General features: G+C 37.8%; 9 protein-coding genes and 1 long non-coding RNA gene across 14 annotated transcripts; 3 read left to right on the plus strand and 7 right to left on the minus strand.

Moving 5' to 3' along the window:
- Positions 1–68847: 68847 nt before the first annotated feature.
- On the minus strand, positions 68848–73885 carry inab (internexin neuronal intermediate filament protein, alpha b). Its single transcript, XM_079864128.1, has 3 exons — positions 72558–73885; positions 71556–71680; positions 68848–71310 (listed from the first exon to the last, which is right to left on the minus strand). Exons 1-3 carry the CDS (start codon positions 73587–73589, stop codon positions 71055–71057), a joined length of 1413 nt encoding a protein of 470 aa, XP_079720254.1. The 5' UTR covers positions 73590–73885; the 3' UTR covers positions 68848–71054.
- A 9522-nt stretch (positions 73886–83407) lies between these two features.
- On the plus strand, positions 83408–125487 carry nt5c2b (5'-nucleotidase, cytosolic IIb). 2 transcript variants are annotated; one of them, XM_079864126.1, is made up of 18 exons: positions 83408–83641; positions 85546–85669; positions 89347–89420; positions 102550–102667; positions 102780–102875; positions 102972–103063; positions 107880–107937; positions 108562–108655; positions 109145–109198; positions 109297–109380; positions 110422–110463; positions 110545–110652; positions 112036–112102; positions 114708–114878; positions 115472–115523; positions 118040–118100; positions 118935–119111; positions 122536–125487. In XM_079864126.1, exons 2-18 carry the CDS (start codon positions 85566–85568, stop codon positions 122773–122775), a joined length of 1692 nt encoding a protein of 563 aa, XP_079720252.1. In that variant the 5' UTR covers positions 83408–83641; positions 85546–85565; the 3' UTR covers positions 122776–125487. The 2 variants fall into 2 exon arrangements, with proteins under 2 accessions (XP_079720252.1, XP_079720253.1); XM_079864127.1 differs by lacking the exons at positions 83408–83641; positions 85546–85669; positions 89347–89420; ... (1 more) ...; positions 102780–102875; positions 102972–103063 and adding an exon at positions 108417–108457 and having other exon boundaries at positions 107921–107937; positions 108560–108655; positions 122536–125477.
- A 262-nt stretch (positions 125488–125749) lies between these two features.
- Positions 125750–171337, minus strand: cnnm2b (cyclin and CBS domain divalent metal cation transport mediator 2b). The gene is made up of 7 exons (XM_079864119.1): positions 169723–171337; positions 143944–144087; positions 137546–137683; positions 134939–135108; positions 134529–134622; positions 130461–130639; positions 125750–127932 (listed from the first exon to the last, which is right to left on the minus strand). Exons 1-7 carry the CDS (start codon positions 171170–171172, stop codon positions 127720–127722), a joined length of 2388 nt encoding a protein of 795 aa, XP_079720245.1. The 5' UTR covers positions 171173–171337; the 3' UTR covers positions 125750–127719.
- Positions 171338–172453: 1116 nt separating this feature from the next.
- as3mt (arsenite methyltransferase) lies at positions 172454–187398 on the minus strand. Its single transcript, XM_079864129.1, has 11 exons — positions 187311–187398; positions 187056–187092; positions 185573–185700; positions 182888–183038; positions 181758–181894; positions 181387–181456; positions 181086–181167; positions 180817–180948; positions 179434–179576; positions 178389–178520; positions 172454–173504 (listed from the first exon to the last, which is right to left on the minus strand). Exons 1-11 carry the CDS (start codon positions 187334–187336, stop codon positions 173400–173402), a joined length of 1143 nt encoding a protein of 380 aa, XP_079720255.1. The 5' UTR covers positions 187337–187398; the 3' UTR covers positions 172454–173399.
- Positions 187399–189033: 1635 nt separating this feature from the next.
- Positions 189034–192059, plus strand: LOC307154682. Its single transcript, XR_013820413.1, has 6 exons — positions 189034–189245; positions 189349–189422; positions 189521–189600; positions 189918–189992; positions 190231–190340; positions 191223–192059. It is a non-coding gene; the product is annotated as an uncharacterized lncRNA (long non-coding RNA).
- A 1103-nt stretch (positions 192060–193162) lies between these two features.
- wbp1lb (WW domain binding protein 1-like b) lies at positions 193163–213636 on the minus strand. Of its 3 annotated transcripts, none has more exons than XM_079864746.1 (4): positions 213212–213636; positions 202486–202585; positions 201791–201952; positions 193163–196385 (listed from the first exon to the last, which is right to left on the minus strand). In XM_079864746.1, the coding sequence occupies exons 1-4, from the start codon at positions 213269–213271 to the stop codon at positions 195685–195687; spliced, it is 1023 nt and encodes a 340-aa protein (XP_079720872.1). In that variant the 5' UTR covers positions 213272–213636; the 3' UTR covers positions 193163–195684. The 3 variants fall into 3 exon arrangements, with proteins under 3 accessions (XP_079720872.1, XP_079720871.1, XP_079720873.1); XM_079864745.1 differs by having other exon boundaries at positions 202486–202588; XM_079864747.1 differs by lacking the exon at positions 213212–213636 and adding an exon at positions 203791–203940 and having other exon boundaries at positions 202486–202588.
- A 6834-nt stretch (positions 213637–220470) lies between these two features.
- Positions 220471–226284, minus strand: poll (polymerase (DNA directed), lambda). Of its 2 annotated transcripts, XM_079864748.1 has the most exons (9): positions 226235–226284; positions 225859–225992; positions 224671–224968; positions 224373–224499; positions 223961–224281; positions 223447–223620; positions 222501–222629; positions 221194–221362; positions 220471–221110 (listed from the first exon to the last, which is right to left on the minus strand). In XM_079864748.1, the coding sequence occupies exons 2-9, from the start codon at positions 225965–225967 to the stop codon at positions 220749–220751; spliced, it is 1689 nt and encodes a 562-aa protein (XP_079720874.1). In that variant the 5' UTR covers positions 225968–225992; positions 226235–226284; the 3' UTR covers positions 220471–220748. The 2 variants fall into 2 exon arrangements, with proteins under 2 accessions (XP_079720874.1, XP_079720875.1); XM_079864749.1 differs by lacking the exon at positions 222501–222629.
- Positions 226285–226483: 199 nt separating this feature from the next.
- Positions 226484–229578, plus strand: dpcd (deleted in primary ciliary dyskinesia homolog (mouse)). The gene is made up of 6 exons (XM_079864750.1): positions 226484–226582; positions 226844–226924; positions 227015–227130; positions 227232–227365; positions 228833–228935; positions 229256–229578. Exons 1-6 carry the CDS (start codon positions 226519–226521, stop codon positions 229358–229360), a joined length of 603 nt encoding a protein of 200 aa, XP_079720876.1. The 5' UTR covers positions 226484–226518; the 3' UTR covers positions 229361–229578.
- Positions 229579–237290: 7712 nt separating this feature from the next.
- On the minus strand, positions 237291–241542 carry fgf8b (fibroblast growth factor 8b). The gene is made up of 5 exons (XM_079859666.1): positions 240967–241542; positions 240824–240860; positions 239293–239479; positions 238154–238260; positions 237291–237676 (listed from the first exon to the last, which is right to left on the minus strand). The coding sequence occupies exons 1-5, from the start codon at positions 240996–240998 to the stop codon at positions 237401–237403; spliced, it is 639 nt and encodes a 212-aa protein (XP_079715792.1). The 5' UTR covers positions 240999–241542; the 3' UTR covers positions 237291–237400.
- An 18496-nt stretch (positions 241543–260038) lies between these two features.
- Positions 260039–271439, minus strand: slc2a15b (solute carrier family 2 member 15b). The gene is made up of 12 exons (XM_079863045.1): positions 271292–271439; positions 268177–268275; positions 266921–267081; positions 266691–266815; positions 265857–266002; positions 265527–265659; positions 263797–263984; positions 263586–263696; positions 263295–263396; positions 262196–262271; positions 261644–261771; positions 260039–261487 (listed from the first exon to the last, which is right to left on the minus strand). Exons 1-12 carry the CDS (start codon positions 271334–271336, stop codon positions 261242–261244), a joined length of 1560 nt encoding a protein of 519 aa, XP_079719171.1. The 5' UTR covers positions 271337–271439; the 3' UTR covers positions 260039–261241.
- Positions 271440–284369: the final 12930 nt, after the last annotated feature.

Below are 284369 nucleotides of genomic sequence, written 5' to 3' on the forward strand. Positions count from 1 at the left end.
CTGTTAATCTTTTCAACTCAGTTAATCTCCTGATAATTAACGCAAATGATAATTGATTTGATGGACACAATTGACTGCAGAGACATTTCTACATCTGCTGATATCTGATATTCAGAACTACTGTGTCTGTGATTTTTTTCTTATATTTATGATTATTATTGTTTTCACATAATATGTATTTTCTGGAGTTTTTAAATTAAGTGTTTTATTTACTTTTAACTTAGTGTACAATGTTCTGCAGGTAGCCTACAGTTGTCATAAGGACTGTGTTGTAAGAGCATGCATGAACATGATGATGTAGCGTCTGGACCAATCAGACACATGCAAATTTATTTAATGAATAATCCAGCAAACTCACTCTCCCAACAAAGGTTTATGAAACTTCCCCCAAAACTAACATCCCAAATGAAGCTAACACACTGGCAGAACCCATTAAGACTGATAAGACCTTTTACAACCCCAAAAAGGAATTTGCAAAGGGCTGTGACTCTCACTTAATTCTTACTGAGGAAGAGAATTAAACCCTGTTAATCCTATGTATTCTATTCATAAACACTTGAGAAATGTGTAAACATGTATCTAATTTTCCCATCTAACGATTTTGGCCTTTGTATTCTTGTAAAATTTTGGGATTAATGTTCCAGACTTCGTTGTATACTATGGTTTACCAAAACAATATGTGTGGCATGTTTAGTCTCTATAAACTCCAATCTTCGTCCCCCATTTGTTAATTTACATTACATTTCGCTTTGTGACGCATTAGTATTATAAGCATCTTGAAGATTCTTGTGTTAAACATCCAATCAAATTACATGTTCAAAGGCCTGCTTGAACAATGGGTCGTAAAGAAATTTCCCTCCAAAGGAAAACACTTCTTATTGGCCTCACAACCCTCCAGAGGATGTGACATCTTCACTCTTTAAAAATCACTAATCACAAGACCAGCCCTTTTTTACTCTCTTAGTCCCTTTCTGGAATGCTGACGTGAAGATGATGCTGAACTAGAAGTTTTCTAAGGACCCTCCAAGCTTGTGCCAGGCTGCGGCCTTGTCTTTCCATTCACCAAAGACCCTCTGACTACCACTGGTTCTCTCTCATCAAGACCACATCAGCAAAGATCAACTGGACCCTCAACAGATTGCATCAGGACAGTTTAATTCAAATGGGCGAGACATGCAAGTATCAAACTTAGTCTCATTATTTGATACATTAAGTATCCTTACCCCTTTTAAAGAAGGGTGTGTTAGAACTAAACTGATGGTTTGCTCAAGGCTGTTGATCTGCTGAATTTCAAACAATGCTATAACTTCTTGCTTTCCTGTATTCTGCTTCAGCTCTCTTTCCCTTGGTAAACTGTATACATGTGTGTGTGTATGTTAGAGTAGTTTAAGTGTTTAGACTAGTTAATAAAATCGTGTTCATGTCACACGTAAAGTTGTCTGTGTCTCAAGCTCATAACTGGAGTCTCTAATCGTAGTTTTTGTCTACTTGCTCTTAGTAGTACTGTAAATTAAGAAAGACATTTCCCATGCCCAGGAAAGTTAATAAACAATTAATCCTGAGTGTTCACGGGACAAACAGGTTAATTGACTGTAATATTAATTTACAACATTAAGTTAATTATATTAACTGATCCAAATATTCATAATCAATTATAACCAGTTATTATTGATTATTAATATTTCATAGAGCTAATTTGCTACAATGATGAAAGCAAAGGTAATCCTTAATAAATCCACAGGCAGGTAAATCCAAACAGAGAGAATGGGTTTCAACACACATGAACAAGACTCGACAACAATGAAGAGAAGTAGAGGAACTTAAGTATACATGTAAATAAGAATAATTAACGACACACACTTGGACTAAATGAAAAATTCAAATCAATAACCATGACAACCAACTCGACTCAGGAAAACGGTGAAAACTGAAAAACAATGTCCAGTGGTGTGTGACTGTGACAACAGTATAGGACATATGTTTTGTAAAAAAAAAAATATATATATATATATTTATGCTGCAAAATCTCTATGCAAAATCTAAGCAGAACCTATAACCTCTAACCATAGACGCCGATTTAGCTCCGGAAGCCCTCTCTGTGGATGCTTCGCGAGCATATTAAGTGCTGTGTCTAGTTCTGAGGAATTAGATGTGGAGAGAGAATTGAGGCATCCCCCTCCTCTGCTGCCCCGCAAAGTCTGTGAGCCTTTCTTTCCTCCCAGATTTCCACATTAAGCTCTTGAGCGATTGTAATCGGATTACTAGCACAGTCGGAAGTAGCATGTCAATCGGAATGAATTGGCCGAATCCAGTTAAAATTTCATTTGATTTGTAAGGGGTGGTTTAAGCCTTCTGTAATACAATCGAGAGGACATGTGAACACTTGTTCGGACTGCAAACCGAAACTGGAAAAGTTTGCACAAGCATGTGCAATGATGTAGAAATGGCGTAATGACGTATGATGCAAGGACCAAGCTGTTGTTGCTGAATGAAGTGTCATAAATGACTGTCGTGCCATTTTAAAACTGTCCTTCCACTCATCGTCTGTGAAGTGGAGTAGGACAACGTCCCACCAGTCCTTGTTTTGGACTCCCATACACAGATGTTTTGTTTTGGGTGCAGGAATGGGTGTTTACTGCCTGATTAATATAAGCAGCACAACACAACGGTTCATGTGCTCGTTGTCTCCTAATTAGGACCCGAAATTAAAGCAAAGAAGCAATTTAGGAGAATAGTATGCACAAACAGTGGGAAACTCTGTATATTCGTGCAGTGCGCACATCATAAAAATCAATTCTGATTTGAAGCTTGTGACATATGCGCACATCAACTTGATCACTTTTTTTAGGGTTCATGTAAGCACTATGTTCGGATTCATTGAGTTCATCACATGAATTCTTTCAGATTGAAACAACAGGTGTCCATGTAAAGGCCCAGCAAAATTGAATAACAAACAAAATCAGACCAAACAAAATTCGTTTGGAGTTCATTTTGGGAGTTCGAAACAGCTTGCCAAAGCGAACTCTCCAGAAAAGTATGCTACGGCTGGTAAACATCTTTGTACAGCCACTGGGTCCGTGGCGATTACATAATAGGTAGGTGTGTGCGGAGGCTCCGCCTTCTTTCACGTTGAAATCTTTTCTGGTTCATTTCTTCTGTTGAGTCCCTTGAGGTCAGACGTCCATGAGTAAAAACATGAACACACTGGAGAGCCGCTTTATAGAAGAAAATTAAGTTGTACTTCTGATGAAACGAGACACTGACACTGTTTTTCATGTTTAATATGGTAAAGCTGCTTGATTTGAAGCCATCTATTGTATAAAGAGCTATATAAATAAACATGATTTTACTATAGTGCCAAATTGCAGAGCTCATGCAAACATATACACGTTGCTATGATCAAATGCTTTTCTTAAGCTTTATTAAAAAACAATTTTGTTGTGTGTTTATTTTGTTATTGAGAGGAAAGCGAGTGTATCATCTGTATGGCAGGATACACGCTATGGACCAGAACTCTAGGTTCGCAACAGATGGCAAAAATGAGGTAAGACACTTTAACACAAAAATCAGACAGACCAGGAAAATGACTTTTACCAAGATGGTTTCCTTTTACTTTGCAGAAAAATTGAAAATGAATGTAAAATTAAATGAAATAACAATAAAATTGTATAAAACAATGGAATTGTCTATTTCTCTTTCCCTTTAAGAAATGTAGGTTTTGAGCTCCTTTGTGGTTACTTGATCTAATTATATCTATTCGTATTATATTTACTTTGATATTTAAATGGTGTTTTTGTATATAAATTTGTTTTTAATAGACTTACAGTAAATTCAATTTTAGTTTCATGTCATTTCTCGTGTTCTAATTTATTATAGTTCCCTTTCGAGGGAACTCGCGATGCGTCGATAACGCTTTGGGAACGCCCCCGGCGTGAATGCGTCTGAAGCATCTATGTCAACTAGTCCAATGGAATGAATGAAATGCGCGTCACGGGCGGGTGACGTCATGACCAGGAAGCTATAAAAGCGCATCCGGTGAAACCGGCTTTAGCTTCTGTTGCCTCAGCAAGCGATCTGTGTAACTCTGTCTGTCTTATTTACTGTTGTCTGTCTATTGAAATGGAAAAGCAAATGTTCAAGCTCTGTGTTCCTCCTTGCCCGCGTTATTTAACGGGTGGGGATACACACGAGCTTTGTGTCATTTGTTTGGGAGTGGAGCATGCGGTGTCAGCCTTCGAGGGGGCTGACTGCCAGCATTGCGAGCGGCTTCCTCTCCGCACGCTCCGCTCCCGGCTGTCACTTTTTGAGGAAAGTGGTCGGCCTCGCGATCCTCAGGGTGCGGGACCCGCGTCTGCCGAGGCAGCGCGGAGAATGCATTCCTGGGGATCGCAAAAGGATCTCTCAGAAGGGTTGGAGACGGGTCCGAGGACCTTATCTCCTTCCTGTCCTGGGGGATCCAGCGCTCTCTCCCCGGTGTCGGAAGCCCGCGCTGCGGCTTCTTCCGCCCGGGAAGAGAGCCCAATGCTTCAGTGCTCCAGCTCTGAGGAGTTGGATGTGCTGAGCATTGACAGTGAAAAAAGTAAAAGCACAATAAGGGAAGAGGATTCACAGTCCTCTTCTCCAGCGTATGAGGAGTTGGTGGATGTGATTACTCGTGCTGTTGAAAAGTTGAATATTGAATGGCCAGCCGAGAAAAGGGACGCTCGTCCTAAAAGCAAACTAGATGAGCGTTTCCTTCCATCTATTAAATCACTTCCACCACGAGGCCTTCCATTTTTTCCAGATCTGCACAGTGAGCTGTCCAGATCTTGGAATAAACCATATTCCTCTCGTCTCTATAGTCCCCATGTTCACGTTTATTCAGATATTAGGGGGCTGAGAGAATATGGTTATGGGTCGATGCCACAGGCTGAACAGACGCTCGCGAGCTATCTGTCGCCTGGTTCAGCATCGTCCCTGAAGGCCTCAGCTTTGCCCACAAAGCCTCTGAAAACTACATCATCTCTCGTGGGCAAAGCATATACGGCAGCAGGTCAGGCTGGAGCATGTCTACACACTATGGCAGTGCTCCAGGCTTATCAGGCTGATCTGCTGGGGGATTTGGACAGAAACGAGGGGGTGGGGCCCGATGAGGTTCGAGAACTTCGTCGGGCCACTGATTTGTCTCTCAGGGCTACTAAGGAGACCGCCAGAGCAATTGGGCGGTCTATGGCAGCCCTTGTAGCCACTGAGAGGCATCTTTGGTTAAATCTGGCAGAAATAAAAGAAAAAGATCGTGCTTTTCTGTTAGATGCACCTATTGATCCCTCTGGTCTCTTTGGTGAGGCTGTTAATTCGGTTGTGGAAAGATTCCAGGAGGCTAAGAAACAGTCAGAGGCATTTAAAAAATTTCTCCCTCGCCGTGTCCAACCCCCTGGGGCTGCTGGGCGTGAGCAGTCCCAGCCGTCAAGCTCCTCATACAGAGCACAACAGAAAGAGAGTGTTGCGTCTCGTGCTCCGCCACAAAAACACTGGAAACAGACGCAGCACTCTCAGCCGAAGCCTTCAAAGCAGAAGCCGGATCTGAGGACCGTCCTTCAGGCTAAGAAGGCTTCGGCTCAAAAGAAAAGGTCCTGACTCCTATGGAGTCAGACCCATGAGGGCAGCCCCACCCGGGGTGGAGCGGATCACACCTCAGCATACGGTGTCCGCTCCACCTCGGTGTCCTCAGGGAGCCATTCTGCCAACCCCGCACCCTTGGTCTCGGGGCGCAGTGGTTCCCAGCGATCGTCTGGTGCAATGTCAACTCGACATTGCGTCAGATATGAACCTTCTGAGGGGGGTTCAAAAACATTCAGTTCGGGTGGTTCCTGCCGATATGTTTCGGGCCCCCGGGCCGAGTGTCTCAATTACACCAGAGGCCAGCCTCGAGAGGCTGGTTCCCTTAGTAGATTTTCTGACAGAGTGGAAGAATCTGCCAAATATTTCTCAATGGGTCCTGCATATAGTAGAGAAAGGATACAGAATCCAGTTCGGTTTGCGTCCTCCTCGCTACAACGGGGTGGTGCCCACGCTGGTACACCCCGAGCAGGCTCTGGTGATGGAACAGGAGGTGAAAGCTCTTCTGGCGAAAGAAGCTATAGAGCAGGTGTTTTCACCCGACAGAGAATCGGGTTTTTACAGCCGCTATTTCATCGTTCCAAAAAAGGATGGGGGGTTGCGTCCCATTTTAGATCTTCGTCTGTTGAATCGTACAGTTCAAAAACTCAAGTTCAAGATGCTGACACTCAAACAGATCGTGACTCAAATCAGATCCGAGGACTGGTTTGTCACAATAGATATGAAAGACGCTTACTTCCATGTCTCCATCCTCCCTCAGCACAGGAAGTTCCTGAGGTTTTCTTTCGGGGGCAAAGAATACCAGTATCGGGTTCTTCCATTCGGTCTAGCTTTATCACCCCGCACATTCACGAAGTGCGTAGATGCAGCTCTGGCCCCGCTCAGGCTGCAGGGCATACGTATTCTGAATTACATAGACGACTGGCTGGTTCTAGCGGAATCAGAACAGTTAGCGGTTCGGCATCGAGATGTCGTCCTCGCACATATGCGGAAATTGGGGTTGAGGCTCAACGCCAAGAAGAGTGTGCTATCTCCATTACAGAGGACCACTTTTCTGGGTGTGGTATGGGATTCAGTCACGATGCGAGCCAATCTATCGCCCGTTCGTGTAGCTGCTATCCTAACAGCCATAAAAGAGCTAAAGCTAGGTCAGTCACGCACTGTGAAGCAGTTCGAGAGACTGTTAGGGCTCATGGCAGCGGCGTCCAACGTGATACCTTTTGGCCTGCTGTACATGAGACCTTTGCAGTGGTGGCTCAGGACCAGAGGGTTTTCCCCGAGGGGAAACCCGCTTCGTATGATCAAGGTCACGCGGCGGTGTCTCCGCGCTTTGGTTATATGGAAGAAACTTTGGTTCCTGTCCCAGGGTCCGGTGTTGGGAGCTCTTTGCCATCGAGTTGCTATCTCGACAGATGCTTCCCTCACCGGCTGGGGAGCGGTAATGGAAGGCCGCTCAGCTCAGGGTCTGTGGAGGAGTCATCATCTCTCTTGGCACATAAATTGCCTGGAGATGTTGGCTGTTTTCAACGCGTTGAGACATTTTCTCCCAGACCTGAGGGATCACCATGTGCTTGTCCGGACAGACAACACATCGGTGGTCTCTTATATAAATCGTCAGGGGGGTCTGCGGTCGCGTCCACTATGCAAGTTGGCACACCAGATCCTCCTATGGTCCCTGGGGAAGATACTCTCTCTGAGGGCAGTGTATATTCCAGGGGGCCAGAATATCGGAGCAGACGTCCTGTCGAGGCAGGAGCTGAGGCCAGGGGACTGGAGACTTCACCCCGAGGTGGTGGAGAAGATTTGGGAGTTTTACGGCAAGGCCGAAGTGGATCTGTTCGCGTCTCAGCATACGACGCACTGTCCACTCTGGTTCTCCCTTACCCACCCAGCCCCCCTGGGGCTGGATGCTATGGTGCAGACGTGGCCGAGGCTACGTCTGTACGCCTTTCCCCCTGTTGCTCTGCTCCCAGGAGTTCTGGAGAGAGTTCGTCAGCACGGAATAAGCCTATTGCTAGTAGCACCACGTTGGCCAAGTCGAATCTGGTTTGCGGACCTGATTCATCTACTAGACGGTCCTCCCTTGGAGTTACCGATCAGGAGAGACCTTCTGTCTCAGGCCGGGGGCACAATATTCCACCCCCGACCAGAGATTTGGAAACTTTGGGTTTGGCCTCTGAGGGGGCCCAACTCATAGAGAGTGGTCTTTCAACCGAGGTTGTTGAGACCATTCTAAGCTCCAGAGCTCCCGCTACGAGGAAATTGTACTCTTTGAAATGGAGAGTCTTCACTACTTGGTGTCACCAGCGTCAGTGGGACCCGGTTAACTGTTCAGTAAACACAGTACTGGAGTTTCTGCAGGATCGCTTTGCGTCAGGTTTATGTCCATCCACCTTAAAAGTATACGTGGCAGCCATTGCGGCCTTCCACGTCCCGGTGGGTGGTGTATCGTTGGGTCGAGACCCCCTGATTACTCGTTTCCTTCGTGGCACCCTGAGGCTAAGGCCTGTAACACGCACTAGGATGCCGGCTTGGGACTTGGCGTTGGTACTGGAGGGCCTATCGGGGGCTCCGTTTGAGCCCTTAGAGTCGGTCTCAGAGAAATTTCTGACTTTCAAGACTATTTTTCTTCTAGCCATTTCGTCCCTCAAGAGAGTCGGAGATCTTCAGGCCCTTTCGGTTTCTCCCACCTGCCTTGAATTCGCACCGGGAATGGTCAAGGCATTCTTGTATCCTAAACAGGGTTATGTCCCTAAGGTGCCAACCATTATTCCGAGGCCTATTGTGCTTCAGGCTTTCTGTCCTCCACCTTTTACTTCTCCGGGCCAGGAAAAGCTGAACTTGTTGTGTCCAGTGCGAGCATTGGATACTTATGTTCATCGGTCTTCTCCATGGAGGAAGTCCGATCAATTGTTTGTCTGTTTTGGATCATCCAAGAGAGGTTGTCCGGCTTCTAAGCAGACAGTTAGTAAGTGGATAGTCGAGGCTATTTCTCTTACCTATGAGTCCTCTGGCCAGCCCTGTCCTTTGGCGGTCAGAGCTCATTCCACTAGAAGTATGGCGGCCTCTAAAGCCTTAATATCTGGAGTGTCCCTCCAAGACGTTTGTGATGCGGCGGGTTGGTCTTCTCCGCTCACATTTGTCAGATTCTATAGCCTGGACCTGGATGCTGCCCCAGGGTCTCAGGTGCTCAGTGCTTAGTGTGGGTTTTTTGACAACAGGCTTACACGCAGGCATTTGGAATTCTGGCGGCTTGGGTATTCTCGTTCCCAAAGCGTTATCGACGCATCGCGAGTTCCCTCGAAAGGGAACGTCTCAGGTTACGACTGTAACCATAGTTCCCTGAGAAAGGGAACGAGACGATGCGTCGCCCTGCCATACTTCCTGCATTCCTGTAATCGACTTGCTTCGGCAAATTTCGAAGCTAAAGCCGGTTTCACCGGATGCGCTTTTATAGCTTCCTGGTCATGACGTCACCCGCCCGTGACGCGCATTTCATTCATTCCATTGGACTAGTTGACATAGATGCTTCAGACGCATTCACGCCGGGGGCGTTCCCAAAGCGTTATCGACGCATCGTCTCGTTCCCTTTCTCAGGGAACTATGGTTACAGTCGTAACCTGAGACGTTTTTTGGAGCTTTGTTTCTTATTAATTTGGTTGAATTAGAACCACTAAGAATACCACTAAGGATGAATTCCACTTGTGACATCAGATAAGGCACTGATCACTCGACGAATCACAGGATTTCTTTTCTCTTTTAGGACTTTTCAGCTGGGAAGCTCGCCATCTCAGGATCACAGCTCAAAAAAACCTGACCTGTTTATACAAACAGCGCCATAAACATCATAGACAATTAATATGATTTTTAAACTCAATTTATCTTTCATTTAACTCAACTAGGTGAAAAATACTATTTGAGTAATGCATAATAAATCATTTTCATAAATGATATTACTCTGCCTATTTAGCATTTGTGAGGTCTTAAGAAATACACAGTTACAATACATTACACATACCATCTGAACAATAAATGCTATAAACCCTTATAAAACACTTCAGAACGTGAATATAACTCATTAATACTTCATTTCAGAGAATTGAGTGAATTGTGACCGGAGCACATGCACAAAACAGTTTTGTAAAATTATATATTAATCATTTTTATTTTATCATATCATTTTACAAAAAAGTTTTGCGCATGTGCTCCTGTGCGCACTATTTCAGTCATAACACAGCAATCAGAGGAGTACGGCGGCACTGAAACCATCAACTATCGATGCTGTTCTCTTCCTTCATAACTCGTACTGAGAATCATATATTGTATAATTTGTGACTTTCAGCTGTTCAATCACAGCAAAGTTTTGTAATTGGTAAGTCCGTGCTTTGTCTCTTTTTTTTCTTGTGTGCTGACTGCTGAGGGGGCCGCTGTGTCTTGGTGAAATGGTGTTTGTACATTTGTATTTGTTTTATTGTCATTGCAAGCAATCATAAAATACAGCATATTGAAGAAAAAAAACAGGTATTTACTGTGAGAAACGGACCTCGGGTTCGGGTTTAAAATATAACCGTAATGGTCAGGTTGGTTCGGGTCTGGTTAAATGATTTTGGGTACGGACCAGGTTCGGGGTTCTGTTTAAAGTCCGCGCAGACCTCTAATTCTAATGTCCCCATAGCATCAGCAACTGATACAGCATCGAGTTCCCTCAAAAGGGAACGTCTTGGTTGCGTATGTAACTCAATTCTTTAGGAAGTGAACAAGACGCTGCATCACGTTGCCATGCTTTGGACATGCCTGCACATCTTCCTTCAGACAATTCAAATATGATGACGTGTAATGCAAACATGTAATAGACACTCGGGTGTTCCATATGTCATCAATCTGCAGTTGGTCAATAAGATTGGTTTGATATCATACGTGCTTCAGACACCAAGTTTCACGGGACGCGTCCCCATAGCATCAGCAATGACGCAGTGTCTTGTTCCTTTCTCAGGGAACATTTATTACTGTGAAGCTGCGTTGAAACAATCTGTATTGTATAAAGCACTTTATAAATGAAGGTAACTTGACGTGGCTTGACTGTTCCACTGTGCCTCAGTATCACATATCATTTACTATTTGTCACATCCTGAATGGCAGCTCCTCATTCACACACAGACATTCAATTATAGATACCATGATGAAAACAGCCTCAATATTCAGCAGGTTGAAGTGACTGGAACAGAAGTTATATTATAATGAAATATTTGAACAAAACAAAAACTTAAAACTTAAAACAATAAACCTTCGTATGGTTAGGTGCCATATAGTGAATTTAACACATGAAAACAAGGCTGTGAGGGATGTGGATAGTATTTACAATGACAGTTCTTTACAGACAAGCTCCGTTCCATCTTGTTTTAAACATGCAGTAGTTCATCCGCTGCTCAAAAAGGCAAATTTGGATCCATCTGATCTAAATAACTATAGACCCATTTCAAAACTGCCTTTCTTATCGAAAGTATTGGAGAAAGCTGTTTTAAACCAGTTATCCCCTTACTTAATTGAGAATAATATACTTGATCCGTTTCAGTCTGGGTTTAGATCCAAGCATAGCACTGAATCAGCCTTGTTGAGAGTGGTAAACGACCTGTTGTTATTTGTGGATTCTGGAAACCATGCAGTCCGGTATTGTTGGATTTAAGCGCAGCTTTTGATACAGTGGATCACTGCATTCTTTTAAACAGGTTAAAAACTGAGGCTGGAATCTGTGATTCAGCTGTAGAGTGGTTTGGATCCTATTTCTCAGAGAGAAGTTTCTCTGTGGAGATAGGTCAGTCTCATTCACAGAGGCGGACAGAGTACACAGCTACATTACTTGAGTAAAAGTACAGATACCCCTTGCTAAATTTTACTCAAGTACAAGTAAAAGTACTACAGTCAGATGTCTACTTAAGTAAAAGTACTAAAGTACTTGTTTTTAAAAGTACTTGAGTATCAAGAGTACAAGAGTAAATTTTTTAAATATTGCATTACTACTGCCACAGTGCTTACATTGGTAAACACAGCAAACACTTGAAGCGAAAACTATCATTAACTTGTTCAGAAAATTGAAATAGTCTGGCGAGGTGGGGCCACGGCTTGGCACATTCCCGGGATGCAATATTTTTTTTTCCCAGGATGGTAGGGGAAGACTCATGAATATTCATTAGGGAAGTCATCCCTGATTGGTCTGATGACCTACCCCTAACCCCACCCCTAAACCTACCCTTCACTGGGGGTCTTATGACCTCCCTAACCCCGCCCCTAAACCTACCCGTCACTGGGGTTAAGACCAATCAGGGATGACTTCCCTAATGAATATTCATGAGTCTTCCCCTACCATCCTGGGAAAAAAAATATCGCTCCCGGGATGGACCCGGGATGGGCTTCATCCATTGTTTCGTCCATGGTTTCGTCTCTTATCTAAATCTGACCATGGAGTTGACTTTGGCGGAAAGCTGAAGGTGATTGCTGATAGGCTGTCCCAATCAGTGGTGCCTGCACAATCCAATCACATTTGAGAGGGAAACAACAAATTGAGGGTTTCCGAGATGTTGCTTTTTTCCTTTTTTTTTTTTTTTTTTTAGAAGATGTAACGGGTACTCACAGTTATGGATAGAAATGTAGTGGAGTAAAGAGTACAATATTTGCCTCTCAAATGTACTTGAGTAAAGTCATGAGTACTCCCCAAAAATGATACTCGAGTAAAGTACAGATCCCTCAAAATTGTACTTAAGTACTGTACTCAAGTAAATGTACTCAGTTACTGTCCGGCTCTGCTCATTCATCACCTGTTCCTGTCACGGGTGGAGTACCGCAAGGCTCCATTTTGGGACCGATTTTCTTTTCTTTATATATGCTCCCCCTTCGTTACATCTTTGAATCTCATCAGGTTCCTTATCATATTTATGCGGATGATACCCAGTTGTACATGTCAATAAAGCCTGGTTCTAAGTCTTTATCTGATTTATTAGCCTGTGTAAATGATATCAAAAGTTGGATGGGTGAAAATTTTCTTCAGTTGAATGAAAAGAAGACTGAGGTTATTTTATTTACCCCCCCCCCCCCCCCCTCATGTAAAAACATTGTACATTGTAAAAACATTGTAAAAACATTTTTTACATTGTACTCATGTAAAAAACCTGGGTGTTGTTGTTGACTCAGAGTTAAAATTTGACAAGCAAATAAACTCTGTTGTCAGAGGCAGTTTCTTCCAGCTTAGAGGCTTACGGAAATTGAAATCTATTTTATCTTTTGGTGACCTAGAGACAGTAATTCATGCCTTCATCTCAACAAGGCTGGATTATTGTAACGCCTTGTATGCTGGTATCAACCAGTTTTCATTAATGCGTCTGCAACTGGTACAGAATGCTGCAGCCCGCTTCATAATGGGGAAGAAAAAGTTTGAGCATATCACCCCTATTCTATTGCATTTACATTGGCTACCGGTCAAATACAGAATTGAGTACAAGGTTTTGACTTTTGTATTTAAAGCTTTGCATGGTCTTGCTCCAGTTTATATTTCAGACCTTATTTGTCCGTACTCTCCTCGAAGATCTCTTAGATCATCATCTGAGAGATTATTAACTATCCCGCACTCTCGCTTGAAATCTATAGGTGACAGAGCGTTCTCCGTTCTTGGTCCTAGACTGTGGAATTCGTTACCTCAATCTGTCAGGTTGTCTTCCTCTTTATATGTATTCAAGTCAGCACTGAAAACGTATCTTTTCTCTCAGGCCTATTCATAATTGTGGATATTAGTGAGTTAAATTTTTTACTATGTAATTTGTACGACTTTTGTTTTTATTGTGTTTTTTGTGTTTTTATTATGTTTCTGTGAAGCACCTTGGTCAGCAGAAATGCTGTTTTAAGGTGCTATATAAATAAAAGTGACCTTGACCTTGACACATTGTAGGTCCTACATCACGTAATTTTCACAACTCGCAGCCTTTAAAACTGCTGAATGGAGTTTTTGTCTACTTAAATTTAGACAGCCGAACAATTGGATTGTTGTTAAACAGCAATTTTGTTGTCAAAAATTAAATGGCGCTACCCTGACTAAGGTCTATATCAAATATCTAAACGCAATGGTAAGTGTGCCTCCATATGGGCAGGTGGATCTTGTAAAGCTATCAGAGCAGTAGAAAATAGGATTTTTTTTTTAGATCACAACCTCTGCTAACACTGATACCCGTAATGTTCTTAACCCCTAATGCACTGTAAGCTTTTCTGGATAAAATCAGGTTAGCCGTGGATGGCACATAATAGTATTATTCTAGTCCAACCTAGCCACAAAACCAAAATTAATTAAATTAATTACAGTTTTTTTTCGATTGCTAAACGACAGTGAGCACAACTGGAGCAACATGTGCAAAACTCTAACTACAGTCTGCACTACCAACAGTCACCTGAGCTAAACAGTTCACATCACCTGCAAAACTCACTCCAAGCAACACAACTCTTAACACACGGCTCAAAACAGGCTCAGTGCAGCCAAACACTATGCACAACCCTCACTGAGATAACACACACTGTCACTCAGAACACACTGAGAGTAAAAACACTAGCATCAAACACCAATACAGAAAATACAAACTTTTCATCTTTACAGTTTGAACAATTTCAGTGACTTCATACAAAGTAATATTTTCTTCAAAGAAAAGAGTGACATTTTTCACATGATTTATTTAATTTTTCAGAACATAACAATTCTTTAAGGTAAATGAAAATGAGCAGTTTGCTTCAATAGTCTGTAGTAATTTACGGAATTACAGTAATGAGAAAAAAAAAGGTAGAAACTATAAGTACATACGAACATGTAATGTAATGTAATGTAATGTAATGTAATTCGAACAAATAATTGAGGGGCTAATCCTGCCTCTCTCTAGCATCAGGCCACAGGTTTTCATCAACATCACATCTAATGTTCTCTCTTGCCATGCACCTGGGGAAGAACCTTCTGGAGTGCCTTATCCATCCCTGGCTGTCGTGTCCTCACATCCGGCACGCATGGCTTCCAAAAGAGACATTTGGTCATGTGGGTGGTGACCAACACTTTCCACCTCCACCCATACAGACAAACAATATATTGAAATATATTTTACGTAAAGTGTCGAAAATATATGTGGCATATATTCCAAATACATTGAAATATATTTGCTTTGTTGGTCACTTATATTTATCATTTTGAAATGAAATATAACAAAAATATATGATGTTGCAGTAAGTGTGAAATATATTTACATATATTTAACTAAAATATATTTATTGGGCCAATTTCGAATATTTGCATATATTCCAAAAATATATTTCAAATATATTTATTTTGTGTATGGGAGCCTTTCAGCTGAAATTGCAATCAGCAGTGTTTGAAAGGCACAAGGCTGAAATCTATTCTGTTTTGAATGTGTGGTTCACAGTTTTGACAGCAGTGTGTTAGCATTTGAACAAAGTGTTGTAAATCCACAGTGTTGTGCAGGTTGTGGTTAAAGTCATGGGATAAGTGTGTAGAGTTTTGAAAACTGTGTTCAAGCAATGAAAAACGAACTAGAGTTTGGTCTACATGAACTGCTGCTGTGCAGACTGTAGTTAGAGTTTTGCACATGTGACTCCAGTTGTGCCCACTGTCGTTTAGCAATCGAAAAAAACTGTAACATCAATTACAATTACACAAAGGAACTGAACAAGTAAATTGCCACAAGACGATGCAAATGAACTTGGTGTTATTGCATATTTCTAACTGATCAACAGATGGCGTAGTAGTTCAGTTTATGCAGTTGAATGCTATGGAGACAAAAATTGTATTGGGCCAATAAAATGTGTAGAGGACAAACTTAGAAAAAAAAATATATATATATATATATATATAACAACCTATATAAAACATATATCATTATGGCCTTAAGCTATGACCATATATAAATACATTTAGAAATAATTTTGAGTGCATCAGATGATTTATTGATAACTCTACAGCATTTGGGTATGTAAAAGAGATCCTCTAGCAAATATGCTTTTGAGATTCAGGCTGAACGTGACTTAAGCAATTAAACCATCATTTTAATTATCTCTCACAGACACAATGATCAGCCCAAATTTGTAATATGTCCAGCTGCAATGCTTAATTTAAGGATGAGAGATGCGGTAGAGTTTAATGAGATGATGGGAGAACAGCTGGTTGACTCTAAACACTGTACAGTGAAGAGAAGAGTTCAATGATGAAAGTCATATATGAGATGTGTTGAGAGTCACTCACTGGCAGTGAGTTACATAATAACTGCAGTGCTGAGTGTGAGGAAGAAAGAGCAGGCAAACGTTGCAGTCTGACATCAGGGTGTGGTCATGCATGGATTTTACCATGCACACTCAGTGTGTGTGTGTGTGTGTGTGTGTGTGTCTGTGCATGTGTGTGGGGGGGGAAGGGTGTGAATACTATCAACTGTTTCCTTGAGGATGGACAATCCATTGTTTACACCCATATATATTACACCCTTCAATAGGACACTATTCAGATAAGCATCTTTTCACTCAATCTTTATGCTAAAAATATGGTTTTTGTACAACTTTATAATTACAATTATTTATTTATGTATTTTTCTATTGAACCAGAAACAAAATAGAAGCATTTTCACTAGTTATTTCAGACCTTCAGTTGTGCCTGTGCATGGGTTTGAGTCTCACCACAGACCTCAGGTTATTGGGTTTTAGACCACTTCCTTTGTTTTGATCTCAATCAATTGCAATTAAAAGAAAGAGTCAGCCTATGGCGATCTGCAATCATTACTGCTGCATCTTCCACCTGCCCGTTGTCTATTGCTGACCTGAGATCAGTACAATTCTCTACCTTGCAATACTTCAAACTGCCCTAGCTTAATCACTGTGTTTTTTTTAATCAAATGCTGTGGAAACATGAATGGGAAAGCATTTGATTAAGTATTAAATTATTATAAAGGTCCCACCATAAGCAGATCTGAAAGTGTCTGAAAGAAAGTGTCAGACAGATCTGAAAGGGAAGGATGTGAAGAATGCTTAATTTAGCACTAGACACAATGATGGTGCAATATTGTATTGCGTTTGTGCAGGCTGGGAAGGTATTTTGGGACTCATATATGCATTAAGGCTTATTTATATATATATATTATATATATACATGTGTGTGTGTGTGTGTGTGTGTGTGTGTGTGTGTGTGTGTGTGTGTGTGTGTGTGTGTGTGTGTGTGTGTGTGTGTGTGTGTGTCTGTGTGTCTGTGTGTCTATTTTTTGTTTGTCACCTCTCTGGGTTATGATGTGTTCTCTCTAGGTGTCAGGGCAAACATCCTCCTCCTCCTCCTCTCTCTCTCTCTCTCTCTCTCTCTCTCTCTCTCTCTCTCTCTCTCTCTCTCTCTCTCTCTCTCTCTCTTTGTCCTTCTGTGAGCAGAGACCTCCTGCTGAGCTTGCAGGGTGTGGCTCCCAGCAGCTCTGAATATTTTTGCTAGACACCATGTCCACAGACAGATCTTCATGCAGCACAAGCTTTCCCCGTTTTATTTTTATTGTTGTAATTTGATCATATCTAACTAATTTTGAGCGCAGCCTTTTTTAACTGCAATTGTGCTGCTTGATACTGTGAACTATAGTATTTGTTATCATGTTAGTTTATTTTACGTTTTTTCACAATTGCTAAGACACATTTCTTAAAACCTTCAACCATTTTCTTACAACATTAAACACAAATCCAAATTTATAAACTAAACTCACAAAACCATCGACTCTTCTGGCAAAGTCAAACAATTGCTTCAAAACTATTTCACCTGTATCAAACAATCAAACAATGCTTTCAGATCATATCATACACAATAAAATAAGCACTACAGATCATTCATTAGACACTACATCAAAAGTTATAGTAATAAAAAATATAGTAATAGTAATTTCAACTGTAATGTGAATATATTACTGTATGCACTGCAAGTATAGTATTGTACTGAATATTGAATAGAAGGCCTATTGAATGTCTGTATATTCAGCACTTGCATAGTGTAAAACTACTGCAGTCCAACTGCAAAAGCCAAAAAGGTCAAATAAAACTCTAAATGAAAAGCATGTTACAGTACACTCAAATACTGTATTTTGTGCAACTGCAAAATCAAGGTCAATGAGAGATTGATTCTGCTTCAACATCATGTCTTCCTGCTGGCTCTGGCCTAAGGACGTTGTCCACATCACAGACAATGTTGTCTCTTGCCAGATGAAGGAAAAAACCTTTTAGTGTGACACATCCAGCATTGACAACACTGTCCACACCTTGCTCTTTCTCATCCTCATCCTCCTCTCCCTCTCAGATTGTTTACATCTATTGTTCATATCATCAGTGCACCTGTGTCACCAGGACACTCTGAACTGGCTCATATTTCATACAGTTGGTTTGATCACATCATTAGAAATAAGTGTGAACAATTTTGAATTGTTGTGTGTTAACAATGACAGTAGTTGTGTTTAACTTTTGCCTCTTGTGTTTAGTGTTTTGCAACACAAATGTATCACAGTGCGAAATGTGTTTTAATGAGTGAGAATGTGTTTAGAGTTTTGAAAAAGAGTGCATGAGATTTGCAAACAGTGTCTAACTGCCTGAACTTGATTAAGGTTTTGCAGAAAGTGATTTATTCGACAAATTGGTTTAGGGTATTGAGAATTTGGTTCAGAGAATGGAGTTTAGTGTTTTAGCAATTCAGAAAAACTGTAATAATCATAAATAAGCTAATCTCCCGCCAATGGGTCGCTGAACGAGTGGTGCCTTGTAGTGCCAACCTTCACCTGAACTGCTGAGAAAGAAGCATTTAGATTATGCATTTATCAGATGCTTTTATCCAAAGAGAAGAACAAAAGTAATTAGTCAAGGAGCCAACAATAGTCATAATATACAATGCCAGGTTTATTTGACAACTCGATTAGGAAGCAAGCTAGAGAAGAAAATTTTATTTTTTATTTTTCTGTGAATTGGTTTAAAGTGCTTCGGAAGATGTCTCTTTAGCTGCTTCTTGAAAGATGTGATGGTCTCAGCAGTTTGTGAGGAGGTTGGCAGCTCATTCCACCAGAGTCGAAACAGAGAGGATGAAAGTTTAGAAAATTGACTTTTTGCCTTGTTGTGAAGGAACACAATGCTTATTCATTCAGTGACCTTAGCTCACAGGAGGAAGTATAAACTTGAGGTATAGGGATGTACTGTAGGAGAGAGACTGGTCTGTAGTTTTCAACTGTTGTAGCCTGTTCACCTGCTTGTGTACATTAAAACTTTGTTATCATTTGGAATCAAGCTTTGTCTGTCTGCTTCATCAACCAGTGTGACAGAATAACCAACCCTCATTGAGAAAATGAACGTGATGGACTCACCCACGGTGCTGCAGCTACTCCTCCGCCCAGAGAGTCGGCTGTGTCTGGGGTACCTGGCCTGGATGCTCCGGAACGGCGGCCTGTATCTGGGGTACCTGGCCTGGATGCTCCGGAACGGTGGCCTGTATCTGGGGTACCTGGCCTGGATGCTCCGGAACGGCGGCCTGTATCTGGGGTACCTGGCCTGGATGCTCTGGAACGGCGGCCTGTATCTGGGGTACCTGGCCTGGATGCTCCGGAACGGCGGCCTGTATCTGGGGTACCTGGCCTGGATGCTCCGGAACGGCGGCCTGTATCTGGGGTACCTGGCCTGGATGCTCCGGAACGGCGGCCTGTATCTGGGGTACCTGGCCTGGATGCTCCGGAACGGCGGCCTGTATCTGGGGTACCTGGCCTGGATGCTCCGAAACGGCGGCCTCTCTTCCGCAGCCGACGAGCCCGAGGCGCCCACCGAGGTTGTTCCAGTGCCGGAGAACTTCAGAGCCCCGTAGTCGACACTAGTGAGGAAGTCCATTGCAGAGGCAGGTGCGGACTACAACCTGATAGGCCTGTGGTCCGCGGATCCTATTCCCAACAAATTCCCCACCCTCACATCATCTTCTTCGCCGGTCCCGTCCGGAAGTCTCCCGTCCACATCCCTGCCTGTCGTCCTTATTCTGTCTCCATTGCTGGTCACAACCAGCCCCCTGCATCCGTCGGCACCACTGGTGTGGTGTAGCTCCCCGGCTCTGCCACCGCCATTCACTCTGTGTGGCTCATCCTCCGCGCCTCAGGCTCACCTGCCACTAGCTCGGCTAGAGGCCGAGTCCCCGGCTACACTTTGGGCCTCCAGACCCACACCACCACCTCATCCTGTCAGCCCATCGCCCTCACCTCGACCCACCACTCCTTCACCGCCTCCGCGGTCTGTCTGGCCGGAAGCTCCATGGGGTCCTCAGCCACCCATGGTTCCGCTGCTGTTGATCGGCTCCTGGGTGTTCAGGCTCCACCCTGGCTCCTCCCCCCATCTGCGCCACCTGGTTGGTTGCCTGGTGCCCATGGTCAACGTCCCCAGGGTTCAGTCCGTCCCCAGCTCCACGCCCTCCGCCAAAGCCTCCGCCCTTTTTCTGTTTTTGAACCTTTGTTGTCATCATGGCGTGAGGACGCAACTTTCTGAGGGGGGCGTAATGTCACAATTATGTTTTGTCTTATCTGCACCTGTTCTTTTTAGTCCTTGATTAGTTATTCTTAATCCACCTGTGTCTAGTTAGTTCCCTCATTTTCCCTGTGTATATATTCTCCCCGTTCAGTTCAGTCCCTTGTCGGCTATTGTTCGTGTCTTGGGTCCTGTTCACCTGCTTGTGTACATTAAAACTTTGTTATCGTTTGGAATCAAGCTTCGTCTGTCTGCTTCATCAACCAGTGTGACATCACTGGGACGGTACCCTTTAAAAAAGGTTCCAATGTACCATTTAGGTACTAACATGCAAACTTTTGGGACCAATATATACCTTTAATGAATATGCACACTTTTGAAAAGGTACCTCCCAGTGACAACTTTTGTACCTTTTTTTCGGAGAGTGTAGGACTGTGTCTGGGCTTTTTGAGCAGTGGGGTTACTGAGCCTGCTTAAAAATGGTAGGACATTTGCCGGTAGTGAGGGATGTGTTGGTGATGTGAGTCAGAGAAAGCTGAAAATACACCTCTTTTGCAAGCAGTCAACCTCTCCACGATCTTAAACCAATACACTTACACACTAAATCTCTTTTCTGCTCTAGCTGGTTTACTGATCTAGCTTTCTTATAAACCTGGTACTGTATAATACACAGTACAGGTCTCTGTGACAAATTGTGGTTTCACTTTATTTTACAGTGTGTTTACTTACCATACTTACCTAAGAAAGTAGAGTAATATAAGGTAAATGATAGCTTTAGCTTAAGTTCTGCCGGGAAGACTCAATTGTTACGTCACTTATTACCTTCTCATCTATCCAATCATGTTCTAATACTAATCGGTACTTACACATGTCTGAGTTTGCAGATGCTGACACTTTCATTCACCTCCATCCTCCCCACCACCACCACCAGGATGGTCCCATTATATACCTCCCAGGGGGTCGGCTGCGCCCCTGCCTTCGTCTTCAGGCAGGAAATGCAGATTCCGTACCCTCGGATTACGGGCTACAGACGGGGCCTAAGCCAAAGAACTTTATATCATAATATTTGCTTGCTGGCCTGTTAATAAATGTATACTTGTTACGGTATTTTGCCTCCCGAGTCTTTCTGGTAGAACGACAAGGGATAAGGTTTGGTTTAGGGGTAGGTTCAGGGTTATTACTTATTACCCAGTTATTGTTATTACTATAATAAGTACATAGTATGCAGAACAGGACTGTAAAATAAAGTACTATCCAAATTTCTCATGTTCCTCTATTGTTCATAATCACTTTGGTTAAAAGCCCTAAACATGGTATAAACATGCATGCTAAATGCATAAATGTAAATGTAATCATAAACTTAGAAAACACGCTGGAAGTGCAAATAGTTTTATTGTTTACTGCACTTTTTTGTTTGATTATTTTTCTTTTTGGGTAGAGCATCCCTTTAAACATTAGCTAACTTAATCTTTGTCAACATTAACATAGTGGATAAGTGTATGTTGTCAAGTCAGATGGACTGGATGATGAAATTTTTTTTGATGAAAAGCGTTTTAAATCTGTCAGCATTAAACCTGCTCTTAATCCTGTTCCTGCAGTTTCATTATCTGGAAGTGTTATGGCTTCGTTCCATGCAGTGATCTGACATGCACTGGGACATTTTATGACTCTGTATGTGCTAAAACTGTTATGGTGGCATTTTTATTTGTGAAAATAAATTGGACTGCAGGTGGAAGGAGGTGCAAGGCAGGGGGTTTGGTTTTGGGGTGTGTGTGTCTGTCTGGCTGTGGCATGCACACTCAGTGTGGCATGCACACTCAGTGTGTGTGTGTGTGTGTGTGTGTGTGTGTGTGTGTGTGTGTGTGTGTGCATGAACTTTTCAGTAACTAGAATGTGTTTGTATGCGTGTTCATGTCTTGTAATGAAGACTTGCTACAAGGCAACAGCAGAGCTGACTGAGTTTAATTACTGTCAGTCTGAACATCCATTAATCTTATGTCAGATCAATAGTGCTTCCTCTACCAATCAAATATTCCCACAATTCACCCTTTTTTTTGCCTTTGCCATGTGCACTCTTACAAAAGTCTGTAAAACTTGTAGAGACAAATATACTGTAATATGAATAAATTGTCAGTGTTGTTTTTTTTCTCACAAGGGAGTTTTACCCGTATTTTGAATTGTGCATTGTATTGTGTTGTTTTGGGGTTCAAGCCTTTTTAGGGTAACACATAAAGTCCTGTCAGTAAATGATCAATACCTTTTTATTTATTTTTAACAGTGTGTGTGTCATGTGTGGTACATTTGTGTTCTAAAGAATGAATAAATCAAATTAAAAGTATAAGAATTTCCATTTCCAAATACTGTCATAAGTTATGCAACGAGATCCACATGCATTGACAATTACATTATAAAAAAAGACATACAGTTATGTGTCTAAACTGTGAATTACGAGTGAGTTGTGGTTTGCGTGTATTCAATTACCCAGACACATTAAGATGACAAATAGATCCTACTTTTAACCATCAATGCATAATTCATTACATCTAGATAAATGATGCTGACCTGCCTAAGACTTCACTTGCACCACAAGTAAAGCCACACAGATATAAATCAAAATATACAATCATTTACATTTGTTATTTTGCTGCTATTATATTCAGAACAGCTTTCAAAAATTGGGTAACATCGTGTTTGATCCGAGGTTTCTTGGAATTTATGTGCAGTTCACTTCAAAAGCCTTGAGCTTTTATGTTTCCCCTCCAGAATAATGCCATCTTTTTTTTCTTTTTCTTTTTTTTTTTGGCAAGAAACAATTTTAGAATGTTTGGAAATTTGAACAACTATAGAAAACACCTCTCACTGGAGGTGTTTTCAAGTTCATATGTTCAACCAAGCAACTTAATTATTCAGATGTGCATAACTACAGAAAGCGAAACTGTTCTACAGTCAAGTCAAGTACAATACTAGTGAGATAAAGGAAATAGACAGAGGGAATGTGGCACTTGAGAACGATTTTATGTCTAATAAACAACATGATGTGAAATAATGAATAAATGAAAAAAGTGAGTGAAAACAGGCCTTGAGGAAAATGGAGGAACATAATCCTAATTCATCTGATGTTAAGTACCAGACAAAATGATTTTTTTTTTATTCAATGGTTTCCACTTACTAATGAGGCATATTAATCCAACAGATACATATTCAACACTGTAACAATGAAACAATACTAGAGACACCATTTGAGTTCCCACAGGTTCTTCATTGGCATCTGTGAATCCATGGAGCCTTTCCATTGCAAAAAAAAATATTTATAGTGAAAATAGGTTCTTTAGATTATTAGAATGTTCTTCACATAAAAAAAAGGAAATTGTTATAAATGGTTCTTTGGGGAACCCAAAATAGTTTTTTTTTTTTAAATAGTTATTAGAACCCTTGTGCTAGAACCTTTTGGAGAACTTTAAAGGTAGTTTTTTGAGTAACCTTTTTTTTTAATGTAATGTATAATTTCCTGCAATAACTCTAAAAACTGCCAATGGTTCCTTTGACGCTGTCTAAAGTATCCCAAAGGTGCCTCAAGTAACTTTTCATTCTAACAGTCATTATTGATCATCCTAATGCACTTGTAACATTGTGTTACTGATCATTTAGTACATTGGTATAAAAAAGTTTGGACTAAAATCATTGTAGGTACTGCATCAACTTCCCAGTGTAACCCCAGTGTAACCTTTGGCTGTGGCCCCATCAAGGGGAGGAAAGGCGGAGAAGGTCTGACTCGGACAATGCTTGCACGCCCGAAGGCGGCATCACAGCCGAATCATCATCTCCTGAGGACTCCAGCCCACCTTGTGATGCAGCGATGTACATAGTTTCCTTGTCTGGAGCACCACCGAATGAAACGGAGGACGCCCTCAGGTCACCATATCCACCAGCCATAGTACCACCTCTCGAAAAGGGGGTAGACCGGGGTGTGGATCTCTAGTCGCTCTAGTGAGGTCATTGAGTCTCGACCGCAGTGTTGCGATGGTCATGTTCTCGGCATGCAAATTCCACAGACCCAAGGCATTTTCAATGCCATTGGCTCGTTTTCTAAAACTCGAAGGTGATAGGCTTCTAAGAGAAACCCCCATTCGTCATTCACTGATGTAACTCGTAGTGACTGAACGAAAGGGAACTACACAATATAAATCTAATCTCACAATATCTCATCCTTTGGAAGTGTATACCAAACGAATTTGCTTTTGCAGCGCAGAAAACAACGACATGTACACAACATGAACCAGCTACAGTGTGTTTGAGGGAGGGTCAAAGAAAACGATGTTCGCCGGCAGCCAAAGACCATAAGCAGGCATTATGCAAATGTGTTACATCGTTACATATGAATGTAACTGAAGTAAGATTGGAATTACTGACAACTCGTTTTGGCAGTTCATAATTGATTCTTTGTTCTGGGAGACAGTAACCCCATTTACGACTTTGATCTTTAAAACTTTGCAGACCTTTTACCACAAACAGCTATATTACCCACTACATGGTAATATCCCTTTATCGGGCGAGGAACCATATTTGGTAACTTAATCGCGCATTCAAACTGAGTCTCCCCTGCCTGTTTGCGTTGTCATATGAGCGCATAGATTTCTACTAGCCAATCAGCGAAGATCAGGCTACGTCACTGATAGTCACATGATGGCATCTGACCAATCAGAAGTTGCGCGGAGCATTTCAAACTTCAGTGTCGTTCCGGATATTGGAAAGTGAGGTTATGCGCTACTACCTACTCCCACATCAGCGCTAATAACTTCAAAACAAAAAATTGTGAGTTGATGAAACTCACACATTCTATGGTTGAATAGTTGTGCAACATGTTGAGATAGGTGTTGTTTGCATAGATTTCTTGAAAGTATTGACATTTGTGGCATGAAAAATGGTGAGACCATATTTGATCATACGCCCTGTTCACGTAAGATTAGAGAATGTCCATATTTAGACATACGCCCTATGCGTATAGAAAAGCCGTACTAGGGTATTTTTTCTACAAATAATGCATTATAACCACAGTCTATGATTATAACGTAGGACAATAGTATTTACTAGTGCATTGGATGTTATCACAGGTTTGAATAACATTATAAAGTGATCCAGTGGGAAACGTAACACATTTATAGACATTTTATATTGCCATAGATATTGAAATATGTGTGGTTTTGGTCAATTTTATGACCTTTATAACAGTTTTTAATACTTATAATGATATTTTGCACTTCTTATTATATATTTACCCTTTATGTGTAAGTTTTATGCCCTTGAAACAGTTTTTATCATAGTTAAATGCCATGTATTGGTGTTTTTTTTTTACTGTGAGACTTATTACTGCTAAAATAAGTGGTACCACCAGTACTTGACCATACCAAAGATCAGTAGTACAGATCTTTTATAAATGTATACATTTATTTATAACATTTATAAATGCACAAATGTGCATTTATAAAATATGAATCATATTAGATGTTCTTAGGAGCACAAACCATAAATGAATACCCTATTCATTAATTTAATGAATGTTCCTAATAATAATTTAATTTAAAATGTTCCTAATAATAATTTAAAATGTTACTAAATAAATATTTTTATGTTTGTAACAAGTTTATGTGTTTTTATTATATTTTTATATATACACTTTTTAAGGGAAAAACATTACCCTAGACTGGCGAGGAACCATATATGGTAACTTCATTGCCCTTGATTTCCAACCTAAAAAAATATATTTTTTTAAAAACTCACAAATGTTTAGAAGTCTTATAATATCCTCCAATAACACTCTATGGTTGAAATTTAGAATTTCCAAGTATTTCAATGAGTGCCCTATAAAGGGATATCTGAAAAAGCATAATAGGTGCACTTTTTAAAAAAAAAAAAAAAGATGAGAAAGCTTATTGTGAAACAACCTTAAACACTCAAATGTGTCGCATTCTCTTCTGCTACACTCCCGCATCCACTTCAAAACATACAGTTGAAGTTTTCATTTGAGGGGGTGGTGGGCTTTCAGCAATGATGTGAGTCTCTCTCTCTCTCTCTCTCTATGTCCCTTCCTCTCACTCTTGCTCTCCAGTGAGTTGGGGGGTTGGATGCCTGTTACCTTTAGTCCAGTGAGGCGTAATAATGGCAAGCTGATGGTAGCTGGAGCGCTAGGATCTTGAATCACTGTGCTCTGAGAAAATGTTAGTCTGAATTATTGAACAAGGCCTTGCCGAATTTACAAAGAAGAGCATCACGCAAGCTCTGTATTACAGCTTTCATCCCAAAATGAAGAGGGAGACAGCATGACGTTGTAAAAATGAATCAAAGAAACTACAAAACCTTCAAAGTGTGACACTAGACAGGGTTACAATTTATCAACTAGTCAATAGAGTTCAGTTAAATCAATTGCATTTGTCATTTTTAAATACAATTTATTTATACAAACCATTGGTGAACATGCAGTTTAAGTTGATACATTATTGTTTATGTATATTCTTCAAACCTTATTGACTGTGAACTGTTTCTCTACACATGTGTAAGTACTACTGAGTAAGAATGATAATCCTGTGCTCATCATCAGAATGAGACCTCCTATTAATTTTGCTTTATTGAATAATTCAACAACAACTTGCAGTGTCCATGGGAAATACAGGCATACAGCAGCATGACATAGCACACTATGGAGTACATTGCAGAATATTGCATTGCTTGCATTTCTTGGAATATGTAATCTCATTTAATCTTTCAAATAACAAAACTCCTTTTCACCAGTAAATTACTAATTTATAGTATTGCATAATTCTAGTATTAATCTTTTATAAAAGTATACATTTTGCAACCTACAGATAATATGTATACCACAGATGTCAAAGCTTGTCACAGGGTCAATTTTGATTTTGTAGAGAGTCAGTCCATTTACTTTTTTAATCTACTGTACCTGTCTGGTCTCTTGTGAACAATTACTTGTGTATGCTCATTTCACTCTGAAAATACTTTGTACAACATATTGCATAATACCAATAATAATCTACCAAAGAAAGTACTTTTATGCATATAACATACTGTATATGACCAAATAAAGCACAGACTGAGAAATACATTTAGCACAGACATGAAATTAACATGGACCCTATTTTCTTTCTTAAAGGGCCCTTGTTATGCTAACTTACAGGTTCATACTTTTGATTTACATGATTTAATGTGTGTGTATATATATATATATATATATATATATATATATATATATATATATATATATATATATATATATATATATATATATATATATATATATTCTTATAATTTACATTGGTCTAGCACCTGTTGTCATACTCTGTCTAGAGATAAATTACTTTTCATCTGAGATTGCATCCAGATGCTCGTTCATCGGCTTTAGGCATTGCAAATTTAACTAACCAAAGAGAGGTTTAGTATAAGCTGTATACCCCTTTTCCAAGGAGCTTTAAATCAAAGAAACTGATGGTTTTGTTTAGGTGATTAACTGACTCTTATGTTTCCATGGTTTCTATTTTGGGTTCATTCATTCACTTCCACTTTCTATTTTACATATGCATGGTTGTGTGTATGTGTCTTAGACTAGTTATGTGTTTGTGATTTCGATAGATAAAATTGCACACTTTGATTGTGCAGTATTGATTCTGTGGCCACAGGCAGGCACTATAGAAATATTTTACATGATGACGTACTGTTTGAAGGTTTAAACAAAATATATTTTCAATTTGAAAAATGTATTTCCTTAAGCCGCACAACATATTTAGCATAAATCTGAAATAGATTTTGGCCAATAACAGGGATGTGTAGACTTTTTATATCCACTTTAGCTACGCCAAATAACAGCAGGACTACAAACGAGGCATTTCAGGCAAGTGCTTTCTGTTGGAGAGATTCACTCTCTTTGGCGTGGACTTTTTGCTTTGTATCTTTGCAGACTGTTTATGTTTACAAGCACAAACATCTACACTGCACATTAAAGGAAAGGTAAAATATTATATATATATAGATATAGAGATTTACAGTTTTTCTCAATTGCTGAAACACAATTTCTGAAACCTTGCTCCATTTTCTGAAAACATTAAACACAAAACCTCATCTTCAAGCACTAGTTACAAAACCTCTGACATTGCAAAATGAAACTTTTGCCTCAAAACAGTTTTACCTGTGTTCAAAATCAAACACTGCTCTCAAATCATAAACAAAGTGATCAAAATGATATACACTATCAAGCAGTCAGTAAACAATACACCAAAAAATAGAAAACACATTGTTCGAAACATATAGTTCCTAGGGAGAAGTAAATTTTTAATCTCAAAACAAATTTCATATTTTTCCGTCATTGTCTTTTGTTGAACGAAAACATGTTCTATCATAGTAGCTCAAAATTTATCAGAAATTACTACTCTGCTTTACTCTTTGCAATTTTTTTTTTTTTTTTGTTCTTCCTCCTCCTTGTACCCCTATTTTTACAGTACTGTACCCTGCATCTCACAAACTTGTCCTTTGTCTCTGTGATACTGTAATTCTTGTTCTTTGTTGATATGAACCTGCAACCTGTCAAAATCTATTGAGCAGTCAGTGCTGTAACAAATGGTACTGTTAACAATGTTCAGGGCCATACAATTTGTTCATTGTACAGTATACAGCCTATAATGCACTGTACTACAGTATACAATACTAAAAGGGACAAAAATCAAAGGAGTAAACATGTGATCAATGTGCTTCTTCTTGTTTTTGGGCTGGGTCAGGCCAGGCTAGAGCACTTCATCGACGTCACAAGCAATATTGTCCCTCCTCCTTTCTTGCCCTCCTTCTCCTCTTCCTCTTTCTTGCCCTCCTCCAAGCATCGGTTTTCCATCACTACAATTCGCACAATTCGCACAATTCTCAAACGCTAACTCAAACAAGACCAGACAAACAATGAGTGAAGGTGAGGAACTTACACATGGTGATGAACTAGGATGAACAGCTGTGATGATAATTAGTGTCCATGGAAACTGATGAGTGGCAGGAAACTCAAACAAAGGATCACGTGACTAATAAAACTAAAAGTCCATGAAAACAAAACTAAGATCAAACACAACTGAATAAGTTGCTGAATGACAGGCTTTATACTATATTTACTGTTTGGAACATTAGGTCTTTATTTCTGTCATGCTGTGTTTAAGCATTTGTAAATAAGACCAGAAAGATGATTTTGATATGGGGGCAGCTTGTGTGAAAAGAAAATGTAAGCATTTTAGACATGCGTTAACTGACTGCATATTGTGTGAAAACAAAATTAATTGTGTTATTGGTATAGTCACTACAGACAGATGTTGTGCTAATTGTGTTTAGAGTTTTAAAAAATGTAACTACAGATTGCTCAAAAGTATGTTAGCAATTGAAAAAAACTGTAAACCTGTAAAACAGGTTAAAACATATCATATGTGGCATTGTCACGACTTTTGAATATATAGACCTGTTACGCTGCCTTCACATGCTATCAGAATTATCGTAAATACTAGTTTCCTAATTAAAACAATCGACATGCACGCCTTCTCAAGCCAAAATTTGAATGCAATGAGCTCAACCCATGACTCCAGAAGTGGGAATTACTACATTTCCAATAGCACGTGAAGGCAGGATTAAAATATAAATCAGTTCTGGCAATTATAATTGTTTTTTTTGTTTTTACTAATATATGAAATATATCCCATTACAGAAGTGGCTTGTGAACAGCAGTTTACATTGATTTTAAGTTTTAAATATATTCCAAAATGTGAAATATATATTCCTAAATCTTTGGCCAAATAAATAATAATATGAGAAAAAAGTAAGTTGTATTTATTTTTATTCTGATTGACTGAACATGGAGAACTGTTCATCAAAAAATCTCATTAGTCAGCTTCTTTCAGCTGCAGAAGTAATGTGGGATATAGCCTACTAACATAATTGATGGGCGGGAGGAATCTGACAGAGATCGATGGATGTAATGGATGGTTAAAGCTAAACACAGGCTATACTAACACCAGTGACCTATGATGGAAGAGTCTTTTCTCACTAAAGGATCTGTCAATGTTTATATAACCGTTAAATTTTATTTTTATACAATATATTTTATTCACTTTATGCACCTCATTCTGCAATAGAACAAAAGAAAATGATCAACAACGAAGATATAAAAATCACTATTAATTTGTCCAGAAACATCTCAATTATAGACTGTAGCTGGTGATTTATGTTGTGAAAAGCAGCAGCTGAACTCTTTGGAGTATCAGTTAGCAATACATACTGCAGGGAGTTTTTACAAGGGACGTCTGCCAGACTTCAACTTTACTGGCCTGCAGTTGATCCACTATTCGGTTCAAATGGTACAAACCCAACTAGGGTATCCCGAAGTACATTAAAATAACATCATCCTTTATATATCCAATACCTGTACACCAAAGGGTTTAGATGAATCAGTAGTAACCTCCTTTGATCCTTTATTATACATTTCATTGAATTAATTTATCTGTTTAATTGAATTCATTTACATTTCATTGAATTAATTTAACCATTTCATCTGATTTGTTGTGACTGTATGGGGAAAGCTCAGCTGTGGACTCAGATGTATTGGTTAAAAGAGCTCTTGGGTATATGACAGGGAAGTCCTCCCCTGAGACTGTTTTGTCACAGACAGCTCTGAGCACCCTCTGCTTTCTAGACTACTAATGATCACCAGCTTCCTGTAGGACACAATAGCATAGAAATGGCCTCATTTTAGAAAGACATGAGAACAGAACGTGGGTACAATTGCTTGTTATTTTAATTAATAGTTGAGGTAATTTGGAAATAAAAGAACAGATCTGTCAAATTATGTAATTATTTACTCACACTCATGTTGTTCCAAACCTGTATGCAACTTTTTTTTTTCAAAAGGAACACAAAAGAAGTACGTAGGCAAAAGTACTGTGACAGTTTTGTATGAGAAACAGATTGAAATTTAAGACCATTTTTGCCTGCACAGTGAGAAAACAATTAATAAAAAAAAAAAAAAAAAAAATGGGGGGAAAGTACTAGTATTTTTCGTAATTTATGGACATTACCTTTAACCCTAAACACAACACAATGTTATGTATAATTCATGATTCCTTCATATTAACACCATGATTAACACCCTATTTTTATGGACATTTCTTAGAGTGTAATATTCTTCACCTGTGCTCATAAAAAAATGGTACATTTATTAAATGGTACATGTTACACCAAGACAGTATTGAACACTATACACCTTTTCTTTTCTTTTTTTTTTTTTACATTTTGAATGAGATGATGGTAAGTAAATAAAGACTGAATTTTCATTTTGATGTATTTCTTCATATCAGGGGTTCCCATGGAGTTCATAAGTTGATTAAAAAGGTAATAATGAAATTATAAAAATGTTAAATAAATAAATGATTATAAATATTTTAAAAATACAAACAATTCGAATTAAAACCTTACTAATATATATATATATATATACATATATATATATATATATATATATATATATATATATATATATATATATATATATATATATATATACACACTCACCTAAAGGATTATTAGGAACACCTGTTCAATTTCTCATTAATGCAATTATCTAATCAACCAATCACATGGCAGTTGCTTCAATGCATTTAGGGGTGTGGTCCTGGTCAAGACAATCTCCTGAACTCCAAACTGAATGTCAGAATGGGAAAGAAAGGTGATTTAAGCAATTTTGAGCGTGGCATGGTTGTTGGTGCCAGACGGGCTGGTCTGAGTATTTCACAATCTGCTCAGTTACTGGGATTTTCACGCACAACCATTTCTAGGGTTTACAAAGAATGGTGTGAAAAGGGAAAAACATCCAGTATGCGGCAGTCCTGTGGGCGAAAATGCCTTGTTGATGCTAGAGGTCAGAAGAGAATGGGCTGACTGATTCAAGCTGATAGAAGAGCAACTTTGACTGAAATAACCACTCGTTACAACCGAGGTATGCAGCAAAGCATTTGTGAAGCCACAACACACACACCCTTGAGGCGGATGGGCTACAACAGCAGAAGACCCCACCGGGTACCACTCATCTCCACTACAAATTGGACAGTTGAAGATTGGAAAAATGTTGCCTGGTCTGATGAGTCTCGATTTCTGTTGAGACATTCAGATGGTAGAGTCAGAATTTGTCGTAAACAGAATGAGAACATGGATCTATCATGCCTTGTTACCACTGTGCAGGCTGGTGGTGGTGGTGTAATGGTGTGGGGGATGTTTTCTTGGCACACTTTAGGCCCCTTAGTGCCAATTGGGCATCGTTTAAATGCCATGGCCTACCTGAGCATTGTTTCTGACCATGTCCATCCCTTTATGACCACCATGTACCCATCCTCTGATGGCTACTTCCAGCAGGATAATGCACCATGTCACAAAGCTCGAAAATTGGTTTCTTGAACATGACAATGAGTTCACTGTACTAAAATGGCCCCCACAGTCACCAGATCTCAACCCAATAGAGCATCTTTGGGATGTGGTGGAACGGGAGCTTCGTGCCCTGGATGTGCATCCCACAAATCTCCATCAACTGCAAGATGCTATCCTATCAATATGGGCCAACATTTCTAAAGAATGCTTTCAGCACCTTGTTGAATCAATGCCACGTAGAATTAAGGCAGTTCTGAAGGTGAAAGGGGGTCAAACACAGTATTAGTATGGTGTTCCTAATAATCCTTTAGGTGAGTGTATATATATATATAATATATTTTATTTGTTTATCTGCATGTCATGTGACTATAATCAACATCAGAGAATCATAAATGTAATGTGTTATATATTATTTTAATTATATTATTGTTACAGTACGTGGTGTAGTGAAAAGCATGACGAAGAGGAATAACAGTATTTATTATAAAAACTCAGGAGGCACTCACTTAAACATAACATTAACGTGAACAGACGAAGACTGAGGGAGAACACAGGGTATAAATGCATGGGCAAACAAAGGGAGCTGATGAGTGAATGACAAGGAACAGGTGAATGAAATGACTAATCAAAGAGACTGGGGGGAAACTAGGTCACAGGACTAAACCAAAATGAAACATAATGAAGGGGGGAACACATAACATACATGTTACAATTATATTATATTATATTATATTATATTATATTATATTATATTATATTATATTATTACAGTTTTTTCATTTGCTGACAAGCATTGGTAAACACTGAAGCCACTTTTTCAAAACTCTTCATACAGTCTAGATTACCAAAAAGAATCTTGGCCAAACATTAGGCTGCGTTCCAGTCCAAAAATGTCATGCTCTTCACTCGCTAACTTCCCTCCGTCTCGTTCACTCGGATGTACGTCATTGCTTACGTTACATGAGTGCCCACTACTGGCGGAACCTTTACAATAGGCTGAATTGGAACGTGCTAAGCCCTTGATCTAGAATCCACTATGGGGTTGATTTATTTTTTTATTTTTTTCCCTTACGAAATTTTTTAATGCAGCATTCTATGTATATAGGTGTGTTTGAGTTGTTTAAATAAATAAAAAAATAAAAAAATGTATATATCATAGAGTTGTTTGTGGTGGGATAAATTAAACACAATATGCGTTGACGTCACAATCGTGTTGCATTGTTGTATATGGAGCTGCCTGAAGTGTACATGAAGTAGACATGCTCCCTCGGTCAAAATCGAGAGAGCGAGGGTCTGTTCATATAAACTTCCCTCGTCCACTTCACGAAGTGGAACGCACTTCAAAATAAGCTTGTTCCACCATAACACTGGCAAATGAAAAACATACATTGTCATTCATAACACAATGACCTAAAAAAATAGGTCAGTGGAGCATTACAATAAGTTTAAAAAAAAATACATTTTTGAAGTTTGAATGATTTTTTTCAAATAAATCAGTATTTCATTAGAGACCATGTGTGACAGACAGTGTGTGTGTGTGTGTGTGTGTGTGTGTGTGTGTGTGTGTGTGTGTGTGTGTGTGTGTGTGTGTGTGTGTGTGTGTGTGTGTGTGTGTGTGTGTGTGTGTGTGTGTGTGTGTTTTAAGATGTCTATACAAATCACACCCCCACCATTAAGCTTCAGACCATCTGACCTCTGTAAGCTTATTAAATAGGGGTCAGCTTAAACAATGAAAAGATCACCAGTGGAGAAAACATCAGTACACCCAGGAAAGAATAGATTAATGGATTTGCTGAACCATTAGTCTTTGCATTCATGTTGTGTTTTTTATCTTAGAATTTGGGGAAATATTGAATGTTACGATATGCATTTAACAGAATAAAATGCAATGCATTACCAAACACATGCATCATCATTATGTTGCATGTGCCATTTATGTTCATGTAAACTTTATAATGTTCCATTTGTTAACATGTGTTAACTACTTTAGTTAACATGAACTATCAATGGAAAATACTTCTAAATCATTTATTTATCTTACTTAATGTTAATTTCAATGTTTACTAATACAAGTCAAAATTGTATCTGTTACCTGAGCTAACACAATCTCAATGAAAAGTTGTATTTGAAGTAAGCTTAATAAATACTGTAACAGAAGTATTGCTCATTTTTAGTTAATGTTAATTAATGCATTGACTAATGCTACCAATAACCTTATTGTAAAGTGCTACATGAGTATGCCTTTTTTTTTATCTATTTTTTTTTTTACCTCATAGCTTTAAATCTTGCTAGACATTCATGTAAATACATCACAATGAAACATAATAGATAAATATTTATAAATATCTCTGTAAATGTCATCTAATAGACTTTAGTAGCATAATTTACATAGTGTCAGAGATATCTGTCAACTAGTTTGATTTGTTAAATGCCATGACATATTTTTTTCATTCCCTGTGGAAAATATTTCAAATTGACATAATATGTGTCAATTTTATACATGCCTTTTGAAATAAATTCTATAAGCTTTGAAAAGAATCAAATATTATATTAAATCTCAGTGATGAATATGATGAATACAGTCAAATAATTTCACCAAAAGGGTGCAGATTCTATCTGAAAATAAGAAATGTTTTGTTAGAACATTTGTTGAATACAAAACTGTTAAAATAATACCCCATCTGTTTGAAAATTTGAATATTCAAGAAGATGTATGTAATGATTTGTGTGATATCTGGGTGTCACTCTAAATGTGCCTAGTCACAGTCAATATCATGTAATTTGCATTAACCAATCAAGTCAGAGGTGGAAATGTCATGTCTCTGTGGAAACAATCAAATAGAATGATTGAATGTCTGTAAGTTCTATGTCATGTATCTATGGAAACAATCAAAGAGAATATAGTGAAAGAATTCTGCTTACCACTTTAAAGACTGCTTCTGTGAAGAGCTGGGTGTAATATATGATTTCATTGGAATTTCTGTAAGTTCTATGAAAAGGGTGTACACAGATACATAATCTCATTTATACAAATGAGATCATTAACATGCAATTAACATGCACATTATTAATGAACTGGAGGTATTCCTTATACATTTGCATTAGACAAATCAACTAGCAAAGACAGAACAAAGTTCTACCAACATGCAATTGACAATGCCACAAAGACGTTGTTTCCTATTGGCAACCTCTGCTCTGTAGACCTCAGAAGTCTTATGGAAGAGCTGCATTATTATAGCCTAGCTTATTTAATTACGATCAGAGTTATGTGCAGAGTGGTGGCTACTCTAATCAATAGGGGGTGGGGGATTTTCTCTGTGGTCATATTTTTATTTTAATGTAGGCCTATGTATGTATAATGAGTGTGTTGCAGGTCTGTGTTTTATTGCTTGTTGTCTCCCCTCTTCCCGCCCCCTACACTCCCACTTTTACACAGCTTTACACGCCCATTTCTGGGTGTGAACGACCAGGCTAAAACAGGGGGGTTTCATTACTGTCAAAGGACTGTATAAGCTTTAGGGGTAGGGTATGGAAAATATCATTTGCTCAGTCTAAAAAAACAGTGAATGGTGTCCCTGCATGATAGTAAAACACAGGTATGTGCTTTTTGGGAGGGCTAGGGCAGATGTATTATGCATTTTGTATGCACAGAAGAAATTGTCTAAGGTTATGGCTGTAACCATGGGTCCCTGAGAAGGGGAACAAGACACTGTGCATTGGAGGTTATGCTATATGAGAATTAAATACTCACTATGCCATACTGACCAAATTACTGCTCACTGTGCTATGAAATTACCAGCAAGCTAAATGCTCTCATACTACTCTCTCCCATGTAGCTCTTGTCGGCTGATGGTTGCCCATTCATACATTTCCAGCGAACGGCAGAGAGTGGGTCGCTAGTTGCAGTGAAGTCCACTTCTATACTCTGTCTCAATACTCCTCATGAACCATTAGGAAATCACATTGACAAAGTCCCCCACTATGTCTTATGTCCACTATCACCTCCAGGTATAGACTGGATGGGCGACAAATGAACGAGTGAGACAGAGAAGCAAGAAGCTAATTTTTGCAGCCTCCAACTAGAAGGGGGCTTAAATGACTGCCCTTTTCCTTGCCAAAGGAAGTGCCATAATGTGATTTCCAAAATTAATGTTAATCAATGAGAAGCAGATTAATGCCTCTCCAAGCTCCATGCCATAGAAGGTGACAGCTGTCACAGTCACGTTTAGTTTGTTTTGTTTTCATTCAGTCACATGTTTCCGTTGTCTAGTTTCCCGCCACTTATGAGTTGTCATGGTTCCTGATATGATTAGTCCTCTTAGTTTAGCTGTGTCTCCTTATTAACCTTGTTTGTACCACTACTTAAGTTCCTTTGGTCCCTCAGTACATTGTTGGTAGTTGTCTCTGCACTAGCACACTGTTATGCTCATCTGCTGGTTAAGCTGTGTTAGTAAATCTTAAGTTATCTATATTCCTCTTCGTCATCCTTGGATCTCTGTGTGACAGAACAACTAACCAGGATGGATTATGCAGCCAAACTGGCTGTGATTGCTCACGAGAGAAAATATATTTTTAATCTACTCCACCAATTTTTTCTGTCTAGCAATCACCTGCCCCTTTGACGATGAGACCCTGAAGTCACTGTTCTGGATAGGGGAAACTTCCATCACCCCGTGGACCGCCCTGACACCACTGGACTGAGCTGGAGAGGCGATCAACTGGTGTCTGGAGAGCATCGCGCCCCGGTCCAGAACACAGCCGGACACAGAGCCCAAATCACCTCCTTCGACCACGGAGAACTTGTATGTGTGTGTGTGTGTGCGCCCCCTGCAGACGGTGAGCTACCACCCGCCGCAACGAGTCAGCCAGAGCCCAAGGACAAGTGGCTAGCACAGACCCTTGCCCTGGAAGAGGAGCCCCCTAGTGAGTCTGACCAGGGGTGTGAGCCCACCACATCCAGGGCTGAGGGTATTCTGGAAACAGAGACTGAGGACTGGCTGATTGACTTCAGCATGGATGTATTGTCTCCCACCCTATCCAACCCCATTTTTCAACTTTCATCGCTGTTTCTAAACAGCACAGAGACCTGCATGGACTATGTATTACAAACATAGTCCTCCAAAATATACAATGGATTTTGATGAGTTTGCTGAACTTTTGTGAACTAGTTACAAAATATGGCAGACTGTTAATGATTTTAATATTCACGTTTGCTGTGGTACTGACACTCTGTCAAAGGAATTTAAATTTGATGAAATCCTTTGATCTTTCTCAATGGGTGGATGGCCCTTCTCATGTACAGGGCCACACATTAGATTTGATTTTAACGCATGAAATATATGTCTCTGATACAACAATCAGTGTTGTAAATCAAATAAATTTTTCTGACCACAAGCCAATTATTTTTTTTCTGTACCTCTGGTTTCTTGGTTAATACCATTTCATAAACCAGTACATTGGTCTCGAGCACTAAACCCAACCTCTGTTATTAACTTCTCTCAGATGTATAAAAACATATGTGACATTGAATTTTTAGAAAACCCTCTTCCTAATATTGACTTGGATGAACATTTCAACTGTTTTAGTTCTAGCTGTATTATAATTTTACATTATGTTGCCCCATTAAAACCTAAACACCATAAAGAAAAATTGAGCCACTGTATACTCATTTAGACGGCTATGCAGACAAGCTGAGCGACGATGGAGATTATACAGACTTCAGGTGCACTATGAAGTCCTGAGAGATACCTTGTCTAATTTTCAAAATGCAGTTAAGAAGGCAAAGTGTCAATATTTTTTAAATATCGCAGATAAATATAGGCAAAAGCCAAAGCTACTTTTTACTACCATCGACTCCGCTTTAAATCCTAAATCCTAACGCTTGTCCCTTAACCTTGCTCATCACCCCCAATTTTGGCAAGTGCTGCATACATGAAATGCCCAAAATAAAAAGGTTACTGCTCATAAGTAATTCTGAATATAAACATAACACACATACATTTAGAAAGCCAACCCTTGAGAGTTTATAGTTCAAGACTCAAAATTAACCAGACTGTTATTAATATTGAGATATTTTGAACTAAACTCAAACATATTTTGAACTAAAATAATCTGGGATCACCAGTGATCCCTGTCAGGTAAGGGGTTAAATGGTGATGACTTTCTTAAAAAAAATTCTAATAAGATAGTAAATCGAAGGCCATGCACAGTTGAAATTAATAACATTCAGTCTATATCTTTTTCATGCTCTTCTGTTTGTCACAAATTTAAACCTATCTCTATTTCATCTTTACAAGAAATGTTTGCCCATCTCAAGCCTACATCCTGTTCATTTGACATTATTCCACCTTGTATTTGTATACAACTTTTTGACACACTAGGGCCAAGCTTTCTTAACATTGTTAATAAATCACTTAGTCTGGGAATCAGCTGACCTCAAACATGCTATAGTCCCTTCAATCAAGAAACCAAGTCTCGATCCTGCTGTTCTTAATAATTACAGGCCCATCTCTAATTTGCCTTTGATTTCAAACGTTTTAAAAAAAGTTGTATCAAGTCAACACCACTCTTATTTAAATCTCCATTCTATATATGAGAAGTTTCAGCCTGGTTTCCGAGCCCTCCACAGTACTGAATCAGCTTTACTGAAGGTCCTCAATGATATCTATCTGATAACAGATGCTGGAGATTCTGTTATTTTAATGCTTTTAGATCATAGATCCATGTCAAATGCTTTTTGACATGGTGGATCATGATATTCTTTTATCTAGACTTGAACTTGATGTGGGGTTGCAAGAAACAGTCCTAAATTGGTTTAGTTCCTATTTGAAAGATCGAAAATTCTCTGTCCGTTTTGGCTCCTCTGATGCCCACCTCCACTGGGGGGTCCCTCAGGGCTCCATTTTGGCCCCTACTCTTTTTTCCTTGTATATGCTCCCTTTGGGATCCATTTTTATGAAATATGATGTGTCGTTTCATTGTTACGCAGATGACACTCAGATCTACGTTCCTCTTAAACGGTCTGGCAACATTTCAATAGAGCTCTTGTTGGTGTGCCTAGATGACATTAAAAAGTAGATGTCTGCTAACTTTTTAAAATTAAATTAAAACAAAACTGAGCTAATACTCTTTGGCCCTCCTAATTGTAGTCTAAGGCACCATCCTCAGCTACATACACTTACTTCATCAGTGAACACCTGTATTAAAATATTGGTGTTTTTCTATATAGTGACTAACTAAAGCTAAAGCAAGTAAAAACTGTTGTCAGATCGTGTTTTTTCCATCTTCATCTGCTGACCAAAGTTAAGCCTTTCCTTTGTCCCCAAGCCTTTGAATGGGTGATCCATGCATTTTTATCATCTCGATTCGATTTCTGTAATTCCTTATACTATGGTATAAATTCCACTACCTTAGCACATCTTCAGGTAGTACAAAATGCTGCAGCGAGACTTTTAAAAGGTATTCGCAAACATGATCATATTACACCAATCCTAGCATCACTTCACTGGCTGTCGGTTCGCTTTAGGGTTGATTTTAAAATTCTCCTATTTTGTTTAGTGCTTAATTAACCTGGCTCCCACCTACCTCTCTGACCTTTTAGTGCAATACAATCCTACCAGAGGTCTTAGATTAGTGACAGAAACTTTTATCTATCCCACGGTTCAGACTAAAACAAAGAGGTCATCATGCCTTTGCTATTGCGGGCCCTAAATTATGGAATAGTTTGCCATTTCAGGTTAGATCTGCATCTGACTTGTCAATTTTCAAGTCACGGCTGAAAACCTACTTTTACTCACTTGCTTTTAATAATCAGTCATTTGTGTCGTGTTTTATTTTATTTTTTATTTTATTTTTTAGGTACGTATTTTATAAATGTTTTCTGTTTTAATTTTCTACTTTTCTGCATGTCTCTTTCCATGTCTGACGTGTTCTTGTTTTATGTTTTGTAAAGTACGTTGGTCAGCTTCGGCTGTATAAATTGTGCTATATAAATCAATTTTGACTTGACTTGACATGTATTACCTTTGACTCTGTCAAGTCTCCAACTGCCTCCGTCACTGCTGAGCTAAGCCAGTCCTCCTCCAGCCCCGCATCTGCTGGAAGTTTGCAGCCCGCCATCTCCGGGAATGCCTTGCTGTGAAGTCGAGCCGCAGGCAGGGTGACCAGACGTCACGAAAAATTCGGGACAGTCCCAAAATCTAAACTGTTGTCCCGAATCCCGAATCTGGCCCTAATTGTCCCGAAAATTATACTAAAGCAAAATCTTTGAGTAGTTATTGTCTGATAATACATTAAAAACTTTCCGTGGAGGTTGAGCCAGCCCCCGCCAGCTGCTCATTGGCTGCAGCATCTTTTTTTCTATTTTTGAATTTCTACAAAGATACCGTAGACGCAAATTTATATGCATTGATAAGCGAGCTTAAGTTGCAGCAACCGCAAGGACAGTCAGTCATAAAGGAATGATTGATTGGTCGCGGCACCTTGTGCAAAAAAATACTTCGGCCTAATGTCTGTCGTCTGGTTACACAAAGAAAATAATCTACACAATTATTTAGTTTTCTTATTTAATGACCGACAATTTAGTTGTAATAATAATTTTGGTCTGATTTACACACCGTTACATATTATATTATTATATCATATTAACAATACCGAAAATATTAAATTACAGCAACACCTCCCCCTTGCCTTTCAGATGAGGCTCATGGCAGTAAAGCAGTTCATAAGTTTTCCACACAGAGATTTTGTTACCTAGGCAGTTAAAATGTATTATACAGAATATGCAGTATAATTTGTCATGTTTTAAACAATTCTGTTTGAAACGCTACTATAAAACATATCACAGCTGTTAGATGCAAAAATGTATCATAATATATTATTATTCATCATATATCAAAAAAAAAAAAAAAAAAAAATCATAAATCAGTGTACATCACTGTATGATCCTTAATTGCCAATGTTGTGTTGTTTTACTACAGTAGCTACTGTGCAACTACTATATAGCCAAATATTGCAACTTATTTGTCATGTGTTTAAGCATTATGGGATGTGCCTGTATGCCTCCACAGTGCCCCACAGAGAATGTTCAAATGTCATGCAAATTTAAAAAATCACATTGTGATATGACTGATTGAATAATTAAATTCACAGTGTCGTTCGTACATGGTACTGTAACAATAATTTATCAGATTTTTCCCTATTAGTTTAAATATGGTATGATGCGTCTCGTCTGTCTCATATCAACATAACATACTGCCCACATGTCCACTGCGGCAAATAACGCATGTCTATGTACACCTGTGATGAAGGGCAGTGTAGCATTACCCCTCTCCCCTCCTCCTCTGCAGTATGACATGTATGCAACATGGGTGGGATGTGCCTGTGTGTGCTAACCGCAGTGCTCCCTTCATGCATTACATCCCCCCACCACACACACACACACACATTTCACAGGGTGTGGCACTCTGACACTTTTATCTCTCACCATCTTAATCCTGTTCCTTGCTTTTCCCAACCTTATCTTTTTCTCTGCCATTATTTTCTCACCCTCTTGATATTTAGAAATAGTCCTCACATCAAAATTAAAAATGTATATATAAGTGTGGTACTGCCTATGTTTGATACCAAACAAAGATAAAATATTTTTTTAACCTTGGGGAGTTCACTGTAAAAACAAATATTTAAAATAACGGTAAATTACTGGCAGCACAGTTGCCAGCAATCTACTGTAATTGTACAGTATTCATACTGTGAATTTTGGTAGCGCTTTAGATTACAGCCCAAAAAAGTACTGCGTAAGTCAAAATAATTTACAGCGTACCTTCCAGTAATTATAGTGCACCTATAAAGTACGTACTTGTAGGTATAAGGGAACAATATGTAAAGTTTGGGGAATAAAGGGGTACAGTTTCAAAACTGTATTTGAAAAACAACTTATTTCAAAACATTTTTACAACACATCTCATTCATTTAAACAAGTTTGTTTTTGTTTTTACCATTTTTAAATCGTCTTGTTCCTCTTCTTATTTTTCTTTCTTTCCACTGATAAATCTGAAGAAGGAATCCGATGTCTCTTGCTATTCTGTATTATGTATTAAAAGAAAATCCAATGCACCCAGAAATGTTTTTATAATGTACTCATCTTTTACCCTCATGAGATGTATTTGAATTTCTTTCTTCAGATGAACACAAACAAAAGTTTTTAGAAAAATAAGTCCTCTCTGGGAATACATATAATGCAAGCTCATGCTAAAAGTTGAAGCATCAAACAGGACATACAGAAATAATTATGGTAATCCATATGACCCGAGTGGATGAATCAAAGTCTTCTGAAGTGAAACAATAAGTGCTTGTAAGTAAAATACCAATATTTTAAACGACTATCATATCCGACCAACTGGGCGCCAATGAGCGCATGTCTGGGACATTAGCAGGGGTGTGTGTAAAGGGTGTCACAGCCACCCTGAAATGTGATTGCCACCCCCCACTGGTTCTGCCAACACTATTGGGCTAGAGTACAGTCAATCTGACGATTCCTATATGCCATTGGATCAGAGAACTGTCAATTACTGTCTGACTGTTGCATGTAAAGTTTGCATTTGGAGCACTCAACAACACCATTAGATCACAGAGCTCGGTCAATTCTTTGGCATGGAAACAATTTTTGGTAACACTTTAGAATACTGTTCCTTCATTAATGAATAATTACACAGGAACAAACGAGTAACGAATTATTAACATTCTAGTAACTACTATTAACTAACAAGAAACTCTGATTAACAAATTAGTATATAGTAGTTCTTATAGTCTTCAGTGAGGTATGAAAAATAGTAGTTATTGATTAGCTAATAGTGAACTACCACATCCGACTGAGCGCTATTACTTACTCATTCGTTAATCAGAGTTTCTTGTTAGTTAATAGTAGTTACTAGAGTGTTACTAATGCATTACTCATTTGTTCCTGTGTAGTTATTCATTAATGAAGGAACAGTATTCTAAAGTGTTACCCAATTTTTTTTTAACCACACAATAACGCTAAATTCAAAGGCTAATTTAAAAAACAGGTACAGTAAAAAGTGGACAAATCCTTATTTTGTTAGAGCAGTATTTGTGGTAGTCAAGAAATCACACTGTGAGATGGGTAGATAGCATAATATTGCTCAGTGTGAATTTTAGAGGCAAAATAAACTGCGCCAATGCATTGTTAAAGGATCAGTGTGTTTTGTAATTGTCCTATATAAAACTTTAACAGCCATAGTATAATAAAATGTGCTAATTCGCATTCACAACATTAATACATCCTTTATTAAACTGCTTTGTCGAATTTAACGCATCTTTACGGATGGTGTTGAAATGTGTTCTAATAGTGCTTAATGCGAGCAGTGTCATACTGAGGGCATAATAGTGCCGCATTATTTAAAGGGGAAGTTAATACCCTGAGTAGTCCTGAAATGAATACCAGAAACATTAATGTTACTTTTTAAGATTTGACTGGGGGGCGCCTATATGAATTTTGCCTAGAGCGTCAAAATGGCTAGAAACGGCCCTGGACGTAAGGGTGATGTAAGCGCGTTGAGAAACTCACGCGAAAAGTCGCGCTGAAGTCAGATGTCGCTATTTTTTATTTTATTACACAACAAAATACAAACAATAGCAGACAATAACAATGAGAAACAAACAAGACAGGACAGAGACATCAGTTCCCTATCAGTCAGTCACTTTCGACGTGAAAGCCCAATCACCTTTGTTAGATTTTGGTGTATTTGGCCGAGCAGTGATTTGGGTGGCTCGCCAATGTATTAGATTTCTCCAATACATAAAATAAGTAAGCTTGACCAGTTCTAGTGGGGAGAAGAATTTATTGAAGGTTTGTAGTGTAGCAGTCCTTCAGCAGCGATGTTAGCATGTCGCCCTTCAACAATCTTAACCCAAAGTTCTGTGTCTTGAGACAGAACTTTATACATGAAGACATAGCCTATGGGATACAATCAATAGAAACCTGTTAGGACCTCCCACAGGAGATCGATCTAACTTGCTAATCCACTCGGAGCAATGCTGATTCTTTTTATTCATTTACACCCAGTTTCTATGGGCCATACATCTGAATGGGTCATTCATTTGTATGGGCCATTTGGCACACACCTTTGCAGACACAGACAGAGTGCATTACATCTGGTACAAAGTCACAATGTAAATGAATCTGATGACTGAAAATACAAAATCTTTCACCTTCAAGTGGTAACAGAACAAGCCAATGCATATAGGTGAGTGAAATTTGAATCGCAAGCCCTCCCCCTCTTCCGGGTATATAAGGCAGCATGCAAACACTCACATTAAGCTTTAGCTTCGGAGCCGAGCTGAAGTTGTTTCACTCTGCTCTTCAATCATCATTCCTGGGTAGCAGAACAAGAGAGATCCTGTACCTGTTTGAGTGTTGGTGTGATGGTGCGTTCCAGAGGAGGTCGTGGTTGCTGAGTGTGCATGATCTAGTGCAGTGGCTGTTCCCCAGACCTTGCTTTTCTATGGCCAGGAGTTTCCCTAGAACAAGACTGTCCAGGCATGTTGTCAACAGTTGCCTCCAGCATGGGCTGGAGTGCTGTATGCGACGAGCAAGCAGCCTCAGACTCCTGGACAGGACATCATCTGCAGTGGCATATCAATTGCCTCGAGTTGCTAGCAGTACAGTTGGCCTTGCGCCAGTTTCTACCATTGCTGCGGGGCAAACATGTACTGGTCCGTACGGACAACACTTTGACCGTTGCGTACATCAAGTGTCAGGTGGTCTGTGTTCCAGTTGAATGAAGCAATTCGCCCTCCATCTCCTCCTATGGACTCAGGTCGCTTCATGCCATTCACATTCCTGGCAAGCTAAATCGTGCAGCCGTTGAGCTCTCACGACAGCTTAACTCCAGGGAGGACTGGAGACTACAACCCGGACAGTCACGTTCCCAAATCATAACATGGCTGTTTAAGAAAATAGTTTGGATCCACATGCAGTTTAAGATTTTATTTAAAGAAAATGAACAGAGGTAAATCCAGACAGAGAACACAAAATTCCAGGCAATGAAAAAGATAATCCATACAAGGGAACAACAGGAGCTAAAAATAAACGCACTCGATACATCCGATACATAATAAGCTAAACAAGGTAATGAGGTGGCGTGGTAAACTGACATTTACACACGGTACACACAGTAACCAAGGGAACTAACAAGATACACCTGGGAAGACTAATCAACATGAAAAACTACAAAGAACTACAAAACATGGCACCAGACAGGAAATAACAAAAGTCCTCACACAAGACAGGGGAACACATGCTGGGATCATGACAACTATATGGAGGAAAATCCATAAAAATCCTGGAATGTTTTCCTAAAAATCTTCTTCTTTTTTTTTTCGACTGAAGAAAAAAAGACATGAACATCTTGGATGACGTGAGAGTGAGTAAATTATCAGGAAATATTCGTTCTAAAGCTAATTCTTTAATGGGGGCCTGATCAAGGGGCTCAAAAGGGGTCCCACAAAGGAAGTTCAGAACTGTGGGAAGATCCCATGGTGGTGTTCCAACTAATCAGGGTGGACGTAGTCTCCTCACTCCCTTAAGAAAGGCCACTGGCGGCTGCTGGTCTTTCAAAGAGGGGAAGCTCATTTTCGGCCTACATCATAAAAATTGTCCATTTATTTATATGTAAATTCTACGTTCCTTTTCAAGAAAATGCTGTGTGACCCTGTCATACCATCTAGGTGTCTTTTTCAGTGACTTGACCAGTGTCCTCTCAATTGCCAGCAGAGTTAGGTATAATTGTATAAATGTAATAATATAATAAAGGTATAAATAATAATATAATAAAGTATAATAATACTATTACTAATAACATATATTTTTAAATTATTTTAATAATTATTTTTTTAATTACTACTAATAATAATATAAAAAATAGAATAAGTAATAATATAATAAAGGTAGGCTATAAATGTATAACTGTGTGAAATGTATTGTGAAAATTGGCTAGCAATTTCGACAAGCAAATACCAAGAAATAGGTTGCTGCAGTTTGTCTTTCGACTATACTTGAAAAATCCGCGATGGGACTGAGCTTGAACAGCTTCAGCATCAGCGACTTTTTATTGTATGAAATCTCTGTCAATCAAAAGGAGATGCAGCCTTTCGACAGACCCTCCAATCATCACGCAGAAGCCCGGAATCCAGGCCAGCCCACTCCTCATTCACCCCCAGAGATGCTGAGCATCCGTGGGCGGGACATAATCGCAGCATTTATCCAATGACCATCTAGTTTCGTAGCACTGAATTAACTGTTCAAAGCAGCCCCATAGAAGTCAATGGACGCTGGGCTTCAAAAGGGAAATGCAATGTGACGCTACGGGAATGTATGAGAAGGAAGTCGAGTCAGCCGACCTGCTATATGTAACTGATTTTTAACGAACTCGTCTTCGTGATGAACGTTTTCTAACGCATTTTTAGTCAATAAAATGTTAACACAATAGTACATATTTGACCATTAATTTTTTGACATTATAGGGGAAGCCAAGCTTCCTTTGCAGTCTTAAAGAAATCCCCACTGCCAGTGAGGAACCATCAAGGAAGTCTCGATGACTAGAGATCGCAGCTACATAGACCTTAAGAGTGGATGCTGACCTTCCTGCTTCAAATAGCGACTGTAAGAGTGTGAGTACTGACTCAATTGAACAGGATAGTGGGTTCAGCTGGGGATTTTTACACCAGTCCTGAAATATTTTCCATCGGCTATCATACATTGCCTGGGTGGAAGGGGCTCTTGCATTTAATATTGTGTGCCTGACCTCTGGAGTGCATTAAGTCAGCCTAGAACTGGTCCCAAGGGCCACAGCCACAATTGGAGAAACTCCAGCCAAGGGTGCCATATCTGCCTAGCCATCTGTGATAGGAGGTCCTTCCTTGGAGGAATCTCCAGTGGGGTCCCTCGTTTGAGTGACAGCAGAAGGATGAAATCATGTCCGTGATGGCCACCGTGGAGCCACCAGGAGAATGCTGCGTTTCTCTCTCTGGACCCTGTCCAGTAGTGCATGGATGAGAGGGATTGGTGGAAAAGTGTACAGCAATAGGTCTGGTCAGTTGTGTGCAAAAGCATCATGTCCCAATGGGCTGTTCTGGGCGTGTTCCGAGAACCATACATGGCAGTGAGTTGTATCTGCAGAGGCAAACAAGCCCACGTGTGCCTTGCCAAATGTTTTCCATATGCCCCTTACTACCTCCGGGTGCAGTCTCCAGCGGCCAGGATTCAATGCATTGCGAGACAAGGCATCCGCTGTGCTGTTTTTCACACCTGCCAAGTGCATTGCCTTCAGAGAGAAATCTGGGGTGTGCCCATGTCCAGAGCTCCTGTGCTAGAGCAAGTAGTGCTGTTGATCTGGTGCCAGCAAAATAGTTTATATGAAACAAGGTACATAGCTTGTCCATGTGCATAAGTACATGACGACCTTGTAGGACAGGGAGGAAATGTTTTAGTTCATGCAGAACTGTGCGCATCTCGAGCAGGTATATATGCTCCTGTGTCCTCTGCATTGACCACTTGCCAGACTGGCTGGGGTGAAGTTTGGAGCCACAGAGGAGTCCGGCTCTGTGGCTCCAAACTGCACCCCAGCCAGTCTGGGAGGCATCTGTTGTTATTACTTCTCTGCATAATGGAAGCTGTCCCATGGCTATTCTGGATAGGAGGACTGCCACCTCTGAAGAGCAGCAAAGCACTCTCGTGAGATACTTACTAGAAAAAGTCATCTTTATTTATATAGCGCTTTTTACAATACAGAATGTATCAAAGCAGCTTCACAGTGATAACGTAAAAATAATACAACAAAGTTTGAATTAAAATCTCTGTCCTTCAAAGGCCAAAAAAGTCTGGGGGTTTAGGACTCCCAAACTTTCAATTATATCATTGGGCCTTTGTGTTGCGCCCTCTTTCCACCTGGTTTGACACGGCATCTTGTGTATCTTGGCGTTCTATTGAGGAAAATATTGTAAAGCCCCACCGATTACAAGATCTTATTTACTCTAATATCTCTATTAAACAATCTAAGGTTAAATTTGGGTCCATTATCACTGAGCTAATTTGGAACGCTACTGAAAAATATAGTAAAATATCTCCAAATTGGTATCTCCAGTCACCCATTTTCTTTAACTCTCGTCTCCAGCTGGGAGGACGCCCTATATACTTTTCTAGTTGGGCAAATAATGGTGTATTTACACTATCTGACATTTTTGGGGCTGAAGGTCTCCGCTCATTCTTAGACGTTCAGAAACTCTTTAATTTACCCGGTTCCTCCTTTTTCTTTTATCTTCAGTTACGTACAGCAATGCGCACCTATGGGGTTCCTTGGAATGGCACACTAGGTTTACATCCTTTTCACAAGATTTTGACCAGGGGTAAGGGGTTGGTCTCTATTATTTATGCTGTCTTGTTGCAGGCACCAAATAAACCACTCTCTCTTGATAGAGTTTGGAAGCAGGATTTGCCATCTGATAATAATAATCTGGACTGGCACTTGATCTGGCATAATCTGTCTTTCTCTTCCAGAAACCCTAACCACCGAATGATTCATTACAACTTCATACACAGGTCATATTTCACTCCCCGCAGTTTGTTCAGATTTAAAGCTTTGCCCTCTCCTAACTGTACTCTGTGTTTGCAAAAGAGTTTGGGCACTTTTCTTCATATGGTTTGGGAGTGCCCAGGTGTTGTGGCTTTCTGGAAAAATGTTTGTAGTGTATTGTCCACATTATTGTCTCAGGAGATTCCTTACTCGCCTACCCTCTTATTATTGAATGACTCTTCTGGTTTGAACCTACCTGCTAAATCCAAACGCCTTTTTTTGGCTGGTCTTACTGCGGCTAAAAGGCTGATAGCATGTAGATGGAAACCCCCTCATTTATTATCCTTAAATAAATGGCTGCTAGATTACATGGATATCGCCATTATGGAACGTTGGGCAGCAAACTTGCACTTGGCCAAACCTGAAAACATCTCATGTTGGGATGATGCCATCTCCACGCTAAAATCTTTATTGTAGTCATCTCTTCTTCTCTCTTGGGGTCCTGTTGGGTGGGGTGGGGGGTGGGTGGATATGTGGTATTCCCTGCATATACTCTGTCTATTTGATTTCATATGCTTGGTAGTTTTGCCATTGCTACGTATTTATTATTTATTTGTTATGCTACACTACCATGTCAATTTCTCTGTTAATCTTGCTATTACTGTTAAAGGGGTGGTTCGGGATTTTTGACATCGGACCTCATTTTTAAGTCAGCCTGGTTGTTATTCATCAGTGGAGACATTTTTTTAAAAAAATGATCCAGTCCTTATATTTGGATAGTTAGCCGATGCTAGGCTAGCGCGAGTCAACGGTAGATGCGTTAGCCTGCCATTAAAAAACGTTTTACCCACTCCACAGTGCACCAAACGCAAATCAATTATAACACTAGACTATCGATGCAAATGTCCGTTGAGAGAATAATGTTAGAAATCAAACTTACCTTTCATCTCAATGATCCCAAAGGAACTAGTTTCTCAGCAGCTGCGGAATTTTACTTTGCTCCGGTTAGTAATGCGGCAAAAAGTAAACAGAACAGAAGCGCTCTACAGTGTGTGTAGTACATGTGTGTACCGGCTCACTCGGTTGCCTAGGTAATCAATATCACTCCGCTGCTGCTGTAGACAAGGCTTATGATTACAGGGAACAAATTATAACTAATGCAATGTGATGAAAGGTAAGTTTGATTTCTAACATTATTCTCTCAACGGACATTTGCATCGATAGTCTAGTGTTATAATTGATTTGCGTTTGGTGCACTGTGGAGTGGGTAAAACGGTTTTTAATGGTGGGCTAACATCTACCATTGACTCGCGCTAGCCTAGCATCAGCTAACTATCCAAATATAAGGACTGGATAATAAAAAAAAAAAAATGTCTCCACTGATGAATAACAACCAGGCTGACTTAAAAATGAGGTCCGATGTCAAAAATCCCGAACCACCCCTTTAAATTGATGCTTGCCACATCTGTTTGTTCATTTGCTTGTTGTTGTTTGTTTTGTTTTTTGTTTTTTGTTTTAAAAAAAAAAATAAGCTAAATGGAAAAAACAATAAAAAATTGATCACAAAAAAAACAAAGTTTGTTTCTAGAAGAAAATTGCATCATCGTCCACCTTAAAGAAGATCGTCCACACTTACTTTCTGGTTTTAGTGAGAACTCTAGCTGCTGCGTTTTGGACCAACTGGACTTTGTTTATTAAGCGTGCAGGGAAACCACCCAGTAGAGCATTACAATAATTTAACCTTGAGGTCATGAACGCATGAACTAACTGTTCCGTATTTTTCATTGAAAGCATATGTTGTAATTTAGATATATTTTTAAGATGGAAGATTGCAGTTTTACAGATGCGAGAAACGTGGCTTTCAAATGAAAGATTGGTATCAAAGAGCACAACCAGGTGTCACATGCCTGTCCTGTCTCGTGTAGCACATGTGGTGTTTGTGTTCCTGTCACTGTTTGACCCCACCCTCCTTGTTATCTCATTATTGGTTTCATTTGCCCCACCTGTTGTTCCTCATCACCTGCCTGATTTGTCCCTTTTATAAGTTCCTTTGTGTTTGCAGTCTGTGTCGGATCGTTGTCTTGTACCCGTCTTCTGTTCCCCCGTGACCCTTTTGGTATGTTCATTTTTGAAGTTGTGGTTGTTTTGTATTTAGTTATGTTTTCCCCCTCGTGGGTTTTGTTTTGTGTTTAGTGTTTCTTTTTGTAATAAATATCGTTTTTTCCCCTTTGCATTTGAGTCCTCACCTAGTTTCTTTAGATTAACATGACATAACGATCCGACCATGTCGAGGACTCCGCAAGGGGTTTCACGTCACCCACCAGCCCCCTCTGTTGCATGCCCCCAATACGAACGTATTATTCGTTTTCAGGCACTTAGTTCCCTCCGCCAGCAAGGGGCTGATTTGAGGAAGTTCTCGGCCGAATTCCTTGGAGCGGCGGAGGGTCTACAGCTGAACGAAGGGCCTCTTAAGGACCTTTTCTTTTATGCGCTCGATGAGCCCATGGACTGGTTGCTTAGGAGGGTGTATGAAAGAAGTACCTTTGAGGCAATGGTGGAGGGTCTCACTCGCTTGCAGGAGCGAGAGGCCAGGAAGAGGGTCCCAGTTCCGGTGGCCTCAGTGCCGGTGGTCCCGAGTCCAGTGGTTCCAGTTCCAGTGGCCCCAGTTCCAGTGGTCTCGAAACGGAGGAGGAAGAGGAAGACTCCCTCCGTGACTGTTCCGGTGGCTTCAGTTCCGGTGGTCCCGAGTCCAATGGTCCCAGTTCTGGTGGTCCCAGTTCTGGTGGTCCCAGTTCTGGTGGTCCCAGTTCTGGTGGTCCCAGTTCTGGTGGTCCCAGTTCCGGTGGTCCCTGTTCCGGTGGTCCCTGTTCCGGTGATCCTGCTCGCACTGCCTGCTCCACCTCAGCGATCCGTCACGTCTGCCCAGCCAGAGACGGTTCACGTCACGTCTGACGGGCCTGTGTCTTCGGACAAGATGGCCGTTACAGAGACTGTTCACGTCACATCTGCCGAGCCTGTGTCTTCAGACAAGATGGCCGATGCCGAGCCTGTTCACGTCACATCTGCCCAGCCAGGGACTGTTCACGTCACATCTGCCCAGCCAGAGACTGTTCACGTCACATCTGCCGAGCCTGTGTCTTCGGACAAGATGGCCGCCACAGAGTCTGTTCACGTCACGTCTGCCGAGCCTGTGTCTTCAGACAAGATGGCCGCCGCCGAGAGTGTTCACGTCACGCCTGCCGAGCCTGTGTCTTCGGACAAGATGGCTGCCGCCGAGCCTGTTCACGTCACGTCTGCCGAGCCTGTTCACGTCACGTCTGCCGAGCCTGTGTCTTCAGACAAGATGGCCGCCGCCGAGAGTGTTCACGTCACGTCTGCCGAGCCTGTGTTCCCTGACAAGATGGCCGCCGTCAAGCCGGTGTCTGTTCCTGAGCCGGTGGTGTCTGTTCCTGAGCCGGAGCCGGTGTCTGTTCCCGAGCCGGAGCCGGTGTCTGTTCCCGAGCCGGAGCCGGTGTCTGTTCCCGAGCCGGAGCCGGTGTCTGTTCCCGAGTTGGTGGTGTCTGTTCCAGTTCCTGAGCCGGTGGAGTCTGTTCCAGTTCCGGAGCCGTTGGTGCCAGTTCCAGTGCCTGAGTCGTTGGTGCCAGTTCCAGTGCCTGAGCCGTTGGTGCCAGTTCCAGTGCCTGAGCCGTTGGTGCCAGTTCCAGTGCCTGAGCCGGTGGAGTCTGTTCCAGTTCCGGAGCCGTTGGTGCCAGTTCCAGTGCCTGAGCCGTTGGTGCCAGTTCCAGTGCCTGAGCCGTTGGTGCCAGTTCCAGTGCCTGAGCCGTTGGTGCCAGTTCCAGTGCATGAGCACTGGAACATCCAGTGCAGATGTTCATTTTTGAAGTTGTGGTTGTTTTGTATTTAGTTATGTTTTCCCCCTCGTGGGTTTTGTTTTGTTTAGTGTTTCTTTTTGTAATAAATATCGTTTTTTCCCCTTTGCATTTGAGTCCTCACCTAGTTTCTTTAGATTAACGTGACACCAGGTTCCTAACCAACGACGAAGACTTGACAGAGCAGCCATCAATTGTTAGACAATATTCTGGTTTAATACGTGCAGAGGTTTTTTGCCCAATAATTAGAAACTCTGTTTTTTCAGAATTAAGTAGGAAATTACTAGTCATTCAAATTTTTATATCAGCCATTCATTTCATTAAGTTTGTGAATTGGTGCGTTTTGTCGGGGCGCAAAGAAGTATAAAGCTGAGTATCATCAGCATAACAGTGAAAACTAATTCCATGCTTCCTAATGATATCTCCCAAGGGTTGCATGTACAGGGTGAACAGCAACGGTCCTAGTACAGAGCCATGTGGTACTCCATACTGAACATGATCGATATGACATCTCTTCATTTACTGCTACAAACTGATAACGGTCAGATAAGTATGATTTGATAGCCCGGGTTTCCCCATGCTGCCTTGAGTGCAGCGCGATTTTATTCACGCTGCTAGGCAGCCTGGATTCCATGGACCAGATATTCCCCTCAAAAAGGGAACCAATCACAGAACGGGGAGGGAGCAGCAAGACAATGACGACAACTATGCGACACACCGAAGCAGTTTGTTTATATCTATGGATCCAACATGGCATCAGACGCGAAGTTATCTTTCGATGCAGCCTTAGATAGTGTTCTAAGTAGTTTAGAACGCAAGCTTATTTCGTCTTCTTCCTCGTCGAATTTCTGTCGCTCTACATACGTCATCTGGTATAATTGAAACGACTGGCTATGAGCTACATACAGGCGTGTTTGATAGACATTCGTAGCGCCCAATAAACGGCTCTGGGCATTCGTAAACCACGCCTCAAATACGAGAAAATGAACAAGTGGTTCCCAGACCATGTCTCAATGAGATGAGGTCTGACATTAGCCAGGCTAATGATTTGAACCATTCTAGTGCAATTCCACTAATGCCAACATAATTTGCGAGTCTATTCAAAAGAATGTTGTGGTAGATGGTATCAAATGCAGCACCAAGATCCAGTAACACTAATAGAGAGATACAACCACGATCGGATGATAAGAGCAAATCATTTGTAACTCTAATGAGAGCAGTCTCAGTACTATGATATGGTCTAAATCCTGTCTGGAAATCCTCGCAGATACCATTTCTTTCTAAAAAAAGGAACATAGTGGTGAGGATACTGCCTTTTCTATTAATTTTGACAGAAAAGGGAGGGACTCTACAGCCAATCATCCAGGTATGGCAAAATCTTTAATCCCTGGAGCATCAGGGGTGTCAGGGCTGCTTGGATTTTCTTGGAGCAACTGACAGGCCAAATGGAATGACCTTGAATTGGTATGGTGCCCTTGAATGAGAACCGAAGAAACCTTCTGTGTCCGGGTGCTATTGGGATATGAAAGTAGGCGTCCCTTAAGTCCACTGAGGTGAACCAAGATCATTGCGTACTACAGTACAGATACGTAATACATAAACACAGTAGATTAGTGTTAAAAATGGGCCATAAATTAACAGAAATTGCCTATCGTGAAAAATCTTGCCCAGAATGCATTGTTTTCTACAACAGTACATTAATGTTTTAATGGAAAACAGTATTGTCAGAATTTGGCCGTGTTGTGTTTAAGGTTATGGTTAGGGTTAGGTTCCTGGGGGTAAGGATTTGGGTAGGGTTAAAGGGATAGCCTAGTTCACCTAAAAAAAAATGTTTTATATATATATATATATATATATCTTCTTTTGTGTTCCTCAGAAGAAAGAAATTCATACAAGTTTAGAACAACTTGAGTAAATGTAAATAATGTAAATGAACTCTGTAAATGATGACAGAATTAATTTTTTTGGGGTGAACTAACCCTTTAAAGTTAACAAAGTTATCCCTTTAAAGTAACTAAACTGTAGTCTGTTAAGTCATTTACTGACTGGGCAGTGACTGACTTAGGTTTTGGACACAACTGTTGAAGACAACACAGAATGACTTTTGCAGTGTGACATGTCATTTTGAATTAGTGTCACTGTTTTTACTGCACTTATTTTACACTACATTTCTGGTGTTTCATAAAGGTGTTACTGTTACATTCTCTGGTTCAGCTGTGCCAACCAAGTCATGATTTGTCACCTACTTGTAAGATCTTATTAGCAGAGGTAAAGGTGCAAACTCTCTACTTATAGCTTAAAATATATACAGCCTGAGGATATGGAGGCCATCTGTTATGAGCAAATTTTCTGTAGAATGTTCACACTAAAGGAAACACCCATCATAGTGCATTTGAGGAAACGTCTCAAAGGGAAAGGGTTGTTGTCTGGTGCCACTGCAGCCAAAATAATGAGCCTCCTCTGAATAGACAGGTACCTTTTGAATGCTATTATCTAAAAGGCTTAACAATCAAAAAGTAACAACACAATTGTACAACAACTTTCGCCGTTGATATACAATTACATCATAATCAGGATTATGAGGATTATCAGTGTAGTTGGACAAACAGCGCATTGAGTGAGCGTGGTGTTTTTTTCCTAACATGCCATACGTGTGCAAGTTGTCCAATCACATACCTTAAGTGGGTATAAAAACGTTTGTGTGTCACAGCCTGTGGATTTCCCGTTGTGGTATTTGTCCCCCTTCCGCTTTGCAGGTATGTGTTGTTGGGCTTAATAGTTAACATCAAGATGCGTGGATTGATGTAACAAGTTTATTAATTTGGTTTATAGCTTACTTACGGACAATTGTCATTGTGATTGGTTGGTGGCTGCCTTCCTTTCTCCTTCAGCATTTTCCTTTTGTAATCTTGTGCTTTATTGGTGTGTTGATGTTCTTTTGTGTTCGTGGGTGCACACAATTGGACTTACAACTATAGCGACAACATGGATGCATATTCTTTTATGTTTCAGTTCAGGTGTGTCTCGTTAATTAGTCTCATTAGTTCCTCTGTTTGCTATGTGTTTAAACCCTGTGTGTCTTTCTGTTCACTGTCAGTTCTATGTCATTACTATGTTGGTTGTTCTGTTCATGTTCCTACAATTCCTGTGTGTTTTGTGAAGATTTGAGTTTGTTCTTGAAATTAAAGTTAAAGCTGCTGCACTTAGATCCTGCCATCATTACTCATTTCAACCAACTGTGACAGAAGAACTGACCTTAAACTTGGATCTAGCAGCAGTGAAGATTCTCCCTGGGGGATCTGTCCCACGAGGCCCACACACAGAGGTATTTGGATCTGGTTCCTTTCGTTCATTACGATGACACCAGCCTCTGTGTGTTTTTCTGGGCAGCTCTCAACGCAGAGCCCAGAGCACGTTTGCCAGGAGAAGGGCCTTGGGGGAGATTGCAGGACTATGTGGAGTGGGGGCTTGTCCACAATGGATCCCTATTTAACATTGTGGAGAGTGAGAAGAAAACCAGCGTGCCAGCCACAGCCACCTTTCCAGTGAGGAAAAGTCCTGAGTCCGTTCCAGTGAGAGAAATTCCCAAGTATGTTCCAATGAGAACAATTCACCAGTCTGTTCCAGTGAAAGAAATTCACCAGTCTGTTCCAGTGTTCCGAACAGCCAGCGCCACCCTGGAGGATTCCTGTTCTACTATGCCATGCCCTCACCAGCCTCCAGGGCGCCCACCCTTCCACCCCTGTGGATGTAATGTGGTGCGAGGGACACGTCTTCCGGGAGGGCGGGGTACTGTCATGTTTGTCACATTTTGAGTTTGTTTCTGATCTGTTTTCCTGTTTCGTGAATGTCTGCATTTTTTAGGGGCTGTTTACACAACACAGTTTTCAACTAAAAACGGAAGATGTTTTTGCCATTCATTTACATGACAATGGCTTTTTGGGTGTCTGAAAATGCTAACTTTTGAAAACTGGTTTCAAAGTGCAAGTTTTTGAAAATGGTCTCTGTGTAAACAACAAAAATGCGAATCACTGAAGACGATGACGTCTTGCACATGCGTATTACGTGTTCAGTTTATAGTGTTGTAAGGGTGGATTTCCTGCAGTGGTTCAAGCTGCAAGACTGCTGAATGACTAAAGAAACGTTATTAGCAAGGTGGTAGAAAACTGCACATTTCTTGTCTATTCCACCCACTGCCACTTATACCAATGACGGAAATAAGCGCAGTTACAATAGCTTAATATGTGGGAGAGCGTTGCTATAGACAGTGATGATATTGTATTGCAATTTGTAGCACTTCAAAGTCAATACCAAATCAAAGCTAGTTAGCACATTAGTTGTAATTGAAAAGGTTTAATGACAAAATATGGTTATGGTTACTCTTAAAATAGTTACAAAATAGGTGTATGAGATGATGATAACTTATATTATTAATTGTACCCAGCATATATGAAAAATGTTACCTGAGAGAAAAGAGAGAGAGAGAGAGAGAGAGAGAGAGAGAGAGAGAGAGAGAGAGAGAGAGTAAGAGGAAAGAGGAGGTCCTGTCCATGTGACTAAAACCCAGATGTGAGACATTCAAACTGACCAATCAGATAATTACACTTCCCCCACCGTACTAAAGGTGTACAAACATATTGGCGTACAGGCCTAGATCACTATCAGAAACCTCTGTGCCTTTAGGAACTCCAAATGGTCCTTGTGGTAGAAAGAGGGGGTGGAAACAGTAAAGCAAATATCTTTGTTAATTTAAAATATCTTGGATTATTTTCAATCCTACAATTCCGCCCTTGGCACCGTTGGCCACACACATGGAGTCCAAAGGTGACACAATCCATAAAGACATGCTTTCTGTTGTGTATAGTTTCTTCTTCAGACTTTTCATCCAGGCTTGTTGCAATAGCAGTTGTCAGTGTTCAGTCTTTGTTCTATTTCAGCCCTGCATGAGGAGGCTCTATCAAATGGTGTTTGGTGCACCGTTCATAGATATGCAAATCATCCATCAAACACTTCACACCTCCACAAGAACAGGCTCTGAATCTGGGAGCAAACACTGGTTCCTCTTTCTGAGATCCTGTGATCTTAAAAGAGCATATAGCACAACAAACAGCAAAAGCAGACACATGGCATTTGTCATTGGTTAGAGGATTGATATGGTCAGATTAAAATTAGTCTCTGGCAAAAAGCCCTTAAATTGATGTACTTAAAATATGGTCAAGGGATAGTAAAAGAAGAACTTACAAGCTCTTACACTGTTTCTGGAAACATTTACATAAATTGCATTATAACAAAACAACAAATGCTGGTTTAAAACCCCATTTTCTGAAGAGTATCAGCAAAATATTCAGTGTAACCAAACACAGAGATTCAATTGAATTAATGTCCAAAAACATTGTTGCAAGTAAAATGGACAAAATACAAATAAGCAGAAATCAAATAAGTTTCAGAAATGTTTCAAAAGCATTAATGAGAATACAAATATTGGTACTTGGGTAAAAATAAGAAATACTGACATACAATTTAAAATTTAACTTGGTGAGACAAATGATTACTTGAGTGATAAAGTAAATCCAAACAAAAACAAAACAAACAATTACTGGATGCAATACACTGTTATAATTCAGTCTAGATGTAAAGACTTAAAAAACATTGTATACATTAATTTTGTGAGGCAGAATCAGATAGATCCAGATTTGACTTTGTGTGTGAAGATCAAATGATGTCATCTATATTGCTGCATTTAGCTGTGGCTATGTGTAAATTCATCATGTCCCCAACCAAAGGTGAGGAGGTTTTACAATTGTGATGCAAATTTGGTCCTGCTTTTGTAACAGGGAGCCAGCATAAGAATGTGGGTATGAGGTGTGATTTGGCTCAAAATCTTTAAACACCAATGTTTCAGTTAAGGAGCATCATAAAAGTGCAAAGTACAGAGTTACTGAATCCTGTTGTGAGGAAACCATTTTCATGGTTAATGCAAATTGTGATTAACATTGTAGCCACATGGCAATTCTATGCTCCTTTACATGGTTTTACTGCAGCTATATGAAAAATAGCAGAGTTTTCCACTAAGGAGACAAACAAATTCAACATAGTCACACGTGCAACTTGAAATTGCTATGCAATTCCAGTAAAACAATTATTCCAGTTTACACAAGATACGTGGCCTAGAATTCATATCATCTACAACCTTTTAACCTAAGTGTTTCATACAACACTTACAGTAAAGCAATCATGTGTTTTAAAGAATAAACTTAATTAGCTGTAATGACTGAGACAAGTCAGACACAAGTATTTGTTATAGGTTAACAAAGGATATGTAGAACTCACTCTGGGATCTGCTGCCCCATCCCCCCAAACAGGGCAAGAAGGTCTTAATTACCATGACCACGATCAGATAAGTTGGTTTTATGACTCTTAGCAATGTGAAACTCAAAGAACAGACTCTCCTGCGTTCATTTATCGTTAAACTGATTAACGTGAAATTAACATGCATCCCAGAACTTTTTGTGAATGATTTACTGTCTTGTGTTGTGTCTTTTAATACTATTATCTTTTGATACTATTATATATTTGATACTATGTATTTTATTATAGAGCCAACGGTCAACGTAACCTCACCCATACCATGTTTGGTCTCTATAAATTGGTACTTTGAAGATCGAAATGATTGTGTACATGATATGTCGATAGCTGTGCAACATATTAGTATTACAAAAATCTTTCATCATATTTTCTCCATCCAGCAGAGAAGAAAACGATTTCAACTTGTACAGTGACATTTGACAGTAAACAGTAAAGCAAATATCTTTGTTCATTTAAAATATCTTGGATTATTTTCAATCCTACAGGGTCATCGCCATCTAATGGCCTGCCAGCAGAATACAGCGTTTTTAGTTGTTTCCGCGGGTCCGCTTGACGTCTGCTTGCCGCTTGACGAGTGATCGTGTTGAGATACTAGGATATACTAGATGGAGCTGCGAGCTTGCATGCCATTCATGAAAAAAATGTGTTAGAAAACACAGAATCTGTTGTTTGTTTAGTAATTGTTTGCAGCAGTTTCAGTATTCACACAGTGGGGTTAACGCAGCTCATAACGGGGTTCATTTGCTCCCAGGTTGAAAAATACAGAAATCCTTATGAATACTGCTCAGTGTATTGTAGTGTAGTGTAGGCTATGATCCTCAGTCCTGTTGTGTATGATGACCAGTTTTTCTCTCTAACCATTTACAAAGTTGGCAAGTGTATGATGCCTGCTGTTAAAAAATCTGTCCAAATTTTAAAAGTCATGTAGTGTATTCCAGCCTTTAGTTAGCTTTCTAGTTTGCTATTAGTTCTGTCCTTTGCCTGTTTGTTTACATGTTTGTAACTAATTTGATTTGAGTTTCAGTTCAGGTGTGTCTCTTTAATTAGTCTCATTAGTTCCTCTGTTTGCTGTGCATTTAAACCCTGAGTGTCTTTCTGTTCACTGTCAGTTCTACATCATTACTATGTTGGTGGTTCTGTTCATGTTTCTGCCGCTTTTGCGAGTGTTTTGTGAAGATTTGAGTTTGTTCTTGAAATTAAAGTTAAAGCTGCTGCACTTAGATCCTGCAATCATTCATTTCAACCAACTGTGACGATTAGCTTGTATATATTGTTTTGCTTGTTCATATTTGTTCTTTAGTTTGTATTTGCTTTGGTTTGCTTTGCTTGTATTTTTGTTTTACTTTGCTTTATCTGTACTTTTGCTTCGATTAAATTGGCTGTTTAGTCTGTATTTACTATGTTTGTATTTATTTTCTCTTTTTGTATTTGTTTATATAAAAGTGGTTTGAACATCCACCTCCATTTGGTATTAGATTTTGAACGTCATAGCAGGTGGTGTGCCTTCTATTTTCTGGTTTAATACCTAAATATCAACCTTGTGGTCTGTTGTATTTTTCAGGTAAGTGGTAGCATTAGTATAATTACCATAATTTTGGTTTTGGTGTTTGAAGGCTATCTTGGGTAATGTGTTTTTTTTTGTGTTTTTTTTTTTGCAGGAGCCAAGGCTTCAGCGCAACATTGGCCCTCATGTGCAGTAGTGGGACTCTGTCACTGAGTGTAGTGTGTTCACACTCTTATTTTTGTTTGTGTGTGGTGTAGTGAGACCTGTGCACCTGGTGGTAAGATTTTTGCAATATAGGATCCTTGTGCTCATTAAACTATAGCTTACCTGCCATAAGCCTTGGTCTCCTTTTCCATGTTTTTTAGTGTCTTCAGTGTTTGTATATCCTAGCCCCGGTCCTACAGTCTGTTAATGTTTTAAGATTCATGCTTGATTATTGTTGAAATAAACCTTTTGTATTTTGGTATCCATGTCTCAGGCCCTCCTTTTGAAACCATGTTCTTGTGTGTCCTTTTGTAGGACTTAATTATTAACATTAACATTACTTGGCGTAATCAGCTGTAGAGTTTCCCTTTCCGATTTTTCTCCCGCTACATCAGGATTATATATATGGTATATGAGATCAGTTGATCTATTGACTCATATTAACTATTATGAGATCTGTTAATCTATTATCAGTTTTTTATATTGATTGATTAATTGATCTGTTAATCAAGTTGTTGTTGCTGTTTTTTTTTCATTGAACAAAAACCTATCAATTGCTCAATAAGAATATTCCTTATTACGGAATTTGTGTACGGTTATGGGCATAAGTAATTATTAATAATAATCATTGATTTACATTTTTATTGCATTTTTAGACTAAAATAACATAAATGATAGCCCTAAACATAATAATAATAATAATAATAATAATAACTTTAATTTATATAGCGCCTTTCACAGAACCCAAGGACGCTTAACAAACAACAAGAGAAGGGGAGGGGGATAAGAGGAGAGGGGTGTGAAGCCAGGGGAGCTAAAGCCCATAGGCCTCAGTGAAGAGGTGTGTTTTAAGCTGTTTTTTAAAGGTTATTAGAGAGGAGGCAGAGCGGATGGCAAGAGGAAGCTTGTTCCAGATTGACGGTGCACCAACACAGAAGGCTCTATCACCAAATGTCCGGAGCCTGGACTTAGGGACAGCGAGCAGGTCCTTGTCAGAGGACCGCAGGGACCGTGACTGAGTGTAGGGATGGAGTAGATCAGTGAGGTACTGGGGTGCAAGTCCATGGAGAGATTTGAACGTCAGGTGGAGGATTTTATATTTGATCCGGGACTTAACTGGCAGCCAGTGAAGCTTCTTCAGGATGGGAGTAATGTGAAGTCCAAGTTTTGTGTGGGTGAGCATCCTAGCCGCAGAGTTCTGTACATACTGGAGTCTGTCAATAGCCTTGCTGGGAAGACCGAACAGGATACCATTACAATAGTCAAGTTGGGAGGTGATGAAGGAGTGGATGAGGGTCTCAGCTACCGATTTGGAGAGGCACTGTCGGAGTCTGGAGATGTTCTTAAGATGGTAAAAGGCAATTTTAGTAGTGTTTTTGGTGTGTTGTTGGAAGGAGAGAGTGGAGTCCATGATGACACCCAGGTTGTGTACTTGAGGAGATGCAGAGATTGAGCAGCCATCCACATCCAGTATGATGTCATCAACATTTTTAAGAAGTGACAGCGGAGCAAACACCATGAGTTCTGTTTTGTCTTTGTTGAGTTTGAGAAGGTTACTGTCCAGCCAGTGCTGTATGTCCTTCAGGCAGTTGATAAGTGGCACTGGTGGAAGAGGAGTAGAAGGCTTAGTACTGATGTAGAGCTGGGTGTCATCAGCGTAGCAGTGGAAGTATAATCCATGTTTCCGGATGATCATCCCAAGAGGTAGCATGTAAATATTAAATAGGGCCAAGCACCGATCCTTGTGGCACACCATGTAAGACTGGCGCCAGTTCAGAGCAAATGCCCTTAAGGGTGGTGTATCGTTGCCTGTTGGTGAGATAGGATTTAAACCAGGAATACACAGTACCAGTGAGATCAATGAGTTCAGAGAGGCGGTTGAAAAGAATGGAATGGGAGACTGTATCGAAGGCCAGAGAGGTCAAGAAGAATTAAGATGCTGACATGGCCAGAGTCAGCTGCCATGAGAAGGTCATTTGTGATTTTGATGAGGGCAGTTTCTGTGCTATGTGTCCTGAAACCAGATTGAAATGGCTCGTAGAGGTTGTGCTGTAGCATATGATGGTTGAGTTGGGAAGCCATATCCCTTTCCAATAACTTGCATATGAAAGGTAGGTTGGAGATTGGGCGGTAGTGATTTGGATCACCTTGGTTCAGGCCTGTTTTTTTAAGTGTAGGGATCACCGCAGCAGTTTTAAAGCTGGTGGGGACCACCCCAGAAGACAGCGAGGTGTTGATGATGTTGATCAGTGTGGGACCCACAGTTGGAAGACATGCCTTAACCAAGGCAGTCGGCATTGGATCCTGTTTGCTGGTCGTGGTCTTTGCTTTTGACACTAGCTCAAGTTCTTGAGCTAGCTGTTTTGAGCAGGGAGAAAGAGGAGAGGCAGTCCTGCGGCGTGAAGACAGTTGAAGAGTTTGTGTCAAGCAGCGGTAGTGTGGTTGGGTGAGAGGAGCTGGACAGCTGCAGTTGTTGGTGGATGGTTTCTACCTTTTTCTGGAAGTAATCCAGGAATCTGGAGCATAGGCCAGCAGCGTCAGATGGTTGAGGAGAGTCAGGTGGGCAGAGTAGGCGGTTGATAGTGGAAAAACATAAATCATATTTAAATGTTGTATAATAAAAATGAATTTTAAAAGACCTATGATGAAACATTGATGACAGATGATTGTGACAGGATGAGGGAAGATGGACTGAAGACATGGTTATAAAATATCAACAAGGTTTTATTAACTAGAAGGCAGGCAGAAGTAACAGTGTGCACGAGAGCATAAACAAAACACTAACACATACAACTAAAGACTGAACAAATACACAGAGGTAACAAACTAAATGATGTGCAGGTGTGGTGGAAGATTAGTGTCCATGGAACAGATGAGTGGCGGGAAACAAAGACCAAGAAACATGTGACTGATGAAAACAAACTGAAAGTGAAACTAAAGATGAATGAGTCCAGATAACCATGACAATGATTGAGTAATGAATGAAATATACCCATAGAACCTTATAACACTCACATAAATAATACCATTCTTTTGTATTTTGATATGTGTGTGTGTTTGGGGATGGTGTAGTAGTTTGTCAAGTAAAATAGTGACAGTGTCTCTCTGTATACAGAGCTTAATAACTGTCTCTCTCGCTCTGTTGTGTCTGTTTGTACTATTTTTAGCTCAGTTTCTTACTCTCTCGCACCCACACACACATACAGACAACCCAGAAAAAGACACCATCCTCGTGTGCTTTCTTGAGAAGCACACTAGATAGGATCCAACGCTATCTCACACATTCCCAACACTTTCCTTTTGTAACTCCCATTATCAATGAACTATAGCTTTGCTTCTTCTTAATTTCCTCAGTTGTTTTGCATACGTCAGATATATCTGTCCAAGAACTCTTTCTCATTCCCTCTCTCCCCAGGATACCCATAAACTGATGACTCATTGTAGACTCTATGCAGTCTCATTACACAGTATCTAGTGATTTCCCTCAGGAATGCCCCTGCAGGTTAGTAATGTTGATGAGAACTCAGTTCAGCTGCATCATGGGGGCTGTATTATTTATCATCCACATGGAAATACCATCTAATCCAGATATATTTGAGGACTGAGCTGTTTTCTCCATTTGAACTTAAATCGACAAACGATTGTTTAATGTACAGTAATAGCAATAGCATCCATTCTGTGGTCTAGAGTATGGATTGAAATGGCTCTCATCCTATTTTTAACATCTGGATAAACATTTCCAACCACATATGAAACATATTTTGTGGAACACAGTGTTAGAAGCATAATACTTTAAGAGACTTATTGAGGACAATAAAAGTCACTTTTTTTTGCAGATCTTCAAGCTGTTCCTTCATCTGTCACCTTATAAATCCATTTTCTCTTCATTATTCACCTTCTGGAGGGTGGGCTTCTGAAGTGTGCGTGCAGCTTCCCACAAGCATCTCTCAGTGCTGCAAGGGCACAGTGGGATGGGGCTTGGCAACAGTATCCACGGCAACAGTTGCTGCAGCAGGCTGGTTAACACTTTGCTGACAGGTAACTTGTCAGCCCTGTGCTCTTCACTGATTTTCTGTTCAATCTCTCTGTCATTTTGATGGGCATTTGTGATGATCAAATTGATTGGCTCATTGTGCCTTGGGCATGACTAAAGAACTGATAAAGTCAGCATTTGTTAGTGACTGATGATTTAGATTGTGTCTTATCATATGATAGTTACTTCTTTTTACTACTTTTTTCACCAAAGGTGATTATATTAAATGACATCAGCTGAATTATCAGTATTTTCCCCAAGACCCTTAAGAATGGATTGCCATTTTGTGCATAAAATACAGTAATAATAAGATCTCTTTTGTTTCAGAAAAGGACTCTCTCATCATCCTTCCACTCTTCTGCCCATGTGCAAGATGACCGCTGTCTGAGAGGAGAAGGTCAGGGTGAGGACACTTTGAGGTGAGATTTCCCCCCTCTTGCCTCATCCAGTCATTCCAGTCTTCACACCAGCTCAAACACACCAGGAGAAAAACATGAATAATTCAGTAGCTTCTGTGTGCATATGCATGTTTGATTGTGTTAAAGGGATAGTTCACCCAAAAATCTCACCCTCATGTTGTTCTGCGGAACACAAAAGAAGATTTAGTTTCCCACTGACTTCAGTTGTCCACAAAATGGAAGTCAACGGGAGCTGAAACTCCATGTCATTCCAAACCTTGCATTTTATTTTCTTTGGAACACAAACACTTTTTTAAAAGAATTTTTCCCACACAGTGATGGTTCATAATGAAAAAGGACAAAAAAAACATCATAAAATATTAACTTTTATACCACTTTAGAAACTATATTCCAGGTTTTCTAAACAATATTTAGAGCAGGAGTAGCCAGATGGTGGCCGTAAGGACGAGGGTCCCAGGTGGAGCAGAGGGAGGGAGGAGCCAATAGCTGACAAGTCTATGAGCCGAGGTGGAGTGATGGGCTCAGTGGCTGGTGTTCGGAGCCGGGGATCCTCCTGCCAGGGCGGAGCTGGTGGCCAAGAGGTCCGAGGTGTATCCACGCAGCATAGTAAACAAAGGAGGAGCTGAAGAGAACCAGCGGAGGTGGGGCCGACGAACTGGCTGATTTTGGAGGCTGGAGAGGGAGGTTGGGCAGTATCAGTGTCTATGACAACTTGGTGCTGGGGGACGAAACGAAGAAGACTTTGAATTTGGTGGTACCACCAGCAACAAAGAAGAGTCTGAGCTGGGCAGAACCAGTGGAAACGGGAAACTGGTGAAATGCCCATTTCTTAGTCCTCATAAAAATGATAATTCGCACAGGCCAGTCTTAGCTCATAGCTCAAAAACATAATCAGACAGACCATAATCTGGTCAGACATTTTTTGGGGTTTGGGTTCCAGGGCGATGGTGGGCTCAGTCCTTTTTTTCCTGGCATACTCATAGAGGCAGGCTCTGGCTCTCTATCATTGGTGGGCTCTAGCATCATGTCTGTGCACCGGGGCCATGGCTGGCTGGGCTCTGGGTCTGGAGTGGTGGCAGGTGTGAGGTGGGGCTGGATGATGTAGATTATTGAAAAATAAAAATAACGGCCGCTTTTGGCCTGTGAAAACTATAATAATTGTGTATATATATAATAATTATTATACATGCATACTGTATATGCATAGTTAAAAGTCCGTTCTTCTGTTGCACTTATGTAAATATAGAAGTGTTTTGTGTGAACTACAATAAAATTTCAGTCGCTAATTTTAATAGTTCTTTTTTTTTACTTTAATTGTGTATTATATGCTCAGTAGTGAAAATGAGTTCTTAGCTTTGTTGGTTTGCAGGAGCTATTTTTTTTTTCAATGGTGTCTTATCAAACTTATTTTAGTTGGGCTTTGTTTTATAATTTTATTATTTATATATTATGTAAAACAAATAATTTAAAACAAAATTGTCATTAAAAATGTTATGCATCATATATCACACAATCTGTCTTGCACCGTAATTGCCATGTGACATGAAAGTGGATAGCTAAACATTTCAGACGCCATCTATTCCCAAATGCTATAGTTTTTTTGTTGTTGTTAATTTAACCTGATCTAATAGGTTTTACACATTCACATGCAATTAAACAGTGTCTATCATTCTGACATTAGGGTGCATCTCTAAACTCTCTTTTCTCTTGAAATGCCAGTCTGCTCCGACTGGTCTATACAGAATAGCTGAAGAGGTCATTTTAGTCTATGTGCACTGAGGTGTGGATAACACATCCAAGTAACTCCAAGTAAGTCAATTTCTATACATTGTCACTGGAAGGAAAGGAGATACAGAGAAAGAGATATTTATAAACAATTATACATCGTATGTGTATGTCTGTCCATACTACAGAGAAATGCTGACACTACAGTAGGAAGTTATTCATCGATGTACAAATTACACAGTCTTTGATGATGTTAGTTTGGTGGAAACAGATGTAACGGATAATACAAAGAATGGCAAAGGAAAATAAGTAAAATAAGGCCTCTGTTTAAGCCTGGTATGTGTGAGGTGGGTCATGGTGAGCGTTTGTCACAATGGGACATTCATAGCTTGTTGGCAGCATTGCAGGGATATAAATCTTTGAAGAACTGCAGTGTATGTAAGAGCCCACACAGCTCTCTACATCAGCTAACAGTGCAGAGGTGCATTCATGAGTGTGTTACCACACGGTATGTGGGATTGATGAAGGCAAAGGTTGTGTGTGCTTGTGTATGTGTTCACATAGCAGAGATGTATCTTGATTCTGTGTGTCCTTTGTACAATAAATATGTTTAATTTCTGAATGTATTTCATATCCATTGCTTTTTACTAGGAGAAAAATCCACAATGGACCCAGATTGTCCTTCCACTCCTGATCCAAAGACTTACACAAACTAAAATATGATTGAGTGTGGGGTCGCTGGATCTCAAAAGGCACAAAGTTGAAGTTAGAATTCCTGCTTTGTTCTTGCTCACATTGTCTGTGGAGAAATCTGTGGCACATTGTTTTTTATATATGTACTTTACTGTTAATATTTAATAAAATTTCATTTGTTCAGTAATGAACAGTTCTGAGATTTCTAATTGCTTTCACATAATTTGACAGATACATATATACATATATTACATATATAGAGTTGGCTATATAGGCATGTATAAGTCAGGATTATTATAGTTAAACAAACTTATTGATATATTTAGTAAAAAAAATATATATATAAAGACAAAAACGTTCAAAATATTATTAAAAATTATAATAGTATCTCAAAATCAAGCTTAAGTGTCATACTTAGCATTAATTGCTAGTTATATCAATGAAACTCTTTCCTCCACACTAAGAAAATAATATATCATCATCTGCTAGGCAGGATGAACATAAGTAGGCTATACATTATATGTATGTTTTAAGTGGCTGACCATTGTTAATAAAATATAGATGCAACTGTTTAGTTTGTCTTTAACCACAAAATCTTCAAATATGATCAATATTGACAAACTGTAAAAAGTGATCATGATTCAACTTAAAAAAGTGAGGAATTGCCTTAAAATGATTAAATAAATAAACTTTTTCAATTACGCATGAAGTTTATTACTTAATAATTTTAAGGCAAGGGGTTTCCACACTTTTTTTAAGTTGTCAACTGATCACTGCATGTAATGCCTTGAGTTTTACTGCAACAGTGAATTATAAGTACAATACTAAAATAAGTGCAATGAAACAAAATCACATTAAATTACCAACAACAGACACATTGAGATGGGCTTCATAATGTCAAGTCTTTATTGGTCATGTGCCATATAGCAATAAGATAATGATTAATAAATGACATTAACTACATTCGGCTTCTAAAGTTTTCAGTCATCCAGTACACAGTGGCTCCTACACACTACTAGATAGCAAACAAGGTCACATTCTTAACAGAAATAAAATATTAATGCACACCCTGCCAGATTGAGAAAGCTGCTGGTGGCTTAAGGCATTTTTAAAAACCTAGAGCATTCATACATAAACAGTAGCATTTTAGATGGATTGTTATATATTGGTGTAAAAGTGGGTTGCCTTTTTATGGAGGAATGTTGATCGCACATGCATTACAAAAGTTTGGCAGTGCAGGTTTGAAATTCTTCTTCTTCAAACTGCATTGTGTCGTTATGCTTTCTGCAATCACCTTCGGCCCTCCCAAAAATAATGGAACAATTCCTAAAACGTTCAGATTTACCAGGTCTAGTTAATGAGCATCTGTGAGAATGGAAAGACAAATTTCCAGATTTGCCTGACACTCCCTCGCAGCTAAGTATGCCAATGTCACAGTGTTTATCGGAAAAAATGACTTTCGACAGAAAAAGTAGTCCATTCACTTTGCTTTCTATAATACAATTCTTCAATTGAATTAAGCCCAACTATATAAATCCGTTCAAACTATCCATTGAAAGGGTGCAGCAAGTCAGGCTTAACAAAGCATGGCATAGAGGCAAGAGGTAAGTGGTATCAAAACCTGGCAGTGTAGCAGAAGTGTTATGCGGATATTTCACTAGCATTTACATTTAATATGTTATACGTTTACCAAAGGGATTTATTGTTGAGCCATGGTTTCACTATGACAGTGGCTTCTTTGCATGAGAGTACACTGAGTGTAGAGAACTAGATTCAAGTATGAAGTTTAGGTGTTCGAGATGCATTGTGATAAGTTGTGTTAGTGACGGCGTTTCCACGCTGTCGATGTGCTTCAGGCATCCTTAAGTATAGAAAGATAATGTTGAGATGTTTATATATATTCCAACTTCCAAAGATAGTTAGATTTCTTAACAATTTCAAAACATTTGTTTCATCCGCCCAAACACAACCAATTCTGGACAAACTCAGAAGCAGCAGGGTATACTGAACTTAAAGCTGGCTCAAAAAAATGTGCCATTTTTTGTTTCCCATTCAAACTTACACTTTCTTTTCACAATACTTATCTCCCTATTTCTCAAATAATTCTACCCTATCCATTTTGTTACGACAGTTGATATGGATGAGATGCTGTTTACATACATTTAAGTGCCCTGACTTGATTGGCTTTACAGTATTTGTCAAAATGTTTATTAATCACAAGCATTTAGCAGCATGTGAAAGGCTTCAGCAGTGTTGTGTAACATTCTCGCTCCCAGTATTGCCCATTGGCTGGTGAACTAATGCAGCCTTAAGTACTGAGAGGGATGGCAGGCACACTGCTATGAAAGTATTGGTAAACTGCTATTGGACCTACATACAGTCACCATGCAAACAGCAGACACACCTCATGCAGTGAGGACTTGCTATTAGGCTCAAATCCTTGTCATTTTAAAGGGTAAGTGGGTGTGGGTTGGAAGAAATGTTTAAAAAGGAACTAAGAGCAGTCTTGGAGAGGAATTTGACTGAGTGGAGTTTGTATATATGTATAGTTCTGGATTTTTATTTATTTATTGACAGGAATGTATGAGCATGCCGAGAAGTTAACTGGAGTCAAGAAACAGATGCAATTGTTACAAGGGCTGGCATGATGCAAAGACAACAATAATTGCTTTGTCATTTCTTATGCTTATATTATAAGACAAGTTTTGTGATGGCTTTTGGAAAAACTGCAGCACAAAAAGCTACCTTCACTGAAGCTAAACACTTAAACATTTCCTTAACGGAGTGTGCTGAGAGAAACCCATTACAGTGCAGTTAACAGGAGCGATATGACTATGAAACCGTGCATCCACAGAAATATATGCTTTAAACAATGTGACACCTGGGGTGTCTTGAGTAGTTAATGGTTTGCTACAGAGGGACTGCTGCCCTGTGACTGAGTGTGAGGATAATTAGTGGAGAATAAGTTGAAATACACTATTCCTCTCTGAGACCCACTTTGTGGAGGGGATCTGAGTTATTTGGGGAAGGGAAAGAGAGTAATGGAGAAGGCAGAGGGAGGAGAGGATGAAAGTAAGGGGGGTGAGACATTTAGTTTTTCTGGTTGGTGGGATTCAAGTCTCCAGAGTCGATCTTGTCACCCTTCTTGGAGTCGTCAGACTGGGAGGAGCCTTTGACGGATTTGCTGCCCTGCTGATGTTTGTCTTCATCATCCTTGTCCTCTTTCTTTCTGCTCACGCTAGCGCTGCTATACATACGGGACTGGTAGCTGTAGCCGGACATCGAGCCGGGGGTGGGATAGTTGATCCCAGTGCTGATACGTGTCTCCTCCCCTTCCAGCAGTTTCCTGAGACGGGCGATAAAGGAGAGGGTGAACAAAGAGAAGGTGGTGAGGCAGGGTGTGATGAAAAAGGTGTGATGAAAGAGCAATACATTTCTGTATGAAAATCACATCAGTAGATGTCATAAGAGGAATTCTCACAATTTTCATTTTAGGTATGTTGATAAAAATAGATCAAATTGCAGGATGGACATTTCACTAGCATTCACCTACACGTCAATTGTCACATGTCACATGTCAGTTGTTTATACCTGTAAGCAGCAATTTCTATGTCAAGAGCCATCTTGACATTCAGCAAGTCTTGGTACTCCCTAAGGTGACGGGCCATCTCATTCTTAGTGCCCCTCAGCTCATTCTCCAGGTGCCCAATTGAATCCTGTGTGATGTTACATGATATAGTTATAACAAAAAAGACTTAATGATTTGATTGGATGATAGACATAAATATTTACACTTAAAAAATAGAGGTTTTCGCAGTGATGCCATAGAAGAACCATTTTTGAGTTCCCCAAATAACCTTTCAGTGAACAGCTCTCAAAAGAACAATTGTTCTTGGTGTGAAGAGCATTTTAATAATCTAAAGAACACTTTATCCACTATTAAGAATGTTTTGTGCAATGGAAAGGTTCCATGAATTTTAAAGGATCTTTATGGAACCTTCAATGTAAAGAAAGAAAGAAAGAAAGAAAAAAAGAAAGAAAGAAAGAAAGAAAGAAAGAAAGAAAGAAAGAAAGAAAGAAAGAAAGAAAGAAAGAAAGAAAGAAAGATTTTACTGGGTTCCTTTTACATAAATGAAAATGTGCTGCTTGTGGAAAAGCTTTTAGATTTTTTTCATGGGCTAAAGCACTCATTGTTTGCATTATTTAATAACACTTTGTTATCATTATTTTATGATAACTTATATTAAAAGGTTTGGAAAACCTTATAAATAAAATATCTAATACGGGCTTTTGATTTAGTTATGTCTGGGAAGTAGCTAATTTTAGCACCATGGACAGAGCAGTAACATTCACAGTCTGTGGTCACACCCATTTCACAGGGATCTTTTGTCTGCTGTTTGGTTAACAGAAGCACAAGTTTCAGCGCTGATATTTTATTTTTAAAAACATTTGTTTGGCTATTTATTTGTTTTGGGTTGTCTTAAGAAAGCGCCAATATCCTCAGTATTTTAATCATTTAAAAAAAGTTCAACTCTTTACATGTTTGCCTTAACTCAGATGAACACGCGTAAAATCAAAATTGAGGAAACCAACCTGGTAACCCATGACCTCAGCGTTGTGACTGTCCTCCATCTCACGAATCTGCCTTTCCATTGATTCGTTGGTTCCCTTTAAACTCTCGATTTCAATGGTCTTGGACTGCACCTGTCTCCTGAACTCGTTGAGCTCTTCCCTACTCGCGCGAATGACTTCGTTGCTCTTGTTGGCCTGTTCGCTAAGATCGGCGAACTTGGACTTGTACCACTCTTCAGCGGAATGCAAGTTCTTACTCGCAATCACCTCGTACTGGCCGCGAATCTCCTTAAGGGCGGAGGTAAGGTCGGGTTTAGCCACTTCCATCTCAACGGACACCTGGGCAGCCTGGATCATGTTCATGAGCTCAGCCACCTCCTCCTCATGCAACTTTCTCGTGAAGTTGATCTCGTCCAGAAGGGATTCGATCTTTTTCTCCAGGTCTAGGCGCACCATGGTGGCGTTGTCCACGTCCTTTTTGAAAGCTCTAAGCGTTTGCTCAGCCTCCTCGCGCATTCTCATCTCCTCCTCGAACTTCTCCTGGAGTTTCTGAAGTTCGTCCTCAATGCTGTCGCGCTCGAACATCATCTGATTCTTCTCTGCGTTGAGTTCCTCGAGTTGGGACCTCAGTTCCCGGATCTCCTGCTGGTAGAGTTCGGCCAAACGGGACGGTTCTGTCTGGCGCTGGCGCAGGGTCACGAGTTCGGCTTCCAGCACTTTGTTGTGCTGCTCCAAATTGCGAACTTTATCAATGAACATCGCGAAACGGTCATTGAGACCTTGCATCTGCTCCTTCTCGTTGGTACGGATGATTTTGAACTCATTGTTAAGCGCTGTGCTCTGGGTGAAGTCTAAGCTTTCCAGCGTCAAAGATGGATAGGCAGATCGGGTGGAACGCTTATAGGAGCTTGGGATATTGGTGCGGGTCACGGACTGGTTCTTAAACCCGCTCCGGGAGCTGCTCATCCGGGATGGAGAGGCTGAGAAGCGGGTGGAGTCCCCGAAGATCTTCCGGTAGGAAGAGGCAGAGTAGATGTCGGATCCGTAGCTCATCTTGGCGTTTGAAGACAAGAGAGCAGAACACAGGAGGCGTCTCCTTTTATACCAGGACCGTCCCAATCAATAATTTACGGGTCCGTGCTGCTCTTCGCATTCAACCTTCCCCACTGCAGATGTTTTAGATGGACAGACCCCGAAGAAATCCGACAAATTAGCTGATCTCTTGGTTAATTTTAACTTTTAAAAGCGCAAAGAGTGCTTTCTGCCCGTGTTCTGCTAAGTCCTTCGCTGGAAACAGGTCGGCAGCAGCGAGCGGTTGGAACTGTCCGTTTTGGCGCAGTGCTGATGTCAACAAAATACCTAAATCTATCGTTTATTTACTCACTCACACATCATAACGTCACATATGTGGAAAATACCTTATGCCATCCCATCTGTGAAAATAATCACACCTATATCAAGGCTACACAGACATATCATTGTGATAAGAGCACTAACTTGTATTATTATCATTAGGCTATTATTATTATTATTAGCCTATTTATTGTAAAATAATAATAATAATAATAATAATAATTGCTCAATTGTATTATATTAATTCACAAATGTATTATAATTATGCCATTAAGAACTGTTCGTAAAATATGTTTGAATAGAAGTTCAAATAGGTCTAATAACGAGTTCATTGAGTTCAGCTTCTGCTACCTACTTCCATGGTTGGTGCAGAGACTTCTGGGAATATAGTAATAATATAAAACGATGATTTATTGTTAATGAAAACCATCACTTTTGTATGGCCAATACGTTTGATCTTTCTATTTAAATTTGTTGGTAGGCTAATTCATATTGTAGATCCAGTTTTTCACTGTGGCATTTTTATTTGTAAATGATTGTAACAAAATTATTAACATTTGTACAGTGTAGATTATAGAAAATAATAATAATAAAAAAAAGTTTCCTTTTGTCCATTTTGAACCAAGTTATAAAAATATGAATGCAACAGGAAGTCGACATAAACGTTGTGACAAGGGTTCCTAACATATCAACCAATAAATCACAGATAGCCTGTCACAGATTTAACCTGTCAGTGAATGCCATTATGTTAAACTCGAAACGACTGTAAGTGTAAAAGTAAGATCGGGCGAAACAGCCATCTCATAGCAGTTATACACTGCTGCCATCTGCTGGCTGCTTCGAGATCTCAACAGATTGAAGACAAACGAACAAGGTTAATTTTGGCAAACGTTCCATGTCTTGTGTGGCCTTCATATTTAGACAGTATTTGTGATACTTTTTTTTTTTTTTCTGAGATTGTAAATTTGGGTTGACAGGAATTTTGTTTTTAATGCACCATGAACTCACGAACTCCACAGTAAGAGTATGATGGGGCATATAGGGCTCTACAATAAAATAAAATGTATTAAATAACACCATACAAGATACATTTTTAGGTTATTTACAGTTTTTCTCAGTCGCTTTGGTACATTTCTTGAATCATCCTTAAGATTTGCAAACCATGCATTTCTCAAAACAATTTGTACAAACAGCACCACACAATGGATTACCTGCAAAAGTCTGTAACTTGCTCAAAATCTTTAGTCCATCTCTTAAAAGTAAGTATTTATTATGTCAATAAACATATCAGTTCCCTCAGAATGACAAGCCCTTGTGTCATTGCTCACAAATAAGATGCTTAGTCATGTTGTCAATATACTCGTCAGTATTTTTAGATGAAAACTATATTGATTGCAATAGACTGGACAGGATTCACAGTTACATTTGTATTGTTGGTCTGCCAATAAATTACAGTACAATGTCATTGCGATGTAAAGAAAAAGACAATACATATATGTGACCCTGGATCACAAAACCAGTCACAAGTAGCACGGGTGTATTTGTGGAAATAGCCAATAATACATTGTATGGGTCAACATTATTGATTTTTCTTTTATGCCAAAATCAGGATATTACAGTTTTTCTCAGTCACTTTGGTGCATTTCTCATATCAGAAATGAAATTCTCAAAACTACTTGTTCAACCTCCACGTCATCATCTAGTCACTTGTGCACATCATAAAAGCAGTTTCTCATTCTTTTGAGAAGTTGCGATTGCTTTGGTACATTCATGCAATTGATTATGTACAATTGTCTGCAGTTTCCTACATTATCAGTTGCTAATGCCATGTTACTCAAAATGTATTAAATAGTTCTCTGTGCAATACCCCTCAATTAGTTCATTGTATGCAAAATGGTTGATCTAGTTGTATTTTCTACACATTAGACTTTTTGTAAATGTGCCATGAATTGATGAATTATGCAGGTGAATCTTGACTTTCATTAATGAAGAGAATGTAGATCAACCAATGAGAAACCAGTTCTCTGAAATAGCTCAAAGTTGCATCTCATGTACCTTCAATTGGCAAGCATATATATATATATATATATATATATATATACATACATATTGTATATGTATGTGTGTGTGTGTGTTTCATTATGTCTCTATAAAGTATATTTACGGTATAATGTAAAATGCAATTGGACTAGTGTAATAGCATTACAGTAAGTATACAGTGTTACAGTCTAGTGAACATTGTCTGATTACATGTTCTGTCTACAAACGTTTGAATGATTGAGGAGACGGTTGTTCTCCCAACATTCAGCTGTACCTTTCAACCCGCCTCGGCCGTAAGGTCATGATTGAGAACATGGTCCACAATAGGACAATAGAAATAATCTCTACAATCTTGGCCTCTTCTGCCTCTTCCTCTGTTTTGCCTCCACACCCTTCCACCACACTTACTTACTCCTCTTCTTTTTCCCGACTGTTGACCCTGTTTGTTTCATTGTTGTTCTTCCATTGTCAGAATTTGTAACACTAAGTTGTCCACTGTATATACTTGCCAAATAAAGCTTCATGAGATGCACCTCTGAGCTATTGCTTTACATTTCCCTTCATTAGTGAAATTCAAGATTCACCTGTGCAATTAATCACTTTAGGACAAAAAAGTCTGATGGAGATAGAAAATATGTATGACAATTTATGACAACTAGTTCAACCATTTTGCATTTAATGACTTATGCAAGGAAGTGGTACCAAGATGTCTTGAGGGGTAAGACTATTCAACAGAGAACCAGTATAATATATTTTGATCAAGTTTTGTCTAGTTTAGTTTAGTTTTGTCTAAGAACAACATTAAACAGAGACAGCACAGTACAATGCCAAACAGTGTCATCATATACAATACACAGGAGACCATTTGGGAAAACATCTGACAGGTGCTGTGTGACGATAAAATAAATATCTAAATATATATGTGGTGAACAGTCATATGAAAAAGAAAGGACACTCTTTAGAATTGTATGGTTTTGCGTATCAAAGCATAATAAAAATCATCTTGATGTTATGGTTTGTGTTTGATTGTTCACTATATTGTTCACTGTGAGTTTGTTTTTTATCTGTTCTGCTCTTGTCTGTTTCTAGGTTGGTTTTCAGTTTGTTAATTGGTTCAGTTCTCTCCCTGTTTGTCACTATGGTTTCTAATTGATTGTTAGTTCTGTCCAGGTGAGTCTTGGTAATTAGCTCCTCAGTTTCTGTCTATTTAAGCCCTGTGTCTCAGTTCTTTGTCAGTTCTGCGTTGTCAAGTTGGTTGTTCTGTTCACGAGATTCTGTTTTGGAAGTTTTGACTTCTGTTTTTGAATAAAACAGCTGCACTTAGATCCTGTTTCATCTCTGCTGCAACTAGCCTGTGACAGTTAGCAGTTCTTAAATACAACCTCAGATGAACAACAACAACTGACATATTACACAGTGTCATTATTTATTTAACAAAAATAAAAACAAAAAGACAAACTAAGTAAACCCTATGATTCAATTGCTTGTAGAGTCACTTTTGGCAGCAATAAGTTGATTGAATCATTTTCTGTATGACAGTATCACTCTCTCGCATCCTTCTGGAGGAATTTTGGCCTGCTCTTCTTTACAACGATGCTTCAGTTCATTGAGGTTTGTGGGCAGTTGGGTTGAGGTCTGGACTTTGACTGGGTCATTGCAACAACTTGATTCTTTTCTTTTTCAGCCATACTTTTGTAGATTTGCTTGGGATCATTGTTCTGTTGCATGACCCAATTTTGGCCAAGCTTTAGCTGTCGGACAGAAGGTCTCACATTTGACTCTAAAATGCATTGGTATAAAGAGTTTAATTTAGCTTAGTTTAGTTTAATTTTATTTGCACAAATGTTATACTAAATATATACAATAAGAGCAAGAAAATACAATCCAAATACTGTACAGGGAGAGACAGAAAATCCAAAAGGGCTTATTTAAAGGCATAATATGTAACTTTTTTGCTTTAAAAATAGCAAAAATCACTATATCTATGTTATATATTTTTTTTAGTTGTGTACTTACATTATCCCGACTGTTTCCAACAACTTTCAAACCAGGAGAAATGTGTAATTTAATTCGAAGACACGTCCCGTTTCTTTATTTCCGTTTTGTCGCCGTCAATGGCGTCATATCCGCGTTGTCCCTGGTTTCCGCTCGTACTGCCATAGCAACCAGAGCTATGAACCAGAGCCCTCTTATAGTAACCAAAGCGACAGACGCAGACAACTGTGTAGTTCGCAATGTCTATTTGCACGCTGTTGTTGTTTCGTTCAAACATTATGGACCATGGCAAGCAGACTTTGGATAAAAAAGGAGAACTAAAACGAGAATCAATATCAGCGCGGTGTTTTCGAGATGCCTAGAGCTCCCATAGACAGTATGTAAACGAGAGCTCCACGTCCGAGACTTCGACTGCTTCTACATGTACTTTATTAAACAGGTGAGCACATTTACATAAAACTAATCAATGTTATATAGTTCAACAATGATAAAATGTTAGAATATGATCGGTATGTTATTCTAATGTTGATCTAGCTTACTGCTAGTTTAGACAAACTAACACATCAATTTAAACACATTCAAATGCAGTTTAGTGTGATAGTGTAATGTTAGACCAAGTGAAACAGCTCTGCGTTACCTCACAAGTTTAATTTGTCTAATAAACTGACCTGTGAGCTGTAATTCTGCACTTGCGTGTAGTTCGGTAGAATGAAATGTCCATATTCCTTTTATATCCGCGGGACTCGCGTCGCGTGTGGAGCTGATAGCTGTCTCTTAGCAATCCCGAACTGCTTCATATCACAGTCAGGATAAAAGCATCATGTATTTAGTCATTCATAAACATTATTAGATCGGTCGGCTTGACGTTGACGACAAGATCCATAATTCTTAGCAAATGTTGCGTCATCAAACTAAGCCTTTGTTATTGTAAAGAGGTTAGCGACCCCTAGCGGCGAAAAATTCCATACTGTACCCCTTAAACTTTAAGGCTTAAAGGGTTAGTTCACCCAAAAATGAAAATTCTGTCAGTAATTACTCACCGTCATGTTGTTCCAACCTTTGGAACACAAATAAAGATTTTTTTTTAATTAAATCTGAGAGCTGGATCACTCCTCCATAGGAGGAGACGACCTCAACATATAATGACAATGGCATTCTATACAGGTGCTGGTCATATAATTAGAATATCATCAAAAAGTTGATTTATTTCAGTAATTCCGTTAAAAAAGTGAAACTTGTATATTATATAGACTCATTACATGCAAAGTGAGATATCTCAAGCCTTTATTTGTTATAATTTTGATGATTATGGCTTACAGCTTGTGAAAACCACAAAATCAAAATCTCAGAAAATTAGAATATTACATGAAATCACACAGTAATTACACAGTGATACCATGGTCACTGAACCAGGTTTTGGTTCTTTTGGCAGTGTGGGCAGGTGCAAATCCTGCTGGAAAATGAAGGAAGCATCTCCATAAAGCTTGTCTGCTGAAGGAAGCATGAAGTGCTCTGGAAATGTCCTGGTAGACGGCTGCGTTGAGTGGACAGCACAGTGGACCAACACCAGCCGATGACATGGCTCCCCAAACCAACACAGACTGTGGAAACTTCACACTGGACTTCAAGCATCTTGGATTGTGTGCCTCTCCATTCTTCCTCCAGACTCTGGGACCTTGGTTTCCAAATGAGATGCAAAATTTGCTCTCATCAGAAAAGAGGACTTTGGTCCACTGTGCTTTATTAAATCCAGAGTCAACGCAGCCGTCTACCAGGACATTTTCAGAGCACTTCATGCTTCCTTCAGCAGACAAGCTTTATGGAGATGCTTCCTTCATTTTCCAGCAGGATTTGCACCGGCCCACACCACCGAAAGAACCAAAACCTGGTTCAATGACCATGGTATCACTGTGGAATTACTGTGTGATTTCATGTAATATTCTAATTTTCTGAGATTTTGATTTTGTGGTTTTCACAAGCTGTAAGCCATAATCATCGAAATTATAACAAATAAAGGCTTGAGATATCTCACTTTGCATCTAATGAGTCTATATAATATACAAGTTTCACTTTTTTAACGGAATTACTGAAATAAATCAACTTTTTGATGATATTCTAATTATATGACCAGCACCTGTATACTGTAGATCTGTGAGTGTAACAGTGCAGCGCTTCTGTGTTGTACGTCACCACGTAGGCTCACGCATCACATAACCAGCGTCGGCTCACAATTGTCTGACGCTGGTCATGTGAGTGATGCGTGAGCCTACGTGGTGACGTACAACACAGAAGCGCTGCACTGTTACACTACGTGAATTCACCCAGGCCCACACAGAAGAAAATTAATAGTTGAATAAAGTCGTGTTTTTTTTTTGTTTGTTTGTTTGTTTTGCGCACAAAAAGTATTCTCGTCGCTTGATAAACTTATGGTTGAGCCACTGTAGTCACTATTTTTACGATGTCTTTACAAACGTTTCTGGGCTGGCAAATTTCGATCCCATAGAAGCAAGGAGTGAGACAGCTCTCAGATTGCATCAAAAATATCTTAATTTGTGTTCCCTAAGATGAACGAAAGTCTTACAGGGTTGGAACAACATGAGGGTAAGTAATTACTGACAGAATTTTAATTTTTGGGTGAACTAACCCTTTTAAACAACAAGGAAAAAAAGAAACTTTAAAATTAAAGAAAGAGCTAAACTATAATAAAAATATATTTGTATATGACAGAATCAAATGAATTACAACATATATCGACCACCCCCCCCCCCCCCCCCCCCCCCCCAAAAAAAAAAAATACATACCAAAAACAAACCCTGTAGGCCTATGGCTCATAAATGCATAAACAACAACAATGGAAAATATAGGCTATAAGACACAATTACAAAGCAACAATGAAATTATCCTTTATACATCTTTTCTAATATATTGAAGATGAACATTTTTTTAGATGGGATAAACCATTCCATAATTTAATACTCCTAAATCGTATTGACCTCTACAACTGAGAAATTGTGGAAGATGGAAATCTGTAGATTGATGAGTTAAGTGACAGTGAACCTGTGAATTTTAAAATACATCTTAAATTGCTTTGGAATGTTACCTTCACTTGAATATATCTTATAAATAAAAACACATAATTTGAGAATTATTGATATCATAAATAGCCTAGTAAGAACTTGAAGTTTCTGAAATAAAGGCGCAGATGAAGTATATGCATTTGATTGGGTTGCAATCCTAACAAAATGTTTCTGAAAGATTTTTTTTTTTTTTTTTTGAAGAGTAGTAGGAAAAGTGCTTACCCAAACAATATTACAATATGAGAGATATGGATAAATTAAACTATAGTAAAGAGTAAGAAGACATTCTGTAGTAACAAGATGCCCAACTCTCCTTATTATACCGGTAGATTTATGTATTTTTCCGCTTACATAGTCAGCGTGTTCCCTCCAACTCAGGCTCTCATCAACAAAAACTCCTAGGAATTTTGTAGTTGACACTTGAGGCACCTCAATGGACTCAATTATATTTTTTGATAAATCCTTAGGATATAATTTTTTACCACTAAAAATAATCAAATTAGATTTATTCATATTTAAATATAATTTATTTAAATTAAACCAATTAGCATAATCAATTAAACTATCATTTACATTCTTAATAAATAAATTAAAATTTGAATGAGAGAAAACTAACATTGTATTGTCAGCAAACATTATTGGAGTAAGAATATTTGAAACATTTGACAAATCATTTATATAAATGAGAAGTATATAAGGGTCCAAGAATGGACCCCTGAGGAACCCCACAGAGTAATCTTTCTTTGCTACAATAGCAACCCTTAAAGCAAACAAACTGTCTTCTATTAAAAAAAATATTTTTCAGCCATTTGTGTATGTAATATCATGAAAAACATATTTATACAGCTTTTCCAATAAAATGAAATAATTAACTGTATCAAAAGTTTTTGACAGATCTATAAAAATACTACATGTAAATTCATGGTTTTCAAGTGCAAGGTTAACCTTGTCAATCAGGTGAAGCCATATAAGTCATATAAGTAGAGTATCAGCCATATAAGTAGAGTGATTTTTACGGAAACCATATGAATATATATTTAAAAACAAAAACACAACAAAATGACTAAAACTTAAATTAAAACAGAAAGCAGAAATATGAATGTTAATACAAACTTTAGTAATATCTCAATGATACCAACAAAAATAAAAATATTAAAAATATTTAATAAATAAAAACAACATACCCTTTGGCAAATTTGGAAACACTTATAAGGTCTCATTTCTAGTTAACAATATTAGTTAACAGGAACTAACAATATTTCAGCAGGCAGCATTTATTAATTTTAGTTAATGTTCATTTCAACATTTACTAATTCATTTTAAAATCAAAAGTTGTAGGCCTAGGCCTGTCTGTTAACACTAGTTAATGTCCTGTGAACTAATGATAACATAAACACCCCATAACCCTAACAGTTATATTTTTATTAACCAACATTAACAAAGATAAATGCTGTAAAAAAATATATTGCTCATTGTTAGTTCATATTAGATAATGCATTTACTAATGTTAACATAATTGTTAAGTGTTATCCAAATTTCTAATAGGCTAGTTCATTCTGATGAACAATATTTTTTATACAATTTATTAATCTTGGCTAATAAAAAATTTTGGAACACTTTATTTGACTTATTTACATGTTTTTACATATTTAACATGTATTCTTGTGCATATGTTGAATTTACCATAGTAATAACAGTAAATTATGCTTAATTACATGCAACTAACCCTCAGCCAAACCTTAATCCTACCATAACCCTATAGTAATTAATAATTAGCCTACAGTCTAACAATGACACCTTAAACTAATGTGTAGGCTAACCAAGATTATAAATATGGTTCATAATAGGCCTATTCCTTAAATAAATAATGTATGCTATCGTTCACAACGATTTAGATGTGCATATACAATATGATCATCCTTTCATGTAAAAAAAATAATTAAAGCTATATATGTGAAAATTATAGTTATCAATTTGAATTAATATTATATACATGTAAAATATATATATTTTTAATATTTAGTTTCTACTATAATTGTTTTTTCCCCAAGTATAGTACTAGTTTGATTTAAATCCATTTATTTTGAAAATGTAATCAATTTTTATTTATTTAGTCAGTTCAATCTTACTTGTTTTTGTTATTGTTTTTTATTTTTATTTTTTTTACATTTTTACACAGCTTTTCCACTGACCCCCAGCACTCCCTTTTGTGGCCTCCTTTTGAAAACACCTAAATATGTTTACTAGATTAAGTTAGCTCATTTAAACTATTGCGTTGCACCTTAAAGTATTACTGTAAGCAATCAGGTAAACAATGATCTGCCCTTAGACCAACCATCTTCAAGAGTCTGCCTGTCCCGCCTTCGCATTTCGCCGTCTCTGATGTGTTGACAGGTTTCGCTCCTCCTCCTCTTCTGGATGTAGCACAGCGCGCAAGCACCGCCTCGTCCTGCCCCTCAACAACTGCTTACAACACGGTTATGAAAAGACGAGCTTTTGATTCACATTAACAGTAAGACTTGCAGCTTCACTTTGAGTAGCTACTGCAGCGATTTCTGTCTTATTTATAGGTTATTTCCTGAAGCGATCGCGGTTTACAGCGCTGCCGGTGCACTTGAGCTTTTTGTGCATTGACGGAAGGTGAGTGAGCGAATCGGGTTGAACTTAACAGTTACATTTGTTGTTAATGTCAACGGTCTGTTTGTAGGCTTTGTGTGAATGTCTATTCGCTACTGTTAAAAAGATCGGTGATGTTTGATGCTCTGCGCGAAGCTCAAAATGATGTTTAGCAGTGCGCTGTGTGCTTCAGTCAGGATTTGACGAACTCCAGTCAAAATATGTTTTACCACAGCGTAAATAAACAAGATACCAGACGCGATACCGAATATTATGAATGCTCAACGTTGATACATCCTTTACACATCAATACTGGTTGATTGTCAAGCTCTATTTCAGCCATTTTCGCGAGAAATTCTATAGCTGCTTGGCCTTAGCCAGCCCATATAACGTCCTCGGGGGCTTTGTCCTTGTTTTTAGCTGCTGAATGTAACTTTTTGTGGTTATGATTGTGCAAAAAAGCATCTAAATAGGGCAAGCAACAAATTGGTTCAGGTTAGTTGCTTAAATGAGTAAGTTTTCATCTCCAGTGTTTTACTGCTGCTGTAAGTTTTAAGAAGACTGAATGACTTGGCATAACATTTCGAAACTAAATCTGGGTCAAACTATTAGAGTTTTGGGAATACCTAAACTGCACTATTTGTGAAAAAGAGTTTAATATTGCGAAATAGAGACCTACCCGCTGCAAGGTTACCAAAACCCATCAACCTCCAACTTCTCCCATGACAGCTGAACATCCTGCCAATATAAACAACTTTCAGAAAAAAAGGGTTTTCTTTTTTGTGTGTGTCTATTTGGTGTTCAAGGACCAAAAGCTCTCAAAAAAGAAGAAAAACCTTCTTTCTTTTTCTGGTTTTCCCAAATATTCGTATGCAAATCCGTCTGATAGACCACACAAAGTTAGCCTACGCTTTTGCTTAATAAATGTAAGAGTTTTAACCTAGCCTACTTTTTTTTTTTGGATGGAGGACTTTTTTTCTGTTGTATAGGACATGGAGCATGTCTAAATATTTAAAAAAGAGAAAGAATGATAAAATGCATTTCTAAAAAGCAAGCTGACCTATTACATCTGAGAAAAAAAAATATGTCAGCACCGCCTGGAGTTCTTTTCAAACCCTACTGTCTCAATGACATCCCCTTTTCCCTCAACATTAGGATCATAATATAGACGGCTGGTGGGAAAATCTCCTTCCTTTGCCCTTAAGGTCTCCAGCTTGTTTGTGCAAGTCAGCCTTTGTGAAGGCCACTGGCCCCAGTTTGCTGACTCAAGCTTCTATGCTGCATGTCATTCATCTTGCTTCAGTAGTTTGGATGGTGCTTAATTTTCTTTTCTGAAGTGTAATTTAACGTCTTTCAAGAGAAAGAGGGTAGAACATATTAGGTTGTCTGTGTTCTGCTTGCTTGCTTGCATTTTGCTCGCATACTTAAACTGTTTCCATACCAAAAATGAAGTATTTTAGACACATATTGTCAAACTAATTAGGAAGACACTTCTTTACCAGAAGTTGTGCAAATATAATACAAGACGTAGATTTCACAATGACTCTTGCTGTTTTTTTGTTTTTTTTTTACAGTATGTGAGAAACAGTCAGACAAAGCATTTCAATGCTTAATGCTTTCTATTTAAATTCCTCAGATAATTAAATCAGTCAGCTGTTATTCTTGTCTTTCTTGATTCTGATGCAATTAGATTAGAAGTTGGCATATAAGCGGGCCCAGAAGTTGCGTATTGGCTTTGCTTAATAGGTGATAGAATCTAAGGATAATAACTAATCCAATCAAATAAATCAAGTGCATTCATTCTTTAATGGAATCTTTTGGTGCCTAAGATAGATAAGAACAGAGAATCACTTAAAATGCATTGCTTGAGGTTTTTCCTTTTCTTTTCTTCTTGAAGTATTTAATAGGTCTTTTAAATCTGTTTACAGACTCAGAACTGACAAATTTAATGATGACGACATCATGGAGTGATCGACTTCAGGACTATGCAGACCTTCCGGCAAACATGGATGGCCTGGCAATGAAGAAATACAGGAGAGAGGCCTACCATAGGTATGAAAGAAGAACAGACTGACTGTATTGTATAATGACTAAGGCGCTAGGCTTCCTTTAGAAGGAAATAGCATTTTGAATATTTACACAGATTTCACTTTAATTCTTTCTATTTAGAGTGTCATTTGTTTGCAATCCACTCTTTTTTGAAGAGCCCATTGAGTCTCCTAGTGTATTATAGTTATATTTGTATACTGAGCATTCCATTAGCACATACTCTATGATTTGGTGCTGCTCTAAGAATGTAAGCAACTCTTTCAAAAAAGGATACTAGTATTTAGACAGCAGCTCCACTGGTAATTTGGGATATTCAGCTAAAATAAGAAAAAAGCTACCTAATTATAGGCCAAACCCTGCATCTATATTTCAAACTACATACTGGAAATGGGCATGGTGCAACTGAGAAACATAGAGGAGCTTGCAACCCCACAAACATCCCATGCAGTGGAGTTATGCAATCTTCAATGTATATAAAAGGTGGGTCATTCGGTTCTTCGCAAAAAACTGCCTCTTTAATACATGATGTCACACTTGTGGCATTAATCCAACCAAAGGTCATGTCTGTAAGTGTAGTTTACTCTTCCTACTTAACATGAACTTTGACTTTACATTTCTCCGTAGTGAAGCCAAAAGTTCACCGTCTTTTTCCATTACCCAGATAAGTGGGTTGAGATAAGGAAAAGTAAATGTGAGTGTCAAGGCAAGGATTCCACTGTCTGTAGAGTCTATTTGAGGTCCAAAGGCAGTGGTGTTATCTGGTGTGTGTGATGTGCAGTGAAACATTTGTCAACTCTCTGAAACTTAGTGGTGGAGCTGTTGAATATATTACAAAATAGAAACAAGATTATAGTCCATGTATATTGCAGAATGACTAAATCTGTGACCCTTAGTACAGTCAAAGTCTTTTTAAGGTAACTCAGTTCATGCAGTGACCATCTTTGTAACACTCCCAGGCTATTTATATAGGTAATAGGCATACAATAACCTGAAAACCATCCAGGGGCGGATTAAGTTCTACACAGGCCTCTAGGCTCAGGGATTTTCTCAGTGATGCCCCAAAATGTCAGCAACCATTCTAAAATATTCAGTCAGAACCGGATTTTTTTTGTCTGGAATATTTTCAAACGGTTGCCAAAATTTTGGTGTATCACTTGTTGAAATGTCACCATTAAGAAATAGAGATCATTGACCAAAACAGTTAATGTTTCTCCGATAACATGTTTGGACCATGTCAGGGTCTATTTCGTGCAAACAACTTGAATAAGCTACAAACATTATGCTAAAAAGCAGCAATATGTAAAATTTGTCCAGCTGAAATATCAAGAGACAACTTGTTACCAAAGAACTTAACTACAACTGATTTAATTTATCACCTGAGAACACAACACCACAAGTTCAATTTCCCAATTGTCCAAATTTTATTTTTGTTTTTTTTTGGGCTAATTGTAAACTTGAATTTTGGTTTCGTAAAAAAAAAGAATTGTGGTGCATCACTAATTTCAACAAAATATTACTAAACTAAAAAATCTGACAACAATGCTGAAATCACAAGTCCCTGTGTAGTCAATCATTTCATCCCTTAAAAACTCACATTTGATCACCAAAATGACATATTTAAACATTTTTTCCAACCTATTTAAAGGTTTTTCGCGGATCCATGAATGTGGTGTGCAAATTAGCCCCGTCTCCACTCACTCATACAGGCTCTCTACAAGTCGATGTATCAGAATGAGAATGCGTTTTATGTATCGCTCTCCACAACGTTGACACTACAGTAATTAATATGATTAGCCTTTTGCTTTGACTAAGTTATTAAACCGCTAATAATGTGTCGCTATTGTTACACAAACCATGTTCCCGTTTGCCATCTCATAGTCAGACTCCTGCCTTCTAAAAAGCAGCATCCTTACAAACACTTTGAACAACTCAGAACATCAGTGGAGAAAGGCATATAGTTCATCATAACATCGTAATACACATCATGCACACAATTAACCCTCTAAATTGCTAAATGTACCCGATTTTTCATATCAACAGAAAAACACACCGGGATAACCTGGCTTCTCTTGAGACTTCCCTGCTTTAGAGCATAGTATTGATATGATAAAGCCCACCCACATGTTGACGTGATTGCTTACAAGGTAGTTAAGTTAACATAACATGAACACTACAGTTTTAAGGATAAAACAGTCAGCAATGGTGTTGACTTATGAATTTGCATATGGTTTGTCTTAAAGCATATTAAAAACACCACATAGGCATAGACATATAAACTACATTAAAAACTTGATTTTCATCACAGGGGGTCTTTTAAAGCTTTAATTTTCACATGCAAGTTCGTGAGTAAACAAACTCAAAAAGGCGTGACTTCCCAGTTTACAGGTGCTATATTTTTTCCATTCATTTCTATACTAGTGATCCGCCTCCTCCCCATTATAATGTCTCTGGTACAGTATAAGTAGCCTATTACAGAAAAGGGCAACAATGAGGATCCATTTGAGATACAAGAGTAATCTGTTTACCAGCTGTCTCTAACTAGTGATGGACACTCTGTTGTCTGAGCCGCTGCGCCTGCCTGGTTCTTCCTGCTGTTGTTGATTGTTCTAGATGTCTTTGAAGGGACGCAAACAACCCCTAACTCAACAACTGGCACAACAACAGAGAATGCTATAGAACTGGCACAATCATTTTTGCAACAAGTCAGAAATTCAATGACAAGAAAGCAGAGAGAGGGGGCTATTGTTTGAACTGTGGGGGTAACAGGGTGAACAGGGAAATGGGCTTGACAGACCAGATAGAGCAGTGACATCCACTCAGAATGCAGCGCACAGGTTCTACCTGGAAAAGTGAATCATGGGATGTAGTCCAATGTTATGCCACCACAAGGTAGGTTTGATAAATAAATCAAAATTGGTAGTGATAATACTTTTTTTTTTTTGTAGAATTTCTCTTTTTTTTTGTACATTTTTATCGGGTTGAAAAATCGTTAAGCGTTAAGTCTCTAATGATCTTTTCTTTTTTGTAGTGAAAATATACTAAACATATATTCAGCTGCTGTGTGACTATTTTGAATTTGTTATTTCATATCATTGAAATTGCTTCCGGATGCAATGTAAACTTTAACACTTTTGTAAAATTATGGATGCAATGGCAGTGCATGCACAAATATCTGTCTGTTGTTTTCTGTGATTTATCTCTGTCAGTATCAGATTATATGCACGCACAGAGAGTGATTCAGAATTTCCTTTGTGTTCATATCTTGGCATTAAATATCATGACTTATGGACTAAAGCATAGAGTTGTCAGTGTGCACTTGCATATTGTTGTCCTACTGTTAGTTTCACTGCTTCTATTGTTCTCATTTGTAAGTCGCTTTGGATAAAAGCGTCTGCTAAATGAGTAAATGTAAATTTATTTTATTTTATTTTTATTTTATCATGAAATGATTTAGCATCTGACTGGAGTTTGTCTTAGTCCTGCAGAGATTGATTGATTGATATAAATCCTTCACTTCAAGAATGTTTGAATAAGGTCCTTAGGTGCTAAATCATTTGTTTTATAGACCTGAATTCTTACGAAATTCTGGAAAATCACGGTCTTGTTTTTAAACTTTTTTTAACTGGTTCCTAATCCTTGAAGAATATTGCAACCTCTGACTGTTTCCCCTTCTTCCCCAGAGTGTTTGTGAACAGAAGTCTAGCCATGGAAAAGATTAAATGCTTCGGCTTTGACATGGACTACACTTTAGCAGGTGAGGTGTTTCCTACTTTAACTGATGATCACGCATAATTGTTTACAGTCAAACGTCTATTTTGATAGATCCGTCCCTATGTTTATGTCCCTCAAATGGATCCAGTAACACTCTTGCTTAGAATCTCAGGGTAAACATACAGTAGGATTCTTGGGTATATTTAGCTACCCCTCGTCTGGTTTTGGACTCTGGAAAACTGAGGTGATGTCTCTTATACACAAAGGGCCAGATTTACTAATAGCTTGCGCCAGCACAAACCCTCTTTTGGCGTTAAAAAACTACTGTTAGGATTTACTAAAGACACGCAGTGGAAATTAGCGCTGAAAAGGCGTGGACACAGTTGTTTTTGCGGCTGACCTTATTGCATTTGTAGGAGTTTCCCTTTCAGACGCAAACTTTATGGGAGAAGAGTATTTAAATAAATCATACAAGGTGATTTACACCTGATTTACAATCAGTAGTTTGTGCTAGTCAATTTACTGGTATTTGCACCATTATTTACCGCCCAAAAAAAGCTTGTCTTAAACCAGATGCTAATTTGCGCTGCTCTTGGTAATTACGACGGTAATTATGGAAATTATCCTGCTGCGTCTGTGTTCTTTAATTTGTGCGTCGTCAGTAGATCAAATGCAGAACTGTCCAGACCCATCTGCACTTTTTTGGAATTGCGCTCTCATACTAATTTGCCCTGTTTTGTAAATCTGGCTTAAAGTGTTCTATTTTATGTGATCTAAACCATAGTTTGTCTTGTTGGCTAAGGGCTTAGTTTGTTTAAATGACTATCAACATAAACAAGCCAATTATTTACAGCTTAATATATTTATGTCAGTTTGGTGATCCAAGAACCAGAAATAAGAGAGGGTTTGTTTTTATGGTGCAGCAGTTTAACATGGATCAGATGCATTGGGTTTCCGAAATCCCTTTGCTTTCTGTTATTGGTCCCAGGGACTCAGCTGCTGGTGGCGGATAAAGTCCTCACTAAATCCGGGCTGTGGGCCATGAGAGAGCAGATCAGTTCTTTGACAGTTAGAATTGATGGCTCTTAAGAGGTGGATAGTGTGTATCGTAGCCAACCGGCTAATGTGGCCTGAGCTGAAGGCTTCTCAGCTGTTGACATCCTCCACATTACAGCTGGCTGTAACCAAGTGCAAATGTTTACAAGTTCAAACCCTATGTTGTTTCTTATCCTCTGATCAGGTTGCAACCACAGTTCAGAGGTCCTCAAAAATCAATATCAGTCATTAACAGCAAATTCTTTGGCAAACATAACATACTGTTGTCTTACAATCTTGAGATGTGCTTTTTAGCCATCTAACTTTTAATACATCACTCTTGATAGTTAACCAAAAAATGTGCAAAATGAAATTGTTTACTCACCCTGATGTCGTTCAAAACCTGTATGACTTGATTTATTTTGATGATATTTAAAAGAATGTTCTAACTGTTTTTGTCCATACAATGAAAGTTCTTGCGTTCAAAACAACAATGGGCCGCATTGACTTTATTTAAAAACATGACATTTGAAAAACAAGAAATACATATTTTGAAAAAATGTCTCGGTGTTAAACAAAATAATTAAAGTCATACAGGTTTGGAACATAATGGTGAATAATGATGACATAATTGTCAACTATCGCTTTAAAATTCTTTAATTACCAGTCTATCTTTTATTTATACCATTAAAATATTATACTCTCTCAAGAAAAAAAAAAAACACTTTTCACTCTTGGTGGAGACAAATTTTCTTTTGACATTACAATGGAATATTAATAGATGTTAGTATTCGTTGTTGATCTCAAATCCAGGCTACAAAGAAGCATTGTACCAAACCATACAGGGTTTTAGGACCACTTTCCAACACAATGCTAGATCCAAGCCCTGTTTAATATTTCCTGTCGCTTATTGAGTCCATTGCCCAACTAAATCCCCTTTGTGATTGGGAACAGCGTGCAAGATAATACCCTGCACGTGTACAGAGCTGTGGAACAAACTCTCCATCTAAGCTTGGTGTTGACAGCTCTTCAACCTGGCAGTCCATTAAATCACAGAGGAAGCCCGTCACCTCTGCATTCTTTGTATAGACTAAAGTCTTTTTCACAGGACAGAGAAATAAAACCCTGTTTAAATAGCAGAGAAACATTTACTTCAGAACTTAGATTTTTTTTTATTAATTTAGTATATGAAAGACACATTCAGTACTATATGCTGTTGTTTAAGAACCTGACAGCAGTCCAAAGTCAACCAGAGGCTTAATGCAGCCAGAACGTGTTAATGAGGGAGAGCTTGATGGACGGACTGAAAGGTTGGGGGAGTTTGTTTATCCTGTACAACGAATATAAATTACATTTTCTTACGAAAGGTAACATGAGCTATGAACTCCAGCCTGACATCATACATTCATGCTGATCACGTATGCATGTGTAATAATCTGTCCAGGAGTGTATTCGGTGTATGGAGGAAGAAACATGAATCTTCATGGCCTGAGTGGACCTATAGGGTGATGCACAGCACAGGCTGTAGAATCTGGAATGACAAATATAAGATGTTGTAAATGGAAGCATGGGGACTTTGGGGAGCTTAGCAAAATACAAAAAGTGTTTTGAATTTCATGTTTTCCGTCAACTGTTACTAATCAGTTTACCTAAAAGTAATAGAGTGGACGTATTTGTCATATATTATACAGAAGTCTACGGCATTATTTATCTGGCATCGTCTTACTGTCATCAGTCATGGAGGTGAAAGCTCTCTGGGGACAGCTTAAATTAGTTATGATGAAGATTTGATCTTGCCCATTTAAAACTCATATCCCCATTAAAAAGGGGGCTTACCAGTCTTTACTGGGTTTGCTGATCAGTGATGACCGGGCAAGGTTTTGGCCACAGACCAGATAAACCAGCTGAACATCAGCTTTGTCATGTTAGGAGACTAGCAAGCCATCTTTGGTTGGGTTTGGCAAACAGGGGTTTGTGAGTTTCTGAAAAGCTAATAATTCAATAAATGAATCTAACTTCATTCCTGCCAGCTAGGGCCTCACAATATATCGAAATTATCGAAATATTACAAATGTATATATCGCGATATGCATATCGCAACGGCTTGCAATAACTAGGGTCATGAACAAAAGACGAAGAGAAAATCACGCACTGTTCTTGGCTAAATAACTTTTGTAACTTTAATAAGAATCAGTATATAGCCTATTTCATTCATACAGTGAAAACTAAGCAGCGTTTCATTTTTACATTTGATTATTCAGTTTCTGTTGTTAAATAAACCCAATGTAGGCCTACCTGAAACCCTAAACCCTGTGGTTTACACTGATGTTAAAATAACACTTCTTCTGCTACAGTAAAACACTGCTGTTTGCTTTCAGAAGTTGTAGGGATGTTTTCTTGTCACAAAAAGAATGTGAAACACGCATGTAGGTTATATCATTTTAAATATATTTTAAAGATAATTTTAAGTTTACTTTACACACTTTAAGCATTATCGTATTGCATATCGAATATCGCATTGTTTAATGAGTTATCACATATCGCAATTTTCTTCAATATCGTGCAGCCCTACTGCAAGCGCTGTGAGTTTAACGTCATTTGGGAATGAAATGTGCACTATAGGTTCACTTTATTTGCATTCACATTTGCATAATTTCCAACATTTTTGCGGACAGAAGTTTACAGCATTTCACCAGTATTCAAGATTTGACGTGTTAAAAACTCAAAGGTTCGAACCTTTGAAAGTAAAGAATTTAAAGGGCACCTATTATGCCCCTTTTTACAAGATGTAATATTGGTCTTGGGTGTCCCCAGAATGTATTTGTGAAGTTTCAGCACAAAATACCCCACAGTTAATTTATTATAACCATTTGAAAATGTCATTTTTGGGGCCTGTTTTAAAAAGAGCTGTTTTGGTGTGTACCACCTTAAATGTAAATGAGCTGCATATCCCCGCTCTGCTTTTGGATGAGGGCGTAACTCCTATGGCAATAAACAGTCGGTAGAAGCAGAATGGCTGAGAGTGAGAGACCCGCTGTTCTGTATGGCATTCAGCCGTACATGTATGAACCGGAATCAGACCCAGATGATGAAGAGACTCCGTCAGAATAAACACGAATGAGAATGGACCAGGACGTTTTGGAATGGTTATTTGATACATTTATGTGCTTATACAGTTTTAATCGCGTCCCCTTTGCAATTATGGATGTGCAACACACACACACACACACAAACTCTGATAACGTTCGCGCAATTTTTTTAAACTACACACACCACAAACTGTTGATAACATTTGCTAGATTATATTTATGCGAGGGGTGCTGTTGCGTCATGACATTACTTGTCGTACAGATGCTTATGTGGCAAATGTGAGAAGATACAGAACCAGAAAATATATGCAGGGAGATAGAGCTGGTATTAATTTATTTACATTTGTAATTGCTGCAAAAAATAATACGTAACATAAAACTGTCTGACGTTGTTTGTTGAGACATCCTATGACATCCTATGATGACGACAATAAGACGCATTTGTTGTTGAACTGGCTGACATTGATTGAAATGACTATTTGCTCAAAAATCATAAAATACACTTACTTCTTCTGGAGGTGACGTTGGATCGCGAACAGTAGGCAACGATCCACACTTGAGGATTAACTTTGACCCTCGTTCACTAAACAGTCAGTCAGAAAATGATTCGCGCAAACATATTTGGCGCCTTTTCTTCATAAATAAAATCCATCCGCTGTGTTTTCATTGGCTCTGATGTCAGTGAAGACTACTATGTCCATTCTTACATCCCACAACAGAACACCTACATTTCTTAGACATTACCGGCTGTCGTTGAAACAATGGCGATGGTGTACAGATCACCGAGGGCGGGGTAACCACAGTGTCAATCAAACCACATCGGTGGGGCTTTGCGCAATTCTACGTCACAGTGAGAGCAATCTTAGAACAGCTCGTTCTGAGACAGTGCTCATGATTTATTGAGATTGTAAAAAAAACACTGGGTGGATTTTTATCATTCTAGGGTGGTTTTGCTCACACACTGCCAACACACATTTATGTTCAAACACCATGTAAAAGTGAATTTTGCATAATAGGTGCCCTTTAAGACAAATATTTGTATTGTAACTTGTAGTATTAGTTGTTCTTGTAAAGAGTGAACCCAAGTATAAACACCCTTAAAAGTAACTGTTTCCATTAGCAGTCTTTGTTCTTTGATCTCAGCGTCAGAGGAGGGAGAAAGTCACACAAGTTCAAGTCCCAAGTCCCTACCATCGTCTCAGGTCAAATCTCAAGTTGCAGTACACACAAACCAAGACAAGTTTTTTAGTAACTCATATGTTTAACTTTGCTTTTATATTTTCTATGATTTCTGTTTATAGACTTGAGAAAATAACTTTCCCATTAAGTGCCGATATTGTGCCCTTTTCAATTGATTTCCAACCTTTTTAAAATGTATGCATCATCTTAGTGGTAGCATGAATGGCATTTGCACTAAAATTACAACTGCATAAACAATGTTATGAGATTAATGTTTTAAATAAAACAATTCTGAATACAGAAATATGAAATTATGTGAAAAAAAAAAAAAAGGTGGTGGCAAGTCATTGTCTTAATGAGTATAGAAGCATTCATGTACGTTTATTTTAAAGTGGCTGATTCATTCAGGAACGTTTTTTCAAAACCCTGGATCGAAACCCTTTGTGCTGGCAGAAAGCGATGCATTTTTTATTATTTTTTTCCGAATTGTTGACTTGATTGACAAGTTGACTGTTGATTTGAAGAGGCAAATGTCAGCGAATTACGTTAACAAATTGCACTATGAATGACATGTTAACTACAAAACGTTAATAATTTACTTCTTGAAAGGCCTTGGGCCCATGGCACGAGCGCAACTGGCATTTAAAGGGAATGGGAGATGAGACTCTAATTGGTTTAACGTAGTGGTCGACCGATATATCGCCGAGGCCGATATATCGGCCGATATTTGGAATTTTTTAGATATCGGCATCGGCCGATAAATATTTCCGTTTGGCCGATATATTTCAAAACAGTTTGTGACTGTGCATTAGCGCTTTTTTCCACTGACGCGAACAGAGCGAGCGTGAATGAACTGAATACACTCGCTCTGCTCCGCCCAGCACCGTAAAAAAAGCCACTCAGAAGTGAAGCAGACATCTGACAGACACAGTAAATGACCATTCGCATTCGCTTTCTAACCTGACGCTACATTGTGTTACACACAAAAACACTCCGGCGTGCAGCAGAGTCTATTCAAACAGTACCGTGATATGTCAGATCTGCAGCCGCTGGGCAGGGAATAGCTACCGCTGGGTAGCTCCAGTGGGGGTCACAGATGTGATATAAACGAATTCAAACAAAACTGAAAACATTTTACCTCACAAACAGTCAAAAATCCTGTGACTGGCTGTTCCTCAGATACGCGCGTTGTTCTCGGGTTACATTTAAACTAGACGCTGTTTTCCAATGGACTCGCGTGCACGGAAAAGCTGGGTCGCGTTCATTACAGATCAGTTGGTCGCGTGAGGTGGATGAGAGGAGAACACTAGTGATCGACCGATATTGATTTTTTATACCCGATACCGATTATTTGCATGTTTATGTGCCCGATAACCGATATGCAGAACCGATATTTATTTACTACAAACCATTTTATTTATAACAATCACTCCCTCCTTGCATACAAAAAAAAACTTTATATACACAAATAAATAGAGGGGTCTGAGTCCAAAAAATAAAGTGCACTGTTACTAAGTGTCTTTGTTTAAAAATAAAAGCTTTGATGAGGTAAAAAATAAAGCACAAAAATTATTCTAACATATTGGGGGGAAAAAATCTAAATTACCTGAATTTTTTTTTGCACAGCTATTTTAGTAGTGTAACTTAATACTCCCAGTTAAGCGTAGAAAACATCAGCAGCAACAATGTTAACAATAGGCAAAATAAATGTTAAAAGTCTAATGTTTTCATATGGAGAAAATAATTGACAGGGGAGTCATATCACCTTTGCAGAAATGTAATTCATTTTAAACAGTTTTAGAAGGTTTATGTGCTGTTTAATAGGTTTAAAGAGTGAGGAATAATTCACTGGGTAATATTAATTCACTGAATAATATTAGCTGGAATATAACATTGTCAGGAAAGTAACAAACAAAACAGCATATTTGCATTTTCCAACTATTATGTTAATTATTAATAATGTTTTTGTCGGTCTAGATCATGAAATGCTTTCTGACAAAGTGCTGTTTATCTGCATTTCAGAACTATAACTAACTCAACCGCGATCGCGCGTGGAGATAATAAATAATTAATTTCCACAGAGCGGTATTTATTTAGATTTGTATTAGCGAAATAATGGTTATGTAGTAAATAATAATATAATTTAGGGTGTTTAAACGAGATAATCTTGTCGAAAGTTTCATTCAGTGGCCGTGCTTGAGCATTCCTGATCATCAACCCAGTGACTGCTCAGCAATATGAACAAACTTTTTTTTCGTGACTAATGGTGATCAGATACAGCAGATAGAGAATTTAATTCAGCGCTTTTATTTTAAACATGCACTCATTCATGTCTGTTTTATTTAATTCATGTAAAGTTACGTCTTTATTGGGGCAGGACATGACGGATTACGCTACGTGACTCCATGAGTTTGTCTCAATTTTTTAGAACCAAGCTGCAAATAAACTATATCAGGCATTTATGTCTCAAATCTCATTTCTGCATGTCTGTTATGTTAAATAAAGTTGAATAATTAAAGCAAAGCAAGCAGAACATATACTTTACCTGTGCACAGAGTTGTTGTTGACTGATCTCCTCAGACGCGGGCTGCAATGGCGGAATTCTCAAAACGGCCATAAGATGGCGCTGTTTATCGGCGAATCCGATATTACAAAACCGATACCCGATTATGGGAAAATGCTTAAATATCGGGAAAAATATCGGTAAACCGATACATCGGTCGATCACTAGAGAACAATATGTAATAATATTACGTTTGATTAGAAAATGTAGTAGAAAATGTTATTCACTATCTACTGTATTTATTTATCCATGATTGGCGTAATATCGTGTGTAGTATACATTTTCATATGTTCATGTATGTCATGCAAATACATGTGACGGCTTGCAACGTTTTAAAGAAACAAACAAGCAAAACTAAACACATAAATCATTATTATTTAAATATACTTGAAGTAAAACAACCTTAAAAAAAGGATGAACTATTTAAACTATTTTATAAAGTAAATAGTGTAAATAAACTATGTGAGATTTATATTTAACTATGTTGTACATAACATGTATGTAATTTCACATACTATTTTGTCATTAATTTATGAATATTGTTTCGATTGGTTCATTAATGATAAATGTTATTTGTAACCTGCAGTAAGCAGCAGTAATTATTTATGTGACTGAAAAAATGACTATTAAAAATGAATATTAAAGCTGACAAGAAGTTGCACTAAAACTTTATTTACTGAAGTGTTACCTTACCTTTTTGTTTAGATTTTAATTTCTTAGTAAATATTTTTTATTGCAAAAAGAATTTTGCATAAATAGTATGTACAATAAATGTTCATTTAGTTTCACCAATATTCTTTATGTCTCATTTACTGTATTCACATGTATTGTATCGGCCTCATATCGGCCAATCGGCCAGATTGCTTTCTCAATATCGGCATCGGTATCGGCCATTAAAAATCCCATATCGGTCGACCACTAGTTTAACGCACGTAAATCCCAAAACACACCCATTAATCATTATGAGAATAGGGACAACCCTTTTAGACCATGCGTCTGGCGCGCCGACCATTTTTCCCCGTCGTTAAACTAGCAAAAGTGGATTTGGACACGCCCTAAGTGAACTTGCGCCGTGCGCTATAGACCATGCGCATAGATCGTTAAAATAGGGTCCCTTATGTTAAATTTGAAAACATAATTTTGTATGCTTTTGCAAAAAAGCATGATGTTTTGGACATTATATTCTCTAGATATTAGTATTAACTATAAGAAACAGGTTAGCGTATACCTTTCCATTTTGAAGTGGAGAATGAAGTTCAAGTTTGTGGATACAGCAAATCTCCTTTTATGGATCTGGTCCAAGCATTTATATATCCAAAATAAATTATCTCGATTATCTTCTACCTTCTGTATTTGGCGCTCTGCATTTTTGTCTGTGCAATTGCACAGACTCTGATTAGTGGTGCCGGTGGTTCCGTTTATTGATGTAATATTGCTGAGGCTTCAATTGAACAGTATGTTTCATGTTAGGTTTGAGGTTCTACGTTTTTTTTCTGTATTTCACAGCAATGTATTCCTCATAACCTTTCTTTTTTATTAATAATCATAAACTAATGTCACCCTTCAAACCTTTATCCCACTTTTATGTAGGCCACATAATGAGGTATAGATATTCTGTTTGCAGACCTCAGTAAAACTGCCAAAAATGTTTTCCTTTCACCCTAATAGTAGTGTGCTAGCTCAGGGACAAAATTGTCCAAGGTCAACACTGGTATGCAGTTAAGCAAAGAGTGATGATGGGAATAGTGACTGAGGAGGAAAAAGAGGCTCAAAATAGGTTTCGCTGTAGCTTCGTGGAACATAGTGAAGAGGAGAGAGAAAAACAGAAAGGGAAGGGGCAGCTGGGTTTATGTACAGCTGCTAAATGGGTGGAAGAATCTGGCCTGAGTTAGTGACTCTGTTGGGGTTTGCTTGCCTATGTGCGCCAGTACTTCTGCCGTGGCTCTGTGGGGGATTGAGTTTTATCCACCTCCCCCTGAACCTCTCAAACCGTCTGTCATACATCTGTAAAGATACAAGGCCTGGAACAGACCTGAAACTCACTGGATGCAATTCTACAAATAACTTGGTCTCATTTAAAGGGTTAGTTCACCTCAAAATGAAAATTTTGTCATTAATTACTCGCCCTCATGTCGTTTCAAACCCGTAAGACCTTCGCTCATCTTCGGAACACAAATGAAGATCTTTTTGATGAAATCTGAGATCTTTCTGACGCCTCCATAGACAGCAACGCAAAACTACCATTCTCAAGGCCCAGAAAAGTAGTAAAGATATCGTTAAAATAGTCATTTGTGACTCAAAGACTCAATATTCTCGTTTCATAACATTAAGGTTGAACCACTGGAGTCACATGGACTATTTTAACAATGTCTTTACTACCTTTCTGGGCCTTGAAAATGGTAGTTTTGCGTTGCTGTCTATGGAGGCGTCAGAAAGCTCTCGGATTTCATATAAAAAAAAGAAGGTCTTACGGGTCTGGAACGACATGAGGGTGAGTAATTATGACAGTCTGTATGGTTTAGGAAAATAACAAAAGACAAAATTCACATAATAGAACAGCTGCAAATACAAATGTGTTCTTAAAGGTTGTATCAGCGATTTCAGGCCCAAACATAAATTATCACATTCATCTAATCTTTCCTAACGATCCGCTAGCTGCCCGCCCCATAAGCAAGCCGTCAAAAAATAAAATAAATAGTGTTCCAACTAGGCCTGTCACGATAACAAATTTTGCTGGACGATAAATTGTCCAAGAAATTATTGCGATAAACGATAATATTGTCGTTCTGAGACCATTTTCATCTAATATAATGATAATGGCATAATAATGCAGGTACACCTTTTCAAAGATCTATAAACTTTTATTTCTAAAGAATATTAAACATTGAAAACAGAAAACATTTTAAATATCCACAAAAAATGAACAAAACAACCAAAAACAATAAAAGCAATGGACTCTCAGTGTCTGTTAACAAAAAAATTCACTTGAATAAATACCAAAAACAATAAATGGATGTAAACAAAATTGCACTTCAAAAAATATTAAACATTAGGCTTAGGCACAGACATAAATCGTGATACATTCCATAACAGGCAAAACTGCCAGTTAGGACCTTTGTAAACAAATAAAAAAAAGCCTCAACAGGCCATATCACACCATTTTGCACTGTCCTGTTACTTTGTCGAGTGATTGTGTTATTTACTGTCGGGAAGACGGAGACGCGCTTTATTGCGTGTAGGCTATATGCTACGCACTGAAAATACTTGGTTAGGATTAGGGGTGAGGAGTGCGTGCGTATTACACGCCATAAAGTGCGTATCATATGCACGCAAAAACTATTTTTGGCGTATAAATGGCACGAGAAATAACATTCGTGGTATATATACGCATTTTCATGAGATCGGGCTCGCTGTCGCGTTTGGCTTTGAAACCAATTCCATCTTTTTCTTTTTTTTCCCCTCCAACTCACAACTAGCGTCTTCTCTCTCTCCCGGCAGTCGCGCAAGCAGTCCCGCCGGCGCTTTCCCATAAAAAGACCATGTGACTGACAAGCGCCGCGGCTCCGCCTCCCCACATAAAGACCATGCAACTGACAAGAGAGTTCACTCCTCATATACGCGAAGGAACCGAGTGGTCATCCAGTCTCTTTGGTAGAGAGAGAGAGAGAGAGAGAGAGAGAGAGACGAGGAAAATAAACAAGCATGCAAATGGAATTATCGCAGCCGGAAAAATTATCGAGCTCATTTTTTTTATTGTGCGATTAATTGATTTATTGACTATCGCGACAGGCCTAGTTCCAACCAATCACCGACATGGGTGGGTGTTGTGAGGTTTTGCACTCGTGCACGGCTGCCTATGACGGCTGCACGCGAAAACCTCACAACACCTCACAACACCTGCCCATGTCGGTGATTGGTTGGAACACTATTTATTTTGGGTTTGAGTGGTGGTGAAACTAACTGTTTTTGTGTGCAGATCTCAAAGCCTAGGCTGCCTACAGAGATGCGTTTTTTTGACGGCATGTTTATGGGGCGGGCAGCTAGCGGATCGTTAGGAAAGATTAGGTGAATGTGATCATTTATGTTTGGGCCTGAAATCGCTGATACAACCTTTAAGTAACATAACAGAATAATGCTTCATCTTCAGACATGCACAAACACAAGCCTATTGTAGAAAAACAGAAATCTTGCAAAAAAAACAAACAAAAAAACAAGCAGGTTGTTGTGGTCAAACGTGTCCGTCTTCTGTATCAACGGACCCAGGAGTTTACCCCTGAGGCACTCCTCTGATTTTCATTCCTCACTCTCAAGAGATCCTTCTGGGTTTCTGCCCTTTGACCTGCCGTCTCATCAACAAGCCTAACACATTTCCAGCTCTTTCATAACAACATGTAACATGAGCTGAAGTGTCTGTGTACAGTACAGTACCAACCAGCTCTGCTGAAGCTGTTGTTCTAGACATTTCAATTTCTCCTTCATGCGGTTGTGAGGATGGAACGACAAATATAGGAGTTAGAGTCACGCAAAATGCCTTTTGTTGCTTAAATACCACCCAAATCCCTCTGCACTGGCTTGGGGTCTAATTGGGTTTAAAACTTTTAGGGCAAGTGGGTTTGGTTTCATACTGGATTAGATCACAGAGCATACATGGCCCTGCTAAGCCTCTGTAATATGAATGTTCTGGTACCCTCTGCTTGCTCTGCGAAAGGACAAGGTTGAGGTCGACACGTATCACAGGTGCTGTTCCAAAAAGCGCTCCCAGAGAGTGTCTTTAAATACAACACTTACGCTGCCATCCATGCATCTTTCTGTTTTATTTTTGGTCAGTGGTTATTGAGCTCCCTCCCTTCCCTTTAAATTTTTAAATTTACAGAAATTTCAGCCAAAAATCTTCTAAAATGTTAATGTGAGGAAGTGACAGTGGTTGTAAGGCAACATACTAAAAGGCATAGTTCACACAAAAGTGAAAATTCTGTCATAATTTACTCACCATGTCATTGAAAAACTGTATGGCATTCTTTCTATCGTGGAACACAAAAAAATATTTTGAAAAAAAAAGAATTCTGTTCAATGTTGAAAACAACAAATACCTTGGTGTGTGTTCCACAGCATAAAGAAAGTCATGCAGATTTTGAACAACATGAGGGTGAGTAAATGAAGAATTTTCGTGAACTATGAACTAAGGAATGAACTATTCCTCTATGGTACATTAATACTTATTACAGGACCAATGGAATTATCTAGTAGTCTGTTGATTTTTATTTATGTTGTCCAATGTGTCTCACTGAATGCCTCTCTATCTGTAGTATACAAATCACCTGAATATGAATCTTTGGGCTTTGATCTGACTGTGGAACGGCTGGTCTCCATTGGCTACCCACAGGAACTGCTCGGTTTTGTTTACGACCCCACTTTCCCTACAAGGTAATGAACTCTCATTGGCAGACCATATTTGTTATCAGTACCAAGATTATCTTATGATATTCTATTTATTGGATAATTAGCACATCTAACCCATTATTGTCCTTTTTTACAGAGGTCTTGTGTTTGACACCATGTATGGCAACCTCCTGAAGGTTGATGCTTACGGAAACATCCTGGTCTGTGTCCATGGCTTTAACTTCCTGCGAGGGTGAGTAATCCCGGCCCCCGATGGATGGGCTTGGTTACAGATCTCTGTTGAAGCCTGTGGAGTATGTGCTCAAAATGTTTCTGTGTCCCATGCCAGCCCTGACATCCGAGAGCTCTATTCCAACAAGTTTATTCAGCGTGATGACACTGAACGCTTCTACATCCTCAACACACTTTTTAACCTTCCAGGTAGGCACTTCATCACTGTCCTACATATCTCTGTCACTGGCTGCCATTCAGAAGCACATTAACAGTGTCTTTTTGACCTCTTAATACTTGTGTGTGTGTGTGAGGAGTGTGTATTTGAAATCCTCAGTTGAAAAGTGTTTGAAAAGTCTGATCTTTGTTCTGACTGACTTACTGCTGCCATATTGTATAATAAGGAACAGGTTCTACTGTATTTGTGTGCTGTTATTCTCTCTGTAATTTTGCTGTACAGTAGTACAGACTACAGAGTGAGTAATGAAGTGATTTATACTTATCAAAATGCAAGCTTGGTTTGTATTTTAGAGTTGCAATTGTAACACATGACTTCCTGTTAGATTTAAAGCAGGTAATTGTTAATTGAACTAGTATAATTAATTTTTACAGGTTCTTTTCTAATAAACCAAGTAAAGTTACTACTGAACTTAATTCAGTAATCATTACACACCATGAGACATATGGAAAAGCAGCTTTGTCATTTTGTTTGAAAAAAAAAGAATAGGACATTTTTGACAAACACCTTTTTACCTACAATATGCATACATGATTTTCAAAGATACAAATAATTTTTGTTGCATTTAAAATGCACTTTGAAAACAAAAATTATTCAGTATATAATTGCCTACATATACACTACCAGGGCCTAAAAATAACTCTAGGCAAGCGCCAAATGCAAGTAAAAATCAACATTGGCAAGTATATGAAACACTGTTACTCGCCAGTTGGCCGGTAACTTTTTCTATTCATTCTAACAATGCCTGAGATCGTGATGTTCTTTAGCCTGATTATTGTAATTATATAAATATGTAATCTTATGTGCTGCATGTTTCAGAGTGATGCACAGCACTGTGATCTTTTCACATGAGTGTTTTGAGTGACTCAAAGTGGCTCGGTTGCAGTAAATGCTGCTCCATATGAACACTCAAGTGCTGTGAGTTTATCGCTTATAACATGCATTTGAAATTGCAACATGTGCCAAACATCTTCCTAAGTTTGTAATGAGAATGGTTTATAAATCTCTTATTAACAAAATATAAGCAGTTCAAAAGAGCAGTTTCCCTGCGGTTTCCTTTCTCAGGGAACTCAATTCTGCGTCAGTTGTTGACCCACAGAATTCGGTGTCTCAAGCACTTGTGAAATCATGCCAGTCTTATTGGTTGATGGCAGTCCGATTAAGTTACATTGAGTGCCCGAGTGTATAAAAGGGTGCCTGCATTACACGTGATCAGCTTTGTTGTCTTCAGGAAGCCACTTTGTTTGTATGTGCATGCGAAGCTAGGAGTCCATCGGAGCGCGTTCGCCTTTTGAGGGAGCAGGATACACTCATTGCGATGCATTCAAGGTAGGAAGCTCCATTCTTACTTGACTGTCTCTCAGGGGGATAAAATCAAGCTTCTGCATGGAACGTGTTCAGCTTTCGAGGGAGTTAGATGCAGTTGGAAGACCTGTTCTTGCTTGACTCTCTCTCGGGATGAGAATCAAGCGTTTGCACGGAGCGCGTTAGGCTCTCGATGGAGCATTCGCAGCATTCGCAGTGGGAAGCTCCTCCCTTGCTTGACTCTCTCTTAAGGGATGAGAGTCGAGCACCTCGAGGTTCTTGGGGATTGTAGGCAGAATGTTGAGCAAGGATGCTTCAGGGCTTTTTTTCCTAGTCCCTATAACACTAGCTTTCTCAGGAGCAAGGCTGTGGTGAGACAGATTGCTTCCTTATTTGTTACTGACGCATTTAAGCCTGACAAAATTGTGCTTGGTAACCTTCATTAGTCAGCATGGCGTAGTGGCATAGTGTCGCTGTGTTGACTTCCCTACGAAAGGGAACGTCTCTGGTTACTTATGTAACCCCCGGTTCCTTGAGAGGGGAATGAGAAGCTGCATTGCCATGCTTCAGGCTTGCCTACGCATCTTCCTTCCTTCACATAATGCACACACAGTTTAATGGCTGATAAAAATTATTTATGCCCAGTGTAAGCCTGTCTAAATCAGTCCAATGGCTGTTTCCGATAGAATGGGTGAAGGTGTCTGTGTGTTACTGTCTTTCGAATTAGAATTAGAATTAGAAACCTTTATTTATCCCACGAAGGGGAAATTCGTTTGAGGAGAAAAATACAGCATGACATGAGGAGAGGTGAGGAGAAAAAAGGCAACCCCCAGATTATGCTCCTGTAAGGAGTACAGTTTGGGAACAGTAAAAAAACACCTCAGCAACATTAGCACATAATCAGTACACTCTACAACATGAACACACAAGACTTGCAACAGGGGAGGGGAGTGGGTAATGGAGGTAACCCAGCATAGGCAAGCAGCCATCCGGTCCTGCAGCCATTCTCGGCGCTGGTCAGACCTGCCTGTCAGACTGGGGGTACAAAGCGTTGAAGGTGAGGGATGGGGGGTGGGGAGGGTGATTGCATATCTGTATATATGTAAGAGTTCGTGTATGTGTAGGCCTGGAGAGTCGCTACGCCTGGCATCCTAAATCTAGGTGCCTCAGTCCGCAGGATGTCATAGCGATACACAGCAGTTGCCATGGAGTCAACCTTGATCAGGTCCCAGACAGAGTCAACAATCAGCAGGTGTCAGTGGGGAGTGGGGGAAGGAACGCAAGAGCGTCTCGCTGCAGTGCTCTTCCGGGGGAGTTGTTGTTGCAGTAGCAGCCTCGGCCAAGGCCAGTGCTGGTAGAGGGGGGCCGAAAGCAGATAAGATAGGGATTGTTTGGTCTTGGGACGAGTAGCCGCATTCCAATTTACACGGCTATACTGGTCCATTTGGGTCTCCGAGACGATCCATTTGCCTTTGCAAAGCTATCAGCTTCTCCATGATGTTATCCATATTGTGGTTCATTATCACATTGTTTCCGCGTGGCAAAGTAATTTAATTCTATTTAAGCTTTTATCTGACTCCATTTTATATCTGACTCCATTTTATCACGACCTCGAATTTAAGTTAGATTGCCAGTTGGTTATTGGTCAATTATATAATAGTTTAACAATACATTTGATTGTTCTATTTAACTCTTTACTTATATTTTACCCGTTCATATTAGGAAGCTATGTCGCTCAGAGTTCCTCATGCCTTGTTTAACGTGGGTCTCACGATCACAATCTCGCCAGCTTCGGTCACTAAACAGAGGTAATTGCTATATACATGAGATCGGTCGCATTCACACTTACACAATCAAAAGATACTTTGGTATTGCCCCTGTGATTGCATATACTTGAAATTAAAGTAACGTTTACTACAGTAGAGGTATGGCCACTACTACAGATATAAGTCAACCAACTTTACTTGTCTTATAATAGCTTTGGATTGGCTATGCCGTGGTTTCCCACGTACACTTCTCTAAAGTAACATTAAATTAAAACAGAGGTAAGACACACCCAGATTTAGGTTGGTCAAGCTGCACTTTTGCTGCCCTAAATGGAAATTCACTTCTTGTCTTTGCAAAACACGTACACTTGAATTAGTGCCTAATATTAGTCGTCACTAATCTGATGCAAAACTTGCGGTAACATACAAATCCGTTTAATCTACTTGGGAAAACAATTTCAGAGTATTCGGAATAAAATCAAATGTAACAATTTATTATGTCAGGTAAATGTATCATGCCAATTTCATGATCAGTTCAAAGATAATAAATACAAAACATCAAATGCTCTGGAATAAAGAGAAAAAATGTGAACCTGACATTGGAAAATACATGATGCTGTCTTGGCCACTCTCAGCATCACGGGCTAATTTGAGCTACAAATCGCCCTGAGCCTCTTGTTGCATTTCTTTATATAGACGGAAACTTCTTTCATATGGAAACATTTGCTAACAATGGGAATTTGCATTCAGAGTTTACACCTTTTGGGAGCAGGATGCCATTTGCCAGGAAGACACACCCTCCTCTGTGTGCGCGTTCTCTCTAAACTCTTAAATACCTTATTACCTTTTGGTTTACTTCTTTGGGAATGAGACATTTGTACCAGTCGCACTGAGACATTTCAAATGATACCAAACATGTGTAATACTGTATGATAATTATTCACATTAAACCATATAGATTCTTGGGTGAATTTTGGTGATCTCAGCATGAGAGAGAAGGAATGGGGGAAGAGGGAAAGAGATGTAGATTAGGATGATTCTGAGGTGAGACTTGCATCTCGAATGGTGCACAAGAGTGAGTTCAAATGTTAATTTCCTTTGTTCTCTCAGAGAGTTGCCCTCTCTTCCAGTTTTTTCCGGTCTTACAGCCAGTAAATTTTCTCAAGTCATTGGTAGGTGTGGCAAAATGTTACTTTTACACCCACTACCATTCAAAAGTTTGGGGTCAGTAAGAGTTTTTAATATTAGACAGTGGTCTCTTGTCCTCAACAAAGCTGCAATTATTTAATCAAACATAGTTAAAACAGTAATACTGTAAAATATGATTACAATTTAAAATAACTTTTTACTCTAGTCTTCAGTGTCACATGATCCTTTAGTGTTGAAAATGGTTGCGCTGCTTAATATTTTTATGGAAACTGATAAAAAAAATTCAGGATTGTTTGATGAATAGAAAGTTCAAATGAATATAATTTATTTGAAATAATTGAAATTATAACATCATAAATGTCTTAACTGTAACTTTTAATCAATTTAATGCATTCTTGCTGAATAAAATTAATTTCTTAAAAAAAAAAAAAATCTTATTGACTCCAAACTTACAGTAGTGTATAATTTAAAATATGTGCAAAAAAATGTAAGTTGTTCATGGTTAAATTTGAGAACAACTTTCACACTCTCTTTCTTTCTATATCTTGTACTCTCTCTCTCCGCACAGAAACATACCTCTTAGCCTGCCTGGTTGACTTCTTCTCAAACTGTGACCGATATTCCAGGTAGGAGTTCCAGTGACTATGATTCTATTACTCTGTTGCCATGGACACTGCATACAGCCATACCAGTGATTGATAATCAGTATCATTTACTGTGGGTGAGGACTATTTGACGCTCTATATTAGTCCACCAGAAAGCACGCTACAACTTGATAAGAAAATCTTAAAACAATTTTACAACTATGCTATAAAACATGATGACACAAGCAGATTGTTGTCTGTGATTCAACTATGGTTCATGTTCATGCATGAAATAATTTATCATCAGTTTACCGTAACTTACTAATGACTAATCACAGTGCATGTAAAGTAGGTCGAATAGAATTATAAATTTTAAACGGCATGGAAATAACTTTATTCATGCTCAGGGGGGAAAAAAAGCAGCCAGACCTATGTAGATAAAATCTGTTAAAACGTAGTAGTCTGTGATTTGTGTTTTGGTATGGATGCATGTCCTCTGAAACACCTGTTGGTCCTTTTAGGGGGAGAGAGCTTTCCTGTTTGGCTCGGACAACCTCAAACAAGGGAAGACTGTCCCATTTAAACATGTCTGACTGTCGATAAAATGTGTCATGGCTGGCGCTCGGCGTCTTACTCTGCTGTCCCTTTGTTCTTCTAAACCTTTAGCTGTGAAACAGGCTTCAAGGATGGAGACCTCTTCATGTCCTTCAAGAGCATGTTCCAAGATATCCGAGATGCTGTAGACTGGGTACATTTTAAGGTACAAATGTTTTCTGTTTGTCTTTCTTTCTTTCTGAAGTCAAATCACCTTTATTCATATAGCACGTTATACACAGATAAAGCAAATAATGATCAGTGATGCACACAGGGTTCAATTCTGCTTTAAAGCAGCTCTAAAAAGACAAGTGTCAGTTCGGTTCAAGAACTGTCTAAAGTTCATCAATTATGTAATAAGTTGAATTCAGTTATAAGCAGCTCTACAGAAAAACAGTGATGTCATCATCCAGCTCAGTTCAGTTCTTATCCAGTTCTCATCATCATGTTAGTGCAGTCAAATCAACAATATTGTTGAATATTAGTTGTCAGAGGAGGAAGTCAGTAAGTCAGAGTAATCTGCCAGGGTAACATTGCTGTGAACATTTAATAGCAAGCAGCTAGGATTAATAGTAAAATGTTTATTGGAAAAAAGTGTTTATTGGAAGTGTTTTAGATGCATGTCATAAACTTGCTCCGTTGCTGATTTACTCAGGGAACATTGAAGGAGAAAACAGTGGAAAACCTGGAGAAGTATGTTGTGAAAGATGTAAGTTTGTCTTTTAAGTTACTGATTTGCCTTTTTGTGCTACAGTTTTTGCAAGGGAAGTGTAATTCTAAAAAAAAACTTTTTTTTTTCATTTAAAGGCAAAGTTGCCATTGCTGCTGAGCCGCATGACTGAAGTCGCAAAAGTTTTCTTAGCCACCAACAGTGACTACAAATACACAGAAGTGAGTTTACTGATGCAAACACATTCATAAGCTCTCTTTCAGAACCTAGTGAGCTGCCTTGCTGCATACAGACAACACAGCAGCATGCTATCTATAAGCATATCTATCTATGGCAGCATGCTATCTGGATTTGGAAAGATTTGGAATGCTTTACATTGGCAGCTTTATTTAAGCTAACAGCTCAGTAACATAGCACACACAAATGTTGGGAAAAATATTCAATTTTAAATGAACTTCGGCAGGGTAAACGCCAGGTATCAGCTGTATAATGGTCCTAGATCACATGTTATTTTCACAGTTCACAACTTTCAAAACCGTTTTTGAGTATTGAAAGCCTTTTGGAAAGATTTTGTCAGCTAAACAAATGTTATGTTATTAAACAACAATACAAGCCATTGAACACACTGTTTTTAGCCTATACCTCAGCCTCATTTTTACATTTAACTGTTTTATCAGTGCCTTTTAGTATTATCAACACTTGGCAATCAATATTATAATTTTATTTTATTATGAATGTTTCTGCCTTAGCAATTGGCAGAAACCAACTTTTACTCACATAGCAATCTCTCATCAATTTCTAACCAATAAAATATTTGAAAGCTTTACATAACTAGAAAAAAATATATTCATTATAAAAATTGTCATTACTTTACATATATATATATATACATATTTAATATAATATATATGTATATATTTAAATTTCCATGACTTTTTATGGTCTAGTAAAGACACTTTTAAAATTCCCTCATATCTCCGGATTTTCCAAGACTGGGAGAACCCTGGTTCAAATGACGGTTGTTGAGGGAATTAATTAAAAAAGCTTTTCAAACAGCTTTGTGTCAGAACTGTGCCCATGATTCCTTAAAAATCCCTCTGTATATGCAGCTCTTTAGGTTTTGGATCAGAGCAACAAACAACCACACATGGAACTGGGTTGTTTCATATTTGGACGTACATACTATCTGCCTCATGAAGCTATTTGTTTAAGCCATCATGATCTTTTAACAAACCCAGCTTTTGTTTTGATTTGTTTTACAGAAAATTATGACATACTTGTTTGACTTCCCCCATGGCCCAAAGGTATTTTCAACCTCTCTTTGAACTTTTCTAAAGAGCTTCCTGCCATATATTGTTGCTCATAGTAATTTTTTTTTGTTGTAGCATGGCACTCCACACCGTCCTTGGCAGTCGTACTTTGACCTCATCCTAGTGGATGCTCGAAAGCCTTTATTTTTTGGAGAGGGAACGGTTCTGAGACAGGTGGATACGGTGAGTAAATAACACCAAAACCCCTACAAAAAACAGAAGCCAACTTTCCAAGTCAGCAGGTGTAGAATTGCACATTCTGGAACATTCTATCCTGCTGAACACAATCACAAAGAGGGTTAGTCAGCACTGAGTATAGAGCATTTATACTGAAGTCTGCTGAGCACAATACAAGCTGAAAGCTGAGCACTGTCCTGTCTTCCCTTTGCAATATTAAGGGGCTAAACAGCTCACAGCATTAATAAAAGTTCTTATTTTGTGGGTGTATTTGCACTATTACCTGATTTGCATAATTCGTTGATTGCGTTGCATGCTAAACAACACATCGTGTGCACATCAAGCAGGCACAATAGATTCTTTGTGATTCTTTGTTATTTATATGTGCTGAGAAAATGTAACATTAAAAAAGGTAAAAATTAACAGTAATAATGTTAATTCGTGGTTCTCAAACTTTTTGACTGCAATACCCCTCATCTTCCAAGAAAATATTCAAAGGCCAACCAAGATATTTCTGGTACTTCTGATGTAATGGCAAAGCTGCTTGTTTTCAAACTTTTGTATGTACGGTAACTAATAGTGGCAATATTTTCAAATAAAGTAATTATACATAATTAAAATAGCTAAATAACTGATTGTTCTTTATTGTTTACACATTACCAATTAATGTTTAGTTTAAAAAAAAATCATGACATATTTCCCGATTTTCCTGCTACCATCACTTTGTTTCTTTGTAATAAAAAGCAGACTTAATATTTATCTATTTCGGGGTCCTGATTAGGAGACAGTGGTCAGATGAATCATTGTGCCATGCTGCTTAAATTTATCAAGCAGAAAAACGCACCCTTCCTGTGCCCAAAACAAGGCGTCTGTGGATGAAGCAAGTACTGATGGGACAACGCTGTCCTGCAGCACTTCACAGACAATGCATGGAATGAGAATTTACACTATATTCAAGAACATCGGCTCGTTTCGTGCATCATATGTGATTACGCCATTTCTACGTCATTGCATATTTCGCAGAGCTTTCCAGTTTATGTTTTTAATTTGATCAAGTCAAGTGTTTACATGCCCTATCGAACAGTTTAGAAAAGGTTTAAAACACCCCTTACAATCCAAATTAAATTTGAATTGGATTTGTTACGTGTGACTTTTTTATTCGGACTGTGCTAGTAGTCTGATTACAAATGGATTATTAGGGTCCTTGTAAATGCAGCTAATGTCTGTTTAGATTTTTAGCTTATTTTAAAGCTTTTTTGTCTTATTTTAAGTCATGTTGAGGCCCCCTAGTGGGCCCCAGCCCTTTTGTTTATAACCACTGAAGTACACTGAATGAATATTCAGAGAGTTTGGACATCTAAATATTAATCGGTCTGTTCTCTATCCCAGACCACAGGGCGACTGAAAATAGGAACATACACTGGACCTTTACAACATGGCATTGTTTACTCTGGAGGTACTGGAAATTCTTGGATAAAGATGCAAACATCACACTCACAGATGAATCTCCCTGAAGGCCCTGAAACATATTGCGCTGATGATTAACATTTAGACCACAAGTCTATTACAGATCCACACTTTATCACATGATTTTTTAACTGCATGTGTAGTCACTTAGTTTGGTTTGGTTTTGGTTTCATGTGTTGACATTAGTTAACTACATTAGTTTACATGAACAAATGCTTCTAAAGCATTTATTCATCTTAGGTACTGTTAATTTTAATATTTACTAATACATTATTAATATCAGAAGTTTTATTTGTTAATAGTATTTAATGGACCTGAGCTTGCATAACTAACAATGCACGGGTGTTTTTTATTAACATTAATATTAACAAAGATTGATAAATACTGTACAAATATACATGTATTGCTCAATGTTAGTTAAGGCATTAACTAATGTTAACTAATAGAGACGTGGTGTAAAGTGTTATCCTTAGTTCTGATTCACTGAAGGCAAAACCTGTGAGAGCATTGATTGGCTGAGATATTCATGATAAAGTCATATTGAGATTATTTTGGCAAATATAGTGCTTGTGGTTTAAATTCATATTATAAATATAAATGATATGGGTAACACTTTATATTAAGGGTCCAGAATAATGCATTAGTTAAGCATTAATTAATAAATAACTGGTTCACAATTAAGCATTAGTTAAGCATGAACACACTAATAATTAATTTGTAACTTTACATTTTAAGGGTCCTTAATTATGCGCTAGTTAAGCATAAATAAACTAGTAATTAATGATTTACTTGTTCACAAGTATGCATTAGTTAAGCATGGACACAATAGTAATTAATGATTAATTGAATATATAGTAAACACCTTTTAGCCATTATTTACAACTTAATAAGCAATTTTGTGTGGTGACGCAATTATATTTATGTCCCATTCTATTAAGTTAACTGAACAATAAGATAGTAATTATGTTTAATTACTGCTGGTTTTGCAGTTATAAATTGCCATTAATACAGTACTAATAAAGACAATATGACCCCCAATTCTAAAGTGAAAGTTATATCCTCAATTCTGGCACTTATTGGGTGGTCTCATTAAGTATTAATACGTAACTTTTACAGACACAAAACATAATTTTTTGTATGTTTGGATTAATGGTGAAAGGTAAGCTACAACATGGATGTATCGGCAACATTTAAACAAAAACATATTGCACTTTTACAGCAAAAAAACGTTATCTATTATTTACGAATCTTTTATATCATAAAGATATCTGTATAATTTCCCTTTTTACCATTTTATAGAAATGTTTTATCCCTAAACCCAAACTAAACCTTTTTATTGAGAATATAAAATGATACACAACGTAATTGACAGAAATTATTAGGATTATTAAGGAAAAGGAAAATTTTTATAATAATATAGTATTAAAAATATATTTTGAGCCACTAATCCCACTCAAACCTCTAAACCTACCCATACACATTTCTTGAAAATATAGAGTTATAAAGAAAAACATAACAGACAGAAAAGTGTAATCACAATAATTTATTTATTAAAAGCGGTAACAATAGTAGTCACGATGTGTTGCAGTCGCAGTCCTCTCTGTTTCTGGCACAGAGCAGGATTTAAGTTATTAATCCATGAAAAGGGTATCCCACTTCACTTCACGGCATATCGCAATCTGTGACGAAGCAGGCGAGAACCAATGAGCGTTTGAGGCGGCAATTTTTTTAATTCATAACAAGCTTGAGATTTGTATTACAAGAAAAATAATGGTTAAACGATTAATAAATGTTATTCATTTTAAGGTTTTAAAGTGCGGTTTTGTTTAACGTAATCCTTTGAAACTAGTCTGCAGCGGAAGTCACAAACAGAGTGAAATGTTTTTACTGCTGTCAATATTGTACGTTTCAGTGTATGAAAACATAAGTAAATGTATGTGTTGTAGAACCACACTTTACGTAAAAATACACATTCTCGTGAGATCACGTTGCAGAATAACTAAACAAACCAATACTGTAAATTAGAGCCTATCTTTAGAACAAAGGGTAAAATTGTCTTTAGTACTGTATTAGTGACAGTTTAGCCTTAATTATTGGCTAATTCTGGTTAATAAACTTGAATATCACTCAATAAGTGCCATAACTAATGAAGATATATTTTTCACTTTAAAATAGGGAGTCAAATTGTCTTTATTACAATATTTTAGCAATTTTTAACTGCAAAACCAGCAGTAATTAAACATAATCACTAGTTTATTGTTCAGTTAACTTAATAGAATGGCACAGAAATATATTACATCACTACACAAAAATAATAAATGGCTTATTAAGTTGTAAATATGGTTAAAAGGTGTTTACTGTACATTCAATTAATCATTAATTACTATTGTATCCATGCTTAACAAACACATACAATTTAAAGCTAATCATTAATTACTAGTGTGTTCGTGCTTAACTAATGCTTAATTGTGAACAAGTCAGTTATTAATTATTGCTTAACTAATGCATTATTCTGGACCCCTAAAATAAAGTGTCACCATTATATGTGAAAATGTCAATCTATTTAAAAAATGTATGTTGTCATCTCTGCCCAGGTTCCTCTGACACTGTGTGTGATTTACTCGGAGTGAAAGGGAAGGATATTGTGTACATTGGGGATCATATTTTTGGAGATATTCTTAAGTCCAAAAAGCGACAGGGTTGGCGGACGTTCCTGGTGATTCCTGAATTGGCGCAGGAGCTGCACGTGTGGACAGACAAAAGCTGTGAGTGTCGCCATATTTCAGTAAAATAAGCCTGTTTGACCTGTTTCACACAGCACGGAAGCAGCACACATTTATTTGGGGTGCCCATTATTAATAGGTTACAGCATGGTTGGCATAGGCACATTGGCGACGAATAGCTGCAAGTAGAGTTTTGGTGCTGAACTACATATCCTATGTAAACCTATCTTTTGCAATATAGGATTTAGAGCAGTTTATAGCTATATTTTGGGATTTGGGTTCCAATCCATGAAGTTTCATTACCATTTTTATGTAAATGTAATCCCTCTTTGCGTATTTAGATTTGTTGACTATCAATTCTGTAATAATTATATTATGATCATTACTAAATTAATTACTTAGTGTCGTAATCTAGAAACTAGCCTACTTAAAGTTTTGTATAAATTTTTTGCAGCAGTTCTATTACAACGCAAACACTGTCACGAAACAGACCTTCTTGTGAGAAACTCAAGAAAGAAAGGAATGCTCAGAAAGAGAAAGACGAAAAAGAGTGTCAGATAATATGTTAACAATTGAAAGGCTAAGGAAGAGATGTGAAACCCAATCATGACAGGGTTCTGCTCTCTCATTCACAGCTCTGTTCGAGGAACTACAGGGCTTGGACATTTTCTTGGCAGAACTATACAAGTGAGTAAAGCTGCCTCTGTCCCTCAACACGGGGAGGGGGGGTATGTTATGGGGACAAAATGTTCCCACAAAGATGGCAATATCCTAAATCCTTGTCCTTGTGGAGAAATGTTTTGGTCCCCATGAGGAAAACAGCTTATAAATCATAATAAATTATGTAAAATGTAGAAAGTTTTCTGTTATAGGTTGGTTTAGGAGTAGGTTTAAGGTTAGGGGATAGAATATTCAGTTTGTCTATATAATGTCCTCATAATGATAGGAATACCTGTGTGTGCGTGATCGGGTGAGTATATATGTTTTTAGATCAGTTTTATGAAAATAAAATGTTGGCATTTGAAATAGAGGGTGACCGGGGAGTGGATTTTCAAACCTCTCCCGTCCCACTCCCACAAAAAAAAATCCTGTCCCGTCCCAATCCCACGAAAAAACATCCAATCCCGTCCCAATCCCAGAAGAATGACTCCTATTCCCTCCCACTCCCGTGTTGTGTTTTTTTGACCAGAATCTGTCAGTTACAGTAAAAAAAATACAGTACAGATAACAGCATAGCACAGTTTATGTTACTTTATTGAACTGAAAGCCAGTTTAAACAATGCACATTAAACACATTAAATTTCCTGTAAATCATCCATGCAAACACACACACAGGCACAAAAAAAATGCATCACAATAAGTGTATTGTGATTGTCACTAACATTTTAGTAACTAAACTGAATTTTATTAGGTTTAGTGACAACATGTTACAATGTTTACATGGTACAATTTCTGGTAAGCTAGGCTTTTTTATTATTTCAATTCAATTCAATTATTGTGATTGATTTAATATTGACTCATTTGGATAAATATTAGGTAGGCTACACAAGATAGGCGTTATTTTTTTCTCAAGAAATACTGTAAACATACAGACAGCCCTATCAGCTGGTAGTAGGCTATTATTTAAGGTTAAAAATAACTCAAATTAAATATAATGCGTTTTTTTTTATTATTATAATAACAGCTTTATTTAATGATATAAGTAAAAATATAATAAATATGTAATATAGATCACATATTTAGCAAAATACTCTCTATAGCTATTTTTTTCTTGCCAACTACGTGCAAGCCTATAATGTTCATTAAATGGCTTTCCTGAGGTAAATGTGACATAATTGTTCTCCAGCTATGTTAATGACCTCTTCACGCTGATGAAAAACACTGATTGATCGATATTATGTATGATGAATATACATTTCGGTAAGCTGTACTGTATCTTTCAGTGTTCATTCATGTTTTTTTACTATTAGCTAGTAGAGATGATCGGTTCACGTGCGCTAGGGATCTGTCACGTAACATTTACAAGCGCCAAAACGGTGTTTATTGTTTGAATTTCGTAATAAAATTGACAGAATCTGAGAGCTGAGATTTTTTTTATATATCATAAGTAACCTGCTCTGTCTAGTCTGTCGGTCTCCGTGTCCTCTTTGCTTCGCGATTTTTCTGTGTGTGAGAAAATGGTTGTGTGGCGTGAGAGGGTGTGAAAAGTGTCAATTGCGTGTGTCTCACGGTGAATGCGTGAGAGTTGGCAGCTCTGAATATATTATTGGTGGTTGGCATTGTATACCAACTTGGTGCATATATTACAGCCACCAACTGGTACGGGTGTGTGGAGCACGTCATTCACTTTACCAGCCACACCAAAGCAAACAGGAGAGCATAAAGAGACAGGGCAAATAGAATTTAGTTCAAAATTTAAATATAGAGTTTATTTATGGAAACTGTATATTTGTGTATAAAGTTGGGTATCGTAGTTTTATTACGATTCCCGGTCTCGCTCACTCCCGCTGACATTTTTTCCTGTCCCGTCCCAATCCCGTGATTAATAGTGACCCGCGGGATTCCCGAAAAAATGTCAGCCTCTAATTTGAAACTATTGAAGGCGTTCACACCATTTCTGAATTATTGTAATTGTGAGATTCCTACTTAAGCGCTTTTAATTACAAATTACTAACTAGAATTTTCTGAGATCCGACTTGTTCTGCTTCATCAGTAAAATATAGTTAAGTGTTTAACTGATCTCATAATATTTCTGTTTCATAATTCCTCTAATTGTCTTTTGGTGGTATTTTATTAAGGCCAGATTAATCTGAATAAAAGACATGCAATACAGTTTAATGTAGCTAACAGAGTTTGATAACTAATGACTAATGTCCTGCTAAATAAACTAGTTTATCAATAAAGCATTTGCATAAAAACTGTTGTTGTATTGTAGTTTTGTCTGTTGAATACTCAAAATACGCATTTTCATATTCATATTCATTTTGGAATTTTGGCCATAGAAATGCATAATTCCAAGTCCGGGTAGCCTATGTGAACCGCTCCGAGTAGAACATCCAGCTTGACATTATGGTAATAACTCGCTGTCCTTATACGACCTTCTAGGGTCATAGGGCTGGAGCCTATCCCAGTTTCTTAGGCCAGAGGCAGAGGAAAGCACCCTGACTGTACTTTTCTCTCACTCACGTTCTTTCTTTCTCTAGGCATTTGGACAGCAGCAGCAATGAGAGGCCAGATATCAGTGCTATCCAGAAAAGAATGAAGGTACACACAGACACACACTGAATAACACACGCATATTCCACATATTTCAATTATGATCTGATTTTACTAGATATGAAACGGCTCAAATTTTCATCTTAGTTTACAGTATCTATCCAACGATCATATGTGTATTTAACTACTATGTACTAACGTTTAAATGACTCATTTGATTAAATGCACTTAATGTGTTCATACATGTCTTTACATTGTACTTAAATTTATAATACTTTATACCAGTAATTTCTGTAATTACATCTATTATTACACTGTTGACCTTTCCCTTACACCTTAACCCACCCTTAAACCTAACCATACCACTAAACCTGTCCCTAACTTTACCCGTATCCCACCTCAATAGCAGCTAAAGTGTTTTGCAATACAGCATGAACACAATAAGTACATTGTACCTAACAATATATATTTTTTATTTATGCAAGTACATTTAAGTGCCCCAGTAACTTTTAAAGAGTTTAGAGTTTAGAAATATTATGGGTTATTTTCATGGAGTATCTGTGGAATGCTCTTGAGACAATAATTTAGACTCGTTCCTCAGTTTGCATAAACGAACAGGAAATGTGTTTACATCAATGCTTGTAATGGCAGATTATAAGTCTTGTAAGTTTAATTATTGCCCATGGCAATCAACAGCCTGTCACATATGCCGTCCATAAATATTTGGATGGAATTAATTAGCTACAAGAGTGATGTTATATATATATATATATATATATATATATATATATATATATATATATATATATATATATATATATATATATATATATATATATCATGTTGATTCACAAATTCTCTCTGTGCGTCTTGGCTCATCAGAGAGTGACTCATGACATGGACATGTGCTACGGGATGATGGGAAGCCTGTTTCGCAGTGGGTCTCGGCAGACTCTGTTTGCTTCTCAGGTGATGCGTTATGCTGATCTGTATGCTGCCTCTTTCATCAACCTGCTCTACTACCCCTTCAGCTACCTGTTCAGAGCCGCGCATGTTCTGGTGAGAACACACACCCATAAACACACTCACACCCATAAACATAGGCTTGGATTAGTGATACAAATACCAATACAATAGCTGGTACCAATTCCTATGCCCCAGACTAATAATAATAATATCATTATTTAAGGTTAACTGTTCATATCAATACAAAAAAATAATAATAATTGTATGTTGCCTTAAAATAATATTTGTCAATTAAACATGCTTAGATAGGTTTTTTTTTTTTTGTATTTCTTGAAATATAGTGTCAGTAATAAAAGCTAATAAAGAAAGTAAGTGGGTTTTTCTTTTTCTTGTAAAAGTTGTTTGATTAATATGCAATGCAATGATTTTATTATATTTGCACGTGTCAAAATACTGGATTTGTGTCCATATATTAAAAAGCATTGCACTGCATGTTAATCAAACAAATGTTTGAACACTTGTGTACTGTATGAAATATCAAATGCACTTTTCATTGTCAAACTGGCCATCTTGGCAAAATATTAACCCCCTGAGGTCGGCTATCGCGCCGGCGCGATAGGCTCGTTTTTTTCCGTATGAGTGCAAAAAAATAATAAAATAAAAATATTAATTTTTATCTTATATGCTTGTGTTATACATCAATCTATCCTGTTAAGTGTGTATTATTTTTGTGTACACTCACAATAAAAACAAAGTGTTGTGCTTTTCGCCAAATAAAGAAAAATAAACACGAAGCGAGTTCTGCCTTCTCTCTGTCCGTGTAGTCCATTCTGAAACGCGTCCGAAAATGAATCATAACTCAGCGAATACTTCTCACACAGGCACGTGAGATATGTCTTTATGAAGCTAGAAATCTCCTCTTTTAAATGAAGTAATTTATATAAAAAACAAATGTTTTCAACTCATGTAATCCGTTTGAAAGCAAGGAGAGGTACCGTTTTTCCTTCTGCTTCATTATCTCTATAATCAGCTGCGGCCGCCCCGCCCCCGGCGCGATTCACATGTAAATAGTTAGATGATCTAGTATGCATCGCATACGCCCCCCGATCAATGCCATAAAAAGTTTCTTCATCAGACTTACTGATAGTTCATCGCGTTTTGAGTATGACACGCTTCTCCGGTAATAAAGACGCCCTTCAGATGAGGACGGCGAGGAAGAATGCACCTTTTCCTCAGAGGAAGATTGTAACTCAGACGAGGAACGGCAGCATTTTGAAGAGCGAATTCCGCCGAGAACACAATTTCGGAGTAAGTTTTACTTAAAAGTCTTTTGTCTTTTATTTTTCGTGTTCGCATTTATGAGGAAAAAACAATCTTACGTGACAGTTCTCCATTATGGACGCGAGCGCTCTAAAAAAAATCACTAAAAGACTTTCAAACTTTCACAGAGACCTCAAAACAGAAAGTACAAATCCTTTCTTTAAAACGAATTTCGTTTTGTATCAATTGTATCTTACTTTTAATAATTTTTTCATTTACAAATTTCCTGGATTTAAACTGCAAATTAACATTTATATTTCTAATAATAAAAATGAAAGACCTATGTTACAGACATATGAAAGACAACATTTCGTTGATTAGTTTTGGATAGATTATACATTTTTAATGTAAAATATCTGCCACCTCAAATAAGCTTTTGTTTGCCAATATTTGCTTATGTTAAATATAATATGTTTTGTCAAAAATAAAGTTATTAAATAATCAATCAAATCCTTAACTTTGAAATATGTATGATAAAATGTATACTTTAGTTTTTACAAAGAAAGATTACACTTGAATTGTTGTTGTAATTGTAACCTTTTTAATAAAAAAATATATTTACAAGGTAGATGTAAACAAACTATTAAAAGGTAAATATAAGCCTTTTCTTTAAATAACTTTTATTGTGTTTTATTATTGACAAATTTGGGGAGAGCATAAATATTCCAAAACTGAAAATACAGTATGAGAATTAACTGCACAATTACTAGACATGTTTTCCTTGGATATTATAGGCCAAATTGCAAGCACAATATGAGGAAAAATAAAAAAGAATTGAGATGCTTCCAACTGTTGCTCTTGCATTCTTGTGGCTCAGTGACTCACCTGAATGAATGGCTAATTAAGTATGCGGGCCCCATTGTCTCCTCAGGTGTGAACTACTACATATACATGACCGTTGACGCCCACTCCGCATATGGCCTTTTCAAACAGAAAGTGCTTTGCAAAATTCAAATCAATGTATTGTGTTATGTGAATGATAAGGCAGGGTGATTTTCACTTCATTTTGAAGAAAAAACACTAGGCGATGACATCTTTTAGACAAAAGTCTTATTGGCACATATTTAGAATGTGTTTTATGGCCTTATTTCAGAAACTTTAGTTTTTAGTTTTTTCAATAACCACGCATAAACATTATTCTCTCAAAAATGCAGACATGTACATTCTTGTTGCTCACATTTCATGGTAGCCCTGTTTGTGCTAAATAGTGTGTAATTTTTTTTTGCCATTAATATGTTTATAAGCAACTGAAAAAAGCAAAAATGTCAGGGCATGTCAGAACATCTCAAGGACCCCAAAAACACCTCAGACCCCAGAGGGTTAATGAAGAGACAGTTGGTCTGGTGAATGTAAACTGGAGAAATAAAACACTGCATATATGTCAGAATACTGGATTTGTGTCCAGTGTTTTATTTCTCCAGTTTACATTCACCAGACCAACTGTTTCTTCATTAATATTTTGCCAAGATGGCCATTTTGACAATGAAAAGTGCATTTGATAGTTCATACAGTACACAAATGTTCAAACGTGTGTTTATAATTATTTCATTCAGCAAGGATGCATTAAATTGATCAACAGTGACAGCAGAGACTGCTCTTATGAACTTTCTATTCTTCAGAGAATTCTGAAAAAATGCATCACTGCTTCCACAAAAATGATAAGCAGCACAACTGTTTTCAACACTGATAATAATAATAAATGTTTCTTTGAGCACCAAATCAGCATATTAGAAAGATTTCTGAAGAATCATACAACACTGAAGACTGGAGTATGGCTGCTGAAAATGCTGGAATAAATTACATTTGAAAATATATTTAAATAGAAAACAAATGTATTTTAAACTGTAATAATATTTAGCAATATTATTGTTTTTACTGTATTTCTGATCAGATGAATGCAGGCTTGGTGAGCATAAAAGACTTACCAACCCCAAACGTTTGAATGGTAGTTCAAAAGGTACTAGGCATAAGCGCAAGTTATACAAGTCACGCTGTACTAAAAATAGAAAAACCTGGAAAGAAAAACTAATCTGGTTACATTTTTCTAACTCGAGTATCGACTGGTACTGAAATACCGGCTCTGCCTACACAAACACACCCACTTTTTTTCCTGTTCACTTGGTTCTCTCTTCTGTGCCTGGGGACCTATTTAAGGTACCTGTTAAACATGCTTCCTTTTTTTCTCTCTCCTTCCCAGATGCCCCATGAGTCCACAGTGGAGCACGCCCATGTAGACACAGAGACCGAGTCTCCTCTGGCCACACGCAACCGCCACTGTGTGGACTGCAAGGACATCGACTGCAAAAGAAACCAGCTCACACGCTCTATTAGCGAAATCAAACCGCCCCATCTGTTCGCTCAGCCGCCACAGGAAATCACACACTGCCACGATGAGGATGACGATGAAGAGGAGGAGGAAGAAGAGGAGGAAGAGTAGATGTTTTGGCCTATTCTAGGGTAAAGATACATAGGACGATGATGAGAGAGTGATGATGATGATGATATCGAGTGAGGTAGAAAAGGAGGAGTGGATGTATGAAGTAGACTAATTGCCAAATCAAGCTCAACAAGCTGATGTTCATAGTAGAGTTCAGTTCACCCTCCAGTAAAGATGACTCAAAAGAATGGACGAAAGTTTGTTCAAAAATACGTTGGATGTTATCTGGAATCGTTTATCAGTCACTATATAAGCACATGTGATAAACATCCAATGGAAACACTGTGGAAGGACACTCATGAGTTTACATGAGACAGTCATGTATGTATCATACATGTAGCATGTTGGCTAAATCTTGCATTAACTTTCATACAAAGACTCAGACTCCGTTAGGATGAGTGTTTAAGTCAGTTATTGGATCCTTACAGGTACACAACTTAGTTTATAGGTATGTTATAGTCAGATTTGTACTATTATTTTATAGTTTTTATCAGTTTAGACAACTTTTGAGTTGCCAGTCCATCCAGTCAGATTAACTTGGTTACTACCTCCTGCAAAGGCTGTATACAATAATTGTCCCTTTGAAAAAAAAAGTGTACGTGTGTGTACGTTGGCAGAGTGTCTGTGTTGAAGTTCTGCATGTGTTGGGAATCTAAATGAAGCACAGAAAAACCGAAGCATGGTTCATTGTGACGTGCATGAGGAAATGCGGCCAACACAAGAATCCAGTTACTTGGCAACAGCATGTAGCCACTTTTTTTTTTTTTTTTGTAGAGGTTCGCTGTTAACCTCTTGTTTTTCATATTTTTTTCATGCAAACATTTTGGCTAGAGCTAGCGCTACAGAGTAGCGAACAGATGCCTGTCTTATTAGGGTTCACATAGGCGCAAAATGTTTCCGAACACACACAGACGCGTCATTTCAGCACCTGTTTTAAACCGTTACAATGTCACATTAAACAGTGACATACTGTATTTTTATACTCCTACATGAGCTAAACAGAACAGTTTAGTTTTGTCTTAGTTTTGTCTCATATGTTGCTTGACAGATGCAAAGTAGACTATTCAAACATCATATGTAGACAGTCATAAGTGACCTTGATATGCAAAAATAAAACGTATAAAACTGTTTTATGGCCTGAGGAGCTTGTCGAGATGTATCGGTCATTGAGAAAATAGTAAAATGAAGTTAACAGCTGGGCATTCTGAAACTGAGAAAGAGAGTGCTGTTGCTCTGGTGACTGTTTCTATGGAAATTAATGTAGTCCTGGCTAATGTGTGAACTCTGTTGATGGTTTACTCCCATGTGGACCAAAACGGTGTCAAGAAATTGGGTTTGATTTAGCTTGAAGGGTCTCAATAGACACTTTTAGGTGTCCCCACAGGAAGTATGTGGAGTTTTTCAGAAATAAATGTCATTCTTGAGTGTTACGGTGGGTCACGGTTTAGGGAGGAAGTGGTTTTAGCGCTGGGAAGTGTCCCAAGTGCACAAAACAGGTATTAGGATGGTTAGTGTGACTTTTATATGCATTATTCAAAGATAATAGTAGGTAGGATCTGATTGAATGAAGCTACCCAATCCATAGCGTAACATGTTACTCGATAACTGTAACTGTATGTTCTTTTCTTTTTATTTCAGAGAATATAGTTTTTCATGGGTCTGACTGTCAGTTTTTAAAAGGGAAGACCAAGTAGGTCTTATAGTATAATGGTTTGTGGTTAGGCACAAAAAAATAGTTTTCTAGGTTTTCAAGCGTCTGATTCAAGGAACCAGTTAAAGAAGTTTAGAGATATTTTTAAATGTACAATGCATATTTTATCTGTGTCCATTTCAGTTTGTAGTTTAAAAACAACTGGACATCCTAAAATGGGGCAGCTCTTGTTCTTGGTCCCAGTCTTTAGAGACTGCAGTATAGAAAAAAAGTGTTTGTCCTGCAAGATCCAGCATGTCTCTTTCCTCTGTTTTCATTAGCTTTTTATACAAACTCAGCATTGTATATAATATGGCTGGCTCCCTGGACATGGATTAAAACTAGTCCTGGGCTAATTTGCACTGGTGTTGGCTGTTGTCCTTTTTAGTTGTCTATGCAAGGGACACTGGCTTAGATTATATTTAAGAATAATATAATAGAAAAGGCATCGAGTTTAAACAGTATTCATCCAATTATCCCAGTAGTCATTATCTCCTAACGGGTGAAGATCTCATCCGTTTAGTCCTAGATAGCATTGCATACATCTGTTTCGACCAGTGTTTTCATATTATATTTTGGCATAGTTTACAGTTGCGTGTTGAACATGCCATTAACTTATATACTGTATACAATAACTAATATACTGAGTTTTTCCTCCTTTCTATTTTTTACCTTTTTCCTAATTTCTGAAATCTTTTTTTAGTTCATGATGTTTTTTTTTTTTTTTGTGATTTTTATTAGCTTTCAGATTAGCAAAGGTGCAAAACGGTTGTATCTGCAAAAAGAGATCAAGAGCAAAATAGCCATGGCATTTATTAATCCCATTTCTTTTTTTTCTTTTTGTCGTCGTTTGTTTGTTTAGGGCATGTGATTTCATGTCTCCAATTTTTTATTTTGCTTCCTGAATTATGATAGTTTCTGATTTATAGAGTTCTAAACCTATACAAATGGGAAATTGCATTGCAATGTAAAATAAATATAATTTTCCTTAATAAATTCACCATTGGTCTCCTGTCGTGTTTACTTCTGAGAGCGTATGACTATTTTTCACAACAGGATTTCTCCACTCTAACAAGGACAATAAGTCAGTCACTTGGATTCTATTTCTGATTTCTATAATTTGTCCAAAATACCGCTACATGTCGATGTACTGCATATTGCACATTAAACATGGTATAAAACATCAATCACAAGCAAAATGGTTGAAAAACATGAGCCTGACAAGTCATGTGTCTATCCATACTGAAAGCAAAAATGATATGATGCAACAATCACAGTCAATCTGAATATATTTGATGTTTAATATGCAAAAAAAAGTTCAGAAAGAACACAGTACCATAGTGAAACTGATGAGCGTTTAATAGCACTTTATCTAGAACCATTTTACTCCCTAGGGTTTATATTTTAGTAACAAAGTAGCTACAATTCATTAACAAAGCAAATTAGAAAAAAAAAAAAAAAAGTAAAAAGCCAGAACCTGTATTTAACCCCACAAGAGCATCTTTCTAGGAAAAAATAATCAAAGTAGGCTTTAATTTACTAAATAAAACCCGACAATCTCTGATCTCACCTCTAATGTAAAATCTTTGGTATAAAGAACAACAATTTTAAGGTACCTTATCAAGGTTGAGCTTTGCTAAATTGTTAGACCGTAGTGCCAAGCAGTGGCTGTCTGTGGTACTGACCCATGTATAAATAATAGAATACAACAAGCAATGCATTCCTGTTATTTATCTGTTAAGGTTCAAGTAACCATTGGAACACATGAAAACATCTAGGGCGAAGTCTTAAAAGCTGCCTGAATCAGATTTACCACAAAGTCTGACATTGTAGAAACAGGGTCATGCAGCTGCCACCTATACGAACATATAGGAATAGTTATTGGAATGAGTTATATGCTGTTTGTTGATAAGCTGTTTTGGGTCTCTGAGAGTATGGGAGGGGGAGAAAGCAAAGGAAAATGTGACCACTAACATTTCGGCAAAACCTTACTGCCACTATTGGTCATTTGGAGTATGGCAAAGGGTCACTTCAGTGACAGTTCAAAGAGAAAATGTAAGTGGTTATCATTAACAAAACAGTAAAAACATTTTTAAATACAACTGTATGCATAGCAGGAGTTTCCAGCGTTCATATAAATAACCATTGAAGTCAACATTACAGACATAAAGGTAATACAAGAAGACTGAGTGGAGGAGCGACCTCTCTTACAGACGTGTGATGGGTATTACAATTGAACGTAGTAGTTGTTTTAATGACGTGGTAAAGACTCATTTTGTTACGGGCTGGATTCAGTTAGGAATCGCATGAATGCATATGGATTCTCCCTTGCATAAAGTCCTGACAGGTCTTTGCGTTTAGTTAAAATAAGAAAGCGTTCGGCTTTAAATGTAAAGTTATTGCGTCTTTGACAGACTTAAATTTTTAAAGCAGACAAATAGGACCTGTTCATCCTTGGAAGTGAATCCAAAATATCAAATATACAAATATGATACAATGAATGCATACAAATAATCTATAATTTACAATACAGTAATCATGATAAATCATATTTTAAATAAAATGTGTTTCATTGCACTTGTTAAAAAAATTAATATGATTTTTAAAAGGCAACATAATGATTCATTAAAAAAAAAAAAAAGTGTAAAAGGTACTGTGGGATACAGTAGATATAACCATTTCTGAAATATACATGTAAAAGACCCTTACCAGTACATATACAATGATGTTTCTGAAACTACGTATAGCGTGTGCATGATATCAGTGACACTCATAGAGGCACACATGCACAAAGTACAGACAGGTGTTTGCATGTGCCGACAATTATATCCTCAGACATGCACGTATATACAAATGCATACAAAATAAATAAATATGTGAGTAGAATGCTCTTGGTTCACGGTTTCCTTCAAAGCAGTATTTGGAGCAGTCTTTGATTTACCCTATTACAGCATCTGCCTGGAGTATTTCTTCTGTGTTTGTGAACATCACAGGGCAGTTTGAGTGTAGCTAGAGGGGCTCGTACGAGCACAAGACTGTCCATCCTCCAAACTCTTTGGCTGGGGGGACATAAACACTGTGGTTTATCTGGAATCGTAACGGGACCGAAGCGTGTCACTGGACTATCCCATTTTGCCTTGGGTCAACCCAAGCTCTGGCCCCAGTAGTACTGCACTACCAGATTAGAGTTGTTTGGGGTGGTGAGGCAGCTCTAGGGTTCTGCTATCGGCTTCGCTCCACCACCCCGCTGAGGGCTAGATGGCCCCCTCACTGTGTCCTGTGTGGTTCGACTTGATGTGGGCGACGCAGTTCTGTGTCTGGTTGAACAGAGCGGTGGTTTCATCGGTCACTCCGTCGTGGAGCTCTGTCAAAGTCATTTCGATTTTGGTGTACTCGCTCTCTGAGGACTGTGGCGTCTTGTCAATACGTGATGCCATGACGGCGTTTTGATACTGTTGGCGTGTTACCTGTCAAAACACACGGGAAAGGGGGTTACAAAATAACCTTTTGTAACATCTTACACTGTGTCCTCCTAACCAGATGGCGCAAACACGGGATAAAAGGTATTTTTCCATGGTAATCAGAGCTTTTGTTCTCGCCAGCCACGACAACAAGCGTTTCTATTTTAGAAGCAGTTTCTATTTCTGCGACGTTGCAGCTGGAACAACATACAAACAATGACAATGATAATCTCAGTTACTGATTATGTGCTTTATTTAATGTTAAAAGGGTCTATTGTGGGTCTATATTTTGAATATAATTTTACATGACCATACTGAAGCAACAATAGATAGTTTACTTCAGATCTTGCAAATAAATGAAAGGATACATAAACATCTATTCAGACAAAGATGATGCTCTTCTGATTGGCTGTGATTTGTGATTCCTTTTTTCTCAGAGCTGTGGCACGTCTGGTAATAGCCCCTCACACATCAATCCCGGTAAATTACCGTAAAAATGGCAGAACGACTTTACCGGTAAATTCAAAAATGTGCTGTTCACTCAAGCAACAGCGTTCTGGCTTTTTACCGGTAACAGACCATTCACACATCAGTTCCAAAATACCAGTAAACTCTGTGATGATGTAATTAACCGGAAGTCTATGCCTTGTACCTGAAGTAAGCTAGTTATTTTATCATATGTGACAGTATCGCTAACTGTTGTTGACAAATCTCTTCATCCGCCCAGACGAGGAGAAGAGCTTTAGTTTCGGTATCACTCCAATTTGAAGACATTTGTAAACTGTCCTGGGTAAACGTGTCATCTGCGTCATAATTTTATGAATGGCCCAGAGCCGTTGCTCTGAACAGCTTCTGATTGGCCCAAATCACTTTATGCGTCAGCGCGTTCTGACCTCGTACGTGCAAAATACCGGTAATCTTCATTCCGCATTCACACAGCGTATATACAGGTAATTTACTGGTAATGTTACATCTTCGTTTACTGGTAAATTGCCGGAACCAATTTACCGGTATTTTTTAAAATGTCTTGTTCACACATGATCTGTCCCTGGTAATTTACCAGTAAATACTGTATATGTGAAAGGGGCTGTTTGAATATTATTGTATTGCTTCTGGTTATGACACATTGTTGGTGCTCTTTTTTTTTTTTAAATAAACTAAATCCTGCCTCTGTTTAACCATATTACCATGACTGGGCTGGCCATGTTTCCAATCCAACAAACATTTTCTGGTTCATGCGCCCGAGTTGTCGGTTCCAGAGCTCCTGTTGCATTTCCTGTTTCTCTCATGACAGCTTCAGTTCCAGAATGAGTCTTTTCCTCTTTCTTTAGTGACAACACACTCTTAACCCTATAAAGCCTCCTGTATCATATTTGATAAACACATTTCTAAGGCCTCTAAATTATCAACATGATCAAAATGGTCTGATTTTATAAAGTAAATGTAAGAATAAATGTTATATTGTGAGCTATATTCAAAGATGACTAAAGCAACTTAGGTTTACTTGATTAAAAAAGAAAATAATAATACATTTTATAATAAGAGTATCAAATATTCATCAGGCTTTTGAGTTGTTTTTTTTTTTTTTTTTTGTACATCTCTCACTCATCAGTGTATTGCATTGCATTATATATTTTGCCCCACATAATAAAAACTACTTTGATCATAAAATTGTCTTACATATCAATCATCTTACTAAGGCATATTATTGGGAGATACTGAGCGACTACTGATATGTATATGCATTTTATGTAAAAAGTCTGTTATACTGTTAAGATCTTATTGATTCACATTACAATCTATCAGAATCTTTTTTTTTAAACATGCACCAAATTGCATATTTTCACTAGGTTTTGTGAATCTAAATAAAATGTAGATGTTTTTCCACCTCAAATACGAGCTCCACATTCTCCTATATCATACTATGAGCCATAAAAACCTGATCAAATAATATTTTTTATTTTGAAAGGTTCAATAAACTGATTGTATTATTTCATATATCTGATTCCACAAAGAACATGGAACCTTTCCATTGCATTTGGGCTTTGGGGAGCCAAAAATGGTTCTTCTAAGGAATCACTGTGAAAACCTCTTTTATTGAGCTCATTCCATAGCCACATCAGAGCCCATGTCAATGACCACCAAAGTCAGCTCATGTATCCATCTGCCACAGACACTAAACCAGGGCTCACATATGTCACAGACCCCTACTCAGCGCCAAATTCCACATCTGTCCCAGAGCCAACACCTAAATCCACATCTGCCATTAAGTCAGCCAAAGATTGTAATTGAACAACAGTCTATGTTAGCCAATGAGCCATAGCCACACAGTCTACCTCTGAACTACAGCCATTAGGCCACAGTCTGAACCCCAAGAGCCACAATGGCACCAAAAATGTGCAGTGGATGTCTTCTGAAGAATTAAATAGATTCTAAATATTTTGGGCATGTTGGTTATGTAATGACAAAAAAAAAAAAAAAAAACATGTTCATAAACTGCAAGTGAGTTGGCGTGTTTGTGCAATTCTGTTTACCTTAATGTACTGTACGTCTGACACAGCTCTGACAGAATAGTCTGGCACATAGATCTGCAGGAAGGCATTGAGCTGGTTGTTACTGCTGCCCAGTGACGGTGTGATGGATTCAATCCGCTCGCTACGATTTAACGAGTCAGAATGGTTCAGTCCAAATGGCCGAGGAGGGGATTTGTTTTCTGCAGAGGAAAAAGGAAAGCATTGTGACTTCAATAATCAGGACAAACATAAACACATAAAATCAAGAGCAGATAGGGAGGGGGGACACAATGTAAAACTTATCAGCCTTGCTCATTAATATTAATTATCTGACCTTATGTAGCAACAATGGCTCAACCAATGACATGAGTTAGGGGCGGGACTATCTGTTTGTCAGAGTAATGACAGAATTGGGGAGTGTTTCCAAACCTGTCTGAAAACTGCTTTTTTTAATCTGAATGACACACTTTACAAATCAATTAACATTTAAGTACACTAGCACTTTTTTAATAATTGATATGAATAAATAAAAAAAATAATAAATGAAATTTTTTACTCAGCAAGCAGGCATTAAACTGATCAAAAGTGACTGTAAAGACTTTTTTTTGAGCACCAAATGTGACACTGAAAACTGGAGTAACGGGAGGAATGCATCATATGGGGAAAAAAACATTTAAAAATATTTCACAATATTAATACTTTTACTGTATATTTGATATAATAAATACAGCATTGGTGAGTAAAAGAGACTTCTTTCAAAAACCTTCAAAAATTCTACAAGACTCCAAACTTTCAACCGGTAGTGTATGTTTGTAGATGTTTATGGCTTTTTAGTACACTGAACCATTTAGTGAACAGACCTTCAAATCCAGCTTTATAGAGACAATAATTAGCACATGGTATATTATGAATTTATAATAGCTTGTAACAGCTTTTTAGAACTCAATAATTGCTAGTTATGAATGGGGGTGTTTCATGTATGTAAAAGGGTTGCCGCTGGCAAGAGTATGATAAAAAGCCTAAGAGCTTTCAAAGTGAAGACTGGCTTGTTTTTTTAATTAAACACAGCTTATGTTTTCCACTTCATAAAGAGGGGGAATTTACAAGTGCACACACACAAACATAATGACTTTACTCACACACAAAATACTTGCTAACAGACACTCAAATGAGCACACTTCCACACTCCAGCACATATATTTATTCTTTCTTTCTTTGTTTCTCCTACACATAAACACACATACAAATACACACACACAGGTTTCCACAGTGGGGTGTGTTAATGCCACAATTTGGTTGGAATGTATGTAATCCGTGTTTGGATGTGTGAGTGGAGTGGGGGAGCCACCGCGTCTTTAGTTCAAGGCTCCAATGCTGGCCTGAAGGGGCCCAACTCTGAACCCTACATGCTGGTAGTCAGCATGAGGTTTGTGAGAACCGGGAACAGTGTGTGTGTGGGTGACTATGTACAGAGGTGTGTGTGTGTGCGCGTATGGCCCCGCTGTCGCCCTTTACTCCAGGAGGCCTGCGAAGTTGAAATGTGTGGGAGGAATTCTGGGGGTTTACTGTAACATACGGTATGATTTACGGTAAGTAACAGACAGACTAATGTCTGACCTTGTCATTGTTTGATTAGTCATTTTGGTTTAACTATACCTGGAGATCCAGCAACAGACTCAGCCCTAATGACCACAAAGGTACGAGAAACTGCAGGGAAGAATAAAGAATAGGAGGAAAAGAAAAGCATCAAAAGAATGTGGGAACCAAAAAGGTGACTGAAAGGTAGAACTGAAGAGCTCTAGGAGTAAAGAAATCACTAAATACCACTCGTTTTAATCCACATTAGAAAATATTCTCCAAAATAGGCCCATTTTCTCACCACCAGAGGTCACTTATGTTCTGTGATAGTCCCCTAACTAGTGGCACATGTGACACTTGCTTAAAATTTGGCATACTATTCAACCCCTATCAATTTCTGATGGATCTATGTTAAAAATGATTTGAAAATACCCTAAAGTTGTTTTAAAAAGAGTCAGTGGATACTTCCCCCCAAATACTTTATATATGTATGTGCAGTTGGATCAATGAAATTTGTAAACTAAGAAGTAGAAGAATATAACACTGGAAGAACTAGAATTAAAATCTAAGTTGCTTGATAAGCTACAGTATATATATTAAAGACCCACTGAAGTGCCTTGGAACTCGCAGCTTTGTGTGATGCGTTGACATCATTTCCACTGAAACAGGAAGCTAAGGCAGGACATATTGAATGGCTCCTCCCCCTTTTCAAATAGCCAATAGCATTTAGTTTACCTCACAGACTGCAAGTAGTTCCATGGAAGCGAATCCAAGTGCTGATGATACGTTGGATTCAATAGTAGAGGATTCATTCATTTTATTCTTAAGCAACGTACAGTTGGAAAGCGGAATAAAACTCGAGCGTTTGAGCAACCGAACACACATATCCAACCCACATTGCTCCGTGACGTGTCAACAGTCGTTTTGGCCAGGTGGTATTTATAGCATAGGGGCGGGAGTCGCGGGACGCTTTAGATTCTACAGAGCATTTGATTGGACAGAAGATGTGATGAGAAGCTGAAGTTCGCGGTCATAAAAATCTGTGATCCATTTTAGCGGAAATGAGAGACTAAGTTTTGAATGATTATATCTCCTAAATGCGAATTTTGTCATTGTTTTGGAACACACAAGCTTATTCATAACCTTAAAGCTAACATATTCATACTAAAAGCTAAAAAATGCATTTTGATTTCAGGGGGCATTTAAACTATAATACTTGGCAGTATAATGATTTATTATGATTATGAATAAAAATAATACAAATTTCTACTCATCCATCCATTTTCCAAACCGCTCGTCTTATGCATGATTGCTATAATAACAATAATAATAAATGTTATTATTTATTGAACATTAGAGTCTTTTATCATTTGTATTTATATACTAATGAATACTGAACATTGATAGCTGCACAAATAGTCTACTGTGGAATACACAATATCTCAGTTGTTTAACAGATTTCTTCTGAGTGCAAAACAAATGATAGTCTCAAATTCTCTTGCCATTCTAAATGCCATGTGACCTCTGGAACAAAGCTTCTGTGACATGGTGGTATTTTCTTGTAGTGTATACAATCATACAATAATGCCTGACTGGGATTAGTGCATCATAGTACCAAATCATAGTACATTGAAACCAGTATGTCAAATGCGCTTCCTGTGGATCTTCAAAGTATGTATTCGTGCATATACTTTTTGGGCTAATGCTGCCCACAACTGCTTGCACTGTTGCAGGGTATGTGGGTGTATCCTGTGGTATTGACTGAATTTTGTATTGCAGTATTATTTTTTATTTTTTTTTAAACCAGCATAAAACATCTAACGTAAAGTGTGTAATTTTTCTAAAATATTTAGGCCTACATTTAAGATTTATGTATTTAAATTGCATTGGTTTACAGTTTTAACATTAACAAACTAATATACCTAATGTGTCATACTTGAGTTAAACGGGCTAGAAACAAGCAAGACTTCTGCACTCCAAAAAAATCATGGAATAGTTTTTAATAAGTTTAAGTTTATTGTCCTTTTGGAAATTCTATTAGATTTTATTTGAATAATCATATTTTCAAAAAAGCATTTATTCAAATGGCTTAGAGTAAACACAAATATTTTCATTGTGAAAACAATTACATGTATTCAGTTAAAAAGTATAAATATGTCTAGCTATGGAACAAGTAAGATTCAATTAGTTAAATGTATGATTTAAAAAAAGGTCTTATTGATGATACATATATAAACCTGGTAATTGTGTATTTAAAAGACATTCAGTTTATTAGTACTATTACAGAAATCCTACCTGTTTCTTATGTTTTATGTATGACAGACAAATATGCATCATCATATTAAGTTTATTAGTTTATGTTAAAACTGTAATCCAAATCTAAGAAAAGTTTATATGAAATTCAAACCAATGAACCTTAAATACCAGTAAGTACAGCGCACATAGCATATAGGTTACTTTTCGTACTTTGTAGAAATACCATATGCAAATGAATGTATTATTTGTATTTACCTGGAGAAGCGGTGAGAGCCATGATCCCATACGAGGAGAAAGCTCCAGCTTCAAACTTCATTCCTTCCTTCCCTGCCTCCACTTCCACCTTCCCCTTAGAGAACAGATCACATTGAAGGCCAGACTTTCAATACAGCTAAGATTTTTTTTTTTTTTTAAATAACTTTAAGTGGATAGTTTTACAACTAATGGAGTTTTGTGCAAAATAAGGCTTTCAGTATTTCCTTTAGAAGCATGTCTGTCTTTAACTATACTCACTGAACTAAACATTCATCTTTTACGTAGGAACCCTAGTTCTTTCATACTGGGCGTGTTAAATACTTGCGAAAATCCCAGCTTGTTCTAGGCTAATAACCTCAATCCTTTCTCTCTATGCCCTCCACGGCCCTGGACCAAACAACCAAGCTGACCTGCAGAATGAGGATGAAATAGTCCACGGGCTTGTTGCGGTGGAAAAGGTAATGCTCGATGGCCTTCTTATTCTTCTCATTATATTTGACCTCCTGGATGACGTTGGGGTGCTTGAGAAGACGCAGAAGGATCTTTTCAGACATCTGGCTGGGACTGAATAACTCAACTTCTGTAAGGCAAAAGAAGACATGACATCATCTTCCTGTTCCTGTGGGTTTTTCACAATTGAAATTGTTATCTCAGAGCCATTCTAAACCATGGTTAAAGGTAATATTGCATTTTCAGGTTTCAAAACGTCACACGGTATATTAGTAAACCCTGGGTAAATGATGCTCTAACATCGTTTTTTTTGGACGAACACAGCTTGTAGCGGGCAAATACTCTGTTTTAATAACTGCTTATCCATCGGTGGCACTGTTCTGACTGTTTAAAGTCTTCTGAAACAAACAAAAGCAAAAACAAATGTTCATTTCTGTTAACACTGTCAGCTTTCAACATTTTATTGTTCTCTCAAAAGCTGAAACTTAGTGTGAAAGTTTCTGTGACTACAAAGTTTATGAATAAGCAATGTTGTATTATGATGGTTGTCTGTTGCTAAATAACTCACTGTAACATTGTTCTGTTTACAGTATATGTGTCACCTGGCAGCTGATCGCTCCTTGACCAGGGAACGCTAATAGCTTTGTATTTGTTAATCAATGATTAGCGTAAGCCACAAAGGGGAAAGTTTTGACCAAATCCTGGAATTAGGTTTAAAGGGGAATACCACTCAGAATGGTTTGTCTCTATTATACACAAACACCCTTGGGACCATTTAACAGCAGCTTGATGGATAGTAACGCAAAGGGTAATGACTTATAGGGGACTGTGCCAAATGCCTGAAGATTTCTAGAAGAATGCAAGAATCAGCAATGCAGGCTGCATTTATTTGATCAAATATTACAGTAAAACAACTTTAAATAATTGTTTTCTATTTAAGCATATTTTAAAAAGTAGTTTATTCCTGTGATGCAAAGCTGAATATTCAGCAGCCATTAATATAGCCTTCAGTGTCACATGATCCTTCAGAAATCATAATGATATGCAATCATTGTGCAGCTCAAGAAACATTGATTTTTATTTATTATCAATGTTGAAAACAGTCATGCTGCTTAATATTTTTTGTGGAAACTGTGATATATTTTTTCAGGATTCATTGATGAATACAAAGCTTAAAAGAACAGCATTTATTTGAATGTTGAAATTATATTATAAATGTCTTTCGTGTAATTATTTTTTTTAATAAATTGTATGTATTCTTACTGAACAAAGGTAACATTTTCTTTAAAAAAAAAAAAAGAAGAAAAAGTTACTGACCTCAAACTTTTAATTAGTATTGTAAATGGCTACTAAAAAAACAGCTTACAGAAAACAGGCAGACAGGCAGTTTCAGGCAGACACTGGTTTGTTGCAATAGAAGAGGTAATGTCTTAAGATAAAACATTTATTTACACTAATATTAACAAATGTATTCCATACATTAGAAATATAAAGTGCTTTCTAGGAGACACATACACCATGAAACAAAATGTGGTAGCTGTGTGAGAGATGATCTCTGCTGTGAAAAACAACAACAACATGTTGTAATTACTTCTTTCAGCTGTTTGCTGGCTTTTTCCATGGCTTGGAGATAGAGATCATTATTTTATACACTAATAAAGCAGGCCACCACTCTCTAAATATAGCCCAAACCTTAGTATACAAACAACATCAAACATTGTGACTTCCACCAAAAACCGCCGTCATTTACCTATTAAAAAAAAAAGTTGCTTTAGATGTTGGTTATACGGTAAAAGTGACAGTAAAGATTTTTTACAATGTTACAAAATATATCTATTTCAAATAAATGCTATTCTTTTCACCTTTCTATTCATAAAAGAATCCTGAAAAAAATGTTTCATGGTTTCCACATAAATATTAAGCAAACCAACCGTATTCAACATTAATAATAATAAGAAATGTTTCTTAACACCAAATCAGCATATTAGAATGATTTCTGAAGGATCATGTGACACTGAAGACTGGAGATAGCAAATGCTTAAAAATCTATTTTGCCATCAGAGGAATAAATAACATTTTACAATATGTTAAAATTTAAAAACAGTTATTTTAATGTTGTCTTTTTGAAAAGCACTGTATGTTATTTATCTAATATGAGATTTCATGTTTAATCAAATTGCTTCCCACAGTCTGGGTTTAAAACAAACATCTGTCAATGCAGTACAGCAACAAAAACGTTAACAATCACAAAAATCCTACTCTGGCTTATACACCAAATCGTTTCCCTTTCTTGGAGAAACACACTATGAAACAAAAAAGTAACAAACAAAAAGTAATACAGAAAGAGTGAGAAAAGATGTTTTCTCTTAGCTGCTTGCAAGGTTTTTAAGGTGCAGGAAGTCATTCTTCTATACACTAACCCAAACAAGCTGCTTCTTTTTAAAAGACATCATGGTATGACTTTCACCAAAACCAGAGGCAAATCTCCTCCCCTGTGTGAGCACCCTAACCATACTACAGTCACAGGACACACTGGGGTAAATCAAGCAGCAATGCAGTGCACTTGCCTGTTGCTAGGAAACGCAGAGTAGCCAGTAGAAGCTGAGGTGATATTTTAACCTTCATTTCATTGTCCATGTGCTTGAAAGCCGAGAAATCCTGCTTCCTCTCTCGATGGGCGATTTTCTTTTTTGTTTTGTTGTCGGCTGTCAGAAAAAATGATGACAGAGGAAGAAAGTTTTTTAATTAAATTCTTGAATGATGTGTAAAACATCTTGCCTCATATGTTTGTGAAAATATTTGCAATGACACCTAAAAAGGTTTTTGGGTAACACTTAACAAAAAGGTTCCATTTTTTTACATTAGTTTACCCCATTGGTTGACATGAACTAACAATGAAAAATACTCTAAAGCCTTTGTTAATCATAATTAATGTTAATTTAAACATTTACTAATACATTGTTAAAATCTAAATTTGTATCTGTTAATATTATTTAATGGACCTGAGCTGACATGAAATAACAATTAACTGTTTTATTTTTAATAACTAATGTTAACAAAGATTAATAAATACTGTTGTTAGTTAATGTTAATGCATAAACTGTAACACTGATCCAAAGAAGACAAAGATGATTAGGAAATAAAACAAGATTTATTAAATAACTCAGAATAGGTAGGCAAATAACGATCCAAACTATGCGAGACGGTGTGCTACGCACAAACAATACCGGACAATGATTAATACAAACAGAAGAACTTAAATAGACAGAGATAATGAACTAAATAAGCAGCTGTGATAATAGTGTCCATGGAAACAGATGAGTGGCGGGAAACTGAACATATGACTGAAAATAACAAACTAAAAGTCCATGAAAATGAAACTAAGATCAAAATAGCATCCAAATAGGACAGAACTGTGACAGTACATCCCCTGTCAGAAGGGGACCTCATGCCAAAACAGATGCGGTGAGGGAGGAAAGGCGGGGGCTCGGGGGGTGGACGAGGAGCCGATGAAGGGCTGATGAGAGGATATGGCGGAAGGCTGGTAAAAGCAGGAGGATAGACCAAGGAGTTGATGATGGAGGAAGAAGCCAAGGAGGAGATGATGGACGGAGTAGCCGGATGGTGATGACCCAAAGCTCAGCCAAGACGATAGCCCACGTTGGAGTCGATGGAGGGAGGAGCCAAGATGTTGATGTGGCCGACGACATCCGGGGGACGACCAACGGAGACAGAGCCGATGTTAGGGGATCCCAGGGCGCAGACAGAAAGCTGATGGACCTAAGCGACGCAGCTAGTGCTGGAGACCAAAGCAGAGCTGCGGCAAAGATCGTTCGAGGTGAAACCGGAGCTTCCAAGGACCCAGGTGGAGCCGGAGGAAGGGCGGAGCCCGCTGGAGCCAAAGGGGTAGAGAGCCGGAGCGCCGCAAATTGATCGTAAGTCCACAGCGCAGGCAGAGTGACGGCTGACCGAGGTGGAGCCGGAGGGTTGAGGGAGACTGGTGAAGCCACAAGGCCAAGGATCTCAGGTGGAGCCGAGGGTGGGAGGAGCCAAGGCGTCGCTGACTGGTCGATGGGCAGAGGCGGAGTGGAGGGATCAGTGGCCGGAAGCTAAGCCGAGGCATCCTAACGCTTAGGTGAAGCTGGTGAGAACACAAGGTGTCACAGGGGAAGGTGAAGGGCTGCAGAAAACCAGCTGAGGCAGGGCTTAAGGACTGGCTGAGATCTACAGTGGAGGTGGGAGAGGGAGGCTGGGTGGGTGGGATCATTGGTAAATCCGTGTTTTTGCTGGGTTATGATACTTTGATGATAGTTCTGATGATGAAAGGACAGGGTGGGAAGCACCGCTTCAAAGTCCCAATCAATTAACCAGTCTCCTGTGTCAAGCTCCACCAGGACTGCTACCTGGACGATGTTTGGTGGCTCACACCCCTGGTCAGACATATGCTGTTATTAGACGCTGTCGTCACAGGTTCAGTGTTTGCGGCGGGAGGAAGCTCTCCGTCTGCGGAGGGTTCTGGCGTTGTCGTCTCCGTGGTTAGGGGTGGTGGTGGGCTGGGCTCTGGGTCTGGCTGTGGTCTGGATCAGGGGTAGGCGCTCTCCAGACACCGGATAATGGCCTCCTTCCAATTAAGTCCTGTGGTGTCTTGGAGGTCTACAGGATAGTAGTAGTTTGCCCCGACCCAGAAGAGAGACTTTAACATCTCATCATTGAAGGCAGTATTTAAAGCGAGCTGACAGAACTGAAGCGGAAAGTCCATTAGAAGAAGCCCTTTTCGGGCTAGGGCAGCAGATTCCGCTGCATAATCCATTCTTGGGTCCAGTATTTTGTAACGCTGATCCGAAGATGACAAAGAGTATTAGGAAATAAAACAAGATTTATTAAATGACTCAGAATAGGCAGGGAAATAACAATCCAAACAATGCGAAACAATGAACTCAATAAGCAGCTGTGATAATTGAGAAAAGTGTCCATGGAAACAGATGAGTGGCGGGAAACTGAACAAAGGAACACATGTGACTGAAAATAACAAACGAAAAGCCCATGAAAATTAAACTAAGATCAAAATAGCATCCAAACAGAACAGAACTGTGACATAAACTAAAGTTAACTAATGGACATCATTGTAAAACCATTCACCATTAAATCCCATGTGACATGATGAAATGGCCGCCAGGTACACTTTGATCATAGAGAAGGCCTTCCCTTCATCTAGTATCTCCTGAAGGAGGAAAGAATGTCAGGTACTGAGGAAAGGAATGGTATCCTTTGTCTTTCCTGACACCAAATTTTCACCACTTCACCTTATATAGAGATCTGGTGGATTGCGCTCTAGCACTCTGGATGGTAAAAATCACATTCTGGGGCAGGCCTAGAGCATTCAGACTAAACCTCTAACAGGCCAGACCCAGAAATTTCACATCGGCGGATGTGGATGAAAAATCACCTCCTCTGCCCATGGCCTCCATGGCTATAATGGAGCTATTAAGAGCACTCTCTCCCTCTGCGACCTGATTCTGGACAGAGTGGGGAGGATGAGGTTTATAGGTGGGGAGGATGGGGCTTATTGTTGGGAAGGCATTTAACAGGGTCTCTGGCCAAGGATGTGCTGATGCATCCATCCCTTGACGCAACTGTCTCCTTTAGTGAGAAGAACAGGGGACAATGGGTGTTCTCATCAGAAGCAAACAGATACACATCTGCCTGGCTATATTTATCCATTACCTCTTGAACCACCTCTGGGTGGAGCCTCCATTCCCGAGTGATGATTCCCCCTCGACAACAGGTCTGCCCCAATATTTACTAGGCCTGGAACGTCTGCTGCTCTGAGGGACAGCAAGTGTTTCCTGTTTTATAGCAGCACTCTCCTATAGTGTTATAGATTTCTCGAGCAGATGCCTCCATGCCTCTATTTATAAGAAACAACTGTTGTGCTGTCTGATCTGACTAAAACATAAAAGGCCTTTTATTTGCAGGAGGAAGTGTTTAAGAGCCAAAGATATTGCCAGGAACTCCAGACAATGAATATGTATTAGTTTGACTGGTTCTGTCCATACTCCACTCCCTCCATGATCGCTCCACAGCCCTGTGAGGACACATCTGTAGTGTCCACCTTGCAGTCTGAAATCACTCCCATTGACAACCCCTCCCTCAGGAATTATTTGTCTCGCCAAATGAGCAAAGCCCTAAGAGAGTGGGTTGAGATGTGCACCTTCTTGTGCAGACATATGGAGGAATTTAATTCCAGAGAAGAGGTCCATTTCTGACAATAGCCATGAGTCCCAGTCATATCATACAAAGCCGAAAAGAAATTGTCTAACCCAGGCAAAACTGATTCACACAGTTCCATAACTCTCCCTTCTCTGCTCCGAGAGGGTTGCCCAGTAAGTTATTGAGTTCGGGTCCAAACCAAGAAATACCACAAATTGTGTTGGGGTTAATAAGCTCTTCCTCTGGTACACTATGAACCCCAAAGAATTAAAATGTATTAATACTGCCCATATATACACCCCCGCCATCTCCCTTGATCTGGCACAGATTAACCAGTTGAAATGCTGATATCCTTATGCCCTATTGTCTCAATGGTGTCCATGCCACTTCCACACATTTTGTGAAAATGCAGGGTGCTAGAGAAAGGCCAAACAGGAGAACCCTGAACTCATATGTTGGGCCTTTGAACACAAACTTAAGAAACTGTCTGTGCTGGGGATGTGAAATATACATCCTTTAGATCGATTTAGGTGAACCAGTCTCCCCTCTCAACAGAATGAAGCAGGCATTTTTGTGTCAGCATTGTGAACATCTGAGGTCCAGAATAGGGTGTATGCCTCCCCATTTCTTTGGAATAAGAAAATACTGACTGAAGAATTCCTTCTTTGATTCCTCTGCCGGCATCACCTGAATTGCTTCTTTGAGAAGGAGAGAATTTATTTCCTGTCTCAAAATGTTTGCATTCTTACCCTGCACTTTTGACAGTCTTATCATTGAGAAACCCGGGGGTTTTCTCTCAAATTGCAGCCTGTATCCCCTTTGGATTCTGCTTAATAACCACTTGAAGTCTGTGCAAGCGACTTGCTTTCTACCAGTGCTGTGGGTGGCGTTCTGACCAATACAGTTTCTACAGGGTGCTTGTGTATAACAGTACTGTGATGAAAACAATCACTCTTCATGAGATTTTGTATGATAAAATTGTCTGAATTTAGAAAGGGGAAAATACAAGAGGCCACACTGTGTTTTTGTGTGTAAACTGCTTTATTTGATTCGACAACACAGGGGAAACGAGTGTGTGAAAGTACTTCTTGACATTCTGTACTCGATCCTGGGGTGTATGCGGTTGTTGGTGAGTACTTTTGTTTCACACCACTATTCTCCGGGGGATTTGTGGAGACAGCAAGAAAAAGATTTGGGTTTGTGAAACCGCCTGTTTCTTCCTTCTGCCCCTCGCAGCTGAGGTGGGTGGGGGCCTGGCCTTTGCCATCTGATCAAAGGACTTTTGTTGCCAGGAGGAAGGTTGTTTTTCCTGTTCATACAGAACCCCCACCCCTTCTCAAAAATCAATGCTTAGAACTGATCAGATCTTTGAGGTGGCTTAGGGGCGACGGTGGAAAATCCAAATGCAGATGGGGGATCCAGATGGCCTGTCAACGAGGCCTTCATTGGCAACATGTGAGACCAGCCAATTTCCTGCACTCCCCCATGTCTAGCAAAGAAAAGCCATACACTGGGACTCTGGATAACAGTGGTCTTTCCCAGTATTTCATCCATGCAATTCTGGAAAGGTGAAAGTGTCTGATGAACTGACAAGGTGGTAGGAAGGAGGAAATTCTTGTCTTGCCTTCAGCATTTCAACCAGTTCACCACCCGACGGCAAGCCTTGTGCAGAGTTACACACCCTGCTGCCATCTGCTGTTCGTCTACCCCTGTAAGATAACCCGGGGACTCTGTTTGGGGAACAAACAGATCTTCCAAGTCAGTGATGGAAATGGAATCGTTGTCCGGTAAGACCTTCAGGAATGGTTCGATTTCCATTTGAAAGCGACCAGTTCCCCAAGCACATCCAAAGGAGTAAGCTGGTCAGCCTAACTAGTTATCGACATAGGAGATTTCGTGTCCTCCGGAGATGCCGTGCTGTCTCTCCCCTGTAAGGAATTGCAATACACGTCATGTACACCACTCTCTTGCGGAGCACTCCAGGTGAAAGTTTACTGTACTGCTTACAGGAGATTGGTGCCTGTATTGCTGCTTGGGCATGCCCTGGGCTCAGACACGCCGGGCATACCACATGCGGATCCCTAGTTGCAATAGTTGTGAATTCACATTCCCTAGGACAAGTGTGTGAAGGTGCTCTGGACTTGTTAGGCTTCATAGAAGAAGCCATGTTCAAGTGGTAAGTTAACTTTTTGTCTATTATATATGCTTGGTTAAGCAGTTCACCACACCTTCTTTATTTGGCCTGATGCTCTATGACAAGTGGTAGCTTGTCTTTTGGACAGTTTAGTCTTGGCAAACTAACACTAAGTGTACTGAAAAAAAGGGCTTGTAGCTTGTATGCCACGAGTAGAGAGAGGTAGGATGCAATTTTGAGACAGCACTGCTGTTTATATAGGATGGGGTGTGCTTCTTGGGAGGTGTGATTGCATAGGGCTTCACGAATGGCCATGCAAGAGGCCTTTCCCATAGTGAGATGTCAAACGAGTCGACCGATAGAGAACTAATGTTAACTAATTAAACCTTGTTGTAAAGTGTTATCATGAAAGGTAAAGGTTTTTGTAATGTAATATGTAAATTTCAATAGCATGACATTAAACTACTACATTAAAAATGCTAGTATTGTATAACTATTTCATAAGACATTAGATACAGGACAAAATCTACATTTCTCCATGACACTGTCATTTTACAATGTACTATTTAAACTGCTCTTTGTAAAAAACATGCAAAAGTACATGACATTCATAGCACATACTATATAAGTCTGTTTCATCCAAGATTTCAGACTTGATGATTTCTTCAATGACATCCTCCAAGGTGATAATGCCAAGAACTTCATAGAAGGGGTCGCCTTCTCCTTCGTTGTTAACCCGCTGGACTATTGCCAGGTGAGATTTACCTAGAAAATAATACATTTGTTTAGAAGTCGATTAAGACACACACCATTCTTATTTTAAAGTTTAAGCTGTTTGCATATAAAGGAATATTTAATGTGTTTTCGAACTGTATCAAAATGTAATCAAGCTTAAAGTTATAGTTCACTCAAAAATGAAAATTCTGCCATCATTTACTCTTAGGAGTAAATATGACTATTTTCTCTTTAGAATAATAATTAAAAAAAAAACTCAATGGGGTCCAAAACATATGAAAAAATGAATGCTGAAGAAAGTCAAACACCTCTAGGCTAGAGGTGTCTAGGTTTGGAATGACATGCATGTGTGTAAATAATGTCAGAATTTTCATTTCTGACCACACGCACATATCCTACAATGTATAACTGCTGTTGGCAGCCTGATAATGGTATTAGCATAAAAATGTTTGGCAACGGCAACAATCCTATAGTGGTTTCTACACCAAATCTTAACAAATTATCCAACATATGTACTGTACCTATACAACCAACACTCTAGAGTATATCAGAGCGTCTATGGCAAGAAGCCACACTCTCTCCCTCTGCTAAGTTCAAAAGTCTGACCCTGTTTCCCAAAACACCTAAGTGTTTTGTCTTTGATATTGAAGGTCTAGAGGTCTAGAGTAACTGGGTTCAGTCTCAAAATACGGTGTATTGTGTCTTTGAACAAAAGTAGTCCAGTCCTGGTGAGATATCTCCACTGGAGTGGACAAATATGTCATAAGCATTGTTCTGTCTAAAAAAAATTTTAAAGTAAGATTGAATGAGCTCCTGCTTCTGAAAATTGGTGCTTATTTCAACTAAATAAAAACTGAAACCCTGTAAAAGGACAAGGGTGAAACTTTCAAGTTTCTCCTGAAGCTTTAATACATATCCCAAAGACAAAAGTGAAAACCTCTTTTTGTTTATTCTATCAGGAAAAACACCAAACAAATTCTTTGCCTTTTCTCAGCTTGTGAACTTTTAGAAGGAATTTTCCAGAGGGCCAGGCTAATATTAGACCTGAAATGAAGTTTCCATTCCACTTGGGCAATATTCTCACCAAAGCGACTGCTGGGTGATCTGATCTGTCTCAGAGCTGGTCGTTTATATGCAGATGGCCATTTGCTGAAATACTAGGAAGCCTGGGACGCACTTGTGGCAAACCCCATGACAACACACAAATAATGATTGGCTATAAATCTCTGCTTAAGGAGTGTGGCCTTAACTTGAGTGTGTGTACCTTATTTTCCTTATTTTGCCACTGCAAGGACTTCAATTAACCTAAGGCATGTAGCTTGATTCCCTAAACATCCAGGAATATGTTGGAACTAGTGTACTTTATGTTTGCAATCCTATGAGTTATTTTTTATATCACCAAATTTTGGAGTAAATTAAAATATTAAAAAAATAACTGAACTGTCTTATTATCTAATGTAATTTAATTATAAATTGCATTCTCATTATTAATACTCAAAGGTCACTTATAATAATAATAGACCAATGACCTGATCTAGAATCCTAGTCCGAACCCATCTGCACAACACTTATAAACTAAATCTCATTTAAGGTTAGATAAACCTTGTCAGTCAAATGACTAAACCTCAAAAAGAACTACTAGGAAACAAAGTTACACTAGTTATAAAGGTGATTATGTGATATGTGACAATGAAGTAACTTGATGACAAAGGTCACCAGTGTTACCACAGAAAACAACTCCACAAGATAGTATTTAAATAATATCAGTCAATCCTTTGTATGCAAGTGGAAATGAATCACCCTTAAAGAGAGGACGTAAGAGCAAGGGTCAAGGGGTAGTAGAAGTCACAAGACTAAATAAATAAGTGCTCAAGCATTAAATCTCAGCACAAAAATAAGGGTTTATTCAGGCCACAGTGGAAAAAACATGTTTACTTTATGTATTTTCCTTCATAGGTTCCCTTGAGTACACCATATCTCACCCCTTCAAGGAAACAAGGATATTAGCTTCTACTCTGTTCCTGCTGGGATTATTTCTATCCCAAGGTAGAGAAAAAAAAAAAAAAAGATTACAATTTTGTTTCATTATTTGTGGTCACAGCTTAAAAAAAGAAAAGAAAATAAAACTCACTGGATTGAAGCTATACTCTTGTAAAAAAAAAAAATGGTGTGTTTTATAATTCTGAGGATAAATATGCTTTTTTTTTATAAAATCACTGCAGTGATTTCTAATGAATATCTGTTTGAATAATGGAAGATGGAGAAAACAGACAGTCATTATATATTTGCAATTTAATCGGATGACATTATGAAATCATGAAATATACACAGCAGCTTTAGGGCCCTATCTTGCGCTCAGCGCAATTGACTTTGTACACCGTCGCATGTATCATTCCTATTTTACACCCGACGCACAGCGGACTTTTCCCTCCACAAACGGTAAATTAGAGAATGAACTTGCGCTCCCGGGGACGGTTCAGTGCAAAGAGGAGGCGTGTTCCGGCGCAAACGTTCCCTGGTGCTATTTTGCAGTTCCAGAAAACAATTCTGCCACAGACCAGGAAAAACCTAGTCTAAAGTCAGTGGCGCATTATTCATATGCTATTTTAAGGGCGCATGCTTGACCATAATGTAGCGTGTGCACAACGCGCATACACTTTGCTTCTCTCATCTACACAGATGCAGCAGTTCCAATTTTTGCAAACCTACATAATTACAAGGAAAATTATTACCACACAAGGGAAATCATTGTGGTGTCCATGAAAATGTGAAAAAATAGGCATTAATCTAGCTTACACATTTACCCAAATTATTATAATTATTGCTCCCATCCCCATACAATGTCAATTCTCTGTCTTTTATGGCCCTGACAAGAACGTCTGTCTCCTCGGCTGTGAACCGCTCCTGGCGTGTGCCTGGCAAATCCACCGTTATAATAGCAATCCGCCATGGAACAAGCGCGCCTGCATTTAAAGGGAATGTAAGATGACGCTCTGATTGGTTTATTTCACGTTACGCCCAAACCACACCTATGAATAATGAAGCTACTTCAGACCAACCCATTTTAGATTTGCGTCGGGCGCAAGAGTCATTTATCCCTCCGGTATAATAGCAACAGTGCCCGAGATCCGCCCACAAAGTTACTTGCGTTTCGCGTTTGATACTTGTGTTTCAGATCATTAAAATAGGGCCCTTAATGTTGCTTTGACAAATCTTTCGCCCTCACACGTAATTCCTAATAGTGTGAATTCTTATTGAAAATATAATTTTACCCCTGAAAATTTGCCAAACAATGGTAAATAATGATAATTCTTTACTCACATATTCAGAAAAACTTAAAACATAGAGAAGTTAAAGCATAAATGTACAGTACAAAACCTAAACTTTTTTGAATGGTTAATGACATTCAGTGTGAAATCCAGACTTCAATCATTTTATTTCAAATGTATATCTCATGATTGCTTCATTCCTCATAATTGTGACTTTATATCTTATACTGTAAATTATTTAAAGTTGATCTCAGAATTACATGTTTTATTTCTTACTCTGTGTACTTTGTATACAGCGGTGGACAGTAAAGTAATTTTACTTTGTTACTGTATTTCAGTAAGCACTTAAGTACATTTTCCAAGTGTCTGTTCAGTAATTTCTTAAGTTTGAAATTACGAGGAACAGTATGTTTTATAAAATGTAGTGGGGTAAAAAGTTCGATATTACAGTATGCTTTGGAATGTAGTGAAGTAACAACATTTTTTTCCCAAAATAAACATTCCCAAAGCATAATATTGTACATTTTTACTCCACTACATTCCATACAAATGTCATAGGGTTACGTATGTAGCCCTGGTTCCCTGATAAGCCCATTCTGCTTAAGAGTCTGCCAGGCTGTACCTTACAGATCTAGAAAGGAGCATACCCTTTCTTTAACATCCATGCTGGAGAAGGCGACATATTAGGGAGTGGGTCGCTTCACGAGTCAACCACCTCAACCTTAATCCGTACAGCTCTACTTTTAAATTTTTTTACAATATTGCTCTACCCATTAGGAGGGGAGCATAAGCCCAAACATAACCCCTATTCCTATCTATTCTATCTATTCACCAGTCATCTCCATTCACCAGACATCTGTCGAAGAGCACAGCCCTGCTTACATCTTTTACAGTACAGTGGGGAGGGCAACAATCTCCTCGGGTCTCCCGATGAAGGGCTAACAGGGTGGAAAAATGGGCCAAACCGAAATCTGGACCACATCAACATGCCTAATCCATCTCAAGTCCTAATAAAGACTGGAGAGGAAAGGTCTTGAGTGTCAAGCTCAACTAGGGCTGGGCGATATCGAATGAATAAATAAATAAATAAATAAATAAATAAATATATATATATATAGCACTATCATGATAAAGTTTTTCATATCGGTCGATATTGATAATTATCACGATAAATGTCAAATCTTTATTTCTTTCAAGTTTAAAGGCATACTTTTGCCTAAGTGAAATCTGTAGAAACCAGACCATTAATTATGGTTTGAAACTACTCTTTATTATCAGAACATGACAAACACGTCATGTTTTTGAATTCTTTACACTTTTCCAATAATTTTTCCATAACAAAATATCTTAATAGAAAAAATGTATTTCTTAGTTTCTGCATGTGCTTACGGGTGATATTGTTTCAAGTCATAAAACAGGTTTGTGTTGCCTGATTTTTGATGGCACATTTATTTGCCACAGTTTGCAGTGCATGCTGCAATATTAATATTATTACGTTTTGTCTCTTAGAAATGCTCATTTGACAATAGCTTGAGTTTGGATGCAGATGTAAATTTATGTTCATTAACAAAAACAGTAACATCTGTTGGTATGGTATATGGTAAAATTATACAGTATATTCTGACTGTTTTAACCATTGGTCTTCCATAGTAGCATACATTTAGATTATAATAACCATAGTTAAAACCACACATTATAGCACCTCACTACCATGGTAAAATGTAACTATGGTTTATATGGTATTTGTATGAGCCTAAATACATTGAGTATAAATGCACAAATGCTATTGCTTAATCAAAAAAATACTGTAATTATATTCCATTGCTCCTTTAACATATTTAACACATCTATATTAACCAATATTTCTGCCACAATTCCATGGTGCAGTTTGTGTTACTACAGCAAATCCATGCTAAATGATGGCAATTTGTAGATTGAAAAGCCTTCTGATTGTATTGTTGCGCATAGTGTTTATCCCATTTATCAGCGCTGTTTCATCCGGCTTTAAACTAGTTTAAATAAAGTCCACTTAATACTCATCATACAGTAAGCTCCTAGTGTGCATAAAAGTGAAGAATGAAGTAACCAGGAAGGAAAAGAGAGGGGTAAAAGCCTAAATTTTATTAAGCTCAATCACCTGTCTTTCCCTTCTTCTTCCCAGCACGGTGCCTCTTCCCCCTACTCCTCTGAGAACTCGTACAAGGAGAAGGACCAGAACACTTTGGAAGAGCCTGGACATATATATTTTATATACCTATATATTCATCCCTATATATTCCCTATATATTAATTCATTATATATTCAGCAGTGCCGAAAAGCATGGAAGGCGAGACTGAGGCATTAAGGAGGACGGTATTTTAATCCTCCTTATCGGCCAACAGGTTAACCTACAAATACCTTTCTATCGCCACCACTGCCGCCATGGATAGGCCGATGAAGTGGGCTGACTGTTCTGTGGCTGTGAGCAGTTCAGTGACTGCCATAGGGGATAGACCCTCACCCTGCTACAAGGTATTAGAGTAGGTCAGCCTGGTATGCCTGCAGCACCACCATGATGGACAGGGCAGCACAAGCCTGACCTGTTGCCGCATACTATTGGCCAACCAGCCTAGATGTTATCAGGCATGGCTTGGATGGCAGAACAGGAGCATTTAGTGACAAAGAAATCCCTGAGGAGTGATAGCTTGATATTTGTTTATCACATATTCAAATAGCTCATTGTATGCAGGCCTTTGATAGGAGGGGAGAGTATTAGACTTATACTCTATTAGACTCCATATCTAGTTCCTCAGAACCAGAAGCAAGTAATCTGCTCATGACACGTCCAACCTGGAAGAAGCCGCTACACATATACGAGAGCCGCCGATCTAGCCAGAGAAGCGAGGGAGAGAGATCCCCACGATCGCAGCCGCCGTGCTGCCGCAGCAGACGCAGGGCCAGGACCGCAAGGCTCAGAGAAAAAACTCCTGAAAAAACAAGACTTTTCCACACAATGAAGCTGATGACATGTTTGCAGGCACCCCTTTATACCCTTGGGCGCTCCCCGTGACATCATCACACTGAATTGGCCTGTGGTATGGGCGTGAAGTTCCATGTGCCTCAGTTCCACGAGGACGCGTCCCCACAGCTGACGCAGCGCTGAGTTCCCTCAAAAGGGAACATATCGTTCCTTGTAATTTCAAACTGAAGAAATCGCCACCACCTCTCAGAAGCAAAACGATAGCTGAATTGTGAACAAGTTGATTCTTTCCAATTAACCTGTTGAATTGGTTCACAAATCACACTGAAAGATTATTTTGTGAATCTGACTGATCCGACTGTAGCTGTTCTTGAGACAACAACTCTAAATTACAACAACTAAAATTAGCCAAAAACCAAGATATTGTCGGAGCTTGAGGGTACACAGACTAGGGCTGGGTAAAAAATATCGATTTCTCGATTTTAATTGATTCTCATTTTTACGAACCGCTATCTATTCTTAAATCCCAAGAATGGATTAGTCATCCTGTTTTCAGTTGATGAATGAATGGAACATTGTAGCGCGCATCCCATCCAATAAATTGCAATAATCTTTGTGCTTTGTTACTATTGATATAAAGCAAAGTCTCAGATTTCAAATTACGTCCATTTTTTACGAGATTCAAAAACATAAATACCGTTTTGGAGCTGTGGCGTGAGATCGCTCTGGCGCAGCTCAGCTCAAGAGCAGCAGCAGCAGCGCGGAGCGCACATGATCTTCTCTTCCGCCTTAATAATACCAGTTACAGCGCAAACTGTACTCGATAGAGTACAACTTATCGAAATCCGTATCATGTCACATGGAATCGCTCAATCATTGTTTCAACCGTGGAAAGACGTCAGTAAAACAGCTTGTAAACAATGTCATGTAATGTCACATTTACCTCAGAAAAACCATATCCAGTGACCATAAACTCGTTAGTCAGCTAGAAAAATGAACTCTTGAGAGGAGCATTTTGCTAAATATATGCACCATATTAAATATACATTATAATTTTTAATGTTCTTCAATATTTAATGCATGTTTGAATAAATCTGGCAAGTTTTTATGAGTCACCATTTAAATGTTTATATTTCATATAACTTTATTATTATAAAAATAAATAAAAGTGTAATTTAAGTGTTTGTATTCAAATAAGTTCATTTTTACCTTCAATATTATAGTAGGCTAATGAAGCCTAGTAGGCTACAACTGACTCCCATAGTTTACAGCATTAGTTAAGAGATTTGTTTTCCTTGAGAAAATATGCCATGTATTGTAACTGATATCCAAAATAATCAATATTGAATCGAATCGAATCAAAATCGAATCGAATTGCAAGCTTGTGAATCGAAATTGAATTTATAATATTTATAAGTAAATCTGCTGTAAAAGGGTGAACTGTTGAATCACATTGAAACAAATGAATGTGGATATGTCTGCATTTGTGCATCACTTTCTGTACAGGGAAGGCTATAGGTAAAATAACACAAATTAATGCCCATGCATCTTTCCTGCTGCTCTAGAAGTTTCAAATGACATAAAACTAGTATGTTTGCATTGAGTTTCTCTTTAAATATTATTGTGATGTCTGAACATTGAATTTTTATACCATCTGTACATATTTATTAATTGTGTTTATATATATAATTGTGTTTTTCCAATTTTTTTTAAATACTACATGGTATATTATTTCACTTGTTTGTACATCTTAAAATTAACTGATATTTTAGTATAATCAATGCTCAATGTTTTGATTGTGTTTAATGAGTTTTGGTAATGAAATATTAAGTTTGATTATTTGTAGTTCAATACATATTAAATGTCTGTAGTAATCTTTCATACTAGTGCTAAATAATGACTAGTGCTGGCTAAAATAAATACCGAACATGGTTCATCAATCAGTGCTTTTTACTTGTGTTTCATAAGTACTCAAGAACTTTTACAGGAGTTAAAAATGAGTACTTGTACTTTTACTGCAATATTTTTAGGGTATCTGTACTTTAGCTCAAGTACTTTATATTTTGTCCACCACTGTTTGTTTGTTTGTTTGTTTGTATGTGTATGTGTATGTGTATGTGTATGTGTATGTGTATGTGTGTATGTGTGTGTGTGTGTGTGCGCGCCATGCATGTGTGTAACCAGTTGTAACTGCAATGACATTTATTTACTTATTTTATTTCTGTCACATCCCACTGGGTTGCCACACGCCCAAACCCACTGTAAAATCTCACAGGTCCAAATTAACACTCCTCATAACCGTACATGGACCATCAAAAAAAAAATAATTATAAACTATAAAAACTTCACAAACAATATTATTGCTTCAATATAAATCAATACAGGTAAAAAGAGATATACAAATATAATGGTGGATCATTTGGTCACATTTGTTTAAATTGATCACAATTACAATCTTCAGCACTATCGTCGTCAACGTCATCTTCATCCTTATTAAGACATTTACACACGTTGTATATCATTTAGTATCATTTAGTAGGGATAATAGCTAAGCAGTAATTTGTGAATATAAGATGGCCACACAACCCTGCATGAGAACATCTACTGCTCCCCCTCAGCTCTTCTGAGACTCATTGTGTGCTCTTTTCCACCATTTCCAGTTTAAGTCTTGGAATGCAGTTTGTCATATTTTTCCATAGCCTAATTCCCACCATAAATAGTCACGAAACAGTCTCAGACAGACAGTGATCAGCCTTCTCAGAAAATATTTTAGTTCTGACAGCTACTGGGACACTGGAAATGAGCGGTGGGATATCACAGATTAAGTGACGTATTTCATAAGAGGACATTCTGAGAAAATCATTACATTGTTATCCAAATGCTTGACCCTAAATTTCATTTGTAACCTTGTAACCATAACCTATAAATAGCTTTAATCTTTTAAAAAGATTGTGATCAAATAAAGGGCAAAAAAAAAAAAAAAAAAAATCTGGGTATTTATACATAGACTTTATGTCAAGATCAGTAAATAATATTAGATGAATAATAATCTTAATATATCCACATATTTGACCTTTTTATGACAAAGGAAGTTTAGTTCAGATTGTAAAATAATATGTGGTGCAACTCCCCAAAAATAATTAATAATTCATGAGATATTATGAGAAAAATATTTTTTACCTTAAAATAATGATTTTTTTTTTTAAATGATTAGGGCCTTAGGTGTGTACACATGTATTCAATGTATAAGGAAAATATATTATTTTATTATTTTATGATTACAGGGAGTCATTAAATAGTATGAAAATAGATTTTCAAATTATGAAACCAACATGAAAATAAAAAAATAAAAATAAAACATATGAACTATGAACATATGAACTTGGCACATGCATTTTAAACTACATTTTTAAAAAGATTTTGGTAACGCCTTAAATTACAGCCTGCAAAGTATTGCATAAGTAAAACGAATTGACAGCGTAACTTAAACATTATGTATGTGTACAGTTTGGGGAATAAAGAGGTTACAACCAGGAAAATTAACAAATTAAAAGTATTTTAGAACTAAGGGGAACTTATTCTACTATTGGGCAACAATCTTACGTCTGAGAGCAATTTAGTGAGAACATAAACTGCATACCTTTTTGTAATAAAAGTGTACCAATACATATAGGCTTTTTAAAAATTATAGGGTATCAGTGCATTTATACAGTATTTTTTATTTTATTTTTTGTGATAGCAAAAAGGTTCACTGATTAAGTTTGGTCTTCTTTGTTTCAAGGCAAGTAAAACAAACTATTGCCTGTTACCCTCTTATTCGATGAAGTTACAGGGTAAGTACAATAAAAATACATACACACAATCTGATTAATTTCAAATGCTAAAGTGCTGACAGAAAGTAACACGTTTTGTCTCTCTTTTTCTGTTTCTCTTGCTTGGCTCCGAAAGTGCTACTTTCTGTCAGGACTTTAGTATTTGAAATTAAAAATGCTTTAAATGAATAAGAATAAGTATTGTAAATGTGTTTTGAATTAAGTTGTTTCAAACAAAGGTTTCAGAGTCAGTGTGATATCAGATTGTGTGTGTGTGATTTTATTGTACATACTCTGTAACTTAATGGAACAAGAGGGTAACAAGCACCACTTTTATTTACAGCCCGCAGATGTCACATTTACCCTGTAACTACATGTCGTCTCGGTTACATATGTAACCCTCGTTCCCTGAGTAGAGAACGGAGACATTACGTCGTGACGACAAATGGGGTTTCACTTAAAAATTCTTTCACCTTCGAGAATACAAAACGAGCCAATGGCAAGAAAATGCCATGGGTCTGTGGAATTTGCATAGCGTAACTCCACCCCACCTCGTGGGTATATAAGGAAGTACGCTGGCAACATGCAGTTATGTTTTCTCTGTTTTCTCGCTGTTCGGAGACGCACAGGTAGATCTGTTTGCCTCCCTAGACTCTTCCCACTGCCGCTTGTTTTATTCCCTGCCCGAGGGGACCCTCGGCACGGATGCACTAGCTGATAGTGGACGCCATTGTCTTGGGTTACCAGATGCAAGGTCGACCATTCCACCAGGAGTGTGGCTTCCTCCTGGGCTCTAGCGCATGGCGCCTCGCTGACAGACATCTGTAGAGCTGCAGGCTGGGCGACACCCAATACTTTCGTGAGATTCTATAATCTCCGCGTTGAGCCAGTGTCCTCTCATGTACTCACTTCCACTAGCCGGTAACAGGACCTGCTCGGTGTCATCGCTTGCTGCGCCATTCCACTCCACAGACTGGATATGTGCGCTATTTCACTCAGATAAGCTCTCCTTAGACCCTGAGTTCCTCCGGCACTGTTGATGCCATCACCGGAGTCAACCCTCGTGATTGGCTAGGTGCTCCATGTGCATGGTTCCCCCGTTGGGCAACCCCCACATGTGTATTTCCACGGTAATCCCCCTCTTGCCATCTCGAGGTTGAAACATTCCACCCTGCGGGCTGGATACCTCTGGGTTTTCCATATGCATCCCGCTCTCGGGTCATATGTGTATTCTAAGTCTACGGGTAGGTGCTGTGTTACATATTCCACCTGGGATATGCCACCCAGTGTACCTTGGTATTCTTGCATTAAGCCTAGCCCTTCGTCCGTGCTAGTCTCACAACAGGGAGCTCAGTCTTGGCAGGGCACTGGAAGACAGTCGCTGTGGTGTGATTGAATTGGGACCCCAATTTCGTCGTTCACTGACGTAACTCGTAGTGATTGAACAAAAGGGAACGTCTCGGTTACGCATGTAACCCTCGTTCCCTGAGGAGGGAACGGAGACATTACGTCCCTCTGCCACTACCGCTGTACCGCTGGAATGGCCTGGAGTTCAGTCTTGGCTCCTCAGCGGAAAACATGATGCACGGTAGGACGGAGTTGCGCTATGCAAATTCTGCAGACCCATGGCATTTCCATTGCCATTGGCTTGTTTTGTAGAACTCGAAGGTGATAGCCTTCTAAGCGAAACCCCCATTTCGTCATTCACTGACGTAACGCCTCCGTTCTCTCCTCAGGGAACAAGGGTTACATACGTAACCGAGACGTTACTCTGTTATTAATGTGCCCTGGAGCAAGACTCCTAACCCCAGGCTATTCCAATGGAATAGATGTAAGAGTCCTGCAACTGGTATACTGCTGTTCTGGATGAAAAAACATCTGCTTACTTAATAAGAAATACTGAAACTAATGTGCTGTTGAATCCTAATCAAAGATGGATGCTACATAATATACTAAGCTCTAATAATAAAAATAAACTCTTTAACCCCCCAAAATGTTTTAAAAAATCAGGTCAAGTTTATTATAGATTTTTTTTATAAAGTAATTTTAAAGTCCCTGTGCAAACCCCCACAGTGATTATGAACTCCGGCCAAAACAACCTCCAGATAACGCTGCTGCAAATCAGCCCGTTTTCTAAATATAAGCCCCCTTTGCAGCATGTCACTAAACTTGTTCCTTTTTTCCTGACAAATATAAATGGACTTCAAATAAGATTGATATCATCTGAAGAAAACTAATTTAGCAGTTTCATCTCATCGCTTTGTTTACATAAACCAAACTACCGAGTGCAAAACTCAGTTTACTCACTACACTGACCTCCTTGTTAAAAAGGATTCATTTCTTTACTCTGTAACTAAACCAACCAACATCTTTGGTTCCTCAGTGAAGGTTCACAATGAATAACAGTGATCTGTCTGTGAGCGTTGCGTTACAGGAGCCTGAGCTCTGGGTTAATGCTGCTTACAGATTCAGCATCATTACAAGTTCTTTCTTTCAGCAAGTATTTTAGAGAATGCTTGATTCTATTCATTTCTACTCAAGTTACTGATTTGATAAACAACAAATGCTTGTTTATTTGGAAATGACTTTTTTTGTGGGTCAAAAGAGCAATTGTATTGTTATCCACTAGTAGTCATACAATAAATGTAATACAATAAATAAAATTGAGGCTAGATAACACTAACAATAGAAAAACTGCAAAACACACTGCATGGATTCTTCAGGTTCATTTCCTTGCATAGAGAACACATATGAAGAGTTCAGATGCAAAAGCCTCTAAGTGCCATCTGAAATTTTCTTCTAGAATGATCATTTTTATCAAGCTTGTATATTTAAGTTTAGTAATTTCACTTAAATGGCAATGAAGATTACCTATGAATTGTCATTTAAGTGAAATTAGTGAACTTAAATATACAAGCTTGATAAAAATGATCATTCTAGAAGAAAATTTCAGATGGCACTTAGAGGCTTTTGCATCTGAACTCTTCATATACTCCCTTAACTTTTTATCACCATGGGTTTGACTCCCTCACACCATTCCCAGGATTTGCAGGACTTTGATTAGGACAATTCAGGAAGCATCATCTTCATAGGTGTCCTTGGTGCATTTATCTAACAGCGGTTTCATTGTGACATCCAGTCTGTTGGAATGATGAACTATAAGGAGTGATAGATAAGACTGGCAAAGTGAATACAGATGATATGAAGTTGCTACACATGGCATTCTTGTACTATGACTACAGTGACTATGCTGTGTGGATTAATGCGGTTGAATAGAAAGTTTTATATTTTTGTGGTGTTGAATTTACAGAGGGAAGAAATGTTAAAAATAATAATAATGAGAGGGGGGAAAACTTCTCATTCTGTTTTTTATAGCATTTTTGAAACCCTCACTGAAAAGTTATGTTTCTTGAAGGGATAATCCATCCAAAATGAATGGTGGGTGGTTTCATGTGGTTCCATTTTTTTTTTTTTTTTTTTTTTTTTTTTTTTTATTAAAATGAAAGCTAGCGGACACATTTCTCAAAATATCTTATTTAATGTTCCAAAGAAGAAAGTCATCTGAACAACATGAGGATGAGTAAATAAATCATGACAGTGATTTTGGGGTGGACTATCCATTGAATTGCTCTCCTAACAACAGGGGCACAGCCAATGAATGGTGGGGCAGGAAATACTGTCTGTCTGCATCAGTGAAAGAACTTTAACATTTGATTGTTAACAGAACCACACATATTATTGGGTTTCAGTATTTCCTTCTTTTCAGGTTCTGAATAAGGATCAGTTCTCAACCTAAAGTCCCTGGTGTGCATTATACTCATTTTGAACAAAATCAGGCCAAAACAAAGTTTGTTCGGATTTTGTTTCAGGAGTGCAAAACAGCTTGCCAAAGCGAACTTTCTGGAAAAGTTTTCTCCAGCTGGTAAACGCCTTCAAACTACCATTGGTGAGTGGCGATTACATGATTAGTGTGCTCTGGGGCTTTACTTTGTTTGACGTGGAAATCTTCTCCAGTTAATTTCTTTTGTTCATTTGTTTGAGGTCAAACATCAGCGACTAAAACATGAACCCACTGGAGAGCCGTTTTACAGTAGAAATTAAAGTTGTAATATTAATTGAAAGAGACACTAACACTGTTTTTTATGTTTAATATTATAAAGATGCTTGCTTCAAAGCAATCTATTGTATACAGTGCTAAATAACTGTGTAAATTATTTTATTGTGTTATTTTATTATAATTTATTTACACAATTATTTAATTGTGTAAATAAATAATTGTGACGACTGGAGTGCCGAAATGGAACTGAATTGCAGAGCTGCAAAAATTTCCACCTGATCAGACCCCTGTCATTGTTGTTTTTGTGTTTATTTTAATTTTTATTGTGTGTTATTGAAAGAAAAGCGTGCAGCACAACTGCTGATGTGGTTTTACCCCAAAGCAAAGAACAAAAAGAACCGCTGTTAAGGAATGAAAAAGAACCTCAGGGCCTTTCTACACATCATGTCACTTTTTGTAATCTCTTGGGAATCATGGGCATCACACCTTAAAAAGTGGTGAGAAGAATTACGTACGAATTAATATAAATTAGATTATGCACATATAATTAAACACAATCATTTAATGTTTTGTTAAGTAGTCTGTCATGCATTAATTAGGAGATCAGGGGCTCGTTCTTCGTACGTCGCTAACTCAGTTAGCTGGATTTGATTGTTGACGATTTGGCTTGATCTTGGATTGTTTGGTTCTTCGACGCTCATCCTGGACTTGCTGTCATAGCAACATGTGCGCAATCTTAAACCTGCTCGGGAGCAGGCTTATTTCATGTAAACAGGATTAGATCCCAGCTTTATAAGCGGAGCTGATACGGGAAGTCCAGCGCAGCGCGATAGTGCACTTTCTGAGATATATATTTTTTCTCGTGACTCGTGAGATTGTCGTTTACATTATTAATTTGTTGGAAACGCACATTTATTTTCGACTTGTCGGAGTCGGGCTTTAACTACAGCATAAACTGTACCCTAAGATTATTTGCGAGTGGCTCTTTCCTTTACACTATTGGAGATGCGGAGAACTTGATGGAAAGTGCTGTCTGTCATGTCATTCAGAGTTAACCTGGCGCTTTTAGGTTTAAAAAACAGTTTTAGGGTTTTTTGTGGCATTTCCAAGCCACTGAAGACCCAATGTTGTAAAGCAGTTTTTTTTTTTAAAACAGTTTTTTTATGCTATAATAATTTTTTCTATGAGGATCATGCAATCATGACCATGCTGATTACAGTAGCCTATATGCCACTCAGGCTTAAAGGGATATACTCCACTTTAAAAATCTGTCATCATATAGCCTACTCACCCTCATGTTGTTTCAAACCTGTATGAATTTCTTTCTTCTGCTGAACAGGAAGGAAGATATTTAGAAGAATGTCAGTAACCAGACAGTTTCTGGGTCCCATTGACTTCCATAGTAGGAAAAAATATATACTATGGAAGTCAATGAGACCAGAAACTGTCTGGTTACTGATATTCTTCTAAATATCTTCCTTTCTGTTCAGCAGAAGAAAGAAATTCATAAAGGATTGAAACAACATGAGGGTATATGATGACAGAATTTTCATTTTAAAGTGGAGGCTGCCATCAAGGCCTCAATGAAGGGGATTATGTGAACAGAAAGGGGGTTCACAATGTAAATGTGCAGCCCAGTTACTATTGTGATTCTTAATATTCCAGATTATATCAAATAAAAAAAGGCATTTGACTAAAATCTTTCATATCACAATTGTGAAAGAAAAATGGCCAGGATCTGTGCATGACTTAAGAATTTTCAGAGATTCACATTTATGCACATTATTTGAAAGTGGTAAGAAAAGTTCCACAATTAAATATCAAGCTCACTGTATTACATACACTTATGCTGATCCTATTAGAACTGTATTTTTTCATAGGTGATTATGACATGTTCCTGCAGACAGGTGTTTTATGACCCCATTCCCTGACCCAAACCAATGCAGCTCTAGCAGGACAAGGGCACACAATGAAATGAACTTTGGCTAAAGGGAGGATTTCAGTGTCTGAAGAAGTCTGAGGGTTGCACACCTGCAGGGCCTGTGACATTGTTGCATGTGCCATATTAAAAAAAACACTTTTCATTAAATGTTTAATAAAAGACACATATGCTTAGTTCCTTGAGTTTTATTTCAATTGTTCTTTATAAAGAAAAGCCAATGGTCAAGTGCCTACAACAAGAGATATTAGACACATGCCTCATGCAACAAATAAAAAGGAAGAGTTGGCTATTATAGTGTATAATACACTGCCCACCTGTAGGCCTATGTCTCCTCTGTCTGGGCAGACTCTTCTGTAGGCCTTTCTGTAGATGTGGAATCCTGCTACTTATATTGCAGCCATAAAGCATACAAGTATAGATTAAGTAAAGTTATTTATGCACTTGCAGGTAGGCTAGTTCCTCCATATGACAGTTATCTGAGAGGGTTTATTCACTGCCCGGTGCAATGGAAACAAATGGACATTACAAAGTCTTATACTTTCTTTCCTTTGGAAAGTTAGAAAATGTCCACTTACAGCACATATTTCAGCCACTATACTTTCTTGGGAACAGAAGTGTTGGTGTATCATGTAAAAGTGCACAAAAGAGGAAAACACAATGTCATTACAATGAACTACACTCGGGAAAAATGTGATCAATAACTCATGGCAAAATATTTTTTACATTAACATAAGCTTATCAGTTTTCACTTTCACAAGTCAAAGCAATTCATCATTACTCAAGATTTAACAGTTGAAATGACTATACGGCCTTAATTTAATGCAGCAAAAATTATTTTACAGTGTAAGACTAAGATCTTTTCTTTTTTTCTCAGCCTTTTTCTTGGTTGCTTTTATAAACAGACAACCATTTATTTAACAGTGCCTTTTATAAAAGAGACTATAATATAACAAAAAATTACCATAATGTAGAATATTTTTGTACTTCACTTTTATTTGTTCCCATGTTCTAGTGTGGTGACTCTTACATTACAATGAACAAAGTAATTATGCAATTATTAAAATACAAAAATATAGGTGATATTAAGTAATAAAAACATCTATGGCCACTTCTAACGGATTTAAATTGTCTGCTACTTTTTGCCAGCCCTCTCTCCTGACTTTTGCAGACTTTGAGGTGTTCCCTGGCGTTTTGATTAAACATTAAAATTCCGAATAAACTTCGACTATTAGTTCTTGCTCTGCTGAGGAGAAAAACTGAGCCGCTCTTTAGCCACGCTGAGCAGCCAATAGCAGCGTTGCTGATCAATGTTTCTACTATCGATACATATCCCCTTTTAAACCAGCGCATGAACGCGCAATTATCTCAGATAACTCAATCCAGCTATACTAATCATAAACAACAGGTGAGTTCGAAGAACCCAATTAGCCGGATCATGATTAGCACGATGATATCATCTTGGATGTGTCATTTGATCTCGGATGTAATAAGCAACGTACGAAGAACGAGCCCCAGGTCTGTAGTACTGAAATGTAAACAACAACATAATGATTAGAAATATGCAGATCCAAATCAATTCAATGCCAACTTCAATAGAGGGTATTTCAATTGACGTCACTTTCCCGCCGGAACACGCCCCCCTCAGCCGGACTGAGTGGCAAAAGAGCTGCTGCATGACTGGATTTCATAGGGGAAACTGTGGATACGCGAGTAAAACAAACAATTATCAGTTTAAACTAAAGGTTGGACTCGATATAGTATTCCTTATAACTTACCAAAGATCCAGTGATCCATGGATATTGACATGCAGCCAGGAATTGTGTTTCCTGACATTTATATGTGCCTGATTTCGAAGCTGGGAAATACATAAAGCTAATTTGCCAATACAATATGGTATGATGTTACCCCTAAATTCAGCATAATGACACAAAATGATAACTGCAAATCCAGCTTTTCCATGCTTGGAGTCCAGTATTTTCTATGAATTGCTACAATCCATTTGCTTCAAGGTTCTGTAGCTTTCATCAGTCTGTAAAAATATACCTCAGATTTCTTGTCAAATTTATTTGTACAGTCAATCAAAGCTCTTTCCTGTTTTAGATGTGCTTTGTGTGTTTATCGCAACATTCACGCTGAAACCAAATGCTGTCGCTCTGTCTTTCTGCCACTCAGTGGGCGTAACCACAGTCGTTCCGGCCGACGGTGACGTCATGCGCATGCCCTCTCTAGCACACCGAGTTGCTATTTTTCATGTTCCATGATTTGAAGAAACAATTATTCTTCCTGACCAATTAAAGCACTCAAATGAAATGTCCTTTGATTGAAATGTGCAAATGAGAAGATGAAGACAGTATTTTATTTCTAGGAAAGCTATCCTTTTAAATGTGCATCAGTTACAGTAACAAAACACTATTTGATACATGCAAATGAGCACGTTTTCAATCCAAGCCAACTAAGCTGCAAATAACAACTGATACCACACTGAAAACAATTCACAGTGGCTGGACTCCAGTAAGCTAAAAGCAAAATAAGAAAAGAAAGTTTTTTAACTGTCATGCCTTACCCTCTACAAGCAGGCATTAATTAAATAAAAAGAATTAATTAAATATTAAACTATTTTAAATTAAATTAAGGCTTCAACATATGTCTTTCAAATTACAACACTTTAGCAGTAGTAAAAAGTGGACATAAAACAAGTATCATACACCATGCAACTGGTCGTGAAATATAATAGATGCAAGTAAGAGGCAGCCTGCTTCAACCATGAATTTTTGGGCCTCGCATGACGTGCTGTTTAACGTGAGTTAAGTTCAGTCATGTCTTTATCTGACACTAGCGCTGTATTTTATACTCCATGGAAGCACCCGTTTGGCATGGCTGTTTTTCCTCTCACTAAGAGAGGGAGAGAGAACTGCTTACCGCAATCAATGTTGCCAGCCAGAGCTCTTCTGGTTGGAAGACTTCCATGCCAAAGCATTAGGCAAGGGTTTGTGTCGCTTGTAATTTACGACATTGAGGGAAACGGGCAAAAGGACAATATGGGAGGGGGGTCGGGGGAGGGGGCATGGCACGGAAGCCTTGGGAATGCCAGGGGGTAGTTTTGAAACCCAAGTGGGTTCTGCAACTCTGAATGTGTTGTGAAGTAGATGGCAGAGAGAAAGAGGGAGAAAGGCAGAAGAAAGAGTGTTTGGAAGAGAAGTGTTACGTCGAATTTGCTTGATCTTTAATTACAGTAAAGCAGGAGAGCTGGATCCAGATTTTCTTTCCAAGAATTGAAGTACAGTGGCAGACCTTAATTTAGGCAGAAGCTTAAAGGGAGTCTCAAAATACAGCATTAGTGGCATAATATTACTCTGATATTCACAAAGATTAATGATGTGTGAAAACTTAAAAAAAAACCTGTTAAAAGTAAAAAATAGCTACAAAAAATCCATTTAAACTCTGAACATGAACAATCTGTCCTTCAAACTGCTCCAAACTCTCCTTAAATCTCCCAGAAATACTACAATCTGTAAATAATAACATCCAAAAAGTATTTTTGGAAAGTACATGTTTCCATTTGTATTTGTCTGGAAGGTTTCCAGTTTCCAAGCGGAGACAGATTAATGAGTGAGGAATGGATACAAGCAGACGTCTGAATCAGAGAACAATTCGATTGCATAATAGTCAGGAAAAATAAAAGGCCATTACTCAGCACTCAATCTTTGATTTGACCAAGACTCAACCTGATTCTATTAGAAGTGATTTTGCCAAGCAACTTCTGAATAACTATTTCAAAACACTGAGTAACACTGAGTAAAACATCAATATATGCTTGTTATCTTTGTTAAAAGACACAACAGAGGCTTGTAATGCTAGATCAGACAGACTTTGTTGAGGTACTGGCACTACTCAATTGTTTAACTAATCGCTTTTGAGGCCATTTCATGTTCATGTACCAGAATTTGAGGAATGTAGGCCATTTGAAAAGCCACGTCTTAGCATGCGCTTGAGCTGCACACGTGGAATGACAATGGAGAGCATGTTCAATAACATTTAACCCTAGTCCTGACATAATTGACTACTACTGCTGATAGCTTGACAAAATCAAAACAAGACATCACAACAGTACTTCAATTCTGAGAACGTTTATTTTTTCTTCCCTATTGTCACAAATATCTGAGTGAAAAAGCTTCTTGAATGAGAAAATGTAGGACGGGACTTGATTTTGTCCTTCGGGAATTGATTGGATTGCTGTGGTTTGCTATTGCTGTGATCTCATGTGAATGACAGGTTGTCCTGCCCTTGCGTCAGTAAGCACGTCATCAGAGAAGAGACAGGATTTCGTTGTGGAAGGGAAGTTATTTTAATGGGGGTTATGCGCAACAAACCTAAGTATTCTGTAAAACGGGTTGAATAATTTCGGGTTCAGGTCTTTTGTATGTGCTTCGTTAAATATAGAGCTGTTACTCAAGACTCAAAGGAGTGAGCAAAGATTAGCATAACTTATTGAATATTATACTTACCGTACGGTTCGGGACGAATACATGTACCGTTACACCCCTCATATATATCATACCGCCCATCCCTAATCTAGGCCTATTAGAGTATAATATGGAATTGTGAGTCTGAGGGCATTTTCACACTTGCAGTTTAGTTCGGAACAGGGCATGGTTTGCAATAAAAATTAGTAATGGCATGCGGACCAGGGTGTGCATACCGATGTACCGAACCCGAGACTACCTAGAGGAGGTGGTTTGTGCCACGATTCGTGTGAATGTGAAAACAGGTGCAAACTTGTTCAGGAAGTACTGTAAAGAAACCTGTGCATGCGTTTTAGGCGATTACGATGCATTTAGTTCAATAAAACACATGTAAGGGATGATAGTGTTGATGATTTACCTCGGATACGAGCTAGAGTGAGCCTGCAGTGTATTCACGCATAGCGAGTGCAATCAAGGCAGCAAATTATTGGCAATCCACTTTTTGATCCTCAAAAGAGTCTGTTTGCAAGCAGCAGAAAATGCCTTCATGCGACACACATTCAGAGTGTCGTTTACTCAGCTGTGCATAGCACCAAAAAAAACCCACAATATATTTGACCCGCGTTCTTTTTTCTATCATGCGCCATGCACGTTTGTGATGATGTAAGATGAACGCAAGTGCACCAGGGTTCGATAGAATAAAATTGAGAGTGAAACCAGACCAACACAGCGGGGGGCGCCAGGAACAATCACGCTCGGACACGGACTGCAGCAAAAGTGCCCAGAGTAAAAACGTCATAAGTGTGAAACCATAGTGTGTTCAAAGGGGGATCCCACACACTACATCCAGCAGAGTTCCTGCCAATATGACGCAACATAATCCCCACCAGCAAAAGCAAGTGTTACCAAGTACTGTATACGCTCCAACATCTCAGCAGAAATCATTACACTGATTGATTGCTCATCAGATGAACAATGTCAAAATTTAAGATGCGGGGTGCCACAAAAATGAATCTGATTTAATTGAAGAGGATGTAATTTGGATTGAGCAGTGAAAGAAGGAGGGATGTCATCTATTATGAGACATAATGCAGCCATAACTAGGCCAAGTGAAGTAAAAAAGAATTCCCACGTTAAAACAAGAGGGAAAGGAGGTTGCTGAATCTGAATTAAGCATAGATTGGCCTACATTAGCAGGCGGGTGGATTGGTTCAATACGTGCAAGAACTCATGTGGAGGCCAACCACCTTCAGTGGCCCTGCGTTACAATAATAGTACTGTACTGTAAATGAACTACTGTGGTTTATGACATCTATAGATGTCACTACTGATAACATGACAGGTGCAAACTAATACGTATGCAGGCTTTTTAAGGAGTATTGAACATTTGTGATACATTTTGAAGGTATAACAACATGAATATGAGATAAGATTAATTAAGTCTCTTAATTACTGATTCCTATAATCGTAATGACAAAAACATGATTGCAAAACACTTATTTTGGAGATACAGTTGAGTGTGGAATCACTGAAGGCCAAGAGTACATCTGCATGATTTAAAATGATAACAAATCTTCCTATCTCGCATAAATTAACAGATTGATCGCCTCAAGTGTGTGATAGCAATGCTGGCACTGAACCAAGTCATATTGGAGGTTTAGTGAGTTCAGGAGAGTTAGGCTCTTATTTCATGACCTTTGTCTTTGCGTACTTTGTTCTAACTTTTTGCAGAGAGTGTTTTCTACATCCTTCTGCAGCTAAATGAGTTTGATGAGGTAAGTATTATAAAGAAGTCAGTAACCTTTCTGTACTAGATTAAGCACTAAATTAACTGACAAGATGTATGTTGAGATATGATCAAGCACGATGAAAGCATCCAAGGGCTGGTCACTCAGGATGCGTACTTGCTTCCATTTGCACAGTTTTTTTTTAAAAGCATGGACTAGATGAACGCCTGCTGCAATCAATCTTGTTGTTTTTCAGCATCTTGCGCCATTGAGCGTTAGGCCTACATTTTTATAAAGCTCTGTCAAGGTAAAAAAAATAAGTTTAACTTTGAAAAAAGTTGCACTGTGTTCCATTCCTTTGGATTTTGAATGAACTCTAATACTTTAAGTTCAGGGATGAACAATATGGAATTTTTGTATGGCCAATTGGGCCAGTAGTTCTGATTTTTACTTGCCCTGCCACAAAATAATGATTTTTATGTTTAGCAAGCCACTTTTATTATCTTATTTTTTTCATTATATGTTGACGGGAAAGCCAAAAATGTTGTTCCAAACATTGCGACATGTCGTTCCATGTATATACGCACATACTTTGTATACATCATGTATGGTAAACAGAAACTTGTGCACGCATCATGTGTTCGTTATGCTCTAGAACAAACCTTGTTGGTCCTCGTGCATCACACACGTTTGAGCATGTTATGTGGTCTATGTGTATGTGTCAATCATTGTTTAGATGTAAATAAAAGCTTAAATTAAATCTGCTCATATAAAGCGATCATCTCTTCACAAGACTTGGATTAAGCTGCTTGATATGGACTCATTTTATGATTACCTTTTTCAACATGAGAGTGCGTAAATGCATTTGTTCACTTTTTTTTTTTTTTTTGACAAACCCCCATATGTATTAATCTTGGTGACAAATTAGCAGAATTTGCAACAAAAATGTACAATACATTACAGAAAAAAGTTTGTAATGTATGAAAAAAATTGATGTACAAGTTCAATAAATGCAAATTGTTCAATGCTGCATTGACAGTTTTCTCAACGGTCTCACCCTGACCCTTGATAGTGGGCAATCCTTATTGTTGAGCCCTTAAGTTATTTATAATTTATAATTACCCACAAATAAGAAAAAGCAACTCTGTTTAGCATAGAAAATATTCTTACAAATAAACTCGCATACTAAGAGAGAAAAACACTCAACATGTAAGAATCTTTGCAACAGCAGCAAATGCCTCCTGAACTGCACAGCTTTGGGTTAAGCCCAGATGATGAACAATGCCATTCTCATTAAACACAAAACTGCTGTTTGGCAGGGGTCCCTTTATGACACAGTAATTATTTCAATCATAAAGGAGCTAGTCTGTAGCTCTAGGAATTTTAGGGCTGACCTTCAAGGTCATGATTGCAGTCAGAAGTCCTTCTCATTTGGACCCAAATTAGTTGACTATTATAAGACATCTGAGTCCAAGCATCATCTACCTCATGTTCAAATGCTATCGTGTAAGTCGGCTGCAGAAATAATAAAAGCAACTTTTGCCACTCAAAAAGCAAAATAAAAGAGAAACAAATTACACTTTGGTGTGCTTGGCAGGAGTGATGTATTTTGTTCCTACTTTGGATGGCTGTGCAGCTCCACAAGAGGCATTAGATTAATTAACACTGACTTACAATACAAAGCACTAAGTTTGAACTGAGAGAGTGCCCAAACCACAGCCAGATTGACGTGAAACTTTGTGCTCACTCCCCTAATCAGTCATTAGAATACCAACAGCCAATCGTGAGTTTCCTCTGGAGAGAAGCCAAGAACAAAAGAGTCACAATCATCATAGCAAAGGTTGCTAAAACTATTATAATGGCTGTGTATTCTTGTAGTCGCTAAGTCATGTCAAAGTTTTGATGCCTTTTCCCGCAAAAAAAATTTATAAATGAAATGTATTAATGCATTATATGAACTACTATAGTTCATTTTTATATTAATTGTAAGCTGGTTTGACTTTAAATAAAACAACATGTGGATAATGTCATAAGATTGTATGAGGCTGTGTCTAATGCGAACTGATAATGATGGCAAATTGGTAATTACATTTAGCAAGTTTGGTCGGTATGATTCACACCATTAAACTTTAAATCTACTCTGTCTTTTTTAAATCTATGGAAATAAGCTATTAAATACTAAAGTTTTCTTTTTCAGAGTGTATAAGAAATTTCTGTCTACTTAGAAAATTCCCATCAAGACTCACCATTTTACCACATAACACAAAATACAGATCATTGAACTGGCATGTTATTTCATGCATTATGAAGTATTACACCTAATAACCCCCCTGAGTCATCCTTTAGCAACTGTGAGTACACCTGCAGTGTATTTCCATTGCATCACTACATTCTCACCACTGCTGCAAGCATTAACCCTTAGCTATGTGAGGGCACATCGAGATACCGCACTTCCATGCACTCAGGCACATTGTAATACGTTTGTAGGGTCCTGAGGGCAGCAAGTCAGGTCAAACAGGCCTAAGCTGACAACTCAAAATAGTTTTAAATAGTGCAGGAACACTCAAGAAAGAGCAAGCAATGGGTATGGAGAAGAAGTATTTAGCAAACTCATTCATGGGATTACCATGAATGACAAACTAGACCTTAAATCTCAAAAGTTAACATTATTACTAGAACAAATTATTCCCATCAATGTAACACTATAATATATATATAGAGAGAGAGAGAGAGAGAGAGAGAGAGAGAGAGAGAGAGAGAGAGAGAGAGAGAGAGAGAGAGAGAGAGAGAGAGCTTACGGAGTTGATATGCTTTTTTATTCTTAAGTAAGCTAATCCAAATTAAAAATTATCCAAAAAACTGCAATCTATGTATTACTGGAAGTTTGACGATATTATTTAAAATCCTAAGGCATTTAAACTTAAGTTTTATCCCAATTTAGCGAGTTTAAATCAATATAGGTGATAAAAATTGGGAAGACAGAGGACTATACAGGATAACGTGGGATGAAATAATGATGGGGAACATACCATAATAGCCTACTTATGGTTTTACATAATTAGCCTATAATCAATCAAAACTAAATATCTAGGCTACCTTCAAGTAAACTGAATGAATGGACTATGTAGGTTGCCTTCCAGGTTAATGTTTAAATACCTGAATAGACATATGTTGGACAAAACAACTAAAAAATAACTTTTTTGAAGAAAAGGAAATGTGGAACCTGTAAATGAGATCTAGCCGTGCGTAATACAGCCGATGCGTAAAAGGCACGCGACTGCCTTGATATAGACATGATGCATGATAGTCTAGCTTTCATATGACAATAAAACCTATATGCAACGTAGAGTAGGCTTAAATAGTAGGAAAACACTCAATGCAACATTGTTTAAAGACACATCTTCAGCACATCTCTCAGCGCGAGCGCGTTCTCACCTTTCTTGAACTCCTCCAGCATCGCGTCGAGTTTAGTGTCGTTGAAGACGAAATGTAAGGGATGGCTGTAGAACTTCGTTATCGTCTTCAGCGGGGTGCAGTCGTCGGGATCCACAAACGCAAGGTCCTTCACGAACAGCAAGTCCACGATGTTGGACCTGTCGCCCTCGAATACCGGAATGCGCGTGTAGCCGCTCTCCATGATCTCACTCATGGAGTTGAAGTCGAGCGTGGCGTCGCCGGCGATCATGAAGCAATCGCGCAACGGGGTCATCACATCTTCCACTGTCTTAGTCCTGAGCTCCAGCGCGCCCTGAATGATGTTTAACTCCTCTTTAACCAAGTCATTATAGGGATCCGTGACCCTCAACATCTCCAAGAGCTTCTCTCGGTTGTACACGGTGCCAATCTCCTGTCCGAGGAGATAATCAAGCAGTTTACTTACCGGATAGGACGCAGGGAAAGTGAGCAGCATGAAGAATTTAGTCAAGAAGATTGTATTCGCACCCACAGCGAGACCGTGTCGTGAACATATAGCTTGAGGCACAATCTCCCCAAATATCACAATGCCGATGGTTGACATCACTACAGCTATCAATCCAGAACCGGCGATATCATCCAACAAAATGGTCAAGGTCGTGTTGACCAGAACATTCCCCAGAAGAAGCGAGCAAAGCAGGTAGTTTCCTTGACTCCTGACAGGTTCGATCTTCCTGGCGTAGTTCTTCTCCTTCTCCGTCCCGCAGTTCTGGACGATCTGGAGCTCCATGGGATCCAGCGCCATCAGACCCAAGTTCAAGCCGCTGAACATGCCCGAGAGGCAGAGCAACATGGAAATAAAGGTGACCTGAAGCCAGAAAGGGAGCAGAAACTTTCTCTCCTCCACCACGATCACTTTGGTGTCCTCTCCATCGTGATAGATCCACGTGGTCTCCGTCCACGGGTCGTGCATGCCAGCCACAGCAGGTGTGGAAGTGGCGATGCACAGGTAGTACGCTTTGCTCCTCTCAGTCTTTCGCAAAGGTTTGACCTCGATTTCCACGATGCCAGACGTCTTGCGGGTTAAAATGATGCTGGGTAAGATCAGAATATCTGAAGTCCTGATGCCACAGGGGTGCAAGCCCGACGTGTCCTCCTGACTCTTGTTGTCTCCTGAGGAGCTGTCGATGTTGCCAATCACTCGACTCCTCTCGTGTTCCGTAAAGGCGATTTTGGACCACGTCTCGTTGTTAATGTTTTGCCCGTACACCCTCAATCTCACCCGAGACCTCTCACTGACCCGCAAATAGCCTCTGTCCATGAAGGAAATGTCGTCCGTGTCCTCCAGTCTCAGCCCGATGATGACAGTCTCCTCTCCCCCTCCTTCCTTGCCACTTGTGGGAGTAATTAAATAACTGCTTGCAGTAAAGAAAATCAAAGTAAAGGCTCGGACCCGGCTAAGTGACGCCATTTTTTGAGGGGGTACTGGAACCGACTGTTGATAATGGACAGCCTCTTGAATGAAAGGGCTTTTAAAAATCAGAGCCAATCCGGCTTCATCTCCGCTGCGCGTCGCCTTGACTTGTGCATCAGGTCTCGCTGAGTCCCACTACGCGGCTGAAACTGATCACACTTCAGCGAGAGCAGCGCGAACTCGTGCCTCTACTGATGCCTCGGTGACAGGCGACCAGGGCAGCCAATCCGGTGGCGCTGCTGGACGTTGGGCGGGGCCTTCGCTGCTGAAACAGCCAATGAGCTCCGTAAACAGTCGCACTTAATGCAAACGAGCACATACAGAAGTTTCCTCGTGACTGTTTTTTGGTGTTTTGAGAAGGATATTTGGTGACAGCATTTTTGAATAATGCCGAGATACACTCAGAAAATGTAATAAATACCTAAACAAGATTTTAGAGAGTTTCTTCAACAGTAGACTTTATGGACAGCCTATAGGGACAACCTGTGGACTGATACATTCATATCACACTCACTAGATTGTTTCATTTACAGTCTATTTACAGTAAGTTGGCATCACAAGAGAATTATGTCTTAATAATTTTACAAAAGGAAAATTAAGTTAAATTGTGTCAGATAGTGCTGAAATGACAGTGGTGGGAATTACATTTTAAACGTTTTTAAAAAAATAAATGACATATCTTAAAGAAGATAAATAAATAAATAAAATAAATCTAAAACAGATATTTGCCTTGGTTTTTCTTAGATCATCTCAAAAAACATACAATATATAAACATACCTATATATTTTATACAAAATAAAAAACAAATGTATACAAAATTGTTGGTTGTGCTGGAAATTATGCCACGGTGAGGAACAGCATCATTTGTTTAACATCAAATGAAATTGTTGTTTGATTGTTACATTTATGAAAGTATTACCATCTCCTATATTTTAGGGGGTCATTTCCTTAAAAAAAAGTAAATAAATAAAAAATAAATAGAAAAGTGTAGACAGCAAAGTATGGGTAAGAGGGGAAGTGGGATCACAGCATGTCCCAGGTTGGGCTCTCGGAGACCCATATATCCGGAACGTGCACATCTGCACCACAGATCTTACAATAATTCATATCTTTATGTTGGATTGAAAGTTTGTGTCTGGGACAAGGGTGAAACAATAAAATCTACACAAAAATCATTTGAAGAGAAGCAAAAAGATGTGGCAGAAAAAAAGTTGAAAAACATTAGTTATAAACCCCTGAGACAAAAGTTCTCACAGTTGAAGAAACACCACAATGCAGACATTTTGAACAGCGATTCAGTCCATGTCATCCTAAAGAACATTGACAAAGCTGTACATTTATTGTGATTACTCAAAAACTTATAATAGGTAACTATTTACCTTATATAGATAAGACAGGGATTAGAGTGATCTTAAGAAATGCAAGAGGTGCAAAACCTATGAAAGGATGTAAAAATAATCATGGACTCAGATCTCCGTACAGTGTGCATTTCATCATTATCAGGGCCAGAGATCAATCCAGACCAAAGGAGAGTTGATTGATTATGAACTATTTCACAATCCTAAAAAATCTTCACAGGTGGTGAAACTTTACATATTCAGTAAATTAGAGAGAATTTTTAAAACTATGTTGGAAAAACGTTTTAATCGACAATGGAATTCTGTACAAGATTCCTTAAGTTTCTATAACCTCAAATTCACAGCAAAGGGTTGATGTGTTCCCCCTTCTCACCTGAAAATCCTGTTGTGAAATTTTAAGGGATGGGGGCTAGATTTGAATTAAAGAGGTGATTTTCATTTGAGAGGCCATGAATATTCTCCAGCTGATAGTAATAGCCAGGCAGTCAGCTCGAACATTTTTATTACAGCAGTGGAAGTGATTTTATTACAAAAGTTCAATAAACCATGAGTTTTCAGTTAGATTATATCTGGCAATACAATAAAGATACAATAAAGATTAAATCTGGCAGGTGAATGCTTAAGATTATGCAACTATATAGACTTGTGTGATGTACACGATATTGCTATACATTAATCATTATGATTAAAAATGCATGCAAAACATTACACTATACTGATCGTTGACCTCGTTTTTTGTTTCCTTTTCACAAATTATGAGATTTTCACAAATTATTTTTTTTTTTACAAAATTACAGTTAAAAATTACAACCAATAATTTGTTCTTTTCAAATCATAAACAAGCAAAACTGATTTTAAATTAGATTCAGTTGCAGCATGATGCCTGGCCCGGACAGCACCCCCCAGTGGAAGCAGTTACACTCGCACTGGCCAACTGCTGGACCAGTTCAAAGGGATTCATTGACACTGCCTGAAGAGAGAGGAACATTCTCAGTGGTTGGAAGTACAGTATTTGCATTAATCATTATGTATAGCTATTTGGTTCCAAAGTACTCAATGACACAGAGGGAAAAGTTCAGAGAAAAATGATGTGTAAAATGTGTTTAAAAACTATATATACCTCTTCAGGTTTATACTTGAAAATATAGAACAAAATCACATTTGGGGGGCTAGAGCATCAAGAGGTTTGAAAACTCTGGGTCTAAAACAACAGGAACAGCATCAATCTGGGTGCAACACTTCCTTATTGCACTTTCAAATCAGACAAAACCAACACTAAAACAAAATAGAGCTATTACACTGTTAAAAAAAATGCTGCCTTTAATGTTTAAGTACAATCAACTTGGATGTTTAAGTCATTTCAACTTAAATTGCATTAAACTCATTGAGATGAATCTTGCATTACTTATAAAAACTGCTTAACTTATTTTGATGTGTCAAAGCAAGTGTAAAAAACATTCCCATTACTTATTGATCTTTTTTTTTTTTTTTTACAGTGGGCAAAGAACATACCCATGCCTTATTACAATGTAAATCTTGTTTTGGTTTACAATATTAAAAAAAGATTTGAATTATACAGCACTTATGACATATATCTCTGATATTTGGCAATGAGATTATATTTTAGGCTTTCTGTGTGAAAGTAAAAATCCACTGAATTTTTATGAATGAAACCAAAACAATGGTCAAACATACATTTAGTTAAATGTTTAAATCAGGAGTTCTAAGAATGGAGTAAATCTGATCCAGGCACCAACAGTAGGGTGGTCCTTATTTTTTAAAGTATCCAATTGTCATGCTCTTAACCCTTCAAATTGTTCCTTTATATAAGAAAATACAGCATGCCAATTTTTATGGCAGTAACATAATAATTACTGGTAGCTCAATAGCTTTAAACTTTCTGAGATTTTGATGATTTTCGTAAAAACAGATCATTTGATTTGGTATTGTACCTGGCTAGTAAAATTCCAAAAAAATCTCCATAAAAGCATCTAATGCACCATATATTCCTAAATATGTATTTTAGATACATATCTCAGTTTACTTATTGTAGAAACTAAACCAAATTAATCCATCCATGACCCGGTTTAGCAGATTTACCTTTCCTGGTGGAATCAATACATATTTCTATTGATGATCACTTTGGTTATTGTTTGGGTTTAGAGCACATTTTTTGGTTTAAAAAATGACATTACGTTCCTTGAAATTGACCCGGAACTTTGGCCGAATCAAGTAGATTATCAGGAGGCACAGGCAACCATGCAATGAAAGTAGTCAATGATCACGCCGAGAGAGGAGTGGCTCTGATTCAAGAATACAATGGCTATCTCACACACTCTGAAGAACAACTGCAGTTTCTCCTTCATGTGGTGGAAGATCACCGACGGATCTATCCAGACTGCAAAAAGTCAACACTGGCTGCTGAGCATCAGAAATGAGGGATTGTTGAAAACTTTGTGCTTTTTTGAGATTGTTGTCATTGTTGTCATGTCAGTGTTGCTCTGATTTCAATAAAATGTAGTTCATTTGGAGCAACTTTTTAATATTACTTGCATATCACAATAACGCCGCACAGCTTAACATAGGCAATCTTCCACATGATTGAGCTACCTCTAAATATCATTTTTTTTGTCAACATTTTTGCATATTTCTAATTTTGAAGTTAAAATGAACAGTTTAAAAGGTTAAGACACTATCATTTTGCAAAAAAAAGGACCACCCTAACCAACAGTGATCATTCAACTGCCTGGAGGATGACCACCTTGCGTGTTGTTGTAAGTCGATTCTGGTCCTTTTTTGTGTTTGCAAAGACCGAATCACCACCAGCACTGATAAGATGGCATTCTTTGTTTGGAAGGGCGGACATTCCTCTGTGTTCAAGGCTTTGTGGTACAGATGGGTGACCTTGTGTATAGAGCAACTGAAAGTCCAGAAATACTCACGGCAAAAGTTTTTTCTTTTCTTAAGGGTAAAAAGAAGTTTGAAGTACTTTTCAGCATTATACTGTTAGCAAATATTCGACGCCACCCACACTGCTGAGAGCACGATTTAGAAGAATATGTGTTGCTCGCTTTCCTCTCAATAACAAAAACATGCAGCAAAAATGACAGCGGTGAGAATATAGCAGATAAGAAAGCATCTGATCATAGCGAAGTAAATATCTCTGCAATTTGGCACTTTATACAATAGATTTCTTTAAAGCGTCATGAAACCCTAAACCAAATTTTCTGAGATTTTAACAGAGGTATGTGTGTTGAACATATTGAAGACAATGTTAGCATATGTTAGATTTAAGTTTTAGCTTTGATGACTCATAATTATTCATGAGACTGTGTTTTCTTATCCAATGAGAATACACTTCCTCTTAATTATTCATGACACCACGTGGATCTTTCCAATGACAGACATGTCAAACTGTGATATCACGTAGTAGATGAGAGTGGCAATCATGATGGGACGCAAGTGTTTGTTTTCGTGGTGCAAAAGTTCCAGTGCATCTTTCCCCGCGATGCTGCCAGGGCTAGACTCTGGCTGCGGGCGGTTGGTTGGTTGTAACCACGGACACATCTAAACTATGTGTGTGTAGCAAGCGTTTTTCTTCTTTGAGAACTGGAGAATGGTGGACTTCGGCCTTGTTCACCTATGCAGGTTGCGTCTTGCGAGTGATGCGGTACCAAGTCCCAAGGACTTTTCTATCCCTTCAGAGGTGTGTGTGTGTCTAAAATGTAACCCTGACCGTTTTACTTGCCTTTTGTTAAATAAGCACTCATTATTAAAATGTAGATATTTCTATAATACCTCAATTGTACAACTTGTATGCTTAATTCGTGCAAATTTCTATGTCACTGTCCATCTTTATTATGGGGGTTCAGGGGGCGTGTAGATCTAGGCTATGTAAGGAACCTTTTTTTTTTTTAAGCGGAAAATTTATTATTTTCAAATATATGCATTTATAGTGTGTATATAAACAAATATAGATTTTATAATGACATTATAACTATACATGTACATTAATATGTTTTAAATACAATTACGATTGCTGTAGGCTAATATATGTAGCAGGGCATCAGTTACTTTTGAAATAGGACAAAAATAAGGTGTCAGTGTATTTCATTAGACTTTAACTCTGCCAGCTATAAAAAAAATCTAGCATTTCCTCATGTTTTACCACTGATTTTTAGTGACAGTCGACATGCATGGCCCACTGGCCGATGACAGTTACCCCCCCCCCCCCCCCCCCCTCTCTCTCTTCTCTCCTGCCATGCCATAACACACCCACTCCCATCCCTTCTTCTCACAGCCATCCACGCCCATTTAAGTTGCATTTTTCACAAAAAGATTGTGAGCTAGACTTGAGCTGAAAGAGGGGGGTTTCATGACCCTTTAAAGCAAGTAGCTTTACTGTATTAAACACGAAAAAAAAAAATGTGTCTGTAACATTCGCAGCAGATTTTCATGTCAAATAAGACAAACCCTCAGCACACACCTACCAATTATGTAATCGCCACAGCCGTTTGTAGTTTGAAGGCGTTTACCAGCTGGAGCAAACTTTCCTGGAAAGTTCGCTTTGGCCTGATTTTGTTTGAAATTATGTCACACCAGTTTGTTCTTAGATTTTGGATGACAGAGGCAGGCTAAATACACATTAATTGCGCAGATATTAACAAATAAATACGTAATATTCAATAAAAATAAACATGAATAAGACTTATTCTTATTAAAGGTAAGACTTATTAAAGATTTATTTTTATCGATTGCAAAAAAATTAACTAGATTAATCACACATTTTTTTTCTGTGATTACTCACGATGAATCGCCATTAAAAAAAAACGAATGTTTTTAATATATTTTATAATGTAATAATTTCACATTTAATCTCCAAATGAATGTAGAAACAACAAAGACAGTATATTTTAAATATTTGTCTAAAAAGTAGGAAATATATAGAAATTGAATAAAGTTATTAAACAGTTTGCACTGCATAAATGTTAAATTATATATAGATTAATCCTTATTAAAGTTACAAAAGTTCTTTAGTCAAGAGCAGTGAGTGTTTTTCTCTGTTCCCTTTGTTCTGTGATTAACTTTACTGACAGAAAGCTTCACTGGCTGCTGTCCCTTTAAGAGCAGCCGCTGCTGACAGAGGATCTCACACGCGCCTCATTCTCTCACAACTCTTTACATTCATTTAAGACTTTATTTAACTCATTTAAGAGTGCTCAGTCTGCTCTTATGAGGATACTCGACAAAATTGACATTTTGGAATAATTGCGTGTGTTAGTGTTCGAACAACTTCAAGCCGAAAGAGAACTCGATTCTGGCGCTCAATTTGTCTTTGCATGAATGGTTTAAAAGCATTTGCAAGAATAAGAGCGCATCATATAATGTAAAGCCATCCAAAGGATGACAGAAAAAACGGATGCTGCGTTAATTGTGTTAAATATTTACCACGGAGTCTTCTCTTCCCATTTCTACCAGTGACCCTTATTCAACTTCCCGCGTCGATCTGCGCACGTCAACAAAGCTACTGAGTTGCAGGTTGCCAGGTTGAGCTCACAAATGGGTTGAAATTGGTATGATGTGTTGATTGCGCGAGTAGGATGGGTTTCATACCTGGGCAACCTTGGAATAATATATCGATGTGATTATTCATATAACGACGTTTGGGCATACAAATTACGGGGGTTTCACGGGAGAAATGACAAAACGGGAGGGGGCGGGAGATGGGTGTGAAATACGGGAGACTCCCGAGGAAAACGCGAGTGTTGACAGGTATGGGTGTGATATACTATAAGTGCATTGCTGATGAATGGAGGCCAAGAAAATGAGGCATGGTAGGAAATGAGTCAATTACCTTGGGCTTGTCCCAGCATCCTCCAGAGCTGGAGGTGTTCACCTCCTGAGGCTGAAATGTGAATTCTTCAGCAAATCTGGAGTTACTCAAGAGGCTGGCCACATCACCATCCACCTCCATCACTTTATCAACCTAGACAAAGACCCAGAATTGTCTTGATTATGATTATTCATAAAATACAAGTCTTTCAAAGTTTAAGATCAGTAAAATGTTTGTTTTTTTAAGAAGCAGCTTATGCTCACTACGGTAGATACAAAATTCAGTAGAACTGTAATATTGTGAAATATTATTACTATTTAAAATAACTGTTTTCTGTTTTAATCTATTTTAAAATGTAACTTATTCCTGCTTCAGTGTCACATGATCGTTCAGAAATCCTTATATTATGCTGATCTGCTGCTCAGGAAACATTTATTCTTATTAATGTTGAAACAATGCTGCTTAATATTTTTGTGCAAACTGTGCTTTTACTTTATTTCAGAATTCTCTGAAGAATAGAAAGTTCAAAAGAACAGTGTTTATTTTTAAATATATTTATTTTGCAATATTATACATGCCTTTACTGCCACTTTTGTGTTTAATTATTCAATTCATCCTTGCTGAATAACTATTCATTTCTTTGAAAAAAAATTCTACTGAACCGAAACTTTTGAATGGTAAAATGTCAAGGTTTTTATGCAACACATTTAACTTAATAGTGACATATGTACCATTGATATGCATATCATTTTCATATATTATGACCATATGACCAACAAAGTAAAATCTATAAGAAATAGTTAAGATATTTTTTTAAGCTCACACTTACATGACACTTATTTTCCAAACAACATGATAGTGACATATTGTCAAGATTCAAACAACTAATTGATGGATGTAACATTAACATTACTGAACATTACTACTAAATTGCTGTTAATTTATTCAAAAATATGAATAATTACTAATGGGACAAAGAAGAGAAAGAATGTGCAGGATCTGATATGCATTATGAGCTCTGGTGAATAAGTAGTTCAATTCTGATGAACTGGATGTAACTACATACCTTAAAGGTAAACTGGGCATCAAACTCGAAGCTTTCCTCCACACCTGTAATGTCTCCATTGTACATGACCAGACAGGACCTCTTCTCTGAACCTTTTGGTAACTTGAAGAGCCGGTATGTGGCAGACACAAATTTGTAGTCACCTAAACAAATTTTACAATTCAAAATGAAACTATAAATATCTTAACATTTCATAAATGTGACAAAGATGACAAATGTTTAACTTTATGCAAATGCAGAATGACTTAATGTAATGACTACCAATGGGAGACAAGAGATCAGATGATCAGCCTCCTGTCTACTACTGTAATCAAGTGTCAGCAAGATGGAAATTGCCATTTTTTCTCTGAGCATGTACTGGGACAATAGAAACAAAGTGTTGTGTTGTGTTGTGTTGTGTTGTGTTGTGTTGTGTTGTGTTGTGTTGTGTTGTGTTGTGTTAATCCTGATAAACCCTACAATATGGGGATAAAATGTCCCCACAATGATGGCAATATCCAAAAAATGTTTTGGTCCCTATGAGTTAAACAGCTAATAAATCATACTAAGTGATGTTTCTTGAATACAGAAAGTTTTCTGTGATAGGTTTAGAGGTAGATGTAAGGGAATATAATATACAGTTTGTACAGTATAAAAATAATTGTGTATGTAAAGTCCCAATAAAACATGAAAACACGTGTGTGTGTGTGTGTGTGTGTGTGTCCCGATAGACTGCCATGTGTGCTCTCTGAGCTGATAGATGTTTGCAAAGGCAAAGAGAACAAGTTTATTCTCATTTATCTTTGTTATGATGCATTATGCACTAGCTCAATTTATAAACAACTTTTTTCCTCCAACATCAACAATCAGAATTACTACAAATCATCCAAATGAAATCCATACAAATCATCTAAAATGCATCAGTTATATATATATATATATATATATACTTTATATTTAATTTTAAGCTTGGTAAAGAAATGTACAGCAGTTGTGCATATCACTTAATAGTAGAACTTAATATTTCTACACACAAGAATGTTTGTGGCACGAAAACCTAATAAAAATGTCTTGGTATTAACACATACAGTACGTATGTGGTAACTGTGGTAAAAGAGAAATAATTTCCTCTAGATTGCTGCCTTAACCAATATCACACGAGTAAGAGTGTTGTTGAACTGAAGATCAGCATGGCTGTGATTGAGCCTTAAAGGGACAGTTCGTTCAAAAATGAAAATTTACTAATGTCGTTCTAAACTGTATGACTTTCTTACCTCTGTGGAACACAAAAGAAGTTTTTGGCAAAATGTCTATTCGTTTTTGTTTTTTTGCAGAACAGACTTGAGCCAATTAATTTTTTATTACCATTACAAGGTGGCACATTTCACCATTTTAATGTCTCACCAAGAAGTTTCTCTAGTTCCTTGTTGCCCACAGTGATGATACTAGCAGTAACCAGTCTGGGTTTGCAGAACCCAACCTCTTCAGCCAGTCGTATCAGGTCTTCCCACCACATTGCTCCACTCAGGCACTCACCTGATCAACATATGTCAGCCTATATCAGTGTCAGGTTTTATTTGTTATGTTTAACACAGTGGCACAACTAAAGTTAAACTATACCTTGTAACAATTAGAAAGAAAATAGGCTAATTAGGATCAATGTCTTTTCTTACCCCATAACACGCTGTTGGCCTTGAGGTCTTCTGGGATTCTAGCATCACTATAAACATCACTAAAGTACAATTCCCCTCCATCCTAAAAACAAAGAAAATTCAAATCCTTTTTGTTTGTTAACGAGCTAAATATACAAAAATGTCCAATGTTATTTCAAATATTCAAATTAATGCTTTGTATAACTGTTATAATTAGTATAGTATCCAAGTGTCAGGGATGGGGGAAAAATATAACTGAAAAATTAAATAATTGAATTCTGAAATGACTCAAATCACTGATGCGAGTATGAAATAGAGTTACCTTTAGTACACGGTAAGCCTCCCTCAGGACACTGGTTTTATCTGGGGACAGGTTCACCACACAGTTTGATCTTTTGAAAGAAAATTAATTGGCTGTTTATGCAAGCTAGTAGTGGAAACTGAACAAACTGAAGCCTGTTGAAGAGAATAGTCTCACGTCAGAAAAGAAAACTTTTTTCTTCATGTTAAAGTCACTATGAAATCTAAAATGACATATCTGTTTGTTTTAGTATTTATTATGAATCTCTTTTTTTTAATTCACGTGCCCTCATGTGCCACTCGGATTTACTCCACAACAGGGATGAAAATACAACCGCAACTTCCATTTTATGGTGACTTTAAGGCAACTATTTTGAAACTTTGAAAGCTTACATGATGATATCATATGATTTCTCCTCTAGACCTGCTTCAGCCAAGGCCTCAATGTAACCACAAACAAAATTCACATTTGGCTTTTTGAAACCAAATCTTTTCATGTGGTAGTCAACGTACTTCTGGGCCACCTCAAGCTGCAAAAAAAAAAAAAAATTCACATTTCACACAGTTCACATATACTGTTTTTTTTTTTTATTAAGACTGTCACCCCCTGTTTCACAGACAAGGCTTAAGCTAGTCCCAGGCTAAAATGCAAGTTTGAGCTGTTTTTACTGAAAGCAACTTGCACTGACATATCTTAAAGTCCCCCTGTAGTCAATAATTGTATCCCTTAAAACTCATCTTTGATTACCAAAATGACATTTAAATGATTTTTCCTTGAAGAAAAATTATTCATGCCTTAAAGTAGCTTGAATGTAACTCTACACACTTGCCTCATTTAATATACGCATTCTATGAATATACAAATTAGCCCCGCCTCCACTCACTCACTCCAGCTCAGAGATTCACTCGTTGACGGATCACGTTGACTCGTTAACAAGGTAGTTTGAGATGTCAGAAACACCAGCGATTTCAAACAGTTTTTGACACTGTCTTTGGTTCACCGCAGTTTTAAGAAGAAAATGCTCAGCAATGGTGTTGACTTAAAAGCATATTAAAAACACCACATAGACATATAAACAACATTAAAAGCATGATTTTCACCACAGGGGGACTTTAAAAAATGTCAATGCCATTGTTTTGTCTTAAGATGCACACCAGGGCAATAACTGTTAGCGTCCACAACAATCGTTTATTATAAGCACCCACGCTGTCAGTGTTTTTGACATTGACTTCCTCTATCGTTACCGTTCTTCTGTGCCATTGTCATTATAGTTGTGGTGTGGACTCTGCAATGCTTTTACTTATTTATGCTTTTATTTAGAATGATTTTTAAAACTATATCTTTATCATTATAGTTATCGTCCTTTAATCTCATAACTGGTTTGGAGAAGACTAAAAAAGGTTTTGTTTTTTAAACTGAAAGGAACTGAAACATGAAGCAAGCACAAAATTACTTATTTACTAACTGTGCACATTATTATTCAAAACCCTGTAACCCTAATCTGCAGTTTCAAGGAACTGACCTGATCTTCAGTCATGTCGATGCCTGTGACATGTCCCTTCTCTCCTACGAGCTGGCTAAGCATGTAGCAATCCCGTCCACTCCCACAGCCGAGATCAAGCACCCTAAAGCCCTCCAGACACTCAGGGACCACCAGACCACAGCCATAGTACCTGAGAGGACAGAAACAAGTTATACTGCCACCAAGGGCTAAGCACTGAAACATGGTGAAAGGCTAGATGTAAAAATGCAACTTATTTTTCATATATCTGTTTTTTATTAATATGGCAACAGGCTTCCAATAAAGTAGGTATTCATTAAAAGTAAATTAAAATGCTTTATTTAATAGCAAACATTAAAAATCTGGAATATGCTTATAATGTACAATTACCTTTCCAGTTCATCAATAGGTGTAATATATACAGTCTACTACCATTTAAAAGTTTGAGGGGTGGGGTTCATTTTAAAGAAATGACTACTTATATTAAGAATGTTTTAAATAAAATCAAAAGTGACTGTAAAGACAAATGTTACAAAAGATTTCCATTTCAAATAAATGCTGTTCTTTAGAATTTTCTAATCACCAAAAAATCCGGAAAGAAAGGTATCATGGTTTGCACAAAACTTCTCAACATTGATTACAAGACGACATGTTATTTAAGGATCAAATCAGCATGCCATGATGATTTCTGACGGATCATGTGACATCCTTGCCATGACAAGAATAAATCACATTTTAAATATAATAAAATATAAAATAGTTACATTAAATTGGAATAACAGTTCATAATATTACTGATTTTAATTTATGATCTATATTTTTGATCAAACAAATCCAGCCTGGGTGAAAACAGGTGACATATATATATATATATATATATATATATATATATATATATATATATATATATATATATATATATATATATATATATATATATATGTTTTACTGTTTTCACCAAGGTAAAGGTATATATATACAGTGAGGAAAATAAGTATTTGAACACCCTGCTATTTTGCAAGTTCTCTTACTTGGAAATCATGGAGGGGTCTGAAATTGTCATCGTAGGTGAATGTCCACTGTGAGAGACATAATCTAAAAAAAAAAATCCAGAAATCACAATATATGATTTTTTAACTATTTATTTGTATGATACAGCTGCAAATAAGTATTTGAACACCTGTCTATCAGCTAGAATTCTGACCCTCAAAGACCTGTTAGTCTGCCTTTAAAATGTCCACCTCCACTCCATTTATTATCCTAAATTAGATGCACCTGTTTGAGGTCGTTAGCTGCATAAAGACACCTGTCCACCCCATACAATCAGTAAGAATCCAACTACTAACATGGCCAAGACCAAAGAGCTGTCCAAAGACAGTAGAGACAAAATTGTACACCTCCACAAGGCTGGAAAGGGCTACGGGGAAATTGCCAAGCAGATTGGTGAAAAAAGGTCCACTGTTGGAGCAATCATTAGAAAATGGAAGAAGCTAAACATGACTGTCAATCTCCCTCGGACTGGGGCTCCATGCAGGATCTCACCTCGTGGGGTCTCAATGATCCTAAGAAAGGGGAGAAATCAGCCCAGAACTACACGGGAGGAGCTGGTCAATGACCTGAAAAGAGCTGGGACCACCGTTTCCAAGGTTACTGTTGGTAATACACTAAGACGTCATGGTTTGAAATCATGCATGGCACGGAAGGTTCCCCTGCTTAAACCAGCACATGTCAAGGCCCGTCTTAAGTTTGCCAATGACCATTTGTATGATCCAGAGGAGTCATGGGAGAAAGTCATGTGGTCAGATGAGACCAAAATAGAACTTTTTGGTCATAATTCCACTAAACGTTTTTGGAGGAAGAAGAATGATGAGTACCATCCCAAGAACACCATCCCTACTGTGAAGCATGGGGGTGGTAGCATCATGCTTTGGGGGTGTTTTTCTGCACATGGGACAGGGCGACTGCACTGTATTAAGGAGAGGATGACCGGGGCCATGTATTGCGAGATTTTGGGGAACAACCTCCTTCCCTCAGTTAGAGCATTGAAGATGGGTCGAGGCTGGGTCTTCCAACATGACAATGACCTGAAGCACACAGCCAGGATAACCAAGGAGTGGCTCTGTAAGAAGCATATCAAGGTTCTGGCGTCTCTAAACCCAATAGAGAATCTTTGGAGGGAGCTCAAACTCCGTGTTTCTCAGCGATAGCCCAGAAACCTGACTGATCTAGAGAAGATCTGTGTGGAGGAGTGGGCCAAAATCCCTCCTGCAGTGTGTGCAAACCTGGTGAAAAACTACAGGAAACGTTTGACCTCTGTAATTGCAAACAAAGGCTACTGTACCAAATATTAACATTGATTTTCTCAGGTGTTCAAATACTTATTTGCAGCTGTATCATACAAATAAATAGTTTAAAAAATCATACATTGTGATTTCTGGATTTTTTTTTTTTTGTCTCTCAGATTATGTCTCTCACAGTGGACATGCACCTACGATGACAATTTCAGACCCCTCCATGATTTCTAAGTGGGAGAACTTGCAAAATAGCAGGGTGTTCAAATACTTATTTTCCTCACTGTATATATATATATACATATATATATATACACACAGTATATATATATATATATATATATATATATATATATATATATATATATATATAGCCTGTATTGCATAAACACAACATTTATCATGTAAACCTCACTTTGCAACGACATCTGGATGGATCCCAGCTATCGCTTTTCTCACATATGCAGGGACAGGCTTGGCAGACGGCACACAGGCATTGCTTTTCAGGTCAGATGTCTTCTTTAGTGTCTTTCCATAATACTCCTGTATTAATGGTGAGGTGTCAATTGGCCGTGATGTGAGATGCAAAATATATACACCCATACATACACATACATATATTCATACACACACACATAGGCTACATATTATATATATATATATATATATACAGGTGCTGGTCATAAAATTAGAATATCATCAAAAAGTTGATTTATTTCAAGAATTCAACTTAACAGGTGAAACTAATATATTATATAGACTCATTACATGCAAAGTGAGATATTTCAAGCCTTTATTTGTTATAATTTTGATGATTATGGCTTACAGCTTATGAAACCCACAAAATCAAAATCTCAGAAAATTAGAATATTACATGAAATCACACAGTAATTACACAGTGATACCATGGTCATTGAACCAGGTTTTGGTTCTTTTGGCAGTGTGGGCAGGTGCAAATCCTGCTGGAAAATGAAGGAAGCATGAAGTGCTCTGAAAATGTCCTGGTAGACGGCTGCGTTGACTCTGGATTTAATAAAGCACAGTGCACCAAAGTCCTCTTTTCTGATGAGAGCTAATTTTGCATCTCATTTGGAAACCAAGGTCCCAGAGTCTGGAGGAAGAATGGAGAGGCACACAATCCAAGATGCTTGAAGTCCAGTGTGAAGTTTCCACAGTCTGTGTTGGTTTGGGGAGCCATGTCATCGGCTGGTGTTGGTCCACTGTGCTGTCCACTCAACGCAGCCGTCTACCAGGACATGTCCAGAGCACTTCATGCTTCCTTCAGCAGACAAGCTTTATGGAGATGCTTCCTTCATTTTCCAGCAGGATTTGCACCGGCCCACACTGCCAAAAGAACCAAAACCTGGTTCAATGACCATGGTATTACTGTGTAATTACTGTGTGATTTCATGTAATATTCTAATTTTCTGAGATTTTGATTTTGTGGTTTTCACAAGCTGTAAGCCATAATCATCAAAATTATAACAAATAAAGGCTTGAGATATCTCACTTTGCATGTAATGAGTCTATATAATATACAAGTTTCACATTTTTAACGGAATTACTGAAATAAATCAACTTTTTGATGATATTCTAATTTTATGACCAGCACCTGTATATATATGGGTGTCAAACGTCGGTTCTAGTGCGCCACAGTCCTCGTTGCTCAACCCTCATCAAACACGCCTGAGCAAGATAATCAAGGTCTAAAGGGCTTTTATCAGAGTTAGAGAAAAACTCTGCAGGACTGTGGCTCTCCAGGACCGACGTTCGCCTCCCCTGGTACACACACACACATACAGTAGCCTACATACATTTTGTTATATTTTTATTTAGTTTAACAGCCCTTTAAAGTCAACAACAGAGTTTCGTCTTTTAACGTTTGGAGAAATACATACCTTCACCTCATTGTAGACACTTGTAACAGCCTTGTTACTGTGAACAATAAAAATAAACTTTACTGAGACTAATTTACTTTGTTAAAGAATATGTTGTGCTTATGCTACAGCTAAACTGGACGACTCGCAAAGACATGTCGCTATGTAATATCTATTTTGTTATTGTTATTACAAAATGAAAGCTCATACTTTGCCATCTTGAATGATACTGCAAATCATATGTCAAATATTTGAGTAACCTAACAAAAAACGTACCTGGCTGCTGTAGGTGCGTCTGCCATGATTATATGCGAAAATGTGTTTTGGTCTTTCTAGGTTTCGGTAGTTTGAGAGTTTCAGCCAATCAGTGAGCAGTATGCGGTAGCCACCAGTCTTAAAGGGACTTTGGTCATGCAGCAGGAGAGTGATGAACGACTGTCATGATGATAATGCAGTGCCCGAGTAAATTATTAATATAATGTGATTAAGAAGACTGATATGGTTTTATTTACACTAAAGTCGATATTAACCCGGTACTAACCCTAAAATTGGTATAAAAAAACAATAAAGACACATGAGAAAATTCATTTATTACTATTTTCCATCTTATTAGGACAATTTTTTATATATATATATACTTTTTAAACAATTTATTCCCTCATAACTTAATCTAAACATTCTTTATAAAATGTTGAACAATAAGTATAATGCTTATTTATCAATATATTAGCCTACTGTATAATTTGCAAATGTCTAGGGCCTATAAATTATCCACTACGACCAAAACTTTGCTGAAAAACTTGTTGTACATATAATCTTCATGCATTCTGTCCTCTGATTGATAGTTCATCCTTTTTTATCAAGTAATGTATGTTTTGCTCAGAAATCATAAAGTAAATGTAAGATGAACAAGCAACTTGGGTTTACTTGATCATTCATACATAATTTTATAATGTTAAAAAAATTAAAAATTATTTTTACATTTGTTCATGTTAATGTCAAATATGACACAAAAGGCTTTTGGGGAACATTTATTTGTTCATCTCTCAATTATCATTGATAATTCCAGGCAGCGAAGTTGCATCTGAATTTGTGTCAAGTTTTTGACAATTTCACATGTGAGTTCCAAATGTAGTATAGTAACAAAATATGAAATGGAATGTTAATTTAATGTTTTTTGAAACAAAGAGCTTTTTACTACTTTTCAGCTAGTGAAAATGCATTTGAATGAGTTTGAAGTTTAAGGCAATTTGCCCTAATAGGACAAAGTCAGTTATAAATGACGGCACCCTAAAAAAAGGTCAGATCATATTTAGAAAACTATTTTTGAAAAATGATTTTAGCCTTAAATTATGTAAAATAGTCTCTTTTTTCTAGCTGTGATTTCATAATTAGTCCCATATAGGGTTAAATAAAATTATTTATGTTAATGTATTTATTAATATTGTTAAAATGATGAAACTCAAAAGAAGAATACCTTCTCCCATTGAAATGTGTAAAGTTTGCATTATTGTTGTCCTATCATGAAATAATACGCATGACCTGTAGAGAGCGCTCTTCGAGAACAACACCTGTTAAAATCATAATTTATCACGAACATAAAGCCTTCAGAAATTCATGTAATAAAATATGATAGTATATTTATATCATTTACAAAAATATATACTTTTAATTGTTCAGAGGAACCATTTACTGTCAACCAGCTGATCTTTGTGTGTGCCCTTGTACCACACTGTAAAAAATGATTGATGCGAAAAGTTGTACAAATGAGGAAATACATGTTGGCTCAACATAATGGTTGTGTCAAAAAAGAAAAAATATGTTTGGTCAATGATTGCATGATTTCCATGACTGTACTACAAAATGTTCATCAAGAGAAAATAAATAATTGTGTTCACAGAACTTTTAACGTTGCACAAAAAATATTATGTTGGCCGAGCAAGAGGGAACAGCGTCAATCGTCTGAGCATGCGCAAAGAAGCGCGACGAAACTTTTTTCACAGACGCCATTTTCTTTGACTCACGATGCAAGGCATACGAGGAGGGAAAACACAGATATTTAGTGTTTTATCGCATTTATAACATTATATTGTTTTATTACAATATGTATGTGCTGTAAATGGCTAAATCGTTCTCAGAAAGGCATTTTCGTTGACGCGCGATGCGGAGCAGACCAGGGTGAGGTTGCTTTTAAACAGAGAAACGACGAAAGTAAGTGTTTTATCTAATTTACAATATGTATTTTATAACATATTGATTTATAGAGAAATTTAAATGCTCTGTGTGCTTAAACGAGCTGAAACCTTTCTCAAAGGCGACATCTTTGACTCAATACGGAGCTGACGACGAGAAGGTTTGCTTGTAACGTTAACAGGGAAAACACCGAAAGTAAGTGTTTTTAACCTAATTTACAACATGTATTTCATGGCATTATATTGTTTTATAACGATATTTATGTGATGTGTGCGCCTAAACCTTTGTCACAGACTAACGTTAGGCCCTGTATCTTCTTTGACTCGTGACGCAGTGCAGACACGGAGTTTGCTTTTAACGGTGAAAACACAGAGTAAGTGTTTTAACTCATTTACAATATGTATTTTATAATGTTATTTTGTTTTATGACAATATTTGTGATGTGCAAATATCATAATGTATTTATCCTCAAACCATATTTTACTTTCGTTTGCCAGCACACCTAACTTATCTTAACTGAAACCTAACGTTAACTGAAACCTAACGTTAACTGAAAAACAAATTTTCTTAGAATGTGTAAGTAATTCTTTAAGATTAAATGTTTATGAAAATGTATTTATCAGATTCAATTTTGGTTGATGTTTGGATATGCTTTCATGTTTAAATGTATTTGCTATTTGTGTTTGCTAGGAGCATTTCCATGCTGCACCAAGTGGTTAAGGCTAACCAGGCTTGGTCTTTAAAGGCTGTGCAGACTAGAACCTGGTGAGGGTCAGATTTTACAGATAACATTTGAGATAATCATGTGCATAAACATTTAAAAAAAGCTTTGTTGCTATTTGGTATAACTAGATTTTTTGTGTTTCATAACAGTCATTTTGAATTTGTCCAGTCAAATTACTTTACAAAAGTTACTTTTCCTTTTCCTTAAATAAAATTAGTTTTCAAACCAATTGTTTTCATGATTTGACAGGTAGATGTTGTCTTGCTTTTTTAATTTTAGACTCAACTGATTGGGAAATCTCTGCCCATCACCTGCCTCCAACATCACAAAGCCACAAGAAGGGAACAAAGATTCTTCCGTCAGCTGACTATTTAGTGAGATTTCTTAAGGTGCGTGTCTAAATTTATTCCTAAAGGGTTAGTTCACCTACAAATGGAAATTATGTCATTACTTACCCTCATCTCGTTCCAAACATGTAAGACTTTCTTTCATCTTTACAACACAAATGAGGATATTTTTAATGAAATCTGAGAGCTTCCTGTCCCTCCATTGACAGTCTACGCAAATACCACGTTCAAGCCCCATAAAGGTGTAAAGGTACATCATTAAAGTACTCCATGCGACTCCAGTGGTTTAACATACATTTTATTAAACTACGCGAGTGCTGTGTTTGCAGCAACAAAACATTTACCACTTAATTTAGAAAATATAAATTTCCAACATGCGTTCATGAGAACATTACGAGTTGTGCATGTTGTTGATGCGAAAGCAGATGTTGTTAAGTGAGCGTGCATCGAAGATTAATAATTAGTACATAAAGTTAAGTTTTTTGTTGTTGTTTTTTTGTGCAAACAAAGCACTCTTGTTGCTTCATAAAAAAAAAATTGAGGTTAAACCACTTGAGTCACATGATTACTTATGATTTCCTTTATACCTTTCTGTGGCTTTGGAAGTGATAGTTGAATAGGCTGTCGATGAAGGGACAGAAATTTTAAAATATCATCATTAAGTGTTCCAAAGATGAGCAAAACTCTTACTGGTTTGGAACAACATAAGGGTGAATAATTAATGACAGAATTTATATTTTTGGATGAATTAAGTCTTTAATTTACTTGGAAATCAGTAAATTCAAGTCTTAATCTAACCAAAATAGTTTATTGTTTGAGTCACGAAAGTCTAAGATGATTGAACTTTTTCCACCATAAACTTGCTGTATTTATAAAACACAAATATTAATTGTAAATGGTCTGGTTTTGTGTTGTCTACTCTAGGGAACCAGCACTACAGGATTTTTCGAGAAAGTTGGATCTGCACAGCCTTTCCTTCTCTGTGAAACAACTATGCACTGAACTTTACTGTTAGCAATTGGACACAACTGATCCACTCGTATCCTGCAACTGTTTTTCATCTGTTGAATGTTGTTGCTGTACTGTTGCAAAGTCGAAGGTATTGACTCAACTTCACTGACACAGGACTTACATTCACTGACATGTACAGGACTTGAAGTATTACAGAGATAACAGACCATTTGATGAGCAGCTTTCACATAATTCTGATGGCAGAAATGCCTATATTTTGCCTTCATTTATTTTAAAAGTTAACCTATGATGTAAAGGGACTTGTTTGTTAATAAAAACTAGTTTGTTAAAACAACTGTTTGCATTTTGCCTTTATTTTTAACATTACAATGAACAGAATTCTACTATGATCCCAGACTAAGGTTACATTTTAACTTTCTGGATTGTTTTGATGTGCATTCATTGTTATCAATAGGTTAAATGCTTTGCTTTTATTTCTGAAAAGATTCCTTTTGTCAAAAAGCACATCTCATAAATACAAACTCAATTTGAGTCAAATTTAACACTCCTGAAATGTATATATGACTCCCTCCATTTTGGAGTTAAAATAACACTTTTGAAAGTGTGAAATATGCACATTACTAACGGAATACATTTTAACACTGTAAGTGTAAGTTACTGAGTTTCATTTTGTAAAGCAGATATTTGTTTTTCCAGTACAGCTATTGACTAAGAGTGATATGCCATGCTATTTTATTAGCATGACAGACAAGTTCATATGGATTTAAATAAATACATAAAATGTACTTTATCAGAGCATAGTGTGTTATTTATTTGAAATAACGAAAAATAGATTTTTTGACCAACATTAATGAAAAATAGACTTTTTGGCCAACATGAAATATTTAATTAATACAACATTTTATTTCAATTTGAGTCTGCTTGTTGGCCCAACAAGCTATGTTTAGTCAACAGAAAATATTTAATTGACACAACATTCTATTTCAAGCTCAGTCTACATGCAGGGGTAGTCAGCACAACACAAAGAAGTTGGTTTCTGCAACTTAAATTGGGCCAACTAAAAATTTTAGGTGCAACGGGTCACTAGAAATTTTTATGTTGGAGAGGCATATTTTTTTTTACAGTGCACACTAACCCTGGTTTACGCCCAAGAATAATTACTATAATAGATGGGGAAGATGCCCCCCTTAAGAACAATGTGGATTTACTTTTAAACAGTAGGCTAACACATTTAGATGGAAGTTTAGATTTTGCTGGAACATTCGCTAATTTTTTTTATTTTTTTATTATTTTTTTTTTTTATTGAACACCAAGAACATAACAAAAACAGAATATACATCTACAATGGCATTGAGAAATACATATAAATGAGTATTACGCAAGGCACATGTTAGTCAAATAAAAGGATAATGACAAAGAAATTGACATATATAAAAAAATAAAAATAAAAAGAAACAAAAAAAAAAGAAGGGGTCTCTTCATTCCTCATCTAAGAGATCAAGGTCTCTTATTATTCTAGCCAATTTCTGGGCCTTTTTACGATGGAAAGAAATTGCAGAGAACATTCGCTAATTTGCTGTTATAGCATAAGACATAAGATATTAAAAGAGGAGTAAAAAGCTTTTACAGAATGTATACATTACTTTTGATAACTTCTTATTAATATTTATACATTTTTAAAGTGTCATAAAAATACTAAATTAACTATTCAATTTCAAATGTTGACATAATTGAATAACAGATAACAGACAAAGCAGAATCCCAGTAAAAGAGATTCATCTGAAATGTCTAATGTAGTCATATGAATACTTACATATTTAATTTGAAGATATATCATAATAGAAACACAGTAAAAAATAAAATTGAATTATATCACTCAACATATTAACTTATAGGTTTTAATGAAAGCAAAGATGTATCGTACATCTAATTTGTGTAAATACTAAATAACAACCCCATTAATTACAATAAAATCAATAACTTTTACTCCACAAATCCCTCATTAACAAACAGACACACCTTGATGTTCATCATAATACGGCATAGATAACTATTTTCCAGAGACACAAAATTAGATAAATGAAACTCAAAACTGCTTTGGCTGACTAAATCTCACAAATGTTGATATTCAGATGAAATGACAAAATTAAAAATAGCATAGCCATTAATGAAAAGTACTGAGATGAGATTTTGTGTCATCTATGGTCAGGCAAAAAAAAAAAAGGCGGCGGCTGGGGGGTGGTCATCTTGCCCCATGTTACCCTACTACTGTAAAACAATAAGAAACCGCTTAAACACTTTCGATTTTAATTAGAAAAGTGTAAACATGCCATTTTATTAGGATAAGACATGTTTTGGTCATGATCAGAACTAATGTGTTTTTAACTAATGAATAAACCATTTTTACGACTCACTACACTGGGATTTTTAAAGATCCACCATTATCTTCACGCCACCCAAAACCACAGAAAGGGTCACTGAACGGATCTGGTTAATGAACTGATTCAAAGATGGCACAGGAATGAATCAAAAATCCCTACAGATATCATCAACAGGAAACTATGGAAAACAATGACACGTGTTGTGTTGATTTGCGTTTAATAGACAGTGTCACGATTAGGTTTTTTGCATAACAAAAGATAGACCGATACAAAATAAATTGTGCCAGAACTCAAATCATTGGATGATTGCAATGTTAGACAAAAGAATTGTAGGCAGTACAAAATGATATCATATTCATATCATGAGTGCACAATGCTTCAGAGTATCTATAACTTTTTGAAAATCAGCAGCTTATTAATATTTCAGAGAAAGAGATTGATTCACAGCTCTAACATTAGATTGTCATCACAGAGACACCAGTAAGAGCAGCACATCTCTCTACTGATAACATTAATTAGGGCAGTGAAATAAATCATTTGTTAAAAGAGTGCTTCAGTCATGGAGGAACTTAAAACTGAAGCTGCTTTGGTGGAGAAATACAAAAATAAATCATTTTAGAATTACACAAGTAGCTCATTAGTTTGCATATGAACAGAAAATCAAGGCAATTTGAATTGTTACCAAAAGGCACAGATTTTGAGCTTTCATGAAGAAAAGTATTTACATAAAAATACACATTCTATTAGGCTGATGTCCAAGATGATACTGGACAACTGGCACGTGAATTGCATTTAAGAGTGGTTGTAACAGAGTGCAAAAAAAATAGAGGCAATTCATGTTACACCGATACAGCCTTACGTACCCATAATGTGTCGGCAATAGCATCAATCTCATCAAGACGCTTTTACAAATAGAATTATCTATATTATCATTTTCAAAAATATCAAAATGTTTCTGTCTTTGGAGTTCACTTAAATATGTTTCAGTGAGAAAAGAGTTTATTTTACTTTGTAGCTTACATCAATGGATAAACAGCTATAAGACCTGACTTCCAGCAGTTTGTGTACTAAAGAAAACTCCCTTTGGCAAGGCTTTCATCCCTACAGGTTCAAAGGAACATACAACATGTAGTGTTTCTATGCAATCAGAAAATTATGGCAAGTAATAATAATGCAGCACTTTCAAGCTCCAATGCTAACAATTGTCCCATGTCATCTATATAGCCAACTTTGGCTATGAAAGCTTAGATTTGTGAATCATCAGAGCTTACAGCAGCAAAAACAACACAGGCAATATGTGAATTAAGACTGTAGGTATGTAAATACTTTGTTTAAAATTAATCGAATATGATTCATTCAGAACAATGTGATTGTGCAAAACAAAAACTTAATAAACACCGTTCAAATTTGTCCCATTACATTAGGGAAAGCATGTCTTTTTTTGGTGTTCTGTCAGTTTTTACATTTCTCTCTGACTCTCCTGAAAAACTGATATTTCAGCACACCAGTGTTTACGCATTTAGCGTCTCAATCCTAAGACTGCACAGTTAAGGTATTCCGTGGGCAAAAAAAAGGTCCATTGTCAAGCACAGCGAACACAGAAGTCACTTTAAAACCAAGCAACTGTAAATGTGACCGCATCTTTACACTGTGGATGTGGTTTATGATGCTTAGAAGTCATTGTCTGAAAGATCATATTTACGAGATGAATGCACAAAGTCGTGATTACAAAGTGGGAAGCTGGATTTTCTTTGAGTCCAGAATTGAGTTGGGGGCGTGTCAGTGAGAAAAACTAAAACTAGCTATGTTGCATGTACAATTATGATTCAGTTTACAGCACCTTCATAAAATGTGCATTCTTTGTTCATCATTTTGACGTTGTAATTACGACTTCTCAACTCGTGGAGCAAGTAGAGCCCATCCTTGTGCACTTTTGGGCTTTTAACTGCATAAATAGATGCTTCGTACATAAATGTACAAGATGCGGATATGTTCACCATCTCATTCAGCTTTTTCTAAATTAGTATTCAGCTTTAAGATTCTGTGTTATTGTGTTGACCCTCTTGTTCATTAATAGTATGCAAGTAGAGGCAAACAGGATGAGGTTGAGATTGGGCCAGTGGCGATGCTCCACACTCCATTCTGTTTTCTGGGGATAGACGACCCTGATTTTCCTCTTCGAAGGAATGGAGGCCACATTCCTCACAGAAATCCTCAGAGTCCCCTTGGTCCTCCTCCCTCAAAAGCCTCTCCAATTCTTTGGGTTCATGGCTTTTCAAGCCTCGCCCACAAACGCACACCTCAATCCCAGAGTCCCCCGTAAATCTGCGGTGCCTTGCCAGAATCCTCTCTTTCTCATCAGGCATCACCACATTCCTGAGCGTCTCCTTCCTGCACTCGTTCTGTTTGGCCACGCTGGGAGGCTGCTCTAAGGGAAGAGCACTCTGCGTGGACCTGCTTCGCTCTAACTCGATCTCGCTCTTGCTGTCGTCTTTGTGGTGGTACCGGTTGGAGGTATGGATCTCTTCCAGGCTGGGTCTGGAACAGAGCGTGTCAGATGCAGGGGTCACTGGAGTGATCTGCCTGGGTGGGCAGTGCGTATCCTGCTGGTCAGTGGTTAAGGGGCTGGTGTAGGCTGGAGGTCCGGTGTTTAAGGCACTATATGGGGGAGGTGGCGTAGCAGGACGATGCACCGCTTCCTCATATTCTGGAAGGAGATAGTTGGGTAGGAATCCTGAAAGAGAGAGAATGCCAAGAAAATGTCTGAGAACCACTGTGAGAATTGAATTCAGACTTTTGTTTTGGTTGAAGAACTATAGTTTAACCATTTTAAAGGGATAGTTCACCCAAAAATTAAAACATGGTCATCATTATCTCATCCGAACCTATTTGACTTTCATATGGAAGGCTATTTCTGCCACAAAAGAAAAAAAGTCAAAATTATGACAAAACTTTTGTTTTAGTTTGACACCATCTCATAATTGACAACACTGTAGTATGTCATAGTTTAAACTTTTTGTATTATAAATTGAACTTGTTAATTTTGTCTTTTTAGCATTTTAATTTTGAAATGTATATCCTAATGCAAGGTTCCTACACATTTTCCATTTCAAAATTCCATACTTTTCCAGACCTCTCTGTAGATTTTTTCAGACCATATTAGACCAATTTAGAATTGATAAGGTTTTAACTTTTGTATTTAAAGCCTTGCGTGGCCTGGTTCCAGCTTGCATTACATATCTTATTTGTCCCCACTCCCCCCAGAGATCCATTAGATCTTCTTCTGGTAAGTTATTAACCATCCCGTTGTCTCGCTTGAAATCTAAAGGTGACAAAGCCTTTTCTGTATTGGCCCCAAAGCTGTATATTTATATTAAACCTTTTATTTAACATTTAGTATTATTGTTTTAATTAGAAGATATTTTAATAAATTGTATCATTATTAAAAAATATATTTTATGAGCTATACAAGGTATATTTGTTAAATGAAAACTATGAAGGGAACAGAATTACATTTAAAATGGGCTTTTCATGTAATTTCATGAACTTCCAGTTAAAGCCCCATCCACTTTCAGATTTATTTGAATACAGATACAAATAATTTTGAAATTATTTGATACAGATACAGATATTGGCTTCTCTGCACACTCCTAGTTTTGAATGTCACAATTTCGACTGTATGTTATGATCTGATTTAGATTTTTTTTAAATACAATTTTTTTTCTAATGTGGCAGAAATGGGCTTACATTTTTTGACTCAAATTTGAATTTCACATTATCACTTACTATGTCATAAATGAATTAATTAATTATGGTATATGTAAATTTCGACTTCTTCCACATTTAATTATGACTTACACACTGGACGCAAGCAGGTAGACGCAACGGAACAATAGACAATAGAATCTATTATAATCAGTGATGCTGTCTACGCTAGATGCGATGCCCTGATTATGCCCTGAATATAACCGCTGATAAACGGATCCGCTGATAGACACCTGCTTTCAAACGCTCCCGTGTGTGTGTGTAAGCACTCAGTGAAGAGCGTCAAAGACGTCCTTTTACAACATGTTTTTGAAGCCAATCATAGACATATGTTGAGCACGTGAACACTATGGCCAATCAGAGACATACATGTTGAGCGTGTGAACACTATGGCCAATCAGAGACATATATGTTGAGCGTGTGAACACTATGGCCAATCAGAGACATATATGTTGAGCATGTGAACACTATGGCCAATTAGAGACATATATGTTGAGCGTGTGAACACTATGGCCAATCAGAGACATATGTTTAGCGCGTGAACACTATGGCCAATCAGAGACATATATGTTGAGCGTGTGAACACTATGGCCAATCAGAGACATATATGTTGAGCGTGTGAACACTATGGCCAATCAGAGACATATATGTTGAGCGTGTGAACACTATGGCCAATCAGAGACATATATGTTGAGCGTGTGAACACTATGGCCAATCAGAGACATATATGTTGAGCGTGTGAACACTATGGCCAATCAGAGACATATATGTTGAGCGTGTGAACACTATGGCCAATCAGAGACATATATGTTGAGCGTGTGAACACTATGGCCAATCAGAGACATTTATGTTGAGAGCGTGAACATTATGACCAATTAGAGGGGTTTAAGAATCCGTTCAACAAAGCTCAAAATGCTATAGGGAAATGCTGGTATCATCATATATTTGTAAAATTTCATTTACTGAAGTCGGTACTTTTGACAACACTAGTCCATTGTTTAGAAAGCCCTAAGCTGTTATGGTGCAATGCGAGAACAGTCGCATCTGGTGTTGACATGGTGTTAGTATCTCACTATTTTGACTTATGTCATAAATTTGTTTGCTGCTTACGGCCATGTTTTTTATCTAAGTCATATTAGAGCATATGTTAGGATGTCCACAAAAGAAGATGCACACCAATTTTCAACTTCATGGATCATACGGGTACGAAGTTATAATTGATTTTAGTTGCAGCGCCCCTTATTGGCAGAACTGTGCAAAACTTAGTGTGTGTTCTCAGATTGTCCTGTTGTCTTTGTGCATCAAGTTTCAATAAGCTTGGGCATTGTGATCAGCAGCTATAGGTCAACTCATAAAAATGGGCATTGCCTCACCAATTAAATAACTTATATATTCACAATGCTTGGACAAATCAAGGTTCTTTTGCTAATTTTTTGCCAACACTGACCCTAGCTGTTGTGTGCCTATTTTGGTGAAGATTGGACCAAAGGCCTAGGAGGAGTTCGAAAAGTAGTTTAAGAAACTTAAAAAAATATTAGATTTTGGCTTGACTCAAGGATTCAGGAGAGAGAAAATTGCCTTAGGGTTCCAAAGTTATAATCCAAAATGCAAAATGCTTTATTATAGCACCACCTAGTGTCAGACGGCTGGGTGTCCGTGCACTTTCAGTGCTTGGACCCCTAATAATAAAAAGCCATAAAATGATAAGGCACATAACTTCGAACAATTACAACTGATGTATTTATCGTCATGTGACGCGCTCTCAATATGACCAGCAGGTCTTTTGTTTTAACCTGTCTGGGCAGATTAGATTAAAACTATTAACTCACATCGATCGTACTCCCTAATTTATTATTATTTTTTTATGTCATCTATATTTATTCAATTAGTATATGTATTCACAAGATGAAGAAACGTTTCTTGATCATTTCTGAAAGTTCACACGGCACTAAAAGTTGCTGCTGAAAATTCAGATTTTGTAACAGGAATAAATTACATAAAAAAAAAAAAAAATAAATAAATACATATATTTTTGTTTTGTTTTTTTGTTTTTGTTTTTTGTATTTTTTGATCAATGTTTATTGGTGAGCATAAGAGACTTCATTCAAAAACAATCTTACCGATCCCAAACTTTTGAACGTTAGTGTATACAGTTTTAATATAGCTTTGTAAGACAAATTATTTTAGTGGTTGTCATACAGATATCATTGTGCACATGTTGTGTGCCCTTGTTTTGATCACAAACAGTTCACTGAATGACATTTTCATTTTCACTAAGAACAGGAAAATTGACATTACTCATAATCATGATAATAGTTGCCCGCACAGTCCTTAAGGTTTGTCCTTAAAAGGATAGTTCACCCAAAAATGAAAATTGTCATCATTTACTCACCCTCAAGTTGTTCCAAACCTGTATGAATTTCTTATGCTGAACACAAAAGAAGATATTTTGAAGAATATGGGTAACCAAACAGTTCATACAGATTTGGAGTAAATTATGAAAGAACTTTCATTTTTTGTGAACTATCCCTTTAAAGCAATTTCAGTTTGCTTAATGTTGTTAAAATAGGACTATTGACGATAAGACTACTGTAAAAATCATTTTAAAATAATTCTAAAAATAAGAAAATTGCTGTGACTAGGTGGTACTGGGAAAAAAAACTTAAAGAAAGAGAAATTAATTCAGGCTGCTCTACTAGCTGAGCTAATGGGCAAGAGAAATAAGTTTGAGCTAAGAAAAGAAAGTTTGATTTTGTTGCTTGTGAGACATTGAAATGGAATCGTACCAAACTGGTTTCGGAGATTTGGAGATGAAGAAGAGAACAGATATATTTGCATACCTATTGGCCTACATAGAAAATAATTGCTTGGAGCATGCCCGACACGTAAACTTGCATGGCTCAAAAAGGGACTTTGATCAAACCTTGCATGCCATTGTGTGAAAAAAAACTCATGCTAAATGTTTGATAACACTGTCTTTCACACGTGCTCTTACTGAAACAAACAAAAGGCAGCAAGTGCCGAGTAGGTGGTTGTAGGTGTAAGTGAATTTCTCATCTATCAGCAAAACCAGGTCAAGACCATCAAAGACAGCTTTCTGAGAACATCTTTTTTCACACTGCTCCTAATGTGTGTGCACTAACTTGGATGGGTTAAATGCAGAGGGCAAATTCCCGAGTATGGGTTACTATACTTGGCCTTCACGTCTTGTCACATTCACTTTCACTTTATACAAATCTATAATGTCACCTGTGCTGGCAAAATGAGTCACATTCTCTATTAAAAAAACCTTCAAAATGATGTACGATTTGTTGGAATCACACCAAAAATTACTGAGCTAAACCTGTTTGAAGTCGACAGAGTCAGCAAAGTAAATTGAGAAAAATCAAGTTTCCAAAACAAAATCACATAGCAACCATAATTTTAAAAAAATGATAATAAACACAAAATTTGGCACACACCAAGTCAAAACCAAATATTGCCTATTTATCTATAGCAAAAATATATATTCAACTTTTCTCCATTATACCACAATTGTTTGATTAACATTAATGAAACAGACAGCCTGTATATTAGACTTAATGTACTGCACGGATCTAAAATGTTACACATCAGATGTTTTTCCAAACAGTTAACCAAACGTTCACATAAGACATAACAGATAATGTTTGCGTGAATACTGGACAAGACAGATATTTTGAAATACTGTAATTCTGTGTATGTGTGTATACCAGGATCGCGTCTGAGGTGCACACGCATCGCATCTGTCAGTCAGCATTTTTCATGGACAAAGGAAAGGTGCTCCTCCCAGAAAACGTAAAAATAAAGACAATTTCAGATGTTTAATTGCTATTTGGAGCATTGGGATCACTAGACGAGAGCTTGATTTCATTTTTGTGAAAACCTCAAAATAGACATTTTTCGCTTGTTTTGCCTGTAGCTCGAAATTAGCCCGTGCACATTACGACTCATTTTGCCAGCACAGGTCACATATATTTAATGTTGATATGAGTGATTAATTCAATTAAATCATATTAAGTAATTAATTTGATTAAAATATTCGATTGGCGGCCCAGATTTTAACAAATCATTTGACAGCCAACAAATTCTAATCTACACAAAGCACTCACAAAATCTAGCCAATTAAATATTTTTTGTATTTTCTTATTAATATAAGAAAATGCATATTAACAATAGAAGCTTTTCCAGTATTAGAATACGTTAAGTTTATTAAACATTCTATGTTTGAGCTTTAAAGTAATAAGCATTATTTCTTTCATTTTTAAATTCCCTGGCAATTTTTCCAGGTTCTTTGCTAAATGAATCAAAGTAGCAAATAAAAACAGAATGTGTATATAAGAGAGATGATATTACTGAAGTAGAAGGGGATAGAGGTGTTGTTGTGAACCTCTCTGTAGGCAATGAGGTTGATCTCGTGCTGTCGTTGTTGCTGTTGCAGTCTGTGTTTGGTGCGACGGTGATGACACACGCAGCAGCAGCTCAGGATGAAGATGATGGCCCACACCAGCCAGAACCCTGAAAAAAATAACAAAAAAACATGGAATAATCCCACACGGAAACAAAATAAAACATTTAAAGTATGCCTTTGTACTTTATACTGCTACTTAAAACCTGACTAATTCCTCTTAGACTAAAACCACTGCTTGTGCGTATATGGTCAAACATAAGTATTTGCGAGACTCATGTCATTCTTACTCCACAGTTTGCTGAAGGTCAAGCATCTTAAGCTGAACTCACTTCCTGTACAACAGCCTTTTCATTTCATTTTCTCCTCATTTCAGCATATATATTGTTTAGTTCTTCTAAACCTCTTGAGGCTGGGTTACATTTCATCTTGGACAGCGAAATTCCACAGGCAAAATACATTCATCTCAATCCGAATCGGCATTATCAGGAATTTCAGCTGATGGCGGAGAAATGTTACGTAAGGTTGAAGTTTAATGAATGTTTGGAAGTTTTATTTCGTTATCATTCTTGAATGTGAACGAGCCTTTATGAATTTCTATGAAACATTGTGACCCTGATATTAAACATGAAGATGCACTTACACCAAATTTCATAGTAGTAGCTACAGCACTGGGACTCTCCACAACAGTGTCCCGTCTCACACACGTAGCTTTTATTATTCACCCCCTCACAGTGAAGTACCTGCTGAAAAAAAATAAAAAAATAAAAATGATACAAAATAAATGTATTGTGGATTCAGCGTTTATCTCTAGAACAGCAAATCTTGACCAAAAAATTAAAATTAAAATAAAAAAAAAGTTTGTTTTTTTTTGTTTTTTTTGAGAATTCTTGGAAGAAACTTTTTTTGAGAAACTTTTGGATATGGTATGGTATGGTAACATTGTGATTTTCTGGACTGAAATCACTATATTAACATTATATATCCAATATGAATGTGGTTATCATTAAGCAAAGTGTAGAATTATACCATGTCCCATAATTATTCAGCAAGTACTATATTTCCATCTTAAACCATGTGCTATTCTACCACTTGAAACTGTTTGAAAATAAAATAATGAATACGTTTAGCTCAGTTTAAGCAGTATAATCCAGTGAGTAAACTATTTACTCTAAAATACAGTGCAATATTTGGGTGCAATTTGTGTTTTACAGTAAACAGGTTAATCACCTGTGTGAAATAAAACAATAAATATGCTTTGTCAGGTAAAACTCTGAATCAAACATTTTACCAGAGAAGTGGGTCCATGTTAAATAATAATGTCCATTAAAAACAAAACAACAAAACATTAAAATTTGAAAACTATGCCATTTTTGAAAAACAAAATGTCATGTAGAGTAACAGTTTAAACAGAAACAACATATTTTTCTTAAACATATTAATGTAGACATATTAATAATTATTTATTTTCAAAAAGGTTGCTGAATTGATTTGTAAATATCATTGCTTTTTTCGGGGCTGAAACACATGAAAATTTACAACCTGAAATAACTTTGTTAGATCTGGGGGTAAAACAAACAAAAAAAAGTGTCATATCACTGAACAAAGCACTGGCTCCACAATTTTTGATTCATGTCAACTACTTGACATAAAAGGACAAAAGCTGCCTGGACACTCAGAACATGTATAGCATCGAACTGCCAATGTTGTGTACAGCGAAATCTAAAATTTACAGAATCTTTTCAATTAACTTCCTTTCTCTTACAGTAAATCCAGTTACAAAAGCACTGGATACCATGTTACCCTCAAGAAAACAAAGACTACAGGTCGATCAGAACAAAATAAGCAGAAACCTTCAAAAGGTAGGCACAATAGGCAAGGCATGTTTGTTCCATTTCATGAATCAGTTAATGATTAAATAAGAAAGTTAAGAGATCAGGTTCTCTACCATTCTTGTCTCCTGGTGCAGTACAGACATGCTACTCCAGAGCCCTTCAGCCTTGTGAAAGTCCTTTCAGCACAATAGTCGTGATACACAGGGGAGGAACAGGACGCACAGGACACAGACACACACACACACACACACACACAGACACACACACACAGACACACACACACAGACACACACACACCCACGACAGGGATTGGTCTAGGGAAAATTCCATGCAGCAGAGGAGTGTAAGGAGGTCTGCATTATAATGAGATGCTCCCTCAATATTATGGGAGTAGACAGTACAAAATAAAATGAAAAGGTTACCAAAAACATTGCCTAACATTCTTTTCCCAAAGTCATACAATGTGTTGTTCCGTTTCAGTTAGTTGGATCCTAAAACTTATCTAAAGCAGCATTTTCTTCACCTTTTTGCTGTTGACCCTACCTATACATTGTAAAAACATTATAACGTGAATGGGGGGGTCAAATATTTTTGACTGTCAAAATGCCGGCGACACAGCTACAGTGAGTTGTTCAAAATCTTTCTTTTTAGTAAACTCTGTGTACACAAACAATGTTCTTAAAGGTCCCATTGCATGAAAATTTCACTTTATGAGGTTTTTTAACCTTAATATGAGTTTCCCTAGCCGGCCTATGGCCCCCCAGTGGCTAGATGTTTTGATGGGTGTAAACCAAGCCCTGGGTATTTTTGAGAAAATGAAAGCTCAGACGGGCGAATCTAGAATCTTCCCCTTATGTTGTCACAAGGGGAAAGATCACCTCCCCTTTCTCTGCTTTGCCCGCAAAGAGAATTTGGCCCCCCCATGAGAAAATGAGCTGCGCGAGCGCGATATTAGTTTTTCCTCGAGAGACATGATGGCTTGCAAACGAGCGAAGCATGGCAGCTGCTCAGTGTTTGGATGTACAAATGAACACAAAAGTATTTTTTTAGTTCCTTCATCTGAGCCTCTGAAGAACCAGTGGGTTATGTGAATTTCTGATGTGTAATTGTTTAAGTTCAGACAGATAATCTTTCTCTCAAAGTCGTTTAATACTGTTTATGCATCAGTAAATCAAGCCAGTGACTAAACGATCAACTTCACATCGTTTCTCTTAGTAGGATGAAAATAATCTTACTTAAACTGTGATTAATATATATACAGAAAGCAATCAAAGAACAATCCCTTTCCAATCGCCCAAGCTGTCAATCACACAGCGCGAGTTTATCTGGACACTTGCCAAAACTCGTTATGAAATCAATGACGCTGTTACACTGCACAACGAAGCTCTTACTGTACTTACCTCATGTTTGCATTGGTAAAATCATTAGTAGGCGTGTTTCCATTACAGATTTGCGCAAAACTTTTGCGATTTTTTTCTAAATGTCGACAAAAAACTATTTCGAAATGACGGCGTTTCCATAAACCGATGTTATGCGACTAAAACTTAATTTTTTTCCTCTCGCGATAAGTAAAATCATTCCAAAAACCATGGCAACGGACGTTGGTAGGTTTATGTACTAATCCCAGCCACTGCACTAGCCATTATTATTAATCAAAGGAGATGTACGTGTGTTTTCCAAGCATTAATGGTAAGGAACGACCCTTATACTTGAGAGCGGCACATATGAGGTGTTTCTGGGTGTTTCTCCCTCATTTCTGCTTCGAGGTCTTGACTGTGGCATTTATTTGAGATTTAGAATCCAGTATTCCTGTAATTCTTTTGTCTTTTATGAATTTAATAAAGAACTCTGTCTCGTTTTTCGAATTGGCTGAAAAACCACCTCATGAGAGCGTAAAAACTTTTTTGCGATAAATGCGAGTTTTTGCGAAATTGACGTGTTTCCATTGGGTGTATTTTCAATTCGCAATTTCAATTTGCGCAATTTGAAGGGTAATGGAAACGCGGCTAATGAGAGTGCAGAAACTGCATTGCAATGATAAGATCTTCATTCATGCGATCAACAGGCTGTCATCTGCTCAATGCTCATCACTGCAACCTTTTATGTGATGGGAATAGATCTAAATAGCCTACTTAAAAAAACTTCCCACGATTCGTTAATCTCAATAGCTGTAATAGTAAAAACATATAATAGCTGTAAAAGTAAAAGTGTAATGATAGCTAGCCTATTTCATATGCAAGAATGTCAGCCAATCACAGCAGTGGGCATTTACACTGAAGTCTCACAGCAGACACGCCCCTTCAAACAGAGTGTTCAAATCAGAGGCTAAAATCAGGCTAGGAAAAATGCCTTTTATTTTTAAATTATAACAACTTTTGATCTAAAAAACATACCAACATTATAAGGGCACCCCAGGAAACATTCTAAAATAATAAAATAATCCATGCAATGGGACCTTTAATGCTCGAGTTCATGTGTAGAGCCCCTGGTGATACTTTGAGCAAAGCTTCATGTTGTGTCGAGCCTTCTTAGTGTTTTAAAAATAGCGATTTTGATGCTATCATAGTAGTGTCCCAAGCATTCCCATTCAAAAGGCAATTTGACAAAAAACTAATTATTTTTCAGGAAATTAAAAAAACTGCATATTTTTTGAGTTATTAAACATTGTATCGTTAAAGTTGGTATTATTCCTTATATTGCTATCATATACTGTTGTATACCAACATTAACACAACATTTCCCCAAAATCATGTTTAATCGGAGATACGAGATTTATGACTTGGGAGCAGGGAGATACGAGGTTACGCTGGAACGGACACAGACGTCGCTGCTGCCAGCAGTGTTCATCAAAGTCTGAGGTCGCGTTGAGCCTTTTGACAAGAGATAAGGCTTTAAGAGCCATTCAAATCTAATGATTGTGGTTACATACATCTTCCTAAACTCCATTTTAAACGTTTAAGAGATACGAGTGATGCAATACCTATATACTAGGCTAGTAGGCTGTCTAAAATAGGCGGAAATTAATCTGCACGCAAACAAAGTCGGCGGTTGCGTTGAGCCTTTTGACAAGAGAAAAGGCTTCAATAGTTAACCAAAGCTAACGACTGTGTGATTACATACATCTTCCTAAACTCCATTTTAAACGTTTAAGAGCTATAAGTGAAGCAGAACAAAAAACGATGAGGTAACTAGGCTGTCTAATAGGCGGAAATTAGCCTAATCTGCACGCAAACTTACCTTCATGGCTCACAGGCTTCCTTCTTCACCGAAGCATTACAGCTATCGATTTTTAACAAAACAAGTCTACTCAAATGTATCTAACCTAACTATTTTCACTCGTTATTGTCTAAAAAACAGACTTGTTTTACTTTACTTACTTGACGCCAGTAGACAGCCCTTTTTTCTCCCATAAATAAAACCTTGCTACTTGGGGTATTTAACATGCACAGTGCCAACTTCGAGTCAGTAAAATAATAATAAAAACAATAATTTAATGCTGGTATCCAAAACATTTAATTCAATTCAAGTATTATATTAGATACATTTTAAAACTTCAATGCACACGTACAATATGTCTAGTAATAATAAGCCTAGTAATAAGTAGACATTTAAAATACATCAATAACTGATATCATAGTTTAACACAGATAAAATCAGAGTTAAGGCTTGCTTTACATGTTGCTCGACAAGGATTTCTTAATCGTTGCGACTTTCAATCCTGAGGAGACAAAATGCCGCGAGGCTCCTGCCGCGGAGTGAAGAATAGGTGGAGTTACGAGGATTCTCAGACAGTTGAAGTGTCCAATGGAGTTAAGAGATTTACTCTCAAGCTATTTTCAACACTTTAGATTGGTTAATAATTTGTAAAAAATAACAGAACCACGTGGGGACTGACCAATAGCATTGATTTGTGAAAAAATATGAAATTGACAAAATTTGAACATACGAGGTTTCCGCCCGACAGCGACGTTATGCTTTTAAACGAAATTTTGCCTCGGGTAGATTAACAAAAAGACCCTAGGTTGCATTTTGGTGACAGTTATCCTTTAAGGTTGAAACACTGCGGTCACATGGACTATTTTAATAATGTATTTACTATGTTCCTGGGCCTTGAAAATGATAATGATAACGTTGCAGTCAATGGAGGGACAGAAAGCTCTCGGATTTCATCTTAATTTGTGTTCCGAAGATAAACAAAGGTCTTACGGGTTTGGATGACATAATTAATTTTAAGAATTTTCAATTTTCAACAAGGCTAACCCTTTAAAATATTTTCATTATAATTAATTATAATCTACAAAGTATAGTATTTATAGTTAAAGTATTTTGCCTTTGTGTGGGTAACATTGGTTGTTGAACACTGTTTACATATCACAATTTTGATAAGCTTTCAGTATGTGCATGTGATAATTTTTACATCTTGTATTATTATGGTGTATCAGTATAATCAGTACATTTAAGCAGTTCATGTTCATGTAGGCTGAACAGGCAAAAAATATCCTCCCATAATGCCTGAAACATTGTCACAAATTGTTTTTAACCACAGCTGTTTTACCACAGCTTACAACACACACAGCCATTACCAAGCCTTAATGACTGTCCACCAATAAAAGCAAGACCAGATTCAAGACCAAAGTAAACATAAAATTCCAGAAATGACTCAATTCTGCTGAGCAGGTCAAGTGTAGCACACGACACTGTGTCTTTCCCTTGAGAACGTCAAGGACTGTCACGGCACTTTGAGTGTGTCATTTATCACCAACCACAAATATCAGCAACCGATGCCGACTCTGCAACATCCAACATGAGACTGGACATACAGTTTCTGGATATTATTAAACACACAGTGACCCAAAAAAGTATTTGGACACTTAAGACACACAAAATGTATGAATCACATTACACTGTGACTGAATACAAAATATCAAGCCATGTGGAATCTGCAAACAAATGACGCAAGACCTTTTCTCAGAACTAATTCTACTTTCCTGACCCATTTTTGGATTTATGCTCTCAACCAAATGGTGTCAAGGTTATTTTAAAAGGCACAATATGTAATATTTTTGGATCAAAATATCCCAAAACCACTAGAACAATGTTATATATTTAGTTGATTTGTGTAGCCTACTTGCATTATCCCAAATGTTTTCAACAATTTTTAAATCCAGAGAAATAAGATATTTTAACCAGTGTAACGCGGCCCATGTCGCCTGTCGATGACGCCATATCCAAGCTACCCTTGATTTCCAATTTTACTTCCGTAGAAACCATGGAAACACTAAACACGCATAATATATTATGCATTTTATTAGACAGGTGAACAACTGTTTGGATACCTTTATCGACAGAAAACTGATCATTATATAGCCTAGTTTATATAGTTCAACACAGTATATTGTATAATAATATAATACTGTATAATAGTGTAATATTGACTCAGCTTACTGCAATGTGCCACATTAGCATAATAAACACAGCAAGGTCAAATGTCCCAGGCTCTCGGCCCCGTCCTGCTTCAACAGTAATGCTAATACAACTTTAATACAGTAACTCATCCATGAGCATAATTTCTGCCCGAGTCCCGTCAGATTTCTTTCCATCGGCCGTGGAGGTAAATACGACAACTCCCATGATTCCACGCTCCTTCACGGCGTCATCAAGCTACGCCTTTGTTGTTGTTTAGAAAAAGCGACCTCTAGCAGCGAAATGTACACACTGTGCCTTTAAGTCACTGTATGTTAGTTTTCCTCAAGTGTCCTAGCAGAGTAACCACAAGTGTTGTTCATCAAAATAACTATGAAGACCAAGTTTGAAAACCATAAAAGTACATCTATTGTTTAACTTTTTTTCTATTGCATGCTTTAAAAAAAATCTTTCAAATAAATGGCACTACATGTGTTTTAATGTGTGATGTTTAAATGTTCTAAATGTGTCCAAAAGAATGTGTAAGATCTGAAAGATGTGTGAAGACCTGGGCAGATTGAACTAATTTGTTGCCGCTGCAGAGACTATCCATATCCGGTTTCAGTGCCAGAAAACTAATTAAGTTTAATAGGTTATAATGAGAAGTTGCTGAAAGCAGAAGATAATGTTGGCCAGTCTAATAAGGATCCTTGACTAGCTAACATTGTTTTCCACAGTCTTAGTGAGAAGTTGAGTATCAGCGACAGCATATGATACTAATACTGAGTCAGCAAAAACTCAAGAGACTTTTGGGTGAACATGAGATTTTAATTCTTATTTAGAGAGAGGAACTGTCCACAAATGCACTCTGTATTACACAAAATACCCCTAAGCAGAACTCTGTTTAACTTGTAGCCTAACTGGTGAGTCTGGTTTATCTTCAGGTTATGCTGTCATCTGATGGAACTACAGCCAGCCTGTAGTTAACCTACTTCAGTACTTTGAGAGTGATTTACAGGTTTTTGAGCCACTTTTTATGGCACCAAAATTATTACATGTCTATAGCCCATCAAGTTTCAAGGAACCAATAGCATAGCATAACCAATGCAATTCTATATGCTGACTAGTCCTATATACAGTATACAAGGCAGCATATAGTGTACTATGCCCCCAGCACTTTTTGGAAAGGTCAATTTTGTTCTACCACTCAAAATAGCTTGTGTCAGGCATCTTCAATTATAGAGAAAGAGTTTTTTGTTGGTGTATGTTACAACATGCAAGTTTCTCTCCCGCAAACCACAGACCCAGACAGTAGCCAAATTGCCAATCTATCGCTTTTTCCTGACTTACAATCTTTTCCAGTGAAAACAGAAAACAAAATGCAACCAAATATTTCCCTACTGCTGACATACAGATGCAACTTTGGTTCAGTAAAATAAATGTGAGGCTAAATAAAATTGGAACCCCCTCAACACTGAGGATAAAAGCTTTATACCATTTAGGCCGGTTCTAGACTCTATTCACACTTGTAGTTCCGTTCTCTTGGATCTATTGGTCAGGACCAAAAAATAAAATACATTTAGCTCTGGTTCGCTTAAAGTTCACACTGTAATTTTTAAGACCGAGCCTAAAGTAAAAAAAAAAAAAAAAAATTTTTATTATTTTCAACAAACATCCAAAATAATTGTACGGTGCAAAACGCGCTCATTGTACGTGCATGCATATGATGGTGATATTTAGCTGAGAACTTGTGAAGAGCTTATAAACCGTTTAAAAGAGTCACAACAGTGCCATGAATTCCTCCGTTGAGCACAAATGAAGATCTGCTGCAAGGAGACAGCGTTTCCACACCTACTGAACTGTAATGGGCAATGTAGCTCCTATGATAAGAAAAAACAGGGCTATGTCCAAAATCGCCCCCTATACCCGCCATTTGTAGTAATGTCCGAAACCATAGTGGACGTTATTCATGCGCAGGTTTCTTTAAATCGTTTTACCCTACTGCAAGTTCCTTAGCAATCTCTTTCTACTGAATTCCCACCTCGCCCGAAGATGGCGCCAACAGCTAAATCCTTCATCTATCCATTTTCCAAACCGCTGGTCCAATGTGTACAGCGTAATATCATACAAGTATAAATCATTTTTTTATTGATTATTAAATTGTTTAATTAAAGTTTATACATGCTGGCATGACAGAGTTCAAGATGTTCAATACTACTGGTCTGGAGCTGCCAGTTTGCTAAGTTTCAAATGACTAACTACACAAAAGCGGCAGCCCTTTCTGGCACACTCACTTGTTTTTGTTCACTCATTCAAGTGGACTATATTAGGAGTCATGTAGGGAATAGTGAATTAAGGAATAGAGGGGAATTTCTGGGTCGCATCTTGTGACATTGCGTCCTTTTTTGGTTCAATTAAGTGTCTTCGGTCCATGCTGCCTTCATATTTCAGTCAAACCGCACCAGAGTTTGTTTGGAAGGTCCAAATCCGAGTGAAATTGTTCCCGGAGCCCCCCACAGCGTTGGTCTGGTTTCACACTCACTTAATTCTATGAGAAGGGTCTGTCTGCGTCCCGCAGTACTACAAACCACGCCCCTGCAAGTTACACCAATTACAACAGGGTTCATGGGCAGGTTTCTTTAAATCGTTTTACCCTACTGCAAGTTCCTTAGCAATCTCTTTCTACTGGACCTGCAAACCAGCATGCACCTTGTATTAGAACATTACAACCTGCTCATGTCCTTTAGGAATAATTCTCATCCCAAAAACATTCAGAACCATCAAAGCAAAAGCACCCTGGCATTGTTTTTTGTTTTACCAATAACTCAATTGCATCCAATAAAATACACACACACAATGCCCTTTGGACCTCATGATCACAGGAATACCCCTTGCAGTCTATTTTTTATATGCAAGGTAAACTCTATTAATATTCTGTTTAGCCTGCTATTTAAAATGTGAATCGCATCACAACATGCAGAAAATTACTTCAAAAATAATCACAAAAATGTCCACTCTATGTAAACATATTCTACCATCTTGTGGATTTTAGCAGATTTGCAAGTTATGTATCAAGGTCAGACTCAGTGACCAGACAACAAAACAATTTTTTTTTTTTACCTTTATTTTTTTCGAACAATACTGAAGGCGTTTGGGGACGTTTTACAATAATTGTCAGATTTTGTTATGCTACCATAAATACCATTTACAATCCATAAATTTGAATATTGCGTGCTGTTTTTGCAACTTGCATCACTTCATTACTGGATAAAATACATTTGACGAGCCAAGTTGTACTCTGATCAAAAAGATATGTAGGCTACAGTACAGAGGGATCCCTCAAAGGCCAAGAAGGAAAAAAACACTCAGAACATTTCACTCAGCACATTTTAGGGATAAATTCACTTCTTTGAACTACAGACAATGGGCTCAGCATTATCTTCAACAGCGATAACAAAATCCATAGACCTCGGTAAAGGAAAAACACGTGTCACGATACGTGTGCTAGACAAATTTACGACTTTAGATGAATGACTTCAGCTTCATTGTTGAATCAAGTTACTGTACATGCTCATAGAATCATTTATATTCTCAACACAACTGGTAACTGACAACTAACGTATTCTAGTTCAAATCAGCTAACGTTACTACAAACGCAACTATAAACGCCACTATAAAAGTCTCGAAATAATATGTGACATTTGAATTATTAGCCACTGCAGACTTTTGTTTACTGACCCTGGCCCGCAGGCTTAGGCCGTGTCTCCAAAACATAGGGAGGTGAGGTGTCTACCTAGACAGCATTTTGGCCATCACGTTATGTCCAAAACGGTGTCAAGCAAGCAGCCACAGTCCCACACTTCCGTGACTTGACGCAAGACTGGTTAGCAGCACGCAAGACTCGTAATAAACAGATGTATCAGATTGCTAAATAAATAAAACGGACAGTGTTAATAACACAAACTTATTAACATGCCCTACAAAGTGAGGATAACATATGCATAATGTTCAACCGGCGATTCAACAAGTGGCTGAGCCTGAAGTGTGCATTCAGAGACCAACAGTAAGTTACACATAACCGACACAAACAACCGGCAAAGTTTAACAAGATATGTAAGATGTTTTTCTCACCTCGTAGACACTGGCCTCGGTGGGGATGGCAGATCCAGCGATATATAAAAACAAGCCCATTATCAACAGGCTGATAGAACATTACAATTTATCAGTGTTTACTTTGGTCAGCGCAAGTGTTGCAAATACGAACAGTAAAAGGCTCTCGACTTGTTAATGCACCGCCGCCTTCTGCTGTTATTGTTATATTGCGACATGAGGGGAGGCACAGCAGTGGAGCAGGAGCAGCAGCAGGAGCTCCGTGCCACTGGTTGCCCCTAACTAACTATTATACAAGCGAGTCCCTGCGAACAACAGGCACTATGGCAGGCGATCGGGGTCAAAAGTCTTTAAACGAAACGCGTGAATTTTGACCGCGTCAACACCTATTTTTTACAGTCTATGGTCAACACGCACCGTTTGTCCGTGTTAAAGCGACAACACGCACAGCAGCCAATGCAATTGTTGTATTTGAGACTACATTTGCATATGTGACGTAATGGTACGTTGGTATATGTAACCGAACGATGTCGTAATGGTATACTGTAGCCTATATTGTTCATGAGGGATAATGCTGTGAGTGTTGTCAGTCTCTTATGTCATGATTTGTCATGCATTTTTAAGTTATTCGTTTAACGTTCTTTCTCAAGGTAGAAAAGTCAACAGCTTAAACGACCCCTACTGATGGCTCTGAGAAAGGCTCTTTTATTTGAGCAAACTGCCAAAAAACCTTTTCAGACTGTGTAGTAGGTGAACCAAGAAAAGCTTAAGATTGCATGGAGCTGATAAGCATGAATGGCAGAAGAAAAAGACTGCAATTAAAAAACAAAACAAGAGAAAATTATTTTAATGCAGGCAATAAAAAACTGCACACATCAGCTGTGGAATAAAAGAAAAGAATTAACTGGATTAAGGCATACTCCTGTCTTAATGTAAACCCTGTCCACCACCAAGGTTTCACAATTCTTGCCACTGTAACTTATGGCTTCCAAAAGACAAGTTTATGGGTAAATAAATTAATAATAATAAAATATATATATACCAGGGCTCAACATTAAGCCTTTTCATTTGATTGTCCTTCGGTCGGTCATTCACTTGTCCGAGTAAAAACAATTGTTTGTCCAGGAAAAAAAATGTTTTGTGTGTGTGTGTGTGTGTGTGTGTGTGTGTGTGTGTGTGTGTGTGTGTGTGTTGTAAATATAATTTATTCCGAATCAGTATTCTCATCACTGTTCAGTCAGCTTTAACATATATAAATCGACATATTTATGATATTTTAACCTTTAAAGGGCATTTTTCCCTAATCGTTTTAAATATATGCTTCATCTTTCATTTAAAATTCTTAAATTTGATCAATAAATTAAAATAGAATAATAAGATGCTAAAGGGCTGTTACCAATCAAATTAAACTGTATTAAAGAATGTAATGAGATTATTTAAAAAAAAAAAAAAAATTTACAAATAAGAAATATTATTTGTACATAGAAATAATATAAACCACCAGTAGGAGGTGGCAGGCGACCCTCTTAATGAGTGAGTCATTGAGTCATTTATTCAAACGATTCATTCAAACGGCTGATTCATTCAGGGATGAGGCCGTTGTAAATTAATAGGAATTCATTGAATCTTTGACTCAACTGATTCGTTCAAAACACTGAATCGACAATGAAACACGGTTGAGTTTTCTTTTGAGATGCGCTGTGGAACTATTTTCACTGCTGAAATAGAACAAAAAACGCCAATATTGTGTCTAAAATTCAACTGACTTAACTATGAATTACTTGTTTATTGAACTGAAATCAGCTGTCACATTTTCAGTCGTGATGGTATTCAGCGCTCTTGGTCGTGTGATGTTGCTTAACTGTATCATATGTTATAAATATAAAAACACATTTTGAATGTTTCATTTGTTTCCAAATTAGGCGCGCAGAACCTTATTGTCAGTAGCCTATAAAGGCTATATTATATAGTGCTATTGTATTCATATCAGCCGGCACTTACACTAAATCAGTGCAGAATAGTAATTTTTTGTTATTGATGTTTTAATCAGGCGATTATTTGTCTCATTTGTCCGGTCGGGCAAGTAAAATTCTCTTTCTCTTTCCCCTTCGTCGAGCCTGTAATATTACATATTACATATAAGGGTCATATAATGCCATTTTTGTACAAGCTAATATGATTCTTTAGGGTCTAAATTAAAAGTTTGTAATATACTTTAATTAAAAATTCTCATTAGTATTGTAAGAAAACACTAATTTTACCTGGTCAAAAACAGCTCTGTTTTCAGCACGCCGTTTCAGTGCATGTGTCTTTAAATGATAATGAGCTTTGCTCACCCCGCCCCTCTGTTCTGTGGGTACACCGTATCTAACACAATAACCACGTGTTATTCGTTATAAACGTGTGATTATGAATTATATTGAGAACGTCGTACATAGAAAACATGCCGTAATGTACCCTGAGTGTAAACCTTAGACGCATTCATTGTGAAGCCTGCAGCAAGGTTTGCAAATTTCGCAAAGATTAATATAAATACTAATATAAAGGTTAATAAAACATTACACTCACATCTTCTGGAGGTTCAGCAGTAACACGTTGGTACCGATCCGTTTTTTCTCGTTTGTAAAGCTGTCTGGTGTGAAATGATTCGCGTAAACATGAAAGCATGGACGATCGTGGGGAATCCCCGTGAGGGAATCCCCGCGTCAATCCTTTGGGCATATCGCTTCAAAAACAAAACTCAGCCACTGCATCTTCAACGGCTCAGATTTAGGAACATCCAAATGACTGCTGTGTTCCTTATTACATCTAAGAACAGAACACCACAATCGCTTAGACGCCATTCTACTCCAGCATATCAACAATGGCGGACTACTATGACGACGGCTGTCACAGCTCGCTCAGGGCGGGTCTTGTGTTGAAACACGGCTGTCAATCACAATCGCGGGAGGGGCGTACGATCTTATGACGTCACAATATCGAACGGCTTGATTTCATAGATGGTCAAACATATATGGAGATTAAAACAAAACCACTGGATGGATTTTAATCATGATAGGATGGTTGTGTACAGGCACTGCCAACAGACATTTCAGTGCAATCAACTTGCTTGTACCATTATATGACCCCTTTAAATATAATGTAGGCCTACTAATTTCATCACTCATCAGCCTGCAGTATCCAAGACGAAGTTTACTGTAAACAACACAGAGACAGGACAGAACAGCACAAACTATAAGGTCATAGCAGAACTCATGTCTCCATTTGTGTTTAAAATAGTTACAGTTTATAGACTTTAAAACATTTATCACCACTTGTGATTAACAAAGTGAAAATTAATTTTAAGAAGTTTGTTTCTATCCAGTTGGCTATTGGCTTTTACCCATAAAACAGACACTTCACTCTTGTTCTGAGGACATAGTTTAACCTGCTGTCTTATTTGACTTTTATTTTTAATTTAATTTAATTTTAACAGTTCTGGAAAAAAAATGATAATAAAAGGTTTGGGTTGAACATCAAATTACAAAAACATTATTAGATGAAAGTGAATAAAGTTCTCTCTCTCTCTCTCTCTCTCTCTCTCTCTCTCTCTCTCTCTCTCTCTCTCTCTCTCTCTCTCTCTCTGTGTGTGTGTGTGTGTGTGTGTGTGTGTGTTCAGTTATAAATATAGCCTATGCTGTGTAAGTTATATACTTTTGAAAATGATAGTCCAATAACTTAAACATTTAACAACCCATATAAATCAATTATAATGTATAATATAGAATATAGCATTTATTAATTTACTCTAGCAGTTAAGATATCAGTAAAACAAGGCCACAATAAACTAAAGGATTAAATATGGGTAAATCTAAAGGTAAGTCTGCTTTAAAAAAATATTACAAGTTCAAACATGGCCAGAATGTGCGCGTTGAGAAACACGTTCACCGATGTATTTTATGCATCAAGACAAACTTCTTGGGTGTAGAAGAAATATTATAGCGAAATAGAAATTCTAACCAATTCTTATTAAACAACTGGCTCACCAGATTGATCCCATTTTTAAACCAATTCTTAAAAAAATAAGGTCTTATGTTTATGTCATATACCATTGTTGTTCCATATAAACTAATTATGCTTAAAAATCATGGACCATGTCGAAAGTGCTTGCTTGTGGAAGGTAGAGCCACAGGAAGCCTCATTTTATCTTGTTTGAGAAGCCATTTCACTAGAATATACATCCCAATAGAGAAGAAAAAGCCGTCACAACTTCTGTTTGATGTCGACTTCAAACTTTAACAATTCATTCAATATTACAGAGAAACAGAAGTGGGGGAACTCGTATTCAGTGGGATATGAAATGAAGGGTATTTCGTAAAACTAAACAAATGAAGGGTCAATCATTTTATGGTAAGTTTATTTTAACAGATAGAGACAGAATATCAACCAAAAAATACAACACATATATTGGTTATAAATTGATTTGCATTTCAGTGAGTGAAATAAGTATTTGATCCCCAAGCAAAACATTATTTGGTACTTGGTGGAGAAACCCTTGTTGGCAAACACAGAGGTAAGACGTTTCTTGTAGTTGGTCACTAGGTTTGCACACATCTCAGGAGGGATTTGATCCATTCCTCTTTACAGATCCTCTCTAAATCCTTAAGGTTTCTTGGTTGTCGCTTTGCAACTTGAGGTTTCAGCTCCCTCCACAGATTTTCTATAGGATTATGGTCTGGAGACTGGCTAGGCCAATTCAAGACCTTAATGTGCTTCTTCTTGAGCCACTCCTTTGTTGCCTGGGCAATATGTTTTGGGTCATTGTCATGCTGGAAGACCCATCCACAACCCATCTTAGTGTTCTGGCTGAGGGAAGGGAGGTTCTCATCCAAGATTTTACGATACATGGCCCCGTCCATTAGCCCCTCAATACGGTGAAGTCGTCTTGTACCCTTAGCAGAGAAACAGCCCCAGAGCATAATGTTTCCACCTCCCTGCTTGACTGTAAGGATGGTGTTCTTGGGGTCATAGTCAGCATTTCTCTCCCTCCAAGCACAGCGAGTTCAGTTGATGCCAAAGAGCTCAATTTTGGTCTCATCTGACCACAAGCCTTTTCTGAATCATTAGATGTTCATTGGCAAACTTCAGACGGGCTTCTATATGTGCCTTCTTGAGCAGGGGGACCTTGCGGGTGCTGCAGGATTTCAATCCATTGCGGCGTAGTGTTACCAATTGTTTGCTTGGTGACTGTGGTCCCAACTGCCTTGAGATCATTAACAAGCTCCTCCCGCGTAGTTTTGGGCTGATCCCTCACCTTTCTCATTGTCATCCTAACCTCATGAGGCCAGATCTTGCATGGAGCTCCAGACTGAGGGCGATTGATGGTTATTTTGTATTTCTTCCATTTCCGAATAATGGCACCAACAGTTGTCTCCTTCTTACCAAGCTTCTTGCTGATGATCTTGTAGCCCATTCCAGCTTTGTTCATGTCTACAATCTTGTCCCTGATGTCCTTTGACAGCTCTTTGGTCTTGCCTATGGTGGTGGAGAGGTTGGAATGGAAGATGCAGATTCTGTGGACAGGTGTCTTTTATACACATTACGAGGTGATATTAGGAGTACTTTCTTAAAGTGACAGGACTAATCGGTGTTTCACATGGGCACATAACCACTCTGTGTGAGGCAGAATTCTTGCTGGTTGGTAGGGGATCAAATACTTATTTCACCTGATCAAATGCTAATCAATTTATAACCTTTATATAATGTGTTTTTTCTGGATTTTTTGGTTGATATTCTGTCTCTATCCGTTAAAATAAACCTACCATAAAAATTATAGACCCTTCATTTCTTTGTGAGTACACACGGAGTTTAAGACATATATCTCCCTATTGAAATTGACACACTTCCTGCTGCCAGTTGGTGGCGCTATGACTTTGACTCACAATAGTCTCGTCCATGTGATCGGCCTGCTACAATGAACGCACAGCTGAAGTTTCATCAAAATCTGTCAGTGTATGCAGAAGTTATAACACACTTCCTGTTTCCCTTTTCTTGCCATAAATTTGTTACCTCGCCACGGCCAAACCATTTAAAAGATCAAAAATCTGCTTGCAATTTAGCATTCTCAATATCTTAACTTTATGCTGTCTGAGTTTGGTTGCAATCAGCTGAATCCCCTAGGAAGAGTATATCAAATTCCAGAGCATGCATTTTTCAAACAACCCATAATAGCCAACTTCCTGTTGGGCTGGCGTATGACTTAGACTGCTAAAGTTGTTCAGCCCGATGAGATCTATGAGTGTATGAAGTTTGGTTACTGTATGTGAAAAGGGGTGTGTTACAGAGCCCCTCAAATACAACCACATAAAAGGGTGCGTCACAGAACCCCCCCATGACAACTTGTGCTCGGCCATCAGATGTCCAACGTGTGCAACATGACATCATGACTTTGCGTAAACATACACGCCACTTTCAAGTCAAGTGGCGTGTTATTTATACGCATTTTGAGCTTTCCGCGTGTATGTCCACGCGCGTGTATGTGTACGCCGTTAAACGTCAGAATGATTCCGCGTGTATGTGTACGCCGTTAAATGTCCGAGCGAAACGGAGGAAAATGTATATCTACATCTGGGGAGCAATATTTTTTTTCCTAGGATGGTAGGGGAACACTCATAAATGGTATTAACCCGAGTGATGGGTAGGTTTAGGGACGGGGTTGGGGTAGGTCATATATATTTATATACAGTAATGTAACGTAAATCAACGGCGTTGATAAACACGCTGAAAAGCAATTATGCGTGTTGATAACACGCCAAAAATGGAAATACGAATTGGCGTGTCATACATACGCCATTTCATGAGATCAGTCTGACGTGTGTGCAAAGTCTGCAAGAGTTTTTGAGCATGTAAAGGGTCCCAAAAGTCCCCGAAAGTAAAAAAAAAAAAAAAAAAAATTCCTAATGAAAGGAAAAGCCCCTTAGGGCTTGGGCCCTAATGAGTGTTTTTGTGTTATGAGGGAGTCATTTAACTGATTCATAAAAACAGTCATTTATGATGACCAAGTCAACAAACGTGTCAACAGAACCTTCTAAGAGTCTATAAAGAGTGTTTTCCCCACAAATGAAAAGTAGCTCTAAAATGTCCTCCATTTTGTCAACTACTGAACTTCGGAAAAAATACTATAGAAAAAGTTATCAATACAGCCAAATGTTGAAATGAATAATACATTTCAATAACGTCCCCTTTCGTTCAGCAATAAGATGGCTTGGTCATCCAATTTATTCATGAACGACACAAGTTCATACTTTTTGAGGCGTTTTAATAATTTACATATTTATAGTAGCATAAATCAAGAGATAATAATTATCTTGTTAAAAAATACATCCAATAAAATGTTATTTAAGATCTTTGATGACAACTGATATCAGGATTAAAAATTCCAATTCATCACTATAGATAGAACAACCCTTTATGCACTCTCACATTAAAAATGTGATTACAACAGCATGATTCCATAAAATCATAAGGAGTTCCCATGTAAAACTTGCAGTCACATGCAAAAAATAAGAATTTAGCCTTGTCACCAGTCTCGCTCATGTGGTTCTCTGTAAGGTATGCCCAGGTGTTTGAAGACATCCTTCTCTGCCAGTGTGTGTAAAGGAGTTCCCGCCACCAATTTCACGCCACACTGCCGCACGACAGCACAGTTTAGCGAGTGCTCTGATAGGCTCATGTGTTTGGTCTTAGCCAATGCCCTCATTGATCGGTTAAAGTGAGCGGAGCCAGTGAAGTACAGAAGAGAACATGCAAATTCAGCATAGGGCACTACAATGATGTCTAGGCGTCTGTGGCGCTGTGAAGGGCCTGGAAGCCGGCAGATGCCCATGTACTTCTTCTGCTCACCGTTCTCCTCATGGCTAACAAGATCGTCTGTCAGGAAACCTGGATAGTAAAATAAATATCAAATATGGGTTTATTGAATCAATCTAAATTATTCTACATTTCTCTGTAATATCACAGCATACCGCTCTGATGAAGAAAGTGCAACACTTTGCTGAAAACACCCTTGTGCGATACTCCATCAGGGTGAGTGATGAGAACGTCCACATCTCCACACGTGGTCTTGCCCCTGCGGTATGAGCCACACGCCATAACCACCAGCTGTGTGTCCACACTGTGAGCTGCCTCCTCCACCTGTCAATCACAAAAATATTCATGTTTTTAAGTTGTATAATTTATATTGTTCATATGTAAAAAAAATATATATAATTGATGTAATTTATATACACTACTATTTAAAAGTTTAGTAAAAAATTGTATTACTGCTTTTATTCAGCAAGCATACATTAAATTGATCAAAAGTGAAAGTAAAGACTTTCACATTGTCACAAAATAAAATCAATTTCTTTTGAACTTTCAATTCAAAGAATTTAAGGAAAAAAAATGTTTAAGCAGAACAGAAATGTGTTCAACATTTATAATAATAGGAAATGAGCACCAGATCATATTAGAATGATTTCTGAAGGTTCATGTGACACTGAAGACTGGAGAAATGATGCTGAAAATTCAGCTTTGCCATCACAGAAAAAAAAATATTTTAAAATATATTAAAATAGAAAACAGTTATGTTAAACTGTAATAATATTTCAAAATATTAGTTTGACTATATTTGATCAAATATGCCATAATTTTCATTTGAAAAAAAAAAAAAAACTTGCACATTTGTCCATTTAAGCAGTGTTTCAAGGACATGGTGATTTAAAAGTACCCATGCTTATTTGTACCTAGCATTCAGGCAATTTGGAGCTGAAACGCTGAGAGCACATACGTTTAAATGCTCTACATATCATTCTGTCAAGCTAGGACAGCACATGCTGCACTCATCTGCCCTTTTTATCTATCAGGTCGGTCTGTTAAGAGGAAAACAGGGGGCTGTTCCAAGTAAAAGTAAGAAAACAATTTCCTTGGGCCAAAAACTCCGTAAGGGAGCTCGGTAGCTTCTGACTTATGACGCGCCAGCTTTCAAGGACTCCCACTCTTCCTATGGGATGACAGACTCACTAACAATCTCTGTTATGTCCATCAGCCAACAGAGAAAGATTGACAGTATTGCTGCTGCCAATGCAAAATAGTTTTTTTTTTAACCTGCTTGTGCTTTAGAAATTCAGTTTTATTATTTACTGCTTTGAAAATCAAGTAGATACATTCTTGTTCTTCACAACCGGATGCTGTTGTTATGGACAGAAGGAACAAAGGAAATCCCTCTGTTAAATTGCTTGGTTATAGGCATTTTCTTTTACTACAGGCCATTTAAAATGAGGTCTGTACAAACCTTTTTCTCGATCGCATTTGCTTCACTTCTCGGCATCCGCTCGAGGAGATCATCATAGTGCTTTAGTCCGATCCTTAGAGTGTGATTCAAAACTGCCTTAGTGCGAATATCCTCCAGTGTGCGAAATCCCTGATAATAAAATAAATCAAATCATCCATTTAAACTTAAACGTAAAATATTATGGTTATTTCTTAATATTATTGAAAACTGTATGTTCCACAGAGTACAAAGCTGCTGTGAATGTTCTGCTCTACTAGTAACACCAAATATTCCCCATCTAGGCTTGGAAAGATAGCATTAAAGTGTGTTCCGCATGACTGTCATTTTCGACCACTACAGCAGTCATGCAGGGTGAAGGCATTGGAGGGAACCTGGCATTGGCTGGCTTCCTTCTGAATGGAATGTACTGACAGTTTACAGATGACTTTCATGCCTGAGAACACTAAAGTTTGAAAAGCGCCCATTGTTTGGACAATCAGGTAATCCGGCTCTAGATTCACATTACTGGTTGAAGTTGGCAGAGACTTAATTAACCGAGAAAAACAAAAACAAAGTGTGGAACGTTGGACACTTAATGCGCTCGAATGTCATGGACTCCAATAATGAATGACAAAATAACCATATTAAAATTCATACACTACACGGTTGAGTACATAGTGCATAAGTACATTGTGTGTAAGTGCATAGTGCATCATTGGGACAAAACTATAGCCTTTTTTTCCTAGGGCTGTCATAAATCGTGACCACATTGTACCAATTCATTCCCTCGGTTTAGTTAAATTTGTACAACTTGACCACAATTTAAATAAAACAAGGGGACAAAATAATCAATTGTGGGGATGAACTCTTAATTCAATATCTGTCTCTGTCATGTGTGGGGCAACATATTTTTACATGTGATTAATATCAAACAGTGAACTACAGTTTCCTTGTATAACAGTCTTACCTGTTGATACCACATCTGTGCAGTCTTGGCCCCAGCACCCCAGATGTTAGAGAACATTTCAAGAACAGGTACTTCCTCCCCAATGTGATCCAGTTTACGCAAGTGTCCGCTTTCCATGATTTCCATGATCTTGTCTGCCATGCGTTTACCAATGCCTGGAATTTTACATGCTTCCTATAAATAGAAGGGGTAAAAAGCATGTTTATGGGGAAGTTATTGTTTTTTTACTGAAATAATTATTAAAAGAAGCCATATTATGCCCTTTTACAAAGTCTTGATTTAGTTTTTGGGGTCTACTAGAATAGGCTTTCATTCTTGAATGTTCAAAACGTTTGCAGATCTTTTTCATGCTTAAAATGCATTACACATTAAAGAAAGTTGAAAATGTTAAAAGCAAAATAATTAAGAATTTTATTATTACTAAATTAATTACAGTTGCACGCTTGAAACTACCTTTGCAACAGCTAAGGGGGACTCAAGGACTCTGAGGACTCAAATGCGTATCTGAACTGACCTCATATGAAGTGATGGGCTTGTGGTAGCTTTTAAGGGCATTGATTGCTTTAGAGTAGCCCAGAGCTCTCCATTTATCGCCCTTGTGTGTATAAGCTTTTGCCAGCGGCTCCAGTTTGTCAGTAATGTGCTTGTTATGGTTCTCCCCTTTAGTCGTGGATGGTTGGGAACAGACCCACTTCCCAGACAAAACCGGATTCACTGCCAAACTCTGGCTCTGGTCTTGGTTGCTCTCAGATGGGTGAACGCCACTGATCAAGGCCTCCAGATCATTCTGAGATACACCATCTTCCTCATGGTGCTCCTCCTGAATATCTGGCACCTGTGGAATGAGTCATATTAAATGCACTGCATGAGGGGGGAAAAAACAAATTATGGATCTTACAATAACCTCCCATCCTTCCCTTTCTTACCGTCTCTGTGGGATTTTCTTGAGGATCCTGATTTTTAAGGATTTTCGAAGGATCCTGAGCTACTGCTACTTGTGGAACTGGGCTGACTTCCGTCTCATTTAACTTCTCAGAAGGGGCAACTGTGGGACTGAGCACATGTTCATTAAGTATTTATTTCTACACAACTTCCTTCAGAATAAACATTTACAAATGTATTCAAAAGTCAGACAACAAGTGTCGAAATATAAATCCAGTTATGCAAATTACTTAAAACCACAGGCAATGCCACTGCAATTGAGTCTAGTCTCCAGTGCCCTACCTCTCAGGAGGAAGGAGGCTGTAGTCTTCAGGGGCTAGTAATCTTTTCTCACTAATGCAGGAACTTAACCAAGTGCATTTGACCAGTTGAACAGCAGATGGCAGTCTTTCCATTTTCAGAAGCCTCAGAGCTCTATTACAATCAACTGAATCATCCACCACAATGTGTGTGCAGCTGGGAGAGAATGTGGACACTACCTGTCCTCCATTCTGGGTGATCTGACGATGGAATATATCACACCTGGCTTTCCCAATACCAGCTGGAACGATGTATATTGTGACTCCTTGGAATAATGTACCTAAGAAAAATATGCAGACATTTAAACCATAACCACTACTAGTACTCATACCAGATTGGGCTGACAGAAGCAGGTTGAGAGGAGCAGGAAGTTAAACTTTAATAATATAAATAATTATAATACTCATTTATAAAAAAATTACTGGAGTTAAGCAGGTTGAAATTGTTTCATAAGATTCATATATTAGAATAGAAGTTCTGGCAGGTCACATCATTCAAGCTCGCATCAGCTGACTCTCAGCTTATCCACGTCTACCTATATATGCATCCCTATATATAAGGCCCACACAGTATTATCAGCACCTGTTGCTCAGTAGCTTACTACCCTCCCCCAACCCCAGCTCCACATCTCTTCCAGTCAGGACCTGGCCTTCTGATATTCCTCTTCGAATCAGACGGTCATTAATTTATTGTCATTAAGAATGTTACTGATATGGATGGGCAGTGCGTTCTTGCCCAGAACAAATACATATACGGTCAATACAAACTGTATTCTAATTGTCAATCATCTTTGACGTTAGTGGTCCTGACAGAACTACTTGTTCTAGTTGCTTTGGTAGGTCGGTTGGTTGATTGATTTCTAAACAAATCCAATGTCTATGGAACTAGGGAAATTCTATTGTTTTTTTTTTTGTTGTTGTTTTTTTTTGTTTTTTGCATAATGGTGATTTTCATTAAAACTAATTCATGGTAACATCCTAAACCATAAAATGACAGACAAATTAAAAGGAACAGCACTTCACCACTCAAACAAAAATACATAATTCAGTGGAAGAAATAGAAGGATATCTATTTGTCAAAATATTTACATTAAGTGAAATACGGAGCTTCAATCTCTCAAACAGTCCTTGTTGCTTTACTCAAGTGTACTTCGAAGGGTGGATTATGAACCTGTTATTGTTTTAGCGGGCGTCCGCTTGTGGGGAGGCGCGTCCTTCTGATCATTCGGCCTGGGTCTCTTTACTTTAGGGAAGGCTTTCAGGATACCATGACCTTCCATTCCGGCCAGGGAAGGGAAAGGAGCCCTAAAAACAAAATGATTGGGATCAGCAGGCTTCAAATATCTACAGAAATACACAGATCGAACCTACAGAAGGGTGTTAGCACTGGCAGAAATCACAAGACTAATGTCCTCATATAGGCAACCAGAGCAGCAAGCGAATAAACGGATTGCTGTGTTTTAAAACATACATTAAACATTATAAATCTTTACAGGCACAACAACTTATAATAACAACTTAAATGACTTTAAACACCCCACACTTACCCCTTCGAGCTCCTCTTTCAACACATCACACGAGTGTTTTTAAACGGATCAACTTCCGGGTCATAGCCAACACTAGCGTTTGCGTTTTTAAAAAAATTAAACATTTTAAATTATACTTTGCTTTTGTACTTAATTGTAATACTTTTCATAGTTATAATTACATTTTTCATTGTAGATACATAATGTAAATGCATTAAAGATACGAAATATATAGTTTGAGAAATAGCTGTTGCCTTGGCAACTTCAGGCGTGGGATTGTTTGAGGAAATGATAGCGCATGAAGCATGGCTGTTCAACACTGGGCAGATGCGCTTAGGAAAGCCAAGAAAACTGCCTTAATATCGGATGGTGCGCATATATATTCTGTATTATTTTTTGATGTGCTATTTTGCATGTGTATTTATGCTGGCAGTCTTGCTATTGCTAATAGTCTTGCTAATACGTGTGATAAGTCGAATACATTTGCTACTGGCTAATAGTATTGGAATCAATGCAAAATATCATAAAATACCTGTTAAAAGAATGTTTTGTTTATTTTAAAGCGTGAATATTGTTCGATGTAAAGTAAAGTATGAATTGAGAGACTCTTTCATATGCCTTTCTCATTAGGGAAAAGGAAAGCTCATTATATGTTTGAGGATGGAAATGAGATGGCTGAGGAGTATGACCTGAAAACTGACGAACTTGTCTGTAAGTGATCCTTTTTTTCTTCTGTTTTTGTTTATTTGATTCTCATACTAATTTAGATTTGCATTTTATAATCATTCCATCTTTATTCAGTGCGAAAGTGGCGACATAAAACCACTTTTGGAGGGCAGGGGCAGTGGACATGGGAAGTTGGTGAAACAAACCCAAACGACATTACCTCTGATTTAATAAAAGAGAACAGTTCAAATGTAAGGTTTCCTTTCATTTTTCATTATGTTTAAATGACAGTGTTTTAATATTGATGTGTGCTAGGCACCTGTTTTGTTATCTAAGTGTTTTATGCCCACAGCCATTGTTCACACGTAAGGACACAAAAGCCAGTTTCCAATGGAGGATCCGTAATATTTCTTATCCTGTTGAAGTCTACAGTGTGTCAGCAGAGCCGACGGAAAGATGTTGTGTCATTCGAACCTCCAACAAAAAGTGAGTTCTTTAAAATTGATGCACGTAGGAGGCTTTAAATTGCTAAACCATTTAAAAATCAACTAGTCTTGATTGTGGAATTTGAAAGGAGTGTTTTTAAGTAATTTAGTGTTTATTGGCTGTATTGTAATATGTGTTCATGTTGTTTGACTGAAATTGGACAAAGTATCACATTTTGTGTTAAAGTAGGTAGTGTATGTAATAGCCTAGATGTAGGCCTATATATAATGTGTGTGTGTGTGTGTGTGTGTGTATACCGGTATATATATATATATATACTTTAACATATAATTTATTTCTGTGGCCAAAGCTGAATTTTCATCAGCCATTACTCCAGTCTTCAGTGTCACATGATCCTTCAGAAATAATTCTAATATGCCGATTTGATACTCAGTTGTTATCAATGTTGGAAACGGTTGTGCTGCTTAAATTTTTTTTGGAACCTGTGATACGTTTTTCAGGATTCTTTGATGAATAAAAAGTAAAAAATAACAGCATTTTTTCAAAATAGAATGTTTTTCTAACAATAGAAATCTTTACAATCACTTTTTACTTTGTTGAATAAAAGTATTAATTTCTTTTCAAAAAAGAAAAACGACTGACCCCAAACTTTTGAACGGTAGTGTAAATTGTTTCAAAAGATTTCTATTTTAAATAAATGCTGTTCTTTTTTAAAAATCTTTTTATTCATCAAAGAATGCTGAAAAAAGTATCACAGGTTATAAAAAAAAAAAAAATAAGCAGCAACTGTTTCCAACATTGATAATAAATCGGAATATTAGAATGATTTCTGAAGGATCATGTGACACTGAAGACTGGAGTAATGGCTGATTAAAATTCAGCTTTGCATCACATAAATACATTTTGTTTTTTAGTATATTTATTATTATTATTATTATATTAAAATAGAAACCCATCATTTTAAATGGTAGAATACTACTGTTTTTTCTTTCTATATTTTTGATCAAATAAATGCGGGCTTGATGAGCACAAGAGACTTCTTTCAAAAACATTCAAAATAAGTTTGTAAACATGTTCATGTATGCATTCATCTTCATTTTAGAGAAATACAATAATCATAATATCATATCAAATCAAATTAGTCAACTTCTGCTTATAAATTCAGGATTACCTAGTGAAAAGCAGTGTTATTTTAGTATCATATAGTATACTATTATAGTTCTATAGTATCAGTTTTTTTTCCATCCATTTTTAGACAAGCTGAAATATGGTTTTTTTATATATTTTAAGTTGAAGTTTATAGCATTTCAAGTAATGTAAATGTTTTTTATGGTTTTAGTTTCAGTTTTAGTTAGCTACAATAACCCTGGTGAAAAGTGTGTTGAAAAGTTAATTGTTCAGTTGCAAAAGCCCTGCAGTAACCCTATAGGTGGCACTGTTGATCTAGATGGAAGATGGATGGCTGGCCATGAGAAACATTCTCTTGTTCATCTCTTCATTTCCCAGGTACTATAAGAAGTTCAGTATTCCAGATCTCGACCGTTGCCAGCTGCCTTTGGAGAGCGCAGCCTTGAGTTTTACCCACGCCAACAACACTTTAATCATCAGCGTGAGTGAACCCTCACTCTTTCTCTAAGCTCTTTCTGTATTGTAAGGTATGTATTCACAGTTTTTTTCCGCATCACATAGAGGAACTTTCCCTTTTGCGTGGATCTGGGACCAGGTTGCCAAAACCCTAATCCCCACTAAGAGAGCACACAATTCTGGTCTCAGATCATCAAAAGGGCAACTATGCCGTCACTTTTTATTGGTTCACCTAAGTAGAGAAGGTTGAACTGAACTGCTCTCACCTCTGTTGTCTGCTCCAGTACTCAGCTATTCCATCCAGCAATGGATTTTTATATGGAGTTTCTCTCGCTTTTGTTGTAGTACAAGAAGCCCAAAGAGATTTTAACACTGGAACAGGAGCTGCTTGTGGAACTGAAGAAACTGAAGGGGACAAGTGAAGGAGATATTGACTGTAAAACTCAGTGAACTGCTGTGGATCCGGAGCCTTTGCGTTATTGTATTTTTCTGGAAGCGGTTCTGCACATTCACTTCAGCTCTGTGTCTCACATTGGCATGTTTCTGTCAGCCTTGTGCCTCCAAGCAACTCACTTTCATTGTGTGTTCTTTTTCGATGTAAAATTTCAAATGGTGTTCTGAATGATGTTCCTACAACTGTTCTTTGTTAAATAATGTGTTCACTGACTAAAATAAATAAAATGATTATAAGAAGTTTGTTTTATTCCAGCTATTTCCACTATACTGTAACTTAAAAAATATAATACACCAATGTGTTGTGAGATAAATCATCACTTAGTAAACACTGTTTTTGCATCTAGGCAAGGTATGTTTATGCAGTACATGTCATACAGTAATTCAAATTTAGCATAAAATACTTCAAAAACATAAAATAATTATAGCAGATGCATAAGAATTAGAAATTAAAACGGACTAAAATGAAAATGTATTAAAAAGAAATCAGAAAACATACATACACCGGTGCCCAGGCCTTAATGCTACAGTGCAATCAGCTAAGTGCTGATTCAGTAAATGCATCAAATTCATAAACTGACAGTTGTCCAGTTGCATTATTATTGGAGATTCATCATCATATTTCTATAACATGAAGGTCATTGAACTTCAATTTCCATACACTGCCATCTCCACTCATCAGTTTCCTTGAAGTGCATCGTGGGAAAATGAAACATTTCATTTATCTTGGTTCCTTGATTTTATCTGTATTCATCTCATGTTTACGGATAATGTTTGGCATGCACCACAGTACTGTTTGTGTTTCTACTGTAAATAGAATACTACAAACTCAAACTCTTTGTTGGTTTAAGCCAAGGGAAAGACAAAACAATACCATGTGAATATACGGTTTCTGACTCTGGTGACTCTTCGCTTCTGGTTCCTAGTCTACAGTTTTTGTGCCAAACCAAGAGACTGTATGCATAAAACAGGCACTAAACCACAAGTCTTTCTCACTATTGTGTATAACGGCCTCTGAGGATGTTGCTTTCTGCCCTGGAATTCACCAGCCAGGGTTCACGGCTGACACTGCAGTCTCTTGTTTTGGGTTTTAACATGGAAAAAATTTAACATTTTAGAATGGCAAAGGTGGAAAATATGGCAGATGGCCACTGTAAAAAGTGATCAGTTGACTTAACTTAAAAAAAGTGATAAACTTCACGCGTAATTGAAAAAATTAAGTTACGTGAACCTGACACAGTTTATTTACTAATAATTGTAAGGCAAATGGTTTCCTTACTTTTTTAAGTTAAGGCAACTGATCACTTTTTATGCATGTTAATTCATTCGTCTGTATTATTTAAGTTATAAAGCTTGTTATTTTATAGTCGTTTTGGGTTTACAACATTATAAAAATTGTTATTATACACATTCACACTAAAACATGTTAACATGCATTGTTTACATTTTGTTTTGAGTATTTAAACTTTTTTATGAATTTGCCCCATTCAATTAAAATTTTGTGGTAATCAACATTACGCCGTGCACAAGTGCGGCCAATTAAAGTCGAGATGTGATGAAAGTAGTGATCTTTTCTTCTTAAAAAAAGAGAAAGAAATATAGGGAGAACTGGTTCAGTCCATCGGTTGTTGATTGGATAGAGGCAGATCTAAATGAGAGCTTGTAAATATAAGAAAGGGACAGATTTTAAACAGACTAAATGATTGGAGACATACATCACCAGTAAGAAGTCTCATTTTACTGGAAGATTAAGTTATGACATTTTGATTAAAAAGGAGGTATAAAATATATATGAAGAGTTCAGATGCAAACGCCTCTAAATGCCATCAGAAGTTTTCTTCTAGAATGATCATTTTTATCAAGCTTGTATATTTAAGTTCAGTAATTTCACTTAAATGACAATTAATAGGTAATCTTCATTGCCATTGAAGTGAAATTATTGAATTTTAATATATGAGCTTGATAAAAATGATCATTCTAGAAGAAAATTTCAGATGGCATTTAGAGGATTTTGCATCTGAACTCTTCATATATACATATTCATGGATGAATTGCTAAGATCAACATGCATTAAGAAAGTAGATAGGGTGAATTTCCATTCATGTCAACTTTACCTTGTATTAAAACCTTAAAATATGCATTTAATGGCTAAACATATAAGCTTGTTGTCAAGTTCTGTTGGTTTAGTTTCATTTTCATGGACTTTTAGTTTATTTCTCTTCAGTTACTTGTTCCCTTGGTCTAGTTTTCCACCAGTCACTCATGCAATCAAAACACCTGTTTGCCATCTAGTTTCTTATCATTGTATATTTAAGTTCCTCCTTACATTCAGGTTATTGTCTGGTATTGTTTGTACCTAGCACTCTGTTTCGTGGTGTTTGCTCATTTCTGCATTACCTGCTTTTGAGTTATTTAATAAACCTTTTTATAATTTGATCCTTTTGGCTTTTTCTTTTTCCTTTTGACTTCATCATTGGACTGAAACTTTACACTCGTAAAGCTATAGTTTTCAATTTCTGTATAAGCCCAGGGCTGATAGAGATACTGATTTAGGCTACATCTATGTTTAACATGTATCTGTGCATCATTTTGGCAAATATACTGATCAAGGTCAGTATTTTGATTAAAGACCCTACCTTTAATTAATTGTATAAGCATTCACTGTAAAGTTATACATGTGAAGATCCCAGGTTTATTAAAGCAGTGAACTGTGACCTGCTTAAATATTCAACATCCCATGACACACCATGGAACCTAATTTCTGGCAACACTCTTCTGGTGATGGTGACGGTAGCAACCTTTGGGACATGCCATTGACATGAGCTGTCAAAATGATTTAAAACATACTGACCTTTCACCAGAATCTGCAGCTTTTGCAGTGTGTTAACCTCTCATCGTAACGGCCTCGTATTGACCACAGAGAGACGGAAACCATTGTGCATCATTACACTCGTGTGTTGACAAGCAGTGCCGCGAGCCAAACATCTGCACACATCATTGAAACCTTCTAGGAGCAGAGCAAGAGTCCTGGCGCTGTCTTCACCCCTTCTTGCACTGCCCAAAGATGGTTCGCTCCAGTTCACAGCAATATGAGATTCCAGATTCATCCAATACCAAATGTCCAGGGGAGATTGTTGGCCTGAGGTCTGTGAAAAATTATTTAGAAATGTCTTACATGGAAAGAATCAGATGTCTATGGGTTAATTGCTACCGAGAGAGATTCTTATAGTTCCACCAGTCCTGTTTTCTTCGAGGTACCGGCTCTTCTGACAGACTGGTGACCAGTGGTCTGGACTTTTGGCAGATGTTGACTGTTATCTGTAAGTCAGAGCAGATACAATGGGTCCTACAGGAGCGATCTGCAATGCCATTAGCATTTTGGAGCGAGTTATTGATTACTGATACTTTAGCAATGCAGTTTTTTCTTTAAAACTGGGTGGTGGTCAACATTTGCATTGTTTTGTTTTTACATTGTTTGACTCAAGTTTCCAGACCTTTGACTGGATGTCTGGTCCATATTACAGCTTATTCTTGTAAGGCCTATAGCAGCTTGACTGACATGTAAAGCAATCAATCACAGTTAGCCTTTTTGAAGTCTCGCTTCCATTAGGTCAGTGTGTTTTGTAAAGGTTTTTATGAGTAAGCTCAAGGTATTTGCACATTTTATTCTATGAGATAAAATACCTTAGTCATATCCCACTCATGTTTATTATACCCTTTACATGACTATAAGAGATGTCTAACAAGTGGCTAAATGTGACTGGATTTTACTAAACAACCTTTGCTGGATTTTTGCCCAGATTTGCAGTCTGGAATTGATGCTAATTGCCAAAAATCAGAGTCAGTCTGCAGATTTTGGGCAGTCAGAGAACAGAAAATTGGGTAGAATATGATGGGCTCAGTTGTGTGTCTATGCGTTTAGCTTGTTGTGTTCAGAAGAATGTAAAATTCTGGTGTGATCCTCAGTCGTTTAGTGCATGATGTCCAGTTTTTCTCTGTAACTTTACAGGAACATTTATGATGCTTAGTGTTTTATAATCTGTTCACATTTTAAAAGTTGTGCAGTGTAAACATTGAATGTTTTATAATACCTGCATCATATGATAGCTTGTATAATACTAACATCAAATTTGTAGCAATGTCAATGCCAGCAATGTCTGGTTTATATACTGTATGAAACATTCTAACTAACTAGGAAATGTATGGTTAATAAGCGCACACAAAAACGTCTAATTTTTTGAACGATGCAGGCATAGCATTAGCCTATAGTGGTATTTTGACAAGAACAGAACAAAGCACCAATTTAAATAGTTTTAGTAGGTCAATAAAATGCTTTTCTAGATGCTTTTCTACCACAACATGGCTCTGCAGATGGAAGCAGTCCAAGGGCCAACTGACAAATCAGAAGTCCTGGGAAAAGGCGACAGGGCGAAGAGCTCAGCGCTGTGATTTTTGTTCAGTGTCTCTTCTTCCCATTCTCCCTCCCCATCCTGAGGCCTCAATGGTCATGCTCAACTGCCTCAACAGAGAGACACTCTTTTTTGGCCCTTTTCATTCGTCTGTGCCCCTCTTTGCCTCTTCCCAGCCATTTGCCCTCTTTCAGCCCCTCTCGCCCACATCTCAACCCATAACACCCCCCGAAACGTTTTCTCTCCCCCCGAGTCGCTCTTGGTTTCTCTCTCTCACCCGCCCTCACCCCCTCTGTGTGACTGGGCTTCCTTTTTTGATAGCTGACCCCTCCTTGTGTTATTATTCAGGTCCACCATTGTATAACATGTTTCTTTTCTACGGCGCCTACAAAGGCAGCATTTGATCAGAGGGTTACGGTGTGCGGGTCGCAGAAATGCAACTACACGGTGGTAACCTTTGTTTGGGACAGCAATGGTGGGTTGACCTCATCTCTTCTAAAGCAAAAGGCCCAAGCTATTCAAAGGCCCAGTCTCACTTGCTGAGCACATTCAATCGAGACTGGCCTGTCACAGATATTGCCTCACAGTTATCTGAGGCTCAGGCCTCTTTTACTGGGAGTTCGACTGCTGGGCCAAAAACATAACAACAGCTATACGGTCCTGGAGGTATACCTCTTGAATAGACCCGAGCATGCCCTTGAGGTTTCTCTCAGGCTGCTGTTGTTGTCAACTGAATAAGCCTGACTCTGAAAGAAACTGGCTCCCAATTTGGCCGACTTGTGTTCCTGGAGGCCTTCGCCTTTAACCCACACTTGTCGTGTTCGTGTTCTTGATGCGCCCACACACATACAGTGTGATCTATGAGAGAGCGAGAATTCAACCCGTCAGCTAATGATCGCTGACTCCTTCAAAGCAAATTCAGCGTAGAAGCGCATCTCAAAGGAGTCGAATCAATCACAGTCTGAATTTAAAGTTCCCACAAAAGACGTTTAGGGAGTCAATGAATCACACACCCTATAAACTTGTTAAATCAATACTTTTACATGAATTTAATACACGCTCTAAAATAAATATTTCCACTTTTTGAAGTATCTTACAATCTTCCAATAAAAATATATAGTCATGTACAAACAATAAAGATGCTTTTTGATAATGTCACTACACATCATGGAATCTGTGTATATCTGCATACTTTTGAGATTATCAGTAGCTGCCATGTTCACTGTCAGAAAAAAAATGTGCAAAAACAGTACCCTTAATTGGTCAGCTTACCTTAGAGTAGTGATATATACCCTTTAAGGGGTAAATGAGGTCCAAAGTTGTCCCTTTAAAGGGGTCCTATTATGTCCTTTTACGAAGTCTTGATTTTGTTTTTGGGGTGTAATATGCTTTCATGGTTGATTGTTCAAAAAACACATTATTTTTCACATATTTTACAAATGTTACAAATTTTATATTTCGAACGCATCATTAGTTCCAGTTTCGATGAAGCCTCTCCTTCCGAAATACAAAATGTGCTGCGATTGGTTAGATGGCCCAGTGTGTTGTGTTCGGGAAATGTCACGCCCCTTACCATAATCGTGAGTTGCATCTGCTCAGGTGTAAATATTAAGGATGGCGTCAATTTCAAACCAATTCAAGCTAGATTCAGACTTAAAGGGTTAGTTCACCCAAAAATGAAAATTCTGTCAGTAATTACTCACCCTCATGTTGTTCCAACCATGTAAGTCTTTCGTTCATCTTCGGAACACAAATTAAGATATTTTTGATGAAATCTGACAGAATTTTGACTCCTCCATAGGCTTCCAGTGTGACCGAAACTCACCGGCCCAGAATAGTTATTAAAACATCGTTAAAATAGTCCAAGTAACTACAGTGGCACTACATTAAGTTTATCATGCGACGAGAATACTTTTTGTGCGCAAAAACAAACAAAAATAACGACTTTATTCCACTTTTCATTTCCTTCTCTCTGGGCCTCGTAGTGTTTTTGCGCTGCGCGTCTGTGTTGCACGTCATCACGCAACACACACATGACCGGCGTCGGCCAATAGTGAGCCTACGTGGTGACGTGTAACACAGACGCGCTGCGCAAAAACACTACGCGAACCAACTAGACATCCAGAGAGAAGGAAATGAATAGTGGAATAAAGTCGTTATTTTTGTTTGTTTTTGCGCACAAAAAGTATTCTCGTCGCTTGATATACTTAAGATTGAGCCACTGGAGTCACTTGGACTATATTAACGATCTCTTTAATAACTTTTCTGGGCCAGCAAGTTTCGGTCACACTGGAAGCCTATGGAGGAGTGAAACATGGCTCAGATTTCATCAAAAATATCTTAATTTGTGTTCCGAAGATGAACGAAGGTCTTACGCGGTTGGAACAACATGAGGGTGAGTAATTACTGACAGAATTTTAATTTTTGGGTGAACTAACCCTTTAAGAATGTTAACGAACAAGAGGATCATCCAGAACGGATTTCGTCTTAGAAACCACGGATTTCACAGGACGTTTCAGAGTGGTGTTTCTGTAATTTTCTTATTCATTTTTAGATATGATGTTATACACCATTTAATCATGATATTTGTTGGAAAACTATGGTAATACAAACAGTAATTGATCACAAAACCATGGTTAATTTCCTAAGGGGCGGTGAACAGTCTTACATACGCAAGAGCTTACAGAAGCTACAGTAAACACTACATCAACACTAAGCGGAGACAAAGCTTTGCCCTTTGTTTACATCGTAGAAACTACATTAAACGTATTATTGGAACTGATAAAAAAAAAAAAAACACTACTACAAATAATAGGACATAGCTTTGGAAATGGGGTGGACAAAACAACGTCTCTTTGCCATAGTGAATCCAAAATAAAAGTTTGTGTTTACATAATATATGTGTGTGTACTGTGCATAATTATTTTGTAAATATAAATATACACACATGCATATATTTAAAAAATAGTTGCTTATATATACTGTATATATAATTTGTATTATATATATAAATATTTTATATATAAATAAAAAAAAATTCTTAAATATATACTGTACATGCATGTGTGTGTATTTATATATACAAAATAATTATGCACAGTACACACACATATATTATGTAAACACAAACTTTATTTTGGATGCGATTATCCCTATTTTAAATAAAATATCTCCCTTTGGAGTGGACTTTAAGTTTTGTAACCTTGCAGATCTTTTTTTATGCTCAAACAGCAACATTACAGACTAACTAAAGTTGAAAAAGTGAAATAGCATAATAGGACCCCTTAAAGAGTACTGTCCCTGTGACAAGCTATGTTATAACCCAAAAGTTAAAATTTGTGCACATTTTTCTGAGAGTGTTTGTGTGTCATGTGTTCTGTTGTCTTGTTGTATTCCCAGAGATGTGCTGCTCATTATTACAAGGCTTACGGTGTCCTCTGTTCAGTCAACAGTTCAGTAATTGTCCCAGAACAAACTGTTCGTAGTACAGTCATTCATATCTGTACAGCCTCCTTTTTTTCTTTTTCTTTTACACAGCATCAGTTTGCCATGATGTCCAGAACTATGGATGCACATAGATTAGATTAACTCAAATTAAGACACTCCGGTATAAGATATGATACTGCCCTCAATTTGCGCCTGTGCGTTGATGGTGCTTAGTCCTCTTGTTGAGGGGATATGGGATTAAATCAAAAGGCTTCCTTTCTGTCAACAGGTGTCCTCTAGGAAGACGTTTCATGAAATGAGCCTCGCGCTGGTGCTGCTGGGTCTGCATGGCTTTCCTGGGTCGGCCCTTGCGTGTAAAGGCCATGTACCAGCCTTTATACTTAGCGTTCTGCAAAGCCGTGTAGTTATTTTCCAGAACAATCTCAGTGAATATGCAGTCCCTGCCACGGCCCTTCCTCTGGCAACAAAAAGAGACAGACAGCGGAGGACTGAAATGACAAACTCAGAAATCTGCTATTCAAGCCTGAGAGATTTATGAGGCTCAGTTTTGTTCACATGGCATGATGGGTTTACCTGTGATACGATTAGTGCCGTTCAAGCCCATTTAGATGTCTATATTTTATTAAAATCGTATGATTTCATCGCATTCAGCACTTGGCAGACTCTTTTATCCAAAGTGACTTACAGTATAATGCATTCAAGGTACACATTTGATCAGGTTTTTGCTTTTCCTGGGAATCGAACCCATGACCTTGGCATTTCTAGTGTCACGCTCTACTGTTTGAGTTAAAGGAAGGTATCTTGTAGATATCATTGGAAAAAGAATTGAACATAAACCCACTTAATTACAATTACATTTTCATGTCTATGCAAAAAAAAAAGGAGGGGGGGGGGGGGGGGGGATTGGTTGGGGCACTTAAGGGGTTAAACTCACCCGTCCAATAAGCTTGCCTCTCTTGTTCATGCAAATGTAGTATCCTGTTTTTGCTCCTCTGATTCGAACCCGGCTTCCAAACGTGTCGGTTTCCACAATAAGTTTAGCTGGAAATGTGACAAAGTTTGTTATTTTTACACATTACTTTCAGGTGATATATACAAAGAGTGATGCTCCTGAAAGTGTACTGGATAGTTTATGATTTGCATTGTTGTAATGTTGTCTGGGTTGGAATAAAGTGTGAACAAAACTGCTAATATTGAGTCTCGATGTGTGAAAGCACGGGTGTGTTAGGCCAAGACTACAAAGAGTAAAAGTAAGAGTAACAAAGAGAGGTATAAACCAATGACGCTGACCTCACTTCTCTTCATAAACTGACTCATACTTTGAGTTGTAAAGCTATGAAAATTCCTCATAAAATGACCCTCCAAAAAAGTGGGCAAAGTGGATGGACTGCACGAGTGGAAAGATGGCTAGACACACAGAAATACTTTGGTGACAGGAATTCATTCCCAGCGGACGGGATTCTAACCACTGTTTTGTTTGGAGAAGAAGTGCCGTAGCTCACTTAAAACAGGTGCCTTACTGTATAGCTTTAAAATTACATTGAGTTCAAGTAAAAACAAGATTGACTTTTCATTGCCTATTTGCAACATCAAGGCATACTGTGAATCATATATTTAGCAGAATAAAAATACGCATGTAATTTTGGTGCCAATAACTCTTGACAAGTGATTGAAACTTTAGATCATCATCTCGCTTCACACATAATACAGGAACATTTGCAATAAACATTTGTTTTGGAAGACATGAAAGATGAAAAATAATGATGTTAGAAAATTGCATGTCATATTTCTATCCTACAACTTTTATTATATGGAGAACTATTCAGGAAATGTTAAGACGGCAGAGGTAAGATGAGTACTGATGTGTTTTCCAGAAACGAAACGGGTTTCTCTTGAGATCAAAAATATAGAATCCATTTCAAACTATGCAGGTTACTTTTTGGCAATGGCATTTACTGGACATTCTTTAAAGTAACCTGAGGTGATATCCTCAACTGACTGCTCTGTCCTATTGTTTAAAGCTGACAAAGTAAAATAATGCATAAAGGTGCATCTGCAAAGATTGTGACTTGCCATGAATATCTCCATCCTCGCCGTTGGCATTGACCCTCTTATTGCCCAGGACTTGTACATGTTTTCCACTGGTCCGGCTATAGAGCTGGTAAGTCCTTGTTAATCTCCGACTCATCCTGTCCGACAGACGACTCTGCTCCGTTACGTGGTGCTTAAAATTGGGTACGGAGATGGACTGCATCGTCATCTATAAAAATGTGACAGAACATGCATGGTGTAAACAGAAGACAGAAGAACTATATTACGATTATTGATTAATTGTGTATATTAGAACAATGATATAAACATTGTACAATAAATTGTTTCTCATCAGATTCAAATAATGATTCCATATGTGCCTGGTCTTATGAAGTGGAGGACACACGATGGTTGGCATTCTCAGGGCAAGTGCGCTGTCCACACTCTAGATGACATGCCAATGAGGGTTCGTTTCAACCAACACTGATCTTTCACCCCTGTCTCTCGGGTCTTTTCCCATAATGATTTTCTTTTGTAAGTCAGCCATGTGCCTTGCCCACATGTTAGAGCCATTACCTTTAAAGTGAGGGGTTTACGCCTTTTCAAGATGTTTGACAATTTGCCAATGACTCTATTAATAATGAGTTGTTTTCACGGTTATAACACATTTACTACACACATATAACATCACAGGATTAATGTGCGTAAAATACTTAGCGTTTTCAGTGTGTCTTGCTGATGAATATTTGTAGGGGAGACGGAGTAGTGTTGTAACATTTTTGTTTCAGTGTCTGTGACTGTTTTGTTTTGCATTATGTGACTAAAACTTTGACACATTATTCCCATTTACCTACAAATTAAAGACATTTATAATTCTATGAATTATTTATAATCCATAAAAATGAATGTCAGGCACAACATTTTTTTGCTGTTGCAACCTAAATCTACAACAGGATGGGGTGTAACACTAATAGAAAATTATTTAAAGGTTTATATTTTGTGCATGAATTTATTGTGGTATCCAAACATTCTTGTTAAAAATATATAGTATTGCCCCACCCAATTTATCTGAAAATATTAAACATAAAATAAATATAATTGAAAACAGCACATACAATTTGAAACAAATTTTGAAATATATGCTTACAACTCTAAAAATGAAGAGTGTGTTTGTCAACTCTAAGAGTTGTCACACCTGTCTTTGTGCATGGGTCCAATAGAAAACACTGGAAAGTCATGTTACAATCCTCCCAGTTATATTTCTATTTTAACATGTAGGTTAAAGTAAAAAGTTTATGTGAATGTTATATATCAAAGTAAACAAAACAGCATGCTCATTCACTTGAAACTGTCCTTTAACATCCAATAACACCTAAAGTTATAAACCAGATCTAAACATTTTACTTTTACTTTATTTTATATATTTTTTACAGAGACACTTACAACTACAGGTGATTTCACCCATGTAGCTAATTTTGGTTAAACCGATGTTACAATATTAAAGTTTCACAACAGTGTGTAGGATATACCTATTAGCTCGAGATGCTTGTTCTACATAATGCAGAAAACTTACCTGAGTGTAAAAACACAGAGTCATGAATTGAAGGAATCTGAAATACAAAAATTGTGGATTATTATTATTATTCTTCTTATGTTTTAAAATATAAAAAGAACAGTTTAGCAATGAAACGTCTATATTAAGCATAGGCTACTTACAGGTAACGTAACCTCGATGATTTCAGCCTCATTGTGAGATTTCCAAACCCTGTCTGATTATTATCCCAAACGATAAGTTCTTCATTAATTCCACTGTGCGTGTATTTTATTGTGTGAAGATGCTCGGTCCATCGGACTTTCAGCAAAAATGACAGTAAATAAACTGAGTGACAGGACAAAATATAGCCTTCTGGTATCGATAGAATGTGTGATTTATTTATCCACTGAGTCCATGTCAAACGAATCCGTCAAGCAATTTGTATTCCTGAAAGTTCAAGCACCTTACATGCGACTGTTCTCACAAACATAATTCATGGTCGATGTCCAATTTCAGCGAATATACGAAAAATAAAACATTCTTCATTGAAAGTCACCGACAAGATCCGGCAGCGTGCGCGCGCCCATGCTGAGACTATGTTTCCACACGGTATCTCCAATTCTGATGTATTGCTAGCCTAAATGTCACTGGAAGAGACTGAAGTCACATTTGGGTTGATAAACTGTTATGTTTCCCTGACGAGAGGCTGAGAGGAGAAGCCTCACTGTGTCGGTCTCCACTTTCAAACTCCCAATGTCAAACCCACTCTTCACGTGCGTTACCTTTACTGAAGCGCCATCCCACTCCTCAACATTTCAACTCCTTCAAAGACATTCGTTAACCTGAATCATTACAAGAAAAGTTTAAGCTATCCAGTTAAAGATACACTCCCAAAACCTGAATCGAATTTTTGTCACAATTTCATGAACAATGAAAAATGTTTATTAGTGGCTATTATCCTAAGCAAATAAAGACTTAGTGTTTGAAGAGGTCATTTATTTATGATGCTTTTTAGATAAGAATTAGATTAAGAAAAAACACGGTTATAGTAGGCTAATTAGCATGGGCTAATACAAAGAACGCAATTTAACCTGGCTCTTAAATTTGAGATAAAAATATAATTTGTCCAAAACGAGTTTATGTAGGCTATTTTAAACAAGAGTTTGTGTCAAAGCACCATAAAAGAAGTCGTATACAAAACATATCATAATCACAATATGAAATCAAAGTCCGAGTCCCATTTGGAATAACAGATGTAGGTCTATTTAAAATATATAGTTCTAAAAGTATAACATGAAATGAAATAGTAACTTTTTCTTCCAGAAATAGGCTATCGCTTCAGAGTAATAAAAAAAAATTGACTTGTGTTACATAAACTGTAATTAGTTTTCATTTACAATAGGCAAAAATAAAACATAGCCTATACTTTTTTTTTTTTTTGAAAAGTCATGACATTTGTATTGAACTATCCAATGAGTAACATGCTTGCTTGCTTAGTTGGGAAAAATAGTGATTAAAAGGGTTAACAGCACCTACACAAAATATAATAACCTGAAACATTTGTTACATCACCTCTTCATCATTAAAAATATGCACTTTTTTGCAATAGTTAATGTTATGTGCATATTAACATTACCTGCAAAATCATGACAGACTTAATGCTCATTATATATTTTACATATATATATATATATATATATATATGTGTGTGTGTGTGTGTGTGTGTGTGTATCATTGTCGTTACTGGTTTAAATACACCTCCCAACCAGACAAACCAAAGAAATATATAACCTAGCCCCTAATAGGTGTTATTTTTTTTTTTTTTTTTTGAGGGGAAAAATTCTCCCACAAGGAAAAGGGAAAAATTGCAAAGATTCTGGTATGCACATAACATATACAGCTACATTAGTCTATACCCTGGCTGCCTGTAATACTTTACTTCATGTGCCTTTGTGGTGACCCCAGTTTTCTTTTTTCTTTTTTCACTCGCACACACTACATGTGTAAGTAATATACGCTCCATGAGAGTACTGGACTTCAGATGTTTATAACATCTAATGGCTAGACATGTGCTGTCAGTACTACAGCTTAGTTAACTTTGATACAGTAGATCCACCAAAAAACAAAGCATTTAACAGTTCAGATATTTCAGGGAGGAATTGAAGTCTTAGTCTGCAGCCTATATTTGTGATAATGTAATAGCCTACTTCAAGTTCATATCATGCTTCCATCAGCATACACTAAATGTCTTAATGCAATGCTGCGTCACAAAGCTGTAATGGCCCTGGATCATTGGACTAGAAACCACTGGCATATCTCAATTGCATATTGAGATGTCTTTATCTGCTATAGTGGGCTTTTTCCCTTTAAATAAAGGCTTTACTCTTGCCTTTAATACACTCATATCCTGCAATGACCATAACACGGATCACTGCAAGTTCCACCAATCTCAGACTGAGACTATAATTCCCATGCATGACTCAAACCCCAAAAAAGAAGGATTTTCACACCTTTGAGCACTCATAGGAGCGACAAAACAGCTGCTAAGCAGCATAGAAAATGTAATTATCGGTATTGGTTTAATTCTGTCCCATAAATTACTCATATCAGCCTATGTGCTGGCTTAGAGGGTGAGAATGTACCTGATTGATTAGTTCCAGAGGGAGACGGCCACAAGTGATTTTGCCACATGGAATGATTCAGTGCACTAGTTAGTCAGGTCCTTTCTCAGATATTACTCTGGATTTGAGTGTTTAAAACTTTTGTTCATGTCCTATCTTGGATTTGAATGTGTTTTTTACAATCACATATGTTAAGGTAAAGAGTAGCCTGAAAGTCTTAGAATCATGTTTAGAATATGCTTATTTATGAGACTAAATGAAAATATATTTTGTGTGATTACCTTCATTCAACTTTGTTACTGTCACATGCCCGTTCTGTTTTTGATTTAATTCTAGTTCCTGTACCTGTTTCCTTTGTTCCCCATTATCCTGCCACTAGTTAGTTTCCTTGGTTACTGATTGTTACACACCTGTTTCAGATTCCGTTGGTTAACCTCTCTTCTGTATTTAAGCCTTCAGTTCTCATAGCTCTTTGTTCGGTGTTGATTTTCATCTAGGTTATACGTGGTTGTTTTGCTAAGCTTTCTCCTGTAATCTCCTGCATGTTCTTTTGTTGGATTTTTGATTAAAGACTGTTTTTGTTCAATTCTCCATTGTCATGTGCTCTCTACAGCCACACTGTTACATGGGCAAAATTTCTCAGATGACAAATGTCTTGATTCATTTCCATTAAATTAATCGCTAACACTTTACAATAAGGTATCATTTGTTAACATTAGCTAATTACATTAGTTAACATGAACTTACAATGGACAATACTTATACAGCATTTATTAATCTTAATAATTCCAACATTTATTAATACATTTTTTAAATCAAAAGCTGTGTCTGTAAAAGGAATAGGAATCTGTCATTGTTTTACTCACCCTCATTTTCTTCGAAACCCCTAGGCTTACGTTCAGCTTTGTAACACTTATGAAAATATTTCTAATATTCATCTTTTTTTGTGCATTCATCAATTGAGTGGCTTAGTTCAAGTCTTATGAAGAGACATGATCACTTTATATGATGAACACATTTAATTTAGGCTTCTATTCATATAAACATTGATCAAAAGAAAAACAGTACATAGTGTATATCAGATATCATCCAAGAACAAACCACGTGTGAAGTGTTAAATCATTTATTGATCATATAACAACCTTATTGATAATAAGTGTGGGTTCTTAGCTGTTTTATAACTATTATTATCCTTATCATGTGCAAAATTGTTTTGCCAAGACATATCAGATATTGCTTCCACAACACATTAAAGCCTGTATATATTGTTTTTTAACAAAACAATTTTGTCTTTCACCCTCAAATCGCCTCATAAAACCTTAGCACCCCAAACCAAATTTATTCTACTAGATTCACTGACTTGTCTCATCATTATGGACCTGATATAGTACTTTCAAAATACTCTCCACTTGATCATTCTCCATCTGCAACAGAGATCAGATAAGATTATCAATCAAATTATCATTAAATTTGTTCACTCCATGATTCAAGTAACTATTCACCTGCCTTGTGCTGATCCTGCTGTTGGTTCAATAAACTTAGCATTGCAGCAGTATTCCTGTTCTCTCTCATCCCTGTGTCTGTGCTGAACCATAACAATATGCAGTGTATTCACAATTGGTATAACATTCTCTGTTTTTCTTGGCTTTTGAGACCTTATTTCAGTATGTTCATTTTCCTGATAACGTTCACTGCACATAAAAGCGTAACTCATTCAAAATAGTAAATTCCACAATTTGTATATATAACAGAACATTGTCTCCTTTAAAGACCCTGTCTTTTTCTCAGCTTTTAAACACCCTCTACAACAATCTGTTCAGGGTGAGGAGTTTGTTTTCTTTCTTGTTCTCCCTCACTCTATCTCTCTGTGGTCAAACAGCCAAAATAATTCAGCAGTGGTTAACCAAGAGTCATGCTTTTGTCAAGTTTGTGGGAACCCAAGAGTACATTTTAATATCACAGCCATGTTTTAATTCAAACTTAACCAGGTCTGGTCCAGGTCTGCCATCTGCCAGCTGGTCATTGAGTGGTTGATGCTCTTCCAAACATTGTCCCTGTCCTTCTAAATAGCAGCAGGAAAATAAAATAGAGAGACAGAGTGAAACAAGAACCCTGGCACAAGGATCTCTGGTTATTCTTAGAGGAAGAGGGGAATGAGTAAATGTCTGAAGCAGCTAATATGAGACCACTCCATTAAGTAAAGTATTATTCACTCCACCTGATGCCAAGAATAAAAATACGCACCACTAACGAGAGGGAGTGGTGGAAAGGTAGACACCATGGAGGAAAATAAAACGGAATGTGCCTTGAATGTGGAAACAAAGTTGGAAGTAGACCACAGGTGTCATCCAGTAACACTAATCACAATATGCTTTTGGATGATACATGCTGTCAGAGACTGCACTGAATCCAGCCGTGATTGTACTGTAACTGCCTGGATTGCAGACATGTGTTAATGCTTTTAGCACAAGCTAATCTAAGGGAACTGTCTTTAAAAATTTTCAGTGAAAGTGAAAAAGGGGGTTCAAACTTGTGTTTGGTGCCTTATTGGTTACAAAGGTTATAGCATGGACATCTCATAATTGCAACTAGACTGTGAGTAGGCCTACTACATTTAATTTCTATTTTCTTAATTTTCTTTTCAAGGGCAGTGCAGATTAGGGATCTCGGTAACACTTTGCAATGAGGTTCAATTCGTTAAAGTGTCCATGAAATCAAAACTGATTTGTTTCTGTATATTTTTTTAAAACATGAATGTGCCCTCATAATCTTTAATCGAAAATGTATCTCCCCCTTGTAATATTGCTTGCTCAGCAACCTGCTCAGATCACAGCAATTAGACAACAATCCAATCAATAGTTCACCCAAAAATGAAAATTATCCCATACTTTACTCACCCTCAAGCCATTTGTGTATATAACTTTCTTCAATCAGAGTTATATTAAAAAACAGTTTTTGAAGCGATTTCAAATATGGAGATAAACATTTGGCAATACTGTTTTATTTACAGTCATGCCAATAAAGCAAATTTCTGAACTGAATTGATAAAGGTTATAATTAATGATATTTAAGGGGTAGCCTATTGCAGCACACCGTAAGTGCATATTAACACCCTTTGTTGTTTGCTTTTGGCTTCTGATAGAGTGTTTGGTAGTAGAAATGTAAATATGTTATCTGTTATGTGCTCCAAAACAGTGATAAAATATGCATTTAGAAGATGTAAGCATTCAAAACTTACAGTCTTTCACTTCCACCAATATGGATCAACGATTTTGATGACATCACTGTGCACGTTAGCTTCTCATCAGACTTTCTGTCCAATCAAATGCTTTCTAGAATCAAAAGTGTCCCGCACCCTATAGACGCTGAAGCTGCGTATGAAATCGATCACTCTTCACACATTTACTATTTTCTATATGGTGGCGATTGGCACATAGTGCATTATATAGGGGATAGAGAACAATTCAGACAGTGTAAATATGCTTTCCATTCGGACGAATGAAGTCTGGTTTTGCGTTATTGTCACTAGAGACACAATAGCACAGAGCAAATCATATGCACGAGTCGCTCTTGTTTTATACAAATGCAACAGGCATGATCTTGCATCTCATTTAAATATTCCATTGAAAATTACATCGCTTTAGTTGGCTATTAATATTAGGCATACAGTGACAGCATTGGTCTTGTTGCAAGGCTAAAAGTTTTGTACTGTACAATATATATATATATATATATATATATATATATATATATATATATATATATATATATATAATTTTTTTTTTTTTTTTTTTTTTTTTTTTTTTTTTAATGGAAGCTTTAAAACAGGTAATATTCAGGAATTACAGTAATTATCATTCATGTTATTTGATGATTGGCTGTATGATAAGCTAGATAATGTACAGTCAGTGACATCATCATCTTAATATATGCTTACTTAATTGTTCATTGTTAGTTCATGATAAACACCTAATGCATTAATGTTAACAAACTGAATCTAAGTGTTGCCTGCCAGCATCTTTAAGTCAGGCCAAGGTAGCGGATAATTCAGGTTGAGAATGCTCCTGGTCTCTGCTTTTACTCTGCTCTCTCCACCAAGGGGTTTTTCCATTGACATGGGTGCTCCATTCCACTGAATGAGATCTGATTTACTGTCTTGTAAACACATAGGAAGTAGCATTGAGAACGGTTTAACAAAGTCAATAAAAGCAGATATCATTCTTGGTATAGGGCGTGCATGTGGTCTCCCTCATGCACGCACTTACACTCACACACTAAAGCAAACACACACTTTTGTGCTTTTTGCTCCCCCTTTCTTCTGTTTTTCTGTTCTGGGCTGGAGAAAAGCGATTGCTTTTGCAGGCCTACCTGCAAGTTTGCTTTGAGTCTTTCTCTTTTTCATCTGGGTGCAGAAAAGTGGCCCCTGGTGTCCAAACAGCTGTGTAGACCTGGGAGGGAAAGAGGCTTGAAAAAGGGACGAGAAGAAAGAGAGAAAATTCAGTGGACCTCAGAGACTCTCTTTTCTGCCTCTTTCCCATTCTTTAACTCTCTCTCTCTTTCTAGCTCTCTCCTCTCCATTTCTCTCTTCACATCCCCCCTTTTCTCTCCCTCTCTGTCTTATTTCACTTGTCCTCTCTCTTTGACTTTTTACTCTTTATCTCCTCCCATCTGTGCTTTTCCAGCCTCTTTCATTCTCCCTCTCTCTCTCTGCTCCTAAAACAGCTTTAGGCCTCTGAAAGATGAGATAGAAATGATTTTTTAAATCCTAAACATTTTTGTCCCAGGTGCATCATCGATCAGACCCTCTAGTGCGATTATGTTTCCGAGTTTTGAACTTCTTCGAAAACCCCTCCCGAAAGAGCTTTCTTTAGTACAGTATGGTGGTGGAAATCCCATTTGCTCAAAACCTGCAAGATATGTATATATATGGTCTGAATGTAAATGTACAAGGTCCTGGGCTTACTAAACTGTCGTCTGTCCAAAGTTAGGGGAGAGATGGCTGAAATCTTCCTAGGAGCTATATGGGAGTGTTACCTCCCACAACGGAATTCGCTCTGGAGAGGGTCACTGCTACCCTGTCACTACCTGCTATATCATCTTTCATCCTAAAAAAAAAAAAAGACGGAAAGCCAAAGATGAAATGGCTCGCTTTTGACCCTAATACTTGGACTTTTAAACTTATTTGGGGGCAGAATTCTTGTTGAGAGACATATGGTGATTGATTAAATCAGAGCTCTACTGATCTCTGTAGGCTTGCGTTCCAATGGACCAGAAACTCTCAGATAAAGCTGAATATTAATTAAACTTAAAGAATAAAAGAATAGAAGATCACTGCAGCACATTTACAATGAAACATTCCCAAACCCTGAACGTTTGCTGGAGGATTTAAGGTACCTCATTAGATCACTTTTCAGACTTCAACTGCTCAAATTTTGAGAAATCAGAAAAGGTTTTTAACCCATCTGTTTTTTTTTTTAATTTCAAGATTTTATTTTGTTAGAAATTCATTGCAGACTTTATATCTCAAATGTCAATTCCAAATTTGAGAACACAGATCAGAGAAGCTGCAAAATAGGCGTTCTGACTCACCTGCTTCTCCCGAAAAGTTGCAACACGTTTCAAGAGACTATACAGAAAAAAAGAGCAAGAGAGGGAAAAAGAGCATATATTTATATATTGTGTTAAAATGCTGTAAAGTGAGAATGCTTTCAAAAATAAAATCATAAATTGAATTTATTTATGATTTAACTTCTATTAACAAATCCAAATCAATATTTGGTGTAATGACCCTTTGCGTTTAAAACAGCTTTTGTCGAGGTACACTTGCGCATAGTTTTTCAGGTAGCTTTGCAGGAAGGTTTCTTCAAGCGTCTCGGAGACGTTCCCGCAGTTCTTCTGGATTTAGTCTGTCTCAGTTTCTTCTGTTTCTTCATGTAATCACAGACGGACTCGATAATGGTGAGATCAGATCATACCGTCTATTGTCAGACTCCTTGTGCATACACAAATCTCACTGGATTGTTACAATTAATGGCAAAAAGAATGTTTGGAAATATAAATTGATAGTTCCTCCTGACACACTACAGCAAAAGATATGAATAACTGACTTAAAACCATTTTTGGGGACATTTTTTTGGGTGGGGATATTAACATGCCTAAGACTTTTGCACAGTACTGTATATATATATATATATATATATATATATATATATGTGTGTGTGTGTGTGTGTGTGTGTGTGTGTGTGTGTGTGTGTGTGTGTACTCACATGCAAAACAAAGCGAGAAAACAGAAAGGGATTCGGCTGGCCAGCGTTTCAGAGGGAACTCATCGCGGAGAGGATGAGAGGGGAAAAAAGGGCAGTGTTGAGAGCGGTAATGTTTGTTTAGTCCCCATCAAAGCCAGGCCTGATTACTTTACCATGCTGAGGTTTAGCCAGCTGCAACATCTCTCTCTTCAACCTTAACATCACCCTCACTACCTCAGGTTTACTGTCCTCAGATCCATCGTTTGCTCCCTTAAAACAAGATTTTTCAACATGGGGTCTAGAGACCCCATTTCTCACAAACAAACAAATAAATATATGTAAGTAAATAAATAAGCAATGAAAGCATGTAACAATAATAATAATAATAAACAATACATTTATTTAATAATACATTTTAGAATTTGTTTAGGTTTTAGGTTTAGCGGAGTTGTGGTGTAGGTAGATGGCAAGATGAAGAAGATAGATGCAAAAGACATAACCAAGGATTGACCATAACCAAACTCTGAAATGTTAACGAGAACCGAAAAATGAGAACTGAAACACAGGCATATAAATACTAGGAGCATGTATGTATGTACTGTATGTATGTATGAATTTATGTACAGTATGTATGTATGTATGTATGTATGAATCTACAGTATGTATGAATGTACAGTATGTATGTATGTACAGTTTGTATGTATGTTTGTATGTATGTATGTATGATTGTATGTACAATATCTCACAATGCGTCGATGATGCTTTGGGAATGGCCCTGCGTGATTGCGTCTGAAGCACGTGTGTCAACTAGTCCAATGGCAAGAGTGAACGTCACAGGTGGGTGATGTCATGACCAGGAAAGGATAAAAGCACATCCGGTTTAGAACCGCGCTAGCTTCTGTGCCTCAGCAAGCGCTCTGTGTCAAACTGTTATATTTATTGTTGTCTGTCACGAAAACCATACAGCTTCATATATATCTATCATGGCGTCCAAACAATCATTCAAGTTGTGTGCTTCTCCCTGCCCTCGTTATCTTACGGATGGGGATGCACAACTGTGTGTGATGAACTTTGTGTGATGTGTTTGGGAGCGGAGCATGCTCTGTCAGCCTTCGAGGGTGCTGACTGTGAGCATTGTGAGAGGCTGGTGCTTTACACGCTCCGCTCTTGCCTGTCACTCTTTGAGGAGGGTGTTCAGGTGAGCGTTCCCTGCTGTTTGGGCCCTGCTGCAGCCGAGGCAGCACAGAAGCTCTTAACGTGGGGATCGCAAATGGATCTCACGGCGGGGTTTGAGACGGGCCCCGCCCTTTCTCAACCTTTACCTGTGAGATCCAGTGCTCTCTCTCCGGAGTTGGAAGCCCGCCCCGGGGTTCCTTCCGCTACGGAAGAGGCACTGGTGCTTCAGCTGTCTAGTTCCGAGGAACTAAATGTGCTGAAAGTCGAAATGGGGGAAGAAGAAACGTCAGCTTCTTCCCCAGCGTATGAGGAGCTGGTGGAGGTATTGTGCTGTGTCAAAGTTGAATATTGAATGGGCAGCCGAGAAGCGAGGTGCTCGTCCCAAAAGCCTATTAGATGAGCGCTTTCTATCATCTAGTTCAGTACCTCCACCAAGGGGACTTCCATTTTTCCACGACCTACATAAAGAGCTATCAAGGTCGTGGAATAAACCATATTCTTCTAGAGTTTTTATCCCTCATGTTCATGTTTATTCAGATATAAGGGGGCTAAAGGAATATGGTTATGGGGCGATGCCGAAAGTAGAACAACCACTTGCCAGTTACTGTATCTTTCACCAGCATCGGCATCGTCCCTGAAGTCCCCAATGCTGCCCACTAAGCCATTAAAAACATCATCTATGTTAGTGGGTAAAGCATATACGGCAGCAGATCAGGCCGGGGCATGCCTTCACACTATGGCTATATTACAGGCATACCAGGCTGACCTGCTGAGGGACCTGGAGACTAGCGAGGGGGCGGGGCCTGACGTGGTGAGAGAACTGCGTCGGGCCACCGATCTGTCTCTCCGAGCCACTAAAGAGACCGCCCGTGCTATTGGGCGATCTATGGCAGCTAATGTGGCTTCGGAGAGACACCTGTGGTTAAATTTATCTGATATTAAAGACAAGGATAAATATTTTCTGTTGGATGGCCTGCTATCGGCTGGCCTCTTCGGTGAAGCAGTTAACACCGTGGTAGAGAGGTTTCAGGAGGCGGAAAAGCAAAAAAGAAAAGAAAAGGTTTCAGAAAAGGCGTTCAAACGATATCTCCTTCGCATTCAACAGCTGGCAAGCTCCTCATACCGAGCGCAACAGAAGGAGAGTGTCGCCTCTCGTGCCCACCGCCCCTCAAAAAACACGGGGTGTGGGACGACACTCTCAGCCAAAGCCTTCTAAGCAGCAGACCGATCTGAGGAACCGGCCAGCAGAGACTCAGGGTTCTACAGCCGGTATTTCATTGTTCCAAAAAAGGATGGGTTGTCCGATTTTAGATCTTCGTCTTCTGAATCGTTCAGTCAAGAAATTGAAATTCAAAATGCTAACGTTGAAGCAGTTTGTGACTCAAATCAGATCTGAGGACTGGTTTGTCACAATAGATCTTAAAGACGCATACTTCCATGTCTCCATCCTTCCACAACACAGGAAGTTCCTAAGGTTCGCTTGTGGGGGCAAAGCCTACCAGTATGGGGTTCTTCCATTTGGTCTAGCTCTATCACCCCGCACGTTCACGAAATGCGTAGATGCAGCTCTAGCCCCAATCAGGCTGCAAGGCATACGTATACTGAACTATAGACGACTGGCTTATCTTAGCGGAGTCAGAACAACTGGCGATTCGGCATCGAGATGTCGCTCTCGTGCATATGAAGAAATTGGGGTTGAGATTGAATGCCAAGAAAAGTGTACTTTCTACAGCAGAGAGGACCACCTTTCTTGGTGTCATGTGGGATTCAGTGACAATGAGGGCCGTGCTCTCGCCTGCTCGTGTCGCTTCGATCCTCACAGTTGTAAAAGAGATAAAGCTAGGTCAGTCACTCACTGTAAAACAGTTTTCAAAGGTTGTTGTGTCTGATGGCAGCCGCGTCCAACATTATACCTTTCGGTCTGCTGTACATGAGGCCCCCACAGTGGTGGCCAAGACCAAGGGGTTTTCCCAGAGGGGGATCCCACTCCGTATGATCAAGATAACACGGCGGTGTCGCCGTGTCTTGGTTATATGGGGGAAACCTTGGTTCCTATCCCAGGGTCCAGTGTTAGGAGCTCTTTGCCATCGAGTTTCGCTCTCGACAGATGCTTCTCTCACGGGCTGGGTAGATGTAATGGAAAGTCGCTCAGCTTAGGGTCTTTGGAGGAGTCATCATCTTTCGTGGCACATAAACTGCCTGGAGATGATGGTGGTCTTCAATGCGTTGAGACATTTCCTTCCAGAACTGAGGGGCCATCACGTGCTTGTTCGCACAGACAACACATCAGTGGTCTCCTATATAAATCATCAAGGGGGTCTGCGTTCACGTCCACTATGCAAACTGGCACACCAGATTCTCTTGGGGTCCCTAGGGAAGTTATTCTCCCTGAGAGCAGTCTATATTCCGGGACATCAGAATATAGGAGCAGACATCCTGTCGAGACAGGTGCTGAGGCCCGGGGAATGGAGGCTCCACACCGAGGTGGTGGAGCACATTTGGGGAGTTTATGACCTGGCACAGGTGGATCTGTTCGCGTCTCAGGATACGATGCACTGTCCATTTTGGTTTTCTCTCACGCATCCAGCCCCACTGGGTTTGGACGCAATGGTGCAGACATAGCCGAGGTCAGGTCTGTATGCATTTCCCCCGATCGCTCTGCTCCCAAGAGTTCTGGAGAAGGTCCACCAGGATGGAGTGAGTGTTCTGTTAGTAGCTCTGTACTGGCCAAGCCGAGTGTGGTTCTCAAACCTAATATCTCTTCTCGACGTCTCTCCCCTGGAGCTGCCGGTTAGGAGGGACCTTCTATCTCAGGCGGGGGGAGCAATCCTCCATCCCCACCCAGAAACATTCAACCTGTGGGCCTGGCCTCTGAGGGGGACTCATCTGTCCAGTCAGAGCACTGGACACTTATGTCCACAGATCTGCCCAGTGGAGAAAGTCTGATCAATTACTGGTATTCTTTGGGCCCCTAAGAAAGGCCTCCCTGCATCCAAGCAGATGGTTAGCAAGTGGATAGTCGAGGCTATCTCTCTTGCATATGAGGTTCTGGGCCAGCCTTCACCTTTGGGAACTAGAGCCCATTCTACTAGGGGTATGGTGGCCTCCAAGGCCCTAATTTCTGGGGGTGTCTATTTCTAAGTTTCTGATGCAGCTGGCTGGTCTTCACCGGTTACGTTTGTCAGATTTTATGACCTAGACATGGATACCCCAGGGTCTAGAGTTCTCATGTTGTGACAGTTTAACACGACAGGTTATTGGCCGTATGGCGTTCGGGCATTCTCGTTCCCAAAGCGTCATCGACGCATCGCAAGTTCCCTTGATGCATCACTTTGCCATACTTCCTACATCCCTGTGATCGACTTGCTTCGGCCTTTTTTGAAGCTAGCACGGTTCTCAACCGGATGGACTCTCGCCATTGGACTAGTTGGCATGTGCTTCAGACGCAATCACGCAGGGGAGTTCCCAAATCGTCATCGACGCATCGTCTCGTTGCCCACTCAGTGAACTACGGTTACAGTCGTGACCTGAGACGGTATGTATGTATGTATGTATGTATGTACAGTAAGTATAGTATGCATGTATGTTTGTACATACAGTATGTACATACAGTATGTACAGTATGTATGTATGTATGTATGTATGTACAGTATGTATGTATGTATGTATGTATGTACAGTATGTATGTATGTATGTATGTATGTATGTATGAATGAATGAATGAATGAACGAACACTACTAATAATTTTTATTATCATTGCTACACTATTGTTTCATTTCAGGATTAATACAACTCTTAAAGTGTCAACTCTATAGACAGTGAATATTTGCCACATAATATTGTACATGTACTGTCCTAGAACAAATTAGTTCTCACAGTTTAAATGGGTTGAAAATGTAATGGCTGCCTTTATATTTTAGGAAGGGGGTCCGTAGTCATATTTGGGTGTCCATGGCAAAGAAAACATTTAAAAAACACTACCTTAAAATACTCCTTGATAGTCCAGCATTATTTAATTGATGTCATTTATTTATTTATATTTTTATCTCTCTTGTTAAATAGAGACTGACATTTTGAGGTGAGATACACAGAGATCTGACATGATAAATCTTACTTGGTGGTTTTGGTTGGTATTTGGTATGACATTAGTTTGTTGGCATCCCCAGTCCTCCATATATCCCATGGTGCATCAGTCTCACTGCAACTGTAAAAGTCACTGTAAAAGTCAGCTATTTCATCATGGAAACAGGACTCCTCTTTCCCACAGCCAGCCTGGAGAACTAATCATCTGTCTGTCACAGAGGTGAAGCTGTACATGAGTGTGTGTGGCAAGGGGGTTAAATGTGACCCCAGCTTACACTGTGACCCCCATCTGGGTGGGAGACAACCACAAGACTGTTAGGGGACCACAAACCCTGCAGAATCATGTTCCTCTGACCCCATCTTCACTCCATCCTTTAAATTCTTCATCTTTGCTCCATTATAAAGACCACACCTGTAGTGTGTATAAAATTATGAATCCTCTTAAGCTGACTAATGCAGTCATCTGCGGTATTTGGCAAAAAACCTTTGTGGGTGTTGTGCAACATTCAGAATTATAGAATTGTTTTGTTTTTTTAATTCATAAGTGTGAATTTGAATTGAATTGGCCACATCCTAGAGGAAGGATGTGCTTTCTTTCCTTAATATATATATATTTTTAAATTTCAGTTAATTTTAATTCTATTTCCTTCCAATTAAATTTAAATTGCGACCACTGCACTTAGGACCACTGTACTAGAGACCACTGGACTTGGAAGCACTGAGACCACCAGACTTGGGACCACCAGACTTGGGACCTTCACTGGACATGAGACCACTGGACTAGGGACCACCAGACAAGGGACCACCGGACTTGGAAGGGCTGAGACCTCCGGACTTGGGACCACTGTACTTGGAAGTGCTGAGACCTCTGGACATGGGACCACCGGACTTGGGATCACCAGACTTGGGACCACCGTACTAGTGACCACCGGATTTGGAAGCACTAACACCACCAGACTTGGGACCATCGGACTTGGATGGACAGAGATCTCCAAACTTCGGACAACCGGACTTGGGACCACTGTACTAGGGACCACTGAACTTGGAAGCACAGAGCACAGAGGAAGCACTTAGGACCTCCACTGGGCGTGAAACCACTGGACTTGGGACCATTGGACTAGGGACCACCAGACTTGGAAGTGCTGAGACCTCTGGTTTTGGGATCATCAGACATGGGACCACAGTACTAGTGACCACCAGACTTGGGACCACTGGACTTGGAAGCGCTGAGACCTCAGTACTTGGGACCACCGAACTAGGGACCACCAGATTTGGAAGCACAGAGATCTTGGGACCACCGGATTTGGAACACCCGACTTGGGACCACGGACATATATATATATATATACATACATATAGATAGATAGATAGATAGATAGATATTATAAAAAGAATAATATGAATTATATAATAATAATAATAATGATTTCCGTTTATCAGAGAAACATCATAATCCACAAATAACAGAACACATAATTCTGTGTGCAGTAATCTTTTTTTTATTTTCTTTTTTCTTCAACAAAAATACCTAACTGTATGAAAAATAAGACTTGGCTCTCCAGGGTTTCCTGTTGATGAAATGTCTGGAGTCACAGGAAGCTTAGACAGGTATGAAAAACATGCTGTGCCATACAGGAAAGATAAGACAGAGCTGGAATTCCATGGCAAGTTTTTCAAGTGTTGAAAGCACCTGACTGGTATGTGCTGGTACTCTTGACAGTGAAAGGGTGGGGGATTTAGGGAAATGGTGTGTGCGTGTGCATTTAGTAGGGGCGAAGGGTGGATGGATTGATGTAAGTGATAAGAGCTTAGTGGACACTGTCAGTGACAGTGTGTTCTTGCATGTCTCAGGTGGAACTGAGAGGAGTGTTCATCGTTCATCAAACACTTTCTGTATCTGCCGCTCTGTCACTCAAAGCCTAGGAGACGTGCTTGGATGCTCCACCCGAATCTCACAGGGATGTCCCTGGATCACAAAACCAGTCACAAGTCGCACAGGTATATTTGTGGCAAATTAATAGCCAACAATACATTGTATGGGTCAAAATTATCCATTTTTCTTTAATGCCAAAAATCAATAGGATATAAGTAAAGATCATGTTCCATGAAGATATTTTGTACATTTCCTACCGTAAATATATAAAATATTTACTTTGTGAGTGAATGCAGCTCAATTGTGAACATAAACTTTAAAGGCGATTTTCTAAATTTTCAGATTTTCAAATAGTTGTATCTTGGCCAACTATTGTCCTAACAAACTATACATCAATGGAAAGCTTATTTATTCAGCTGCCAGATGAAGTATAAATCTCAATTTAAAAAAATTGACCCATGTGACTGGTTTTGTGGTCCAAGGTCACAATGGTGCAAGGTGATCAGATGACAACTCTACCATTCCTGTCATCTGTGGTGCTGGAAAATGATTCCCCATCAATGATGATGAGGCTTGTTCTATTCTGTGCAGAGTTCAGTTTTGTGTGCATGTTTATAGACTATGTAAAAATCTCAAAATAAATAAATAAATTGAGGGAAAAAATTATAACATCTCTCCATGGTAGAGTCCTTTTTTATTTTGCCCTAACAGATCATTTGAAAACTCATTTAGGTTTTTAAACTGCATGGTGTCCGGGAACCCCCAGGGGGCCACAAAGGGATGCCTGAAAAATGTGCTTTATATCTCTATACATTTGAATAAAACAAACTGTTTCTCTTCCGATTTATACATCTAATACTGCAGATAATATTTTCAAGATAATATATATATATTTTTTTTTATCAATTCTTTTGACTATATCAATAATATAAAATAATATAAATAAATATTATTTAATTTTACAAACACCATGTGGTCTTTATATCATCACACTTTCTTTCTCAGATAGTATTACAGCTGCCTTTTATTTTTTAGGGAGGGAGTCCTTCACATGGGGAAGACCCCAGTTTTAGGAAACTGGTCATATTTGTGTCCTGGACGCCCTCTGCTGTTTTTTCCTGCACATGTCATACTGTGGTCTTTCATTAATTCACACACCATAAATAAAGACTCACATGAAATATTAAATAAACAGTAGTTGAATTAATACTTGAAAACAACATTTCAGCTGTAACAGTACAGACAAGTACAGTGCAGAATGATTATATAAATATATATACAAAGAGTACTTTCACATTCATATACATGTATATTGCTTTTCAGATATTTGACTTACATTGTTCTAATTTGGTCAAAATTATTTGCCCCCTTGGTAAATATGATCAAAGATGGCTGTAATAAATACATCTGCATTGTTAATCCTTTTGATATTTTATTTAAAAAAATAGCAAAAATCTAACCTTTCATTGAAGTAAAAGAATTGAAAGTGGGGGTAAATCACATTATGAAATAAATGTTTTTCTCCAAAACACGCTGGGGAAAAATATTTGCCCCCTTTTATTAAATACTTTTTCTTATTTTGAGTTTGGAGAACGCCTGCCAAGAGATCAGAGACCATTCCTCCATACAGAATCTCTCCAGATCCTTCAGATTCCCAGATCCATGTTGGCGCTTCTTCAGTTCAGCCCACTCATTTTCTATAGGGTTCAGGTCAGGGACTGGGATGGCCATTGCAGATGCTTGGTTTTGTGCTCAGTGAACCATTTTTGTTTTGTTTGTTTTTGGATCACTGTCCTGTTGGAAGACCCAAACATGGCCTGTTATAAGATTTCTAGCACAGGCTGTCAGGTTTTGATTTTTTATCTGTTGGTATTTGATCGAATCCATGACGCCATGTATCTGAACAAGATGTCCAGGGCCTCTGGCAGAAAATTAGGCCCACAGCATTAAAGATACAGCAGAGTATTTCATTTTACACATGGGGTACTTTTTTATCCCTGTGTGCACCAAACCCATTGTGTTTGCTGCCAAAAAGCGATTTTTTTTGTTTGTTTTTTGTTTCATCTGTCCATAGAACGTTTGAAAAGTGGAACTACTGGAACTTCAAACGGGTTCTATGGACAGATGAAATAATAATAATAAAAAATCTTAGGATGGGTTTGGTGCATACAGGGATAAAAAAAATATCCTATGTGCAAAATGAAATACTCTGCTGTATCTTTAATGCTGTGGGCCTAATTTTCTGCCAGAGGCCCTGGACATCTTGTTCAGATACATGGCGTCATGGATTCGATCAAATACCAACAGACAAAAAATCAAAACCTGACAGCCTGTGCTATCTTATAACAGGCCATGTTTGGGTCTTCCAACAGGACAGTGATCCAAAAACAAACATCAAAATCAAAACAAAAATGGGTCACTGAGCACAAAACCAATCTGCAATGGCCATCCCAGTCCCTGACCTGAACCCTATAGAAAATGAGTGGGCTGAACTGAAGAAGCGCCAACATGGATCTGGGAATCTGAAGGATCTGGAGAGATTCTGTATGGAGGAATGGTCTCTGATCTCTTGGCAGATGTTCTCCAAACTCAAAATAAAAAAAGGGGCAAATAATTGTTTCCGATGTGTTTTGGAGAAACACATTTATTTCATAATGTGATTTCCCCCCACTTTCAATTCTTTTACTTCAATGAAAGGTTCGATTTTGCTATTTTTTTCAAAAGGAATATCCCAAAAAAATATCAAAAGGATTAACAGTGCAGATTTATTTATTACAGCCATCTTTGATCATATTTACCAAGGGGACAAATAATTATGACCAGCACTGTAATTATACTTGTGTATTATAAGTGTGATGGGTGCTTAGGCCACCTCACATATTTGGTCTCTACCATGGTTTAAATTGGTTATTTTTAAATTTAATTTAATATGTTTTTGTTATTTATTTAAATCCCTTACTATAAGATAAAAAAACACATGACAAGTTAACAAGTTAACAGTTTATTAAGTCTTGAATGTACAGAAGGGTGCACACTTCTTATATTCATCTTGTTTAACTCTACCTAGATTCCTCTGGTCCATGGTGTGAGAGGGAAAGGGGATATGCTTCAGTCTCCCAGTTTGTGCTGTTCCAGAGGAAATTTAACTTTATTTGATTTCATTCAGTATTATTGTTGTTTGGGGTTTATTTGGTAAAGTATTCTTTTTTAATTTACCTCTATTTTTGTTTGATAGAGGCTAGGTATTTACAGCAGTGTTGGGAAGAGCAGAGGTTTGTCAGAGTTGTCCAGCCACAGTAACATCATGACCTGCTGATCTTAGTGTTTTTGTTTTGTTGTTACTTTGTTATTTGGGCCTGTTTAATTTAGTTTCAGTTAACTTCTATCTTGCGTCTTTAATTTTTGTATGGACTTTGTTTGGAAATGATCTTCGTTACATCTGCCCCATATATTATTTTGTTGTTGTTGTTGTTCTTATTCTTATTCTTTTTTTGGAATAAAATAAACCTTCTTTTCATCTGTTCACTACCTGTCCTGCCTGTTCTTGGCCACGACCACCACATTAACTATGATAAGGCTGCGATTAAAACTAGTAGTAATAATAATATTAAAACTTTTAGCCATGTTGTACCTGCCTGGTCACAGATTTCAACAGGCATGAGGAATAGAAATCCTCTTTATCTTTAAATATACAAACCAAATAAGAAGCACTTGACAAGTTCTTTGGTTATTTGTAATTTAGCTCAAGTGCTCTTATCCAAAGAGACTTACAATACAGAAACAGTTCCCTGCAATGCAACCTGAGGACAGTTATGTGGAATCAGAAACCATATGCCGTTATATTTCCATGGAACACACTTTACAATTTTTATCATCACAAATCACAAATGATTCTTTACTATACTAAAAAGGTTCATGGTGACTATGGGTCGTCGCACCCCACAAAAACTCCATAGAGGAACACTGTCATTCAAAAGTCCCAAAATGTCCAATCCCAAACTTTTGAACAGTAGTGTAATCCATATGACTTGTGTAGACTCTATAGACTGTTCTAAGCCTTCTGAAGGCACAAGATGGCTTTGTGTGAGGAAGCCCATAGGCAGTTCAAATTAAATGTGGAGAATAATATAATTTTGTAGCTTTCAATAAAATTATGACATCTTCAAATGAACTCTCAAATATGGCATCTAATATGCAGTTTTGACATTTGGTTGGCAGTCAAGCAACGATGTCTATGTTGTTGATTTCCATCGAGGCTCCATTTTTGTCAGATAGATGTGAGAAATTTGTCTGATCATAACACAAACTATTGTATGGCTTTTAAAAGACCTGCATTTGGGCTGCTTTACTGGTGCTTTTGTAGTAAATACTCCACAGAATAAAACATCACGTTCTCACGGCACTCAGAACAGTGTTTTGTAGCACCAGAACACAGCATACGGCCCTCTTTTCTCACAACTATTTCTCTATTCTGTCCATTTTTTCAGACACCAGTGCTCCATACCCATTCATCTTTTTGAGCCTGAGACGGTCAGTGGTTTCCACCGGCTGGCTTTCAATTTCACAAGCGTTTCTTGAGGCGAACATCTCACTGATCTCCACAAAGGTTTTGTTCTTTGTTTCAGGGATGATGAAGTAGACGTAGGCTGCCACCCCCACACACACAGCACAGAACACCAGGTAACAGAATGCTCCAGCTGACATCTGAAATACAATGCAAATCTGGGATTAAAATCTATCATTTTAACCTGGAAATGAACAACAAACGAGTCTCTCAAATCTGACAACATAATTTGCAAATAAATTGTGAACTGCAGTCTGTTCGCAATATACAGCGAGCTCCCTGAAGAAAAGGCGTACCTGAAGGAACGGAAAGACAAATCCCACAGTGAAGTTTGATATCCAGTTGAGAAATCCTCCAACAATGTAGGCAGAAGGTCGATGGGATTGTTTAAAGAGCTCTCCTGTCATGAGGAATGGGACACCAGCTGTGCAGGAGCAAACATAATAGCATCAAAGTCATATTAATAAGATATATTTGAAGTCATTTAAAAAGCAACACAACTACATGATGAGTTATGTAGCATATACATAGTACATGACTCAAACAAAATACAAATATACTCCCTCACCAGCAAGTGACACTAGTCTATCAAATAAAAGGCTTATCCGTAGCAAACCGTGGCTTCATTTTAGAATTTGTATAATTAGCTGCAGCAGTAAATAACAATAACATCTATTTACAAGGAAAGTGCATTAAACCATGTCTGACAGAGTTCATTTTGCTAGTATCATTCCATAAATATAACTTATTTCAAACAAACAAATATAAAAGGCAAACTTTAAGAGTAAGATGTACATGAAGGCATGAAAATGAGGAAAAGAGAAATTCCTGTTCAGTGAGATCCTCACCAGGCCCAATGCAGAATCCAGCGATGATTCCAACCACACAGGCCACACTGATGTACCGCATAAAGGGTAAATGAGCCTAACCAAAGACAAAAGTACAGGAGATCAAAATATATAAAAGAAAAAAGAAAGTTTGAGGTTGCATTAAACTGATCAAAAGTGAAAATGAAGACTTAAATTCTTACGAAAGACTTATATGTCAAATAAATGCTGTTTCCATCATGGTTTTTAACAATAATATTAAGCAGTACAACTGTTTTCATTGGTCAACATTGGTAAAACAAGGAATGTTACAAATCAGCATTTTAGAATTATATTCTGAAGGATCATGTGACACTGAAGACTGTAATGAGCTTTGCCATCACAGGAATAAATTACATTTGGAAATATATATTAAATTAGAAAACTTTTATGTTAAATTCTAACAATATTTCTGTCACGCCGGACAGCCGGAGTGTCTATTATGACCACCAGAGGGCACTCCCCTCATGTCCTTTGCCATTCCATCATGAACTACATTTCCCATAAACCTTTGCCTGGAATCATTATGTGTGATTATATCCACCTGCATGTCTATTGGTCTTGGAGCAGTCCATAACAATTTCACACTATGTCTGCTTTTATTGTTTTTTCGATCATATAAATGCTGCTTTGATGAGACTTGTTTATACACACAAACACACACACACACACGCACACACTCGGTTTTGCTATCTTTGTGGGAACTCTCCATAGGCGTAATGGTTTTTTATACAGTACAAACTGTATATTCTATCCCTTTACACTAACCCTACCCCTAAATCTACCCATCACAGAAAACTTTCTGCATTTGTACATTTTCAAAAAAAACCATAATTTAGTATGTTAATAAATCAAACCATTTCCCTCGGGGGGACCGCTGACTGGTCCCTACAATGTAGGGACCAGGGTTTTACTATTTAAGTGGTTTTACAAGATAAATCTTGCTAGACTTTGTACATTTTCTAAAAGTACCTTTAAGATACAATTAGTTATAATAATTAATAACTAATTAATACTTAAGTGTCAAACATTCTTGAGGTCATTGAGACAAGAGCAAGTAAATATTGGTGATCATAATTACCTGTAACATGAGGGAGAAAGTGATTCCAGCACAGCACACGCCCATAAAGCTGAAGCCACCGATCATCAGAGGCCTCCTACCCACACGCTCAATAGTAAAGCACTGGACAATTCAGTGAATAATCAGATTATGAATTACTCAGTGTTACTTAGGAGCCAAAGGTTAAAAGTGCCATTCTCTCAGCACAGAACCTAATATGTATGTACAGAACAATCACAATAGCAAAAAACTATGTAACTTGGTTTCCTAATAATTAGGGTATGCCTTTGATGTCAGTCATTGTGTTCTCACCCCTACGAGTCCAGCGATGACTTCTATGGCTCCAGTGCCAACGGTTGTGTACTGAATCTGAGGAGCAGGAATGCCGGCATTCTCAAAGATGGTATTGGTGTAAAACCAGATCTAGAAACAGAAACCAGGTGTTCCATTTTATTATCTCAAATAACGTCATTGCCATTTTATGGTAATTGTCATAAGCAGTACCACTGTTAAAAACACACACCGCATCGATTCCGGACAGCTGCATCCCAGCATTGACCACAATGACTGTAACAAGCTGCCAGCGAACAGAGGGATCCCTGATGAGCTGCAATACAGAGACAGTGTCCATTGAGGACAAGGAGCGCTGCTCTTCCTGCATCTCCTCAACCTCAGCCTGGATGTTAGACTTAGTACGGTACCACTTCAGTGCTGCAAAGAGGAATCAGAATCTGAGCGTCATTATATAAGAGTATCGGCTCGTCAGAACACCAGTGAATCAGAACAGTAGAATACAACAGATCACTTTGGACTAAAGCATCCGCGTGTGAAAAAGAAGTATGCTTAAAGTCCCCCTGTGGTGAAAATCAAGTTTTTAATGCTGTTAAGACATTTATGTATTATGATGTGTGGTTGTATGATTATACTGTGTGGTGATAAACCATGTGCAAATTCAAAAGTTAACACCATTGCTGAGTATTTTGCAGAGTATTACAATGCTGGCCTACTTACACACAACCCAGCAAGACCATGCTGTGAACCAGCTTCACCAACTTCGTTTGGCTTGAAAACAGCATGAATATGCTGGTCCACCAGCTGAACCAGCACTATACCAGCATAAACCAGCCTGGACCAGCATGGAATCCAGGGTTTTTTTCAGCAGGGTATACATCTTCAGATATGCTTCAATTAGGAACTCAACATGATGTTAAGCCTCATAACATTATGAGCTACATTTTGCCATGATGACAATATCAAAATCATCCCCTTAAATCATGCATAAATATATCATAATTCTGTATGGACATGTCTTTGTTTCTACTTCTACTTTTCTCTAATCCTGTCACATTCTTTGCTGTCAGTGAGTTCTCCACCTGGTAGCTGCAGTATGACTGATGGGCCTTTGTAATGGCGCCAATGTCTGAAGAGATTACAGTAAGGACAATAACTATAATCTTATGAGAGTCTCCTGGTCTGGCCACTAATCCCTCCAACACAATTCAGTCAGCTTTAATGCAGTGAAGTGAGAGGAAACATTCAAAAAAAAATTCAAGAATCCATTCTTTTCACGGAAGATTTCAAGTATTTTTGGGTTTCAAACTTGACACGCCAGAGGATGCATGGTCAATGTTTTCCATGCAATTATAATGAATGGGCACTGATACAATAAAAGTATCATCACACTAGTCCAGGCAACGTATAAATCTTCTGAATTTAGACAATAGCTTTCTGTGAGACAAAATTTTGTTATTCACTGATAATCTTTATTATATTCTCAAAAAATCACCTTTTGTGTTCCAGAAGAAGGAAAGTAATACAGATTTGCAACGACATGATCCACCGTACTCTCTGAGTAGGTACTTCTCTTGAATTAGTAATTACTTTGTGACCACTAAAAAGTACATTCTATTTACTATATATATAGTATGAATGTAATCCGGACGTACTGTACAACATCCCTCATGTTGTCATTGTCATGTGACCAGCGTCAGTTGGGTCGCTTCACTGCCATTCACAAATCCTCTCTAATGGCCTCATGGGATAGTAAAGTGTCCATCATTTGCACACTTCAGAATCTCGCCAGAAGCTGCAGAAGTCATCAGAGTACTGTCCGCCTATTGTTTTATGAATACTGTGAATTCAGACATACTACTTTTTTTCAGCTACTAAATAATAGGGAAGTATGCAATTCCAGATGCAGCCATGATTTGGATATTTGGGTGAACTGTTTCTTTAAGTAAGAAAAGTCTTTACCTGTGATAGTGGCATGAATATTCCGCTTTTCCATCAACAGATATCTCGGACTCTCTGGGAACCACGGCAGCAACATGAGCTGAATGAATGTAGGCACCACGACTAGGGAGAGAAACAGAGGCCAGTGCTCTTCCTGTGTGGAACAACCAAAGGATAATGATAAGAAGACTTAACAAGACTAAAATCAAAAGCAGTAACAGATCTGTTTAACATGACAAAACATGCTGGTACAACAAAAGTTAAAAATATATCAATCAATACAGTATATCTGAAATATTCATAACAGAGAAAAAAAATCTAATGTTTTAAAATGAAATAGAAAGGAACAACCTTGCCCAAGATCTCATGGAGTCCTAAAATCTGAGCGATAAACACTCCTATACAGATGAAGATGCTGGGCACGAGTCCTAGGAAGCCCCGGAGATTCTTTGGAGCAATTTCTCCCAGATACATTGGCACAACGCTGAGAGATATTCCTACAACAGCACAGCAGAGGAGGACATTTCAGTACAGCAGAAAAATACATAAGATGAAAATTACTGATGGCTCTAGAAATCCAAGGGGAAAATTCAAATATACATTTTTACGAAGGAAAGAGGTTCCCTTTCTAAGGGAACGGCGACACTGCGTCATGGTGTTGACGCTATGCAAATGGCTTCAGCATGAGCCAGAGTCTGTGTAGTGACATGTGACGTGTAATACACGCCAAGCCATTGGCCAAGGACGGTGACGCAATGCCGTGCGTTCAAGTCTATAAATAACACCTGCGCAAAAGTGTCACCAGCTTCTTGTCTTCAGAAGCCGCTTTGTCTGCCAATTTATATCCAAAACTGTCTGTCTCTGTCTGTTCAGAGCAGGAGTTGAAAAAGAAGTTTAGGAGATGTGTCTCGCTGTCCCCCCCGATCTATTCCTGGGGAAGATGGACGCAAGTTTTTCCACAAATGTTCTTTGATTGGGAGCGGAGCCCGATCAGCTCTCGAGGGGTAAGGTGATATTGCACCCTAGGCCAGATTACGTTCTGAAAAATGTTAATCGTTTTGGTGACCGCATATAGTAAAAAAAAACTATTTTTACTAAACTATTTTATGTTCATATAGATTTGGAATTGCCATGAGGGTAAAAGATGACAGAATTTCCATGTTTCGCTTAAATGAAATGAATTACCTGAATGTATCCCTGTAATGAAGCGCCCAATGATGATCATCTCTGGAGATCCACATAATCGGCTGAAGCCCATCAGCCCTCCAGCGATAAACACCAGAACTGTGCTGTGTACCAGTGTCCCTTTCCTACAAATTAGGAAGATGCGCAAAACATTCAAGCAGCTATAAGACTTTAGCCTTGAAGCTGTGTAATGTATTAAATGCAATTTATGTATAAACCGCAGACTCTACCTCCCAAATCTGGTAACCTGCATTCCCACTGTGAGAGAGCCAACCAGGCCTCCAATGGCAAATATAGAAACAGTGACTGAATACATAAGCGTGAGAGTCTCTTCATCCACTCCTGAGCCATTCCGCCTCACAATTGTTTGGTTAAAAAAGTCCTTTATATACTATGATAAGAGCAAATACAAAGAAAATATGACATTGGGTAGCTCTTAATTAATAGACATTTCTAATACCTTGTCTGGGCATTAACATTCATGCTTACACAATTATAATATATGATAGGCAGCGATATGAGATTCAGTTACCTAAATGATTTATACTAACTTATATCATACACTTAATTCAAGAAAATTTCTCAGTTGTTTGCAATCAAATTTTAATAAAATGGGCCTGTAGTATTATGTAATTGAATGATAATGTAAAGAATGATAGCAAATCAAAATAGCAAGTCAAAATTACACAGTGCAGCAGACAGATGTTGGCATAGATTAAAGGCATAGTTCACCCAAAAATGAAAATTCTGAAAACACAAAAGAAGATATTTTGAAAAATGTCTGTAACCAAACAGTTGATGGGCCCCACTGACTTCCATAGTAGGAAAAAAAAAATATCATGGAAGTCAATGGGGTCCATCAACTGTTTGGTTACAGACATTTTTCAAAATATCTTCTTTTGTGTTCAGCAGAAAAAAGAAATCCATACAGGTTTGAAACAACTTGAGGGTGAGTAAATGATGACAGAATTTTCATTTTTGGGTGAACTATCCCTTTAATGTAATCATCGCAGAGAAAAACTTACTCTCCCAAAATGTTTGCCATTGTCATTTAATCTAAATGAGCATGAATTTATGGCATACATTTTTAGCTTCTCCATTACTCTTTCACAAGCTGCAGTTACACAAGCTTTCAGTACGATCACGCTCTCAGACTTCTAGTCAGGACTCGTGACTTGTTGGCAAGAGTATGTACCATTTCAAGCCTTAACTGTAATGAAGATTTAATTATTTCATATTATTTAGCACTTGTGTAGCGCTATTGACATCTGTCATAGTTTAAATAGCCTTCATTCAAATGAAATGTTATGTCAGAGGGCACATTTTAAGAGCATTATTAAAAAGCCCTCAATCAACATCAGAAGAAAAGAAGTGAACAAACTGTGATTCAGTGTTTCAGCAAGTAAATTGTTCAATCCAGCTGTCTAAAAAACACGTAACTGTATGTGAGGCTATGTGAAAACTTGTGTTTGTTGGTGTCAGTCACCTGAGCAGGAGAATTAACCACAGCCAGGTTATAACCATAGAGCATGGAGCTCCCAAAGGAAGAGAGGAACGCTACTGCCAACAGGGATGAGGTTAGATGCTGGAGAAACATGAGACAGAGACAACCATTTTTAATAACATTCCTTCATGTTTTTGGAATTACACTTTTCAGATGATGTCTGGCACTTAGATTAAACACATTAATCTTAAGTTTCTCACATGAGGGTTTTTTTTCACAAGGAAGCTGTTTTGGTAAGAATAGGAAACTATATGAAAATGAACAGACCTTTCTTTAATCACAAATTCTCCCTATAAGCAGCTTTGGGAGTTCACTGCTGTTGGCAATGGTATAGGCAGCATGAGTAGATTACAGAAACATTTGCATTTCAATACACACTGCAACAAACACGGACAATGAAGTAAGAATTTTCTATCTGGAGTACAAAATCACACTTTAAGCATAAACGGTACACTGAGTCTGAAGTATTGGACTCTGGCACTGATCCATTTAGCATGTGACTGCATAAGCGTGAAAGTGGACCATGACTAGATTTGGCATGGGTGTTCACTGCCCAGGCAAACTGAGTTACAATAATTATCCTGCACATGAACAAAATTCTCAACACTATCACAACCTGCTAAAAGTGTGAAAGCAGTTAAGTGGAAGAAATTCTCAGCTGGAAAACTGAAACCATGAAGTTTGTCATGTGCAAAAAGTGCAAAAATAGAAATTCAACAGAAATTCCTTTATTATATTTTACAAACCATCTTTGTTCTGACTTATAGTGGTAGTATATTGTAGTATGAAAGACTAATTGTATTATAAAATAAATTAGTAATGCATTGTTGGAGACTGACATTCAAAGAAATAGCAACTAATTGTTTCCAAATGTTCTCATGAGCAGCTGAAATAGAGTAACAACATGTAAGCAGGATCTGAGGTTACATTTACTCAAAATTGTATGGGTGGGACCTTGTCACAGGGCCCAAAAAGAGAACAGGGTTCTCAGTAAGAAAGCTTTGTCTGCATCAGGCACAAGATGTTCACAAGATGCAGTAAATTTCTGGAATTTTTCAGTGCATAGAGAAATTGAGCCATAACAGTAACCTTTCACATTTTGAGTCAATGGTTTCTTATAGTCATAAATAATGTGTTCACATCATTCATTCCAATAACTCCATTAAAAAGGTAATATTTATCTAGGATTTTTGTTGGCACGAGTAATTTTCGCATAAAGAGTTAGGGTGCCTACTGCATACAGTCTTACCTTTGTCGTTGTGATTAATCTCTGAGTTTGGTTTGGTGTATCTTTTTTTGAAGAATTTTTAATCCCTTCACAGAAAATGAATAGGAAATATAGTTCCAGTGTACTGCATCCAGGTCCACATGACAGCTTTCACTTTATGCAAACCATGCATGCTCCGTTTTGACTAAACTGCCAATGTGAAAGCCCCATATAAACAAATCTTTATGATTTAGAGTTACCGTTTGGGGTAGGGCTGTGGGTCCTGTTTACAAAAATATGCATTTACTACTACAGTGATAAACAGTTTTGTTTTTTTCTGCCAGACAAGATGTGTTACATATGTTATTTTCTAAGATGACACCTTTCTTGCAGCCATTTTGCTCAATTCCTAGAGTTTGCAGCTTGCTAAAATATTTGGGAGCATATGCATTTATAAACTTGACCATGAAGCATGAATGCTATGGTCAAGTTCTCGTTTATTTGACGAGACAAATGCCAAATAAAAGACACTTTGGACCACTGCCTTTGAATTAATTTAAAGAACCATAAATAAATTGATAGAATCTCTAAAGAAACTTTCTAATGTTGGGCTTCCTTCACAGAAGTGTGAAAGCACAAACCAAGGATTCATGAGCCATTCTATATGCTGATAAAAAAAAAAAAAAAAAAAAAAAATTGGGGCGAAAGAGATATTAAGAGCAGTGCTAGTACAGGTAACTGAGGTAACATCTATAACACATGCTTACGAAATTGGGCATCATTACCTCTAAGATACATTTATGATTGTTTGTTCGAGAATTTTAAATTACAGTATAATATATAAGAAATTAAAGGTTGTTTTCATACACTAATAAATATATTTTTTATCAATAAATGTGAGGGAACGTCTAAAATGTCTAATTAAAAACGACATCTATGCTACATAAATCAGATGTCTAACAGACATAAGATTCTAATCGTAAACGTCTCTGATATGTCCAGTGGATGTCATTTGAACATCTGACAAGGACGTCTATGCGACGTATTCCAGATGAGCAAACGCCCAGATGATAATGACGACGTCACACAGATGTCTGCACGACGTGCGTGTGCTATCTGGGAAGAATATAATAAGTGTTATATTAACTTTGAAAAATACATAGCCTAATCTATAGCCTACATCAGGGGTGTCAAACTCAGTTCCTGGAGGGCCACAGCCCTGCAGAGTTTAGCTTCAACCCTAATTAAACACACCTGATCAGGTAATCAAGTCCTTCAGGCTTATTTGAAAACTGCAGGTGTGTGTGTGTTGAAGCAGGGTTGGAACAAAACTCTGTAGGGCTGTGGCCCTCCAGGAACTGAGTTTGACACCTGTGGCCTACATCATTAGAATCAATAGACGCCTGACTAAGTCAATAGACGCCAAACTAAGTCAATAACTGATAATAATTGAAATGCTATAAATAAACAGGCAATATGCACTTCCCAAGTTGGGTTTAGATTAGTAACAGCTTTTATAGAGAAGACATTGCAGGTAAAATAAAGGCTTTGCAAACAATCACGCTTACAAAATTAAAAAAATATATTTATTTCTTTATAGGCTATACTGCCAATGTCTCCATGTCAATGCGAAGGAATTCTAAAGATGTCTAATGACATGATAGAGCCTTTTAATCTAGAGAAAACATCATGTTTTATCATGTTTTGACAGTTTTCTCTCTCTCTCTCTCTCTCTCTCTCTCTCTCTCTCTCTCTCTCATTACTCTTGCGTCTCAACGTCAGAAATTAAAGACACTACAGCATTTGCATGTATTATTATTAATAATAATAATAATAATAATAATAATAATAATAATAGCCTAATATGCAAAGTAAATTAGGCCTACTTACCCCTCTAGATTTCCTATTAGGATCTATCAAAACCTCCTCTGCCATATGAGCACAAAAGAAAGAGGCCCTCTGAATAAAACTCGAATGAGAGCGGGTATTGTTTTTCCCTAAAAACGTTATACCACCGGCATCCCAATGCAGGCTATTTCGGGAAAGAAGGCGTGCTGAATTATGATGCTCATTTAAGAGAGGAGGTAGAGTATATGACGTTCAACCAATCACTGCTTGCTGTCAAATAAAGCTCCGCCTGCAAGTATTTCCCACCATTTTAAAAGGTCAAATTGTAAGACTGACATTGTCACATGCTAACAACCCGCGTGATTTAACTCTTTGTTTAAATTAACTGAACCTTTTCAGCTGACACTATTCCGCTTTTTTTGACAACCTGCCCCATAGGAAATAACTGAAGAGTTACTTAAAATGAACCATAAATGAAATGCAAGAAATAGTTGGCAAGGTTAGCTATTTCTGAAAATAATAATAATAAAATTGTAGAGTGGAGAATTTTATATTTCTTCTTTTCATTTCATAATGCAATATTTACTTTCCCATTGAAAGCAATTTTTAGCCTATATTATTTGTTACTTGCATCAAAACCCCAAAGCTCTGCATGAACTTTTAGTGAACTGTTTGTGTATTTAATCAGATTCAGTAGGTTAAGTGCAACCACACAACACTGGGCACAGATAACAGAAGACCAATGATTCATTGTTTTGCTGTGTTAGATGTTTGATTCATTTGTGCATCATGAAGATGACAGACTGATGGAATTGAAACTCCTGATCCCATGTATCACCACATCTAACTCTGAAATCTGCACATGAACTGTAACTGAATTGCTAAATTTTAAATGTGTACATGTCTTGCGGTGCGAATTAGCACCGCTGCTTAAGCACTCACGTGAAACTAGACTGCAAGCCACTATCTTAAAACATTAGTCATGGTTTGGTGACCTTTGCTTCGCATCAGGCCCACAAGGGCTTAAAAAGTTAGTTCACCCAAAAATGAAAATCCTGTCATCATTTACTGACCATAAAGCAATTCCAAACCTGCATGACTTTCTTTCTTTTGTAGAACATAAAATAACATCTTTTTGAGAAAGGTTTGTTGTTGCTATTCAGTGGAAGTCAAAACTATTTGGTTACCAACATTCTTCAAAATATCTTCTTTTGTGTTTCACAGAAGAAAGAAATGATGCCAGAAATTAACCCTTAAAAAATACTAAATTAACAAAGTTTAATGTGAATCACATAAACTCAATTCAAAAGAGGAATTTAGGCTACTACACAATCATGCCTAGGCAGAGGTTTATGAACATTAAATATATTTGTTTCCCCTCATTTTCAAATATTCTCCAGTTGCTCATCCTTGTGACTAACCTTTAACACATTTTGAAATAATAGTTCTGTGTTTGGATTTATCTGGGCTCTGTACTAGCTCCCTCTGGCTTCTTTTTTGGGTCTCTCTCTTCTCACATGAGTGTGTGTTGATGCAAAACCTCAGAATTTACATGAAAAGGATCAGATGATAACTGAATCGTATGATACAATTTTTTTTTCTTTATACATTTATATATTTATATAGTTACACAAATGTTTGGGTTGTTTAACTTAATATATATCAGAGAGCGACTTCTGCTGACAGACCTGGCAGGCGTCTTGTGCTTTTCTGAGTAATATGTTCTCATGTCAAATGGTTTGGGTCATATGACTCTCAGCGTGGAGTGATGTCCGTAGCCTCAGACAAATGTTTGTGAAGAATCAATTATTATCTCACACAGGAGGTTATTCACTCTCTCTTACTATATACTCTTGTCACTCATTCATCCAGATATCTGTAAATCTAACCGGTAATGAGAAATGCTAGGCTGCATCGGGTAGGAACACGTGGAGGAATTTACTATGAGCGTCACTTGGCTCCAGTGGGAATACTCATGTGCTTTTGTTTCACCACACTATGTCAGTAACCTGCACTGCATGAAAATATATATTTCTCTGAGAAATTTAATTTGTGGCAGTTCAAGTGTTTGGAACCATGTATAGTTCTATACATTGTACACTGTTTATGGTGTTCTCGAACGCACACAGGGTGTCTAACATCAAGGGGTCAGGAATTGATTGGTTAGTGTCACCCCCTTACCCCACTGCTGGTAGATAGGCTACTGTAAAAAAGCAGGATTCCCCACTGATGGGCATGTGTATATGCTGCCTAAATATTTTTTTACAAGCACCATCTAAATTGGTAGAACTTTTACCAGTGACATTATTTTTGGAGGGCTTTTAAAAGCATGAAATGTACATACGTATATTTTGACTTCGGCCTTTGATGAGTGATCAGTCACATGACAGATGTTCCTAGAAATGAGTGGCCACGTGCAAAGATGACAGCACCTAGGCTGAGTACTTCCAGGGGATCAAGGTGAGAACCAGCAACTGAGATGAATATTAATAGGTTTCTTCAGGTATTATAGGCCTCCTTGGTAAACAGCTCTTATCTTAAAGTCGCCTTATCTTAAGTCCTTAGATGCATGTTATAGATGCTATTGTGAACAGTTCAACAGTTCAACCATTCATATGTTTCATTAAAAAAAAGGAAATAATGTTTAATCAAAATGCCATTACTGGATCTTTTAGTGAAAACAACAGACATCTCTCTGGTGACATATGCAGGACTTCTCCAATCATTAGTACGCTTAAGTCTGCATTGCTTTAGAAGACTTGGAATATGGTGCACTAGTCATATGGACCACATCTATGATTTAGTTTTTTTTGTTTGTTTTTTTGCCGCTTGAGACCCAGACCCAAGATATCCTTCAAAAACCTTTTGTGTTCCACAGAAAAGAAAAGTCATGAGCTGGAAACAAAATGAGCACGCATCTCCTGGGCTCCGTACATTATATCCAGTATGGTATTTTTGTAATATTTTGTAACAAGTCCATTTGTAAGATCTTTTGCTTTGGTGTTGGACGCATATTCAACATATCGCCTGATAACATGGAAAGGTCATGTTTAATTTGTGATATTTGTAGTTATGACTGCTAGACAACAGAATGCATATTACAAACATAATACATGATCATTTAGGCACTAAAATAAATCCAACATTTCAAAAAGAAAAATGGCAAAAGAAATGCCAAAAGTAATTTAAATATTTTTTTTTTTACTCTTTATTTTATTATTAGTTTAACTGTTCCTGCCACAATGTATTTTTGTAATGGTGGTTTTGTAATGGTGGGAGGATCCGTTGCCTGTTATTTGCCTCTGTTTGTCAGCAGGCTGTGCTATTGCTCCAAAATTACAAACGTTCTTTTGTTCAGTTACACACTTTCATTCAGTTTCATTTGAGATCCTCTGACTTTATTTTATATGACCATTAACCATTTCTTCTTAATTGTGTCTCTTTCTTTGTATATTGTATGTACATTTTTGTTACAGATCTGCCCTGCTAGAAAAATAGCTCCAGCAGCTGACTAAATTTCAGTATGCAGAAATATATTTCAAAGACTAATGTGCACAAGTGAAGTGCTTATTTTGCACTGCTAGTGGTGGATAAATATTTATGCCATGTCTATACAGTGCAAATAACCTCGTCGACAAAACCTGTTTTAACTACTGTAACTCTGGCCAACATTCCTTTATTACAAATATTATATTGCTTCTATTTACACTTTGTAAATTTACACTTTGTATTTACATAAATGGGGGGTTATTATTGTTAACTAAAAATAAAAATAAAACCATAAAAAAGTAATTACTTGAAACAATTTTTTTTTAGTTATTTTAGTAGGCTACTTCAACGCTGCATATTATTTCAGATAGTTACTAAGACAATGTTTCTCATTTTCGTTTAGTTCACGTTGAAGTAGGTCTACTACAATAACTAAAAACTAAAACTTAAAGGACTAGGTTACACTTTATTTTAAGGTGTCATTGTTACACTGTAATTATACATTTAAGTACTGAGTCATATTATGGTAACTATACATGTACTTACAATAGGGTTAGGATTATATTGGGAGGTCTGGTTTAGGGTTAGTTGCATGTAATTATGCATAATTTATAGTTATTACTATAGTTACTACATGTAACATATGTAACAATGACACTAAAGTGTTACCGAAATATATATAGACATATTAAAAAAATTATACAAATTTGCAAAAACACTCAACTAAATTACTAAAACTTTAACTAAAATTAAAATGTAAACAGTAAATATAACAAATAAAATCTCATTTAAAATGTTAACAAAAACTATAATTTCAGAGTAACATTAAACAGTATCTACCATCATTTACATTAATTCTTTATTTTAGTACTTCAACGTAAACTAAATACTATTATAGTTTTTAACATTTTAAATGAGATTTTATTTGTTATATTTACTGCTTATTTACATTTGAAGTACTAAAATAACTAAAACTACAAATTAAAAATTATTTTTAATATACCACATTTATAACAATTTTATGGTGCTTTTTCTTTCTTTTCTTTTTTTTTCAATATTTATTAAAAACTCTGGCTACTGCCAAAGATTTATGACTTAATATTTGTTCAAGTCATAAGATAGAGTCTCTTGTAGTATGAGATTCTGTTGAAGAACAGCTGACGTTTAAAACAATTGTGAACGGGTGCAATGCTTATGAAGTTGTGGAGGGTCTTCTGATGTAATACAAAAGTTACCCTTGTACATAAAAAAAGGTGCTGTTATCAACTGCATGCTTGAAATTTTTTTTTACAAAATAATCTAATAGTAATTTACATATGACCTTTTCATACAATACCTTTCAATAATAAAAAAAAATAAAATGTTGCAAGGTGTGGATTTAAAGTGTGTAGATCGTCATGCATTAAACCAACATGATATAATGAAAAGTTAAATAAATGTAGATCCTACACTGACCTCTGCTGGACAAATTAAATAGATCAAATTAATAGAATAAACAGATCACCCAAAGTTCACCCCAAAATGAAAATACAGGTTTGGAACCAGATGAGGGTAAGTAAATGATGACAGAATCTATTTTTTTATTTTTCTATTTTGGGGCGAAAATCCCTTTAACTCACTATGTATAGCCTAACTATAGTGAACATTCTCAATTGCAGTTCACACAGAAGAAACTGGGTCATAAAACTTACATTCATAAAAACGCACTTGCAGGTGCAACAATGGGAGCATATCTCCATGGCCTCATGCTAAATGAGTTCGTAATCACAGTCCATTACGCGTTTTAAACTCCTGTTGGCTGATAATGGCTGTTCTCCAGTGCTGAGTCTGGTGGTTATTAAGTTAATTTGTCTTTCCTTGCATGATAAATCACTCTGTCTCTCTTCTCCTGCCCTCCACTTCAGCATCATGAGTGTAAATCTGTCTAAATTACTTTTATTAGGTTTACGCTGACAGACATTTTTACACAGATCAAGACTGCTCCTCCTTCTGTAGCCTTAACCACTGAAAGCTGATCTCAGATCAGATAAGACCACTGTCAGAGCAGTGCGGATGAAACATCAGTCATCATAAGCTCAGGAAATGTTCTCTTGGGGTGTCATGCTGAGAATAAGATTAATTGAATTGTCCCAAATATACCAAAGGCTCTTGATTTAACAAAGGATATGTAATTGTGCTGTAAGCGAATGTAAGCATATTTATTGCACTGGGAATTTTCTAAGACAATGCTGATTTACACAGATGTGTAGGAAAAATGTGCAGTCTCTGGCAAAAAAAATAATAATGAGACATCAAAATAACTATGATTAATTGAATATTTGATGCATAAGCATACAGTGAAGCTAAACGTCAAAAAATAATTCAAAATTCTTTGTATTTTATGTTACATTTCATCATGAAACATTTTGAAGTAGAAGTAGGACTGAAAATAAAAATGCTGAATTTATGGCAGTGTTGCTTACATTTTTTACATACATGTCAAACCTACATTTTTACTGAGCATACACAAAGTAGCAACTCAATTTATAGTGAGCCAGAATCTTAAAAATGTCTAACTTCATTTATTTGAGAAAATGAAACCATTTTGTTTTGGAGTTCTGTGAAGTATGTGTTAGATGCAAATTTCCATTAATTAACATTTAATCAAAAACATACAGTATACATTTACATTTACATTTCTTCATTTAGCAGACACTTTTATCCAAAGCGACTTACAAAGTATAATGAATATCAACGATGCATTTTAGCACTAGCTCTTTTTACTCCCCAAAAAACTGAAAATCATTTTCCTAAAATTATGTAATGATGTGTTTCATAAGTTCACTTTTCTGGTTAAATCTGGTTAAATTGACTGTTGACTGGTCATTTTTTGAATCACGTTTTTTTTTATACATATATATATATATATTATATATATATATATATATTATATATATATATATATATATATTTTATATATATATATATATATATATATTTTTTTTTTTTATATATATATATACAGTATATATATATATATATATATATATATATATATATAATGTTTTGTTTTTTTTCAGCCAAATTTTTTTTTTATTATTAAATCCAAATCCAAAAGTGTGCAGAAATTCAGTGTGCAGTGGCAGCAGTTGATAAACTGAAGTCCAAGACCGCTGGGATTTAAAATAGTTTTCAAAATATTTTTAATATCGACAAGAATATTCTAAAATGTAAATAGTAATTCCAAATTTGAAAGAAGCACAGCTGAAAGTCAGTGTAATCATCTGCAAACATCATCTCAATGGGTGGTAATGCTATTAAAACACCAAAGGGTTTTAATTACTCAGCCTCCACCATACAGCACATAGACTCATTATGCTAAAGACCTTTGAACTCAGCTTAAACACCCTGCACATACTCCGGCTCGTCACAAAGACACGAGTCCAAGTCGAGCCGCACCGTTAGCAAAGCAACCAAGAAAGGGGCCGCCCAAACTGTCTGTCACGTGTGACGAAGCACCCTCTCCATCACTGGAAATAGAGAGCCTTTTTTGCCATCCTTCTCAATTTCTCCCAAACACTCTTCGCTCCGTGCTCCAGAGGGGGCCGCTCAATGTAAGTGAACCCCCTGTCACCCCTCACCCTTCAGACCCGCAGAGTGTGCTGTGAGACAGCTGTGCTCTGCTACACTGAATAGCCAGGACAAGGGGCTGTGTTAATGTGTAGCTCCTCTTTGTGGCTCCAGTCTCTTTTAAGAACAATAGAGCAGGCAGGCAGAAAAGCTGTACGGGGAGAATAGAGTCTCTGCCTATTTAGGCCTAGTTCATAAAAACAGGACACCAAAACCCCATTGGATTCATCACTGTCTTATTTGGCTGGGAAAGCATGTGGTTCGGAGTGTAGAGGAGGAGAAGTCAGTGGCTCTACTATATTTAGGACTGATTCAGAGAGCAGGTGTACTGTAGCGGAGACATACGGAGCTGCGTGGGTGAAAGGAATTGTTAGGTTGTGATTACAGTATTTGTCTATGGTTTTATTCTGTTTGTGCAGAGCCAGTCCACTCGGGTCCATGGACATACTGCAGTACAAGTTACAGAGAAAGTACAGCAAGGGGTCCACAGAGAAGATATATGAAACACATAGACTTTTCCTTTAAATAATGACTTTTCTAACAATCTTTTTATGGATTTTATTATTATTATTACTTAGAGAATACTGCTAACAGGGTGGTTCGACATGGACTTGTGTCTTTGCAATGAGCTGTAGTATGTGGGGAGAGTTATATTATTATTATTATTATATAATGTAATAATGTTATTGTTTTTAATTAACCTTATTATATTATAAAGGTAACCCCTGATCTGATGCTAATGATAATAACAATTATAATAATGTTGCTATTATTATATAATGTAATGACGTTATTGTTTTTAATGAAAGTTATTATAAAGGTCAATTGTATAACTCTAACAATACATAATCTGATATGAATTACACTATAATACATTGTATAAGGTATTACTAAATGTATATGTGAGAAAGCGTATCAGTGATTATTTATAAAAAAAAGAAAATTTGGTAAATGAGAACAATTCCGAAATAAAATCAAATAGATATAGAGAGAAAAATAAAGGAGAAAAATAGAGCATGGAAGAAGGAAGATCTGAGATTTAAGCTAACTGGAGTGATGAGACAGTTCATGTCTCTTTATTTGATTTTATTTGTGTGTTTTCTTTGTGCAATATTGTTTGTTCAGGCATTTCATTCCAGTTCTGCACTATACTATGACAACAATGAGGCCAAACCTCCAACAGTCTCCAGCATAAATGAGGGCAATTGAGTATGCTAATGAGCCCACTCTCCGGTGATTGGCCGGCTCGTTAAACTGCCTAAATGGCTTTTACTAACCCTTCTGATTGATGAGTGTCTGACAGGCTCAATGTGGGAGTGTTTGGGCCAAACTACAGGCGACCAAAGCCTCTCTGACACAGACAGATACTCTTCTTGTACAGTACACACACACACACAAACACAAAGCTCCATGCTGCTAAGTAAGTGACTTCACAAATGAAAACAAAGACACACTCACTCCGACACATACTTACTCACATTCAAAGAGCAGCTGAGCATTTCTCTTCTCTGATGCCATCTCATTCATCAAACTGAGTGTAATTGATGTTAAAGGCTCAAAGCAGATCCCCACAGCCCTCCCCCTGTCTCTCTGTGATACGTAAAGCTGGGTTCAGTCAGAGCAACTCATTGATCTGACAAGAAGACCATATGACATCCTAGTGGCACAATATGTTCTGCTCAGATTCAATTATGTTTCCGACAGACACTGACAGAGATGCAGGTGATATTTGTGTGTAACGATAATATATAATGAGCAATTTCAAATGAAAAAATAAAGTACTTTTCACAATAAAGTCACTTAAAAATTACGAAATGAATATTACTAAACAGCCTTTTCAAATGAGCGCTACTAGTGAATATATGGCTAGACAAGGATGACGTGTTACTGTGACCTACAGTGTCTCAGGAAACAGAGAATGTTTTCAGAACTTTGGCTCTACGTTCTGGCAAGGTTCTCTCAAAGTTATGAGTAAACATTCTCCCAGTGACGTTAAAGACGTTCACCTAAAAATGAAAATTCTGTCATCAATACTCACCCACACGTCGTTCCAAACCTGTGAGACTTTCGCTCATCTTCAGAAACACAAATGAAGATTTTATTGATGAAATCTGAGAGCTTTCTGTCCCTCCATTGACAGCTACGCAACTACCACTTTGACGCTTCAAAAAGTTCATAAAGAGATTGTAAAACTAACCTATATGAATTGATGTACGGCTTACACATCAGTTGTGGTAAACGGAAGCTCAAGGATGTTTGTTTGACAGGCGAGAACCACTGAGGTTCATTCTCTTGTTACGCAACATGTTTGAGCTTCCGGAAGAACCAATGAGGTTCATTCTCTTGTTACGCAACATGTTTGAGCTTCCGGAAGAACCAATGAGGTTCATTCTCTTGTTACGCAACATGTTTGAGCTTCCGGAAGAACCAATGAGGTTCATTCTCTTGTTACGCAACATGTTTGAGCTTCCGGAAGAACCAATGAGGTTCATTCTCTTGTTACGCAACATGTTTGAGCTTCCGGAAGAACCAATGAGGTTCATTCTCTTGTTACGCAACATGTTTGAGCTTCCGGAAGAACCAATGAGGTTCATTCTCTTGTTACGCAACATGTTTGAGCTTCCGGAAGAACCAATGAGGTTCATTCTCTTGTTACGCAACATGTTTGAGCTTCCGGAAGAACCAATGAGGTTCATTCTCTTGTTACGCAACATGTTTGAGCTTCCGGAAGAACCAATGAGGTTCATTCTCTTGTTACGCAACATGTTTGAGCTTCCGGAAGAACCAATGAGGTTCATTCTCTTGTTACGCAACATGTTTGAGCTTCCGGAAGAACCAATGAGGTTCATTCTCTTGTTACGCAACATGTTTGAGCTTCCGGAAGAACCAATGAGGTTCATTCTCTTGTTACGCAACATGTTTGAGCTTCCGGAAGAACCAATGAGGTTCATTCTCTTGTTACGCAACATGTTTGAGCTTCCGGAAGAACCACTGAGGTTCATTCTCTTGTTACGCAACATGTTTGAGCTTCCGGAAGAACCAATGAGGTTCATTCTCTTGTTACGCAACATGTTTGAGCTTCCGGAAGAACCAATGAGGTTCATTCTCTTGTTACGCAACATGTTTGAGCTTCCGGAAGAACCAATGAGGTTCATTCTCTTGTTACGCAACATGTTTGAGCTTCCGGAAGAACCAATGAGGTTCATTCTCTTGTTACGCAACATGTTTGAGCTTCCGGAAGAACATTTTAGAAACATTTTAGTTGGACGATCATCTAACTTCTTCTTTTTTTTTTTCATCACTACGTTTCGAGTTCAAAGGTAACGATCCCATAATGTTTTCAAAATGATAAAATGGAATGTTCCTTAATGTTCACATAACCAAAACATTTTTTAAAAGACATTTCAGAGAACATTCAGATAACTTTTACTAAATGTAAGAACATTAGCAAAACGTTCTTAGAACACATTTTTGTTAGCTGGGGTACTGCAGTGTCCAGTACGAGTTTTTAATATGAAGCAATGTACACTGTAAAAACATATATTTTTTTAAGCTGTTAATTAAAAAAAAGTTCATTGGAATACGTTTTATTAGAAAATACTATTTCAGCATTTCTACTGTACTTTAAAATTTCACATTTATTTCAATGTGTTTCTTTAAATATTTGCAAAATTTACAAGCAGTGAAAATCGTTTCAAAGTAAATCCTGCACTTTTTTCACTGTATAGCACACACACACACACACACACACACACACACACACACACATGCACAGAGCCTCACTCATTGCAGTATGGGATGCACTGAAACAGTCTCCATTGTTGGGTTAATTAAACACTTCAGGTTTGACACTTTGATCTGTCATTGAGCTAAATTACTCATCAGTCATTTTTTTGTTTGTTTGTTTTTGTCACTATTTGCATTTGTGTAATATTGTGTGACATGTTTTATTATATTAGTGTATTGGAATGACATGTTTTCATGTTTTCCTGGAATACAAAAGCATTCCTAATATGCTACATTCTCAAATACCATTAGGGGCAACCGGAGGTAATTTGATGCCAGGCTGTGTGAACAGCTTTCAAAGGGAATGACTGTGTCCGCTGGCACCAGGCCTAACCAGCAGACAGGCACAATGCCACATGGGCGCAGAGTAACAAATGTTCTGCCATCGGGACAAAGAGGCAGCAGACTGCTGTGAAGCCTCAGTCCCACGTTCAGTGAAATACAGGTTGCATTTTTATAGTTCAGTCATTTCTAAAATCAAAGAATCTGGTACAGAGAAACTTTTTTGGAGTAGCCTATATAATTTTGCGATTTTCATATGTTGTAGGCTATTAACTAAGTATTATTTTAACCCTTTCACGCATAGTGGTCACTACAGTGGACAGCTATTAAAAAAGCATTTTCTTGAATTTGCACGGGTTTTTATGGCAAAGTTGCACATCAGCCTCTTCATTGGACCCTGGTGCATCATCCTATAAATTGCAACCAAGTGGCAAGCCGTTGTGTTTCGATTTTTTCCCCCTCCAAACCAAGATGGCCAAGGGTCAGTCAGACATGCCAAGTTGCTCCGGAATATCCACCCATTCCTTCTATCCTAGGAGACTCCCCTTGTAGGTAAAAAAAATATTGCAGCATCAAGCAATATCTAATGAGTCCTATCACAGTAAAATTTTCCAAGTTTTGATTTTAGATTGAGAGAAAACTCTGATTAATCACATGTCCACTGTAGTGGACGTCATGCATCAATTGCTATATTTCAGCTACAATTCATAATTATAATGTGAATATTGTTTTTGAAACTTAAAACTTAAAAACTTAATCTGCAGTGACTTTTTTTTTACTGTAAATAAATGTATTTGTATTATTAGAATGTAATTTTCATTGACATCAAAAAAAGTCATGTGATTACATAATGTATGACACTTGTAATGCATTACTTTACTTGTTAGATCAAAAAGTAATCTGAATTCGTAATGCATGTTATTGTAATGCATTTTTTTACTCATAACATCAAAAAGTAATCTGATTACGTAATGCATGTTACTTGTAATGCGTTTCCTTACTCATAACATCAAAAAGTAATCCGATTACGTAATGCACATTACTTGTAGTTAATTACCTGTTAGATAAAAAAGTAATCTGATTAGGTAATGCATGTTACTTGTAACACATTACTTTACTTGTAACATCAAAAAAGTAATCTGAATGCGTTATGCATGTTACTTGTAATGCGTTACCCCCAACACTGATCATTTCAGATGAGATTGAAAAAAACGCATCGCTAGGTTTTCTCAGAGGAGGGCTATGATAGAAATGTGCATGTCCATCTTGAACATAATCAGAATTATCAGCTAATAAGGGTAAATCTCCATACTCTGGTGCACTGGAAGGAGCATCTGAGTGGTTTCCACAGTTGTACCTTGGCTGTAGAAAATTCTGATGGAATCACGTCCTCATGTTCTGATATCAAAGATACGCGAAGTGCAACTTGTATGAAGTTGTATGAAGCCTTTGCAATATTTTGCATTTATATTTTTTTGTATATATTTTATAGTTTTCACATGATTTGATATAATTGTATTGATTAGTTTGCTAAATACACATACTTTATCTGTTTGATTATTGTCTTATATTTAATATAGTATGTCTTAAGTTTAAACCATAACCGCATGCTGTCCACTCAAGTGGACATCTGAAGATCTCTGAACAATTTGTAAAAAAAATAAAATAAAAATCAATTCTTGTTTTTCATGCCCTAAGAGCAATAAAAACACATAGGAAAAAAATCCTGACTGAGGTTATCATAATTCATGCATGAAAGGGTTAATGACAAAGCGTTTGCCTGTGGCTATGGCGCTCTTCAATTTATCGTTCTTGTTCTTGTATGTGTTGTTTTACAGACAGTCACAGTCAGTTTTAGAAACATCATGAACTATTTAAGTTCCTCATGTCTCCAGTAGGTGGCAGACTTATGTTAATGAATCCTCAGGACAGCGGCACAGAGTTCAGTGGACCG

Source organism: Squalius cephalus (genome assembly GCF_949319135.1).
Source record: "Squalius cephalus genome assembly, chromosome: 2".
Lineage (NCBI taxonomy): Eukaryota > Metazoa > Chordata > Actinopteri > Cypriniformes > Leuciscidae > Squalius > Squalius cephalus.

Bases quoted from the DNA above. Each gene is read 5' to 3' on its own strand.
- inab (XM_079864128.1), bottom strand. From the start codon at position 73,589: ATGAGCTACGGATCCGACATCTACTCTGCCTCTTCCTACCGGAAGATC. The intron at 71,681-72,557 runs GTTGGTTTCCTC...AACATCACACAG, and splicing joins CTGAGGTCATGGGTTACCAG to GATTCAATTGGGCACCTGGA. The intron at 71,311-71,555 runs GTATAAACAACT...CGCCCGTCTCAG, and splicing joins ATAGAAATTGCTGCTTACAG to GAAACTGCTGGAAGGGGAGG.
- nt5c2b (XM_079864126.1), top strand. From the start codon at position 85,566: ATGATGACGACATCATGGAGTGATCGACTTCAGGACTATGCAGACCTT. The intron at 102,668-102,779 runs GTAATGAACTCT...CCTTTTTTACAG, and splicing joins GACCCCACTTTCCCTACAAG to AGGTCTTGTGTTTGACACCA. The intron at 102,876-102,971 runs GTGAGTAATCCC...GTCCCATGCCAG, and splicing joins GGCTTTAACTTCCTGCGAGG to CCCTGACATCCGAGAGCTCT.
- cnnm2b (XM_079864119.1), bottom strand. From the start codon at position 171,172: ATGGCGTCACTTAGCCGGGTCCGAGCCTTTACTTTGATTTTCTTTACT. The intron at 144,088-169,722 runs GTGAGAACGCGC...ATTATTTTCTAG, and splicing joins GCTGGAGGAGTTCAAGAAAG to GTAAATCTCACCTGGCAATA. The intron at 135,109-137,545 runs GCAAGTGCACTG...TTTGCCTTACAG, and splicing joins TCTGCGTTTCCTAGCAACAG to AAGTTGAGTTATTCAGTCCC.
- as3mt (XM_079864129.1), bottom strand. From the start codon at position 187,336: ATGGCAGACGCACCTACAGCAGCCAG. The intron at 179,577-180,816 runs GTGAGACATTAA...AAATTTGTTTAG, and splicing joins GGAACTAGAGAAACTTCTTG to GTGACTACAAATTTGTGTCT. The intron at 178,521-179,433 runs GTATGTAGTTAC...GTCTTTGTCTAG, and splicing joins ATGCCCAGTTTACCTTTAAG to GTTGATAAAGTGATGGAGGT.
- wbp1lb (XM_079864745.1), bottom strand. From the start codon at position 213,271: ATGGGCTTGTTTTTATATATCGCTGGATCTGCCATCCCCACCGAGGCC. The intron at 201,953-202,485 runs GTAAGTGCATCT...TATTTTTTTCAG, and splicing joins CTACTACTATGAAATTTGGT to GGTTCTGGCTGGTGTGGGCC. The intron at 196,386-201,790 runs GTAATATCATCT...TCTCTCTTTCAG, and splicing joins CTCTATCCCCTTCTACTTCA to GATTCCTACCCAACTATCTC.
- poll (XM_079864748.1), bottom strand. From the start codon at position 225,967: ATGGAAGGTCATGGTATCCTGAAAGCCTTCCCTAAAGTAAAGAGACCC. The intron at 224,500-224,670 runs GTAGGGCACTGG...ACATGTGCTCAG, and splicing joins AGCCTCCTTCCTCCTGAGAG to TCCCACAGTTGCCCCTTCTG. The intron at 221,111-221,193 runs GTATGCTGTGAT...TTTACTATCCAG, and splicing joins GCACTTTCTTCATCAGAGCG to GTTTCCTGACAGACGATCTT.
- dpcd (XM_079864750.1), top strand. From the start codon at position 226,519: ATGGCTGTTCAACACTGGGCAGATGCGCTTAGGAAAGCCAAGAAAACT. The intron at 226,583-226,843 runs GTGCGCATATAT...CTTTCTCATTAG, and splicing joins AACTGCCTTAATATCGGATG to GGAAAAGGAAAGCTCATTAT. The intron at 226,925-227,014 runs GTAAGTGATCCT...ATCTTTATTCAG, and splicing joins GAAAACTGACGAACTTGTCT to TGCGAAAGTGGCGACATAAA.
- fgf8b (XM_079859666.1), bottom strand. From the start codon at position 240,998: ATGAGGCTGAAATCATCGAGGTTACGTTACCT. The intron at 240,861-240,966 runs GTAAGTAGCCTA...TTTGTATTTCAG, and splicing joins TCATCGAGGTTACGTTACCT to ATTCCTTCAATTCATGACTC. The intron at 239,480-240,823 runs GTAAGTTTTCTG...ACATTTTTATAG, and splicing joins CTCTGTGTTTTTACACTCAG to ATGACGATGCAGTCCATCTC.
- slc2a15b (XM_079863045.1), bottom strand. From the start codon at position 271,336: ATGGCAGAGGAGGTTTTGATAGATCCTAATAGGAAATCTAGAGGG. The intron at 265,660-265,856 runs GTTGTTCCTTTC...TGTTCCACACAG, and splicing joins TCCATGAGATCTTGGGCAAG to GAAGAGCACTGGCCTCTGTT. The intron at 263,697-263,796 runs GTGTGTGTTTTT...TTCTGTTTCTAG, and splicing joins AGCTGTCCGGAATCGATGCG to ATCTGGTTTTACACCAATAC.